At 46.2% G+C, this 250,734-nt stretch overlaps 10 protein-coding genes and 1 long non-coding RNA gene across 17 annotated transcripts; 6 read left to right on the top strand and 5 right to left on the bottom strand.

Annotated features, from left to right (window-relative positions):
• Nucleotides 1-3,387: 3,387 nt before the first annotated feature.
• tgfbi (transforming growth factor, beta-induced) lies at nt 3,388-23,991 on the top strand. Of its 2 annotated transcripts, XM_030368139.1 has the most exons (17): nt 3,388-3,606; nt 3,752-3,850; nt 9,872-9,936; nt 10,388-10,545; nt 11,137-11,301; nt 11,901-12,047; nt 12,609-12,750; nt 13,095-13,307; nt 13,583-13,720; nt 13,982-14,124; nt 17,621-17,757; nt 19,007-19,137; nt 20,286-20,410; nt 20,853-20,955; nt 22,421-22,497; nt 22,813-22,837; nt 23,359-23,991. In XM_030368139.1, exons 1-17 carry the CDS (start codon nt 3,488-3,490, stop codon nt 23,418-23,420), a joined length of 2,049 nt encoding a protein of 682 aa, XP_030223999.1. In that variant the 5' UTR covers nt 3,388-3,487; the 3' UTR covers nt 23,421-23,991. The 2 variants fall into 2 exon arrangements, with proteins under 2 accessions (XP_030223999.1, XP_030224000.1); XM_030368140.1 differs by lacking the exon at nt 22,813-22,837.
• On the bottom strand, nt 23,825-32,622 carry LOC115552240 (uncharacterized). The gene is made up of 3 exons (XR_003978288.1): nt 32,429-32,622; nt 29,891-29,995; nt 23,825-26,158 (listed from the first exon to the last, which is right to left on the bottom strand). It is a non-coding gene; the product is annotated as an uncharacterized LOC115552240 (long non-coding RNA).
• Nucleotides 32,623-32,705: 83 nt separating this feature from the next.
• Nucleotides 32,706-36,916, top strand: exosc3 (exosome component 3). Its single transcript, XM_030368142.1, has 4 exons — nt 32,706-33,013; nt 33,604-33,753; nt 33,984-34,135; nt 36,325-36,916. The coding sequence occupies exons 1-4, from the start codon at nt 32,789-32,791 to the stop codon at nt 36,530-36,532; spliced, it is 735 nt and encodes a 244-aa protein (XP_030224002.1). The 5' UTR covers nt 32,706-32,788; the 3' UTR covers nt 36,533-36,916.
• A 15,504-nt stretch (nt 36,917-52,420) lies between these two features.
• b4galt1l (DP-Gal:betaGlcNAc beta 1,4- galactosyltransferase, polypeptide 1, like) lies at nt 52,421-83,097 on the bottom strand. Its single transcript, XM_030367853.1, has 6 exons — nt 82,283-83,097; nt 79,842-80,077; nt 69,149-69,336; nt 63,014-63,136; nt 57,798-57,902; nt 52,421-54,368 (listed from the first exon to the last, which is right to left on the bottom strand). Exons 1-6 carry the CDS (start codon nt 82,611-82,613, stop codon nt 54,239-54,241), a joined length of 1,113 nt encoding a protein of 370 aa, XP_030223713.1. The 5' UTR covers nt 82,614-83,097; the 3' UTR covers nt 52,421-54,238.
• A 1,099-nt stretch (nt 83,098-84,196) lies between these two features.
• On the top strand, nt 84,197-92,105 carry rest (RE1-silencing transcription factor). Of its 2 annotated transcripts, none has more exons than XM_030367733.1 (6): nt 84,197-84,346; nt 85,596-85,960; nt 86,252-86,863; nt 87,151-87,311; nt 87,564-87,647; nt 88,468-92,105. In XM_030367733.1, exons 2-6 carry the CDS (start codon nt 85,692-85,694, stop codon nt 90,477-90,479), a joined length of 3,138 nt encoding a protein of 1,045 aa, XP_030223593.1. In that variant the 5' UTR covers nt 84,197-84,346; nt 85,596-85,691; the 3' UTR covers nt 90,480-92,105. The 2 variants fall into 2 exon arrangements, with proteins under 2 accessions (XP_030223593.1, XP_030223592.1); XM_030367732.1 differs by having other exon boundaries at nt 86,246-86,863.
• A 109-nt stretch (nt 92,106-92,214) lies between these two features.
• On the bottom strand, nt 92,215-97,293 carry noa1 (nitric oxide associated 1). Its single transcript, XM_030367734.1, has 8 exons — nt 95,916-97,293; nt 94,836-95,000; nt 94,486-94,599; nt 94,309-94,403; nt 93,960-94,091; nt 93,275-93,391; nt 92,972-93,089; nt 92,215-92,697 (listed from the first exon to the last, which is right to left on the bottom strand). The coding sequence occupies exons 1-8, from the start codon at nt 97,174-97,176 to the stop codon at nt 92,429-92,431; spliced, it is 2,271 nt and encodes a 756-aa protein (XP_030223594.1). The 5' UTR covers nt 97,177-97,293; the 3' UTR covers nt 92,215-92,428.
• Nucleotides 97,294-97,481: 188 nt separating this feature from the next.
• Nucleotides 97,482-101,770, top strand: nipsnap3a (nipsnap homolog 3A (C. elegans)). Of its 2 annotated transcripts, none has more exons than XM_030367737.1 (6): nt 97,482-97,682; nt 98,320-98,524; nt 99,295-99,456; nt 99,887-100,036; nt 100,582-100,668; nt 101,059-101,770. In XM_030367737.1, exons 1-6 carry the CDS (start codon nt 97,611-97,613, stop codon nt 101,133-101,135), a joined length of 753 nt encoding a protein of 250 aa, XP_030223597.1. In that variant the 5' UTR covers nt 97,482-97,610; the 3' UTR covers nt 101,136-101,770. The 2 variants fall into 2 exon arrangements, with proteins under 2 accessions (XP_030223597.1, XP_030223595.1); XM_030367735.1 differs by having other exon boundaries at nt 97,491-97,682; nt 98,317-98,524.
• A 14,214-nt stretch (nt 101,771-115,984) lies between these two features.
• Nucleotides 115,985-152,500, bottom strand: abca1b (ATP-binding cassette, sub-family A (ABC1), member 1B). The gene is made up of 49 exons (XM_030368177.1): nt 152,362-152,500; nt 151,115-151,222; nt 149,924-150,017; nt 147,234-147,375; nt 146,783-146,901; nt 142,324-142,445; nt 141,261-141,464; nt 139,304-139,393; nt 136,326-136,566; nt 135,863-136,002; nt 135,069-135,185; nt 134,370-134,564; nt 133,027-133,232; nt 132,394-132,570; nt 131,605-131,827; nt 131,250-131,471; nt 130,538-130,742; nt 130,319-130,432; nt 129,628-129,802; nt 129,222-129,353; nt 128,831-129,108; nt 128,404-128,624; nt 128,102-128,177; nt 127,678-127,922; nt 127,340-127,391; nt 127,017-127,139; nt 126,695-126,849; nt 126,226-126,350; nt 125,645-125,743; nt 125,072-125,261; nt 124,771-124,865; nt 124,644-124,676; nt 124,433-124,538; nt 124,214-124,288; nt 123,758-123,927; nt 123,480-123,657; nt 122,940-123,055; nt 122,508-122,652; nt 122,294-122,417; nt 121,836-121,965; nt 121,488-121,614; nt 121,265-121,327; nt 120,979-121,085; nt 119,595-119,736; nt 119,328-119,462; nt 118,798-118,901; nt 118,564-118,656; nt 117,955-118,198; nt 115,985-117,562 (listed from the first exon to the last, which is right to left on the bottom strand). Exons 2-49 carry the CDS (start codon nt 151,178-151,180, stop codon nt 117,395-117,397), a joined length of 6,903 nt encoding a protein of 2,300 aa, XP_030224037.1. The 5' UTR covers nt 151,181-151,222; nt 152,362-152,500; the 3' UTR covers nt 115,985-117,394.
• A 9,546-nt stretch (nt 152,501-162,046) lies between these two features.
• slc44a1b (solute carrier family 44 member 1b) lies at nt 162,047-190,678 on the top strand. Of its 3 annotated transcripts, XM_030367902.1 has the most exons (16): nt 162,047-162,115; nt 163,995-164,084; nt 166,031-166,173; nt 175,481-175,617; nt 176,982-177,075; nt 177,425-177,594; nt 178,983-179,072; nt 179,698-179,855; nt 180,696-180,882; nt 181,352-181,520; nt 182,399-182,555; nt 183,326-183,409; nt 184,152-184,289; nt 184,893-185,129; nt 187,407-187,508; nt 188,756-190,678. In XM_030367902.1, the coding sequence occupies exons 1-16, from the start codon at nt 162,062-162,064 to the stop codon at nt 188,777-188,779; spliced, it is 2,034 nt and encodes a 677-aa protein (XP_030223762.1). In that variant the 5' UTR covers nt 162,047-162,061; the 3' UTR covers nt 188,780-190,678. The 3 variants fall into 3 exon arrangements, with proteins under 3 accessions (XP_030223762.1, XP_030223760.1, XP_030223761.1); XM_030367900.1 differs by having other exon boundaries at nt 187,407-190,678; XM_030367901.1 differs by lacking the exon at nt 162,047-162,115 and adding an exon at nt 162,700-163,203 and having other exon boundaries at nt 187,407-190,678.
• Nucleotides 190,679-193,204: 2,526 nt separating this feature from the next.
• Nucleotides 193,205-215,607, bottom strand: tbc1d2 (TBC1 domain family, member 2). The gene is made up of 18 exons (XM_030367899.1): nt 215,349-215,607; nt 213,440-214,298; nt 211,336-211,486; nt 207,300-207,426; nt 206,039-206,160; nt 205,480-205,769; nt 204,752-204,961; nt 204,195-204,254; nt 202,278-202,403; nt 200,942-201,052; nt 200,357-200,529; nt 199,814-199,937; nt 199,438-199,638; nt 198,940-199,127; nt 197,336-197,456; nt 195,721-195,906; nt 195,224-195,345; nt 193,205-194,450 (listed from the first exon to the last, which is right to left on the bottom strand). The coding sequence occupies exons 2-18, from the start codon at nt 214,289-214,291 to the stop codon at nt 194,249-194,251; spliced, it is 3,366 nt and encodes a 1,121-aa protein (XP_030223759.1). The 5' UTR covers nt 214,292-214,298; nt 215,349-215,607; the 3' UTR covers nt 193,205-194,248.
• Nucleotides 215,608-215,650: 43 nt separating this feature from the next.
• Nucleotides 215,651-237,594, top strand: elp1 (elongator acetyltransferase complex subunit 1). Of its 2 annotated transcripts, XM_030367897.1 has the most exons (36): nt 215,651-215,798; nt 215,899-216,094; nt 216,331-216,483; nt 217,934-218,015; nt 218,317-218,397; nt 219,101-219,186; nt 219,590-219,780; nt 220,600-220,723; nt 220,916-221,009; nt 221,656-221,886; nt 222,369-222,539; nt 222,707-222,785; nt 223,541-223,702; nt 223,793-223,899; nt 224,229-224,332; nt 224,786-224,839; nt 224,973-225,078; nt 225,357-225,472; nt 225,637-225,710; nt 226,549-226,627; nt 227,382-227,461; nt 227,802-227,936; nt 228,228-228,313; nt 228,520-228,668; nt 228,862-228,985; nt 229,997-230,094; nt 230,389-230,590; nt 231,739-231,800; nt 231,910-231,972; nt 232,267-232,327; nt 232,606-232,719; nt 233,002-233,101; nt 234,745-234,872; nt 235,165-235,316; nt 235,563-235,644; nt 236,369-237,586. In XM_030367897.1, the coding sequence occupies exons 2-36, from the start codon at nt 215,942-215,944 to the stop codon at nt 236,434-236,436; spliced, it is 3,951 nt and encodes a 1,316-aa protein (XP_030223757.1). In that variant the 5' UTR covers nt 215,651-215,798; nt 215,899-215,941; the 3' UTR covers nt 236,437-237,586. The 2 variants fall into 2 exon arrangements, with proteins under 2 accessions (XP_030223757.1, XP_030223758.1); XM_030367898.1 differs by lacking the exons at nt 215,651-215,798; nt 215,899-216,094; nt 216,331-216,483; ... (2 more) ...; nt 219,101-219,186; nt 219,590-219,780 and adding an exon at nt 219,965-220,004 and having other exon boundaries at nt 236,369-237,594.
• The last annotated feature ends 13,140 nt before the right edge of the window (nt 237,595-250,734 follow it).

Raw genomic sequence — 250,734 nt, 5'->3', positions numbered from 1 at the left:
GGTTCAAGTGTTAATAGTGTTCGTCCATCCTCCCTCACTCACTCCCTCCCTCCATCCCTCCCTCCTCCTGCCTTCCAGGTACGGTCAACTTATTTTCTCATTCTGTTCTCTAAACTACCAGCTGCCTTTCTGGTTCCGTGCCCACTGTGGAATCAAAAGGACGCCCCATACTTTGAAGGTCTTTACCAAAATATTTATTAGAGTGTGTCTATAAACCCACTCTCTTCTCTGGGGAAGAGTGAGGCGAAGGGGGAGGGCAGGGGGTGAGCAACATCTTTCACCAAAGGCTGGCTAAACTTTTCTGTGTGGTTTCTGCGAGTATGATGGCATTATGTGTGACTAACACAAACCATGGATTATGGTTTGGTGCTGAATAAACTTAATTCATGAGCGGGAAAGGGGAATTAGGCCAGATGTCCCGATGGTTAGATGTAAAATAGTATGGATGAATTCGGATGGAGTGTGGATCGAGCAGCAGATATCCAGCCTGTATCTTCTCTGTACAATAGAGACTGTTTACATTTGGCCCATGGGATGTGACCACTACATCGCAAGTCCATTGGCTGCTTGCCAATAGGAACAGCCCAAACCTCCACTGTATTCTAGCAGTGTAGGTCTACTAGACAGACGTTTGGCTCAAGAGCACCATGTGTTGAGTGTGTTATATTGATCGCTCTTGCGGGGAAATAGTGGTGAGATGCAACCAAATGCAACCAAACCTTTTGGTGGGCGGGACTCTATTGGATTCAACCAGTAACGTGTCCTTCCGCCCACATATTGAAAGCCCATATATGGGCCTTCAAACTGGGTTTAATCTCACAGTCAATGTATACTATTCTGAATCAGATCTTGGTGAGTCTTTTAAGATTAGTAATAGAGAATGGGACAAGTTCACAGGATAGATGTTTGGATTTTTTCGTCATTTTCAGTGTGTGGTTTGTGGCTGAGACAAGATGGAGATGTCTGGGAAAAAGAAAGGTCTGGGATCTGGTGAAGTCATTGGACCCCACGAGGGGCATTTAAAAACACTCAATTTCAATTGTCAATTTCAACAAGCATGACCTTGAGGTCAGAGACAGACTTTTGTCTTAGAAACGCTCACATTTCTTTCTCCGGCCTCCTATTGTGTCTTGGCTATTCAGGTTAAATAGAGGCAATCGTACATTTTGTACTTTATTCATTTTTATTACTCTTATGTCCCTCACACTAGGCTTTTGCTGAGCATCTGTCCCAACACATTATAGGATAAAAGACAACTGTGTGTGTGTGTGTGTGTGCGTGTGTTGAAGTCACCCAATCACACGAGATATATCTTGAAAGACATTGACCTTTTGCACCCTGTGAGAAGCACGATAAGAACTGCCACTCCGAAAGCATCCGATTCCGAGGATATTAGTTCAGTTTCAAGTCGAATCCCTCGGACAGGCTGTAAATCTTCCCTGAGCTGTGTAGCTACAATCCCTGAGGTGCGGTGTGTTGCTGAGTGGGCTAACAGATTGAGACGGGTCAGGTTTTTTTTCTTCTTCCACGTACTTCCTAGCAGGCTTCGCGGGGACCCGCGATGCCTGCTAGGAAGTACGTGGAAGAAGAAAAAAAACCTGAGGACGTCCATAAGGATATTCCATCATAAAGGTTTTAATAGATGTTTCCATTCAGGTTAAAACTGTATGTGTAGGAGTTCGGCCCTTTGTTGTAACATTAGTAATCTCTCCCTCTTTTTCCCCTTTTCTCTCCATCCCTCTCTCTCTCCCTCTCTTTCTCTCCATCCCTGTTTCCTCTACCCTCCTCCAGTTCATGATACTCCAGATTCAGTGTATGTTTGGCTGTATTCCCTCTCTGGACTACCAGATTGTAAATGGTTGTGTGACTGTCTGCGTGGGTGACACACTGGCGATAAAATACAAAACGATTTTTGTATTCTTCTTGTTCTCAACCCACTGGCTGAGTGGGTTGAGCCGTGAGGCCAGAGTATAGGTCATCCACAATTTTGTGTTTGAATGATTTTCAATTATCTGTATAAAAGTCAACACAGAAGGTCTCAAAGAGGTTGTCCAAATAAATGTCCGGTTTAGCTTGATACAGTCCAGTAGGCCTCAACCGATGTTTTTGCTTTTGGCCAATTGTAACTGTGGCTGACAGGGAACACCAAACTTTATTTCTGTTGGCTACTGATTATTTCATTTAACCTGACAATGTGATAAGGTCAACTATTGACAATTAAAAGTTGACCAGTAAAAAAAGTTATTTGTTGACTGCTGGAATCTGACCAGCCACACAGATGCTCTGCTCAAGAGCCATTCTGCTTTGGAAAACTAAACAAAAAGTAATTGAATTTACTTTCCCCAAGTGTTTTCCAGGCACTTCCACAGACTTCAATCTGACAACCTTTGTACCAAAGAAGACTCTTTGTCCTCCGTGTGGTTGGGATCCAGTTCCTAGACGGATACGTTTTCCTTGAACTGGTGGCCCAGCTACAACAAGGGAAGACATTTTTTTTCCGTTGAAAACTTCTGATGACACCTGTTGAACTATAAGCCTGCAGCACAAACACGGCAACTGTTGTAGGCGTACGAGAGAGAGAACGGAGTCAATGTGCAGAGACGATTATAAAGTACTGGGTATTTTTCTCGTCGTTGTCGAAGATATTTCCCACTCCCTCTCTTCTTCTCTGTGAATAGGGGACTGTGTTGAACGTTTTAAATATCACTTGCCGGTTTAACAGACGAGCAGAATATTTCCTGAGCTGCGGCTGTGCTGGTTAAAGGGTAGGCCTACTAACTCAACCACAATCCTTTAAATTATAGTTTTATACACTTACTAATAATCTGCGATCCAGCCTTCATACTAGTTATAACAGAACTTCTGAAGGGAGAAAGCACAGAACCAGGGACGGAAACCAACAACCGAAATGGGGTGGAGTTACGCCTGTTTCCTATTTCAACCGAAGTAATTGTATTTGCTCGTCTAGATAAAAAAATCAGAATTGAATTTATAAAGTGTGCTTCTGCAGTGGCCATTCTACACGGTATTGATTTTAAACCCTGAATGACGCAGTTTTTTGTTGTTTTTTACCATTTACTACTGCTGGCTGAGTTTGTGTTCACCGATTACGTTACTCTAAATTCGATAGATATTAAACTGAAGTAGGACTATGATTCGTGAAAACGATTTTGATAACTATAGGTGACCATTGATGCTCTCAGTTCATTAACCTCTGTTCTTAATAACATGCCATGCTCTGTTTCATAGAGGTCAACAATATGAATGGAATGTAAATATATCCTTGGCGGTGATTGTTGTTTTATTTGTGATAGGCCTACATAGAGACGTTTTTTGTGTATGTTTCATGTCTTTCCCATCCTGAAGTAATGCACGAGGCTCCTCCCCCCACCAGAGACACCCGTGCTATAAATCCAGCTGTTGTGCGCTGGTGGAGCTGTCTGGATTGTAGAGGGTGGAGGAGAAGGGGTCCGTTTTAGTCGCCGAAATGAAGCATCTTACTTTGTTAGCTTTGGCCCTTACCTTGATTGCGACGATATGCCTCGGTGCCAAATCTCCCTACCAGGCAGTTTTAACGCATAGCAGAATAAGAGGCAGACCACATGGGTAAGTCCCCCCAAGAAAACAAAAAAACCCGTGCGTAAAAGTTTTGCGTCAAGTGAACCCCCCTTCAAGTAAAGAATAATTAATGATTTTCTGCGTGTAGTTTCCCTAATGTCTAATCTTGTATTCCATGTTGTTGTTTGTTTAGACCCAATGTTTGCGCCATGCACAATATCCAGGGGACAGATAAGAAGTACTTCACCAACTGTAAGCAGTGGTACCAACGCAAGATCTGCGGCAAGCCGGCGTGAGTGCAATTTACTACAGATGTATTTCTCATTAAGTAGTATGTGACTCAATTCTGGTTACTTAAAAGTTACTTGTTACTTATATTCGAAAGGTATGATTGATTTAATATTGAAAATGTTTATAAATAACACATATATTTGATACGGCTCTATTTTTGTATAATATGGGCCTTGGTTTATGATCTTATCTCAAATCAAATCTGACTAATCTGGTGTAATTAGTCGCCGACCGCCCGGCAACTCATGGCTGTATTCTGAATGTTTGTTTCTCTCTGCGGTTCCAACGGAAGGAATTTTACCGAGGAATGTCCAAGCTCCCCGGAGGTTATTCCTTGTTCACTTTTGCCAACTTTCCTCTGCCAGAAAGCCCATCTGAATGACGTTACTAATCACTAATTTGTCAATTGGAAGAGCATTCCGTCATGTCACTGTGGCATGGGGCACCGCATTCATCCATAGGCCCATCGCCAGCGAATTGCGTCATATATTTGTGATAACCAATTACACTGACCAACAAAAAAATTATGTTGTGTATTTTAATATTTCTCCTTAATTTATTATACTGGCAGTGAAAGAACACTTTACATCTAAAAATGTATAAACTTGAAGTGTTAATTAAGGCTTATGTTTTCCATGTCACTCTGTGATTTATAGTGCTGGTTATAAAACAGACTTCTCAACTCGCACACACGCCCACATGCACAAACCCGCTCACACACACTGACATGCACGCGCAAACACACGCTCACACAGGCTCTCACACACAACCACACATAAGCACACACACCGCACACACATTTTAATGAGGCTGCATCTGAGTTTGGTAGACAACAGATGCCCAGCTGTGCCACAGGACACAATGAAACAGATTTGACCCTATGCGTGTGTTTGTCTGTGTGTGTATGTATGTGTGTGCTTGTCAGCGTGAGCGTTGGTTTTGCTTTGCCCCAGAGTGTTTACAGACCTGCATCCTGAATAAATACAACAAGTTAAACATTCGCAAAAGCAACAGAGATGAGATAGAGATGGAGAGAGAAATACAGAGTACTATGGATGGGGAGAGGCAGTGAGCGAAAGTGAGGCCGAGAGAGAGAAATTGCGATATGGAGAGAGAGCGACTGAGTAGAAAGATAGGAATATGAAGGAACTGAGAGGGCGGTAGAGGTGGCGAGAGGGAGACGGGTCTCCCGTGGTTCTAACTCTGATCTTATGAATGTGATAATGACTGTGAACACGCGGGTATTCGAGAGTGGCAGCCATTATTCCTTTATTACTCTCTTGGAAACTCTGCTTAAGTGTCGCTATGCTGCGCATAAAATCCAGTGATGCTCCATTAACTTTTAATAAAATCTGTGAACAAAAGAAGGGGGGGCATTTTCCTTATTCAGTTTACCCTGACAAAAAAAACAGAGGTAGGAAAATCGTTCTCAACGGTTAGTCTGTTAGTTAGCGATCAGGGTGGTTGAAGGGAAGCTGTCATAGCATCTTTGCTAACACTGTTACAATAAAGCTGGTTCTGACAGCGTCCAGGGCCGTAAACTGGGTCGTAACTCAGTTTCTTTCCAGTGTTTTTGGCTGGCTAAGACCACATCTGTAAGAGGTTGTGTTATGAAAAAGGACAGTCAGCATAAATGATTCCCCACCATTACTGTAATATAATGTATCTGTTCCTCTTTACTCATGCTGTTCCCTTTATCAATCTTCCTTAAAATCGTCCTTCCGTCATTTGTTCTATTTTTTTTTGTTCTGTTTGTTTCTATTCAGTTAATTCTTCCCTCCGCCTCTTTTCATTTATTTTCATTAATTTCTCTTTCCAGCTCGTTTTCTTCTCCTCCCCAATCGACTCTCCACTTCCCTCCCCCCTCTCACCCCCTCTCCTTCTGTATCTCCTCTCCAGAGAACTTTATCCTTTACTCTCCCCCAGCCCTCCTCTTCTCCCTGCTCTGTTTTAATTAATTTATACAGTTCACTTTATTTAACTAATCTCTCACCTGTAAAAGTCACCTGTACAAGCTTCTGTCTTGTCTCGTGTGTGTGTGTGTGTGTGTGTATGTGTATGTGTATATGTGTGTGTGTGTGTGTGTGTGTGTGTGTGTGTGTGTGTGTTTGTGTCTAAGAGAGAGCAAGATAGACGGAGTGTGCCTTGTCGGTGTGTAGCTGTTTAGATTGGCGTTGGCATTAACCCTGAAGCCTGTGTGTGCGTGTGCAGATGTTACTTGTTAGGTCGGCACGGGGCTGTGCTTCGGTGGAAAGGGACCCCCCCCCCCCCCCCGCCCCGCCAGCCAGCCAGTCCCGGCGGAGGAGAGACTGACGTCTGATTAATCTGCACATTCATCGAGTCCTATAGAAACCATTTAAGTGTGTGTGTGTGTGTGTGTGTGTGTGTATGTGTGCGCGTGTGTATGTGTATGTGTGCGCGTGTGTGTGTGTGTATGTGTGCGCGTGTGTGTGTGTGTGTGCGCGTGTGTGTGTGTGTGTGTGTGTGTGTGTGTGTGTGTGTGTGTGTGTGTGTGTGTGTGTGTGTGTGTGTGTGTGAGTTTGTGTGTGTGTGTGTGTGTGTGTGTGTGTGCGTGCGTGCGTGCGTGCGTGCATGCGTGAGTGTGAGTGTGTGTGTGTGTGTGTGTGTGTGTGAGTGTGAGTGTGTGTGCATGCAAGCGGGTCTGCATACGTGTGTATAAACGACAGTACTCCAGTGTTTGCCTCTTATCTCCAGTATGGAGGGATCTGGTGAAGTGTAAACCTCACTTTGATGGCAGGGACTGTGATTCATTCATTTCATATCAACAGGAAATGGGGAAACCAAGAGGAAGTGGGCGGGTTTAGCCGCAGGCGTCTCAGGACTGGATGGCCGCTTGTAAAGGACAAGGTTAGGAAAGTAGCCGAGCTTTGAACGGGTGCCCTGAACGCACACTCACGCACACACATCAATCGCAGAAGGAGTGAGACACCCCCCCCAACACACACACACACACACACACACACACACACACACACACACACACTGGATTCACGTTTCCACAGAGTCCTCGAGAGCATCATTGAAAAATAATAACACAGAAAGACCTGGGTAAACACAAAGAACCCGCGCGTTCTGTCCGAGGTTATTTAATGACTCCTACAGACGGCCTGGCACCACTGGGGGAGGGGGGGGGGAGGGGGAGGGGAGGGGGGGGGGGGGGGGAGGGGGAGGGGTGGGGGGGGCGGGGACAGACAAGGTTAGCGGTGTGTGGGGAAGCTCTGGTCTGAACAATCCTGGTCTTTGTGTGTCTGGGCCGGGCGGTGCTCTGAGTTGAGGGGGGGGGGGGGGTCCCAGTAGAGCGGTGCTGGGGGGGGGGTGGTTAGGGAGGGGGGCAGGGGGTTAAAGGTCAAACCGATAGTTGTATCGTTGCTATGGAACGGTTGGCACTGACAGAAACCCCCTTCTCTCTGCTGTCTCCCCCCGCCCCCTCAGACGTAAACAAACACAAGCATGGCAAGAAATGCACTCGCATGAAGTGCTCCGTCTAAGACAACGGATACGACCCAATCCCCTTTGTGTTATTGCTTGGCATCTCGAGGGTCTGACGACTGTTTGCTTTCACCGGGAATTCATCGTAAATCGTACCATAGTTCGGGAAATATCTGCTGGATATTTAGATACTAGATATCATAATTTACCGAAGCGACACTCTTGAGAATTTGAGAATCCTTCTCTATCGTTGGGCTCAGCGTCGCCTGCCGTTCCTCAAGGGCCCGTTCTCCTCACCAGTATCCCTGAGTCTAGCTAGAGCCTCCACCTCCACAGGGTCTAGGACCTGGACGTGAGCTCCTCCGTCTGGGGGCCTCAGCGCTGACTCGTACCAGGGGCCGCCCAGCAGAGCCTCGGCCCCCCGGGGCCCTCGGCCTGTTGACTCTGTCTGAGGTCCGGGGCTTCCCCTTGTGTTTGTGCGGAGGCCTTGTGTCAGGTTCCCCCATCTGGTTCCTCCATCAGCCTGGCTCCCTGTCCCTGGACGCCACTTTACTGCACCCCCCTCCCTCACACACACACACACACACACACACACACACACACACACACACACACACACACACACACACACACACACACACACACACACACACACACACACACACACACACACACACACAGCTTTTCATCTCCCTCTCGGTTTAGCTTTTTCTTTGGTCTCCCCATTCTCTCTCCCCCCCCCCCCCCCCCCCCCCCTATTCCAACCGCTCTCATACTCTTCTCTCTTCCTCTAACCTTCGTTTCTACGTCCCCCCCTCCCTCCCCCCTCCACCTCTCCCTTTACCTCACCCAGTTTCCCATCTCTTTTCTTCATCATTATTAATCCCCATCTCTCCCTCCTACCCCTTCTGACATCCTCTCTTCCTCTACCTCCCCCATCCCTTCCGACCCCCCTTTCTCTCGACATCTTCAAAACATTCCTACCCCCTCACAGGAGCTGATTGCTGACATCTTTGCAGTGTGTGTGTGTGTGTGTGTGTGTGTGTGTCTTGACATGTGGGCTGTTTACAGTATTTTTCCATCCTGTGATCTTGGCATGTAGCGTATGGATGCCGTGCTCAAGGGGAACCCAGCAGTGCATGCTTTTTTGCACGTGTGTGTGTGTGTGTGTGTGTGTGTGTGTGTGTGTGTGTGTGTGTGTGTGTGTGTGTGTGCGTGCGTGCGTGTGTGTCTGTGTCAGTGTGTGTGTGATGCTTTGAGCAGATATATGGCCTCATGAGAGCAAGATGTTCACATGTGGGGGGGGTCCTAGTGTCTTTAATCGTTATCAGTTACACTCTTTTATCTTCAGCTAGTTGTTTACTATGGTTTCTTAAGCATTAATATTTTAAACTCATAATAGTTTCCCATTGCTGCAATGAGATAATATAAGGTAGTTTAAGTAAGGTCATCTAGATTCATCAAACAGTAGTGTTTATAGATGAAGTCTAGTTAAAGTCATTAAATCTTAGAATATATAATAACTGTTATGGTATTGCTTTCCGATATGATATGAAATTCTGATAAAGTAATTCGCAAAATTCACTACAGCGCGTCCTTATTAAATGAAGATCTATGTTTCTAAAGTAACAAATCCAAAATAGATTCCAAATATTGGAAAACGTCACTCCTGAAAGGTTGTTCCAGATCGTCTCAGATAATTCCATTTCAAAAGAAATTATTATCTTAGCCAATGCCTCTCCAGTATATAAACCAGCAGACACAGACTAATAACAGCCAGACTGCGTTTCTGTCTCTTAAACATTACAAAGGACCGTATAGGAATGAGTGGAGGCAGGAGGGTCCCTTCGGCTCCAGCAGCCATGAGCCAGACACCCAGGGGTAGAAAGCTGGTCTCCCCGGCCCAGCTGGTGTTGTGGTCTGGAGCTCCTGGGTCTGCTCACCGCAAGTCTCCCCAGGAGACCCCCACGCCACTGGGTTACCTTCTGCAGAGTCCTCCGCCTTCCTGGAGGAAATTAGTATTTATGAGTCACCCCAGAGAGAGAGAGAGAGAGAGAGAGAGAGAGAGAGAGAGAGAGAGAGAGAGAGAGAGAGAGAGAGAGAGAGAGAGAGAGAGAGAGAGAGAGAGAGAGAGAGAGAGAGAGAGAGAGAGAGAGAGAGAGAGAGAGAGAGAGAGAGAGAGAGAGAGAGAGAGAGAGAGAGAGAGAGAGAGAGAGAGAGAGAGATAGATTGTGTGTCCCCCATTGGCAGATTTGGATTGTATTGGATCGAATCAGATATTGCAATATTCAAGTGCATTGGATTTCCAGCGGTGTACAAGATGCTGAATAATTTGTTAGTGCACAGCTGGGTTCTGTTAGTCAGAGCATTTTACAGAAACCCTTACGGCAAGGGCCAGTATGCGGCAAAATGGCCATCCTCCGGAATCTAACCCGCGTCGTTCGGTATGATCGATGCCACCTTTCCATGTATGTGATGAAGGGGATGGATAGATGTGTTCATGAGATTGTAAAATTTCTACGCTGAGGTTGGTGTGGTGTGTGTTGACCTTTTGTTCACATTCTGTTCGCAGGGTGATCAGCTACGAGTGTTGCCCTGGTTACGAGAAGATGCCCGGAGAAAAGGGTTGCCCTGCTGGTGAGAGAGTGTATTACAGGGCTGCTTTATATTAGATTATATTTTAGGAGATTATATCATATCACACTACACTATAATCAAACTATATGACATTATCTGATATAAGATTACATTATATAAAATTTGATCAGATTACATTATATTAGGTCCCATTTGATCAGATGAGATCAAATGAGATAGATGAGGATAAAATCGGATCATATTATGTTAGATTAGGTTGAATCTCATCAGATTATGTTATATCATGTAAATTCACATTAGATTACACTAGGTTGGATTACATTAGGTAACAACAATAAAATAGGAATAGAAACAGATTAAATGAGACCAATCCGGTTTTATTCGATCAGATTAGATCAGAATAGGATATTCTTCATTAGATGACATTCTACACGATCAGATTACGTTGGATTATATGAGATAACGGTTTGATCCCCCTCCCTCGACCCAGCACTCCCCCTGGTGGACATATACAACACCCTGGGCGTGGCCGGAGCGTCCACCACCCAGATGTACACCGACAGGGCCAACCTGAAGGAGGAGATCGACGGCCCGGGCAGCGTCACCTTCTTCGCCCCCAGCAACACGGCCTGGTCCGCCCTGCCCCATGTAAGTATCACCCCCCCCTCTCAAATGTGTGTGTGTGTGCGTGTGTGTGTGTGTGTGTGTGTGTGTGTGTGTGTTTGTGAAAGCCTGTTTGTTAGTACACGTCAGTGTTGCCACAGTTACCTTGAAAAAGTTATCTGATTACTGATTACTAGTTCCTCCTTAAAATCGTAATTTAGTTACTTTACTGATTACTTGATTTTAAAAGCAACTAAGTTAGATTACAAGTTACTTTATTAGTTACATTTAGCTGCGACAACACCCCCTGCCGCCTCAAAATAAAAAATTACAACCGGTTTTTTACCAATACTAACTTTTTGCCCCCCTCGGCAACAATTGTTCTTCCACCCCCCCCCCTCGGCAACAATTGTTCTTCCCTTAACACCTTAAAGGTGTACCGTCACGTTCAGCCATTTTCTAATGCAAGAGAGATTAGGCTACGGCCTCAAGCTTGTTTCGCCGCAAATGGAAATGGAGTTGTTGTTCTAAATGATTGCACAACGCAAATGAAGCGCACTTCCCCTATTTAAGAAAATGGAGAAAGGCATCCCCTTTAACCCCCTCCGTGTTCTGCGTTTGCGTCTCCCCCTTCAGGAGATCCTGGATGCTCTGGTGAGCAACGTGAACATCGAGCTGCTCAACGCCCTCCACTACCACATGGTCGACCGCAGGCTGACCAGTGAGGACCTCAAGCACGGCTCCTCCTTCACCTCCATGTACCAGGACTTTGACGTGCACATCCACCACTACCCCAACGGGGTGAGGAGATCCACGGGGAGGGGGAGGCGAGGGGGGGGGGGGGGTCATTTCAATTGGAATATGCTCAGGCTCATTGAAACCCGTGGTAGCCAGTAACTGTAGAGTTCAACTGATTTAAAATAAATAGAAGTATGAATAAATAAAGTATTTGATTATCAAATAAATCGATATCCAGTCTGACAAAATTAGTGGATAGACATTAAGCAAGCCTGACAGATACATTTAGATGTTTTTATCCAAAGCGACTTACATCAAGCAGTTAGGGTTAAGTGTTGTGCATAAGCTCACCTCGACACTCATTTAGGAGGTATCGGGGATCGAACTAGCAACCTTCCGGTTACAAGTAAACCCGCTCTACCATCTGAGCTTAGCCAACTGCCCAGAGGCGGGTCGCTAGACAGATGGATAGATAAATAAATAAATAAATATATACTCAGAAAGACAGATAGATACATCGGAAGAGGGATACAGAGATATACAAATTAATAGATAGATAGGTAGATAGATAGATTGAGCGATAGCTAGGTAGGTAGACCAATCGATAGATATACAGGCAAACAAATCGATGGACAGACTGACCCGATAGTTCTTTCCTGCAGATCGTGACGGTGAACTGCGCGCGGCTGATCAAGACCGACCAGCACGCCACCAACGGGATAGTGCACGTGGTGGACCGCGTCATCACAGCCATCTCCAACAACGTCCACAGCTTCATCGATACCGACGATGACCTGGAGACCCTGCGCGTGAGTGTTGCCCAACCGACGAACGCAGACCCATCGATCCCTCAATCAACAGTCGACGAGTCAAGCAGCCATTTATTGCTCTGTTTTATCAATCGTTCAGGAAAGGCTGGCATATAAGCTATTGATATTTGAGGGTTGGACAACAGATCTAAATAAGCTTTGTGTCTATAATCTGGCTCAACTATATATATGTGCATTGGCCCTAAATAAACGTAAAATAGGAACTGACTCAGGATTTACAGCCACTGTCAAACTTCACTCAGACATTTTTATTAGTTGCAGATGTTGGGTTAAAACAATGTGTGTGTGTGTGTGTGTGTGTGTGTGTGTGTGTGTGTGTGTGTGTGTGTGTGTGTGTGTGTGTGTGTGTGTGTGTGTGTGAGGTTGTGGGTTGTAAGCATTTTCTGACCTAAGAATGACATTGGACAAAAAAAGCGTAAGCTTACTGTGGTCTCAGTGCTATGTATGTGCGTGTGTCTGTGTCTGTGTCTGTGTCTGTGTGTGTGTGTGTGTGTGTGTGTGTGTGTGTGTGTGTGTGTGCGCTTGTCTGTTCATGTGTAGACGGCCTTGGCAGCTGCAGGGATGACCACCATGCTGGAGAGTGAGGGGCAGTACACGTTGTTCGCCCCGACCAACGAAGCCTTCGAGAAGATCCCCCCAGACACCCTGAACCGCATCCTGGGAGACCCCGTGGCTCTGAGAGGTGACTAGCGCCGTGACGGCGGCGGAGGCCTGATTCTCATCACTGCACAGTGTGGCGCTGCTTCCTCCGGCGATAGTTTGGTTTTCCGATTGAAGCCAGTGCACACAAAACCACGCGTACACACGCGTACACATATTGGACAGTGCACGTACACAAAGCAAGCACACATTCAGTTTTGACTGATCACGCATGAATACAACAAATGCACACACACACTGGCACATACATCCAGTAAATAGAGACTGATTATTTACACCAAGAGGTACGCCCGGATAAGCTAAGACTGATTAAATAACGACACAGACACACTCACCTTTGCACACTCCCCCCCCCCTCCCCCCCAGACCTGCTCAACTACCACATCCTCAAGCACATGCAGTGCGCCGAGTCCATCGTCACGGGCATGCCCATGGAGACCATGCAGGGCACGGTGCTGGAGGTGGGCTGCGACGGAGATCACATGACCCTCAACGGCAAAGCCATCATCACCAAGACCGACCAGCTGGGGACCAACGGCGTCATCCACTACATCAACGAGCTGCTCATCCCCGACTCAGGTATGAGCGCCCTGCGTATCCAAAGGGACGTACCGTAGTGTTTAAGGCCGGAGCGGGAGGGTCTAGGAAAGGAAGCCTAGAGGTTTGGCTGCAGGCCTCGGGGATCGAACCGAGTACCTTTCCGCTGGGAAAGTTACTGCTGAAGTAGAAGTAGTAAGTAGTTGGAAGTACAAGCTTGTTGTAATAGTAGATAGTAGTAGTAGTAGTAGTATTAGTAGTAGCAGCAGTAGCAGTGGGTGTCGTCTTTAACGGGTTTGTGTCGTCCTTCCCTTTAGCTAAGACCCTGTTGGAGCTGATGGAGGGCTCCACAGTGACCAAGGCCCAGCAAATGTTTGTGGACACTGGCCTAGGACCCCTTCTGTCTGGGAGCGAGGCCCTGACCCTGCTGGCCCCCCAGGACGATGCCTTCAAAGGTCCGGCCCCCCTCCTCTCTCTCTCTCTCTCCATTTTTGTGTGCATCGTAGTCTGTTATATTGTGCTAACCCTATCTAACCAAACTTTATGCTGTGCTAACCATATGTCGTGCTAACCTTATATACTCTAATCCTATGTCGAGCTAGCTCTGTTGTGCTTACCCTATGTACCCTAACTTTATGTGATGCTAACCATATGTACCCTATCCCTACGTTGTGCTAACTGAATGTATCCCAACCCCTGATGCTGTGTGGTTTTAGGGAGCATGACGATGGACGGAGAGATGAAGAAGTTGATGAACAACCATCTCCTGAAGACCCAGCTGAGCTCCAAGTCTCTCTACCACGGCCAGGAGCTGGACACCCTAGGAGGGCTCAAGCTCAGGGTGTTCGTGTACCGCAACGTACGTAGAAACCTCTCCGCAAATCCATCACCACAATGTCATATTAAATTTGCAGAAATAGACTTCAACCCAGTGGGGCTAAAATACACAACAGGACGAGCTGTGCATTTGGATTAGTCATTCGTTTTTCTGTCCCTCTGTTTGCATTTCTCCCGATCTCTCAATATCGCCCATTTCCATCTCCCTTTTTCTCTCTCTCCCTATATCCCTCTCTCTTTGTATTTCCTCCTCTCCGACTCACCCTTTCTTTCCCTTGCGTTACGGAACCCATCCTGGATGGGTCTCCTCTGCTGCTTCTAGTTAGGTTTGTCCTCTGTCTTTGATGCTTGTTGGAAACGCTAGACAGTTTTAGGAGAAATGGTGCCCTTTGTCTTTCTCAGGAGTATCGGTTGTAGTGTTGACGTCTGCTTATTGTAAGGGACTTTGGGCTTGTTCTCACAGACTTGCTTGTTTGCTTGGTTATTTGGTGAGATCTGGTGATCTGACTGATCGTCAGTCAAACAGGAAGACGTTCTCCTGATGCCAGAAACCCGTTGGGAAGGCTGACTTTCCAAGAGTGGATGTCATGTTATGCATCAGTCTGACAAGCCTTTTGATGTGGTCGAATTGGTAATTATTCCGTCATTCATTCATTTATTTTCTTTATGAGGTAGCTAGAAAAATGAATGAGAGAATTATGGCCGACAGGAAACCGTCTGGTTATCCGAAGACAAGACTTGGGGGAGACTTAGCTCAGCTTGAGTTTGTAACCAGAAGGTTGCTAGGCCAATCCAAGGCTCCTCCTAGCTTAGTATCGAGGTGTCGCTGAGCAAGACATCTAACCCTAGCCCTAACCCTAACCCTAACTGTTCCCGATGAGCTGGCTGTCGCCTTGCATGGTTGACTCCCCCGTCTCTATGTGAATGTGTGATTGAATGGTTGTGACTTTGGAATAGTAACTTAGGGTAAAAGCGTCTGCTAAATGTAAATGTAAAAGACAACATAACCTACTTTGATCATCACGATGACATGGTGTTTTTCTTTGCCCTGTGAGTTGCTTAAATTATCTGCTGCGCTAGATTACCGACATTAACAACATTTATTTCCAGAAATGGGACACATTTTTATTGGTGACATAAGAGTTACATTTACCTTGAGGCACAATACAAAAAATGTGTTCCTGTACTGTTTGTACTGTACACCAGTCCAGGCATTGAATCATATTTGACAATTGTGCAGGACTTTCTCAAACTATATTCACATGAAACTCAATCTTTGGTTGAAAGAGTTTGTCAGTTCGTTTTTTTCCGTAACCTGTTAAAGAAGTATTTTCGTATGCCCAAGGCCAACCTTATTGACATAACTTGATAAATCTTTTGGGATTTTTAGAGGACGGTTTAACTCTGTTAGACACTTTGAAGTGGCCTGTGAAATGTTACTTCTAATCCACATCCCCATAACCATGTGCCTTGAATTTCAGCTCCAGCAGGAACAGAACCACAAAGAACCACAGTTACCCTGGTGGTGTCAATGCCAAGAACGTCTCATTATATGCTTGTTTATTTATTTGACATAAGCTTTATTCCATTATTTTTTTTATCTTAGAAGCAACTGCTTTGATTACGCAGCTTCTTCCGTGGAAATAAGCTCATTATCTACACATGTCTACCGTTTCAGCGTTGATTAGATAGGTGATTCATGTGCCAAGGCTCCGGGGACGGAGCAGGAAAACATTTCCTTTAACAGCGCGGCGGCCATACCAACGGCTTTAATTTGGTCTTTAAAACCCAACCCACGTTTTTTTCCATTTGACAATTTCTTTCTTCTTTCAGATGCAAGCTGATAGGCTTATTAAATTAACTAGTATTTTTTATATAATGCTGGAAAAAGATAAGGATTGCATCGTAATGTGACAATTTAAGTGAATATTTAAAAGAAAATCCTGATTTTTCTTTTGGTGAACCCTCAACGTTTCAAAGCTACCTTTTGCGTAGCTTCCTTCATCGTATCTATTTTCCCAGCTATGGTTAGCGCCTTCCATCATCTTGCTTACTCCTCGATGCTACAATGCACTCTAGCTAGAGAAGACATTCCAAGCTCTGAAGCTTAGGAAACCAACAGGAGGCGGACATAGCTTTAAAGATGTTGGAGAATCCCAGTGCGGGGATCTGCGCTGTGTTGTAGCAGCCCACAAGAAGAGAGGTTCCGCGTTGTTCACGGCTCTCCTGGGCGTCAGAGAGCATCGTGTTACCACTCATTAATGAGCACTGCAGCCAACAACATACTTCCTCTGTCCTAAGTCTGCTAATCCTTTCCAGACTCTGTGTGTGTTTGTCTGTGTGTCTGTGTGTCTGTGTGTGTGTGTGGGGGTCTACAGTGTGTGGGTGAGTGTGTTTTATTACCGACAAGCATGACCAAATGGACACCAGTGTTCACCACCGGAGCAGCCGCGACCCTCTCTGGCCTCTCACTACTGCTTTGTTTCTGAGACGATGGGATCCTTAGCTCTCCTTCAGGAAGAGACGCACCACAGCGCAGTGCAGAGACAAGAGGAGGTTACCCGGCCAAAAACCCACTTAGTGGGTTTAAAAATATATATATAATATATACTTGATACTTGAAGTACACAAAGGAGCAGAAGGTAGAAAGTGTACTAGGGACTGTACTATTTAGTAGATGTTGGTTTTCCAAAGAAACGTACAGTGAATCCTATTTTAGATACATTCATTAAGAAACAGGTAGTTGGTTTGGAATCTCATTCAAAAGGACTTCTAAGGTTAAGCAGCGGATATTGGGGATTGAACCCCCAACCTTTTGGCTTGGAACACCATAACCCCCAGACTGTGTCCTCGATCATCTTGGCCCCTATCCAAGAGTGTCATTTTCTAAGCTAACCTGTTTCGTCATCTCTTTATTTGGGATGTTATTTTGGCGACAGTATTAAAGAACCTTACAAGGAGTTGAGGGAAAGACTTGGCAACTTGTTATTGCCTGAAATAAAGACTACATTACTTAGCCCTTTATTACCTCTCGTTGTGTTCAGTCTTGTTGAAGTCTGAATGATTGCAGTCTTTTGGGGGGGGGGGGGAGGGGGGGGTTATTTGCTTGTGCCAATATCACGTCTGATCTGAACATCGGTCCCTGTTTATATAGTTTTAATTGACCATGGCTCCTTTCAGACATTGATTGATATCCAATGTGAAATTATAATTATGTACTATTGAAGATATTGAAAAAAATTCCATTGCAATTTGCAAGTAATCAAACATTAGCATTCATAAGGACACCTGGTTGAAGAGGTTAACAATACTTCAATGTTTTGACACCCCGATGTAGATAAAGTTAGCTATTGGTTCACATTTGCATCCCTAGACATAACCCTAATCTGACGCAAAATACGTACAACGAGCCAAGAGACCTGTCAATCGACCAATCCGCCTCATCGGGTGCATCTGAAGCTACGAATGACCTCTGAGTGGTTTGACCTTGATGCCTTGGTTCCCGTGTCTCTGTCCAGAACCTATGCATAGAGAACGCCTGCATCGCAGCCCACGACAAGATGGGCCGCTTCGCCAGCATGTTGACTGTGGACAAGGTCCTCACCCCACCAACTGGAACCATCATGGATGTCCTGAAGGCAGACGACCGGTTCAGGTATGGAGCACTCGACCAGATCTAGAGCTCATTTTCTGTTTTTTAGTTTTTTCTGAGGGTTAGTGCGGGTTTAGGTCAGGGCAGGATGACCAGCAGGGTTGGTCATTTACTACTCTGTCATAAAAGCGCAAAGTTTATATTATTTTGGTATGAAGAATGCCCCCCCCCCGGGTTTCTTTATGGCTGTTTTATGGTCTTTCCGGTAATTATTGTAGAGTGAGGTTTTAACAGCATCGCTCCTTGACCCTCGGGTCAGGGCACATGCACGGCTGCCTTGGATTTTCTTTTCATTTCACTTTCCCTGTGTTGTTGTCCTCATAAAGTGAGGGTTAGGGTTAGGTAACCCTAACCCTAACCCTAACCCTAACCTCAGGAAAAAAGTCTTTATGGTTGACCGGACAACGTTGTTGGTTGGTAGTGGTTGAACTTTGGATCGGTTAGAAGACCCAGGAGGATATTTTGTAATCACACAACTTATTGTTTGGACGTATTATCTGCGGCAATGACGCGTCTCTAGTCTGTTTGGTTGTTGAACTGTTAAAATAAAACATAAATTATCTTTGAGGTGTTGTGTGTTGGTGGTTTACAGCAGTAAGAGAACGGTGAGGGAAGATAAGTGTTTATATATAATAAAATATAAACACTCTGTTGTGTATTGCCTCTACAAGATAATAATTACACTGCATTTTGGAGTGTTATTATCTTTAAGAGCTCAACTAGCTGTTAAAATCCGACAAAAAACCCATGATAACGTTAAATCCTAATAAAGGTCTGGCCCTCTAATTTTGGAGTAAACTGTCACCATCCTTTGATCCTTTAATAGTCATGAGACAAGACATAATCACACGGGGCTGTGCAGTATGCCTACACTTACACACTTCCCCAATAGAGAAAGTTGGATTTACATTGTTTAATTTCCCCAGTTAAAAAGCAAATGAGGGCATAAAGTAAAGACAGTTTTAGTCCCAGCCCACTGAAAGTAAAAACCCATTGATACATTCTTACCAAATTGCATCATTACTACTACTACCTTAAAGATATATATATATTTTACTAGTAGGCTATTGCTAATCACTGCCTGTCTCTTAACAGGTTTTTTTTGGTCCCTATTCTGTTCTGAATGTGCCGTCATGTGAATTGCTATGCGACTGAAAAACATGGATTTCTATGCAACTGAAGAACTAGAATTTCTTTGGGGATCATCTTTTTATCTAAAGCGAAACTTTCCTCTCTGTATCTGTATCTCCAGTCTGCTGACAGGGGCCCTCCAGACTGCTGGTATGACGGAGCTGATGAACCAACAGAAACTGCTGACCGTCTTTGCTCCTACCAACGACGCTTTCAACACTATTCCCAGACCTGAGCTCAACAGACTCCTGCGTAAGTCCACCACCGGGCCACGTCACCCATTGGCGTGTCGGGAGAACGCTGGCTCCTAAACTCTAGATATTTTACTGCAACTCTTTGAGTGAAAAATGAAAAAAAGGGAAAAAGGTATATATATGTATTTGAACTTATATTTGACCAGACTGTTGATTTCGACGCCACAGGCAAACTACTGACTACTTCCCTGGAGCATTGATATCACAGGTAGATGTTTATTGGGTCAAACCGATGTGCAGTGGAGCTGATCCACAACAACGTAAGGAGCTGGGGTCGAACCTTCTGACCAAAATCAGTTAAGGAGCCAACGTGGTCCAAGTTGTTCCAGGGCGTCCGGGTTCCCTCTATCCCGACCGGAGCTGAACTGTGTGGACGGGGTGGGAAACAGTGGATGGGCTTTGTCCAGAAAACCCCAGGGGAGACGCTAGCACTATGGGGGTGGTGGGGTTGGAACAGCGTGGGGCTATGAATGGTTTAAGCATTACTTAATGGAGAAAAGACAGGAAAGGAAAAAGAATAGCGGCACGATATTGTCTTGTGTTGTTTAGCCGCGTTTAGCCGCGGTCGCGCCAAAGGTTTACAGCAACAGTCCTCCAAGCACGTCAATTTGTATTCCTCAGCCGGGGCAGAACAGCTGGGCGGCTGGAGAGGGCGAGTGCCGTTGTTGTTGTACCCGGAGGAACGAACGCACGATCTGAGCCTAATAAAGGCATTGAGGAGCAAGAATAGAGTCTGTTTAGAGAGCACTGTCCCGTGGCTATGGAAATACAGCCTGGAGGAGAGGCTCAGAGCACAGAGTAAATAGGTTGTCCCAAGGTGCTATGAGGGATGTTAGGTTTTTTGTATGACATCATTAACAGCTTTTGTGTATGTGTTTGTGTCTATCTGCCTGTCTGTGTGCCCTGCCTTGCTGCCTGTCTGTCTCCACCTGTCTATCTGCCTGTCTGTCTGTTTGCCTCCCTGTTTTTCCGTCCGTGTCTGGCTGCCTCCCTCCCTCCCTCCCTCCCTCCCTCCGTCTGTCTGTCTGTCTGTCTGTCTGTCTGTCTGTCTGTCTGTCTGTCTGTCTGTCTGTCTGTCTGTCTGTCTGTCTGTCTGTCTGTCTGCCTGCCTGCCTGCCTGCCTGCCTGCCTGTCTGCCTGCTCCAGAAAACAGCCAGGGGCTGAGCCGGCTGCTGAGGTTCCACATGGGGGATGGCATGCTGGTGAGCGGAGGAGTGACGTCCCACACCCGAATGCAGCCGCTGCTGGGAGAGAGGCTGGAGATGGGGATGGTAGGACCACCCCCCCCCCCCCCCCCCCCCCTTTTCTCATTGATGTTCAAAATATGTTTTGTATATCTTGAAAGTGTGGCTCATGAACTATTTTTAAAGTATTGTGCATAGCATGTAATAATAATAATAATTATAATAATGATTGATTGAATTTATGTAGCGCTTTTCTAGACCCTCAAAGACGCTTTACAGGGAAGGGGGGGCCTCACTCACCACCACCAGTGTGTAGCAATGTACAATGCTGTGATATCAAACTGGTTCTCTGCATAACCCCACGGCGTACGGTGAAGCCCAAGTGTTTATCTTGAGGCTTGAGTGTGCACATTAAATCCTTCCTGTTTGTTTCCACCATAACTACAGTGTTCAGTGACGCTTGAGTGTGTATATTAACTGTACCTGTTTGCTCGAGAGTGTATATTGAATCTCAGCCGTTTGTTTTCAGCGTAACTACACGGTGTATGTGAACCGGGTGCCCGTGGTGGAGGCGGATCTGATGGCCACCAACGGAGTCGTCCACGCGGTCAACGCCATCATCAAACCCCTCCGTGAGTTGAGACCCATGACATCATAGGATGACATCACTAACCTCAGGAGTATTTCACCGCACCAATACATAATGACATCACTAACATCAAGGCGTATGTCACAGCACCATCACATGATGACATCACTAACCTCACAGAGTATGTCACCGCACCATCACATGATGACATCACTAACCTCACAGAGTATGTCACCACACCATCACATGATGACATCACTAACATCAAGTCGTATGTCACCGCACCATCACATGATGACATCACTAACCTCACAGAGTATGTCACCGCACCATCACATGATGACATCACTAACCTCAGAGTATGTCACCGCACCATCACATGATGACATCACTAACCTCACAGAGTATGTCACCGCACCATCACATGATGACATCACTAACCTCACAGAGTATGTCACCGCACCATCACATGATGACATCACTAACCTCACAGGAGTATTTCACCGCACCAATACATAATGACATCACTAACATCAAGGCGTATGTCTCCGCACCATCACATGATGACATCACTAGCATCAAGGAGTATCAAGGAGTATAGGCGCGTTCACTGTCCTGGTGATAACGAGACGCCTCGCCAGTGATGACGCTCACGCTCACGCGTGTTCCCGACAGTGACTGTTCATGTCCGCTGCGTTGGGAATCTAAAAGTTCTTCACAGCACTTTTTTTTTATCCGATAAAAACCAGTCAGAACTAAACAGAACCTAGTAGGACCAGTTTCAAGTATGAATGCCCTTATTTCCTTGAGGCCTATCAACTACTTTTGCTAATATTTATGAGAAGCACATCGTATTGCCACTGTATTGAAGGCTACCCTTGCCCTTATCTAGAGCTGGTTAACCAGTTCACAACGTTTAAAACGGAGCTAAGTCGATGCCAACAGACGGTTACAACGTCGATGAATAGTAAAGAATGTGATATGATGGTTGATTCTTTTATACTGAGTAAAACGATCATGTTCCACTATGTTCATGCGCGTCACTAGTAAACCATAAGTCACCAACGGGGCAACTCTGCTATCAGAATTTGGCCCGAGTTGCCGAACGGAAGTAGAATCATAACAGCGTCATGAGGTATTGTTCACGCAAACTTTCCGACGTCGCGAAAATGTTTTCCCCATAATTTCCAGCGATGTGAACGCAACATATTACATGTCACATGATGCCACAATCCTTTAGTTGTCACCACACTATCAAATGACATCACACCACAGGTAAGTCACCTGACCACAAGACATCACAAACATGTTGACAGCTTGGGTACATTGGGCTTTTAAAGGGCTCTTCCTATTGTGTTGTATAAAGGCTGTACAAAGGCTATGTGTCTTGGACTAGTTATACTGGGAGGTTCCCAGTGACACAACGGTCAAAAGAGAGATTTAATCCCTTCCCCATTGTTAAGAGGACATTTATTAACCTTCCTTTTTGTGTTGTTTTCACAACCCAGCCCCTAGGGTGGAACGACCTCAATCGGACGGGCCTGCACCAAGGATCAGATCGGCTTCGTCCAGAGTCAGGAAGGCTGTACGTACAACATGGCTATATTATGGCTAGCATTACTGTCGTTTAGGACCCACTAATTACTTTTGGGATTTTCTATCTCCGTAACTATGTTTATTGTGTTTGTTAAAGCCCTTTGTAAACTTTGTTTTAAGCTCTACGAGTATTAAGTTTAGATTGATGTACTTTATTCCTAAAAAAAAAGCAATATAGAGCTGCTGAAATCAAGTTTATCATTGTTATATCATGTTATAAAAAAATAGGAAGCATTTAGAGGCTGTGGCATAGGACATAACTTATTGGGGTCCATCTAAAGACCGTTTCAATTTCCTCTCACAGTCAGTCTCCCGAGGCTTCAAGAACGGTGAGTCTGCGTCTGTTTGACACGTCAATGAATTAAAAACATATGAGTTGCGAGGAGCTAGAATTCAGAGCACACACGTGTACATATTGAAACAAGAATTATGGGGCTAACCCATGCATTACATTCCATCTTACATTAATAGTGTAAGGCTGCGGGCGGACTCCTAAAATGTCTGACTACACCTATCCATACACCTTGGAATTGGAGTTCAGTTTGTACAAAACAAAAATCTCATAGGCCTTTAACCACGCTATCACCATCAGAGACAACATATCTAGAAACTCTCTCGATACCAGAAACTCATAATATATACATTTTTTTCTAATATTTTGTGCAGTTATTTGCATATAATTGCTTTGAATCCTTTAAAATATCTTTCATTATTTTTACTGCACTCTATTTCTGCATCATTCAGAAACATCACCAACATTTCCTGTCCGGGATTAATAAGTACATTTGATGTTACCTTATAGAGGCCAAACGTTGTTAACTGTTTCAATTATGTTTAAATGTGGTTTCAGAGGACCTCTTCCAGAAGGTGATGAACAGTCGCTCCAGCAGAACGATGACGCAAAGACAGTAGAATCTGAAACAAGAGAAATAGCGTCCCCTGCCCCCAAACAGCTGAACTGCACCCCAACCACCACCAACAATTTCGTCCTAACCACCAATATAGGGAAATCAAGTCGTAAATATTCGTGAACTAGACATCTTCTATAACCCTGCATGTGGTTAACTTATGGAATAAGGGCTTGTTTATAAATTAGAAAATTGCAAAATGACGCTTAATAAATGTTTTCATTTATTGTTAGCCAAATCAGGGAAAATAGCTATGACCAAACAATAGCCATCAAAATAAGTTTTTAATAGCCTATCTTAAAAGAGTAAATCGAGAAAGTCTTTTTTATTAAGCATTGTATTTAGCATGTTTGCATGGTTTAAGTTTAGACTATTGAAAAGAGTTGAGAAGAAAAATGTAGCTTGTGGTTTTCACGTAATTCATAAGTTTCTTTTATTTGATACAGCTGATGATTTCTCTCTTCCATGCACATGTCCTATTCATCTGTAAAATACTGTCACTGAAATATCTATGTGTGTATGACCTCGCACAGAATATCAATATGCAATTCTGATTAAAAAACGGCAATTTTGTAGTCCCAGATTTCAACGTGGATTAATTTGACCCCTACATCAACATCACAAAGGCGATGTTGAATCGTAGGCAAAAGCACCCCAAGCCATAAAAATAAATAAAATCATGCCCTTTCTCCGTCCGTCAGCAGTTGTCCCGAGCGCAAAGAGTAATAACCATGAGGTTCTGGGATATAGGCCTACTGTATGACATGTTAATGGTGTTCATGTGATGTCAACATCACACACGTCCAAAGGAAATAATACTTGGGCTTGCGGACCTCTGAGTGGGTTTCCTGTGGGTCATGCTTAGCTTGGAGCGCAAACACACACGTGTGTGTGTGTGTGTGTGTGTGTGTGTGTGTGTGTGTGTGTGTGTGTGTGTGTGTGTGTGTGTGTGTGTGTGTGTGTGTGTGTGTGTGTGTGTGTGTGTGTGTGTGTGTGTTAAGGCTGCATGTTCGGCATGTGTGTATGGAATGTTTGTGTCGAGATCTAGTACATGTGTGCGGGCGTGACGTACATGCAACAATTTTAGAATTATCCCTGTGCTTAATTACTTCCAAATAAAATAAGCCCTTAAATAAATTAGTTATTGATGAAGACTTGACATTCATCTGCGTTCCCAGGCTTGTAGCTCCTCCTCTTGTTTTACAGCCGGAACAGAACCATGTGTTACCGAACACATGTGGCCGACATGTGGTGACACACTGAACCCTACTACACATCATCATTCACCGTGCAAGTTTATATTTCTTTCCATGAGTGACTCAACCGGCTCCGATCTCGGCAACAGAGAATGGGTCCCGATCTGTCTAGACTCCAGATCTCTCTGAACGAAAGAAAAGAGATACGAAGATTATACATTTCATCTAGCTACTGGGGCGCACCAAACAAAGGCCAACACAATTTGTTAAGGATTAAAACAGAACAGAAATGTGTATACTTCATAAACAGCCAAATCCAAGTTGTATTCTTTAATAACGTATAGGCCTACAGCTGAGGCAGGGCTGAAATATTTCCCCTTTTGTTTTTTACTGCGATCGTGAGATAATAGTTGGGACTGCTGTGTCGGGCGGACAGCCGTGCAGATCCCTTAGGCCTAGTCTATTCTGCAGATGTTTGAGTTCCAGGAAACAGAAGCCGTTCCTCAAACCCGCGGTGACCCACGCAACATCTGCCGGCTGAACTGTCCATTAGTGAGTCCGGCTTCAGCATTACCGTGGCCTACTTTAGGGTTAGTGGTTCTCAGAGGACTTAAAACTGTTTGCCTAAGGTTAGGCTTTTTAAAGTGATACTATCACACTTATATCGTCCTCATATGAGAGAAAAGCTGGTCACTTTTTGGAGTATGAAGAAAAGCATGAATTATAGATATGCTTACCAAATTATGTTTGCTAGAAATCAATACCAACTCATAATTCCAGGGTGGGGCGTGGCGCGATTAATTTAGGCCCTTTTTCTTTGTTAAGATTTAAAATAAAAAAGGTGCTCTCTGCTGGATACAACTTCTTATACCATACTGCTTTGTGTATTTTCGTATTCTGTAGGCCAATGTCCTTTCTTTCACTGAACCGACCATCCTCGCAAGTGAAAATGAGGTTAATCTGAGGACATTTGTCCTCAGATGAACCTCTCGTGTTCCTTCCTGTCCCTCTCTTGCTTTTTTATTAAGAATATAAACAATCATCGACAGTATACACTTTACCAATATACACACAATAAACACTCTAAATTTGATAAAAACACATGGCGATTATTTAAATTAACCATTCACATTCAACATAATGCATCAATAAATAACTGTTTGAATGACTATTGGAGCTTTGGAAAAAAAATAGGAATTTTCCATTATAATACAAGTTCGAACAATGAGCATTGACCACCTGAACTAGATTGACCTTGAGGAATACCTGGCCAAATATAAAATTCACGAAAATAATCACAATCGTTTTTCTCTTAAATCACAGTTTACAGTTCAAACTCCCCTACTTTGTTTACATGATTATACTACATGATACAGATTACTTCTCAAAGTATACACGTATCTTTGAACTGGCGGTACATCCACACTACACTGACATAACGCACATAGACATGCAGTACACAAATCAGTACTAAGTCCTACATACCCCTCTACATTGGTCCCTCTCGGACCTGTGTTTCCATTTCTATGATGTAGGGGGCGGGGCGCTGCACATACAAGGACAAAACAGACGCACACAGGCTGCAGTACACTGATCAGAACGACATATTGAATGAAACGGTTGGATATTCAATGTTTAATCATCTTTTAAATTAGGTATATAAAAGTAAATAACACTAAACAGATCGGTGTACTTATGTGAACCACACTTTGCCCTGGTTAACCAAGGGCATCTCAGTGCAAATATTGTGAGGCAATTTCATTATGAACAAATTAGTTTATTGCTGACTCTTCCTGGGTTGATCTGGTCCTGGGCCACAGATATATTCGCCTATGCGCTTTTGCTTCGAAGGCACCGTACTTTCGTTATTTGTTGAATTATCTCTCTGGCCACCAATGTGGACACAGAAACGTACTGTGTTCAACAGATTATTTGCAGCTCTTTTCGATCAGCTTCCTTGCTGCTAATATACAGCCTAGTCTTTGATAAAGACTGCTGATAGGGTCAGCCTGACATATTAGGATTAGATGTATGTGAACACACTGTGGATCCTAAGAGTAAATAATTCTAGTGAACACAATCATTATATTACAATGTCATGTAATATGTATATTAACTATTTAATACTTGAAAAATAATTTACTTATTTATTATTTATCATGTTATGTCAATGAATAATGTTATCTCAGAAAACAAGGAAGAGGCATAGGCAAAACAAGATCAATGGAAAAGTACTGGATAACAATGAGATAAGCGGATTTAGCCACACATTTAATCCACAGTTCAAGAAAATAGGATGAAAACGGAATGTGAAAGTAAGATAACAATTATAGAAGACCATGAAGACGAACAGAACATGCGGTTTAACGTTGCCGGGCCACAAGGTGGAGCTAAAGTGTTATAATTGTGCTGCGTGAACGTTTCGGGGCCCCAAGGTATGAACTAAAAAAAATGGTTTCGATCCAATACCAAGTACGGGGCCAAAATCGCGGATATCAATGCAGAAACCAATCTTTTTATTATTAATAGCGTCATATGAATTTGGTGCGTTGTAAATTGTGAGGTGAATGCATCATCAAAAGGCTAATCCTTGAATGATATGCGAAAGGTAAGCAATTATTGTATGAGTGGTAGAATATCTTTTCTACCTGCCCTCTGTGAGACCCGGGTTTGATTCCAAATTGAATCATGACGTACCAAGCAATATGCTACCCAACGTAAATTACTTAATTTTAAAGCATCGTTTTTAAAAAAGGCAAATAGCAAAAATAAAGTCTTTGTTGTAAATTCAATGTGCCAACATGAACAAACGTTTATAAACAAAGTGCGCATAATTATTTGTGGAGATCAAACAAAAAGAATAGCACTACTGTCACCCTTCATTTCTGCCCCCTAGTGGGACCCAGTCTTCCCTTCATTCAGCGCTACACGCCTGCCGGTGTGGGTGTCAGATTGACTCGGCCGCCAGATCGACTCGGGGTCCTAGATGCGCAATAATGATACGCACTTCCTGTAAACGCTGTCTTTTAAATGCGCATGCGCGTTTCATTCATTCCCATGTTATTCCCAAGTATTAACGATCTCCTTTTGTTTTCTAATCTATGAATAATAATCTAATGTACAAATTGTTGTTGCCTATACTTGGTTTATATATAAAAGAAGAATCGGTTAACTCCATTCACTGAACGGGGCGATCCACTTTATTTCCAGCGCTCCCAACGCAGAGTCAAAACAGCGACCAACACGCAGACACTTCCGTTCTGCTCCTTCAGAATAAGAGTCCCTAACAGGAACTGGGTTATAATGCATTCATCAGTGCTTTTAGACACGTTTCCAATGGCTTTGTTTGTTGGAAAGAACGGGCTGCGTTCAATGAAATCAAAACCAAAACGGATTGAGCCTTCTTTTTAAGTCCATGATAGAGCCCCGTTTATAAACAACCCTTCCGGGTTTTGTCCGTTGGCTTGTGTCGATACGTCAAGTGTCGATACGTCATCTGTAAGCGCAGGACCCCGAGTGGATCTGGCAGCCGAGTCAATCTGGTACCCACACCGGCATCAACTCCACACACCCGTCGTCCCCATTTCCCTGCTCCCCCGTCAGGACACCACTGGACCCGTACCGGATTCCCACCATTCTCCAGCACCCCTGGATTCTCAATAAACACCTGTTCCGTTAGCCCGTCGTTCTTTTGGTTCCACCAACCTTGCCCCGTGATCGTTACGACTAGGGATGGGAATCGAGAACCGGTTCTTGTTCAGAACCGGTGCCGAGTCAACCGATTCCTTGGAATCATTAGCAAGCCTGCTTAACGATTCCGCTTATTGGTTCCGGTCGCGGCAAATGCGTCATGACGTCACACACACGCTGCTTTGTTTAGGTTCAGACCGCAGCAAACATGGCGCCGCCGAGGAAGAAGCGCATTGTGCGTTCACACCAAACGCGACGGGGCGACAAGATCCCATACAAAGTGAACGTAGAGACGCGTATCGGGCGAATTTTCGCGAGAGAAAACCAGCGACAAGTTTTGATATGTCGCGCCACACTTTCGCCGTGCACAGGCGAGCACGTTCACAAGGATTTGTGCCGCGGCAAATTCGCTCGAGTTGAAATATTTCAACTTTGACGCTAATTTTGTGTGATGACAGCCAATCAGCGTTCAACAGCATGACAACTGGGTGACATGTGTAACATAACAGCCAATCAGCGTTCAACCGTCAAACTCAGTGCAGTGCAGTCCGGGGTGAACTGCAGCATGGAGGAGAAAGTGATTGTTGCAGTTTGTGACTCCCGGAGCTCTATATATAATAGTATATAATTGTATACATATAATATCACGGCCAACAGCTCTGTGCGCCTCCGGATGGCCGTAGCGTGGGGAGCTCTCATAGGGATTGGGCTTCTCTGGGTTTGTTTACCGGCGTTGCTATGGTTTCCGGTCTTGTGTGTTCCAAAGGTTTATTAGGTAGGCCCATCTAATAAATCTCTGTCTAATCAATACTTCATTTTGTTTATGTCAGTTGAATTTTGTTACAAGTTGAATGCAAATGAGCACTGTTAGCATTCCAAAAGGCACAAGCTCTTACTTGACTGTTTTCAGTCTGTTTTTAGTTTTATGGCACATAATGATGGCATTTGGGCTTAAAAAGCCAAACATATAGTTTTTTGTCTAGACCAATTGATTTGAAAATGTACAATTTCCTAATATTAGACGCACTTCTGATCAGATATTAAAGAGATTTAATACAAACAAACACATTTGTACTTATTTTCTCACCCAATGAGAATCGATAAGAGAATCGATAAGGAATCGGAATCGTGAAATACTTATCAATTCCCATCCCTAGTTACGACTACATCTCTGTACGTATCCAGCTACCTCTACACAGTATAACTGCTCCCACCAAACATGGGTCAACTGATTGAAAATAACATGTCATTTAAATAGGGGATGATTTAAGGGTATTTGGACGTTCTATTACATTAATACAGTCACATACTGCTCCCTGGAAGAAAGCTTCACGTCCAATTGAATCGGAGGTGTTGCCAAACACGAAACCACCCTTTTCCCTTTATCATGTTTGATTCGTTTAAACAACTAAGTGGTGATTCCACAGTAGCGAAAAGCATCACATGGCCGCTGGGGCAGGCTTTGGTGAGTTGTGAAAATGAGAACAAAACATTGTGTTTATGCAGACAGTTCTACTCATCAAAATCGAATGTATATTTATAATAAAAATAACGACCCCTTTCATGATGCTTCCGGTTATTTTCTTACCTTTTTTTTTACACAGTTGTTGGCATGCTTTTCCTCCGACATTGTAGTCTGTCGACTGCTCTGATGTGTCTGAGAGTCAGTGAAGAGGAGGTTTTGGGAATAGTGCTGGAAGAGACCAATGGGAGTGTCGGTGAGAACACTGGGAGAACACAGTCAGAGTTCCAAGTCTAGGTTTTATTGTCCAAAGGAGCGAGCAGGACTATGGTTGCGTGTAGGTATGTGTAATTTGGATGATAATGTGCAGCTAAGGTGTGTGGCTAAGGTGTGTAGCTAAGGTAGGATCTTTGTGGTTTCTAGGAGGCAAACAAAACGTACAACAGTCAACACAACTCCACAATGCATTGCCACAAATTAATTTAAATAATACATCTTTCAACAAGCTTATAAGGTTACATAACGAAATTCATGACCACAAAACAAACTTGCACGTCTTAGTATACGCACACAAGGAGTTCAAATGCACAGCTCTCAAGGTGTTCATTGTCTCTGAACAAAGGACAGGGGTCTAGGCACAGGTGCGGGGAGTAATTAACTAATTGACATGGGCTTATTTGGAAAATGAAAGGGCAAATAAAGGGGCGTATCTCTGGGTCTGTGAGGAGTGGAGGGAGGCAGTAAGGCCCCGTTTACACAAAGGGAAAACGCAGATATTTCCACGCGGTTTGGCCTCTCATTTAAACAAAAAAGCAGTTTTTATCTCAGAAAACGATCATTTCTAAAAACTCCGGACAAAGGCCACGTTTATACGTAGCAGGGTATTTATAGAAACAAATATTTCCCACCACCACCACAGAAATCTCCACTTTGGCCGGAGTTTTTAGAAATGATCGTTTTTTGTGATAAAAATGGCGTTTTCGTGTAAATGAGAGCCAAACCGCGTGGAAATATCAGCGTTTTCCCTTCGTGTAAACGGGGCCAAAGTGGAGATTTCTGAAAACGCCGGTTATGTGTTGTCGTGTCAACGGGGAGAAACGGGGTCTTAGGTTCTGAAGCGTCACATTATGCGCCAGGAAATGCTTAACGTCATATGAGCGCCCTATGTTTACAGTTTACAGGCTTGATTCTGAGGATTCTGATTGGCTTGCATGGCAATATCCTTCAGTACACTGCCGCCCATAGGTTTGGCATAGTTATAATGGTGCTCGACGGCGTATTTATGCGTTTTGATGTAAACGACAACTTTTTTGAAAACGATGTTGTGTGCACAATGTTATTTTTGAAAACGGAGGGGGGGGGGGGGGGGGGGGATATTCGTTTCTATAAATACCCTGCTACGTAAAAACGTGGCCAAAATCTTCCAAACAGGCAGACATTAACTGTATAATTTGTGTCATTTTTCATACTGTAGTGACACATGTTGGTATTGGTACCGGAGGTGATAATCGATTAAAACTATACCTCGCTTAGCATTGATATTAAAGTGAGCAATATTTGTATGTTCTGTTGGCCTAATAACTATTGGGGGGGCAAAAATAACATGTGTCTGTGTCAAATGGTAACTGCATTAAACCGTCAAATTAATTAAAAATAAACAAATAAGTATGGGGGTGCGTGTGGCTGGAAAGTACCAAGACTATTTGAACTAGTGTTTTTGTCAGACTTGGTCCCAGACTTGCTCAAACTGTTTTGAAGTATTTTCGCCTTAAAGTAGCGCCCCTATCAGCTGACTGCTAGACCGGTCCTTTTAAAAGCGCATACAATTATAGGCGGTGAATTTAAGACCATCTCAAACACATACTCTGCGAGGTTAAGTGTGCTGAGCCGAATTTCGCCCACCAACACCCAAGCCTCCACCTGCGTTGGATGCTCCGTATGGTATCTAAGTTATACAATAGGTTGAGATATCTGATGCAAATGTCGGTATGCTGTTTGTATTCTGCATCGCACATGTCTATGTCATGCTTTAAATCATAAAGCAGGGAGCACCAGAAAAGACTGGAACCATTCTGCCAAACGAATTAGTTCTTACCATGTCTTGCAATTAAAGTTTACATCTATGACATGAGTGATTCCTGACAGCATTGACTTTGAAAAACGTGCATGTGTGCAGTACATTTATTGTTATAGCCCACAGGGAGGTCAACACTGAAAAAGCCAGTAGCTTCCATGTGTGATGTTGCTAGTATTTGATATTTATCTTCATAGAGTAAAGAATAATTATATATTTATTTTTATATTAATAATAAACCATTATTTGGAAAAAATCTTTGCTTGTTTTGCTAATATGTCCATCATAAATTGCTTAGTTACATAATACTCTAAATGTTTAATGTTTAATGTTGCAAATAAAATAGACGAGAAAAATATGAAAGTTAGAACGCCCCCGGATGTTAATACGCCTTTTAGAAAGAACGGTGTAGTGGTCGTAACTTAATGACAGCCCTGCTCCGACCTTTCTCGTTATTTGCGATATGCAAACTGGTGTATTGTGAGGGCCAGTAGTTGCTCCGCAAAATACGACGGTTCATAGGGACACGAGAACACAAATAGGCCTACATAGACGCAGATTGAGAAGAGTGTAACCTCTGCCTAACTTACCTCATGGAAGCAATACACCACTTCGGTGTATTGTAACTGTAATCGTTGTGATTTCAGTAAACCTAGTTTAACCCTTTCCTCGTTGTTGTTGTTGTTGTTGTTGTTGTTGTTTTTTGGTGTAGTTATTCAAAACGTAAAATAATTAACTTTTATCATAAGAGTTAAAAAAAAACGGACGACATCCGGCCCATCTGAAGATGTCCTCCAACTAAAACCTCTCGTTTTCGAACCACTGTTTCCATTCCTTTGCTGTAGGGGACGCTGCATTACTTTAGGATTTTACTTCGTTTTCATGTGTCACAGTTATTGCTGTCCCCCCGATGCCTGTACAACACATGGCAAACATATGACAGCAGAGCCATGGAATCGTGCTTAAAAGTTAAAGTTGGTGCGGTACTATTGCCAGGAGATGTGTTTACTTTCATCAAAACTGATACAATATCCTTGACCGAATCTCTGAAAGACGAGAAGATAATCTGTGGTCCCGGACTGCGGCGGAATGGAGACGATGTTGTCGTCTGTAAAAGTGGAGTTCTGCGGCATAAAAATCCTAACCTGTACTGGGTGGATTCTCAACAGAGACGGGTGAACTGCAACTTTGATAATGAAATTATTACATCTAAATATATGATTGGTCTTTAGATGCAAAGCTCATTTGGGTTATTTACCCACTTACAGTACTAGCCCCATCATAAGATATGTTTTAAGTAAATGGTTGCCTTACGAGTAAAAGGAAAATACATCATATCACATGTCTGTATTGTTCTGCTTTTCGAAAATCATTATGAAACATGGTTATGGTAAATAATGTCTTATGGCTATGTATCCTTGAACTTTTGACGTTTTTGTCAGCACAAGTTAGAGGTTTGACAATCAATGAGCCAGGTCTTTGAGGAGCAGAGTGAGCCCTTAGTCTTCTTGCTCCAGACTGAACATTGGGGTTCAAAGTCACGTTCTTTAGGCTGGGAGTCTTCAACTCTAACCAATATCATACATTACCTCGTATGTTCCATGTTAAACCTCCGCCTGTTTCACTCTATTTGAGGAGGTGCAAAGACGAGCAGATTTTTTCTTTGAGATCTAGTGTTGAGCAGACGGTAACCACAACATATTCACAACATATTGCTTATTCTGTTGGTCCTAACTAATGGAAATCGATCTATCTCTCCCGACAGTACGTTCCTGTCAAAGGAGAGAGTGTGATTGGCATCGTAACGACCAAATCAGGGGATGTCTTTAAGGTGGACGTGGGGGGGAGCGAGCAGGCCTCCCTCTCCTACCTGGCCTTCGAGGGTGCGACCAAGAGGAACCGGCCCAATGTGCAGGTTGGTTTGACTATTACTAGTTATAAGAACATGGCAAGACGTATTTTATTGACTTTTTTGAAAAGGTTTGACATGATTAAGAGTTAATGAGCCAGTCAAAGTGAAAAATCATCATGTAAATCCAAAGTGTGTGTGTGTGTGTGTGTGTGTGTGTGTGTGTGTGTGTGTGTGTGTGTGTGTGTGTGTGTGTGTGTGTGTGTGTGTGTGTGTGTGTGTGGTGACCTCCCAAGGTGGGGGACCTGGTCTATGCTCAGTTCCTCATAGCCAACAAGGACATGGAGCCAGAGCTGGTGTGCATCGACAGCTCGGGAAGGGCCAACGGCCTGGGTGTGTTCGGGGCCGGGGGCCTCCTCTTCAAGGGGTCTCTTGGACTAGTGCGCAGGTACGGACCCCCGAGACAGCCCCCCTCTGCGAGGCGCTGCTGTTGCGTCACGTTGGGCGCCGGAAAGTGCGGGAGTTTAAGAAATGTGTTTTAGTAGGGGCGGTGGACGTTTTATCCCCATGGTTACGACCCACGGCAACGTTGTAATACTTTTTAGTACCGACGCAATGCAGGAGCGCTATTAAGAGCAATGTTGGGAAGTAAACGCGCTGAGGCAAGCACGTTCGGGTTATCGGGGAAGCCTCACCCTCTCTCTGAGGCGGACAAATAAACCACTGCCGAGACGTTGCTTTGCGATCGACACACAACGTAGCGTTACACCATCGGGGTCTGGGAAGCCTCAGGGCCTCAGCCCCACTAAACGCGTGGCCTTGAGCGTGGCACTCTCCTCCCATTCCCTTTGCTCTATATCTGCAGTGTGTGCAGAGTCAGACGAAGCAGTTTAGCTTTTCCCTCACACTCTAACACCCCACTGCCTGCAGTTGGTCAACACTACCATGTGGATGATTGCGTCTATTGTACACGTCTCTTCCCACCGTGACACGCAGGGCCGGCACTGACCGTTTCGGTGCCCAAGGCGACTCAACATTAAATTGCACCCTGGACAGGGGGGGGGGGGTACCACGCACTACGGTGTAGTACGTAGTACCCCCTTACTCCTGCGTACTACGGTGAGGGTTTCAGTGCGCCCTAACGATTAATCCCGTGCCCCCTCCCTTCTCCGTTCGATGTGGGAACATGTTTGGTTTCATTTCGCTTGTTTCGTATGTTTAATTAATTAATTAAGGGCGCCACCAGAGGGCGCCCCCAACACATTTGCCGCCCTAGGCGGTCGCCTAGGTGACCTAGGGCGAGCGCTGGCCCTGGTGACGCATGCCAACAAACGAGCAGCCCACGCATCAGTGACTGTATTTGACCCTATGCTGCGGTCAACAGCTTAAGCAAACAGGCCATATAGAGCGCAACAGTGTCGTTCCGGAAGTAAAAAACCTGATACATTTACATCAGAGATTTTGATTAAAAGCCTTAATGTCGTCACCATCCAAATTATAGCTACCACGCGCCGTTGTATTGTGGGTCAATGGTATTTGCTCCTGTAGAAGCCACAAGTTAAACGGGGCAACATCTCGTTTGTTTGTGTGACACGACGTCTTTGCTTGTTGGAGCTCGCCGTTACCTGGAAACGTTTACTGGACACGCGCAAGTGAATGACTGCTACTGAACTCGATCGCTTACCGCAGCAACCATGATTTATATTGATTGAAAGTTTGAGTTGTGGTTAGAGCAAATGAGCTGTACATGTAGAAAAATATATGTAGTAGAAGAATAAAGGAAAACAGAATATTTAATGAATACGTAACTGGAATACAAGACTGAATTCCCATGTATTAAAAACGAGTATCGTTATTACATGGTGACTGCAGTCAGCAGAGGTTGAGGAGTTCCTTCACTCGTTCACAAAAATAATGTACAGTCTTGTACCTTTTGCCTTATCTTCTGTTTACCAAATTATTTTTTGCACCGATTCAAACGTTCAATGGTCCCGACTATCTTGACGAACCATCGGCTTGGTTCCAGGCTTAAAACTCTTTATGTAAGGATTTTACGAATAGTCGAAGGTGAAATTAATTTGGGGATGTACTTCCCGAACTAAGAAAAAGTTGGCGGCCAGCCGGCCACTGTTATGCTCTATTCGATTTTGTTTTAAGCATACCTGCCTTTAAAGGGCCCCAATTTAAACCCAGGTTGGATGTTGACCAACCATTATGACGCAGTTCCAAAGTTCTATCCATTAGCGATGTCTCAAGTGGGGTTGTCCAAACAGATCGTGTATGGTGGATAGATCCGCCTACAAGTTGGAACAGTCCACTGGGTGGTGGGTTGGTCTATTAATTCATCGTACATTTGCGTGGACACTCCCATGTGTGATGTCACTATCGGGTACAATTCCGCCCTTATTAAATATGTAAATGGTGTGTTTGACGTGTGTCGTGTAAACTGACCACCACACCCTCTGCCTGTTGGCTCACCTTCCTCCACCTGCCGTCCTCTCTCGCCCCATCATCTCTCTACGCCTCTCTTCATCTCTACCTCTCTCTCTTCCCTCCACCTCCATACATCTCTCTCTCTCTCTCTCTCTCTCTCTCTGTCTCGCTCTCGCTCTCGCTCTCTCCACCCCCCTCCCCCAGACTGCTGACCCCCCAGAATGAGATTCTGAAGGACCTGGAGAAGCTGTACCCGTGCGAGCTGGTGCTGGGGATGAACGGCCGGCTCTGGGTCAGGGCGGCCACCGTTCAGAAGACGCTGATCGTGGCCAACCTCCTGGAGAGCAGCGAGAACATGAGTGCTCAGCAGAGGCGCACCCTGTTCAAGAGGGTGGCCGACGGAAACCTCTAGTGGAGCCCTGCTCAACGGCTCTGTTGGTTTGGTCTTCAGTTAGGGAAGGAGAGAGAGAGACAGACCGATTGGGACAGCGAGGAAAGAGGGATGGAAAGACAGGCAGGTTATAGGGAGGGAGATCAACCACAAGAGGTAAATGGACGGAGAGCGAGGGAACTGGAGAACTATGAAGGGGACGCTGAAGAAAAGAAGGAGCAATACACAGAAAGGGGGGTGTGAGGAGAGAAAAACCAAGGCAGGTGCAGAGTGCATGACATGGTGACCTGTCCTAGCCAGGCAGTTGTGTTTTTTTTTTTAAAGATTAGAACAATGATTTGTGACATAATTCTGCTGTACATATTGCTTTATTTTCTACTTTTGAATAAATTACACTATTAATTCTGCACGATTATTTCTAGAAACGGTTTAGAAGGTTTGGGTGAATGGAACACCTATTTCAGAGCCAAATTTGTCAAATTTACAATAATATGTTGTGTATAAGATTTACTTTACTGCTTTAGATGGAACAAATAATAAAACATACATAGGCCTGTATATAGAACCTTCTATATTATATAAATGTATGCTGCTTAAGAAAAGGAAAATTTGCACTGGGGTTGCGATCTATTGATCTAAACAAGGTAAAATTAGGTCTTTATAGAACCATCACAATGACTCAACCTGGGAAATTACGCCAATAAAGTTGCATAGTTCCCCCTTAAGGCTGGCAGGGCTCTGCAGCAGAAAATAAACAACTGGCAAAGTTCTGCCCCATATCAGCAGTGATGGGCAAGAGATGTTTTTTGTACCCTTGAATTGGTTTCGGTTCGAGCTTCCCTTGAACCTATTGCCAACAACCAAAGATAAAACAATTCAAATCTAGGATACAACATCTCCCAACTATAAAAAAGGATGTGTTCATTGTAACACATACACGCTTTCAAAATGTATAATCTTGTCTACTCTTCATGAACATCTACCTCGACAAGTTGTTACGACAGTGTTGTAAAATATCGCCTCCGAAGCTGTAGGGGGAGCTCAATGCGAGCGCAAACGAAGAAAACAGCGAAGAAGTAGCCAAAGTTGAATAGGTCCCCTTAAACCCACTGAAACAAGACTGTGGACATTCCCCAAGCTGCCAAAGATCAACACCACTAGCTTGCATTGATGGCCTAGGTCCCTTAGTTTTTCCATGTAGAGATCATACACACAGCCTATTACAAGTAACAGCACTTCCCATCTGTCTCTGTTTAAAAACAAAACACACACACACACACACACACACACACACACACACACACACACACACACACACACACACACACACACACACACACATAGGGAGAGCGGTTGTGGTTGTCACACTTTTTTACTTAATATTAGTTTCCACAAAAAACATCCCCTGCTCAAATTCCTTTTCAGGACACAAAGGGAGACTCGTGTGTCAGTTATAAGGATGTGGGCTGTCAAATGCATCTTGTGCAAATGTGAACACCACGATGGATTCTTAAAAATGATGTAAAAAGTTTAATTTGAACTTAAAATGAACAGGCAACATGTTTTCATTCATTTTCTTCCTGTTAAAATATTTTATGTTACAAAATAATATGAATTATTTTGCACGCTTTCAATTTCCAACAATTGCAATATTATGCAATACTGAAATTAGTAAACGTTAATAGGTCTATTTAGCTACATAAATAGTTTTGTGTGATTTCAAATGCTTGAATGTTTTTGTGTGTGGGTGATATGATTCATAATAATAATATCATTAAAGCTATTATTGATATCATATTTTTTTATATATATTAGTGCTGTCTTAAAATTAAAAAATATTTCATCGCGATTAATCGCAATAATGTCAGAGTTAACTCGCAGTAAATCGCAACTAATGATTTGTTTTTGTCCCATTCTTTTTTTCGAATTGTAATGCTCTTATCAACATGGAAAAGTGGATCGGCTTGCTTTTTGCAAATGTTTTTCATTTATTTATACATACATATCGTCTTGTTTGAAACCAGATGATGTTAATGCAGACACAACGCTGTTTTTCTCGGATGTAGATAGCTGTACTATGAATATATCTTTCATAGTGTACAAAAAGGTGTGAGTATGTTTGCTCTGGTGCCCACACAGGATGTCGTATAATGAACTCAATGGTGAAGTTATAGCCCCATTATTACCGAGCATGCATAAGGAGGAGTTCATTGTACCAATAATTACAATCCCATTTAGCCAAACACATTCTTCCTGTATATGACTCACATTATTTATATCATCCGGTACGTATGATCCTTATCTGCGGTTGGGTCTTTCATCGATCAACAATCCGACTCAAAAATATTTGTTCATTTGACTGAACGAGATCCGAAGATATCTTCTCATTATATATATTTCCATATTAATAAATTAATATTCAATAAATATACATCTATATTTTTCAATATGTAGGACAAAGTAGTGCTCCATATTGCAGAGAAGCAATATAGGCTATATTTCATAGTGTACCAAAAAGGTGTGAGCAGGTTTGCTGTGTTGTCTTGTGTCGTATAAGGAAATCCATAGTGACGCTACAGCTCTGTTATTCCGAGCAATCATTAGGAGGAGTTTCTTGGAACATGCTTCTTATCTCACTTGGACAAAACTTTTTCTTCAGCTAAAGAGACGCCTGTCCTTCTTCCTGTCCATTCAATCCAAAAGCCTCCGTAAATTTATGTTGATCTCCTATTATGCTACTTTTCTGTTATTAATTTCTTATTAATGGCTCCTATAGAGCAACCTGACACGAATCACAGCACAAAAAACTATGTCGATTAGGGTTAGGGTTCTCTTTCTCTCATCTGGGCGCTTTCAGCAGTCTCTGTCAACGCTTGGCTTCGACCTTCTGCGACCCCTCGCCCCCCTCCTGCCAACCCCACTCCGTTGTGATTGGTTACCTTCCGGAAGAGTATGTTGCAGCATTACCATACATGGAAAATCCGGATTGTTCTACGTAGATGAGTCCCGGATATTTGAACAAGTGAATCGATCGCGACCGGCGTCCCTAGTGTTTGTCGCTCAGCACAGCCACCCAGACGGGAATGTCTAAATGCATGTACGTCATTATTTGACACTTTAGTGTGGTTGAACCAACATGACTATAAATCATTATAGCAACTTTTATAGGTCATAAAAGTCGAAAAAGCATTATAGGTGCTCTTATCCAAAGCTAACTAGAAAGCGAGGCAGTAACAATTTACAACAGGGGCATTCATTAACACCAGTGTTAACCAGGGTTAATGGGTTAGGGTTAACCCTTAACCAATTCAATAGTTAACATTAACACCATTGCTTAGTTAACATAAATAAAATAATGAAAAATGTAAACCATTAGTAAAGGATTACTAGAAACATTAGTTAAATGTTAATTAGTTAATGCTTATTACTGCATTAACTAATGTTAATGGTTAATTAATGTACACTTATTGTAAGTGTTGCCAGCGATGCTGAGAACAATCAAAGCATATACTACATTAACCACAACCACAGTCCCATAAAGTGCCTGACCTAGTTTCTAAGAAACCACTAGGCAGTTGAATGCAGACAGTATCCTCACACACCACGGTTTGGGATCCAACAATTTGTTTCCAGAGTACCGGCGAAGGCCAGAGTCAAAAGGCTCAAAACCTCCTGAACAGCATTTTTCAGTCCCGCTGAGGAGTTCTGGAGCAAACCTGATGAACACATGCCAGAATGATCAGACTGATGTGGAAAAAGTGAGTCACGCAGCTGTTGGTTCAGCTCAGTACAGACCACTGCCCAGCTGGCCATACTCTTTGCTCTGGAGGACAGTGTTGATGTCCTCATTTGTTGAGGACCAAATGCAGTTTGAGGCAATGTAATGTGGGGATCGGTTTGAGGTCCGAGTTTCATTACGGCAAGAAAAAGGCTACTACAGACTCAACCATACAGAAATATTCAGCATAAAACGCAGTATGTCATTCATAATCATCACTTTCATATTGCATATCCATTCGCACAATGCCATTATCACATCTACGGTAGAAAGCACTGGTGCATTTCAGCAGAGCGATGAAAATTGTACTGCCCTCAAATATCACTGAATATAATTATTGTTATTATATTATTATTATGATTATTGCCTGAGTTGACCAGTAGGACCGATAGGAATGATTTATGGAATTGGGAAGGCAAGGATAAGGAAGAGATATGATAAAGTAATAGAGGGAGAGAGGAAAGGTGAATGCAGAGGACGGGAGGTGTGTCGTGGCAGTTTCTCTATCAGAGTTTGCGTCTAAGACAGATGAGATATTTAGATGCAAAAAGCACACAAAACTTGTAGACAATCGGTGGTCATATATATTTGCAATAAAAGTATGAACAAAGATGCATCACAACATGCATCAACAAACAACATAACAGGCAAACATTACAATAATCTGAGGCCTCAGATGGGAGTTCGCCCTGCGTCTTACTTCATACTCTAAAGGTACGCTCTGCGAAGTCCGCTGAGTGACCAAAGTCAGGAGTTTTTATACACTTAGATCGGATCCTTGAGGGCAGTGGGCCCCCAATAAACCAAAAGCCTTTGTTAACCAGATGTTAATCTATTGATTGTAGTTCCTTAAGAGGTTGAGAATGTTCCTTATCACCTTTTGCTTCTCTGCGCTACCAAACTACAGACAACACGGAAACGGATGTGAAACCAGATTACATCACACGAAACACTAAGATTTACATTTTTGACAACCCTGCACAATAATAGGGTGGCAAGATCATACACGGAATAGTATACAAACCCTCAGTTCATAAAGAAAAACGTAACATGTAGATTTTCCATCACAGGTGCAAGTCAGAGAAGTGAGAGATGGAAATAGAATAAGGGGAGGATGATGAGGAGAGAAGGAGAGCTTCTTTCCTGGAAATGATTCGGGTCTCTGGCCTGTAAGTTTGTGTGTGTGTGTGTGCTCATTAGAGAGATAAGATTGGTCTTGTGTAAAGAGACAGTAGGGGAGATAAGGGATGCAATATAATTAGCCTATGAGTCACTTGGGTCAGTGCCACCATGAGCAAGCCAACTACCGTCATAACCTTTTGGATCCGACTATTTGTACAGTTGACAAGACAGGGTTGAAAAACTCAATGCGCACGCATCAAGAGCAGAGTGAAAGAGAGAGCTGCATACTTGGCCCCTCACGATAAACAAATACCACCAACCCCCTCGTATAACCCCAAAAAGAGAAAAGCTGTTCGTACAACGTGGCTAATTCCTACTGCTGCCAAACAGGCATGGTAGGGTTTGTTAGTTGTAAGAACAGAATAGCTGATGGGTTTTCTATTCTGCGTTCGGCCAATACCAGTTTTATGTGTTTATGTTCTCCCAGGGACGTGGACAGGGAAAAGTTACATAACTGTTACCCCAGTGACTCAAAAGGAAACCCAGACATGCACAAGAATTATGGAATGTAACAGGTTCTGGTGCAACATAAGCGGAGCCTATAAAGTGGAATATTTCCATTAGATATTTGCAGGACAGCTGTTGGCATAGGTGCAGTTGCCTGGTTTTCCTTTAAGACCTTTGCTTGTAGATTATGGTTGCACTATTGGCAATAATGCAGCCATAATCTTCTAAAGGAACAATTAGAAAAGGAAATAGTGAACTTTTTTCTATGATATCCCCTGACATATTAAGCCGTCCGTCCCTACATATTACAAACCGCTAAACTCTGCTAACCTATCGACTCAAATGCATTGTCCTAGTTTTGAATGTTTTTGTAAGTGTCACTCTGTTTTTCAACCAGCTCTCCAGCGTCGTGCCATGAACGCACAACCACTGGAGTCCCCGTTCCCTCCGTCCAGCTCCTCCTCCTTGTTTGTTAGTTTTCTTCTTTCTTCCCGACCGAAGGCTCTTCCCCCGTTGTGTTGTGTACCAGACGACGTGCACACCAAAGCACAAACAGATGTGTTGAGGAAGGTTGCCCACATCTGCAGATGAATCTCTGGCCTCGTAGGTTCTCTGCAGTTGTATTATGCAAGGCAACGGTTCAAGATGTGAAACAATTATCATGTGGATATGCATATTGCATATATTATATTTAACAAGGTCATCATTTTCAACTTCTCTCCCTCTGATTAGAATCTATTAAAATCAATTAAAATGTAAAAACTATTTAAAAAACATTTGATTTGAAATTGAAATTAGATTTTGCCACCCCATCTCAACCTGCCATTTGATAGGGTTTGAACACGTGAATCATGTAGACATGAGAAAGACCCTATATTGGATAAACTATAGCAAAGAACGATTGATCTGATCACAGTAAGAAAAAGGAAAAAATATGGGTGCTTACATCCACGGTCCAAATCTCAACCCTTAAGCGTTCCGAACATGGAGCAGACCAAACTTTATGCTTTTGCTCCTCATTAACGTATTCATAGAACCACCGGCAGCACGGTGACCAGGAAGATTCAAAGGGAAATACATATTAGGAAATCAGTCAATTTGACATGCTTGGTAAATATACTACCTGGTCTCAGTAGCACTATAGAACGGAGCAGCTCCCCTAGGAATAGTTTTGCGACCTATTTAGCAATGACAAGGAAGTGAAATCAATATGAGCCTAACGCTATCCTATGTGCTCTGAACTATCCCAGATACTTTGGATTCATTTCCTGCAGGCTTGCGGTAAGGGGTTGCATAGTAAACATTTGGATCCTTGAAAGCTTACTGGAGCGAAACCACAAATATTTGCACACACAACACCAGGGGTACTTCAACCCTGTGTGGTTTCCTCTTCAGACTCAAGGTATAATTCAAACAAATGCTAGCATCGATTAGACCTTCATTTTGTTTATGAAAATTGTGCGCATTTTATTATTTATTTGACTTTTATTTAAGGTCAAACTAAATAGGTTGCGTGGTTAATGTTTATTAAATGTAATTCATTGAAGGCTGTTAAGTATAGTATAAAAGTATAATCAGTTCTATTATTTACAGTTAAACATATTACTAAATACATTTTAATTGTATTACGTATGTTTGATATTGATTTGAGTCATTTTCTATTGTATGTTCAAGCAAGAGGTTTAAGTCGTGAATATGAATTAATGTACGGGCAGACGTACAAATGGATAGCACCAAAAAGGGAAGGGAATCTAGACTAGAGCTTGCTGCTTGCTTGTTTTTGAAGCAAGTGCTATCCATTTGTATGGTACACCAGTACGTACGACATGCTCCATAGAGAACGTGACGTAATTTCCTGTCTTGCAGCAATTATAGCGTTCCCGTTTCTCATTGGCTAGTCATTGTTATTGTTAGCTATATAGCTCGAAAAAAAACAACACAACTCTACATTGCATTGCACGCACAACAAGACCGTACAATGCCTAAATTGGGGATGGGAATGAAGTAGCAATGTAATCAAGTGTTTGAGAGCATTAAAAATCTATATTAAAAGGACCAACGTGGTACAAATACAAAGAAAATAAATCTCTTTACGGGTTGCAGCTATTTTGCTGTGGAGTCGTACGGTTAGCCCAGTTCAGACCAAAGATTCACCTTGCAACGGCTTGCAACGAGACGGTTTTAGAACGTCGCAGGGGCGGTGTGAACGGGTCGTTGCAAGCCGTTGCAAGGCGTCGCAAGGCGTTGCAAGGAGTCGCCAGAGATTGAACATGTCAAATCGCAAGGTCCAGTTCTATTTCATCCTTACTGACCGCCAGAGGCGGTGCATTAAGCACTGGATTTATCCGTCTCGCGCATGCGCAGTTCGAGTACCTATACCAACAAGGTCACATGTGACCCTCGTGACACCGGATTGGCTATATAGCCCGGTGTCGACAGGGGATCTGTTCCTTTCATCTTCTCGCAAAGACGCATGTTGTAGTACCGCTTGCGGATAGCGTATTCGCTTTTTGAAAAGGATCGCGCTCCAGACTGTGTGCAGCCTCGCGACCAAGGGTCGGAGCAACGGGTGAACTCGTCCTCCAGGGGCTGTTGGCCTGTACAGCGCTGAAAGGCTTCCCTTGAGTAGAAGCTTCCAAGTTTTTGTTTAGTTTCAGTCACTTACCGGTGAAGGCAGCGCTCTCGCGTCCTCTCCCGGCAACACTGCTGGGATTATTTTTTCACTACTGGGATTAATTTCGCTACTGATAGCTCCCTTATAGAAACAGCTCGGCTGTGTTCTGGGTTACCAAATTTATTTGGTAAAAGTTTTTCCAGTCAGTCACTTACCGGTGAAGGCAGCGTTCTCGCGTCCTCTCCCTGTAACACTGTTGTTTATTTCTTTCGGTCACTTACCAGTGAAGGCAGCGCTCTCGCGCCCTCTCCCTGTAACACTGTTGGGGTTTATTTTTCAGTCACTTACCGGTGAAGGCAGCGCTCTCGCGCCCTCTCCCTGTAACACTTGTTTGTTTCTTTTCAGTCACTTACCGGTGAAGGCAGCGCTTTCGCGTCCTCTCCCGAGAACACTGCTGTATATTTGAGTGTGTAATTATTTTTTCAGTCACTTGCTGGTGAAGACTGCGCTCTCGCGTCCTCTCCCGGTAACACTTTCTTGGCTTTTCTTGAATTAGTAGCTCTCTGGTGAAGGCAGTGCTCCCTCTCCCAGTGTTCTGCTGATGGCTCATGTGTGTGGCGCCTGTGTGGCCCTCCTTGAGCCTGACGATGGCCATGATCGCTGCCCCTCTTGCCTCGGCTTCGAGCATTTGAGGGAGGGCCTTACCGAGAGGGCCTGTATGAACTGCGGCTCCATGCCCTTGGCACTCAGGCTGGCTAGGCTCGCAGCGGTGGAACATCCGGCAGCTGTCGACCTACCATCAATGGCGCCACTTCCTCCGGCTCAGCCCGTCCGTTCTTGGCGTCGGGGTAGAGCAGGCCTTCCCCCCAGGAAAAGGGCTAGGGACGAGCTAGCATCCAAGGTGGATCGCTTGTCGTCCGATATGGAGAGGATACAGGAACTCCTCCTGACCCTGCAACCTGGGGCAGGTGGCGCGGTGGCTGACATCCGGCCTGACCCTTCCTTGGGGGATGTGCCGGGGACGGACGATGTCCTGTCGCTGGCGGCATCAGCCAACCTCTTCAGTGAGGGTGTCACGGGGGAGGAAGCCTCAAACGCTTTTGGGGAGGCCTCCCGCTCCTCTGCTCAGAGCTCTGGGCACAGCACAGAGGGTAACCCCATCGGGGCCGTCATCCGTACGGCCCTGGCTCGCCTGGGGCTCGATGCTCCTCAGGCAGACTTGGCCCAGCCTAGTGCCTTTTTCAGGCGCAGCCCTGCCACAGCCCCTTTCTCTGTCCCTCCTTCGGAGGAGTATTTAAAGGAGCTACACCTCTGCTGGAAGGACGCCAAGGCTCTCCCCCGTCCTTCTTCCAGTGCTCGGGCCTTGGCTGCCATGCGGGATCCAGCGCAGTATGGTTTGGGTTGCATGCCACCCGTTGAGCCCGCCATTGCCTCCCTCATTCTAACCCCCGATCAGGCCTTGCGGCCGGATGCCAGGTGTCCTCGGCCCCCGTGCAGGGTCACAGACGACCTGCTTTCGAAGGCCTATGACGCAGCAGCACGTATGGGGCGGATTGGCAACTCCCTCTCCCACCTAATGCTGGCGCTCTCGACCTCGCTGCAACAAGCTGCAGTTGAGCCGTCTACACAGGACCTGAGCGACGCGTCCCTACAGGCCTTTGTCCTCATGTCCAGGGAATTGGGGCGTGTTAGGTCCACCCTGGTCCAGACTCGCCGCCAGGTTTGGTTGGCTCAGTCGCCCCTGACGGAGGCGTGCAGGAAGGCCCTTAGAGCCGTGCCAGTGGTACCGGGGGAGCTGTTTGGGTCAGCTGCCCTGGAGACGCTGGAGCGAGCTGCCCAAGCTAGGCAAACCAACCTGCAGCTGTCGGGTCTTCACAGGAGTGTCTCCGCTCCTGGCAGGCCTAGAGCCCCCCCGGCTGCCCCCCGGGGCCGCTACCAGCCACCACGCTCTTACCCAGCAAGAGATGAGGGCCTACGCAGGTCTCGGCGGTCCGCCCAGCAGCCCGCTGATAGCTTTCGCGCCCCCGCCCGCCCATCGCCCGGGCAGCCTCGGGCCGCGGAGCCTCACGGTACCCCTCCAGAGCCGACAGAGGCCGGGGGGCCAGGCGCTAGGACCACGGGGCCGGTCGTCGGCTGTTTTTCCCAGCAGCAGATCAGCTATTGGGCTGCCTGTACTATAGACCCCTGGGTGGTTTCCACCTTAACCCGGGGGTACGAATTACAGTTCCGACGCCGGCCCCAGGCCTTCGGCCGGGTCAGGATGACAGTCGTCCGCGACCCGACGAAGGCCGCAGCTCTGGCCCAGGAGCTATCCGCCCTCCTGGCCAAGGGTGCGATCGAGCCAGTGGATCCTCAGTTACAACCCGGGGGGTTCTACTCGGCGTACTTTCTGGTCACCAAGAAAGACGGCGGATTCAGGCCCATTCTAGACCTAAGGGGCCTGAACACGTTTTTAAAAATTTTACCATTTCACATGCTCACCTCGGCGGACACCCTGAGGGTAGTTGCCAGGGGGGAGTGGTTCACGACTATAGACCTAAAGGACGCCTATTTTCATGTGCCGGTTGCGGCACACCACAGGCGGTTCCTGAGGTTTGCCTATCGGGGCAGGCATTACCAATTCAGGGTACTTCCCTTCGGGCTTTCCCTCTCCCCGAGGGTTTTCACCAGGGTTGTGGCGGCAGCCCTCGCACCCCTGCAGACGCAGGGCATGAAGATCCTGCCGTATCTGGACGACTGGCTGGTCTGTGCGCCCTCCAGGTCCCAGGTGGCCCAGGACACGGCCCGCCTGCTGTCGCACGTCGCCCGGCTGGGCTTGACGGTGAATCAAACAAAGAGTTGCCTGGACCCTTCCCAACGGGTTACCTATCTGGGGTTGGTCCTGGACTCGGTCGCCATGAAGGCCTACCTTTCACCTCGACGGGTGAACGACATCCTCCGCCTCCTTCCCCTCTTCAGAGCCGGCAGGAGGCTGCTTTTTATTCATTTTCTTCAGCTTCTGGGCAAGCTGGCAGCTGCTTCAGCTGTGGTGCCTCTGGGCTTACTGTCCCTGCGGCCACTCCAAATGTGGCTGAACAGCCTGCACCTAGATGCCAAGTGGCACAGGCAGAGGAGGGTCAAGGTGACCCTGCAGTGTCTTGTCTCTCTGGCCCCATGGAGAAAGAGAGCGTATCTGGAGGCAGGCGTGCCCATGGGCGCAATCCCGGCACGCCGGGAGTTGGTGACAACCGACGCCTGCCTCTCGGGATGGGGCGCAGTGTGGCAGGGCAGGACTGCGCAGGGACGGTGGTCTGGCCGGGACGTGGCACAACACATCAATGTGCTGGAACTCCGGGCTGTGCAGCTGGCATTAGCCAGCTTTCTGCCCCATTTGACAGGCCGGCATGTCCTGGTCCGGTCGGACAACATGGCCACGGTTTCGCAGGTGAACCACCAGGGGGGCACCAGGTCAGCACGGCTACTCCGGGTATCCCAGAGCCTGTGGACTTGGGCTTCTCCCCGTCTGGCCAGCCTACGGGCAGTCTATTTGCCAGGGGCCCAGAATCGGGCGGCAGACTTCCTCTCCCGACGGAAGCCTCCACCGGGGGAATGGCGGCTTCACCCCGAGGTGGTGGAGTCAATGTGGGGCCTCTTCGGCAGGGCAGAGGTGGACCTCTTTGCCTCGGAGGAGTCGGCGCATTGCCCCCTTTGGTTCTCCTGGGCAGAAGCGTCCAGCCCTTTAGGGCAGGACGCGCTGGCGCACGATTGGCCGGACAGGCCTCTTTATGCCTACCCACCATTGCCTCTGGTTCTGCCGACACTCCAGAGGGTCCTTTTGCAGGGCCACCGGCTCCTTCTGGTGGCCCCCTTTTGGCCGGGGAGGCTCTGGGATCCACTGCTGCTCAGGCTCTGCTGCAGCTCGCCATGGCGCCTCCCCGACAGGAGGGATCTCCTGTCCCAGCTGGGGGGTCAGATCTGGCATCCCGACCCCTCTCGCCTACAGCTCTGGGCTTGGCCACTGCAGGGCCCGACCCACTGCTGAGGGAGTGCACTGCGGCTGTCAGGGGTACGGTCATGAGTGCCAGGGCACCGTCGACCAGGTTGCAGTACGGAAACAGGTGGAAGCTGTTCTCCAACTGGTGTGCGGCTAGGGCCGTGGATCCAGTGCATTGCGCTGTGACCACGGTGCTGGAATTTCTGCAGTCCCTCCTGGATAGTGGCCGGTCGCACTCTACCTTGAGGGTCTATGTCGCTGCCATCTCCTCCCTACATAATAGGGTTGACAGCACCACGGTAGGGCGCCACAGATTAGTGTCCCTCTTTCTAAGAGGGGCTTTGAGGCTGCGTCCCCCTACAGCCATGCGGTCTCCAGCATGGGACCTGCCGCTGGTGCTGGAAGCCTTGTCATCTCCTCCCTTCGAGCCTTTGGGTCAAGGGGGTTTGAAGTGGCTGTCTATGAAGGCTGCCTTTTTACTCGCCATAACATCTGCCAAGCGGGTCGGGGAGTTGCATGCCCTATCAGTGAGTGATACATGCCTGAGGTGGAACTCTGATGGCTCGGGTGTCACTCTATGGCCGAACGTTGCGTTCCTGCCAAAGACCCTGCCACGCAATCACCTTAACCAGCCCATCCAGTTGGCACGCTTTGACCCCCCTTCTGGGGAGGGTGGGTCTGAGCTGCTGTGCCCGGTGCGGGCCCTTAGGGCTTATATTTCTGCTACCGCCGGTATTCGCCAGTCGGAGCAGCTTTTTGTTTGCCATGGTGGCCCTAACAGGGGTCGTGCTTTAACAAAGCAGAGGCTGTCCCACTGGATTGTGGAGACCATAACACACGCCTACGGGGCCAGTGGCCGCCCCCCGCCATCCAGGGTGAGGTGTCACTCAACTAGGAGCGTCTCCACATCATGGGCTGCCCTGAGAGGGGTGCCCCTGGGGACCATCTGTGCCGCGGCGTCATGGGCGTCGCCTAGCACATTCTCCAGGTTCTACCGGGTCAACGTTGCCACTCCCCATCCAATGGGCGTGGCCCTGATGCCAAGCTCTGCTCTCTCTGATCAGTAGGTGAGCACCTTGACTCTTCGTGACGTTGTTGGTATTGGCCATCCAGTGCTTAATGCACCGCCTCTGGCGGTCAGTAAGGATGAAATAGAACGCAGAGTTACGTATGTAACTCCGGTTCTATGAATCCTGGATGACCGCCAGAGTTACAGGTCACTCAGGAGTCTCGTGGTTCGCGAGAAGATTCTGGGAACTGCGCATGCGCGAGACGGATAAATCCAGTGCTTAATGCACCGCCTCTGGCGGTCATCCAGGATTCATAGAACCGGAGTTACACACGTAACTCTGCGTTTTAGAACGCGGCGATTTAACTATTCCTCTTCAGCCAATCACAGCACAGAACAACTTGTACGTCACGGCCATACTCCGTCCCGGTGTTGTGTCGAGATCTGTTTCCCCGTCGAGATGTGTTTCCCCTAGTCCCCGCCCCCCCGAAATTACCCGAAGAGCGAAGGAAGCGCGCGTACACAAAAAGCTCGCCCACGAGCTGCTGTGCTCGTACCACAGAGGCACTTTGGAGAGAGCTAAGGTTCAAAACTGACTTTCTTTAGCGAGTTTTATCTGAAGATGTTGTATTGTAGATTTCTATCAATAAAAAATATTATTTTTGTGAGAGACTTTTCATTTTGAATGTTATGGACTTTTGGAAGGAAGTGTGCTCATTCATAATACTGTCAGATACTGTTCCCCCTCTGTTCCATAGGAAAGGAGGCTCACACATCTTTGAAATTCATACTGCTGACTTATTTCCCCACAACAGATAAGTGCTGTGATTTTCAGGCTGATCACTCAATTTGACCATTTAGAACAGGGGGAACGCATCCTGACAGCTTGGAATATTACTGTCAGGATGCGTTCCCCCTGTTCTAAATGGTCAAATTTAGTGATATCAGCCTGAAAATCACAGCACTTATCTGTTGTGGGGAAATAAGTCAGCAGTATTGTACCGTACTGTCGTATTTTGTTGATGTATTTGCACTTTTAATCTTGCTGAATTCTACGACGAATAATTGTGTCCAAATACAGATATGAGGACGACAAATGACCTGAAAAGATTTGGTTGGGGTTTGTCTCATTTTTCCTGCATTTACAGTGTTGGCGCAGAATTCGACGGTGCGCTAGATTGATTGTGGCATCGTTGATTGCGACCTGCGTTGCTTGTGGACTCTGTGATGATCGCAGACACGAATAATTGTGTTCAAATACAGATATGAGGACGACAAATGACCTGAAAACACTTGGTTGGGGTTAGACTCATTTTCCCCGCATTTACAGTGTGGTCGCAGATTTCGACGGTGTGCTGTCATGAATTGTGACTCATCGGGGATTGCGACCTGCTGCTTGTGGACTCTGTGATGATCGCAGACATGAATAATTGTGTCCAAATACAAATATGAGGACGACAAATGACCTGTAAATGCAATGTATCCAACAACGGGTAATCTAAACTAACTGTAAGCTCCAGCTATTTACTCCAATGCAGATGTAGTGGAGAATGACAAGACATAGTAACTCTAGCCTACTCAAGTAAAATAAAAATAAAACTAATTGCAAACCTAACTAATCGCAAACCTAACTAATCTAACCTAACCTACGCAAATGATGATGTTGCGGCTCTCAGCATGTGCCAGAGCGCAACAGTTTTAGAACGTCGCAGCCCGTCTCGTTGCAAGGCGTTGCAAGGAGTTGCGAGTTGCAAGCCGTTGCAAGGTGAATCTTTGGTCTGAACTGGGCTTAGCCTCACTGAACCCGCTGTACTTTCAGAATAGCGAGAGGGAAAGAGAGGGATTTAGAATTTGGCCCCATATGTCTCATAAGGGGCCAGGTTACCTCCCTTTTCTCTCCTTTGCCCGCCCAGAGAATTTGGCCCACCAATGAGACAATGAGCTACGACCACGGTGTGAGCGCCACACGTGTGTGTGTGTGTGTGAATATACACACACTGTAAAGCAAGTGTTGTATACTTCTTTGTTATTTGGATAACCGTTCTGCTGTTGGTGTTATGGCGCATAACACACAACATAAGTTAAGGTTTACGTAAAGCTACCATTTGTTGAGGGCACCATTCCCTTTCACCTCCATGTCAACGTTCAATCTGGACTTCAGGGAGTCAAAGTTCCTTTCCCCCGATTCCTTCTCAACCATGGCCGAGTTAACCCCCACTACGAGTATTGTTGTGGAAGTACTGTTAGTCCGCAAAACTGCAACAATCCCTTTCTCCTCCATGTCGCTGCTCAGTCTGTACTTCAGATTGACGTGGGAGTGGAAGTACTAGAGACGTCGGAGAACCCGACTGTCGTTTGAGATTCATAATATCATCCGGAGGCACACACAGCTTCTGGCCATGATAATAGATATTATATATCTATATATTATATTATATTATTTAGATATAGAGCTCCTGGACTCGGCTGAATTTCTTGAACGTCTTCAAATACAGTATTAGGGGCCACAATGATACCTATATAGAAGCATCCATAAAGTAGCATGCCATGGGACCTTTAAAAATCTTGTTTACATTATTTGCTTCTGTATAATGAAGCCATCTACGGCATCACAGGTTTTAGGGCTTGCAGAGAGTTGATTATTGAAAGGTTTACACAACAAAGAGCAGGCAACGATTGTGAAATATACAATGTCTATAAAACGTTATCAGTCATTGATTCATTATCGTGTGGTGCCGATGAGGTGGATATCAGGGCCGTTGGGTCCAAAACAATCCGTCAGCTGTGTTGTGGATACACAGAGGTAGGCTATTGTATTCTAAGGTATTTATACACGCAAGAAAGAAACTAGATCTAGGCGCCAATCAGAAGGGTGACCTGGCTTACCGATAGACATCACACACCGCACCTATTCAACACAAGGTTTAATGTTAGCTTGGCAACGCATGGCAACAATAGGCCAAAGTGTATCCTAGCGTATTAGTTTCCACTTTCATTCTGCATGAACAAATACAGAATAGAGCCATTCAGAAAGAGACCCAACGCATAGATGTGATAAACTACAACAATCTTACATTTTATACCACAATCCAACTTTGGCAAAAAAGTAAAGGAAAATAAAAAAAATTAAAATCACAGGAGAGATTGACGTGCATAAAGATTCTGATAGTTCCATACAAAGCATCACATGTGAAATCAAAATAAAGAAAATAACAAAATGCCTGATCAATTCATCGGGACGTGGCGGTGATTTATCTGACTATAAGCCAGCCAACTAAGGCTGTTGTCCACAGATTGAGATCAAATCAATGCAACAGAGGTCAACTCTGAACATGACAACCACCCGTGACTCGCGTACATCCACACACACACCTGATAGTCATCGGGAAAGCTCCCTGCAGTTTATTGGAGCACAGTCATCAAGACAACCCACACGCACACCGTTTGGTCTATCAGCCTCTCTGAAGCACCCGTCCCTGGGAACAAGCACTAAGTGTTGCCAGGTAAGGCTGCGGGCAGCCAGAGCCCTGTGCTCCAGCAGGGGTGAAATTAATGGATGGGCAATCATTTACTGTTGGCCGTGGATCAATCAAAGGACGTAGTCCTCGGAGTGATCCCACAAAGGTTTCGTCGCAGAGGAATGACAGATAAAGTCACTTTTACTCAAGCTTCCACGCCACTATGCGCGTTCATCTAAACTCTAGCAGACACACTATTGGAAGATCTCTCAGCACTTCGATTAGGTCTTCAAAAGGCATTAAAGGCTCAGGTGAGTGTGTTCTCTCCAGGGATAACTACATCAAACCCAGAGAGAACCTTCCCCCAACAGCATATTGATGAGTAACAGGACCCAGTAACAAGTAACTAGAAGGCACATTTTGTCATTTCAAATGAGCCAACCTGGATGCAATCATATTGCATCCACACAAGACACTCGCACGCATGCATACACACCTTATTCTTCCAATCTAAACATTTACACACCCACGGTATTTTTCTCATTAACAGAAAAAAACCCTCAACACACCCTTAAATAATCCAAAACCTCTTATCAGTTTAAAAGACACCTGATATGAGTGAATGAACTCCTGACTGGGTGGATTCAAAGTGTCAGTGAGCGGGCCTGTGACCGCCCTGCCAGCAGAGTACATTCGGTAGGACTGAGGAGCCGCCAGGGCAGGCTCGTTCCCAGGCAGCCTGGGACTGGGAGAGGGCTCCAGGTGGATTAAGCCAGGGGAAGCTCCAGCCCCTCCCCCAAGAAACGCACAACTTTGGTCACACACACACCCCTCCTAAAAACAGAATACGATAATATATTATACCCCAAAACATTTATTGGGCTGGGAACCCCCCCCACACACACACACACACACACACACACACACACACACACACACACACACACACACACACACACACACACACACACACACACACACACACACACACACACACACACTGGGGTTGTGAAGGAGATGCTGCAGACGTCCCAGAGACAAGCGGGCACTTTGGTACAAAGTAGCGCCACAACACATATTCATGTGTTCAAAAGATTCACTGCTTTATTCCTCAGCGATATCCAATGTTTATGAGAGACAACCCCCCCCCCCCCCCCCCCCCCCCCTAAAAAAATATTAAAACGCGACAAAAAGAGTTTGTTGGCTGGCTTCCGTAGAAGGTCATGTAAGGCACATTTGGGTACTGCGGCGGTCAGTGGAGGTGGGTCATGGTTCCCCCACTTCCACGGTGATGTAGGTGTACAACGGCCTCTGCTCCTTGCCAACCACAGTGTACGTGAGCGAGTTGATGCCATCCTTGGCCATGGTGTCCCTGGTGTGCGCCAGTCGGTTAAACCTGGAGACATGAAAAGGCAGAGGGTTGGATGTGCGCCCAAAGAATAAGTTGATTTTAACAGAGATAACATTTACAAAACAAGATCTTAATATTAGGTATAACGGAAAATGATGGTGGCCTTGTTAGTGTGTGATCCCACATGGTTGCACAGGAGAAATGCAACTATCGGTCATTGCATGTTAAAGGTTGTATAAGCAATTGTAGGCCGAAACATAAATGATCACATTCATCTGATCTTTCCTCACGATCCGCTACTTGCCCGCCCAATAAGCACGCCGTCAAAAAAAACCGCGTCTCTGAGATCGTACACAGAAACAAATATAAATAGTATTCAAACCAGTCACCGACAAGGGGTGGGTGTTGTGGGGTTTTGCGCTGCGTTCATGATCGTTTTTACTGGATGCACAAAACACGGAAGCGAGCGGGCTCTGTTTGTTTTGGATCTCACTTCAAACGCCAACAGTAGTGACGTCACCCAGCATCGCTGATACAACCTTTAATATAGTTATTATGCAATAAAGTTATGGTACGGCCCAGCCCTAACCACCCTGTCCGGAAATAGCTTCTCATAGCTTCTTCGCCTTTTCCTTAATGAACTAACCCTTAACAAACTTTTTCCCTACATGCTATTCCATAACGATATTAAGCATCAAGTACAGGTTGTTACATTACACAATTACTCAGTACTTGTGTAATTGTCCTGCCACAGGCAACCTCATTACCTCATGGGGCCACATTACAGAAACTTCCTAACTCTGAATTCCTTTCCTAGCTTGAGATAGGAAGGCATTTAGGGGTTTTGATATTACAGAAGGAGGTTTCCTAATTTAACTTAGGAAGAAATCCTATCTTATCTTAAGATAGGAATCCAGCCATTGCAGAATTATCCTAAGTTAGGAATTTTCCCTAAGTTAGGATCCCTAAGTTAGGTGACCTAGGTTAGGTTACCCTGTTGGCTGAAAGGCTACCGAGACCGGCTAATTTCATTTTATTGCCTGCAAAGACATTTAATTATGAATAGGTGGAAGAATTACTTTACTACTTCATTACTACCTCTTCTTGTTCTCTGTTCCAATACCTGCCATGACCGTTACTAGTGCTACTGGCTTGCCGTTATTAACAAAGATCCTCAACAGTCTCTGTTAACGTTAAAAGTAGCTTGTTCTATCAATCTCACGCACACTCTGACATAACAGACATAACCTGACGATTGCCGATCGAAGAATCTGTTTGAAAGAGCAGTTAGGATTACTTAAATTAAGATAAGATATGAGGCCAAAAATAAGATAGGAATCGGCCAACAGGTCAGGGACTGCTGCTGTAAGAGGAAATTAGGATTTTTCCTATCTTTGAGTCCCTAACTTCCTGTGCTCTTTTTGGTAAAAGTCTGCCGAGTCAGGATCGCTTTAACTCACTTTATTTGGTAAAGGTTTGGACTAGTCTCTATGAAGCAAAAGCAGAGGAATTGTATGAGCACGCGTGGGGATACACTTAGTAGGGCATCTGAAGGATGCTTTACCTGGAGTGTTCTAGCCCCCTGGGCTATGTGTTGTGACTTATCTACTGGGCAGACGTGGACTCAGTTATGTGCTCTGATTGGCTGAGCATGGTGCTGAACTCCCGCCCCCCTGGATACCCGTATGTGTCTTTATGCTGTCCCTTGCGGCTATGTGTTGGCATTGCAACTTTGTTTGTGGCTATGTGCTGGAATTACACTTGTTCTTGTGGCCTTGAGCGTCTGGGTCTCTCCAACATCTTGACCGCTCGTATCTCTAGAATTGACCCATGATGAATGGCCTCCTGTATGAGCTGGACGCCTCCCTAGGCTCCGGATCCCTCCTTAGCGTGGGAAAGAAGACTCTTTAATTGGCAAGGGCATATGTGGCCTGTTGGTATGAATGTGTGAATTACGTTAAAAACTTAAGTTAGGGTGAGAAGTTAGGATTTTTTTTGTAATGAGGCCCCTGGTCTCACAGAAATCTGTGAAATTAAATTTCAGCACTGACGTTAGCGCTGACGTTAGCGCTGAGACTTCAAAACCCTTCAACTCATTCATAATTCATTCTACAGACTTCATTCTTTCTTCAAAATGTTCAGCAGATGTTCTAGATTCATTGTAATGATTCTTCAACGTTCAGCTTCAGCAGTGTACAGGAGCATTTCAGCGTCAGCATTCACACTGATTCTAGTTTATTACTTGTTAATGTCATTTCAAAGTAATTAGTTACATTACAAAATGAATGTCTTTGAACTGTAAGGCATTACTACTTTTACATTACTTCTGCATTACTTTCACCAAAATAACAGGAAATATGGATTTGGGCTCTCAATAGATCTTCTTGTGTTCAATGCAACTCATAACACAGGAGGAGGCTTAAGGCTAACAAAAGTACAATATAATGGTCGCAGTTGAGGCTCATGGTGCAATACATAGAGCTAGAGCCTACTACGGTAGATTGTAAAAAACAACAACATTGAGACCCCTTTCTGTTATGTCTAGGATGAAATAAGAGTTGTTGACACCAAAATTGTGACTATTGGTCCTGTTTCGGGTATTTGGCTCATTTAGAATCGCCCCTGCCTGCATAACAATGGCTGGCTATGGGTATTCACAAAACGGTCCTCAAAACAACCCTAAACATTTGTTTTCAGAAATGTGCAACTCCAAAAATCTAGTTCCAAATCAAGTATCATAGCGAAATATAGTTTGTCGTGTTTTATTTGGCATTTTGTAAATCCGTTGATTTCAGCTGGAAGACTCATTGCTCCTTGACCGGATACAGAAAGGCAGGCTGGTTGTAATCTTTTCGCTCCGTTCTAGCCCTACTGTTGACACGGAGTACCGAGCGAAAAGACTACAACCAACCCCCTGGACTCTGCGGCTGCCAGGCTTCTCCTCTAGCAGTAAGAGGAAGTAAACATTTGCAGATACTTTTCTCTGCGAATCTCGCAGTGTTGGGGAATTTGTATAAAATCAACACACAGGTTAATTTCGGGTTTAAGATGGATTGTAATGCATGTTACTGAGATTTGCACAGAGTAAAATATGACCTTCTTTTTTTTTGTAATGCCTTACATTACCGCGTGACAGCAAAAAGTAATGCATTCCATTAATGCATTACTTGCGAAACTCCCAACACTGTGGGTGAGCAATGATAAGAGAAAGAGCGAGACTATCAGGAAGGACCCAGCTGTGTTTGAACGAATGCTCTTCTGTGTGGCCAGAAGCCTGCCCTGCATGGTAGTACAAGATAAAACCCTAAAGATGTGGACCAAGTTCTTGATAAAACATCCCCAACCATCTATAGGGGTAAACAGGGAATAGGGCAGTACACAGAATCCTTTTTTCGTCTGTTTTCGAAAACCGAGGAAAGGAAGCAAAAAATATCAGAAAGGAAGTGGAACCCTGGAGAACAGGAAGCGTCTTACCTCTGAGGGTTGGGCTCATTCTTCTTGTCCCGGTTGTGTCGAATCATTCTGCATTTCCCCACCGTGCCACTGGCCCGAGAGATGGTCATACCCTTCGTGGATAACCTGGATACAAAGACAGACACCCACACTTTAATGTTTGTTCGCAAAATGAAAGCACCTACACGTGTCTTAAGTCTTTAAACTTTGGCCCTTTTGGTGATTATGATGATGAGGGCAGCAATAAAATAGCCGGCTGTCAACCAGCTTTGCTTCAGACATCAATATTGAAAATATACATTTAAATTAAAGCTGCAAGCAGCATTTTACAGGGGCCAAGCCTAACGCAGACAATTAAGACCCTGACCCAGACCATATTTGCATTGCCATCGTAGCCACCAACTCTGATACTCAGTTCTTTGTTGTGTAGATTCCTTTAACTGTGTTGCAGCCTTGCTTTCATGTTTTCAACGTATTATTGTGGGCTAAAATGGCAATGGCTGGAGCAGAATCTGTCCATCAAGAATCCTGAAGAGACAAACGTGGCAAAAGCAATCATAGGTGGGATGTACAGATACTTTCCTCCTCACACCTTACAGAGAACATAACTGACAGTCACAGCAAAGCAATATCATGGGAGCAATTATCTGACGCTTTCGTCTTAAGCGACGTACATCCATTCAAACCCACATTCAGACACTGACGGCGCTGTCGACCACACAGGGCAACAGCCCTCGGGGCAGTTCGGGTAAGGAGTATCAAACTTTGATCAGGATAATCAGCATATCCTAGTTTCCAATGGTATACATTTGCACAGTTATTTCGATTAGCGATAGTTGTAACACATTGGGTTGTGGAGTTAAAGTTGTGAATGTTTGCCTACCAGGTAGAGGACAGACGTAGACATAGCTTCATGGGCTATGGCTAGAGCAGGATAGCTTGCTAAAAGAGACTAACCCGTCTATCAAAATCAGAATCCTGAAGTAGTTAACGTATCAAAAAAAAGAAAGGGGATGTAACCCTCCTTTGGAAGCCACCACTAACCGTCCCTTGGAATCACTTCCTCGCCACACCTTACAAAAAAGTAACATAACTGACAGCCACAGCCAAGCAATAATCATTTGAGATTTATGAATTAGAACCATTCATACACACATTCAGACTGATAGCGATGTCAATCACACACAGCGACAGCCAGCTCATTGGGAGCAGTTTGGGTCATTGTTGCCCTGTGATGTGCAAGTTCACACTTCACAAAAGATATCTCAAAGTTCAGTTCACGCTGTTTAAAATGTACTAGTTACTACTACATAGTGCACAATCTCACATTTCTTTTTTTATTAAATTCTGTTATTTTTCAGTAGAGCCTCCTCCTAACATTCCACCAGTTGGGTAGGAGGCGGTTCATTGTAAGCATTATAAGCAGTATATAAGCATTTAACGTCTTTCGTGTTTTAAAACACACTTTTTTTAGGAGTGTATGGCTCCTGGATGCTTTACCTTTATGCATATTGCTTTATGTCAGATTGAAGACATCGGTCTATAATTGACATGTGGAAAAGGAATTTTGTCTAAATAAATTCAAGATGGCCGTAAATCTATCCAGAGGTAGTCAAAGGTTCTTGAGGTAGATTTGTTCACCATGAGGATTTGCATGCGTGGGCAAAGTCTATGACTTAGTCAATGATTGTTAAAAATATAGCGCTAACTTTGGGCCAGTCAGTATAATATTTATCTGTTAATCTTCAGTCAACCTCTACAGCTGTAGAAAGTTTCATATCTTCGGTGCGAGCAGTTTAGGCTGTGTAATTCAAATGTGACGGAAGAATAATATAATAATAAATATAACCGCAAGCGTTGATTAACGCAAAATTAAAAGTCAAGAACACACTGATGGAAGATATGTAAATATCATAATTGTCATATTTAAGGAAAGATGCTCCACTTGTAAACCTGAACTGCAGCCTCATTCACATGGTCAAAATGTCTATTGATAAGCACACAACATCCAGAAAACTCAAAGTACACATTTCTCAAGTGAAATAAGGGCTTTCTTCAAAGCATATACCTGAAAAATCTTTGAAATTCTGGGGAAATTAAACATTTGTAGTAAAGAAAAGTAACGGAAGAAATATAAATATGACAGTTAATTATGAAGGAAAAATGGTTAACGAAGAAGTTCCCCTTAATGCCATACTGTGTCTCGGCAGTCCGATTCTTGAAAACTAATGAGCCGAAGATTGATTGCCTGATGAATTTCAGGTGCTGTTCAATGTTGAGTTTCTTAAATGACTGGCAATGACAGAATGTCATGTTCAGCATGTTCATAATGCTCTAATCAGGATTCAAACTCTCAACCTAAGGATGACCAGTACACGGCATTATCCCGTTGAGCCACTGACATTCCTGTACTGCATGAAGCCTCACTCACATTGTGAAAATGTCGATTGATAAGCAAACAACATCAACAAAACTCCGAGCACACATTTCACAAGAGAATTAAGGGCTTTCTTAAAAGAGTAAAGACATGAACACTTGCACAGTTAATGGTATCCACCTAATGATAGCCGTATGGTAGTGATACAATAACAAAATGGTCATATAGGCAAAATGGGTTGAGACTGTGGACGTTTGGCTTTTCTATGAAATTGTGGGCAAAGTAAACAGACCAGGGTGAAAAAGATGCATCTGATTTTAGAGATTAATATGATGAAAGAATTTTGAGTCCAGGTCAATCTAGTAAGGAGAAATAAGGCTAGTTCATAATTTTTTTTAAATAGCGCCAACTTTGGATGCAGTACCAAAATTTGGGTTCATTAGTAGTGGGGGTTATTGGTAACCATACCTGAACATTTCAAGAGTTTTCGACTTACGGTATAGGCTGCAGTATGACTTTTACAGAATTTGAGGAAAAAAAAACACGTTACAGAAACAATAGTGGACAAGCAGCTCGGCTGCTCGGAGCCCTAATAATACTAACGATTACAATAGGTTGGCTCACACTTTTTTCCTGGCCACCATGTCGTAGAATTCTAATGCAGTTGATACAAATGGTTGAGTGCATTGAAAGTTCAACCTTGCCCCGGTTGAACTGGTTTTGAAAAACAGTGTGTTTGCCTGTTTGATGCAGAACCAGCTATCACGTACAGTAGTGTCATGTATAGTAGTGTTTTAATAGTATTAGACTAGATTAAAACTATAATAGTAAAAACTTGTGTATCATTTTCACCATTATATGTAAATACAGATATTCAAATACAATGACAGCGCAGACTTATTGGACTTCATTTAACTTTCCTGATCAGCATTTGTAATGTTTATATTTCCTGGTCTGTAGTAGTACATTAGTACATTACAACATTGTAATATATTTTTAGTAGCCTACCGTTTTTATATATGAGCTTAATAATAAGCAAGGTTATGAAATAATTGCAACGTGTGTACACATATAGTAAACCAAATCCTAGCTTAATCTTTTTGAATTGCTTCATGTAGATACTTCAGCGCTGGTAGAATAACGTGGAATTCATACCCAGAGGCCAATAGAAATCCCTGACCAATCCCTGCACATCCTGGTGAGGATTTGCATATTGGAACACAACACTTCAGACAAAGTAAAGGTATAGGTGACACAGTGTACGGTGTATCGTTTGCCTTAGTGTGACTACTTTGGGCAAAGTTAACTTGCAAGCAGAGCTCAGGGTGAGACCCGGTAATAATTCATTGCGCTAAGCAGAGTTCGTATTGCGGAGATCTTCCGTCAATGCCACAGTATCAGAAGACAAAACCCTGACACCTTGTCTCCTCAAGGCCGGGGCCAACAGTAAGGCAACACGGACCCAGGTTAGGCCAGTAAGCCTGCAAACAAGCCTGACCTTGTGTAAATGGTAAAGCCATTTATCATTAACAAAAACTCCCCAACGACTGAGAAGATAAATAAAATAAATCCAGCTTTATGATTCATAAATTCAAAAGATTAATGAAATATATATTTTTTATCAATAAAAAAAAATGTACGTTTCCGGGAAGAAAGACTATGAGATAAAAAAATGACAATATAAGTGAACACCCTTTCCACCATTTGTTCTCAGAGATATCATAATGAGAATGTTGGATTTCAGAGATTATGGTTTCAAAAATGTTGGCAGGCTAACCAAAAGCTTTGACAGGTAAACATAAGGCGTAAAAAGTATGTATGATCAAATATATAATTTGAAACCTCATCTAATGGAAATGCTGACAGTAATCTAGCAAAATTGTACCAGTTCTTTATCACCAAAGACACCAGATCCGTCGAGTACAATTGGATACAATCAATAGCCTTCTCTCTTGCTCGTAAATAAATGTGTATTTATAGGTATCCTTATTTGTATTATCCTTATTGTATAACCGTCACTCTGCGACCGTTACTAGGGATTAAGGGCTTTGCTTATAAACGTAACCTATCTCCTTGTGTTCTCCTCTTCTTTAAGAGGTATGAGTAGTAGGGATGGGTCAGAATATTCGATTATTCGTTCCCGAGGGTCAAAGTCGATTTTTAACATTTGGACTGTGAACATTTTTTCGCATTCAAATAAACAAGAATTAACGGACGGAACTAATGTTGGACAGGTGTCCAAGGGCATTATCCCGCTTATACCATGGTCACTTGCCATTGAAAATCAATTAAGACCATTCATTTATATTTTCATGCGTTTTACAATCCAAATATAAAGTTTTTCACAAACCATAACTTGTTTCCCTGGTAACGCCTGGTAACTATTACCTGGAACAATCCCCTCCCGTAAGGTTCTTATGCAACGGAAACGTTGTTCACTCCTCCAATAAATAGGACGGACATTAGCTACGACTTGGCAACGGGAGGCATTGTAGTCCGCTCAGCTATGAGCGGACTACTAGAGCTAACGTTATGCATTATACATATTTATAATTCGAAATTCGTCCCATCCTTTATACCACAGATACTATAGGGTCTATAGCATATAACCACGTTTTCGGATTACAGTTTTATGCATTTTCCACAATTTAACAGCTCTCGTTTTGAAGGCTGAACAGACAATTTGACTGGAACTACTTAGCAGGTAGTTGTTTTTCTGCAGACTATCCATGACTGCCTTTGTGAATAATCGAATAATCGATTATTCGTTCATACCGCCCACCGATTATTCGACCATGAACAATTTGAGTGATTCACATCCCTAATGAGTAGTAGTACTTAGTATTAGTACTGATGTTACCTGTTGTAGATGTCATCGTCTTCGCCTCCCCAGCCCCAGTAGCTGTTGGGTAAGCCATTGATCTTCTGGAACTGCTCCTTGCTCATGGCTGACACGCCCCCGAAGTATTGCCAGTATGGTAACCTACGGCAACCGGGCGAGAGAGGGGTACATTGAGGTAGTTTAAGTGGGGAACAGAGAAAAAACGAAGCTTCCGCCCACCAGCTTAAAGGACAAATCCGGTGTAAAATGGATTTGGGATATGTTTGGTATGATAACGAGTTGGAAAGTTCGTTTTGGAGCAAAAAAGCTCCTATAGACGCATTCTTCAGTTGGCTGTTTTTAGCCGTTTCTACCAAAACGCTATAAACCTGGAACGATAGGGGCATGTGTTATGGTAAAAACTAAACCGCTATTTTAAACCACTTAAAAGGCGATAAGTAGCCCGACACTTCTTTGGTAGTACAATAAGGGTTTTAAAATATGAAACGAGGCATTGATAACTTTGTAAGTGCACAGATTGTTTATTAAAAATGACATTTTATAGACAAAATACCATCATTAGTTCACCCGTCGACGCCATCATGTTTTTAAGACTCGATAGATAGATTGACGAACACAGAGATTGTGACATCCGGCAACACGCAAGCTCTGTGTTCGCCAATCTACTTATTGAGTCTTAAAAACAAGATGGTGTCGACGGATGCACTACTGATGGTATTGTATGTATAAAATGTCCTTTTTAATAAACAATCTGTACACTTAAAAGTTATCAATGCCTTATTTAATATGTTACAACCCTTATTATACTACCAAAGAAGTGTCGGGCTACTTCTAGCCTTTTAACTGGTTTAAAATAGTGATTTAGTTTTTACAATCACAAATGCCCCCATCGTTCAAAGTTTGTAGCGTTTTGGTAGAATCGTCTAAAAACAACCAACATAAGAATGCGTCTATAGGCGCTTTTTTGCTCCCAAACAAACATTCCAACTCGTTATCATACTAAACATATCCCAGATCCATTTTACACTGGATTTCTCCTTTAACAACAATTTGATCGGAGGACAAAACGATACAAATATTGAAACCAGCACCCTTAGTTTCATAGAAACAGGTGTGTATTCAAACATCAAAATGCAGGTCACACTTGTTTCAGCAAGGGTGAACAGCCATTAGCAAACATCCATTCTAGAAAAGTTTTTTTTTTTCCCCAGGCACTTAATAAAAGGAATTATAGACAGAAACTCGGGAGGTGTAGTAAGTATTTTTTTGACAACTTAATACAGTGGTTCCCAATCTTTTTTGGGCTGTGACCCCATTTTGACATCAAAAAAAATCTTTTTTTTTTTACGTGTTTTGTTTTACTGTGAACAAATACAGAGTAGCCAGGATAAGTGCACAAATTGACAATATTCCAAAGATGTCCGGTATATATGCAAGGAGGCTCATTTTCTGCTGGTAACCTCTCGACAACCACCGTGCCTCCGTGTGAAATAGTAAATTTTCATATTCAGAGCCCTTGTCGGCGCACAGTGTTGCAAACAGACGTGCGCGCAGAGGATGTGGCTTGATGTAATTCACTGTGGTTACAACCTGGTGCAGTATGTCTGCAAAGGGCGCAATTTAGTTATTTTTTTAGCTTCTTCCTCCCCGCACATCGTTTTCACCATTTCAATGGCAGCTGGCAATATTGGAGTCTCAGCAATGCTATGTGGCTTCATATTCCTAGCAATGAGATAGCTCACCTCAAGAGATGCTTTCAGGGCCCGTTCACTAGCAGTCACAGCCTTTTTGAAATAGGCCTACACTTGCTGTTTGTTCGGTCGGCAAATTTATTTTCGAAAAAAGCGCTTGGTTTGCTCTTTGTGTGGTGTCTCAAAGTGTCTTTTGAGTTTGTTTGGCTTCATACTCTCGGCAGACAGGACCTTACTACATAGCAGACATTTCCGCTTCTCCTCGTAGCATTCCATCACACTTAGAAATCCATACTGAATCGTATGTTCGCTGTGTCTTTGGTGTCTGTGCCACAGTTCCTCTTGGAACTGTCGATGGAGGGACAGGGCCAGGCGGGCGAATAAATCTTTCCATTTTGTTTTATACACTTTGATTGCAAGTTTGTTTTTACATTTTACAGGTTTGAGCTTGAACTCAAGTAATGTGACTGTTAGGGATGCACCGAAATGAAAATTCTTGGCCGAAACCGAAAACCGAAAATGAGGAAACCAAGGCCGAAAACCGAGAAACCAGAAACATTGAAAAACTTCCACACAGCAGACATATTGGCGCTCATCCAGACAAGCGTGTGCTGGCCGCGCTTTTTGTTTGTGTCATCACAAATTTCTGTTTCGGCCGTGTTGTTTCGGTGATAAAAGTATTTTGGCCGAAAACCGATGTACGATTATTTGTAGTGTTTTATTAAAAAAAAAAGAAATATATATATATATTTTAAATCAATATTTTTTTATTTAAATCAATTACTAGACATTTCAGGCAACCCTATTTAAATTCCAGGCGACCCCACATGTGGGGTCGGGACCCCAAGGTTGAAAAACCCTGACTTAATACCTTTTAGTAAAGGCAATTAAGAAATAATATAACAGAGAATATGCACTTAGAACCTATTTTTCTAGGGAAATTCCAAGTCTGTGTGTTAATTTGAGTCCGTCTGTGTAAAACAGGAAAACAACAACCCAGAGAATGGAGGGGACCTCTTTCAGAGACCTCTGACTTCCTGTGTCGTTGTCATGTGACCATCCTGACTTCCTGTTTTGTGCATCACTGGCAGGAGGCCAACAACCTCCTGGGGGTTAACTTATTTTAACCATGCCGCGTCTCTGGCTTGGGGCGCCTTCAAGCATTTAATGAACTCGTGACACGCTTGGAAGAACTTGTTTGTGTGGCTTGTCTGGCCTTGCGTTTACAACCTAGGCCGACAGCATGACCACTCTGAACACTGTATCGTATTGTATTTTGTTTTACATATTTAATAGTTACCTTCTAGGGAAATAGGCTTGGTATTCTTAGTGTTGCTGAAAATATAAACTCTTGTTCTCTGCTTTACTTTATTTTACAGCCCAACAGTGTATTGGTTAATGACCCTGATTCTGATAAAAGCTTAGTGCCCATGACGCTGTTAAGGACAGAGGGCAAGCGCGTTGGCTTGGACAGACACCCTTAACAGTACACAGTGTTTCCCACACATTGACGAGACTATGGCGCCCCGCCATAGTCTAATTTCGGCCGCCATAGTCTCTGCGTGCACATGAATTATTATTATAATTGTATTTTTTTTGCTCAGACGAAGTTCGTGTCGCTCTCATTGGGAAAAAAATCGCCACATACCCCCCCCCCCCCGTCAACAATCGCTCCATACCCCCCCCCCCCCCCCCATAGTCTCCAAAATTTCTGTGGGAAACACTGGTACATATAACATCTATGAGCAATGCTTGCCCCTAATCTGATCGGAAACCAGTTAAGTTAGCTAGTAGGTAGTAAAAGGCCTAGAGCTGCTATTTAGGTGGTCCATATGTCCGCCAAATCTGAGCCTCTGGCTTGCTGCACTGAACAACGTTGTGGACACTGAGCTGTCACTCAAAAGCTCACTAGCCGCTTGGGACACACCCCTGGAAAAAACACGCTCACAGAGAGGTTTTTACTCAGAACTGCAAACAAAAAGCCTGGTAGCACAAACCAGAGGACCGTTAGAGGACATGCAGAGCCGACAGGGAGCGCAAAAATCGTAGAAAAAAGCAGAGGTTACTCTGAACAAAATGATCAAGATGTAAAAGATGAAGTTCAAACGATTAACCAAATTATTTGGAATATAATTTTTGACTTTATTAATTTACTCTCCCTTAAAATTGTATTTGCTTGCTCGCAGCAGGAAGAGCCCACCAAGGGGGGGCAGCTATTGAGCTGTAAACATACCTACTGGGTTTTAAAGAGAATCCGTAGGGATCACACCAACACATTAAACATTGCACACCAATTAACAAGTATCCAATTTACTCAAACAAACAATAAACTAGCTTGTCAGGAAACATGAACACAGACAAAAAAATTAAAGGTCCCATGGCATGCTACTTTATGGATGCTTTAATATAGATATTAGTGGGCCCCAAACACAGTATTTGAAGACGTTCCCGAAATTCAGCCATGGTGCAGCATTATGGCCACTGCGAGCCAGTCGCACATTGAGCTTCCCCCAAATGCGGCGTTTCGGTGTCTGTTGCTTTAATGCAAATGAGGAGGAGAGGGGCGGGTCGAGGAGGGTGGGGGTGTGGCCCTGAGCAGCTTGCGGCCACGGTACCATGCTCTATGTTTACAGTAGATGTATCGCAATGGCGAGGCGCACACAGCCTTTAGCCGTGTTCTGTAAATATTTCAGAACACAGGAGACACAGGAGTCCTGGAGCTCTATATCTAAATAATACCATATTATACATAGATATCTATATCATATAATATATATTATCACGGCCAAAAGCTGTGTGAGCCTCCAGACGATATTATGAATCTCCAACGACTGCGTCGGGTTCTACGACGTCTCTGGTTCTTCCACGTCCACATCAATCTGAAGTAGACTGAACCACGACAAGGAGGAGAAAGGGATTGTTGACGGCGGTTGTCTCCCGCCGGAGCCTCACTGCCGAGGGAGCGGGCACCACGCAGGCACCTCCGCCTCCTGCAGCGCCGAGGCGGTGGTCCCTCGGCAGCGGGAAGCGGGGCTCAAGCGGGAGACATTCGCGGCCAACAATCCCTTTCTCCTCCATGTCGTGGTTCAAGTTCTTGAGGGAGTCAAAGCCAAAGTTCCTTTCCCCAAATTCATTCTCAACCACGGCTGAGATAACCCCCACTACGAGTCTCGTTGTGGAAATACCAGAGACCAAAGTCCAACATGTTATGCGCCATAACACCAACAGCAGAACGGTCATCCAAATAACAAGGAAGTGTACAACACTTGCTTTACAGTCCTGGAGCTCTATAACTAAATAATATCATATAATCCATTGATATCTACATCATATAATGCATACAAAATAATACAAAAGCTGTGTGCGCCTCCAGACGATATTATGAATCACAAATGACTTTGTCGGGTTCTCCGACGTCTCTGGTTCTTCCACATCAATCTGAAGTAGACTGAACAGCACGCTGCCTGCTGCCTGCTGCCGGCTGCCCGATGCCGGGCGGTGGTGCTTCGTGGCGGTGGTGCCTCGCGGCAACCGGTGGCATGTCGCAGTTCATGTACTTCAGGGAGTCAAAGCCAAAGTTCCTTTCCCCCAATTCCTTCTCAACCATGGCCGAGATAACCCCCACTACAGTCTCGTTGTGGAAATACAAGAGACGTCAAAGAACCGGCGTGTTATGCGCCATAACACGAACAGCAAACACTTGCGTTACATGTGGCGCTCGCACGGTCGTGTCTCTTTGACGGGCCAAATTCTCTGGGCGGACAAGGCAGAGAAAGGGGAGGACCTTAGATCCTTTATGACGACATATGGGACCACATTCCAAATCAGAGCGCTTGAGCCTCCGTTTTCTTCAAAAGGCGAGCAGAACACCTAGTGCTCGTTTTACACCGAACACAAGTTTTAGCCACTGGGGGACTATAGGCAGGCAGGCTCATATTTATGCTTGAAGTGAGATTTTCATGCCATGGGACATTTAAACGTTTACTTTTATGGGTAGGGTTGTTATGTTCCTTGGAATTTGTAGGATTTTGGTATTCTTCTCCCTGTTCTTATTTTCGGGACTACAAATATGGCTGTTCTGGAGTCCAGCATTTTCATTAGTTTTTCCATCTCGGCGCCCTGATGCTTCCACACACTTACACGCACACTTATGCGCCTGCGTATTAGCCTACTCCGTTAACTGTCTTTGGTTAGTTGCCACTATGGCAATTGGTCACTTATTTTGTTTCATCAGCCTCTTCCAACTGTTGCCATATTTGGCCTTGTGTGTTGGTTAAGATTGTGTGTTGGTCAACATTATTTTGAGTGAGCTTCATCCCTGTCGATCCCCTAGAGTAGACTAGGCCCGTGTTCCTACCCCGTCTATCCCCTAGACTACACCCGTCTTCCCACCCCGTCTATCCCCTAGACCAGAGGGTTGTAATAGGGGCGAACAAGGAAGAGGAGACTGAGAGTTTCCTACTTGAAGCCAAACTTGTCCATGGAGACTGAGAGGTGGCGTGGCTGGTCGAAGCACTTGTAGGTGTTGCGGTCGTCCATGGGGATGATGTCTACGTCGCTGAAGACAAAGCAGCCGTAGTCGTAGTCCTTCAGCGCCTCCATGTAACCCACATTGAGCAGCTTTGCACGGTTGAACGTCTGCGTTCCTCCCTGTTGGACGCAGAGAGACAGAGAAAAGATCGGATTAGTATGCATTTCATTAGATAAATAATTTAAATAGTATTTTTCAGCGTTTTAAATTTAACTTCTGGAAAACCTATAAAAAACATATATATTTTGAATTCACATTCTTGAAATATCTTGCCAAACACACAGAGACTAGAGCTACAAAGTGAATGTTCTCTTATCACTCTTCTACTCACTACAATAGAAGTACTTCCCTTCATTGTAAAAGCATTGAAGTAAGGTTATATCTAGAGCAGTCCCGTCGACTGTAAAAGATTTGGACGTAGCGTCTGTGACAGACAGTCGCCCATTGGTTTCCAGAGAACCATGGCTGAATATTTCCTGCGGATGCAGTGGGCAAGAGGTGTACTCTTTAACTTATATGGCTGGGATGGATCAATCAAGATAAGCTTTTAGTGAGTTTGGCTGCTGACTGATAATAATTAAAGAGGGTTAGCTGTCTAAAGAGGATCAGGATGGACCATGCTACCACCATGCCCGCCTTTGTGTGAAGCTCTGGCGAAGTCGACTAATATGTAGTCTAACATGTTAGACTACATATTAGTCGCTTAACAAGTTGGACTACATGTTTAGCCGCTTAACAAGTTGGACTACATGTTTAGCCTTCTCCAACAGCATATAGGTGGTTAACAGTGGTTTGAAGCAGAAAGAACCACCGCTGTTCTAGGTCAATAGGGATCACCTCATTCACCTCTTCTGTTTGAAGTTGTTGAATGCATATTTTTTATTGATAAAAATGTATATATTTTATTCATCTTTTGAATTTACTAATCACAGCGCTGGATTTATTTTATTTATCTTCTCAGTCGTGGGGGAGTTTGTGTTAATGATAAATGGCTTTACCATTTACACAAGGTCAGGCTTGTTTGCAGGCTTACTGGCCTAACCTGGGTCCGTGTTGCCTTACTGTTGGCCCCGGTCCTGAAGAGACAAGGTGTCAGGGTTTTGTCTTCTGATACTGTGGCATTGACGGAAGATCTCCGCAATACGAACTCTGCTTAGCGCATTGAATTACCAGTGTCATGGAAATATTAATCATAAACTATAATACACAATTACAAACATTACATTAACCTTGTTTATATAATTACTAGTAAATCTAGGAGGAACTGTTTCCATTCTCCTTGGACCTTAAGTTACCTCCCTTCCTCTCTAACTGAGAGGTTAAGATAGTTCAAATTTGCATTCCCACTGGAGCCACTAAGTCTGACACTGAGGCAAGGCCAATCTACTGACTTCTAAGTTTGTTGTGTAGATTTGTTTATCTGTCTTGCAGCCTTGCAGAGATGTCCACTTCCCCCTTAGTGTATTGCAGTTAACTTGGCCTCTCCCGCCAATCCAAAACTCTCGATGGTCACTCCCACTTATCTATGTTACCTGTATATTCCCTACCAAAAAAATGTAGCATAACATGTTAGACTACATTAGTCGCCTTTCTGGTTGGGGAGCACAGACCTCCACCTGGCACGACGATCGTGGAACCTGAGATACTCCTGTCACCTCCTCATCTCTCCCTTCCAGACTCCGATAACCTTCAGCCCTGTCTTCTCCAAGACGGCGAGGTGAATTTCGACATCATACGCCCAATGTCCAAACAATCCGGAACCCCTCACGGGAAAGCTGGCATTGCTCAACGCGAGCTCTGTTTAATCTAAAACGTTAATTCTGAAGGACTTCTTCATTCAACGACACCTGGATATACTGATTTTAACCGAGACATGGATACGCGCTGGAGCTGGCGAGTCATCTGTCTTTGGTGAACTTTTTCCAACAAACTGCTCATTCATTAGCACGCCTAGGAGCACTGGAAGGGATGGCGGAAGGCAATGATTTAAAAAAATATATATATATATATACAAATTACTGAGGCTTAGGGATGCACCGAAATGAAAATTCTTGGCCGAAACCGAAAACTGAAAATGGGGAAACCAAGGCCGAAAACCGAAAAACCGAAAGAAATTATTATGCCAATTATTAGTACCATTGCATTTATGGCTATGAATGTGTAGGCCTACTAACTTCATTAAAATCCAGGCATTGCAATTTTGGCAAATCGCTATACGTGGGTCTTTCTCAGCAACATTGAGGCCCCGTTCACACGAAGCCGAAACGGGCGAAACCGTTACGGTTTCGATCTATCCGGTTTCGAAGTATCTCCGTAAAGACGAAGCCAAGCGAAACCGAGTAGATCTGTAGAAACGTTGTAGTACACATTCCAGGCCCATAAGGGGCGCCTCTTCTGGTACAGAAATCCAGAAGAAATGAAATAAGAAGAAGAGGCGAGCATGCGCATAAAGGCTGCCCTTATGCGCATGCTCGCATGTGATTTCTGAGACTCCGCGGGCTTAAGAGCCATTGGCTAGGAGGTCGAGGGGTGGGGCGATGACGTCATGGTTTGCGGTTTCAGTCGGTTTCAGGCGTACACACGAATCCAAAACGAAACCGGGTAGATTTGAAACCACCTCCGAGGGTGGTTTCAGAAGTTTGCGGTTTCGGTCAGCGGATTCGCCAACTTCGTGTGTACGGAAGGCCGAACCGTACAAGACCTTTGCGGTTTCGCCATGAAATCGGCTTCGTGTGAACGGGGCCTGAAAAACGTCCACACCGCAGACATATTGGCGCTTACCCTAGACGAGACAAGCGTGTGCTGGCCGCGCTTTTTGTTTGCGTCATCACATATTTCTGTTTCGGCCGTGTTGTTTCGGTGATAAACGTATTTCGGCCGAAAACCGAAAATGCACAGACGACTGTGGCTGTGGTGTGTATAAATAATTGTATTTTAAATTAAATATGTAATTCTTATAAATATTGACATCAGTAGTTTTAATGATATATACTAAAATGATTAGAGCACTAACTGTATTAGTAACAGAGAAACATGAGTAATACACTATTACTCATGTTTCTCACCAAAAACTCAATTTAACGTATCTCTATGTGACATTTGAACGCATCATGATAACCTAACACTAACAGTCGTTTTACTGAGCCAACCTCAACACATCATCTCGCAGCACATCTGAAACTTTATTTACTTTTTAAGATAACTAGCTTGTATGCTGCTGATTACAACACCGATTTCACGATTGGATTACTATTTTTAACTGCGGGACTTGCGACAATGTCACAATGCTAATGTGCTTGGCCATTGAGGTTGTGTTCCCCATCCCTGTCCATAGGTCAGCACTCCTCCTCCTCTGCCCCTGTCTTGTGGGGCCTCCAGGGGTCCATCCTGGGTCCAATCCTGTTTTGTTTATATATGCTCCTACTGGGGTATTTAATCCAGGGACTGCCTTCAGACGCTCCTAGAGGGTCTCAAGGAGATAAATTACTGGGTGGGGGGTAATTTCCTCCAATTTAACAATAGCAAAACAGAAGTTATCATCTTAGCGCTCCAAATTCAAAAACCCCATCTTCACTGACCTAGGTAGTCTAACCTCATTCATAAAACCATCTGTTAGAAATCTGGGCATCTTTTTTGATTCTGAGCTTTGCTTTAATAAGCAAATCTCCTCTGTCATGAAGAACAGCTTCTGCCAGCTCAGAACAATCTCTAAAATAAAGCACTCCCTATCATACCACACTCTGGAAATAGTTATCCATGCTTTCATAACATCACGGCTGGAATACAGTAACTCCCTCTACCTTGGTCTCCCTCAGTCCTTCATATCACGCCTCCAAATAGTTAAAAATGCAGCAGCAAGACTGTTGACTGGGTCAAAAAAGTTGGAGCATATCACCCCCGTTCTTCCTTCCCTTCGCTGGCTGCCAGCACAACAAAGGATCATTTTTAAGAACGTTCTTATGGTGATCAAAGCCCTCAATGGTCAGGCCCCATCTTATACATCAGACCTTTTACACCCCCACCCAGCCCCTAGGTCCCTAAGATCCTCTAATAGGGGTCTTCACCACATCCCCCGCTCCAGACTCAAACTAAAAGGTGACCGGGCCTTCGCAGTAGCCGCTCTGCGCTCGTGGAACCAACTGCCACCCGACATACGTGATGCCCCCTCCATTTATGCCTTTAAATCAAGGCTCAAAACCCATCTGTACAACCTTGCTTTCCCTCCCCATTAACTATCTGACCTCTGCACTACTGCCTTTGTTTGTGTGTGGATGTCCGGGTTTTATGTCTTTTATTTTTATTCTTCTAATGTTGTTATTTTGCCTTCATGTTTGCCTACTGAATGCACTATGTACAGCACTTTGGTCAGTGCAAACTGTTATAAATGTGCTTTTATAAATACATTTTACTTACTTTCTAATTTTACTTACTAATATTATTATGTTATTGCTACGCCTGAACTTTGCACAGCAAATATTTTTGCAGGAAATATTTCCAAAGCTCCTTTGCTACATACTCACCCTAGAAATGAGCCGGTGGGAGCTAAGGGGGGGAACAATTATCCGGGGAAACATTTCTGCACCTGCTCAGGCAGTAGATAGAATGTCAGCACTTTAAATAACAAAAAGCACCAGACTCTGCCTCTTCTGCTCATGTGCACTACGTCGCCATTTGACTGGCCCTGAAAGCCTGGCTCTGTGTAACCAGGACAAATGTAAACAGTTCGTTATCTATTGAGAAAGAAGAGATCAGAAGAGATCAATCCAGTAGGCTCCTATTGCACTCCTAACTGTCCCAGGAAGGAGGGATCCCTCTTCTGTGGTCCTTGTCAGGGTTTCTCCCCTCTTGGCTTGGGAAGTCTTTCCTTAACCTTAAGAGGGCCTAGGGTTAGGGGGTTGGGTCTGGTCTCATGTGGGAAGCAAGCGGCGATCAACACAGTTCATGAAATATGAGCAAATAAAACTTAAATCGGGTTCCGCTGACGTAACTATTAACATAACTCTTAATTATATTATTTCTCTCAAGATTGAGTGTCTGTAGACGCTGGAACTGCCTCTTCTTCAGTGTCTCTATCCGAACAGGCGTTGGCAAAGAGGGAGGACTCTTGTCTTCCGAGTATCATTGGATGACTCCAAGCGCAAGCAAAGAGACAACAACGCAGGGTGGTGTTTTCTTTCAGCTGCACATAATGGGGGTAACCAGAATCTGGTTTTACGGTGGTACTATCTGTTACAACGGAGAACCGCCCCTTCCTGCCCGTGGTCATGGTTACAGGGGTGTACTTGTTTGTCGCAATTTTGCTGAACCTCATTCAGAACCTAGGACCTGAACATTGAGAAATTCCTGAACACTACCTGTAATTGTTGTGTGACGGACTACAATTTTCCCAAAGCCAATCCCAGTGAATGCAAATAAAAGAATCCAGGAGCAGTTGGGTTTTGTGCTGTACGATCCTCAGGTAGGCTAAGGTCACTGAGGATTATCCCAAGACATTATCAATTGACTGAATAAATATTTCTCCTGAACATAGGGCTGGTTAGGATGTTTGAAAGGTATCAGGTCCAACCCCCAATCTCCACTGGCTGCCCTAACATCTAGGCATTCTTGAGCAAACTGTCTTATCCCTAACTGCTCCTAAATGAAATTCCAAAAAATACAAAAATCTTTGCAAAACGCTTTGGATACAATTGTCTGGTAAATGGCTAAAAGAAAGCGTCCAATTATCAAAAGTCCAACTGTCCAAATTTTTCATTTGCATCGGAAGGGCAAATAAGGAGAAGGAATTAGTTTAATTTAACATTTAAAAGAGGCCTTCGCACACAGCCCTACACTACAAATATCAGCAGTGAGGCTGACATTTATTCACCTGGGAGACAAACAATAGTAAATATGAGAACCCAGGCAGGCATGCTGTACAGCAAAGTTACTGACAGCTTCTTCTGATAAATGTACTTCTTGTAAGTCGCTTTGGATAAAAGCATTGGCTAAATGCCCTATACGTAAATGCATGCAGCAGGGGTAACAGGGCCTGCAGAAGGTGGTTTAACATGGTGAGATATTATCCACCACAAGTAGCCATTAGAAACACTGCAGCCGGAGGGAGAGTGGGGGGGTTACCCGTTAAAACAAGGAGAGAATTTATATACTCCTACCAGTTCCTAAAATAAAAGAATTATAATCCCCTGAAAAGCACAATAAGATGGCACTGCAACAAGACTAACAAAGCCAACATTTGAATTGCAATGAGGGTTAGTCAAATACCATAAACTACTCCTGAGAGGGTCAGGTGAAACACAAAGAGAGAAGAGAGAAAGAAGCCCATATTACCAGTAGGACTCAGGCAACAGGTCCCGCTATTGGTCGAGAGCAAGCAAGGAAGAGGGGCCAACTCCTTCTGCAACACAGCCATTGGCCAAGAACGCCTGACATGCAGAAAAGGGTGGCGGTTTGAGCGAGGGAAGTGGGTTGAGAAAAATCAAAAGGAAAAGTGATGATGATGAATGAGGGAGAAAAGGACAGAAAGAGGAAGGATGGCATGAGAAAAAGAGAACAGCGAGTCATCTGCAAATGCATAAGAACAAACCAGTTAGCAAGTAAACACACAGTCGATAAATTCCCACACAAAGCATGCACAATACGCAAACATTTTCAAAGGAGTGTTAAACATCTTTTACCACAGTCACATTAAGTTTACTATATTCCTCCTCATCGTCATCCGCTTATCCGGGGTCGGGTCGCGGGGGGAGCAGCTCAAGCAGGGGGCCCCAGACTTCCCTTTCCCGGGCCACATTGACCAGCTCTGACGGGGGGATCCCGAGGCATTCCCAGGCCAGTGTTGAGATATAATCTCTCCACCTAGTCCTGGGTCTTCCCCGAGGTCTCCTCCCCACTGGACGTGCCTGAAACACCTCCCAAGGAAGGCGCCCAGTGGGCATCCTTACCAGATGCCCGAACCACCTCTATATATAGTGGTGATGTCATATTTGATGTTATCTTCTCCAAAAAGCCCCCCTTGGCGGAATATCAAAGTGAATACCTGGGAGTGGTGCACGTCGTCTCTTGGAACGTATCCACTCCCAAATATCAACCCAATCCCTCACCATACTTTTACGTTTAATCCTCAGCTAAGTCCCACACAACGTGTCCCCCTGATCTGAGCATACCAGACCTACTTTTCATTTGCAACTTTAAAAGGCGCCTTAAAACGCACACAAAACATGTTGTTTCAATCGGTGCAGTGGTTTTCTTGGCTATGGGCCCTGATCACAGTGAGGACAACACAAGCCCAATAACACCAGTGAGTACCAGGAGGGACAAGTCCCAGCTCGCCCCCTCAGACTTCCTGCATGCCTTTCATACACTACTGCACCAAGACCTTGATAACTTAGCAACTTGAGAACTATTCCAATTCAAGGAAATAACAAAAAAACAGGGTTGCTGTGGAAATCTGATACTTGGTAGTTCACTCATCTCTGAATGCCATCGCTAAAGCAATAGCGTTCACTCGTCAGGGTTAAAAGACTTTAGAAGGGCAAACCCTACAATAATCCTCCCAATTGATTATTAACTTCATTGTGTGTAACCAGCCATACATCTATTAATGATTGATGAACGTTACATCCACTCAATTTAATTTATTTGTTCTAGATTACAGGAGCGGTGGTTAATGTCGTCCCTACTAGGACTATACCTAGGGCTACCTAGCAAGCTTAAGAAATATGAAAAGATATGGATTAACCATCTCTGTGAACTATAAGAAGTGTCTTGATTGTCCTAACTGGTTGTTACTTGCGTTACAACTTTGCAAAGCTTATTGCAAACCTCTGAATTATTTACACAGCCCAAGGTCAAGGTCATTATTAACTCGAGTATTCAAATCTTTCTGAGAGAGCAGATGCAAATAAGTAGGAGAGAAAGCCGGGTGAGTTGAACATTGAACTAGACAAGCCCAGTTGAGAAAGACAGTTGAGAATATTGAATACTAAACTAGACTAAATGTTAACTGAGTTCTATTTGATGCTAGAATAACCTACGGCAGACAGAAGCTACAGCTCTGCGGGCCCTCTACGGCGTTGTTCCATTGCATAGTACCGAGTACCGACTACCCGCTTTTGGTGCCAGGCACTTCGTTTTCCAGTGGCCCTAAATGTCAAGGTCGTCATAGCGACACATGAAACTGCGGTGACGTCATCTTTAATGCAAAACATCCCGTAATCTAGGAGGTTATTACAGGGATGGTTCGCTAGATTTTTGGTATGTGACTGTTTCTCACAGCAAGGAGACAAATGTGTATTGCAGAGTAGTCAAGTCATTAAAACAAATGGCAGCTACTATAGAAGCAGCATGGCTATTTCAAAAGTTGGGAGGTTTGGGCCGGATGTCCCATATCATGCAGTGAGGATGCATTGACACATTAATGATTCTCCCTGACGAATCAGTACTCAGCGAGGGTTTTAACGTCCACTTCTAGTGTCACCTCAAATCACTCGGAACCTCGAAGGAGGCACTCCAAAAGACTGGTAGAGACAAGTTCAGCCGCTACTAAAAGAGCCATAATAAGCCAGAACATTACTACATTACTGGTTAATAAGTGGGGCAGTCAGGAATTTAGACTGACGTCCTACACTTTGGAATTCTCTGCCCTAGGAGATAACAGAGTGCCGAATCAAACCAGTTTTTAGTTTTTTTTCAGATTATATTTCCGATAATATACAAGATATGAAATATTTTATTGCACTCATTTCCCTGTTCTCAGTCAGATAATGCTGCTTGACTTATAACAATATAAGTGAATGGTCAACACAGGGTGTTTATTGGCGCTTATCATCTCGATTGTTTGAGTTGCAGTTCCAATTTAAATGAGATCTGCTTCAGTGATTTCTTGGCAAAGCATTTGCTTTCATTTTGCATCCAGACTTGAAACTTGAGAATGCAGCTCTGGGAGATCTGTGTCTGATTGGATCTTAAACTCCATCTAAACATTGTAAATACCAATGTCTCTCGGTAAAAAGGTAAGCTACATTTAAGACAACCAATCCTAGCCAGTTTCACTGATCCCCGACACTATCCCCATGTTTGTGTTTTTGATATTTTCAAGGTTTTCTAGATAGTCAACACAAAGTCAAACCTAAGTTGAAACTACTGAAGAATCTATACCCTCAAAAGAACAAGGCTGCTCCCTGTTAATACATCAGCTTTATGCAAAACTAACAGCTACTCTGCTGCTTCAATAGAAGATCAGGGAAAGTGATTTCCTAAATAATTATGTCTCTAAATGGCATTGCCGTAACGTTATCTAGTCAGACGATTGCGGTCACAGTTCCTACAGGTCAACGTATTTCCTACAATGTGAAGCAAAACAAGGCTTTCTGGAAACATACTTTATAACAGCGCTGTGTACTGTAGCAATCGCCGGGTCTGAGTTTATCAGTGAAGCCATTAATAGCGCTCCTTTCATGGTCATGGATTTCACAAAGTTTTGGTGTGGTGCGCAAATACAGCCCTGTTCTACAATAGGCAGGCTATATAAATCCGTTTAAAACTGTGCTTCCCTTGCATTGTGGTTAATTATGTTGTTTAATATCTTTTTTATTGTGATTTTGGTTTGATGTACTCATCTATGATGCTTACATCAATATTTTTCCATGTGTCCTAATAAATAATGAATGAAAAGTAGATGCTATCATAACATTGACTTAAAGCTGCATTGGCTCGAGTTGTCAAACTGAGTGACATTTGTGAGCTTTTTGGAAACAAAAAATAAGGATTTGATTAAAGAGGGAAGTCTGTATCTTCTGTCGCAGCTGGCCATTGTAGTTTGTTTTAATGCATTACATTTCCCATAAAAATTAAAAAATAAGCCATCGGCGACTTGATTGACTTCTAAGATCAGAACACATGAGACATTCTCATTTAAAGGGATAGTCCATATGAAAGGTGGCAATAGCTATACGCCAAATGAAAGGAGTCCCAGACTGTTTAATATCCTTATCAGCGATGGCCATTACCAGATTGATTTTTTTCATAAAACGGTAAGTCATGTATGTTATTTTCTTCTTTGTAATGTTTTGTTCCAAGAGATGCCAAGGAAAATGAACAGCAAAGCCTAGAGGCTAAATAATGATCAAATAATGTAAAATAATGTATTATTTAAAAATTGACTTGATCATCATATAATAGCTAGTAATAGCCTTTATATAGGGTCTATGGGCAGCAATGGGTTTATAAACCTGGCAGTCACCGTTTTTAAGGATTTGGTGAAACATTTTGACCTATATTTCACTGCAAAAAGAAGAGGATCGGCTTCAGTTTAGCCGATCAAACATCACAAAAAACAGTAATTGTAACTGCCTTAAACATTTTTATTATGCACATACCTAGTTTCAGGTTAGACTGATTTAAACAGAACACAAGTGTTCTGTCAGTCAGAGCTTCTCGCGAGATCAGATCGCTGAAGTCACCTCGTTACAACCAGTGAAATCGAACCCTACGACACGCTGAGCAACAAAGTTAAATGCAACAAGACTAACTAAGGATGACAAACCACATATCATCATCAACGTCATCATTACCGCACAATGAGACCCAAAACGTTCCCAACCTCAAAGGGCGTAGCAGTTTGTACCTGATTGATGACGTAGATGCCGTAATCCAGCTGCTGTCGCTGCAGGATCGGGTGGAGGTAGTGGAGCCAGAACTTGAGGTGCTCATCCCGGTTCCGAAAAGGTATGATGATGGCAACCTTCTGCAGGGCGACGCAGTCTTTGGGTGTGTAGCGCCCGCCCGGTCTCAAGCCCACGTTATCCTTCATGACCTGCTCCAGCGAGACGGGGGTTTTGAACTCCACCTGCAGCGGGCCCACTGGACAGAGAGGGGGGGGGGGGGGGGGGGGGTCAGAACGATCCCAGCGGATTTCTTAAATTAGCTTCTCCGCTTGGCAGTTGTCTGTCTGCTCTATTGGGTTAAAAACACTGTAGTCAAATTGTGAGCTGCTTCAGTGGCGTTGGTTGAAGGATTGTAATTCTTAATTGTTGTAGGGGCGTTAGTAGACTTATATTATTGATTGTTCTAGGGCTTTGTGTATCTCAGCGGTTCTGAACTGCGCACCATTAGGCATCTCATCTTCGTTATGTCTATTGGCTGAAGGAGTTTGTCTGTCGAGGCATTAGTAGTACTCCCGGAGACTGAAACTATGTGGGCGGCTGAAGGTCAAGCAATATCCTTGTTGCGAAACAGAATGTTTGGCGACAGGATCAGGATGTTTTCCATGATTGAGGTTCCTACCAATCTCTTCTCACCAGCCCTTTGGCCTCTAGCTGCAGCTAAAAGTTCCTTTCTTCAATTGAAAATTCAAATCAAATTCTTCCTCCTCAGACCCCTAAAAACTTGTTTTCAATATTCTTCTCAAGCCCTCCACTACCCTATTTCCCTCCTCCCTACTACAGTGATTTTTGAAATGCTTTGTAAAAAAAGACAGGTGACATGTCACAATGCTTTGTAAAAACTCTCTTTTAAGGAAATCCTAACTCAACCCATCTGATGAATATAATCACCAACCCGTCTCTCTTCTACCATTTATATCCAAAACACTTGGCGATCTTTTCCCAACCCTCGTCGACCAGTCTGGATTCAAGACAGACCGTTGACGTCCCAGAGAAACATGAGAAACATGCCTCTCTACTGCTGTCATCAGCCAGGTGATTAACCAGCACTCCCTCACTACGAGAGCACCCCAGCAGTCGTCCAACATCATTTTGAAAAAGTTTGCCGTCCTGGCTCCACAATGGTGGAACGAGCGCCTGATTGACAGCTTGATAGCTGGGACCCTGAGCCATCTTCTGCCTCATGCGTGGCGCTCAGCTGATAAGAATGCGTGTTGGTGAATGAAATAACAATGCCTGATATAAATCTTCTCATCATCTCTTGGTTCTGTAGCATAGAATTCGAAGCAGTTGCTTTATTTAATGGAAAAAAAAAAGTATTCCATGTACTATGTGCTATGCCTGAATTTTTTGGTTGCATCTTGTTGAATGCACTTACTGTAAGACGCTTTAGACAAAAGCATCTGCTCAATAAGTGAAATTTAAGGATTACTGCTAAATGCTGACCAATTGTGTCTGGCAACAAGAAAGACAAATAATGATCTAGGTGAAAATATGTATCAGTTATCAATGCTGACTGATGAAGAGAAACTTCCTTTTAGGAATATATTTTAAAATATTTGATTTACTAAGTCTTGTGCGGACACGCTCACTGGTGACGTCACTATGAAACATCACCAGTGTGCCAAACGGGTTGTACCAGCTAATCACATCGACAACTGGTGGCATGACATGAGCCCTTTAAACAACAAAGAAGAATGGATACAATAAAGAAGTCAGTCGATTGGCACGGCCTGAGCATCAGAGTGGCTACATTGGGAATGCAAAAGTGAACTATCTTAACATCTCTTAGTAAGAGAGGAAGGGAGGTATCTTTATGTCCAGGGATAATGTAAACAGTTCATTTTAGGTTGACTAGTAATTATATAAACAAGGTTAATGTAATGTTTATAATTGTACATTATAGTTATGATGAATATTTCCAAGACACTAACAAATACATTCTAATTAAATCACAGATCATGCCATTCTACCCTATAACTGTGTGACTATGATTAAGGGCTATACTTTTAAGGTGACTGGGCTTGACCAAAAAGTGTGCCAGGGAGAGAACGTCAATAATCATTTTCTTGGGTTATGGAGGGGCTGGGGGTTGATAGCGGCCCCCACACAGCAACATAACTAAAAGAAACTAGAAAGCAAAGAGAAGGTAGCAAAAAGATAAAGCCATTGATCAAAGAAACGGGCAGTAGACTGACTTAATTGCGGCCCTTATAATGCTCTTAGTCATAGGCGAATATAGAGTTACAAAATAGAAGGGAAAATAAATATATCTGTTTGACACACTCAAGTGAAGGGGGGGGGGGGCTGACTTTGCAAACTCAAGGGCCAAGTTTCCAATGCCATTCTCGATTCAAAGAACATCATGCACAATTACATTAGCGGCGATCAGTGGTGGCTTTACCTAAGAGTGGCGATGTTTCGGGACATTTCCCAAGCTCAATGGTCTGTTGACTGGCTGCGACAGGTAGTTGTTTATTTGAAGAGATCCCCTGGTTCCTTTCATGGTTTGTGGTTGCTAGTCCTTCGGCTGTTGAAACGGAATTCGTCCCGGCCGGGAACGGCCGTGCAGTTGAATTCCGTCTGGTAAAAGTTGGCTCTTTATGAATAAACGCATGTCCGATGTCGAACGACTTAACGTAAAAAACAAAAACCACTGAAATGTGGAGAAAACACAGCAACACGATCAACTTGCATATTTTGTGAATAGCACTAAAATTCACAGGGTCTCTCATCCTTCTGGCCGTGAGACGAGTGACTGAAGGATTGAACGCGCTCGGAGGTCGATACGTCTTTAAGAAAGAAGGGGCGTGGCGAGTAGTCGGCGTAACTTTTAGTCTCGTGCTGTAGGGAGAAACTATCTTGAAAGTATCGGCTAAAAATAATTAAAAAAAAAGTTATAGCTTGGACTGACGAAGCGTTTGAAAATCAGACAGTGAACTTTGAACCCTCAATACACGTTTTTAAAACCGATCGATTATGTCCTAAAAGTGCCCGCAGAGGTGCTCGTCCTTTCCATTCTGTTTCGGTAGATAACGGTTTTTTAAATCAGAACGAAAACGAAAGCGACGACATTGGTCTTCGGAGCCTCCTAAATTAATTCGCCGTCGACCAAAAACTAATATGACATTAGGGGAGTAAAAGGGGACCAGATCCTTCCCTCGGGGTCTGATATGGCTCTCTGGTCGATCTGATGGCTGCTGACGAAGCGCTACTTCCGGGTGTACAAGAGGAAGGGAAGGGCGTCACCATTGGGGCCATGTGTTACACACACACGTACACACACACACACACACACACACACACACACACACACACACACACACACACACACACACACACACACACACACACACACACACACACACACACACACACACACACACTATTTATGTTTTTTAAAGACATTTTAAATGGAAATGTATGCCATCGTTGATGGATATAACAACTTATAATAACCAGTGTTTGTAATAACGCCATTTAAAATTACGGCATTTAGTAACTCCGTTATTTTTTCAGTAACGGGGAAATCGAACTAATTAGTGTTTCCGTCGTGACAACGCCGTTACCATTACTGAACGTTAAATGCGGTGCGTTACTACACGCACGCACACACACACACACACACACACACACACACACACACACACACACACACACACACACACACACACACACACACACACACACACACACACACTAGTGGCCAAAAACACAGATACCTACAACCACCACGAATACTTTGACATATAGCGACATGTTTTTTACAGTAAGGCACATAGTTACTTTCCCTGGCAACTAGTCACTTTTATTATCTAGTGATTGAGTTAATAACTCAATTACTTTTTGGAACAAGTAGTGAGTAACTATAACTAATTTTTTTTTTTAAGTAATGCTCCCAACATTGCTTATAACCACTCCAAAGTCAAATGAAAGTACAGAAACACACACACACACACACACGCACGCACGCACACACGCACACACACGCGCGCCCAATTAATGGCTCAAGAGCACCTCCATGTGGTGAATGGCAACTATTGCAGTAGTTTGGGTGAAAAAATAGGGAGATTTACGATTTTTCTTTTTTAATTCTTAAAATAAAATAAATGTTGAAGAGATAGAAAGGATGAATACTGATGCTTGTACAACATTAGTTTCGAAGAAAAGCATTTCTGGATTGGTGTCGAAGGTTACTTCAAAGTTTTTATTTGTCAAATGAGAAAACAAAGTTATTAAACATTTCTTAAATAGATACCAATGTATAATAATTGTCAAAGGTTGTGTGTACACGCGCGCGCGCACACACGCACACGCTGACGGTGGCGTGCTGACGTCACCGTCCCGCTACGCTCGGAAGACTAGTGGAGGAATGTGCGGAAACTTCCCCCGACACTTTCTGCTTTGTTTCGTCCGTGGAAAAGCGTTGTTGACGAGAAGAATTTAAGAGATTCAATCGGAATAACGGGTAAGTGGGCCGTCAGATAAAAGCGACCTCTTGTCTAAGTTTTTGATCGACGCTGAAGGAACTGTCTCAACTTGAAGAATAATAGTTTGGAAAATGGAGGCAGTTGTGTGCGGGGAGGAGGGGGTGTCGGGTGTTGGTGAGAAAAGGCGAGCGAGGCGCTGTCCAGGGCTGATTATAGCCCGAGTTCAGCACCAGTGATCACACTCGCCCAACAGATGTTTAAGGACCGAATCGAGCTCGGCCCAGTGTAATATACTAGTTTAATGATCTGTTTTTGGAGTATCGCGTCTTTTTGAGATTTCCGAGAGTCTGAGCACTGCGTTTGACGCGCAGATCAAGCTTCCGGAAAGAAAGTTTTTGTGGCTGAAGTTGTCAGCGAGGCAATGGCCTCTCCGTGCTGGACAGCGACTAGGATTTATTTATTCGTCGTTATTTTCACATTAATGCCAGCCTTAAAAGTGTGTTTGAATTGTGATTGCATTTGAAACACATATACTTAAAGCCGCATACTTGGATAATTTTCGCCTGACCGAAAGTTAAAGCTTGTTTAAAGTCAAGGAGAGACTTTTGTCGAGAACTAAAACTTGTTTTCAAGTCACAATGCTCGCAAAGCTAAGGACTAAATAACTACATGGTCAAACTGAAATATATATTTTTAGTTTTACATTCGTGCAAACATTTAAGTAAACAACTTTACTATCTCTTTTATGCATTCTTTTTTTCAAATCTTTTTTATTTATTATTTATTATAAGTTGTGTATGTATTGTTCTCCCCTATATTAAATCAGCACGGATACGTGTACACTTTGTTCATACTGCTCAGCGTTCCCATTTCTGGGCGCTGTCGATGAAGTTGTGGTGCTGTTCCAAAATGGCCGTGCCCACACTGTATTTCTAGGCAGGCGCACAGAGCGATAGAGGGGGCAGGGGAGCCGCATGTTGGTCTTATTAAACAATGAATTGCCTCACAGATGGATTGATTCATTCGATCTTTCAACTGTCTAGCTGCATGGCCAATATGTGCACTAAAAATGTACAACTGGACATAAACCTGTTTCTAGTTCATAAAAAAATAAAGCTAGAACAATTATATGTTATGGAATATTCAAAAATTGTCATCCTTCGGTATTGGGCCTTTCGCTATATTCAATCTTAAGTACAAATATTTTTAAGGAAAGTACCTGTTTAGGGGAGTTTACAGTATTTAAAAACCCCATTATGACCCTCTTTCTCTCATTCTTTCATGTAGCCGTGGTGGTGACTTTGTATCGCTGGGTGGCCCATCACCACCACCACCTCTACTACCACATCTCAACCCAGAAGCAGAGCCCCTCTTTTCTCTAGCATGGCCACCCGTGCCATGTTCCCCGCGGGTGTGTTCTCGGTTGGGGGGGAGATGGTGGAGGACGAAGGCCCCAGCCTGAGTGATCTGCCCGGGAACAACCTGCCCGTGCCCCAACTGGTAATGCTGGCAAACGCGGCCACAGCGGTGGGGGGCATGGAAAGTGCGGCGGAGGACGGGGCCAGCTGCGACGGGCTGACGGAGGAGAAGGACATGGTGGAGCTGAAGACGGTTGGCTGCACCTACTCGGACAGCGAGGGAGAGAGCGTGAGGTAGAGTGGGCGATTCACAGAATGGTTTTTATTTCACAAACTGCTCGGCAAGGCAGATACTATAAAGCAAGTTTCGACTTTTCGTTCTTTCACCGAAAAAGATAGTTGCATCGGAGATGAGATTCCTGTAGCTTCTTTTTGGAGCTTCTCCAAATTTTCAATGTCTGTACCTTGATTGTTATCTGCCTCACTTTTCACTTCTCTGCTGTTCGTATAAATGTAACGGTATAAAGAGATGACTACTCGTACCCTTCAACCATTCTAACGAGCAGTGATCCTCGGCAGATACAGCTACGACCAGCAGAACCGGGTAGAGTTCTGCATCGTGGAGTACGTGGATTCCCCCGGACCCCGGGTTTGGACCCCAGCCCCCCGGAACAAAGTCCAGGATGACCACGAGGCAGCGGAGGAGGAGGAGGAGGAGGGGGAGGAGGAGGAGGAGAAGAAGAAGGAGGAAACCAAAGACTCGGAAGAGGACGGCAACGCCGTCAAGGATCTTTCCAAACCACAGGAGGCGGGTGTCCCCGACACGGCGGAAGCTTCTGCCGCCGCCGCCGCCGCCAAACGCAGGAGTAGCCACGCCGCCGCGGTGGAGAGCGCCAAGAAGAAGAAGCCCTTCCACTGCAAGCCCTGCAACTACCAGGCGGAGAACGAGGAGGAGTTTGTGGAGCACCTGGGCACCCACGCCGTCAGCAAGAGGATGGTGCTGAACCGTGTGGAGGGCCGGAGCAAGGCCAAGGGCCCGGGGGCCGGGGGCCCCGTGCCGCTGGCGGAGGCCGGCGGGGGGGACGAGGCGGACAGCAAGGGCGTGATCCGCTGCGAGAGGTGCGGCTACAATACCAACCGCCTAGACCACTACGTCGCCCACCTCAAGCACCACAGCAAGGAGGGGGAGGACCAAAGGTACGTGGCACGCACCGCACTTAAAGGTTTAAGGGGCCCTTAAACCTTTAAGGGCCCCTTTTAAGGTTTAAGGGCCCCTTTTAAGGCAGTTGCAATTGTCATGATTACAAGCCTTTAAGGGCCCCAAGGGGCCCTTAAAGGCTTGTAATCATGACAATAATTTACTGTAATTACCAACTGGGGTCAACTGAGATCATTGCTGAACGATTCTGGAAGAACTTTATCGTATTGTGGGCCGACTCGGTTCATTGCTCACGGTGATGTGTTGTTTCCTACGCTCCTTTTAGGGTTTTCAAGTGCACTCTGTGTCCGTACACCACCGTCAGCCAGTACCACTGGAGGAAACACCTGCGGAATCACTTTCCCAGCAAGCTCCACACCTGCGACCAATGCTCCTACTTCTCAGACCGCAAGAGCAACTACATCCAGCACATACGAAAACACACCGGTGAGCCTTGGGCGGACAGCTGTTCCTCTTCAACACCATCCGGGGGGTCCTTTAAGAATGCACTTAGTGTTAGAAAGATGAGTTTACGTTGTCCAAAAGGAATCGATGAATAATTAGAGGGATTAACAAAGATTAATGAACAATGATATTCATGGTTCGTTGGGTACTCCTGAAACTCTCGGTCAATGCTACTTGTTGTTTGTCTCTTTGTGTATTGACCTCTTTGTGTGTGTGTGTGTGTGTGTGACCCAGGAATGCGTCCGTTCCGGTGTCCCTACTGTGACTACTCCAGCTCCCAGAAGACTCACCTGACCCGTCACATGAGGACCCATTCAGGTGAGATATCTGCTCTCCTCTACGATAGCTATAGACACATGGTCGTAGAGGGTTCGTAACCTCTGTTACAGGAACTATAGACACCAACCCCTTAAATAACTTCCCTATTTAATATTGTAGTATTTGTGGTAAGTTGGCAAATCGTTTATTAGCAGTTTTTTTTATTTTCTTAATAGTTTATAATCAAGTCAAAAAGAGCGGTATAATTAATCAGAGTAGTAGTAGTTATTGTCCATTTAGAATAACAATCAGTATTTTAATGCTCAACTTTTTGTGTCCTTTGTTGCCCTCGCTTCAAACAGTTGATGTGGGATAAGTATGGTAAACATACAGATACACACACACACACACACACACACACACACACACACACACACTGCATTCTTGTGATATTCTGTGTGTTTGAGCAACCTCCCTCCTTGTTTGGCTCCGCCCCCTGCCTGTGTTCCTGCTACATGAGTGTGATTGACAGTCCCTGTTGGTTGATCATAGACAGTGGTTCCTGACCAAAAACTGGAGTCAAATCCAGTTAGAGTTTTGGGAATGAGTATAAAAGGATTATCAAGGATGGTCATCAAAATCGGACTGAATTTGTTATAATAATAATAATAATAATGTGTTACTTATTAGGGTAGAGCAATATGGTGAGAAATGTGGTATGTTTATCATCAAATACTTATTAAATCTCCAATTGGTTGGGAGCCACTGCTATGGAGTCTGAGCCGTTCATACCGTGTATTGAATCCCCGTGTCTCCGCTCTGAACAGGCGAGAGGCCGTTCATACCGAGTATTGAATCCCCGTGTCTCCGCTCTGAACAGGCGAGAGGCCGTTCAAGTGCGACACCTGCAACTACCTGGCGGCCAATCAGCACGAGGTGACGAGGCACGCCCGCCAGGTGCACAACGGCCCCAAGCCGCTGGCCTGTCCCTACTGCCTGTACAAGACGGCCGACCGCAGCAACTTCAAGAAGCACGTGGAGCTCCACCTCAACCCGCGGCAGTTCCACTGCCCGCTCTGCAAGTACGCCGCGTCCAAGAAGTGCAACCTGCAGTACCACATCAAGTCGCGCCACGTGGGCTGCGACATCCCCATCGACGTGTCCAAGGTCAAACTCCGCGTCAAGAAGGGGGGGGAGGACTCCGCAGACCCCTCGGGCCGCAGCAAGGCCGACAAGGTGAGGGGCGGGGAGGACGACGAAGACGACGACGACGACGACGGCAGCGGCAGCGGAGGCGACTTTGAAAGTGACGAAGAGTACGGGAGCAAACTAGCAGCGGCTCCGATCGCCCCGTCCGCCAAGAAGGGTGGCGGCCACACGCAGGCCGTGGGGACCGACGGGGAGACGGACCGAGGCCAGAGGAAGGCCAAGACCGCCGCGGCGGTCAAGCACAAGGGCGCCCTGGAGGGTAAGGAGAAGGCGGTGAGGAAGGTGACCACCAGGCAGAGGAAGGTGGCCCGGGCCGGCGAGAACACTAAGGAGAAGTGCACCGCGGCGGACGGAGGTCCGGCGGACGGAGGTCCGGCGAAGAGCAGAGACCCCAAGGCGAAGAGGAGCGCCAGGAAGAAGCAGCAGCTGCCCAAGGAGACCCCGTGCGTCCAGGAGGCGGCCCAGCCGGACAACCCCAACGAAGGGCAGGTCGTCCTGCAGCGGTCGATAGAGGAGATGAAGAAACTCCAGAAGGAGAGGAGGATTGAAAAGGTGAGGAAGGCCAAGCAGGAGGACGATAAACCCAAGGCTGACGTCAAGACGAACAAAAGGCTCCAGTCCAGGAGGACGGGAGCAAAGAAACCCGACAAAGGGAGCGGAAAACCTGTGGAGGATGTCTCCGTGGGAAACGGCCCAGAAGAGTCACCTGAGGTGGAACAGCCGGCGAGGAAGGTCAAGGTTGGGAAGCGGAGAGCAATAGAGGCCTTGGACCTCTCGACAAAGCATTCTGCTGCCACCCCGACCTCAGGACTCCCCAGTCCCAAGAGGAGTAAAACGAGCGCTGCGAACAAGCCGGCCACAAAACCCAGCCTTTCTAAAACAGCCCCTGAGACGCCAGAGCCGGGTCAAGCCCCGCAGAAAGAAGAGGCGAAGCAGAAGAAGACCAGGAAGACCACCAAGAGGACGCCCGTCCTGCAGGAAGCTCCCGCCTCCATTGGAGACACGATGGACTCTGTCACCGGGGACACTTCGACGGCCCCTACAGACGTCCAGCGCTCTCCCCCTGAGACCCAGAGTGAGGCGACCCACCCCCAATCAGACTCCAGCGACGTGCAGAAGCTGACAAAACCCCGGCCGGCGCAGCCGAAAGACAAACCCGCTGCGCAGGAAACGGCACCGCAGGAAACAGCAGCACAGGAAGTGGCACCACAGGAAGCGGCTCCTCCAGCCCCGGAGAAGGACCTCCCAGCAGCAGCCGAGGTGCCGTCCCGGGGCTCCGGCCCCGGAGAGGAGGAGGAGGAGACCCCCTGCGCCGTCGCAGACCGGCCCCCCGCGCCCACGTTCCGGCGCCCGGGGGCCAAAGCCCCGCGTCCGTCCCTGGAGCTTCCCAGGCCCGCGGAGGAGGACGAGGGGATACACAGCAGCCACGAGGGCGCCAGCGACGCCAGCGACTGCGCCTCCGAGGGCGGCAGCGAGGACTCGGGCCTCAACAGCGCCGGGGCCGGGTCGGGCAAGATGGCCAACGACCCGGAGACGCCCACCGACGAGATCCCCACGCCCACCGAGCTCAAGTGCCACCTGTGCGTCTTCTGCGACCGCACCTTCCCCCTGGAGGTGGAGTACCGCCGGCACCTCAACCGCCATCTGGTCAACGTTTATTACCCCGCCGAGGCCGGGAAGTGAGCGGAAATAAACCGAAACAAACCGGGTGTGTTTCCGTTTATTTCAGTTTATTTCCCGGCCAAAGCCGGGAAATAAACTGAAATAAACTGAAACACACCCGGTTGGTTTCAGTTTACACGGGGACCAGACAACTCTTATGTTGTCCCACCTGCCATATCGAAGGAGGGATTAAGAAGACGCGATTTGATAATTACAAGATCATGAAACGTTGGTCCTCCAGATGCTGATGTCTTCGGCGGCTGGTTAAACCCGTTGAACCTGTTACTGTAAGATGAAATCCAGAGGCCAAATGGATTGGACTTTTAGTTCATCACAAATAACTATTTTATATTAGTTGCCGTCTAAGTTTATCAATTTTATGATATTTTTTGTATAAATGATGAGCCTCCCTAACAGAATAGTTACTAGGAAGCTGTTTGTTTTGTTTTACAGTATTCCGAACTATAGAAATCGCATCATCTGATACTTTGATAATCAATCTTTGTACTTAAGATTTCCTTTACATTCAAGAGAATGGGACAAAAAGATGTTTTTTTGTTATTAATGAGGTTTCCTTTGTTCTGTCAGTTGGAGAAACAGTAGCTGTATTGCTGGCATTACGTGTCATTTCACCGTGATTTTTTTTTATGCTTTGAAATCCAAAGATGCAATCATCGTCCTTTGTATTTTCCTGTTCATTTCCAGTGCCTTTGACAATCATCTGTAATGTAGTGTTTGTGTAAGTGCGTAGCTGAGGGGCCATTTACTCGATTTGCTGCCCGGTCATGTCCAACTATGTAGTTTATTTTTATTTTGGAGGAGCTGTCTCCAAATACGTCGCCATTTCAGTTTAACAATTAGTATGATGACAAACATCTGGAAGGTTCTCGGAAGAATGGTTGGTCTCCAAGATCTCAAGTAAAACACAGCATGGCTGAAACCTCTGTTATATTAATAACTAACAGCTAGCCTGCTAGTGGGGTACTTTTTCTTTTACTGAAGGTAATGATTTGTTCAGGTTGCATGTAACTTGGAAGCAAATGGATAACATTACCGTTTTGTTTGTGGAGACGACTGATGTGCAATACTGTCTTTTAGATACACTGGCAAATAAATTCTGAGTTGATCTATTAAAATCGGCTACATGTTATGTTCTGTGTATATGTTTGTATAAGACTGGCTTTATTGCAGCCCAATATCAACTTTTTTAAACTTTTTTTCTTGTGGTTAAGTAAGCTGGTTGTACTTTACATGACATATTTTGCATAGGTGTAGTTTACATGAAATTATGTTGAAGTTTGAAGCAAAATACAGCTTGATAGGAATGTTGGTTGAGATTTGGCTTTAACTAAATCCTTCAACCATTAACTCACTGGATCGTCACAGCAGTGCCATATGAAGCGTGCCATTATATAACTTGTTATTGCAATAGAAAAAGCCCTGGTAACGCGATTCTAAACCATAGTTCATTTAATGTATTTTTGGCGTTGATGTCTACATTTGAAAATACATTTCAGCTGTAGATTCAAAATTACACCAACAAAGTAAAGTGTCTACTCCCACTTGATTCCTTTGTTACAAAACCCCTTTGTCGTTTCTGTTCCAAGACTAAACATATTTTAAATAAAGTTTGGTGTTTAAATGCAATGACCGCTTTGCCTCTTTTTTTTAAACAAATCTATGTATACACTTTTTACCTCGTCAATGTTTCGTATTTATTATGATTTGATGATGAATAAAGGAATACAGCAAACGATCTGGTCAAAGTCGTAGATGAGATGTAATGGACATTCAGGACAGACCGCAGTTGTGGAAAACACAAGGACAGCGATGGAAGAGGCATAGAAGACACATTGCTACAAACGACGGCTCAACACTTAAGTCAAGTCACATTAACAGAGTAGTCGAGTTGACATTGTACTCATTGCACACAGCGAGCTTCTTTTGAGAGTGTTATCCCGGATGTCATTTCAATGTCCTGAAGCTTTCTTCTGCGTCGTCTTCTTCTTCTTCTTGGCCGGGAGGCTCTTGGCTCCCTGCGTGGCCGTGGGCTTGGTCTCCAGCTTCAGGACGGGGCTCTTCCTTGGCTTGTAGGCCGAGGACTTGCGGACGCGCTCCCCCTTCAGCGTGACGACGTGGGGCAGCAGAGGGGGGGTCCTCAGGGAGAGGCCGGACGTGCCAGGGGCGTGCGCTCTGAGGACCAGCTGGTCTCCTTCCACCCCTGTCACCGCCACCCAGCCTACCACAAAGATGCAAGAGAGCGTGGTACTTTATTGATCCATAGAATTGGGGTAGAAAGTAGTGTAATGCAGACTGACCGCCTTCCACCGAAACCACTTTACTTGCATAAATACTTATACATTTTGATTCACTCCAATTACTATGTCAACACTCAGTCGTCCCACACCTTCCAGAAACTTTCACCACAGTTAACTTATGACCGCTGGCTATTGCGTGCTTGCGGAAGCAGCAGCAGCACTCAGTAGTTCCCGTGTGGGGTTGCGTTTGGTCACCTGCAGAGGACATCTTGATGTCGGCCGTGGCTTGGAGGTACCCTAGACCCTTGAGGGTGAAGTCCTGGGACACCAGTGGAGGAAAGCTCTTCATGCGCTCCTCGCCGCCCATCGGAACCTGAGAAATAGGTCAGGAGGAATATCAAACGCAATGGACACCGCAACAGCCCAACACGCATGTTGACTAGTAGCTATAAATTAAGCATTAGACATGCTGCTGTACCCATAGCCAGAGAGAGACTGACGGACATGGAGAGAGGAAGACAGACAGCAAAGGGAAGCCAGACAAGCAGACAGACAAACCCCCAGTAGGACGTTCCCTGCGTGTTTCTGGTAGAGGGCGTCGGCACGGTCCAGGCTGGTGAGGTGGACAGGAAGCTCATTGGACGCCACCACCGTAAACCAGCAGGCCTTCTCCCCCTGAGGACACAGAACCCCCCCATGTACAGCGCTGGTTAGGGGTAGTATTACTGCTAGTAGTTAGACTATGAACAGTAGCTCAGATGGCTTGATTTGAGTCAAACAGATACATATTTGAGCAAATCAGAAAAATAAATTAAATGGGGAAGGGGCAAATGAGGAATAAGATGAACGAATGGCTGAAGTCAGCTATGGTAGGAAACACCAAATTAAATAGCAATACACTATGGGTGAAGTTGACATGTCTGCAAGACCGTTAAAGGAATCTCTGATCAATCAGTTGATTGGCATGGTTTAAGTATCAGACTTTGTGGCTACAGTGGCAAACTATTTCAACACCTTTAAAATAGAGAAAAGGAAGTGAGGTATCTCTAGGTCCGAGGAGATTGTATACAAATTCCTTTTTAATTGATTAGTAATTATACAAACATGGTTTACATAATTTGTAAATGATAGTACATTATAGTTATGATTAATATTTCCCAGATAAACATCACAGCTTGAGTGTTTGAGTATGTGCGAGAGTGGATGCGTTTGTTTGTCTGATTTGATCCACGCAGGAGGGTACCTGGAGGTAGTCGATTCTCCCCAAGGCCCCCAGGAAGAGTACCGTGCCTGGCTTCACGACGAAGGTCCGGGGCACGATAGCCAGCCTGGGTACCACCGCCTTCACCTCCGGGTCGGTCAGAAGACCAAGCACCTGACACAACAGACCAGAGAGACAGACAGAGGGACAGCCCAGAGAGAGAAGCACACACAGAAAAAAAGTTTCAGAGATTGCCAGAGAACACAGCTGTCCCAATGTAAACCAGGAAGCATCTTTTTGCCGGATTTCGACGAACTTAGTAGTAAATTAAACATCTTTTTCAGGGGTATAAAGGAAGATCATGTGTCGACAGGAAGGGGAGGGGACTCACATCGTGCTCCTTCATGATGCCCGGCGTGTCGAATAGCCAGTGGGCGTCTTTCAGCTCATTGTGCGAGAACTCCACCTCCTTCACCGGAGGGGGCTCTGAAAATAAATGGCCAACATATTAAAATACCAAGAATAAACTGGCCCTTGGGTACTTCATCTCAGAGCTGGTGGGTCTTACCTGTGGTGGACTCCTCTTCCACACCGTATTCCCCATAGGCTAGACTGTCAGGGTCAAACTGGATCTCATCCCTCTTGGGGACTGGGTCCACTCGGAAGGTCCTGCCGATGCGACCTAACCACGCCAGCCAGGGACGCACGTTAGATGCACGCACGTTAGAGTAGTCTTCAACACCCCAAGGCACGATTCGGCTTTACATTCCAGGATTTGACCCTGGGTTTGTGTAACTCTCCAATGTCCGGATATTTGCATAGAAAGTGTACACATACACACACAGGAACATAACACGACTTATCCAGATGGATGCCTGGGTACTGCTGTGTGGTGGAGCCAGGGGTTCCCCTCCTCACCCGTGAGGTAACCCTGCTTGCTGAGTGTCTGCAGTCTCCTCAGCTCCTCCGGCGCCAGGTCCTCCTCGCTCTGCTGGGAGTCCTTCTGCAGGCGCTCCTGGCGGCGGAATAGGCGGTACGGCGTGGGGTTGATGATGGGGAACTTGAGCAGGTTCAGCGTGGTGCCTGGGCCCCAGCGCAGGAGGACGCCAGGGGGAGGGACCATGGGCACAGGAAGAAGGGGAAGAGCTTGGATCAGTCGATGGCTTTACAAGTCATCTTTGGATGACCACAGACACCAATGTCTCAAAACGGTTTTTTGCTACTGTTTGATGTTACTTTGTCACTGCTAGTCTGGCTCTCTTTATGAAATGGAGATATAGTTTCACTTTCCATTGTATTTATTGTGTGTAGATTCCACATTTGTTCAAATCCATCCGGTACTATATGCTCGACCTCACAGATATTTCTTAACAATAACGCCTGCATTTGAATTCATAGTAGGTCATAGATAGAAAAATATGTATCCCACATAAAACCTAACCAACAGCCTTAAATGAGGAAACACAGTTCTGTATCCACAGAACTGAGGAATAGTTCTCCTCTCTTCAACATTCCTCTCTCCCATTCAGACCTCCTGATGGCAGCAGAACAAAGAGTCTTTCTGGGCTGGACTCTTTAGAGAGCATCCCTTCAGGGAATACTGTAACTACTGTGGTACACGACACACTGAGCAGCCTTGTCAAACAGACTGGCTTATGCCCCGCCCCCGGGAGGAGCCATAACTACACATTTATTTGATCGACTGACCAATAGGAGTGCTTAGAATGTCAAAGGACCCCTGTTTTGATTCCCCTCCCCATCCAGATGTGCACTATATTATCAATAGATCGACTCCAGTTATTGGCACTATTCCAGCTATTATAGTTCATAAGGGGCCTTTTTTAAAAGCCTTGCTTAAAACTGCTTTCAAACAAGGCAGCATTCAGCTGTTGTCTCACACATAGGGAGGTTGAGCAGTGCCTCATACGAAAATACTAAAAGGGAGAGAGCGTGAAGGTGGTTGTGATGACCAGCTGAACAGCCCCCCCACCTCCTCACCTGGCCAGGGGGAGATGGTGGCCTTGTGGATGACATCAGTGCCCTTGGACTTGCAGTAGTCAGAGTCTAGTAGTGTGTTAAAGAGGGTGGATTTCCCAGCATTTGCCGTCCCCACTAGATACACATCGCCCTTGTACTTCCAAGACCTCTGGAGGGAGCTGATCAGGTTCTCAATGCCGTATCCTGTCTTGGCACTGATAAGGTGCACATCTTTGATGTTTTCACCGATGCCAGCTTCGTTGCAGTACTGAGAAAGCTGGCGTTTGATTCGCTGCAGATAGTTGTCAGCGTCTTTAGGAAGCAAGTCTATCTTGTTGCCCAAAACGACAATATGCTTGTTTCTTCCTACAAGGTCGGTTATATCCGGCACAATGGAGTCAGGAAGATCCAGGAGGTCGACTATGAGGAGAACCAGAGCCTTGTGGGACTTGATGCCCCGGACTACATTCCTGTAATCCTCCTTTGACATCTCGACGGTCAGTGCCTTCTGGTGGTGGACGAGGAGATAACAGCGTTGACAGACAGAGTTTTTCAACCGGTCCTCACGAGTAAGTACCTTAAACTTCTCGCTGGGCAGGTATCCTGCAACCTCCGGGGCTGTGCAGTGCAGAACAGCGCCGCAGCCCGAACAACAGGTGCTGCTGACGGGCTGGTCTGAGTCAGGGGTGCCGTGGACCTTGTGCTCGCCCCTCCCAACTTTCTTCTTATCACTCTTGGCCTTTTTACTGATGCCCTCGTCCTCTGGGTAGTTGATGTCGTGGAATTGAACAAGAGAGTCCAGGTTTACCTCTTTCGTAGCGGTTTGCAGGGACCTCAGCTGCATCTCTAGACCTCTGTGTTGACTTTTGTCCGACAATGATCGTGGTAAAGATACATCGTTGGGAGCCTTGGGTGACGTGATCCTTTGGAGCTCTTTGAGTACAGTCTGTAATTCATCTCGGGGTTCTTCAACCAATTCAGCATCATCTAAAAACACAAACTCTTCTTCCTTCTCTGGGTCCACCGTGGTTGTAAAACTGGGTAAAACGGATCCCCTTTGGCTCTCCAAATGGGAAACCCTTGACCCCCGTGTACTGTAAAATAATCTGGAGGTTTGTGTGTTATGAAAAAGTTCTTCCCGAGTAATGGAAGTGGATATTTGGCCAGCAGAAAGCACATGAGCATCCCTTCTACTGGGTCTCCCAGGCAGACAAACTACATATAGATGACGGGTACATCTGGACGATACAAGTTGACGCAACGCGACCTGAAACGGGTACATCTTTACAATGTAATCCAACGGTCTTGGGCTGCAGACATTAACACAAAATGGAAATCAATTCAACCTTGGCATTAAAAATAAAGACGCACGTGAAGAGTGGCAACTGATATCCTGGTCGGATGTGACGTAATTGTGACGACGTTTATTTACCTTCTATAAACGGACTGATTCTGTTAAATATATTTTATAGTATCGATTACTGTATGCATTATATATATAACGACGATAATTTAATGTTTAGTAATTAATTAATAATCTAAGAGCATGTATATCATTTTATTAAAAAAAAGGAAAAATCGAGATGCACATTGCACAGTGACGTCAAGCTTTAACTTGTGTTCCGCGTGTTGTGGGGCGCTGATGTCCCGAACTGTCATTGGGTTTGACTTCTGCTACCTGGAAACTTTTCACAGCTTCGCCACTCATTCATCAAAATGCTTCGGAACGCACTGTGCCGCTTGTCAAGCAAAACGGGACGCGTTTGTGCTGCGACGTCCGGTGTGGTGGTGAGTTTTATAATGTGCAGTATAGTGCCTATAACTATCGGTTTAAAAAGCTGGCCGATTGTAACTGAAATGCCACTTTTTATTCGAAAAAGTAGGCCTACATTGGAACCTACGGTTATTAACTAACTTTCTTTCACGTCAATGTGTACATCTAAGATTTATACGGATTCACACTTATGTAATTTGTTTTTGGTGAACGTTGTTATGAGGTGAACTTTGAGTGAGAATGATCTTTGTACAGGAGAAGATCAAAGGTGAGCGGCTGCTGTGTATATCTTATAATGAACGTTGAACTACCATGAGGCATGCACATATAACATAAACGTTTCTGTACTTTCATCTGACTTTGGACAGTTTGAATGATTTTAAATAAATCATCAATAGATCGAACACACACACACGCACACGCACGCACACACACACACACACACACACACACACACACACACACACACACACACACACACACACACACACACACACACACACACACACACACACACACACACACACACACACACACACACACACACACACACTCTCTAACCCCGTGCAAGTTATCACGTAAACGTGCACTACTTGATCTGGCCACAGATTAAGTAGCGCACGTTTCCTCCTGCTCTTCCTCCCCTAGCAGCGCGCGCTGTTCTCAACGGGGCCCCAGCAGAAACACGGTACCTTTTACGAGTTCCGAACATACTTTATCCGCCCGGACCAGAACTCAGCCTTCCTCAAGCTGACCAACGAGAAGATCCACCTGAGAACGGCTCACTCTGAGCTCCTTGGCTACTGGAGTGTGGAGTATGGAGGCCTCAACCAAGTCTTTCATATCTGGAAGTATGGTGAGGACTGAGAGAAGGAGGGTAGCACAAGATATGCAAGATTTATGTAGAACTGTCAGTTCGATATAGACAAGTCAAGTCAACTTGTTACAAAGACGTTTTGATAAAAGAATAGTAGCAGAATCCATTTTTTGCTCTGTGAACAATTATCTTAGATCCCAATTGATCCTAAAAGGTCGAGAGTAGAGTCTAGAGCAGGGTTCCTCAACATTTTTATTACTGAGGTCCAGTATGCATATTTCAAATATTCCCACGGCCCGGTATGAATGGAGCGCTTCATGTAATATATACATGAAGCGCTGAGAGTAGGGCAAGCGAGGCCCGAGAAATGGCCTTGATTAAAAGACACGATGATATTAAACTGTGAATTCTGCTGTAGGCCATTTGTGTCCCTGATAAGATTTGTTTGCTTATGCTATAGGCCGCAGAGTAGCCTTCAGCTTCGGCACAGCAGCTGAATGCAGACTCGGGGTCAGAATTTCAGTTTGTGCCTTAACTAAACAAAGAGACACTTTGTTGAGTGAAGTCACACTTTAACCAAACAACCCAGACTGGTTGTGAATATGGTTGTCTATAGGGCTTGTTCAGTATGGAGTTAGGATTGTTCATGTGAAATATCGATGCCAAATTCCAGGGCTTCCAGTGGGTGTGATGTTGAAATCACTCTGAATGAACAAGCAGATCGACGCCCTATTCACCGCTGTATACTGTAGTATTATGAACTCTCCTCCATCACAAGTCATTTTAGTGTCCGTCATTTTTCTTCCCAGACAGTTTTTCTCAGCGGGCAGGTGTGCGGGCAGCTCTGTCTCAGGAACCCAAATGGCTCGGGGAGTACATCTCTAAAGCCATCCCCATGCTGACCACCCAGGACAACGAGGTCACCTACCTGGTCCCCTGGAGCCAGATCCAGAGCCCGCCCAAGGAGGGCGGTGTGTAATGTCTACATGTAGCCACTTGGGGGCGGTATTTCAGTATTTAACGAAACAACACGGTTCGGTTCGATCTTAAATTTAGTCTTAAATTCCATGATAGCCCAAAGAAGATTGTCAACATTACCTTATAGTCAAGTGAAAAGATCAACATAGTTGTTGATTTTTATTGATGACCGCACAGCAGAGACTGGCGAATGTGAAATGGTTGTATGCGTATCTAGAACAGTATACTTGCATTGCATCAATGTTTGAATATTCTTCCTCAGACAAAGTGTCATGTTGGATTTGAATACATAAAAAAATGACATAATAATACGTACTAAAGTTAAATATTGGGATAAGGGGGAAATTAGTTTCATTGTAATGTGTGTGTGTGTGTGTGTGTGTGCGTGTGCGTGTGCGCGCGTGTGTGTGCGTGCACCTTCAGGGACGTATGAGCTGGCCTCCTTCCAGATGAAGCCAGGAGGCCCGGCTGTGTGGGGCGAGGCGTTTCAGGCCTCGGTGTGCGCCCGTGCGACCCCCGGCTACGGCCACCTGGTGGGGGTCTTCCACAGCGAGTTCGGACCGCTCAACAGAGGTGAGCTGTGGGCAAACGCTCAGGTCCGGTCAAATCCAGTTGAATCTTTAAAAGTCCATCCAAGAATGATTAACGTCTGGGCAAATGTATTCGATGTATGAAAGGAAAGAAATGATTGGACTGATTGGAATGATATTTTTTTTGTCAGGGCATTTGATTCATTAATTGCTTTCAGGGTGTAAAGATAATTTCAACAAACATGACAAAAAATCCTTCGACCACATATTGCCTAAATGACTGTTAAGGTAGTCCACAGGGCACATTGCTGGGTTTGCCAGTGCTAACAATCCTTTGTTCGATACGTGCCTGATGTAAGAAGACCTTAATTGGCCTTGCCTGCATGGGTCTTTACACCGCTGTGGAAACGCGTACAACGAGGCCCTGAAGGAGCCTTTTAGTCCCTTGCAATGTAGCTCCGGGAACTAAAAGCTGAGGGTCGTTTTGGTGAATACTTGGCTAAGGTCACCATTCCTGTGAACTTGTACGTGAACCCATGACCGCTCTGTATTCTGCTGACGGTTCATCTCTGCGTCCTGTGGGATCAGTCCACGCCTTGTGGTGGTACGAGAGTCCAGACCATCGCGCTGCCGTCCGCCATGAAGCGCACGAGGACGCCAGGGTGGTGGCTGCAGGTACGCTCTTCAGGATAGCTGCTGTATCTTATGTTATATAATACAGTGGTTTATACCGTGTTGAATAGGAAGACATGCGCTTCCCTTAGGCTAGTTTTCATAGTTTTAATGTTTTGGTTTTGCCACGTAGCCTACAAAGTGTTACAATAAAGTACTTCATAATGGAGGCCTTTTAGTTCATTCTCAAATCTATTTTTTTTCAATTTAAATGGAATGGGATTGATAAAGAGATATGCCAAGATATCTGGTGATGTCTTACCCTTCATTGTCTTGTTTAAAAAACACAAGATGTGTTAATGGGGCTCCGACAAAATATGATGAACTGGGTTTTGAATGGACGTTCAATTGACATGCCTCTTCCTGGTTGTGTGTCGTTGTTGTTCTCTCTAGTGAGGGAGAGCGTGTCCCACCTACAGTCCCAAAGCAGTAAGCTCATGTTTCCCTGCAGCTTCTCCCCTCTGAAGTAGCACCAACTTGTCTGGAAACCATCACTTCTCCTCATCCACTGTGTAATTATGTCACGTCTAGGTTAAATCATTGCTGTCAATCACATAACATTGATATTTAGAAATTGACTAGCTGTTACACTACAAGTTTACAGTTACCTTTACTGGTACCGCTATCACCACCAACCTAGTGCAACCGTTTCTTATTGATTAGAAACGATTGTTTCTGGATAGATTATTACCAACACAGGGCAAGTTTGTAAAGAAAGGGAAATTAACTGGCACTTATTTGAATTGGCGATTACATCACTTTAGAGTATTTAGATAGTATTTAGAGTATAGTACTTTAGAGTATCGTGGTAGCGGTTACATTTCAACATGCACACAGTCCTTTTTTACTTTTTTGCTTTACTTGCTATCGTCTGAAATTGAGATTATCCACAAAGTGGGTTGAACCGTTTTGAATATAAACAAATGATTATACACTTTATAATACAACTGTGTTTTATATTTGCGAATGTTTACAAATCATGCATAATGTTTTCTGTTGCGACCATAGAATATCCCCTAATCTTGATTAAATGCACTAATATATGTTAGATCAGCCTTATAACATGAAATGTGAAAATAATAAACAGACTTTATGAGTAAGACTTTAGGATTTCTCCTTTTTGACTGAGCATTCACAATTAAAGGGAAACCTCACCAATCTCTATTAAGCTTTGTATCGTTAGAAACCCACTCATATTTTTGAATTGGGACTCGTGCATCATTCCCTTATTTTCCCCTGAGACCGGAGAGATCCGTATCGATCTCTAACAGTTCCTGTTTTAAATGACGCAATATGACGATTTTTGCGTCATTTAAAACAGGAAGTGTAAGAGGGGAGGACGAGCCAGGCCCTCTGCACCGAGCCACTCCTTATCACCCCGGCCTTCAACCTGCCCTTCGTCGTCCACACCGACGCATCCGAGGTGGGGCTGGGAGCGGTCTTGTCACAGGTCCGGTCCGGCGAGGAGCACCCGGAGATCTACGTATGTCAGCCGGAAACTCCTGGCCAGCGAGAAAACCTACCTTACCGTAGAGAAGGAGGCGCTGGCGATAAAGTGGACCCTGGAGAAGCTCCGCTACTACCTCCTCGGACGCACCTTCACCCTGGTCACAGACCACGCCCCCCTGAAGTGGATGGCCACGGCCAAAGATACCGACGCCCGGGGGACGCGCTGGTTCCTGGCGCTGCAGGACTACCACTTCCAGGTGCGGACGCGCACACGCCAACGCAGACGCACTGTCCCGGAGAGACGCCTGCCTAGGTCTATCCAGGGGGGTCCCCGACTTGCAGCTGAGGGTGGGGGTGTGTGGCAACCCCGATCCAACTGGGGGGGTCGAACCACGCCAGCACCGGGGGCAGCGCCCTCTCCGCGGACAGGTAGTCCGAGGGAGGTATGTGCCGAGCACGCACCAGACGAGGAGGACGGCCGAGGTGGAGAGACGCGGTAGGGGGAGATCGCACAAACCCATACTGACGCTAATACGCTTCCCCCAGGACTGAGTGGGAGAAGACGGGAGCGATAGAGACGCCGACCTCGCAGCCGGACCAGACCCGGAGACGGCCCCTTTTTACCCCATAAGAGGAAGAACTTATGTTGACTTCTGTTTTACCTTCGCTCCCACGTGAGGTACACGAATTAAAGTCGCTGACCCGCAGCCCTTGTTTGAGCGTCTCCTTTGAAAAACTGCCACAATATGTGTAAGGTCTGCCTCACTTGTATTAATTTTACTCTGCAATAACTTGAATGGAACTTTAGATGTTTGGGGATAAGCAGCATAGCAGCCAGGTAGCTATTTAAATCTATAATAAACCTTGTATTTCTTTATTTAGATAAAGCATTATGAAAAAGTTTGCATGCACAATAAAGCATACAAATGAATTTGGCGGCCAGCATTTTCATATTCCCTCTGGGCTAAGCCCCGGATTTTTATGAAACCTAGAAATCCCCACCCAAATCTATTCTCGAGTAGAGGCAATAAAAATGCGTATGCGTGGAAGGGAGACGGAGAAGGGAGGAAGGAGAGGGGAAAGGGATTAGAGGGGAGAAGGAGAAGAGAGAAGGAAGAGTAGTATTTAGTGACCAGAACTTTATGGAGTGTATCTATTGTTTGTGTGTGTGTGTGTGTGTGTGTGTGTGTGTGTGTGTGTGTGTGGGGGGGGTGTATCTATATAGTTTGTAACTATATTAAGTTAATCTTTGGTGTGTGTCTATTTGGTGTGTTTATCTTTATGGTGTTTAATCTATATGGTGTGTATCTATGGTGTGTGTGTGTATCTATATGGTGTATATACCTATGGTGTGTGCGTGTATATATATGATTTGTATCTGGTGTTTGAGTGTATATATATGGTTTGTATCTATCGTGTGTGTGTGTGTGTGTGTGCATATGGTTTGTATCTATATTTTGTGTGTATCAATATTGTGTGTGAATCTATATGTGTGTATCTGTGGTGTGTGTGTGCATATGGTGTGAATCTACATGGTGTATTTGTGTGTGTGTGTGTAAGTGTGAGTTAATGGTGGTAGGGGATGACTCCAGTTTAACCAGTGAATGAGTCTCTCTGGTCTCTTTGGTGAAAGCTTCCTTCTCACTCCTCAAAGGGCCGTTCAGGATGCTGCCAAGTTACAGTTGCAATGGAGACGGTATCTCCTAGAGCAGCGGTCCACGGACCGGTACCGTTCCGTGGGTCATTTGGTACCGGTCCGCAGAGAAAGATTATTATTATTTTTTTTTCACTTCGCAATACTGTCACTCTTTTACATGCCTTAAGTCTATATGCAGTTGTTAGATTGCATATAACATGTTTGCATTTTTGGCAACCTCTGCGCAACATAACCCAACCACCCCATATTCTGAATGAATAAAAATTGAAAAGATATGCGTATCCTGTCATGTGTATAAGCTATACACACACGACTTTATATATATATATTTATATATTATCATTATTATTATTATTATTATATAAATATATATATAAGTTAAGAGTAACTTAAGCTACAGTTGTGCGTCTTCTCCATATTGTCCGCCATCGTACTGCTGCGATGCATCCTGGGATTTCTAGCGGTTGCAAGCATATGGTTGCAAGCATACGAGCCACCTCCGATGCATGCTCGGTGAAACGGCGAGATCGAGCACGCATCAAGAACACTTGATGCGTCAGTACTCGCTTGATGCGTACTTCGAATTGGAACAGTGCTCGGGCAACGACTGATGACGTTTCACGAGTCCACGAGCACACGAGCACGCACAAGTACGCGAATTGAGAAACGGCTTAAATCAGTCAAATCAGACTCATCCCTTTAATTAAAATGAGGGAGGTCATTTAAGATCAAATAAAGAGCTGAAATAGCCTCTCACTGTTACCAAGGCGACCAGAGGGCGCTGAACCTGCGTTGAGTTTTACTTATAGCTCCCCTGCCAAGTGTTTTTCTTAATTAGTTAATTGGTTGCATCTGGTGCGTTTCACTTAAGAGGGAACCGGACGATCCCAGAAACCAGAACGTGTGTGTCCTGTTTCACAGGTTAAAGACTTTTTGAAGTAAAGAGGAGCATCTCATCTGAACCTGATGTGAGTAAAATTGTGTGGCTAAGCACAACTGACGTGATTTGTATGTTGAATATAAATCACTGATAATGTGTGAAGGAAATCGGGGATTGCGGTGGTTTAACTCTCATTTGAAATTTAAATAATGATTCTACCTGAAAGTAACATTTTAGAGACTATACATTCAAACTCTAACTAATGACAGTCAAATAATTAGTGTAACTTGTATTAAAAAGCTGGATTAGTTAATTATCTTAATAATTATTTAAAAGTTGGATGATCCCAAAAGCCCTGAATTTGTATTGCCATTCATTTATCTGATTTAATGGAGATGGTAGATGTTGAACTGTGGGAGAGTGCCTAAGTTTGGGGACCATGAGTAAACTGTTCCTTCCTTCAAAGGTCTATCATGGATATTTAACTGCAGTTCTGTGAGTATCCCAACTTAACCATGAAGATGAACTGCAAACTGTAAGTCTTAAGTTTCTCATCACTCTTGGGCACATTGATGTATTTTGGCTTCCTGGTGAGTTAACCCGTTATCTGTAGGTTGATCTGGGTAGTAAGGATGTTTTTATTGGTTCATGGTTTACGTTGGCGTTTGGTTTGGTTTATGTTGGTTTTAATGATTTGTTAAAATGGTTACAGGCTCTAAGTTATTGTTGTAAGCTGGAGTAATGGGTTGGGCCCTGATATCTTCAGTCTTCTTTCCAGCTACTTCCCTGAGCTCTCATCTTCATTAAATAAGTGTTGCTTTACTGATGAGCGTGTGGTCTGAGTGAGCAGAGGTGCATACTGGGATACAGAGCTGTCTCAAGTCTACAGGTCCGTAGACACCCCCTCAGGGGAAACCGAGTGTTTGAGAAACCGTCGTGACGTCAGTTACATGGACTAGAATGTTCTTTAAGATGGCGACGGGGATTCAGAAGGAGAAACACCAGGGGTAGATGAGGGGGCTCCTCATCTCAACAACTAAAACACAACTTCAGTCTGACACAGAGAACCATGGAACACATTCAACAGTCCCCTCCAGGCATCGTGACTCCTCAGGAACAGTTTCATTACCAAGAAGGTCTTATTTGGGGCCATCCCCATATGGATCCTGCTCCTCAAGAGCCACCCCCCTCCACTGGGTGGTCTTCTGAACAGATGACCTCCTTCCTGCCCTCAGGCTGACTAAAGCTGCACCGTTTGCATCTGTGAAGGCCCCTCATTCAGGAAACCACTGGACTACAAAGACATGACTTCAGAGACGTTGAATCAACCTGAGACACATTTTGGAGACGCCAAGCATAATCCATCACCAATGTGGGACGCCACTGAAGAATGTTGTACATAATTAACGTCTCTGGAGACATTGGTTGTTCTGTTCTGGGTGCCCTGGCAAGAGAGCTGGGGGTTGATGATGGAATGATATTTGGCATGAGGTTTTTACCCTGCATGATTGTTTGGTCTTTTATGGCTCAGTGGTGTGTGTGTTTGGGTTTGACATGAGATGGATGATTTTTGCGCGTCGCTAGGGTTCTACTGTGTGTGTGTGTGTCTCCCACACACCTGGCATGGGGTTATCCGCGTGTTTGGTTCCACCTGGCATGGGGTTCTACGTGCGTGTCCTGGGTTCTATGTCTATGTGCGTCCTGCTTGCTTTGAAAGTGATGATGTTCACACGGGGGTCTGTGTGGTTGGCTTGGGATATTGGAATGGTCAACTAAATCATGACGGACGGCCACATGTTTACTTGAGGCCTCTAGTAGACATGAAGAGCCCAGAGCGACGCTACGGAGCGATATCCAACACACTGGGCAGGAAGGAGAGTATCCAAATCAAGTGTAAAAGGATGCAAGCAGCATGTTCAGATCAGTGACTTCAAACTAGGACTACACCAATCAGGATCAATGGAGGATGGACACCTAAAGGCATTCCACAAGGACTCTGAAGTTGGAAAGGGACCTCAATGGATGTTCAAGATGACCTTCAGACCTGTAATGAGACTGCTCTTCCTACCTGGCTGGATTGATGGAGAGCCCTGTGGATCTTGTCTTGCTCTCGGTTGCACGTCTTCTCAGGCTGTACTGGATTTGTTTCGGACAGGACTAGATGAAAGATTGGTCCCCTTAAATCAGAACCAATCTGGGAACTCCAACTAGTGCGCTCTTCGAGCTGAAGGTGCGCTCTTCGAGCTGAAGAGGTAAGGAAACCTTCACTGGGGCTTCAAGGTGTAAAGAGGAGAATGTTTCAAAGTGTTCCATGGTACTCTGATGTAGACCGTTGTTGTGTTCCACTGGCTGAGAGGAAGAACCCTCGCATCTTCCTCTTGGCCTTTCTCCTCTGAGAATCCTGGCGCCATCTAGAAGGATATTCCAGCTCATGTAACTGATGTCACGACAGATTCTCAAACACTTGGTTTCTCCTGAGGGGCGTGTCTATAGAACTGAAGACTTCAGACAGCACTGTATCCCAGCATGCTTCTCTGCTCACTCAGACCACACCCCCATGAGTAGGATGCAACACTCTAGTGATGGAGATGTAGAGTTTTATAAGTAACGAGGGAGCAGACAAAGGTGATTAGAACCCAATGGCATGTCAAGTCTGTAAATCTTTAAACCATGAAGATGGTTGGATAGTTCAGGAGTTCGGCTTCTTTTTTTATTATGGGCAGTCCTTTCACTCAGATGCCCACATCTCACTGGACCTGTGCATGTGTTGGCTGGCTGGCATGATTTGCTGTTGGTGATGAGGCGGTTAGTGTGACATTGCAGGGCTATGGTCGGCTCTCTGTGAGCTCAACGTTTAGATTTGCTCTGTATGGTTTGTACCCTGAATCTAGATAATTGTAAAATGTAGACATGATTTTGTATTGATTGATTGATTCCAGGATTTTAGGTTTAAAGTTGTAGGACGTACATGGTAGTTTGGTTCTTCGTATGGTTTTGAGTGATATAACTTGTACACACTGGGTGCATAATAATGTAAAGGTACACTGAATAGTAGTAATTACCAACAGCAACAAACTGATCTCCTCAAGGTAAGTCTGTTGGCTGTGTTTTAATGAAGACCATCGCTGGACTTCAGGATCTTCCTCCGTTCAGCTCAAGGTGAGGCGCTGGTTATGTTTTTTCTTTGGTTGGTTCCGGCCGGAATGTTCGGATTCCGGTCGGACGGTTTGTGCTTCCCGCCGTGGAAGGTTCTGAGTGCGGTCACTTGATTTAGTCCCAATGGTTAGCATAGAATGTTGTAGTCTTGATAACCATAATAAACCACCTGGCAGTTAGTTGGACGGGAGTCCCCTGAGGGAATCTGGCGGAACGTTCTGGATTGTATTTGCGTAACCTCGAGCCGTTGCCAACGGAAACTATTTTTCAGTCGTTTCCATTGGGAATTGTTGTCCCTTATCTTAAACAACTTAAGTTTGATATTTAATACATACCGACACGTACGTCGTACAATATGTTGATAATTTCCGATGGTTGCGCCGTACTTTTAACCACGTTGACGCGACGGGACTCTCGCCGCGTACAAAACAGCGTTCTACTTGCGGGCCCATTTTTGAAGGCTGAAAATCATTTCAAGATGGAAGATAATTTGACATTTCTTCAACGGAACCCAGCACCTGAATATGGCGAGTATATTTGATTTAATATTGATACTGCTTAGTGTTCTTTGTTACTTCAGCTTTTGTACGTTCTAAATATCTGCTGTCATTAATTGCCACAGAAGTTAAACCCTACCCAATGGCATGATGTTAAACAACAACTTTGGTTCAGAGTTACCAACTGGATAATATCTAAAATAATAATAAGCTAAAATAATGGCCGTTCTTCCCACATGTGACAGTAGAAGATACTCTAGAACTGTACAAGGTTAAAAAGGTAACATGTAGTTTGTCCCAAGGTGTCGGCCTCCTCACCCAGAGCCAGACCTCCACCTCCTCACCCAGAGCCAGACCGCCACCTCCTGTCAGAAGTCCTCCAGAACAGGTCAGTGCTCTGCTGTGTGAGTAGAGTCTTCTCAGGTCCGTTTCAATGCATGGGCTGAACCACTTCTTTAAACTTGTGGACTGCTCTGTCTTCACTCCCCAAAACGGGATGCTCATGTCTGGTCTCAAGTCTTTTCTAGCCTTGAGTTATAAAATAGTAGTTCAATTAATGGTGTAACTCGGGTTCGGATGAGTCAATTAAGTTTATTGTTGGGCAAATGCTGATATAAACATCCTGCTGTAGCTGAAAGGCGAGGCTGAGAGGCTGGGGACCGTCTTGTGGTGCCAGGATGGACCGGAGACTGAGGCTGGAGACCAGGGGCCTGCAGCACCGGACCAGAGGGTAACCATCACCAAGCTCAGCAGAAACACTAAAATCCACCGTAGTTTAGGTCTGGTTTTGATCATCTAATGACTTTAAATCTGTGCCAAGCTGTGATTTGAGTTAATTCATACGGGGGTTTTGTAGGAGTCATGTGAGCCATTATTGTTACTAGTGCTGCTACGACCGTAGTGGATGAATTACTGAACGCGACAATCTGCAGACGTTGTCTAATTGAAGTGTTTAAATATGTTTAGATTTGTCTTCCATTTTACAAGTGAACCTCAGATGCAGGAGGTGGGGTGTGTTGCGTCTCCAGGTGATTTACTGCTGAGACCAACTGTGTTTGTAACCAGACCAGGAATCCCTGGCTGAAGGAGCTGATGGAGGGGCCGTGCTGAAGGAGCTGATGGAGTCGTGCTGAAGGCCCTGCCTGGTGGAGGAGCTGGTGGAGGCCCTGCTGATGGAGGCCCTGCCTGGTGGAGGAGCTGATGGAGGCCCTGCCTGGTGGAGGAGCTGGTGGAGGAGCTGATGGAGGCCCTGCCTGGTGGAGGAGCTGGTGGAGGCCCTGCCTGATGGAGGCCCTGCCTGGTGGAGGAGCTGATGGAGGCCCTGCCTGGTGGAGGAGCTGATGGAGGCCCTGCTGGCGGAGGAGCTGATGGAGGCCCTGCCTGGTGAAGGACGTCTGTCGTGGGGTAGATGGAGCTTGACTCTGAAGTGATCATCACACTCACTGCCACTTCTCGTAGAATACTGCTACCACAAACTACCGGCGTTTGTACCATATATACCAGACGACTACATCTGCTTTACCACATGTTGAAGCAAGACTTCCGCTGTTTGTTCCAGACCAGGACTCTGTCTGGGGAGAGCTGATGGAGGAGCTGAGACGCTGGAGGACGACTAGGAATCGACCAACAAGGATTCCTCATAAGTTTGTATTTACTTGCATGGTTGACTTAAAGGGCAAAATACAGCTGTTACTTTGACATGCGTTAACCAATTACCGCTGTGTTTTCTCACTAGAACGTGTTTCTGGAGCGGTGGCGAGCTGGTAGGGGAGCCGTGAATCTGGAAGACGACATCACTCTACCAACCAGGATCCTCGTAAGTTTACATAAAATAAACAGAGTGGACTTGTTGTAACGCAGCATTAGTTTGTCCAGTACAAGTTACGGCATGCTACTGTGGTTGGTTACCAGACAAACTACAGCTGCTACTTTGTTACGCGCCATAAGAGCCCAACTACTCCTGTGTTTGTGACCTTACATTAGAGCCCAAATACTACTGTGTTTGTTACCTTACATTAGAGACAAATAATGTTTGTAACCAGACCAGGAATCTGGAGGACTGATGGAGAAGCTGTACATCTGGATGGCAAATCCTGAGAACAACCAGGGATCTACCATCAAGGATAGCTCGTAAGTTTGCATTATCTGGACAGGTAGGGGTTGGGGGTTCAACCATCAAACCAATGGTGCCGGGTTCAAGTCCTCAGAATACAGTGATGCGTCCTTGAGCAAGGCGCCCTAAAGCCTGCCTGCTCCTTAATGACTTATCTTTGGTTCAGATAATGTTGCATCTTTTGAATATTGAACCTAATCAATGTCCTTGTTTGGTCCGGGCAGACACACCTGAGCTGAACCTCACCTGATCCTGACATCCTGCTGGTCTCGTCTCCTCTGTTCATCTGCGCCTCGTCCTCCAGAAGACCTGCTGAACTCGGCGGTCTGAGGCTGATGGATCAATGACCTCCAGTGGGAGTGATCTACTTGACCCCACATGTAACCGTGTGCTTCCACACGCCTTTCTCTCACGTCTGTCACTAACCTCACTGCTTCACTACTCTCTACTGCTTCCTCTTCTTCTTCCTTCTCTGTGGTTCGAACCTTTACACTGGAGGCGCGTCTCCATGCCCTCAGAGGGTTCAGCGTTAGGGTTGAGAGTCAGGGTTTAGAGTCAGGGACAGAGCTGGTCAGGGAGGACTGCTTTAACACAAACCTCTTCATTTGCTTTCGGAATGGTGGTGACATTTTGAAAAGATTCATTTGGGAAAATGTTTTCCTCTGCTTCCCTTTACAAAATTGTATTAAACTTCTGTCAAATGTTTTTGTTTATATATTAAAATCCCACATTGACTTCTACATGTTTGATGCGGTTCATTTAATTGTCCTTTAACTTGGTTAATGTCTAGCTAAACTCCTGCAATACATTTAATATACATGATTGTTGAACAGCAATGTTCACATAGTCCATTTTGTAAAAATATGAAACCTCCATTGCTACTAAATTCAGGCCTATTAATGTATTTAACATGTACATACTGCCCCGCAGGCCATTCTCTGCTACTACAACACGGTCAATCCACCAACCCGTCTCACATCAATGTATTATAGCAACGTTGGTTCAAACGGAAAATGTAGTTTGGTGTGAGACGGTTGTCCAGCAGAGGGAGCTGTCATACACCTTAATTATACAGGAAGGTCTGTATTTACATTTAAAATGTTCATGTACTGGTCTAGTTTGTCTGCAAACAAATATAATATAATTTTTGGGTTAAAAAAATAAATGTACAGATATTTAATTATTTATAAGTAGCCTAGTCTAGATAGTCCTTCTGGCAAGAGAATATACAGTTTAAAAACATAACCTGTACAGTGATGCCAGTAACACGTTACTTAGTAACGCGTTACTGGCCACTTTTTTCCGTAACGAGTAATCTAACGAGTTACAATTCCAAACCAGTAATCAGGTTAAAGTTACTCATCAAAGCCACTGTGCGTTACTATTTATTTTACCGGATTGGCGTTGAGGGTGATCGAGTGGTTTGTGTCTGGTTTGTGTCACCAGTTATTAGCGGCGGTATTAGTCGCATGGTGCTGCTTGTGTGCGTGTGTGTGTTGCGCTGGAGCGACGGCAGCAAAGAGAGCGCGTGGGAGCCTCTACGTTGTCGCCAGAGAACTAAACCCACGGGGAGGTCCAATCAGCTCGAGCATTAGAACGCGCTGTTTACGTCACGCACATGGAGATGCGTCCAGTGATCGCCCCGTAAAGCGCACGTTGATATTTTGTCTACGCATTAAAAGTTGGCGGAAGCGGTTGAAAGCCGTGTGTCAGTGTGTGCACCCAGGGCCGTAGCACCAAATTCTGGGCCCTGTATACAAGAGGTACTGATGCCCCCCCCCCCGAATTCCCCCTACCAGCCCCCTGCGCAGAATTGTTGACGGGGGGGGGGGGGGGGGGTTGGAAGAACAATTGTTGAGGTGGCAGGGGGGGTTGTCGCAGCTAAATGTAACTAATAAAGTAACTTGTAATCTAACTTAGTTACTTTTAAAATCAAGTAATCAGTAAAGTAACTAAGTTACTATTTTAAGAAGTAACTAGTAATCAGTAATCAAATAACTTTTTCAAGGTAATTGTGGCAACACTGCCTGTTTACCACCTCAAGTGAATTAATCTATCTTATCCCCAGTCAGATGTGTCTGTGTAAAGTCTGTCCCACTTGTATTCATTTTACTCTGAATTAACTTGAATGGAACTTTAGACATTTGGGGACAAGGAGCAAAGCAGTCGGTAGCTATTTTAAGATATAATAAACTGTATTTTGTTTATTTAGGTGAAGCATTATGAAAAAATGTTCATGCAAAATAAAGCATAGAAATAATTTTGGCATTTTGTCTGGGCTAAGCCCCGGATGTTTATGAAACCTAGAAACACCCCTGCTGTCGACGGCGTACCCGGGCCGGACGTCAGGTGGCGGAGGACGGGGTCAGACGGATGGCCCCCCACTCCAGCTCATACTTAGCCAGTATCCTGTGTACTTATACTTACTTAGGCAGTGTCCTGTGTACTTATACTTATACTGAGCCAGTAACCTGTGTACTTATACATACTTAGACAGTGTCCTGTGTACTTATACTTATACTGAGCCAGTAACCTGTGTACTTATACATACTTAGGCAGTGTCCTGTGTACTTATACTCACACTGAGCCAGTATCCTGTGTACTTATACTCATACTGAGCCAGTATCCTGTGTACTTATACATACTTAGGCAGTGTCCTGTGTACTTATACTCACACTGAGCCAGTATCCTGTGTACTTATACTCATACTGAGCCAGTAACCTGTGTACTTATACATACTTAGGCAGTGTCCTGTGTACTTACACTCATACTGAGCCAGTATCCTGTGTACTTATACTCATACTGAGCCAGTATCCTGTGTACTTATACTCATACTGAGCCAGTAACCTGTGTACTTATACATACTTAGGCAGTGTCCTGTGTACTTATACTCATACTGAGCCAGTATCCTGTGTACTTATACTCATGCTGAGCCAGTAACCTGTGTACTTATACTCATACTGAGCCAGTAACCTGTGTACTTATACTCATGCTGAGCCAGTAATCTGTGTACTTATACTCATACTGAGCCAGTAACCTGTGTACTTGTACTCATACTGAGCCAGTAACCTTTCTACTTATACTCATACTGAGCCAGTAACCTGTCTACTTATACTCATCCTGTGTACATATACAGCCAGTATCCTGTGTACATATACTCATACTGAGCCGGTATCCTCCTGTGTACTGATACTCATACTGAGCCAGTATCCTTTGTACTTATACTCATGCTGAGCCAGTAACCTGTGTACTTATACTCATACTGAGCCAGTAACCTGTGTACCTATACTCCCAAAGGTCTCCCAGGGCCGGCATCCGGGTCAGAACCGGTCGGAAGTGGAAGGGCAGCAGAGGTGAGTCTGGGCTGAGACAGCGCGCTGGTGGGCACGGTGATGCCAGGGAGGGCTGGCCTGGGTAGTAGCACTAAACCACGCTTTGACGAGGTGAAGAGGTAGGACAAGAGGGCCATGATCCAGGAGGAGGTGTGAGCCTCAGTCGAGGAGGTGCGAGCCAGCCGGATAGTTGGAACGCGGCAGCAGGGAGCCGGAACAAGATGGGAGCTAGTGGTGAAGCGAAAGGTGTCTTGGGCTGAGCTTTGGAAAGCGGAGCCCCATTGCATGAAGTTCGTGATCCAGGCTGTGTGTGACGTTTTACTGAGCCTGTCCATCTTGCACATCTGGGGGATGGTTGAGCCACCAGCATGCCCTCTGTGCCGGAGGAGAGGGACCCTGGAGCATATTCTCAGTTCCTGCTCGAAAGCCCTGGGGGAGGTGCCAGATCCAGAGCCCAAACCAGGAGGGCGGATTGTAATGTCTACATGTAGCCACTTGGTGGCAGTATTTCACTACTTTACGAAACACAACAGAGACGAAAAGCTGCTTCACTCTATGTGCCGATCAGGCACAATAAGATGTTTTGTTTTAAGTAGGGATGGGCAAAACTATTCTTTTCCGGGAATCAGTTCTTTCAGTTCCGTTCAATATCACGATTCGTTCGTGCATGATATTGAAGCCTACAGTGATCGTTAGTTAACTTGCGTGGTGGTGCCTTATCATTTGTTTACCCATGGGCCATGGAAACGTGATTGCTACCTGCTCTGGCTTGGCTGAATCGATGAGAATGTTTAGACTCAATCAATATAAGGTCGCGGGGAGACGAAGCTCTGTTCGTTCGTTCTGTCATGTATTTTATTTACGTGACCATGTTTTAAAAAAAAAAAGATTTGTTCGTTCTAATCGAATCGTTCGCGACCGACCCATCACTAGTTTTTAGAGAGTATGTCTGTGTTTGTTTGCTAGTTGATGAAACAGTGATGAATCTTAAAGCATAATTCTCCCTCGGGGCATTTCCCTCCTCCTCTCTGCTCTTGCATTATATTAATTATTTCTATCTTGACACTGAAATGACATCACTTTTCACTTTTAAAGAAGTGAAACTGAATGTTTTCAGACCAAAAGGGCCTGTCAGCTTCCAAGAACATCCGTATTCATAAGATACTCAACCTTAGTCCACTAGTCACTTCACCCCATAGTCAAGTGACTAGTGGGTGTTTTTTTCCCAATATTTGACAACACAGCACAGACTGTTATAAGAGGGGATATCAAGCTAAACCGCCTACTGTTCCACAGTAGGCCAAAGGCTACGTAGACAGGGCGCACTTTGCATTGCGAAATCAGGTTGTTGCGTTTGTACAAGTGATGGGTCGGTCGCAAACGATTCAGTCAGAACGAACGAATCCCGAAGGTGAACGACGAGAACTGATGTTATAAATAGTGCAATCTAATGGTTATTGTGTTCATTAGGAACAATTGGCCTTCCCTTGTGATGGTTTTTAATAGCAAAATCTTTTTTGTCTTGCGATACAAAATGTATGAACTGTGTATAGAGTGAACATTCAGCTGTCATGCTTTTTCCTGTTTGTGTGTTTGTCGTTCAGTGTGGCCCACCTACATGCCCAAAGCAATAAGCTCATGTTTCCGTGGAGCTTCTCTCCTCAAATAGCACCTGATCCCGGTGTCTGGAAAACCATCCAGATGCATTTTAAGAATTCAATTTTATGTGCTTTTCTGTAATCATCTGAAATGGAGATTATCCAGATTATCGATTGGCTGATTGAATTGTGATGAATATGAACAAATTATATTAATTCACCTCATAATCGGACTATTTTAAATGTGATTACAAATGATTCTCTTAAGAAATCATGCGGTGTATTGGGACCATAGAAAATTGTCCTAATCTTAAATAAATGCAATAATCAATATTTGATCGGCCTTATAACGTGAACTGTGAAAAATAATAAAGATTCCTTTTTCTACCTGAGCATTGCTAACTCCAAATTGGTCAATAGTGGAGGACTATTTAAACTTGAGGTCTCCCTTTGGCCAATCGAAGGCAGATTACCTTGATAGTATTGGGATGGGGTAGATAGGTTCAAGCCAGTCTATCTAGGCTTTGCCCAGAAGCACACATTGCAGGATGAAGAAGTGTTTCTAGATTTTAAGCCTAGAAACACTAAGTAGAACACGGCCCTTCCAACAGCTTCACAGAGTACACCGAGAGAGGGGTCGATTTGTTTTGTATTTATTGTATTTTGTGCAGGGCCGGTAACAGTTATCCTCACAGTCCTGTCTTTATACATTTCAACGTAAACAGATATTAAATATACAACTTGTTTTTCTAAGTCAGATCTCTTTTTTTAATCAAAAAAAAGGAATAACAAAACATGGGAAACAAATCACCCGACGTAATCTGTGGAAATTTCAGTGCAATAAAACAATTCCAATTGACACCATGATTAAAGTGCTTGGCATGGGGCTTCCCCCTTCTCTTCATTCTCCCCACACCACTAAAGGACCCTGACCTTTAACCTTAAGGACAGTTTAGTGATGTACCCTTACTTTGGTCTCATTGCAAGTCACTTAGCTTATGCCAAATCTTAAATGGTCACCCGAATGAATTATTTCACTGGGCGACAAACTAGCCAGAACGGCTTTAAATTACAACAAACAAACATCTTGAAATGGATTGGAACTCGACAGTAAAAAAGCCCCTCCCCGACCCAATAGTGGTCAAGGCCATGGAAATACTGTAGTGTGCTATGGAAGCATTGATAAATCTAGCCCTAACTGTGTGTGTGTGTGTGCGTGTAAAATGTGTTGAGGTATAAAAAAACGGTATGAAATGTAGACACTTAAAACAAATCTGTTTTCTCTCGTCTTTTCTTATAAAATCTATAAAATCGACCCCCCCCCCCCCCCCCCCCTTCTCAGATGATACAGTACATTGCACGGTGTCTGCTACACACGTTGATGGGAGTGTTGTTGAGAAGAGGGGCTATAGGGGACTCCCAAGTCCCTGTACGACACAAGGCCTTTACAAGAATGCCACTTAAGGAGGGGGGAGTAAATAAAAGGCCAAACAATCCCACAGTTCTGGCATCATCTACATGTATAAATAAAAGAAACATTGAAAAAACTAAAATCAAAAGGATTCGAAATAAACAAAAAAGATTTGCAGTCTAGCCCTTGGCCCTTGAAATTATTTTGATTCTTCAACACACATCAAATACGACACAAACCCTGAATTGTTATCATAGGCAGGCACTGATCGCAATCACACAAAATAGGACAAAAAATAAAATAATAAAACAGGGAAAGGAGCATCTTGCTGTTATTCAAGTTTAAAACTCCCTCTCTTTTGCTCTCTCGCTCTGCGGTGCCAACAGCCGTAGAGAGACCTGCCTCCCAGATACTCTACTGGGGATCATTAGAATCGTCCTGCATCGACCGCTTCGGTCTGCTTGGTTCCAGTTTGGACAGGCTTTGTCCGGTTCAGCGGGCGGAACAACTTTTGTCAACAACAGCGTTTTAAAAGATAAACAATACTGGAGGTTTAACAGGTCAGGCCAACTCCGCGTCAAGGTCGGGGGTTTGTGCTCTGCCATCACTCTGGGTTCTGTTGGCGTCGGTTGGGTCTCACATGACGGACTCTCTGAGCTTGTCCTCTGCCGCCGCCGTCGCCGTCGTGGCCGCAGCGCCCCCGGAGGAGAAGAGGGGGATGGTGATCGCCGTCTCCTTCCGTTTCACAGAATTGTCTTTGGAGTGGTAGTCGTCACTTTGGTCCTTGGCGAAGTTCACGAACACCTGTGACGAGACGCAGAGGTGGGGGTCAGTGTGCAAAAGTGATCAAACCCATGTTTGATCTTATGGGTCTGCGTTCGACCCTGTCCAACGCAGACCCATAAGATCAAACCCCAAGGCAGTCTAGACTGCCTTGGGGTTTGATCTTATGGGTCTGCGTTGGATCATTTTGGGTCCAAGTGTCATTGCCTAAGTCAGCGTGTTGATCGTAACATCTGCAATATTCACCACCGTTTTCATAAACCCATTTCGGTTTATTGTCAAAAACGTCAGCGCACCTCCATGTCCCTGGACTGGGGATGTCCAGGGTGGTCCTAAGGAAGCGTGCGTCGGTCTAGTGGTGTACCTGGTCCAGGGTGGTCTCTAAGGAAGCATGCGTCGGTCTAGTGGTGTACCTGGTCCAGGGTGGTCTGGCTGACCGAGTAGTCCTCGATCTGCAGCAGCTCCTTGTTGCGGGCCAGGATGGAGAAGACGTGTGCGAGGGAGGTGGAGCTGGAGGGCAGCTGGTACTGCAGCATGTTGCGGTGCCTCTCCTTCAGCGTGCTGCCCGGCAACTCGCTCTCGATGAACTTCATCACCGGCACCAGGTCGGGGTCGGGTCCTGTCACACGCAGGACGATGGTATAGCCGTCGCCAAACCTGGTGGGGAAGGAAGAGAGGCAGGGAGGGGGTTCAAACGACTGACTGTGTACTGAGGAATTGATGATCAAATCTCACATGCAGCCGTCAAACAAAGCGGTAAAACATGAAAGCATTAAGTTCAATGTAAAGGTTAGTGACAACATTAAGCTGTTATTATTTAGCTCAGATTTGATGCATTATTTAAGTAACTAAACAAACAGCCATCAACCTGTGCATCTTGAAAGAAAGATTGCGTTGCATTCGTACATTATCAAGAGAAGGCACTATTCCATGAGACAAATGGAGCCCTCTCACAGAGGAACAACAATGATGCTGGTGGCCGATAAACTGATGTATTTACAGCGTTTAACGGCTGGACTTACCTGTTCTTGAGGTGTTGGACGCTGCCCAGACAGCGGAACCTCCCGTTCACCATGATGGCCATTCTGGTGCACAACGCCTCACACTCCTCCATGCTGAGAGTCAAAAACAGACAACATGATGCACTCCGTATGGTTGAATGTTTTTATTGAGAAACAGCAGAGAAGGCTCCCTGTGTGTGTTTCTGCAGAGTGTGAGAGTGAGCGGGCCAGTGTGAGTGCTGGCAGAGCCCTGACCTGTGCGAGGTGAGCACCACCGACCGGCCCTCCTTGATGACGCTGTGGATGCAGTTCCAGAGAGCGCGCCGGGCCTTGGGGTCCATGCCTGTGGTGGGCTCGTCCTGGAGCAGCACCGGAGGCAGAGGAGAGCCCACAGGGGGAGCACGAGACACAGAGGACGAGGTCAGGAGGGGAGACACAGCAACCTCAACACGCCACCCTCCTCCTCCTCCGCGTCTTAAGGACACGTTTTCTGAGGATTTATCTACAGTTGTGTTTCTCTTTTCACTCTCACTTCTCTCACACAACAGACAGGTTAACTCTGACTGAAGTCTCTCCTTTCTCCCATCAGAAAACAAACCCAGACTGAGCCAGTTTCTACTGAGCCTACCGTTCACGCCATAGGTGGCCTGATTGGGTTCAGGTTTACAGTATATTGATGTCACCCAAATTAAGGGATTATTTGATTGTGTGTAAAGAAAACTGCTCAACTTTTGTTTGCTAGTGTTCAAGTGCTCGTGTACCATCGAGCGTGCGTGCAGACCTACCAGGAAAACAACGGGCGGTCCACCGATCAGAGCCATGGCGGTGGACAGCTTCCTCATGTTGCCTCCGCTGTAGCTGCCTGCTGCCTTGTCCACGTACTTTACCAGACCCAGCTTCTTGATGCCCCACTCTGCCACCTGGTCCCCCCAACGCACCCCCACAACAGGTGAGACACTTCCACACACGTGAATGGCACCGACACAAAGATTAGAAGTAAAATACGAGCACAATAAATGTTGGATCCATGAGACGGTATAGCGGTGACTCACGTCGCAGACTTCCTTCTCGGGGACCCCCCTCAACACGGCGTAGAACTCGAGGTGCTCCCGTCCGGTCAGCAGGTCGTTGATGGCGTCGAACTGCGGACAGTAGCCCATGTTCTGGTGGACCTCGTCTATCTCCCTCAGGATGCTGACACACACACACACACACACACGCACACGCACACGCGCACGTTAGTCAAATGAAAAACACTGCAGTAAACTTAAGAGTAATGTTTATAGAACTAGGAAAAAAGGATGTACATACACAGACTATTTGTTGCATTACTGTCGTGGAAACATTAATCATAATGTTTGTGCATTAATTATATTAACCTTGTTTATAATTACTAATCAATTGAAAAGGCATTTGTATATTTCTTCTTGCACCTAGAGAGGTCTCTCTTCCTGTCTCCATTCCAATGTGTTACAGTAGTTCCCATTTGCATTGCCACTGTAGCCAGGGGTCTGACACAAGGCCAAGCCAATCTGCTTACTCCTTTGTTGTGCAGATTCCTATAACTGTCTCCCAGCCTTGTAGACAAGTCCACACTCCCCCATAGTGTATTGCAAATAACCTTAGTCTCTCCCACCAGGGCTGACTTCAGCAACGGCCAATCCTTAACTCTCCACAACGATCACTCCCCCTCGCCTTTTGTTTCCTTTGTTGTCACTGACCATGGTGTGAAAGCTTCCCTACAAGCATCATATACACCCATTGTCTACATGGTTGGTAAACTGCTGCCTGTATCTTCCCATGATCATGCTTTAAAATTAAATCAAATACTTTGCTGTCAAGAAGTGTCCTTGAAGTAGTTATTCCTCATCGATTACCTTTAGAAAGTATGATCAGGTTAAGGGCGTAGCTTATGGCAGAGCTTACATGTTGCCACCGGCGGTTCGGTTTGGTATGAAAAGGTGCAGAACGGTTCGCGTTTCCACCGACAAAAGTGGCCAAGGTATTTCGGGAATACGGCGAAAGCTTATTGAAGAAAATGTCGTGGAAAAGTTTGCCGTCCTTCTTGGACGTCCTGCATTGTTGCTCTTTGCTTAATGTGCCGCGTTCTTCTTTTCAAATTGGATTTATTAGCAGGCTACACTGTGTCGCGCTGCTAAGGTCACGGTGCTTACCAAGCTGCCGCGGCCATCGCCATCTGGCTTAAGCCCGCCCTGCCATATGGGTACCGTCGGCGGGGGAGACGGGAGCCGTAACTAGGTCGTGCATTACCGCACCTTTAATACCGGACCTTCGAACTGTCCTAACTGCACCCGCCGGTGGAAACGCACCATTATATCCAACATGATCTAATACTGGGTCAAAGGGCCCTCAGGTCAGTCTGTGGAAGAGGGAGGTTCAGACGCAGTAATAAGATGAGAGGGGAGGTGTGCTCACCTCCTCCCAGCTATGAAGGCTTCTCCACTGGTCACCATGGCGTCCCCTGTCAGCATCTTAAAGGTGGTGGTCTTTCCTGCTCCGTTCACTCCCAGCAGGCCGAAACACTGATGAGAGGGAGAAATTAAGTGAGTGACAGATCCATGTTAATACAGCACCATCCCTCCTCTGATGAAGGGTTTGTTGACTAATGTTCATCATCGTTCAATCATATCAACGTCAGAAATAATATAATTAAGAACTAAATCAAAGGTGTGTTGAATCCTGTGCCCTCCATCCAGCTCACCTCTCCAGGCGGTATGCCGACACACAGACGGTCCACCGCTGGCTTCTGCTTCCTCTTGTACACCTGCACAAACACTTTGTTCAGCTCACAGAAGAACACTGCTCATGTTTGAATGCTGTAGTCTAAAGACTCAAGTTTAGGGCCAGCCTCCCCTAAAAGGAATCGGCAAAATGAAAGATCGATGGCAAGGCAGGTAGAAGGATTGAGGAGGAGCAGCCTGTACCTTGGTCAGCTGGCGTAGCTCCAGGATGTCTCCCTGCCCCATGCCGTGCACGATCCTCTGCCTCTCACGCGCTACGTCCTCGTCTTCCTCCCCGAGGGGGGTCAGCTTCTTCAGTTGGCTGATGGGCCTGGAGGGGGGGGGAAGGTCAGGAACACGCTGGGGGAGCTCAGCCAGGTGTGTGTGTGTGTGTGTGTGTGTGTGTGTGTGTGTGTGTGTGTGTGTGTGTGTGTGTGTGTGTGTGTGTGTGTGTGTGTGTGTGTGTGTGTGTGTGTGTGCAGCCAGTTGTCACAGTGTGTGTGTGTGTCTGAAGGCGTGTGTGAGAAGGTTGTTCATGTCATGTTCCAGTACCTGGGCTTGATGCAGAAGCGGTACTGGATGAGCACGGTGATGATGAAGAAGACCGCCCCCTCCACAGCCATGGCGAACAGGTTCTTCCCCACCATGTCCCACTCCAACGGGGAACGCAACCGGTTCTCCCCTGGACACCACAGAGCGGTTTGAGGGAACAACCCCAACACACAGCTGTCAGACCTACATTCAGTATTTTGTATAATATTTTTGGTATTGGCTTCCTGTGTTTGATTGCTCGAAGGAGACTAAATGTCCACTAGAAAGCTTAGTTAACCCACGTTATACGGATATCCTGTGCATTATTAAAAACAAAACGATTTATGGATAGGTTAAATCAAAACGATAAAATAAAATAAAAAACCCACGTTTCCAAATCACTGGGAATCAAACTTCTAACCCTGGCCGTGATGATACCATCCTCTACCCTATGAGTGAGACAGGATCGTGGAGCTCACCGAATCGCTCCAGGGCGTCGGCCATGGCCTGGTTCTTCACCATGTCGATGAGACCCCTCCCCAGGCAGAAGTGGGGGAAGATGAGCAGAACGTTCTTCAAGATGTCGTTGATCCCGCCGATCTCCTGCAGAACCCAAACAACAGGTCAGCCCTTGAGCCCCGTGCCTCCAGGGAGGACTCCGTACCTGGCCGCATGGCGGGGGCTCGGACTCACGTTGTTCCCAAACAGCTCCATGACGAAGGTGGAGATGCTGCCGTTGATGCCGATGAGGATGTTGACGCTGGTGAGGACCACGTAGGCCGTGCTGGGGATGGTGAAGAAGAACGACGCCGGGTACATCAGCGGGGTGATGGACCACCTGAGGGACGACGCAGACGAGAGGTCAGCCTGGGAATTCAGATTTTTCTCGCTCAATGGGCAATCAAATGTATCCACAAAAGCATAAAATCCATTAAGATATAAAACATGAGCCCCTCATTAGGTAACGGGTGACTCTGTTTATTCCTTTGGGAGGGAAAAGGGAGTTTTCTTAAGCGTTCCAGAACGTTCCCACTAGGCGTCCCCATAGTCCTCTGCCCTCTGGGAGGGGAATAGGGTGACGGAGCCCTTTGAGTGCCCAGGGGGTCGTTGGATCGAAGCCCTCACCCGTAGAGCAGCAGCAGCAGGGCGAGGGCAGGGAGGTTGGTGGAGGAGACGTAGGCCTGCTGTTGGAAGCAGACGAAGATGAGGATGACGAGGGACGCCGGGACGATGTAGTTGAGCTGGGGAACACAACAGGGAGCAGGGTGTGTTAATGCGATGGTCCACCACACAATCCCACCATCGATACCCCATGGGGCAAATCATATTCATGGTCATGTCACACATTATAGGATTTTATAACATATAGGATTTTGTGGACCCGTTATTTTTTTTTCTGTTACAGAGTAAACTATGGGTTAGACAATTTGCAAAATGCATTGTCTGCTTTAAAAAGTATGCAAATTTAAATCTTGACCAAAAATATGGCAGAAACCTGAGGTCTATGTGTATTAATATATGTATATAAGACAAAAAGTATAACGAAATAAGTCCCCTCATCCCCCACCCCTCCACTTCCTGTCCCCACCGTCCCGCCCCTCCACTTCCTGTCCCCACCGTCCCCGCCCCACCACTTCCTGTCCCCACCGTCCCGCCCCTACTCACCATGTCCCACGTGAAGTTGGCCACCCAGTACATCAGGGGCTGCACGCCGCTGATGAACTGCATGTGCTTGGCCTTGCTCACGCGCTCCTGGATGAGGAACACCACGAAGCTGGCCGGCACGAAGGACATGGCGAAGATCACACAGATGGACACTAGCACGTCCACCGAGGTGGTCACCCTGCGAGAGGAGGGAGATCGTCAGACACAAAGGAGACATTCTTTACAGGGACGCGGTCCTCGTGTTGCAAAAGGGTGGGTCCAACCCGAGGCGTACTCACAGTGCGACCTGGGACAGCTGCTCCTTGGTCAGGTTGAGGGGGTGGTTGAAGGCACTGATGCCGTACTTGGTGGGGTCGGCCCCGGGCGGCAGGTTGGCACGCAGGATGCCGTTGTTCATCACGTTTATGAACGCCCCGATGCTGTGCCAGCCCTTGTTGTTGAACCAGATCTGGGAGCGGGAGAAGGGGCAGGAAGGAGGAATAGACGTAGGATGAAGAGGAGGAAATTGGAACAGAAGCACGAGGAAGGGGGAGGAGGAAGAGGCCAAAGAGTTGAATGTGGAAAGTAGTGAAGGAAGAGCAGTAGGAAACATATCAAAGGAGGGATGAGGAAGAAGAGTAGGAGACACAAAGAGCTTGGGTCAGGTTAACTTTATTCGCAAAGCCCTGAAGCACGGCGGGTTCTCAGAGGGGCTTCAAAGGCCTAACATGTGGGCCGCCTTGAGGTCTCCTTACCTTCACGTTGTTCTTGGTGTCCAGGCCGTTGATGAAGCCGGACAAGCTCCCCAGGAAGCGATCCGCTGCAGCCCCCTTTGGCAAGAGACAGAAAACCACATAAACATTGTGCATAGAGGCAGGCCTGCAGAAGCTGTTGAGAGCACATGGTGGGAGCCATTGTACTGTAATCTTCAGCCAGCAACGACATTCAAACCGTCCCAAGTGGGCTTTACAAACCTTCTGTAGTTCAAAGATCTTCCGGACCCGCTCGATGGCATCGTCCACCTCATTGGCTGCAGGGAGGACTTGAGTGCTCCTGGCGCCCAATGAGAAGCCTCCATATCTAGAAAAGAAAAACAACACATCAACATTAATATCAAATAATATGCAATCCATGGCCTTATGGTCAGACATTTTGAAAAAAACACAGTGAAATTGGAAAACTTACCTGAATTCATTCACCCACACTTTGTTGTTCAAACTGATCAAAGACAAAAAGGAAAGAGAGGTTTTGTTAGAAATGTATTTTGCAGTACCAGTGGGCTCATAAAGAATGACGGTTCTTGTTTACAAACCTTTTTCCGATGATCTGAGCGTAGGTCTTCACCAGGTAATCGGAGATGTTTCGGCCAGTCAGGTTCTGCAGCGTGTCTGTAGCGCTGATCTTGATCTGCACACACAACAAGGTCCAACGTTACCTGTTGGCTATGCTCGGGGTCGAGGTGGAGGTCCAAACATGACTTATGGCTCGGTGTGAGGACAGGACTAGACGAATCAGTGACAAAGGGCAAGGGATGTACTTTGACGAATTTGGACTAAGGCTATGACCTGACCCGTCCGGCCTCCGACTAAGTCCTGGCAGGTCGTTGCGCTTACCTCCAGGGGGGGCAGTCCGCCCGCTCCAGCGGGACATTCCGGAAGCATCTTCTTCTTCCCGTCGCAGCTGCAGTTGCAGGCGGGGGAGGGGTGGTCCATGGTCCAGTTGGTGGCGCTGAAGAGCATCTGAACGCTCTCAGGAATTTCCGGGACGGCCCATTCCTCGTCTCCCATCGTACAGGAGCTCCCACTGGAGGGAGAAGGGGGAGGAGATGGGCGCCCGTTGGTCAACCGTGACGGGGGTCAAGAGGTCGAAACAAGGTCACAGTCATCGTCACGGTGGCACTGCATCAGGACGGACTCAGGCCCATTTATTATAATGGTTGGTTCTGATGTTTCGTTTGAGGTTATTTCGTGGTTAGGATAAAACAAGATTAGAGGTTTTTTTTTACAATTCTCCAGTTTGGGGCCGACCTCCTTATTGTGAAGCTCAGGCGGGAGAGACAAAAGTACATTTCCTCTCGAGTCTTTAGTTGCAGCCCTGTAGGTGTATGTGGAATGACCCACCATTCTGTCAACAGGAAGACATGTGGTGTATGTGGGGCGGGGGGGGGGGGGGGGTGGGGGTCTTACGGGAAGGGATATCCTTCCATGCAGCGCGTGCCCAGGCCCGGCGCCTCCATCAGAGCAGTCAGCAGCTTGTTCATGGTGACGTCGTCGGGGGCGTCGTTACTGGGGACGGAACACGGGTACATGAATAACCCTTTCACAAACACACACTCCTTCACATCCTGATGCACCTCATACACACAGCAACTCCTTCATCAACAGACTAATGCATCATCGCTCCCAAAGTGTTGTTTGAGGGTGAGAGGGGTTTGAGGGTGAGAGGGGTTTGAGGGTGAGAGGGGGGTTTGAGGGTGAGAGAGGGGTTTGAGGGTGAGAGGGGAGTTTGAGGGTGAGAGAGGGGTTTGAGGGTGAGAGGGGTTTGAGGGTGAGAGAGGGGTTTGAGGGTGAGAGAGGGGGTTTGAGGGTGAGAGGGGTTTGAGGGTGAGAGAGGGGTTTGAGGGTGAGAGGGGTTTGAGGGTGAGAGGGGGGTTTGAGGGTGAGAAGGGGATTCGGGTGTGAGAGAGGGGTTTGAGGGTGAGAGAGGGGTTTGAGGGTGAGAGGGGGGTTTGAGGGTGAGAGTGAGTGAGTCAGGGGATCTGCAGTACCTGAAGAAGGTGACCTGCTCCTCGTACATCCACGGCTGGAGCTCAATGCTGGGATACTTTCCGAACGGCGGGACGATGAGGCTGAACACCAGAGCGATGCAGACAAACACGGCAGGAAGGACAATCTGCAAGGAGGGGAGCAGGTCAGAAACCCATCCAAGCACTCACGTCTAGCCACAGCCAATCGTCGCTCTAATATACTGCAACAGACTCCTAGAGTTTTCTTTTGCAAAGCATCAATACGAAGAGCAGAAGAAGAAATTTGTTCAAATGAAAAGAAAGGATGACATTTGCATTAATCTTAATGGACGACCTCAGCTCTGCCGTCTGTCTTCAGGGACGTCCAATCATAGAACCGCCCAAAACATTCTATCCCAGGAGCCAATCATAGCCCTGATATGTCTCCACAACGAACACTCAATGAGCGCCTCCATCCTACAGCAGTTGCCCCGTCCAACATGAGCTTCACCTGAGCGAAGAATCCTTTCCGGGAGCGTCGGGCGTAGAGGAACCTCTTCCAGATGAGGGCGATGAACTGCTGCTTCCTCAGAGTCCAGCCCTTCTCCTTGTAGGACCCTTTACCGTGACTGCAGTGCAGCCAGTCCGTCTCCCGGGGATCGGCACCTTTAGGGGAATAACATGACGGGTCGGTACACGGAAGCGGCCAAACTGTTAAAGCGTGTGAGTGAGTGAGTGAGTGAGTCAGTGAGTGAGTGAGTCAGTCAGTGAGTGAGTGAGTCAGTCAGTGAGTCAGTGAGTGAGTCAGTGAGTGAGTGAGTGAGTGTTTCTACCTGGGTCTCCCTCGGATTCGTTGCCTTCCTCGTGATCGTCTTCAGTGAGGGGCTTCAGACAGCTCTGGTGGTCTCCACCGAAGGCATGCGTTCGCGGCCTCCGCTTCACTGGCAGTGTTCCGTCTACACACAGACACACACACACACACTTTGTTATGGGCTATTTGAGATCAGTCAGTTCTCTCCATCCGTCTTCCATGTTTGCGGTTACACAAGCAACCGTTCATTGATGCATCAGACGAGCTGTGACCTGCGGGTTTTACTTTTTGGAATGAAAGGCCACAGGGGTTCAGAGGTCAGGGGTCACTTTCAGGACACCTTACCTGAGGGGACTTCAATGTCGACGCCGTTATCTTCGGCCACTTTCAGGAAAATCTACAGAACAGCGAAAGCCCTCAGTTAAAGAAAGATCAACATTGTACTCCGTTATTATGAAGAAGGTCTCTCCGAGACATGCATTCATTAAATCATCCCCACAGAGAATCCTTAATGAACCCATAAAACATTTAACTGTATCCAAATTAGGAATCCAAATGAAGAAAAAAGGGCCAGGGTAGAGTTGGATGTTAAAAGCTGTTCTGAGGGATGCATCACAGGAGAGGAGAGTTGCACATCATTGCCATGGTAACCCGGCTGCAAGGTCAACTTGTGACCTTCTCACCTCCTCCAGGGTGGTGTCCGACACGCCGTAGCTGGAGATGCCGAGGTCGGCCAGCCGGTGGTCCAGGTCCCTGAAGAGGGGCACGAAGGCCCCGCCCTTGGCCGCGCTGTAGGGCAGCACGTAGGTCAGCTCGTGGCCCAGGTCCTCCACCAGCCGCGCCGCCGGGACGTGGCCCAGGATCAGGCTGGAGATGTGGGCCACGTCCGGGGCGATGAAGGGGCTCATGGAGGCGGCAGGTCCGTTCTCTGGGGGGCGACCGGGGGAATCGGAGGTCAGACGATCAATCACAGGAGGTTTACGGAGCTACGCAGGCGTGGTCCCAGAGACCTGAGTAGCAACGCCCATATAACCGGATAACGTCTGCTTTTCCTCAGAAACCCTCCTGAGCAGTGAGATGAACCAACGCTGGGTGGGAGACGCTTACCGATGGTGGCCGCCTCGCTCTCGTTCTCACTGCCGAGGCCTGCATCAGAGCTACCGTCAGACACACACTCTTCCTCCTGGACGGACGGACGGAGAGAGAGAGAACGGAAGAGACAAAACAAGTTTAGACCAAAGAAATAAATGCATACACTTGAAATATCCAACGATACTCCAATACATCGACACACCTAAATACTGAGACAGTTGGTTTGATGACACATTTGATGAATGGTTTGATGACACATTCTGCAGCAGTACCACCGTCAGCCAGCAGGGGACGCCGTCGCCGCTGCAGACGCTTACCTTCTTGGTGAAGGACACGGTGCTGGAGGAGTTGCGGCAGGAGGCCAGGGAGGGCTCGGGCTCCCTCTTGACCAGGGTCAGGTAGTAGCCCGTGCCCAGCTGGTTCTTCAGGAACAGCGAGGAGCCCACGCAGCACAGCTTCCCGTGGGAGATGATGGCGATGCGGTCGCCCAGGATGTCCGCCTCGTCCATGTGGTGCGTGGACAGGATGATGGTCCGGTCTGAGGGAGAGGGAGGAGGCGCGGAGCGTCAGAGGGGCCGGTCCTTACCTCTCTTCTGAACCGATTCGATTGAGCAGCATTGTGGTGAACGCCGCGGCCTCGTTGGGGTGTTTGAGATCACGGACGCCGTTTCCCTCCTCAGCGGTTGGGTCCTCCCGGCCAATCGGCTGGTCCTGATGGGACCAACGGGGAGGAGGTGCACCCACCTTGTCTGTAGTTGAGCAGCAGATCCCAGATCCCCCTGCGGGCGTAGGGGTCCACGCCAGCCGTGGGCTCGTCCAGGATGACGACCTTCGACCCCCCGACGAACGCCAGGGCCACCGACAGCTTCCTCTGCATGCCCCCCGACAGCGTGCGCGAGGGCGACTTGCGTTTGTGGGGCAGGCCCGTGTCCAGGAGGATCTGCTCGATCTCCACCTTCACCTGCTCCTCCGTCAGACCCTTGAGCCGGCCGTAGAACCAGATGTGCTCCTCCACCGTCAGCCTGGGGGGAAGCACACGGAGGTCAGTGGAGGATGGTGGGTGATTCCATCCGCCCCAGAGCCGAGGATTATGGGGGATCTAAACGAGGCCAGGGGAGAGCCTCGTGGTACTCACATGCTGAAGAGGACGTTGTGTTGCGGGCAGAAGCCCAGACTCTGTCTGATGGCGCTGAGCTCGGTCCGGATGTCTTTGCCCATGATGTAGGCCGTGCCGGAGGTCGGAGGGAACAGACCCGTCAGGATCGACCTACGGGGGAGGGAGTGTTAGCGTCGGCCGCTAGCTTGAACCATTCTCATATTCAGCCCTTCATTACATTCCAAGCACACACAACACGCGTGGTGAGGTTGGTGACTGGACATTATCAGTACTAGTAGTAATCCTAACAGTACTCTTTCAGTGTGTCAACCCCAAAAGCATCCACCCAAACCAAAGAGGTTCCAGTAATAGGAGCCATGACCCCTGACCCCTCAGGGTGGCCTGCTTTTGGGGCTACACCATAACCCCGTCCTCCGTCACTCACATGGTGGTGGTCTTCCCGGCGCCGTTGTGACCCAGGAAGGAGGTGATCTGGCCCTCGTAGAAGCCCAGCGAGAGGCCGTCCACCGCCAGCTTCTTGCCGTGGCGGTAGACCTTCACCAGGTTCTCGATGTACACGCCGGCCTTCAGGTGGGACGGCTCCTCCTCCATGCACACCGCTACGCAGGGAGGGTCAGCGTTAGCGTTAGCCTCGGGTTAACATATCCCAGGGGGGGGGGGACGCTGGGGGTCCATCTTCTATACAACGACTTGATAGTCCCTACCAAAAGGCTACGGTATCGTCGGCCATTACCATGAATCAACCACCTTAACACTTCGTATTGCAGCTTACACATTGAATCAGCAGTGCCAGGACAGTCCGTGTTGGGTGTTTGACTTCAAGCTACAAAGGTTGCGGTTAAGTCCCCGGAAAAGGAGTCTGCTTTTTTTTTTAATGTGTCTCCTTTCATTCCAAAAAGGAGACACATTAAAGTTGTTGAGAGATTCTACAAAAAACATGTTTTCATGCGTTCATCGCAGACAGATGGCTGCTTACATTGCTGGATTGAACAAACCACAGACAGGAAACCCAAGAGTCAGCCTTCATCAGCATTGTCTCAGTGGTCCAGATCAACAGTGTTAAAATAGCCTCCCTGCTGCCCCCTGGTGGAGAGAAGAGGTGTGTGCAGCCTTACCACCAGCGTTTCCCCTGCAGCCCTGGGGGATGGTAGTGGTGGTGCCCATCTCCTCTCCGAACCAGTAGGACTTGGTGAACAGGAAGAACCAGGGTCGAGGAATACCGTACTGGCCTGAAGACAGCGGTCAAAATGGTTACTGATTGCTCGAGGCGTTTCATAGGTTAAAGTCTTTGCAACAACCGAGAGAAACCAGGTCATCATCGGAGAGGTCCTTACCGGGGAACACCGCCTCGATGTACCAGGTCATGACCCCGTAGAGGAACGAGTCGAAGTACATGAGCACCAGCGCGGTGGTGAGGCTGAAGTCGTCCTGCTCCAGCGGGCTGGCCACAAGGTTGGACCACTGGATGCCCACCCCCTGCTCCTCAAACAGGGCGAAGTACTCGCAGCCGAAGCCAAACGCCACAGGAGACAACAGGCTCTGCACACACACACACACACAACCACACACACACACACACACACACACACACACACACACACACACACACACACACACACACACACACACACACACACACACACACACACACACACACACACACACACACACACACACACACACACATTTAAACATATCCTTTTTATCTTAACTTATTGAAGCCTATATTCAATAATTGCATCGATTCTTTGTTCATAATATTAATATACAAGCATCCGTTCCGTTTCCATTTATTTGTATATTTAATATATTGTGATCCATTGCATTTGTATTTAGCCATCGGTTTTTTCCATCTGGGTTTATATTTATATTGACAGTATAATCTGTTTTATATGTCATTTGCATTTCCCTATACCATTCTGTTCTTTACTTCCGTATGGTTTGAACACCGGAGAACACATCTAACGATTACATTTCTTTTGCAATAATAGCTCCAGAGCAACAACAACCACCACCACCACCACATCCACACCCGCAAACACTTACAGCGAACACTTTGGCGCCGAAGCCGATGTGGTCCTGCCAGGCCACGCAGAGCACGTAGGGCAGGTAGAGCGTGAAGTAGATGATGCCTCCGCAGGCCGCCGCCAGGTTGGCGCGCGCAAACACCGTGCTGATCAGGAAGCACTGCATGATGGTGACCACGGCGAACGAGCCCAGGAAGAGGAAGACCACGCCCGGGTCGCTGTAGGGCAGAAGGTTCCCCTTCTGTGGAGCGATGAGAGTTAGAGGGTGAGTGAGTCAACGTGTCTGATGCTGCACCTCTATAAACGTTTCTTTGCCAGTCCGATTCTAATTGAAGGCTGCCTTGTGGGGTCTCTTGGTGGGGTGCGTGCAGTACCTTGAGCAGGACCACCAGCAGACCAGCGCTGACCAACAGGGGGATGAGGCTGCTGATGAACCAGCTCAGCCACAGGATGCCGTTGTCCAGGCCCATGATCCGCATGGTCTCCTTGAGACGCGCCTCCTTCTCGTACACCACGCTCTTGATGATGATGGCCACCGAGTACATCCACGCCAGCGTCATGAAGAGGGGCATGGAGCGACTGATGACACGCAGGAAGCTGAGGAGGAGGACATGAACGGATGAATGAACGAATGAATGAATGAATGACATTGAGGGAGAGAGAGAGGGAATGAGAACATTCAGGACCGAGTGGGGGACAGGAGAGAGGGAGAGGAAGATGAGACATGTATGAGAGAGTCGGAGATACCTAGAGAGAACGAGAGACTGTGGGGGACAACATGAGTAAGAGGGAGCGAGTACGAAAGGATGAGAAAAAACAAAAGATGGGGAGGAGAGAGAGCTTGAGAGACAAAAGGGAAAGACAGAAGGAACACAACAGAAGGAAGTGTGTGGGATGTAGTAATGATGTTTTCGAAGCGCAGTTAAATTCTGAGAACAAGAGAGTTTGCGGTCTTACTAATGTGCCAGCGGAAATGAGGCTGGGAATACATATCAGCTCACAAACCCACTCTTGAACCTCTGAAATGTTGATGGGATGGGACGAGGGTCAAGGGGGTGATTCGTTTGACTTGAAACTTGTGTTTCAATAAAGTAAATAGAAGCTCCTGGTTATTATTAGAGTTGCTAGTATGACGGCTGGGGATGGACGCTCTCTGGGCTTACATGTCGTCGACGTAGCAGGGGTACGGCATCTGCTGGATGTACACGCCCGTCTTCTCCTTGGTGCCCGTGACCGCCCGCACAATGCTCTGCTCGATGACGTCCTGAAGGTAGGAGAACCCGCCCCACACGTAGCGCATGTCCTCGAAGGGGTCCGCCCGGGGACCGGGGTCCCAGTAGCTACAGAGAGAGAGAGAGAGAGGTTAACGAGGGAGGGACAGAGCTTCAGGTTACCACGAGAGAGAGAGAGAGCTTCGGGTTAATATAAGAGCGGGAGCTTTTGGTTCACGAGAGCGAGCGAGCACGCTTTAGGTTAACACGACAGAGACGGCTTCAGGTTAACATGAGCGAGAGCAGGAGCGCGAATGGAGGAGAAAGGTATGGGAAGTTTGAGTCAAGTGGGGGAGATATAGGAATTATAATTATGATTCGATAGAATAAGGCCTACAGGGGTATAGAAACCTTCATTTTGTTCGTCTTCAGAGCAACTAATCTTTTCTCTTTATGAATGTATCATTCATAAAAATGAATGATACATTGAATGAAGCAGCGTAGATCTGAGATACTTCCAGCAGGGTTAAATACAGGTATGTGTGCACCCTCCCCTAGTGATGGAGATATAACGAGGTTCCTTACGCGTCTTTGATCTTGTTGGTGCGCTCCACGTTGTCGATGTCCATGCGGATCTTGTAGTTCACTTTGGGCGGCAGCTCCGAGCTGTTGGTGTCGATGTCCGGGAACACGATGCCCGCCCAGAACTTCCTGTCCTCCAGCAGCACCATCGACTTGTCTATCATCTTCTCCTCCGTGTCCACCGCCTCCAGCTTGTCCAGGTTCACACACTGAAGTACACACACACACACACACACACACACACACACACACACACACACTTACTTAAGTGTTTGTGAGAACCCCCCCGTGTCCTCACAGAAATGGGGTCCCACAAAGCGACTTGTTTCGAGGGGACCACAGCTTTGCGTTACCCCCGGGGGTGAGGTCTCAGGACGGGGTCACGGGGTTAACACACCATCATGGTTGATCCACAGGGCACACGCACAAAGACAATTTGATTCATAAATATATGGCCTCTGAAGCCCTTTGAGACTATACATTTGATTTATTAGTAATAGAATTGACTAGACCTTACATTTTTCGTTGAAGGCTTTAGGAGCTTCTGTAATTAAAACGCAAGTTTTCCATGCCAAAAATAAGCCCTTTCAGCGCCGACAGAGGGGGTAATTTCCTGTTATACCGGGTGAAGTGAAGTCATTATAGGGTGTGTGTGTGTGTTTGAGTGTGTGATGCAAGGGTGCGTGCACATGGGTGGAGAAGAAAGAGGATGCTGGGTACGAGTTCGGGTCTAGCCCGAGAGGGTGGGATATTGTGGGATCAGTGCACTGCAGTTTTCTGGGAAAGGGACTACGTGAGCGAGTGAGCGAACAAGTGAGCGAGTGAGAACAAGAGAGAACAAGAAGCGATTGAAAGGGGTTGAAAGAATGGATCTACCGGGGGACAGAGAGAGCCAGAAGGACAAAGAAAATGGGGAAGAAAATAAAACGGCTTCATTTCTGGCTGTTTTTCTTGCACATAGAGTAGGAGGGGGTTTCAGCAGACGCGGAGCCAGGGAAGGCCTTCGAGACTGTTGTTGTGATACAGGGAATGACCTCAACTCAAAAGAGGAATGAGATTTGTACTGTGTCCACTCTGTACTAGCCAGAAATAAAAAGGTTACAGTTGCTATGGTAAACAGTATAGCAACTTGCTGTTCCACTCAATGCGAGAATGCTATGCTCAGTGTTGTTGCCACCAGAAGTAAAACCATTCTCCTTGCGGTACATTACATTTAGTTTACACTTTAACCCAGGTATCCGTTCTTCTCAGACACAGGTCACTAAGGAGGACCTCGCTAGGACCTCCCAGCTGGAAGGGGAACCCCTGAACGAGGAGCAGTAACGGTTGTGTGAGGCGACGCTGACCTCCATGAAGCGAGAGATGCTCTTGATGGCGTCGTCCGTCTCGTTGAAGATGTCGCGCCACGTCAGGGCGATGCCGGGCGGGCGTCTGTCGTCCGCCTTCCTGATCAGGAAGTCGGAGACGTCGGCGGCCGACCACTGGGTGTGGGACAGGTGGTCCTGGAAGATGCTAGCGGTGACGTTGTTTGTGAGCAGAGTCTGGATGGGGAGGGAAACAGGTTAAACGTGTCGTTAACCAACCACTTCTATCGAGGACACGCTATCCCTTTTCATAATGTCGAATGGTGACATTTCATTACATTCATTTGAAAACGCATTTAAAAAGGCAGTTTGAACATATTCAGTGTTTCACCAGAGGGGACGCTGCAGCTGCAGTTCGATTTAAACCTGGGGTACTCTCACAAATCAAGACACGCGATTCCTAATCTCAAATCTGATAGCCGCCTAGAATCCAATCGGGGGGGGAATGGGGACCTTGACTGCCTTCAGATATATTTCACCAATCCTGTTGCCGGGGGACCCAGACTAAGGCCCAATCCCATTTTTACCCCTTACCCCTTCCCCTTACCCCTCCCCCTTGTTTTGAAGGGGTAAGGGGAAGGGGGAAGGCCCAATCCCATTTCTACCATTTCTACCATTTCTACCCTTTAGGGTAGAAATGGGATTGGGCCATAAAGGAGGATGGAGGGGAGGCCGTCCTACCCGTAGGAAGTTGATCTCTTTGCCGTTCTCCAGGAAGGTCCACACTTTCGGCCTCATCTCCTCCCACATGCCGCCCAGGTCCCGGAACACGCCCAGCTCCTGGAAGGTTCTGTTGACCTGCGGGGGCGAGAGGTCCGGTCAATAGGAGGGCTTCACTTGACGTCACACAACAGCCAGGTCTGCATCCTTGTACCGGCAGTTATTCTAGAATGTTGTGCGGCGTTCCGATATCCATACTTCCATGAGTACACTTAAACGTAGTACACTATCTGTACTCACTAAGTGCGCTGATTATCAGAGGTCAGTGTCGTATCAAATCAAATACTCTGTGGTGCACAAACCGGCAAACCCTGCAATAAACATCCCGCTTGGAACGGGGAACTCTCTACGCCTAGCAGCTATAAAAAAGCTATAAAAACTACAAAATGACTCCATTAATGCAGGCTATGTGAAAAACGCGCCGATGTTTGCTCAGCCTGGCTCCGCCCTCTTCCGCTACGTAGCCAAGATGGCTGCCGTTGAGTACGAAAAGTGTTCATCGATCCACACTCAGCGGTTTCGCCGTTATGAGTACACCGTCCGGGTCCAATCAGAACACTTCTTTTCTCCCCGATCTTAATCGGAGCACCCTACGCACTCAGACTAAGTATAGTGAGTACTGACAGTGTGGATATTGGAACACAGCACAGGTCATGAAGTACCGATACATGGTCGTCTTGAGGGGTTCAAACCTTCCTATACCGAGTGTCTCTATGCAGGCCTATATCAACCGCTCTCGGTGGGGGCCAAGGTACCTCGTGGATGATCTTCTGGGTGGCGGGGGTGTGGGGGGTGTACAGGATCTTGCCCATCAGCAGGGGTTTGATGGCCTGCCACATCATCCGGGACATGGGGTTGGAGTCCATGCTCCTCATGAGGTTGTTACAGAAGGGAGCTGGGGGGGGAGACACAGGTGCATGATGGGATAACAGCGAGCGAGATATTTGGAGAAAAATCAAGATAAAAAACCGATACTGAATGCAGAAGAACTGGAATATTGTGGCTAGGCAGGAATTAAACAAATGTTGATATTACATTATAAGACATGTTGACAACACGTCAACATCAGACACACTTTATACATGACAAGTCAAGCACGAATCCCTTAAAGTGATCCCCTCAGCTTTGTCACAATAGAACACTCCCTTTGAAACACGATGTAATAACGACCCGTCTTGCTGTGGACCACCCTTCATTGGTCGCCCCGGTGAGACTCACTGGAGGTGTTGTCGTATGCGGCGGCCAGGTCCTCCTCCGTGGTGTTGTGGTTCCCGAACAGCGCCTTGTAGTTGCTGTCCTCGTACCAGTTGAGGGACTTGATCTGCAGCCCGCCCCCCTCTGGGTGGCCGCACACGATCCGGGACACGGCCTGGTACATGGCGCTGGGCGACGACGTGGCGTTGTGCGTCAGGAAGATGATCTCGCTGCGCAGGTCCTTCCAGCTCTTCATGCTGGCCAGCTGGGGGAGGAGGAAGAGGAGAGGAGGAGGAGGAAGAGGAGATCAGGGAGTGAGAGGGAGGGATCGGCTTCTGGTCAGATTCTGCTCACCTTTGTTTTGGTTCTAGTAAGTTTGTTCAATAGTCGTGAATCAAGTTTTATTTAATATACTAGCTTATGACTTTATGTTAGATATTTCTTTATTTGTACATTGAAGGACAAAATCGACACGACCCAATGACAAATGCAACGTTTTGTCAATTACACCATAGATTATACACCAAAACAAACCTTTCACCGGTTAAAGAAAAGTTCACATAAGGATAAAGTTACTAAATCAACAATTTGCTAAGCAGCGGTGGGCATTGATGATACAAATATATGAACCCCTTTGTTTGGGAAAATGAATTCCCCCTTTGAGGTAAATACGCCTGCATATCTCTACTTCCTCATAGTGCCTGATGTACAATTTGGCAGTTCAGTGGATCCCGTGGCTCCAGACCCATCTGACGACATCAGCAAACTCCCCCCAACCGCTTCCATTAAGCCGCGCACGCTATCGTAGCGCACACATTCATAAGGCTACTGGGTTGTGGTGTTGTGTGTTTGTAGATGCTCCCCTGTGCAGTTTTGAAAGGCAAAGGAATTTAAAAGTGTGACGTTCCAAATACTTATGATGTAGTTGTGTTCAAAGGAAAGTTGTGACCGTCACACCACGGTTTAAAAAGAAACGGCAATGAAATGGAAAATGAAACAATGAACAAGCAGCCTTACACGTCTGGTTAACTTAGAACTAGAATGTTCTTGGCTAGATTTAGTGGCCCTCCACTCTTGACCCAAAAATGAGGAACGCTTGTAATCTTTCCAGGACAGCCACCAACCAACAGACAAGCTGAACGCTACATGTTTGTTGTTCATTCACCTCCTGGAGCTAACCAACAGGGCTAGCCCCAGTGCTGTTCTGGCTCAGCGTAAACCGCCGGCTAGCTTGTTTAGAAAGCCTGTGCTCTTTGTTCAGCTGTGCCCAGCGGGACGTCTCTCCCAGTAAATAAAGGAGGGGTCCTCAAAGAGGACACATAAGAGACTCCATGTCTTTACACGCCGTGCCAGGCAGACAGAGCGGGCCTTTTCCGTCCTCGCCCGACTGCGTCTCACGGTGTACATCACTAACCTCCACCAATCAACAGGCGCCCTTACTCTCCCGACCCCAGACATGCCAGCGGTTCGTTGGCCGCTGGTGGCTAGCGAACCGCCAACGACTGAAGCGCTGATGGCTACAGAACAGCAGTACAACAGGCTTCTAAGAAGCTGCTGTAAATTCAGACCGAGTTCCTAGAGAACGGTGCGTTTGAATGCCAGGGGTAAGCTTCTGACCCGTCGGCTGCAGTTCCAGAAGCCAGAACTCGTTGGATTGAGGGAGAACAGAAACCCCTGACCAAGGCTTCATCAGCTTCAGAAAGGGTTCAGCAGGATTGCACCGATAGCATGTGTTCAACATAAATAGCGAGTCATCTAGTGCAAATCATCAAGGGGTGTTTTTGTTTCTACATACTCAACTTTCATACAGAAGTGGTGACCAAGAAATGAAAGCGGTCAGAGGTCACCCTCCATCTGGAGTTTGTTGCCATCACAAGGGGAGAATGACCGTTGGAACCGGCATCAGTGAAGGCTATCTGCCCGCTTGTTGCTAGCTCGAGAAAAGGTAATAATTCTAAAACGGAAACCGTCTCAAAAAAGTAGAAGCCGCTAGCATGTGGACGTGTTAAAAGAATTATATCTGTACCTCTTCTGGGATTCGTTCTCATTGCTGTGGCTGCTTTGACACCTGAATTTCCCTCTAGGATTTAATAAAGGTTTATATTAACCTAACTGTGATACATTGAGGCTAGGGTTAGGGTTAGGGATTGATGAGGAAGGACCAGAGACGTCTCTGGTCCTTCCTCATCAATCTGAAGTTGCAGTTCCATCTGGACTTCAGAGAGTCATAGCCAACGTTTCTTCCTTATTTTGCAAACCCGCACCCGCCCGTACCCGAGAATACCATTCCGCACCCGACCAGTCCCGCTATAAACTGATACCGACGCCAGACCCGCACCTGAGGAAAATTAGACACATTGGATGGAACGCCAGCGAATTACACTATCTGGTGTTTGGCGTGGTGCTTTAGATTGCTGTGCTAACAAATCACATCATCCACTGTGGACGGTTTTAGTTTACTCCTCTGCTCCATCTCCAGCACCGGAGAAGTCTCGCTCGCAATCGCAAAACCCGCGACCGACCCGTGCCGTTCAGGCGTCCGACCCGACCAGCACCCGTGTGTCCGACCAGTACACACATTATTTTCCCCCCGTTTCATCGAAATTGCGCGGGTCACCCTTCGGGTACCCGAACCCGTGCAGGACCCTGGCCGAGATGACCCCCACTACGAGTCTTTACTTGTTGGGGAAGTACCAGAGACGTCCTTTAACTAAAGACAGTCTTTAGTTCATAATATCATCCGGAGGCGCACACAGCTTTTGGCGGTGATATTATATAGTGCATTATATTAAATAGATACCTATATATTACATAATATTAGATTATTTAGATATAGAGCTCCGGGAAGGACGTATTCCTTTAAGCAAGGGAATTGGAATTACTGACATTGAACGACCATTCAATGACGAGAACAACCACCAGACTCGCTGTCAAAAGGAGGCCTGTTCCACAGCCTCTCGGGGCTCCTGTTCATCACCGGGGCTGATCGGAGTTAGGCCTACCTCCACTGCTAGGGATCCCATGCTTTCCAGGAGGCTGTTGGTCGCCGCGACAACCTGTCGGACGGCCATGGGGTCCGATTTAACGTCCCGCTGTAAACAACCGAAGAAAAGGGAAAGAAATGTTTTTAGGGGGTCAGCGAACGTTGTGGTTCAAAAACATGCATTTTACAAGCATCACAAATTGCTGATCTCCAAATCTAAAGGAAACCCAAGTTACCATCGGATTGGGTGCGAAAAAAAACCTTCCACGCGTGTGTCTTATGTTGGAATAATGCATTTAAAATGTCCTTGTGGAAACACAAAAGACATGTGCAACGCTGCTGTCACCTTAAGAACTCTCTAGTAATCTCTGTCAATCACTCTTATGTTGATTTAAACTTTGATACCATTTAAATTTAGTAGGGGCAATAATAATGATAACAGTGATAACCTAGCAACCCCAGGACCTTGACCTTTACCATGTAGCAGTAAAAGTGATGCATAATGGAACTGGATCAGGAATGACCATTAAAGAAACATGCCTAGTTAGATCACATGGCGCTAGAAACACGCTCTCCTGAGCAGGAGCCACACAAAGGCTCACCAGGGACAGAATGGAAGGAGGCGTTAGAACCATTGTTCTCCCGGCATATATTTTCCTTGCAGTACACCGGCTTAAGTTCTAATGGTCGAAAGTGTCTGGACCGGTTTACTTTACGGACGGCTGTAACTCGCTCCAGCAGAGGGAGAAAGGGGGAGGGATACAGAGAAAGAGAGTCAGAGGGGGACAGAGAGAGGCACATGAGGAGGTGACGGGGTTCTGCGAGTGGAGAGAGAAACACTATAATTTCTCTGAAGTACGGAGACAAAGGGTAGGGCCTCCCCGGTTGGGACGGTGACGTGCAGCAGCGATCAAACATGCCCCGGGGCTACTGAAGCTGGGAGCAGGAAGCTGACACAGCTACATGTCGTAGCATGCCTACAGCCCGCCTACAGCCCTTGCCCGATTCCTCACACACAAACAGCCTGGCCTGACCTCACGCACACGCGCACGCACACGAACACACGCACACGCACACACACACACACGTTGGTTAAAGATAACAATAAAAGTTACGCTGTATGAATACAACAATGTTTATGATCAGTAGCAACTATAACTTCTACGACTGAACACTTTGGTTCAGCCTTAAGGGACGTTTAACGGTAAACCTCATAGAGCTCTGACTGGACTGGGAGAGTACAACACATTTTGATACATGTCAAATCCCTTAGATAGTCAACAACAGAGCCAGAGACCAAGATAAGAGTTAGAGATAACGAAGAAGTTTATCGATTTAAGGTCCCAGGTCAGATAAAAAAAGCCAACAAGGGGTCGAACTTCATCCAAAATTAATTAAAAACAGATTAGGCCACCAAGAGGTCCTTCTTTCAAATACTATAAAAATAAGAGATACTATGCAAACAAACCAGGGCTGACTGATGTAGCCAACCACTCCAGTCCAGGTAGCTTGTATCAACAAACAGACTCATATTGTATCAACAGCAGAAGTCCGCAAATGCAAATGGCTCCGAAGGCGTTCATTTTCCCCGACAGTGAACCTTTCCATCCCATTGTATTGATGTCGGGTCGTGATATGCGACACGGGACGGGCGTTTATACCTCCTACTAAACGAGTCCCACCTTGTGGTGAAAACGAGGTGCCCTACAGAGTGGACCGTCATGTGACCTGTGTGAGGTCACTACGGGGTCAAACATTTTTAGCTTATACAACAAGGAGGTCCTCGGGTCTTCCAGCTCCAACCTCTTAACGAACTTCAGGCAAACCTCAACCCATGTGACATGGCTAAATCATATCCGCTTATAACTCGAGTCGCTGCTATGACTTTGGTACCAAAGGACGTTTCTTTGTGCGGCCATTCTTATTGATCCACATTCCTGCAGCTTCTAAGTTCCGACCCTGAGCACAGAACTTACGCGGAGGAGCTTCAGGAGGTCCAGGCTGCCCACGAAGCGCTCCTCGATCACGTCCAGCCACTTGCCGGGGGTTCTGCAGATCATCTCCTGGATCCTCGACGCCAACCGGGGGTCGGCGATGACCACGAAGTCCTCCAGGTCGTGCTCGTCGCCGCTCTTGCGACACAGGCTCTTCAGGTGCACCCCGTAGCCCTTGAGCAGGACCTGGAGGATGGAGAACAGAAGACGGAGGGAAGGGAGGAGAATAGATTAGACGGACGGGTCCAAGTGTTTCCTGCGAACGTGAGTTTCGGGCGGAGCGTCGATAAGGGAATGTGATGATGCAATCATTATGGTGCATCGTTAAAAAGTGCATTCGAGAGGACATGAATCGTGTCACGTATAGATGGATATTAACGGGAGAACAGCAGGTGAAATGGTAAGATAACCAAATGGCCTCTGATGATCCTGGTGACTATAGCTGGGAGTGGGACTCCGGCTTCACTGCAAAGAGTTGTCGGTCATATTCCCAACCTCAATCATTTTCACACATCTCAAACCAACTCCAATTAGTCGGACAACCTGTAGAAACATGCGTCCTTCACTGTATTTCAAGAAGACTGTTGTTAGCAACCGTGCGCCTCTGTGTGTTTCCTTCTTCCTCCTATTATTTATTTATGATGATTGGTTTGGCGTTTCATCGACGTACGAGTTCATACGGTTTGGGAATACCGTCACAGAAAATGTAGTATCTTATAATATCGTCTCTCACAGTCTTCCGATGACCATGTCGTAATGTGTGAAACACCTTTCTGCAAAGTAAGGTGTGCTGTGTCGTCTAGTACGCACTTATTTCATGTCGTATTTAGCTATAGTACCTAGTTACGTAGCATCTTATCCTAGCTATCTTTGTTGTATACGGGGAATGGTTTAACCTTGCGATTGTTAGTGCTTTGCACTTGGTTTCAGAACATCCTTATTGTATCGACAACCGATTATTTCCCTTTCTTATAAATGCGTCTGCCAATTGCCCTTAATGTAAATGTAAAAGGAATGAGGTGATGAGTCACTGCTGGCTGTTTACCCGCTCCAGGTTGACGTGGGCTTCCAGTATCCCCTGAGTGGCCTCCTCTCCAAGAGACAGTTTCTGGACCAGGAACGGGGACAGCGTGTTGTTGTCATGAAGGAAGTCCTTCACCTTGAAGCCTGGAGGATGGAGGGGAGAACAACCGAAGACGTCAGCTTAACTCTCGACTGTGGAGTTTAAAGGACAGATGTACCTGGGGAGGTTAGCACAGAGAGAAACCCAATGCATGGTCACATTTGCAGTCCTTATATTCCCATTGTGTTCCCGGCGCATTTACTTTCTCAGAAATCCAAACCATAGCTTGTGGGGCTCATTTCTAAAGGAGGCGCAAGTGCCCACTTGTTTGGTGAGAACAGACCAATGTTCATGCTCGGGTAGGGCCAAAGTGCACGAGGTGTGCATGAAACCGGGTTATACGACATCCCTGTGCTCGTACAGCCTTCTCCTTTGGGGGGCACGCTGCATGTTTTGGCAAGCAGGGCAGGGGCAAGACTAGAAGGAGCAACCCCCCCAATGAGAATCTATACCAACACAGCTGGCCATGCCCTCAACTCAGAGAGTTTTGAGTTTCATGATAATCCCGCCGGCTATATTTGATCCAAATCGGAGGTAGGTCAGATAGATTGGCACGGTATAGAACATTGATATAATGTTAAAAGTGCCCCATCTCATGGTCTTAATGTAATGAAGGAATAGTACAGCATTGTGATCTCTCTCACACTCACTCACACACACACACACACACACACACACACACACACACACACACACACACACACACACACACACACACACACACACACACACACACACACACACACACACACACACACACACACACACACACACACACACACACACACACACACACACGTCACACACACACGTCACATTCATTACATGGGGAAAAATACATTGCAAGTCTAGATTTGTATAGACAATTCCGTTCAACCACAAACTAATCACTGACGTTGAAGGGGCTTTTAAACAAATTATCAGCCCACAAACCTATTTGCTGACTGGCCCACTCAGAATGAAGCTGAATGAATGAATGTCAATGCCTTCCTTTGACCCTGGAGTCAGAAGAAGAGGCCCCGTACGAGATACAAGTAACAACCTGCTGGCCCGTGAGCACACCGTCTGGTAAAGAAGGAACAGTAGGAACAGGAGAAGAGAGCTACTTCCTTTCGATGTCATGTTTGTGGGGACCACTTCTGTTCTGGGGTCCTGGGTGAGGTGCCAGACCAAGGGCCCCTGTCCCCAGGCTCCCATTCTGAGGATTTTCTCAAGGGCCCCTATTTTATCCAGCAGCCGACCCAGAGGACTGCAACAATTGGTAGGTCGATCTAACCATCTTACATCTGGGGGAACTTCCCCACATTGCCCATCCCAACTTTTTCAAACAGGAAGCCATTGGGCCTGGAGCAAGCTTCCAAGGAATCAGTCAAATTCTTTCAATGAAAACATAGCTGAAGTACGTTGGTATGAACCATCAGGCCAACTAAAAGGGGTGTGTGTGTGTGTGTGTGTGTGTGAGAGTGAGAGTGAGAGTGAGAGAGAGAGAGAGAGAGAGAGTGGGTGAGTGAGTGAGTGGTTAACAGACAAAGGGCACTCAGGTAGACTCCTTCTTTGGTCTCTAAATCACCAGCAGGCTATCAGTCTCACAGCTCATTGGTAGTGTTTGTGAGTGCGTCCGGGGGCAAGAGAGGAACTCCACAATGGAAAGGACACACACACACACACACACACACACACACACACACACACACACACACACACACACACACACACACACACACACACACACACACACACACACACACACACACACACACACACACACACACACACACACTTCCAATGTGTGTGTGTGTGTGTGTGAAGTGAATGTGGTGGAGGGGAGGAGGTAATAATACTCGTTCCCTTAAAAGACGCCTGCAGCCTTCAAGCGTCAAGCTGCCCTTGGGCAATTGGGGTAAATTGGCCCCACACACCCCACTGGGCTAAAACGGCTTGCTGAAGCGGTAGCGACAGGTCATTAGCAGCTCGGATCTGCCAGTGATTTACGTCCACTGCAGACCCCCTACCCGGTGGGCTGAAGGGCCCAGTCGCGCCGCGCTACGTCGGTGTCAGCAGACTTGATCCACGCTAACAGCGGCGTTAGGCAAAGCCCCTCCAGGGAGACGGAGGCAGGGGATTAAGGTCAGCCCAGGGGACGACCGAACACGCTGCAGCAAATCAGCTCTGAGACTCACACCTCCGTCGCCTCTAGCCCCCCCCCCAGCCGGAAGGAACCAGTAAAGCGCTATGCTTGTACGCTTACGGATAGTTCGCCTGAGGTAAGTGTTCCACTAAAGATCTATCTGTAAGTGCTACTATTGTAATGTACCCCTTTTTTAACATCATGGCAATTGTACCATTTGTAATAGTAATAAACGAAGGGAATTAATTCATTAATTATCAGAATTGTTTTACAAATGCGTATTTGTAAATATGCATTCATACTTTCTTTTTGTCTTTTATAATTAGTTGTAAACTTGATCAAATGTTTTGAAAAAAAGGTTCATGCTTCAAACTAATTATTCTGCTTGGGTTCACGGCGGCGCGCTGGGTTCAACGTCTGGCGGCGGTGGCGGTGATGGGGGCATGACCGCTCGGCGCGAGCGCGCAGACAATCTGTCCAGCTGCAGCGCAGCCATGCAGGGCCGCCCAGCGGGGAACGGCTGGAGCGTTGTTCTCAAACCCAGTGACACCCAGCGGGGGGGGGCAGAGCCCTCCGCAACCCGCCGGAGAGAAGAACAACACTGGGCTGCAGGCTCCAGGAAAACGCCAGGGCTAAAAAACGTGTGCACTTCTTTTCTGCGGCGGCTTTTGGTGTCGCCCGTCTCCTTCCCCGTCCCCTCTCATCCCCTGCCCGTGACGGGGGCTCCTGTAGGCTGGAGGTGTGAAGCGCCGGGGATCGTAAAGCTGGGAGGCGTCGGGTGACGACGCTGGCTGACTTTCATGTGGAGCCTCCCAAGAATTGGAGACCAATCGCAACACAAGGTTCACCGAACGGAACATGCCTGGACACAAGTCAAACCAACTCCAGAAGACTATCCATTCATGAATGCATTCCCAATTGCTCATGACTCTTCGTTTACAAAAGCCTCAGAGGGAAATTAGGGTTTTCAAATAATGGAGTTCAATAAATCCCTTTGAGTGAATCAACTGCCTGCATGTGATATTGTAATTGGGCCGGTCATATCTGGTTTGCCATCGGAGGATTGTGTATTGTCAAAGTGCAACGTTGAACTGAACTCATATATCAGCTTGACCGGGCTGAACGGTAGATGATTAAATAAGACAGTAGGTGTCACCATCATCAACCTCTTTAAATTTCCACATGTTTAAAAAATGAGTCATTTCAGGACAATTAAAAATATTAGTAATTGTAATTGGTTGGAATTCCTCCTGATATGGTCACGAAGGAGGAATGCATCCAGGAGTAATGAATACATGATTGGAGGGAGAGAAAAACAACCCAAGAGACTCTCTGTCAGCAACGCACTCTCACAACACAACCATGTCAAGGCCAACATTCCATTAAGGTAATATTATCCACCTGAAACATCTTGATAACTAAATAATCTATTCAGGGGTTAAAGAAGTTCAATAACCAACACACCACACCTCCACTGTAAAAAAAACACACTGATTCTCCTATGAGTGAAACTAACACCAATAAAAACCTTATCCAGAACTACTGTTATCCGACAAACACCATCTCCAAATCTGGATCCTAACTCCCACCAGCTATACCAGCAGAAAGTCTCAACCAACTTCCCACGTCAAGAGCGAATAGCTTTGGGTCGTGTTGCACGACTGCAGCCCACCGGACGACCTGTAGAGACACGACAACGGGACGCGCTGCAGGTTGTGGGTGCCGACAAGCCTTTTTTCCTTCCAATCAGAAAAGATGGTGCCGCTACTGGCGAGCAACGGTACTGCCAAGGATTTCAAAGGTGAAACATAATTAAAGAAATTGGATCGCATAGTTTGGAAATTAACGAGCTACAACCCAACACAGCCACCCTCCCTCCCCCTTCTCCTCTTGAATATCTCCCTTTAGATCATTACTGGGAAGACGGAGGGAAAAGAGGTGGAGGCTAGACAAGTTGGGACCAGCAGCCCCCCGCAACAAGAAACACAACTTAAAGCTGACATAGGCTTCTCCAAGCTCCTTCAACGTAAGCTCAAGAGTAGTGGAAATATTTGCATATTATGAAGGATATAAATGACATTGGTATAACAGTACCAGGTCAGTTTTTGGTCCAAATCCGTGGATTTTCATAATGCTTATCATTTTTATCAAAATGATGTTTCTGTAGATCAACAAATATAATGGTGACAAGACAGTAATGTTGGAGGGGACTGCGAGGACGTCGCCCCGTCTCCATTCGGGTCGCCCTTCTACCTGGTGTAGTAGCTTGCAGAGTCTGTAGGGCCTTGGCCAGCTCCTTGAAGCCGTCCAGGTTCTTGTCATTCTGGCTGTACAGCAGAATCTTTTTGGAGTCGGAGAACAGCCTGGAAATTCTGTCGAGAAGACATCCAAAAGCTGAGGTTAAAATGTGGCCTTCTAGAAGCCTTGCTGCCTTAAATATACCCTGCAACAACATGCATGACCATGCAACACAGATTTCCAATGATACAATATTTCTCAATTTCATGAACTAAGTGGACCCATTTATCTATTGATTAATTAAATCCATCTACCAACCCCTGAACTGTCACTACTTACCCAACTCATTTATTTTACCCATACGATGAAATGAAATGAAAATGACTGGGATAACCTCAATATCTATATCATCAATATCTAATATCATGATGCCCTCAAAGCCCAGAACCGGACCGAGCTGACTCACATGGAGTCGTTGAAGTTGCCCACCACCCCTGGAGACTCCCCGGGCGTGGGGTGCCGGAAGCAGGGGTTGTTGGCGTTGCAAATGATTCCCTGCATCCATGGTAGTATCCCTGCCGAGGGCATGGCCTTGTTGGGAAAGTGACCTGGAAGCAGTAGAACAGTTAAAAAGACCTGGAAGACCAACGTGGAAAAGACCAGAACGAGTGTCTCTGGAATTGTGAAAATGTAAATTTGTTTGTTATAGTTTTGCGTAAAGGGTCCAACAACAAATTACAATTTGCTCTAGTCATCTCTAGTTCGTGTTAGCAACAAGATGTCGAATAAGGTTACAAACCGTTATTACCAATAAAAGTAAATCACAACAGAGTCGCTTTGTTAAGCATCATTATAAAATGACTTCCCCCTTAGCTGGCAAACCTTTATCAATGTGGTGCATACATTCACGATAACCTCTGTTGCAGCGGAACAGTTCATGACTGAGAGTGGCAGACGATAGCACTGAAGATCTCGCTCCCCTTCCCCTCAATCCAACACAGACACATTTCACATCCCCTTTTTATTGGGTAATGTAATTCCGTGCAGCAGCTATGGCGTTGCTGCTGGGCCCTGCCTGAAACCCATAATGGGTTCTACTCTGCGTTACCATCGAGTGGCTCCCAAGAGGTCCACCTGGCTGGACGCGGGCCGATAGCCTCGCATATGTCCCCTAGCATACGTAGTCTAGCCTGCATCCGAGTCTCGACCCTAGTATCGTAGTAAGGGGTTTTCACTTCTGCCTTTTGTGCGCGTGTGCACACGCGTGTGAGTGAGCGTGTGTGTGGAGCGGGGGGGGGTATGGATTGCTCAACTAGTAGGGAACCTTTGCCCCAACAAACATCTCCTCTCCCAGTACAGCAACTTCCGAACAGGCTATCAGCAGCCCTGTCCGGACTGCCAACCAGCTCAGCGCTGAGCAGAGGAGTGATAAGATAGTGTTACATACGTACGGGGCGCGTACGGCCCACAGCTGCTCCAGCTCGATCAATGGGAAGGTTTATGACATAATAGGGTCCCACACTAGGATGAACTGCTTTAGGCTGGATTGTTTACGACAACGTTTTCTACCTCCCTTGGGCTGAAGTCGGGAGGTGGCTGCCGTTGATAAATGCAGACAATTCAGAGAAATACAACTTTTTGGAAAACTGTGTTGTGATGGCGCCCTTCCGCCCGCCGCCCGTTATCTTTGGTCGCGTGGGCTGGATCAGACCTTTGTTAACTCGCTGCATGTGTGTGTATGGTCTGCGTGTGAGTCTCTGGGCGTGTTGGGCACATAAGGAGACCCGTTGCGACATGTCCGTGGCCCACACGCTCTATGAATCACCGCAGAGCAGAAGTATTGTCTGTCAAAGCGATGGTCTCTCACTCACTCACACACACATGCTCTCACTCCAAAAACAGGGAGACTTCCAAAAACTGACAAAAACGACCATTTCATGGCCGAGATTATGGTCGCTCACTTAACATTTTTAGAACATGACCCGACTAACCAAAAATGACCCCATGGCATGGGGCTTTTTTGGGGGGGAAAACCAAGATAACATCATGACAATCATTACAAAAACCAAAAACAGTACATAATAATACGAGACTAGGTTATCTTAATGTTTAAGATGAAAAACATTATAGGTAAGCCCCTAGTCCCAGTGAAAATGTGTCGGGAAAGCAACAGCAAAGTCAATTTAAATGAATAGGAAAAGTTCAAAGTCAAACCAGGCCATCCCCCCTGCTAGTTGTAGCACGTTACTGATCAGGGCTAGAAGGGCCGATCTCTCACTCTAGATGACGATACGGGTTTATATAAAGAGTTCCTGACCCTGCCTGGGTACTCTTTGACCTGGACTACATGCTACTTACACATCCCTGATAATGAGATTGCAATGAGCCATAAAGGCCTCTGATAAAATCCAGAATTACCAATAAAACCATAACTGGCACAAATGATATTTCTCAGGTGTAAGAATTGATAGGCTCTTAGAATCACTTGGCCAAGCGTTGAACCCAACCCCGTCCAATCACAAAGTTTGATCTCCTAAACTATGATCCCACTCTCGTACACCACTACCTACTCTCCACAAACCTGTTTCCTCAGTTTGTGTAGCAGTGTAAGGGTTACAGATATTACAGCGTCAGCAACATACATCTGATAAAAAACGACATTATCTTGCACAGCTGGACTTTCTCCAGGGCATTGATTAGCTCAACGGCAGGAAAGAAACAAATCAAACCTTCCATGGTGTGGTAGAAGTCAGCAGTAAGGGTGAAAGGGTAGGATGTTTTGGTGAATGTGGTCAGACGTAATGGTGAAAGGGGTCAGATGTAAGGGTGAAAGGGGTCAGACGTAATGCTAAACGGGGGTGGATGTACTGGTGAAAGATGTCAGAAGTAATGGTGAATGCCACAAGTCTGCCAATAATCTGATGGTGCCGTTCACCTCTCAACTGAAACAGCTGCTTAATTTGAAAGTCAATGGGCTAGCCACCCAAGCATCACAATAGACATCTTTCATTGTGATGCATACACGAGCTTAAGTGTCCTAACGCAGAGTGTATGCTAATAGTGCGTTTGTATGTGCATGGTCAGGAAGGAGATGCGCGCGAGGAATAAAAGTCCATGCAATGGCTGACGACCATCTCATCCCGTGCGTGGACTCACATTCATTCTGCTCGTACGGAGGATAGCTGATTCTGACGGCGATTAAAATGAAGAAGACTAGCAGCGGCCATATCACCTCGATCAGCAGCTGGAGCTGAAAGACAAGAAGGGAGAGGACGGTTTAAAAGGATGCACGCTGTGTTTCAAACACAACAACAGGTTGAGATGCGCTTAGCAAAGCATCCCCTGTGTATTCATTTCCGGCTGCGTACGTTCAGATTCAGTCATCAATCCTGGGGGAAACTGTATTGTTATGTTGCAAATGTTGGTCATACCTTTGCTTTACATCATGAAAATGGTTAATTAGATTGTTTTTTTTATTCAAAATGGTGTTGTGTTGCGTGTGCTGTCCAAAACAAGTTTGGCACTGGTGTATTATTTAGTAGGGTGAATTTGCATTTGAGTGAAAACCAAAAAGATCCATCTTTCGAACAGATCTTTTAAGAGCCCTCTCCTCGTCCCCCCACCCCTGGAACGCTGATCCTTTTATAAGCGCGTCTTCATTCATAATGTATGGCCGTGGTGGGAATCGATGCTAGCAGCCCAGAATTCCCAATAACCACTGCAACATGGCTGCCTAAGGATCCATACCCCACGCCCTCCCCCACCACAGCCCGTCAGACACATTGCTGATCAAGCTGATCAAGCATTCATGAAGTAAATCTTTCTCAATCTCAGAAGACAATCTGTAGGCAACGTTGTTGCTGTAACCTTTGGCCTTCAGTGATTGGTTTATAAAAACCCTTTGTCGTGTGACCCTAAAGGTATACTCAGGTATACACTACACGTGTAAATATGTGGCGTAAATTAATCAAATTAATTTAAACAACCCATTAATGTGGACGAAACTTAGAGAGCCTAAATGAAGTCAAATATTTGTATTTATGCACAAAAACAGCCAAGATCAACAGCCTGGATATTTAAAGCAACCCCCAACCCTTTATCATGACTGCACATCCCCATTAAAAAAATCCCCATTAATTCATAAGCATTCAACTTATTTAATAAAACTGAAATAATCGTTTTTAAAGAGTTAGGTATAAACAGAACCACTTCAGAAGTCTTCATCTATTGTTGGAGATGTCAACCAGTCTGTGAGCAAAGTAAAATACGAACAACAATATTATCTACTGAAGAGAGAAAACAAAAAGCAGATAAATAACGACACATTTGTGCATATTATACACTCACGGTTTGTCTTCTTCTGTAGGTGAAGTTCTTCCAGAGAAGCAAGCCCAGCTGAGTAAGGACGGACATTTCTGCCCCTCGGACAGACTTCCACTCCGCGGCGGTTCTCAACTGGAAATGACAGGAGGACACGACGCGAGCCGCGGGTAAAAGGTTGAGCGCAACAGACAGAGTACAGATCAAAGGTACTGCGGTCAAAGGTCAGAGCCGACGACAACACTATATTTCTTCTCGAGCACGACGGCGCTCCCCGTCTCAAACGAGATCTTGTGTGCGTGTGTTAGAGGTGTTGCAGAAGCTATCACACAAAGGTCCATAAGAGCAACACCTTGGTCTGCGGTCTACCGATGCAGAGGTGCATTTGAGGGGGGTCGGTTATATTATATACCTTGAAACGGTGTGAAAAGGGGGTAATAGGAAAGGAGAGTGGGGGGGGGGGTCCATTGTTTTCCTGAAAAACGCCCCCACTCCCCTCGCACACCCATTCTACCGTTTTAAACGAGTTTAGAGGTAGTGATTGCATTTACTTGCCTTATCATGCGTGTTTCTTTGATCACTGAATCAAAGACCAGACACACTGTAGTAGGGATTAAGTTGCAGCGATGTAGTCTACACTAGGCTACTTATTAAAGATGTGCGGCATGAAGTTGGTGCGGCATGAATGCTGATGACAAACAGTTGCCTCTGCATTTTAGTTATAAAAGTACGGATGTGATGATTCTACTTTAAATCCAAGGAAAACACACATGCGCGCGCCCTAGTGGCTTATAATAAAACACATGTGCCTTATATACTTCACTGTTCTACGCACGCCTATTGTAACGCAGGTATCCGTAAGGAAACACCAGACCGACATTAAAGTGCTGTTCCCAGGGGTTTAGTCTGGAAAATGTTTGAGTGACCACCACCCATGTAAACATTCGATACTTACAGCTCCAGGCTTATTTTGGTTTGTTGGTTGGTTTCACGCGAATCATAAAACGTCCTTGGACTTATGGATATGAGATTTAATCATAGCGTTTGATAATGAATGAAAAAACACGACTATATCCCCGATGCCTCACAAAAGTGAAGTGGTGTTTCCATGTTTGCAACAACATGCATTCCGAGTAATACAATTAGCCATTTTAGTCTGGGCTACTACTGCGCATAATTCAACGGAGGTGACCAGACGTTTAACAAAGATACTACTACGAAAAACAACAACATTGTACAACTTAACTAAAAAAAAAACATCAGGAGGGCCATACCTTTTCTTTTGTCGGCGGATCTTCCTCAATCCCTGCGTTGTTAAATCCTCAGTGTCGGCCAGTGGTTATCATCCAGCGGTGGAGAACAAGCTCTCGCAACGGCGGGGAGGCAACTGTTGTAGGATCGGGGCTTTTATATTGGTTAAGATTTTACCTACATCCGCCCTGAGAAGCTGGGGTTACTGCCGGTCGCTGAATTCGATTGCAGGCCGGTGTTCTTGGACCCCCTGGTGGAGCATATGGAGTGTCCAAACATCTCTCTATGATAACCACTACAACATCTGGAGCCGGTGCACCGTCCATTTGTCCCATTTGATGCCCGCAGGGTAGAATCTGCAATTATCAGTCCTCTGGGGACCTTGAACCATCACAGGAATGCGTCCTGGAAGTTGCCGTAGTTAGCGGGAAAAGAGATTGCACAAACGCGCGCTTTGGACATTGTTGGTAGCCTACTCATTTTGTTCACTTAAGGATAGAATTAGACATTTCTTTTTCAGACTCAAAGCGAGTCGCTTCTACCCTTAAGACAATGTCCTACTTACACAACCCATGTTGCTGAAACTTGAAGTAATATGTGCTGTTATAATATAAAATAGGCTATATAACATAATATAATTATTATATATAATAAAAAAGATATTGTTTGTTCTTAGCTAGCATGTCCATAAACTGAAATGGTCCATTTTGAGCATAGCTCATACGTATTTCCAGCAGAGGATAGCTGTAGGCCGACTGGACAATAGAAGGACATAATGAAATAAAGAGTTATTTAGATCAGGGGGAAATCAAATCTTTTTACTCTCATGGCTTGTAGACATTCAGTTTGTTTATATAATAATTGGATGAGTGTGCTACCATATTAAAGACAGACACAATGCAAACACTGAAATCATCTGTTGTATCCGTTGTATGTGGACCTATGTGATTTGAAAATATTTGTTACAATTCTGGGTCTTTAAGGACATCCATTACATCTCTCTGTCTCACTCTCTCACTCTCTCTCTCTCTCTACACAAGGAAGTCAGCTTCCACCGGCCTGCTAAGTAGGTGAAGGGTGAATTATGTCATCTGACCGCAAGTCACCCATGAGACTGTCGTCTCCCTGCCTCCTCGGCACAAAAAACAACAATCTGAGAAATGATGAATAAGCAGGAATAGGTCATGGAGGGAGAGGAGGAGGAGGAGGAAAGCAGGAGAAGGAGGAGATGTATTTATTTACCAAGCTTGGCAATAACAGCATATCCATGGATGTACAAGTGTTGTTATAAACAATTTCAAATAAAGAATGGTACACCCGACACGGTGATTGGTTATTAACATTTAAGAAGGAACCTTCTTCCAAAGTTCTGGCCTTTAAGTCCGAGGAGGTTGGCATGAACCTACATCATGTGCACACACACACACACACACACACACACACACACACACACACACACACACACACACACACACACACACACACACACACACACACACACACACACACCGATTTTGTGCAGAGACTAGAAGAAATCAGCTACCCAGTGACTCCATTGGTTGGCAGTTCTGTGACATAATCTATAATGTATACTGTAAATACCTTTTTTTATTAACCTTAATTTTACCAGGAATATTCCCATTGAGATAGAAAATCTATTTCCCAAGGAAGTCCATGCTAAGAAGGCAGCATGAAAACATAAAAGTTTCAGATTTAACATTTAAAAAACAAAATTCAGATTTAAAATAAAATACAAGACACAAAACACAATGATACAAATCACAACAAAGCATAAATTCCATTGTCAGTAAGTCAATGATCAGTTCCGGAAATGTACAGTTTGTGATTAAATAGTCCTTAATCCTGCTTTTGTAATTGTTCATGGTGATTTGGGATTCCAATTTAAGGTGACCCAGTTTCATCCTTAGTTTTTTAGTAATCCACTCAATGTATTGTTCGAAAGAGAGATTTTCTTCTAGGAAAATGCTCAGGTAATTGTAGTTTTTGACTCTCTCAGTCGCATTGTTATTTAGAGTAACAATCTGGTAGTCATTAAAATCAGATGTTTTTCTTCTTGAAAAGCAAATAATTTTGGTTTTGTCAGTATTCAGTCTTAATTCCTGTAGGTTTTGCTGAACATTAAAAGCTGATAGGAGGTCCTTAGTTGCACTTAATAAAGATGAAGCAGAACTATAAATAATGGTGTCATCCGCATAAAAAAAATTATATATATTCGTAACATTACAACACAAATTATTTATATGAATCCAAAATAAAATAGGACCCAAAATGGATCCTTGTGGGACACCATTATGAATATTCTTAGACTTACACTTTGTGTGCTATCGCGCAGATAGTTTTCAAACCATTCAACAGATTTTGAGGAAATTCCGAGCTTCTGTAATAAAACAGAGTGGTCGACTGTGTCAAAAGCCTTTGATCAGTGTAAGAATAGTGCAGCCCAGTGTTCTTTCCAAATTGCTGTTATTATGCCATTTAGAACCTTCATTATAGCAGCGACAGTACTATGTATCTTTCTTAACCCGGATTGTAAATCATTAAGAATCCTTTAATTTTTTATAAACCCTTCCAGAATCTTGCCCAGAGCTGAGAGTTGAGACATAAGCTTATAACTGTCAGGGTCTGCTGGCCACCACCCTTCATCAATGAGACAACGTAGGCTGGGTTCCAAACTTTTAAAATTTTACCATTTTCTATAGTCAGGTCAAAATTGTGGTTTAATGGTTCAGTAATAATCTCAGCGGCAATCTGCAACAAATGGGGATTCAATCCATCATGGCTAGCTGAATTCTTAGTGTTTATTGTTTTTAGAACATCATGTACCTAAATAAAATCAAGTCACAAGGGAGCTTTTGCCTGGAGTAGGAAGAGTTTTGAGACGTTTTAAGTGGCAGTTCCCTTTCAAACAGCATACCTGTGGAGATAAAATACTGATTTATAATAAATAGCATCTTCGTTTTGTCTGTAATGATTTCATTTTCCAGTTGGATTTCATTTGGTAACACACTGTTACTTCTGCCTGAATACATTTGTCTTAAAAACCTTCCAGAATTTTGAGGTATTTTTCATCTCAGTAACTTCTTTAATTTTATAGTCTGATTTAGTTTGACGTATCAAGGAAATACTTTTATTCCTCATATACCGAAATTGAATCCAATCAAAGCAACTTTTGGAATTTCTTGCAGTTGTCCAAGCTAGATTTCGCTAATGAAGTTATTCAGAAAGGTGATCAGTGAACAATGGATTGACACAGCCTTTAACCTTGTATTTTCTAAGAGGAGCGTCCTTATTTATAATATCTAAGAAAAGCGATTTAAAGTAAGACAAGACCATATCAGGGTCGGGCATCAGACATACTTTTGCCCGGTCACATAAATGAAGATCATGTAAAAAGGCTTGCTCACAAAAATATAAAAAAAATATTTTGGTTATGATATGTGGTTTTAATTTTGGAAGCTTTATGTCTCATACTGCAGCAATTACACATTGGCCACTGATGTAATTTACTTTGTATTTGAGGGGACAGTTTGTTAAAAACAGGTCAAAAAGCAATGACTTTTCAGGGTGTTTAGGAGGCCTTGTCGGTAATTCTATCATTTGTGTCAATTGTGCAGTATCACAAAAACATTTGAAAGGATCAGAGACCGGAGAAAACCCATTGTATTCAACATTAACCAAAGACTCCGATTATGAGGATAACACAACCTTTATTAAATTAAACTTTGAACTCAAGTAATTCATATTGTTTAGGAACTGACTTTGATGTAAGAACTATTGTCTGAAATGTTTTCTTTGTGTATATTACCACTCTGCAACCTTTAGCGCGGCAATCTGTACGAAAGATGTTATAGCCATCCAAATGAACAGGACTGGCATGTCTCCTATGCAACCATAATGTCAGCATTTGTTAAATTTGCCCAAATTTTAACCATGTCTATTTTTCGCAAAAGGCTTCTCATGTTCATATGAGTAAAACCGATACCAGTTATATTTAAAAAGTTAGCAGGGGTCTGTAAACACATTGTGGTAGTGGCAGGTCCTGGATTAGGCTGCCCATTCTCAGATTATAGGAACAGAAGTGTGATGATACCTCAGTGTGTGTCTGTAATGATAATTTTTTGTAATATCAGATCTGTTCAAGAAAACAGTCTAAGAGTTTTCTGATGGGATGAAATAGTAATAGAAGGAGGCTTAAGAGATGCTTTAAGTTTGCTGGTTGAAGGATAGGACAATCACAGGATACCAAGCACCCCTCGGAGCCTGTCAGCTCCTGTGCACTGGTCAACTTTGAATTATCCAGTGTTCCAGTGTGCACTGTATGCAAAGACACACTCTGCCAACTTTGCCCATTTCTTTCACGTTCACACGCAGGTATAAAGAACAGGGCCTGGAGGGAAAACATTTTACTTGGTTAGTTTATGACACAGTACTTGAGATGGGTTGCAGATAGTAGGCCTGGAGTTTTTTGCAGTGCTGCTTTGGGGCCCGGAGATGTTAGCAGGGCTGCTGCTGCCAGAGGCCTGCAGCCTGGAGATGTTAGCAGGGCTGCTAGCTGGAGATGTTAGCATGGCTGCTAGCTGGAGGTGTAAGTAGGGCTGCTATTTGGCGGTGGTCGCGGGTCTGCTGCTGCTAGGGGCCTGGAGATGTTATGAGGGCTGCTACCTGGATATGTTAGCCAGGCTGCCTGAGCCCTGTGGCGTGTTTGGATATCCATACTTCCCGTACTTACGATAGTTAGTTTGAGTACGTAGGGCATTCCAATTATGATCAGGCGGGTGACTAGCCGCGGCAGTCGTGAACATAATTTCCAGTAAGTGCACCACAGAGTATTAGATTTGGAACAAAACTCACATCGGAAAAAAACAGCATGGTGTAATATGTTTAAGTGTACTCATGGAAGTATGGATATCGGAACACAGCGCTGGAGATTAAGTCGGTGTGCTCAGTAGTACTACTTCACTAAATGAGTAGTAGCATTTGATTCCAAACACAATGACACAAAAAAAAGAGAACACAGACAGAGAGACATAAACACATGCAACCTAACATGATGCCATCTTGGATTGTTATGGTGATACTTAGGCTGTTCTGCGTGCATGAGGTCATGGGCTCAACCCCTTGCATCTCCCAAGACTAGGTCTAAAGCCCATCAGGCCTATGGCTTTTCTAGGGGAGACCATTCAGGCAGGAGGCTCTGGTGGTTAGGGTGTTGGTTCGATCCCCAATGTCTGTAGTCAATACAGTAGCCTACCCTACCGTAAACCACCTCACAGGATTCTCACCAATAGGAGGGTTTATATCATCTGATCGGAAGTTCAATACATTAAGTTCAAGCCTGTGATTTGGGAAGTTTTATTCACATAATGATGGTGAAAATGCTTGGATTCGGGTGACAGGCTGACAGCCTGTGCACCCTTCAGTACAACGTCTGTGGGATTTTTCCTGGTGAATACAGACGGTTGTTAAATGGGAAGGAAACATACCAGACTGTAACCAGATCCTGTCTCAAGTTGAATGACGTCTCATGTTACAGGATCCACGGCATCGTGGATGCGCCGGAGTCTGCAGCAGATCAATAGTGACCTCTTTATCAGCCCGGCTGTGAGTGGACTTGGGGCGCCATATTTGTTTATTTTTGGTGCAATCAATACACTTTAAAAATATCATCCTTGTTCAGAAGGTGCCTGGGGGTTTCTGACTTAGCACTTATATTATCACAATTGTCAACCATTTAACGCAGTTGTTCTCAACCTTTGTTGAGCAAACGCCCCCCTGACCCTACCCTGATCCTCTGGCGCTAACAGCAATGAATCATCTGAGTCGGTTTTGGTGAAAAAAATATAAATACATTTTGATGAATTTTCACCAAAATCTCACCTCAGATTGGTCTCACCTCAGATTGGCTAACAGCACTGTCCATCACTGTAATAAACCCAATTAAACTTCCAGAGCGACACGGTGGGAAGAGAGAGAGAGAGAGAGAGAGAGGAGGGGGAGAGGGGGGGGGGGAGAGGGAGAGAGAGAGAGAGAGAGAGAGAGAGAGAGAGAGAGAGAGAGAGAGAGAGAGAGAGAGAGAGAGAGAGAGAGAGAGAGAGAGAGAGAGAGAGAGAGAATCTATTTGCCAAAAAAGAAGAGTTGGTTGGATTGAACATTCATTCACCGTGACTAAAATGAAAAGAAAAATCACGTTCCCAGCGCCCCCTTAGGTTGTGCAAACGCCCACCAGGGTGAGAAACCATGATTTAAAGGATAACTCCGGTGTAAAATGGATCTGGGATATGTTTAAGATGATACTGAGATGGGATGTTCGTTTGGGAGCACAAAAGCGCATGTAAATGCATTCTTAAATAGGCTGTTTTTAGCCGATTCTACCAAAAAGCTATAAACTGGGAACCATGGGGGCATCTTGTCATGGTCAAAACGAAATCGCTTTTTTAAACCACTTAAAAGGCTAAAGGTAGCCCGACACTTCTTTGGTAGCATAATATGGGTCTTAAAATATAAATCGAGGCATTGATAACTTTTTAAGTGTACAGATTGTTTATTAAAAATTACATTTTATACACACAATACCATCAGTAGTTCACCCGTGGACGCCATCTTGTCTTTAAGGCTCGATTAGTAGATTCGCGAACACAGAGCTTCAGTATTGATGATCGATGTGTCACGTGTACGGCTGTACACCTGAACGAGAACTGGGGGTGCGTGCTGTGCAGGGCACGAACGGTTTTGGAGGGTAAGATGTCCTTTTGTCAGGAATTGTGAAGTCGTCCGGATCAAAATGTCAACTACAGACACGGTAATCCTTAGCTTTCAGCATTGGAATTGCAACACAACAAGCCACTGCTTCAAATTAGACTCCCGCAGAGGTAGCCTGTGAAAAGTCTCTGGATTGGATATTCTCATTCTCGTGCCGCAACCAGGAAAGGCACAGACACGAACCATTTTGCCTTCTCTCTCTTCACAAGCTGTTGTCCAAGTTCAGGTGCATTGCCTTCTCCACTCCGGGCACCAAACCCTCTGGACTGACCTTTTTTGCCACACTGCCCTTCAACCGTGAGATGAGGCGTCTGTTGTCATCACGTCTCGCCTCACTGGGACTGAGCCCAGAAGAACACCATGCAGAAGAAATGTGCTTTTCCGCCACCGGCGGGCAAGAGCAAGGCCCTTGCGAGTGACCCCGATCATGACCCATCTGTGTAGACGAGGGTCCATTTTCTGTTTGTGCAGATTAGCACCCATAGTTTGCTGTAAGAAACCAGTGGTTGGGTCAGGACTACAGTTTAGGTGACTATTTCATTTGATTAATCGCTCCATCATCGAACCAGCAAATCATACTTCTTAGTAAAGATATTGAAATGCCCTTTCGTGGCCCATTGAAGGTCCTTGGTTGTTACTGGGTTTTGATCATAAATGGAAGGTCCTCCAAGTCAGGAGTTGTCAAGCGTTTTGGGGCCTGTTTATCCCCTTACAGGGAAGCAACATTTAAAAAAAACCCCTCCAGATTAAGCAAATGCTTACTTGCTACAATTTGTACTCTTAAATGCCATTGGAATTGGTATTGTTCAACGTTCATATTTCAGACTTGTTTCATAGTGATACTGATACCAACGTCTATGAAATTTGCCCCCTATGCCATCAACTCATTTAGCAGAAGCTTTCATCCAAGGCAAACTAGTGAAACTTCAAATAGGCCTACGTAACCCTAGTCTACTTTAAAAAAAGTCGATCACATTTTTTTCTAAATTACACCATTTATAAGTACATTAATGGTATTAGTAAACAAACTGACTTCTGCTTTTGCTTTAAATCAAATTGATCGCTATAGCTAATCTGCATTTCATCATGCTGCACTTTTTGTAGTTGCGCCGGTAGGTTTATAAAATAAGCATGAATAAATGTAATGACCGGAGTTCAACCCCAGGTTGCTTTTACCAAATTAAACTACAGTATTGCTTATCAGAATTTATTCTTATGGCCTCAAACGAATCCTATCGGCCCCTAAATAATATATAGAATGATTGTTATGTAAACGCGAACGACTATTGAGTCTGCCCTGCTATGTGACTCTATTCCAACAGAGGGCGCTGTCTACATCTAGATTGGACTGAAGGCCTCAAGTTGACTCGCGTTGGTGATTGCGATGACAGAATCCTTGACTAGGAGGAGTACTTGAAAAGGTAGAAATGCATTGTGATTGTATTTTTTTTTAACAGATTGCACTTAGAGAGAGGCAGAATAATTTTACAAGGCAGCCTTAATAAATGAATCTCTTACCAAATTCAAGTCGTCTTCATGCTTCAGAACTGTTTCAATTCAGTTGTCCAATATGTTGCACTTGTCAAATTGATATTGGTCGGTAAAGCCCTCTGGACAAAATGTGGCCCACCCCTGCCATACATCATTCTGAGATGTCCGACCCTGGAGTCTCTTGGCTCAAATGCTGCATCTTCCCTGTAAGCCAAGTAGCATATAGAGCTCAACAACTCTATACAGCAACATACTTGCATTCTTTTTTTTTATCAAGTATCAACACATTTTTGCAGTACATTTCTTTTTGCCTTTTATTTCTGTATGCCATGTCTTTAATGCCAAATATTTTACTTCTTACACCTCCTAGGATTTCTCATTTACCCCACTGGGGTTTTTGAGTAGTCATCCTTGAGTATTGATTAATAAAATATTTTTATGCAAATTATTGTGTTGAGGTTTTGTTGGCAGGGAAGTATGCCAATAGCTGTCCAGTGGAGTTTAATTAAAATGATATAAATGGTGCGATAAGCTTGAATACATTTCAATAAGTTCAGTTCATTGACTTATGGAGCAATGTAATAATGGTGTGTGTCATTTTTTTCACATCTCTGTCACTTTATGTAATATAACAAATTTTCATACAGTTTACAAAGTGAAGGTCATCCTAAATGAACTGCAATATGTAGCCTTTATAGCTTGTTGAAACCTCGGCATTCTCTCGTGAGACTGGAAAGCGGTAAGAACGTATAAGGGTCACTGAATAATTACATGGCTCTGACCTGTGTCCTTGGTACACGTTATATCATCACAAACCACCACTGAAAGATGTAGCCATCTCTCCTATGGCTTTTGTCAGACCTGCCATTTAAGTTGGATGTCAAAATCAGAATATGCGATCACAAAAACTATTTTCAGGACACCATGAAAAAATTGAATAATTTAAAGCAGAGGCTGAGAGAAAATGTATCCACCCAAACTGTAATGTACAGTCTTGATTTATCTAGCTTTTAACAAAAGCTATATAATACTGACATCTAGTGGACACATGCTACATTGCAAATAAATACACAAGAGACCTATAGAAAGGGTGTCGTTATTCATACTATGACGACAAACTTAATTTACTATACATCCGTTAGGTCATTTGGGAATAAAATTATAACCTTGCTCTAAAGTAGGTATAATCGACGTGTTTGTCACGTTCCAATTCTTTTTTCTTGAATTTAATATTTGTGGGCATATAGGCTACTATTTTCACACATTTCGCGACACACAAACAAGCTTTCTCTCTTCGGTTTTTGTGTGCGTGTGCGCCTGTAACTCACCAACGCGCACACTCTCCCCCCCTGGTACAGCAAACAATAGTACAATGGCTGCCAGTGTTCCCTTAAGCCTGGTATCTGTGTGGCATCGCTATGGTCCTCACAGAATGTTGGCACTACCTAGAAGATGGACCCCAAGAGACTGCCACCGGGAACCCATCAAGAAGAGTTTAGGAGGAGGGTAAGAGACGCCTCCATGGTCGCAGTCACATGCATTTTTGTTTACTTCTGTCAAAACTTAGTACATCGAATGTCTTCATTTTTCTAATGTCACGGTTGACTGTGTTTTTTTCTATAATGTATGTAGGACTATGTGTGTGTGTGTGTGTGTGTGTGTGTGTGTGTGTGTGTGTGTGTGTGTGTGTGTGTGTGTGTGTGTGTGTGTGTGTGTAGTTGTTCGTGTGTGTATGTGCGCGTGCGTGCGTGTGTGTGTAATTATACTACTTAGTTTGTTAATAAATGTATCCAGAAGGTTGTCAAACGGTTGTGTGCCCGTTTTATAACACAGTGGCTCTTGCAGGCCCCTTGCCTCATGTTATTTTTTAGGACCCTTGCCTCATGTTATTTTCTAAGATTATTTCAGCTAGGAACATTTCTAAATATAAACTAAATTAGAGTGTGTTGTGAGTGAGTTCAACCACATCGATAAGCCGTTTATTGTCACTACTTTCGTTTACAGATGATTGCATGGCTATAGACCTATAACAAGCTAGAATATGTAGTAATCACTTGGTCGATTGCGGGACTACTTGTTTAGAGTTGGTTAGTTATTTTTTTATTTGAATCCTTTCTGAGTACAAGAAGGTTTCGACCACTTGTGAACGGGGATGAACCATGGGAAACACAGAGAGAGGTCTATTGGTCGCAGACACCGACGTCCCACCATCATCCCGTTATCTCGCCGCGGCTTCTGCGCATGCTCAATGAGATGAATGGATGCTACATCCCTTTTCCGGCTGCACCTGCACAATCCACCAGGAAGTGTGGTGGTGCGACAAATCCTAAACTATTAATCCGCTCCATACCTGCTCGGAGCAAGGTGGGACACAGCATGCGCTCTGGACGGGATCTGCTCGTTTCGGCCTAACGGGCGCGGAATTGGCCTTGAGAAAGCCGCTACCGCTTTTGGCGCTGCGCAATTCATGCAGGGCAAACGTTTAGGCTCCCGTCAACTCCCCTGCAAGTTTGGGTTATTGTTTCGTGTGCTCTAGCTTTTAGCTCCCCGCAAACCTAACCCTGACTGCAATGGGATGCTGCGGTAGCGCTGAGGTAAGACACGGATCTCCTCCTCTTCCTCCATGCCCTTGTCCAAGTGTTGTCTCCCCTCGACACCGTACGGAAATGCAGCCTTAAGTGTGTGTGTGTGTGTGTGTGTGTGTGTGTGTGTGTGTGTGTGTGTGTGTGTGTGTGTGTGTGTGTGTGTGTGTGTGTGTGTGTGTGTGTGTGTGTGGCACCGATTTAACCCGTTAACAATAAATAGCAATGCGTGGAGATTAGCCGCCTGGAATATAACCAGTCATAATCCAATTAGAGGAATGGGGATCGAATGGTTAATACTGGTGGTAATGGGCCGGTTAATCACGCCTTACGTGTCTACATACGCGCCGTGTATCTGGAGCTCTTTGTGTGTTTTTGCGATCGCAGGATAGAGCGCCGTTGGAGACGAGATCTCCTAAACCCCATTGCGTGCAGCTTTCCATGACTAGAAATAGCCCGTCCGCTAGATCCTGTATGGTAAACAAACATTCGCCGTGGCTCAGCGGATGTTGGAGGTTTTGTCATGCCAATGATGACCATAAGCCTAACCTACAATGGCTTGGGGGACCGATGTCCCACATACATATTTTTTGTTGTTGCCATGTTGACAACTAACCCTTTGATCTAAGGCGAAACAAATAAAAGACACGTTTCTTAGAATGGGTGATAGCGGATTTAAAACCGAATTGTCCCGTGTACAGTTCACCCCATAGGCCGTTTTGGTCGTAATAAGGTGTCCACACCGTCTTCTACCTGCCCGCGGTGCTGAGGGAGAGGGGTCACTGTGTTGTTGTGTCTTCCAGAGGACACGGAGAGAATGGAGACCACTGGAGGACCGCAGTTGCACGGATCTGCCGTGGTTCCTTCTCTTCACGGTGTTCTGCGTGGGCATGGTGAGTGGGGACCGTGTGCGTGTGTGTGTGCGCGCGTGTGCGTCTGTGTGAAGCCGATGTTTCCCTCTGAAAGGCCTTGATTAATCGATTCATTTGACCCAGGTTGCTCGTTCACGTTTATGGTTATAAATGAATTAGGCAGATAATGATGTTTTCTCTTTTTGTCCGCTTGATTGGGAAAGGCTTATAAATAGGTAACTTATCTATAGGCCTCAAACAGTACATAGGCTGCTACACAATAACATATAGGTCTGCAACAGTCTTTTGTTTGGCCATTTTGTGTATTCGCTTTTAGACATACTAGGCCTAACTATGAACAAAGGAACCTACTTTATTTTTTTTCTACTTTATTCTTATGCCTTAACTGGGGTATAAGATAATGTTTTTCCCACTATGCATGTTTATGAATATCTTGTGTGTAAACACAGGGTGTCGATGTTTGGGTTTTCTCGCTAATGGATGTGAATCACTTCCTCTACTCACCACCCTAGTGTAACTAATCAGACTGTACATGCTGTGTGTGGCTGTAGCTGTTGTAGCTGTTGTTAACCTAACAACAGCAGGCTTTGTTGCCCCTGTACTAACTCATCACTCATCTCCTGTCACTTTACACAATGTCACTTATCTTTTACACTTTCAATTTAAATGTTTTTGTTCCCTTCCCATCTCTAGATTGTTGTCAATCAAAAGCCAATATTCAAATCCATTAGAGGCATATGTAAATTTACATTTTAGAAGTAAACCAAACTTAATTTGCTAAATAAATACTTGCATTGTGACTCTACAAGGTTTTTATAAATTAAAGAAATAATTAATTAATTAATTAAATATTTGATTAAAAGCTAAAGCAACGGTAAATAACAAAACTGTTGTTATCCTAAAGATAATAAAAAATATTCTGAATGAATGAACCATAGCCTAGGCAGGGGTACAGTATTGACACTGCGGTTGGGCAGGAGTGCAGCACTGTTTCAGGTTCTGAAGAACTCCAGGATTTAAAAGATGAATGAGAATCGAGACGAAAGCTCTTCCACTGTCCTCTCAGAGATCACACACACACACACACACACACACACACACACACACACACACACACACACACACACACACACACACACACACACACACACACACACACACACACACACACACACACACACACACACACACCTGATGGGACATCTGCTATTGTCCTCTAAATATAAAGTCAGCCTGGATCTAGGAGTTTGGTAGTAATGTATTTCTGCTAAATCATTCAGACATACTTTGAATAAAGACTGCTGGTGAAATGTCAGACCCACAGGACAGATAAGGCGACTTATCCAACCCACCAGCTAAAAAGGGTAGCGTTGTGTTGTTACTTAAAATTTAGTATACAAGAACCTTTACAGCAAACCTTCGTTATATTATCAACAGTCAGTTATTCTGTGGAAGTTAGTAATTACAAAGACACCAGATCGCCATCAAAACAGGCCACGTCATATTGCTATGACGCTAGATCTTTCCTGTGGTTTTCATCTGTTGCAAAAAAAAACATTGGCTTACATATATGCTTTTTTAAAGGTAATATTTTTTCAAAACTAGTCATTCAATCTTTATTCAGATGAGTATAATTCACAAGGAGCAAGGGCATAATCAGCGTATCGCCGCTAATCAACGTTATATTTACCAATTTTATTTTGTGCAGTGATGATTGCAAATATGGTCAACGGTTTGAACCAACCTTTTTCTATTATATTCTAAAATTCATTTATGATTACAAGGACAGATCGCATCAATCTATTTCTGTTAATTTGCCGGTGTTGTCTGGCCCCTTTTCTACTGTAGCTTCTTTGATGCTATCATGTTGTGTTTCTGTGATGCTAACATGTTGTGTTTCTGTGATGCTAACATGTTGTGTTTCTGTGATGCTAACATGTTGTGTGTCTGTGGTCCGTCTGCTCCAGGGCTGTATCTGCAGCTACACTATCGTCACGGGGGGCGCGGCACGCTTGGTCTTCGGCTACGACAGCTACGGCAACACGTGCGGACAGCGCAACGAGCCCATCGAGGGGGTCCGACTGAGCGGACTTGACCACCGAGACCGGCAGTATGTCTACGTTCTGTTAACCGCTTTTATTGTTGGTCGCGCTTGACGCAAGTGCCTTGATTTTGGCGTTGTTTTGGTTCCAGTGAGTACAGTGTGGGAGGAAGTTAAAAGGCATAGGCTTAGGAGTCAAACGGTCTATACATTCTTACGATTTTTTTCATATCTGAGTGGATTCTACTCTTGTCCGGTCTCTGGACGAGCTGTGTTTCAAGGATGTAAAACATAAAACACAGCCAGTTTCTTTCAAGCGACCGAATGTGGCTGCGGTACGTCGTAGAAGGATTTAGTTTCAGCTGTGATGGTTTCACAGGAATAGTGTGAAGGCAGCTCCACAAGCTGGCGTGTGAGAAGAAGATCCAAGATGGTGGTGCATGGCTATGCTGGGAGGTGACTGGAGAAGTCGATTCAAATGAGTCGGTTTAGCCATGACCACCTCTGTTGGTAGAGCAGAACAAAAACTGCGTGCTCGGTGGAAAATTGGCATTGTTCGCTGTACACTGCGGGTCCTGACGTACCTCATTTTAAGAAGCACCATATTGAGAGACGTCTATGTGATCATCTATTCATCCATTCATCTTTTATTTCTCAGTGTTCTTTGTGCTGGCTCCGCCCCTGCTCTAAGCTTACTGGGTCCTGCAGTGAATCAGCAAGGTTGGTAAAAAGGGGCACGGTACCTCCTCTGGATCGCCCGGTGATAGATGAGAGGGAAGAGGGAGGTCAGGCGAGGAGGAACGGGAGCCAGAGACCGGCAGAGGGGTATTTTAGCAGAGGGGATCTCTCTGTAGCTCCCAGTGAGAGGACAGAGTGCTGGCTCACCTTGAGCACTCCAGCACCCCTCCTCCTCCTCCTCCTCCTCCTCCTCCTCCTCCTCCTCCTCCTCCTCCTCCTCCCCACGTTTAGGATTCACATTAGATTACGTTTTAATCCGGCGGTAGGATGGAGAGCGGGTGGGGGACGGAGGCGAGACGCGCTCCAGGTTGAGGGAGGGTTGAGGTTGGAGAACAACAGGGGCGTCCTCCTGAATGCATCGAGGGAGAATGGGGAGGGGGAGCTTGAGGCACAAGACGAAGAGGTGGTAGGGGGGGACGGTTTGCCGGTAACTGGCAGCCAGATGCTGCCTGTGTACAGCGTCACCTGACATCCAACGGCCAGACACATCTGGGTCACCATCTCACTGGGGCTCGCTCTCTCTCTCTCTCTCTCTCTCTCTCTCTCTCTCTCTCTCTCTCTCTCTCTCTCTCTCTCTCTCTCTCTCTCTCTCTCTCTCTCTCTCTCTGTCTGTCTGTCTGTCTGTCTGTCTGTCTGTCTGTCTGTCTGTCTGTCTGTCTGTCTGTCTGTCTGTCTGTCTGTCTGTCTGTCTGTCTGTCTGTCTGTCTGTCTGTCTGTCTGTCTGTCTCTCTGTCTCTCTGTCTCTCTCTCTCTCTCTCTCTCTCTCTCCACCAGTCCCTCTATCTCTCCACCAGTCCCTCTATCTCTCTTCTCCTGTCCTGTCCTGTCCCGCGGTTTTATTTTCCGCTCTACTTCCCATGACCTCCTTCTTTAGCCGTGCCCCCTTTTTTGTTTTATTTTACTCTTTCCTCTCTCGCTCTCTTCCGCGTTTTTTGTCGTTTTTCAGACCTCTTGTACTATCATTTATTTTTCATGCAGTTGTCCTGTTGTTCTCGATTCGTCTGAAGGATTGTGTTGTTCTAGTTTTCGGCCAGCTGGTTCCAACGTGGAGCAGATGGCTTCTGATGTGCTGATGTTGGGAGGAATCGGAGCCAACTGTCCAAACACCATTTCCCATAATCCCCTTCAGCTGTCGAAAGATGGTGAAGGTGTTTTAAAGGGCCAGTCACTCTAAAACAGAGACCTACGATAAAGCTGAAATCAAGGCAGTCAACAATAGGATAATGAGCAACAATAGTTTTTTTATATAACCAAGTAGATGCCGGTTAAGCTAGTGGCAAGGGTTCCGGGTTGGATCCCACGATGCTCCTTGATGGTGTGAATGGGATGATGTGAATTAGATCACTTTGGACAAAGGTGTTTGCTACACTACTTAATGAATGGTAAATGGTTATTTAATTGTCAGAAAATACGACAACTTTATTGTCATTTCATAACATATATATAATAACATATAATATACTATATATAATGTAACTCAAAATGAATTGAATTGTTTCTGCATCCATCCATATGGTTTATAACAGTTTATAACAGTTTATAACAGTTCCTCGATGCTGTGTACTGATAGGGTCGCCTGCTGTCCGTCTGTCCGTCCATCTCTCCCTCTCCGCTCTGGACTGGACCGACCTTGGTCAGGACAGTGGGGTCGGGTTCTGTCTCCCCCCCCAGGGTCCATATGAAGGTGTGAAACCCCCTCCCTCCCTACTGTCATGACCTTGGTGGTGGTGGTGGTGGTGGTGGTGGTGTTTTTAGCTCCCCGACGTAGAGTTTGTGTATCCAGCTCAATGGAGAGCACAGCCAGCAGGCCCTTATGCTCCTAGACCGCCCCCGGGCCCTTCAGGTGGACAGCCAGAACAGGGCCCCCAGTAAACCATCCCCGTCCATCAGGCAGCATGCTTTTAGAGGGGGTTCTTTCACTGGGCATGCAGGGGCTCGGCCATCTCACTTAAGAACGCCCACGTTAGGGCTACGGGATCATGGAAGAAACATAATCACGATTATTTTGGTCAATATTGCAATCACGATTTTACAAACGATTATTTTTGAGTTTGAAATCATTGTGCATTTATTAAGCATTTTTTTCCCAAAAATGTGGAGGGATAGAAAATCGAAAATAATGTCCAAATAAGTATCCAGCTGTTCTGCAATTTCTCTAAAACATTTAATGAATAAAATGAATATAGTTTAAACTATATTTTATTAGTTTGGAGATCCTTTGACCCAATAATCGTAATCACGATAGGGGGGGGGGCCTAGTACTATGGGCTGGTAGTTACTTTTTTTTTTTTATTATTATTTTTTTACTTTATTATTATTTTATTGCAATGGGCCCCCCCTGGGCTGTGGGCCCCTAGAATCGTCATCACTTTTCACCCCTTTACGACGGCCCTGGCCCTACTACATGGTATTCAGAACCTTTGGGCTAAGCTAGCTACTAGATATATCTGCTTCCTCATTGGTCCCTAGAGGACACAGTTTCTTTACTTGGTGTTTTTTTACTCCAACGACACCAACGAGAAAAGTAAGTAAGGAGCTTGTTTCCCAACTACGGTTCCCTAAAGCATAGTTGCTAACTTCCTTAGCAACCTACCTCTTGGGACTCAACAGTTAATAGGAAAGTGTTTCCCAGAACTATTTCACCTACATATGAAGCTCCGAAGTTATTCAACTTCATAGCACTAGGTTAGGTAATGCTTCCCGACTTTTTCCCGACAACATATTCTGGCTGGGTCCTGTTACTCACATTGTAAAAAGGCAAATTATTTACAACGGCTCTAGGGATGTATTCATGGTCACATGACCGATTTCAGTCTTCTTTGTCTTTTTGATGCAATTAGCATTCCGAGTTAGTGTAGTTCCGCCTCCAAATGTTAGGGAGTGAATCATCTCTGGAATTTGATGACTTACAAATATATATATAAAAAAAGTAACAACTCTGTTACTTTTACAAGTGACTTTTGTACTTTTACTCTGTTACTTTTACAAGTGTATTCAGTGATAGCCTACAATTAAAAAAAAAAATAATAATAGGCTAGGCCTGTATCAAGAAACATGCATCCACTGCAGCAACAACACAATATACTGCCCCCCTGTCAAAAGGAGGAGGGAAATACACAGCCTAGGTAGTGTTAAGAGATCGACAGACTTCAAACATCACAAATCGATCATTAGCACTGAGGAAACAAACATCTGGCAGGGCTTGAACCGGTGGAAAACAAACATCCAAACCTGTTACTATCAGGGCGAGTGCTCTAACCACTCAGCCATTTGACTCTTGCACAGCATTGGGGGAAAAAGTATATATTTATCCATATCTCAGAGAATAGTGTGGGCAAAGCAAATTTCTCACCAAATCATTGTTTGAATTCTCTTTTTTCCATAAACGTATCAACCATTTGCAGCACGTGTATTGTATTGCATAGATCAGGGATGGGCAACTGGCGACCTGCGGGCTGCATACGGCCCGCATCCTCACTCAGTCAGGCCCACACATACAGTATTTATATAGATTTTTAATTTAATAAAAAACTTTTAAAAAAACTTGATCGAGTTACAGAAAACTCGGTCAAGAAAGATGAGAAGCAGAGTATCTGTTCATCGAATTCAAAGGCAAACCCATGTGTCTAGTTTGCTTAGAAACGATATCAGTCATGAAAGATTTCCACTTGAGTCACTACTACAACTACTACAACTGCTACAACTGCAATGTATATCATGCTTGTTGGGTTTGAGTTCATTGAGTTGTTGCACTTAATGTTGGGCCGATGTTTTTCAGTTTTGAGACATCATTGAATGATGATGTATGTGAGCCCTTTGCACTGATAAAAATATTAACCATTCATGTGTCTGTTTGAGCATGGAAAACATGAAATAATGTATGTTTGTTCAATTAACATACCGTACATAGGTTATGAATCTGGAAGATTTTTTAGGTAGTGGCCATCCCCAAAATGCACCAGAATACAGGAAATCATATCTACCAAATAAAAAATGTTGTAGCTTCTCTCAGCTTGAAGTGCGCAGTCATGTGGCCCTCTGATGGTGACGATGAAAAATGTGGCCCTCTTTGTCATGAAAGTTGCCCATCCCTGGCATAGATAGTGCCTATGCTGTGTGTGGAACATTTTTTCCAAACAAACAATTATTTCCGAAATGTTTCTAATGTTGATACAAAGGATAGGTGGGCTAAACACAATCAAGTTGGCAAATATTAACCACAACTGCATAACAAGCATGTAGTCTAAATATCAAAGTTTGTGAGGCTTCCACCTGTGACTGATTGAATGCCGCAGAGCAACTCTGGACTCCGCCTTCAGAAAACATCTGTTCACTATCATTAACTATAAGTACGCAGCAAACCAACGAAGTGGTCAGCTAAGTATTGCTATGTTGGATGGAGATTCAAGTGTGTGTGTGTGTGTGTGTGTGTGTGTGTGTGTGTGTGTGTGTGTGTGTGGTAGAATGTTTTGCACGTTTTCAAATTAATTACAGTTACTTTGGAATATTGTCGATTGATAAATTCACTCTATTTAAAAAGAAACATCCTCATTCTCCTACGTACCCATATCTTTAGTTATATCGTGTAGGTAATTTTAATATATTTGTTTAAAATACACTTTTGTGTTTTTATTCAGAGTGTCATGTATGTGACCTTCTAGGTCATTAGGTAGCAGGGGTTAGGGTATCTAGCCTTTTCTCAGGCATGCTTACAGACATTGGGGATTGAACCCGGTACTTTTCAACTAAGGCAAATAGGTTGATTTGCTTTGAGCTGTAATAAGTCTTTGGTTGTCGCAATGATGATTCAACCAATCAGTCATTCAACTCCATGATCGTTACTGTGTGTGTGTGTGTGTGTGTGTGTGTGTGTGTGTGTGTGTGTGTGTGTGTGTGTGTGTGTGTGTGTGTGTGTGTGTGTGTGTGTGTGTGTGTGTGTGTGTGGGGGCGTGGAGGTGGTCACATGCTGAGCATGCGGCTCGAACGGATACCGATCTAGCTCGGGGCGGTCCCGCCGTTCGGCTCCCTGTCTGCAGCCCGGCCCACACTCGCTGAACACCAGCGGACTCGCGTTGAATTCCATTACCTGCTTTTGACTCCTCCCTGGGCCTTGCTGAAAACTCCCACAAGCAGCAGCAACAGCAACCATTACCGGGGATGAAGCCCGTGGCCTCATGCCATCCATGGCATGGCATCGTTTGCGACACAATGACCACTACCGCACCGCACACGCGTGTTGGTGTGTGTGTTCCTTTGTCTTTGGATGCGGGCGAGGAGATGCTCCAGCGGTCCTTAATCAGCACATTAAACAGCCATTAGGGAACATTACCACATGTCGAGATGCTGCTATTGGCCACTTTGTTGTTATTACACGAACACACCCTGACGCACGCACACACACACCCACACACAGTACGTGCACCCTCACAGCCGCCCATACATGCACGCTCACTCTTGCACATGCAAACACTCTTGCGTATACAGCAACGCATGCGCGGTGTAATCGGCAGGAGAGGATGTGGCATCGGGCCGCACGCTGGAGCCTACTGAAGCAGCAGCTGTCTGGGGTTCAATTAGAGTCCATACAGCTGTCGTTCATACCTCCTCCTCACTTTCTCTCTCTGTGTGTCGGTCTCTCTCTCCCTCTTTTCCTTGCTCTTTCTTTCTGTCTCTTTCTATGCCTCTGGTGCGTTCGGCGACTCTCGCACTCTCTCTGTCGGTCCGTTGATCTGTCCGTCTGTCTGCATCTCTGTCTCTCGGTCTGTTGATCTGCCTGTCTGTCTGCATCTCTGTCCCTCGGTCTGTTGATCTGCCTGTCTGTCTGCATCTCGCTCTCTCACTGTCTGTTGATCTGTCCGTCTGTCTCTCGCTCTCTCACCCTCTCGGTCTGTTAATGTGTCCGTCTGTCTGCATCTGTGTCTCTTTATCTCTCTCCCCTACTCTGTCCGTTGATCTGTCTGTCTGTCTGTCTGTCTGTCTGTCTGTCTGTCTGTCTGTCTGTCTGTCTGTCTGTCTGTCTGTCTGTCTGTCTGTCTGTCTCTCTCTCTCTCTCTCTCTCTCTCTCTCTCTCTCTCTCTCTCTCTCTCTCTCTCTCTCTCTCTCTCTCTCTCTCTCTCTCTCTCTCTCTCTCTCTCTCTCTCTCTCTCTCTCTCGGTCTGTTGATCTGTCCGTCTGTCTGCATCTCTGTCTCTTGGTCTCTCTCTCTCGATCTGTTGATCTGTCCGTCTGTCTGCCTGTCTGTCTCTCGCTCTCTCTCTCTTTCTCTGTCCGTTGATCTGTCCGTCTGTCTGCTTCTCTGTCTCTCGCTCTCCGCCCTCTGCAGGAGATTGGCTTTAGGATCCACAGATTATATTTTCTTGGAACACTGACAAACTCTTGTTTTATCTTGGCCCTACTTCAAAGCCACCATGACCGTCACTGAGATCTCAGTCATTTGAGTCATTTATAGTTTATTTTTTTATATGGCAGCAATATAAACCTCTATTTATCAGGGCAAGCTCACAATCGAATCATAAACAAAAGTGTAGTACTCTCCTCCTTAACTATAATTTCAATTTAATTTGACATATGCCTCAGGATACAGATGGTTAAAACCCCATTACAGATCAGATTGGACCATGAGGAATAATAACCGAGGCTGTTCCAATTCAACACAAACTGAGTTCTGTTGTGACAGAACTGGTGCAATGTCCGAGGCAATATCTAATCTACAGCCACACAGAAACCAAACACAGAGACCATGGAGAGACACATAGATGCCTTAAAAAATCCTTTGGCTGAAGATTTAATCAAAATCTCAGTTTCTTAATTTGTTGTTCTCTTGTGCTAAACCCATTTATTATTATTATTATTATTTTACAAGAACAAATAAAATCCAAACTCAAACCTATATCATATACAAATCAAAATAATATGTATGTGCATACATAAAGATGCTGTTTTTGTGGTGTGATTATGTATGTGTGTAGTGGCCCACACTAGGGATCAAACTTTGTTTGGCCAGGAGGTACAGAACCTTTGTTTCTGGGCCAGGAGGTACAGAACCTTTGTTTCTGGGCCTGTTGGTCCAGAACCTTTGTTTGGCCAGGAGGTACAGAACCTTTGTGTCTGGGCCAGGAGGTCCAGAACCTTTGTTTGGCCAGGAGGTCCAGAACCTTTGTTTGGCCAGGAGGTCCAGAACCTTTGTGTCTGGGCCAGGAGGTCCAGAACCTTTGTTTGGCCAGGAGGTACAGAACCTTTGTCTCCGGGCCTGTTGGTCCAGAACCTGGCCGGGTCCTGTATATTTAAGTGTGACCACCCCTGCGACACATGCAAGTGTCTGCATGTGTCTGGCTTCATGCGGCACACTGCCCTTAGTAGCCCATGGGACACCTCATAGGACAACTGTGTGTGTTTATGTGTTTGTTGTCGGTGTGTGGCCGGCCCCTTTGCTTGTACAGTGTGTCAGACAGATGACCTCCCATGAAGCCCTCCATTATAAGCCCCCCCCCCCCCCCCCCCCCGTTGGCTCTGTGCCTGGGATGATGGCCTCATCTCTCTCTCTCGCTCTCGCTCTCTCGCTGTCTCTCTCTCTCTCTCTCTCTCTCTCTCTCTCTCTCTCTCTCTCTCTCTCTCTCTCTCTCTCTCTCTCTCTCTCTCTCTCTCTCTCTCTCTCCACACTGCATTTTATCATCATCTATCCATGAAGGAATGATTGTCTGGCCCCTGGAGTCATAACACAGTGGGCGGGGCCGGGGCCGGGGCCGGGGCTACGTAGGTCAGCTCTCCAATAGTGTTTGTTGTTGTGTCTTGGTCACACGCTCGCTCCCCACCTTTGGCATGCCGACCTTTCTCCTTAATATCTTTGGCTGGTCTTGCTGGGGGTGGAAGGGGGGAGTATTGGTTTTTGAATGCGAAATGTTGTGCTTGTGTCTTTCCTTTTGTTGAGACCAATGAAAGCTTCCTCGCTGAGCCTTGCGAAGAATCAAAAAGTTTTCTTTGTTCAATGTTACCACATACCACTGCTCATACTCTACCCCCCCCTTCACTTTCTGTATGTGTGTTTGTCTGTGTGTGTGTTTGTGTGTGTGTGTGTGTGCTTGCCTGTGCCTGTGTACTGAAGAAAACCCAGACCCTCCTTAATCATTGAGTAAATGTTTTATGAAAGCATGCCTATATACATTTCCTCGACATTTCCTTCCTGTTTGATCCAGAGATCATCCACATCTACAGAGTTAAATGTAATGACCGCCAGTCTGGGTTCTGTTGTTACTCGTCAGAGAGGAAATGCAGGAAACAATTAATCCCACCGCAGAAATAGAACCAGCCCAGCTAATGGTTTGGTCTGATGTGGACCACAGCTTCATTATCTCCCAGTGTGTTAAGATAGTCTAGTGGTAAGTGTGTTCGACTGCCAGTCATAACTTAGGTACTAGGTTCCACCCCTAATGTCCTCAAATAACCTGAAGGCGCTCTAGGGCAAGATGCTAAACCCCTACCTGCTCCTTAATGACCTGTTTCTGTGTTCACTGTCTAACCCCTACCTGCGCAGTAATGACGTATGATAATGTAATGATGTATAATAATATAATAATAATGATCTTCTTGAAGCTTCAGATTTTCTCATCATGGCCGTTGGTCTGCTCTGCCGTCCCCCTAGATACGTCTTCTTCCTGGACCCCTGTAACATCGACATCGTCCAGAGGAAGATCAAGTCCTTGGCGTTGTGCGTGTCGCTCTGCCCCGGCGAGGAGATGAAGACCTACGAGGACCTCAAGACCTTCGCCATGCTCAACGGTGAGCCATACCCTCCTCTCACACTGTGTGATGGCAGTTCAACGGCCTGGTCGGTCCCGTGCGCACCCACAGAACAACGCACTGAGGTCCATGACACGATGGACGTTCGGACCGGCAGTAAGAAGCACACAAGCAGGTGGAACTAAGAATTAAAACATCAGACCAACCAATAAGAGAAGGCCTCACTGTTTACAAGGAGCCTGAATGAAGTACATGAAGGTGACCAGGTATTGGATATGGATTCAATACATGGCTCAGTTGCGCTGAAGCATCAATCAGCTGGTGATGTCGTATAACGGTGGTAACCGTCCCGAGAGCGTTAGCCTGGCGCACCTTCTCAGTGGTGGTGTCGTTGGACCACACGTCCCCACCAGGTGGGGGGGACGTATTAACATGACGGGTGTGAAGACATTCACTGTGGAGGAAGCATAGCAATGTGGAACGCAATGACGATTAGATAATTACATTGGTTGTATCAGAGCAGATTTAGCAATCCCAGAGGGGGAATGTTGAGTTCTTCTACTTTACATTTACACCCTCTCTCTGCCGGAAGAAACCTCTTTCTCTGTAGTTCGTTAGCCAACCGTTGAGCTGTAAGGAGCCATTGGTGCAGAGAGAGAGAGAGAGAGAGAGAGAGAGAGAGAGAGAGAGAGAGAGAGAGAGAGAGAGAGAGAGAGAGAGAGAGAGAGAGAGAGAGAGAGAGAGAGAGAGAGAGAGAGAGAGAGAGAGAGAGAGAGAGAGAGAGAGAGAGAGAGGCAGAAGTTAGATGGATGACACACACACACAGCTCAGGCGTGAGACACACACACGTACTGACACACACACACAGATGTTCTCAGTGGGCTCTGTGTGGCAGTACATTAACAAAGGCTGCGTTAAGTCCAGTCCCACCTCTGCCTGTGCAGCTCCTATTGTTAGGTCCTCTCTGGCCCGCGACACTGCCAAGATGCCTGTGGGGGGGGTGGGGGGGGTGGGGGTCGGTCATGTGACAGCGTGTGCCTCAGCTGGAACTATGGTCCCCTGTCTCCCTGTCCCCCACTTAGTCAACTAATACTGTCAGCTAACACTGTGGGTGCGCTGTATCTTACTCCGAGCGGTCTTCAATCTGGAGAATTATGTTTAACCACACGACAGGCGGGGGCGTGGGATTGAGCCATCCATCATAAGTCTGGTTGGACACTCCCACTTGTGTTGTCCACAGTGGATGGTATTTTTAAATGTCTTATCAGACCTTCCAAATACACAACCATTTCACTAACCCGGCTACACTAAGCCGCTCGTTTATTATATCCAACACAATGTGTGAGGACATCAGTGTAGCTGTAGTTTGTCATGCTTGTTACTGATACCCGTGCCTCCTGCAGGATCGGAGCTGTGTTCCTACGAGCTGGCGGGGCATAAGTACCCCGGCCTCCCAGAGAGGTTCGACAAGTGCCCCAAGCTTCCCGTCCCCCCCAGGTAGGTACGGCTCGGGTGGCACTCTGCTGACACTGCTTGTGCATCTGCTTCCCCCCACATCGTTCTAATCCAATCTGTCAAACATCTGTCTGTGATATAAATCGCTGCCAGCGGCCCTGTTGGCCGGGCTAAGCTAGTGGCGACAAATAACGTGGCGGTCTGTTTATATAGAGGGACCTTTACCCTTCAGAATCGTTAAATCAAAAAATGTAGTGTAATCAAATATCTACAGCTTAGGGGTCAGCCATGTCCCGCAACCTCATCTGCATATCCCTGTCCTACCTTCCACCCCCCCCCTCTCTCTCTCTGGCTCTGGCTCCGTCTTTGTCTCTGGTTCTGGCTCTCTCAGCAAAGCGCTGCCGGTGTTCAACCGCTGCACGCCCGTCGACGTCTCCTGCTACGCTAAGTTCGCCGAGGCGGTGGTGACGTTCGTCAGCGACAACAGCGTGCTGCACCGCCTGATCGCCGGCGTGATGGCCAGCAAGGAGATCATCATCGGCCTCTGTTTGCTGGCTCTAGGTGAGCAGAACCTGTGGTACCCCAGGACCCATGCAGGCCTGTTTTTCTATTTCCGTCTAATTAGTTTTTGTTTGATTTGATTTGTATTATTTTTGAAGCTTTAGATACAGCCCTTACATTGAATTACTAACTGTGAATTCAAAAGTATTTTCTGGTCAATCCACAAGGTTAAACATCGGCTATTGTAGTTCTTCTTCGGTTCCTCCTCCTCGACTGTATGTTTGTATACAGCAGGCTTGCTCCGCCTCGTCGTCTTCTTTTTTTGGTGGAGAAACAGCGCCACCCATAGGCTTGGAACATATACTAAAGCATTTCTAAGTGTGCCTGAAGGACGCCTAGATCTACCTTCTCCCACCGACCGGCTGTCACCTCGCATGGCTGACTGCACTTTGAGTGGCCAGCGCTCTGAAAAGCGGTATCAAAATGCAGTCCATTTATCATGAACAGGAACAGGATGAATTGAATCAACAAAGAGTTACCCTCACATCGACTCGTGACCGATATGCCTCTCTCACGGCCGCAGCACAAGGTGGAGCTAGGGTGTCGTGGCCCCTTTAATGATGGTGGTGTCAGCTGTTTCGCTGCTGTGTTGCTGAGCTTGAGCCCGGTCGGCAGATCGCGCAGCGGCAGCCAAGGAAATGGCAGCGCTCCATGGAAACAGAAATTAAAAAGCGCTGAGTCATTGTGTCAGCGTCCCCCTGGAGAGTATCTTCCAGGGTCAGGCGGGTGGACATGAACTCGCCTTGTGGGGAGCCGGAGGATTCGAGACGAGATCACTCGTCATGGTGATATGTGGGGAGGTGGTATAATATCTATGTATGGACTCAACCAATCGCTAACCAGGCAGGTCAATTGGGAACAGATTCTTGTTTACAACGACGGTTTGGCCAGGAGGCCAACACACCAGCTGAAACACGTTTTTGTGGGGGTTGAAGTTTGCGACACTCTTAATGACTACAATGCTACAAAGTGCTAAGCTGTTCTGTTCACAATTAGCGAGTTCGTCTGCTGTATATCAGTTCAAGAAGTGCCCTTTCGTAAGAGGGATGTGTAGGGTTAGTTTGGTAGGCACTAAGACTGCCAATAGGCCGCATTCAGAGCTACAGAAATGACAGGTAATTGCTGTTATTTCGTTGAAAGGGAGACTTTTCTTTCTGCTATTAGTCTCGACACCAGCTATAATGATGACGAAGATGGCCAAGCCACACGAACGTGCTATAATGTCAGCCGAAGAGGTGTGGCGAAAAGAAAAAACACACAAAGCATTGCAAAAGACGTTGCACAAGTTTTTCATAAGAATCTGGATTTTCAAACGCAACGCCTACCAAATATGTCCGCCAACCCCTGGAGGGACTGATGGACAGTGTGTCTTTGTCTGTTGCCTGCAGGTCTCTCCATGATCCTGATGGTCATCATCCGCTACATCTCGGCCGTGCTGGTCTGGATCCTCACCGCCATGGTCGTCCTGGGCTCCCTCGGTGAGCTCACTTCCTGTCTGACTGCCAAGTCAAAGGGGGGTCACTTCCTGTCTGACTGCCAGGTCAAAGGGGGGTCACTTCCTGTCTGACTGCCAAGTCAAAGGGGGGTCACTTCCTGTCTGACTGCCAGGTCAAAGGGGGGTCACTTCCTGTCTGACTGCCAGGTCAAAGGGGGGTCACTTCCTGTCTGACTGCCAGGTCAAAGGGGGGTCACTTCCTGTCTGACTGCCAGGTCAAAGGGGGGTCACTTCCTGTCTGACTGCCAGGTCAAAGGGGGGTCACTTCCTGTCCCACCAAAAATAAGTTTTGTTTTTCTTTACTTTCTAATAAACCGAGGGATACGTTGATCGAAGGAATTGATTTGAGAGAAGAGCCACACAGATGTCTTGGTTTAATGGTTCTTGCCAAAAGGGCCATTAATACATCTGATGTAAAAGCTTTATGTCAGAAAATCCATTTTATGCCTGGTTACCTTCAACAAAATCAGCCAAACCAATTATTTCCAAAGATACCTTTTAAGTCTTAATTCGGAGTAAGTGCATTAAAGGTTGTGTGATAATTCTAGTTAAAAGCTCGTTTGACAGACATTACGTGACAGTGGTCCGTGCGGTCGATGTGTTCTCAGCCGGAACGAGCGTGCTGTGGTGGCTGTACATCGACCACCGGTTGTTCTCCAACACCACGGCGCCCCGGGTTGCCAAGGAAACCAGCGAGGAGGCGGAGCTGGACCTGGACAAGAGGCAGGCCCTTCTGGTCTACGCTGCCTCCGCCACCGTCTTCACGGTACGTCTCAACCCTCAGAACACAGAATGTAGAAGAACCATACACTCTGTTCCTTCAAAAGCCAACTTGAAACCTATCTCTTCAGGAGCAACTACAACATTTGACAAATCATCCTCCGCCATCTTCCACTCTCTCCCGCTCTCTTAATGTGTCGCCTATTGTTGTGTTGGTGTTCATTTCTTCCCTTTTGTTTGATGGTCTGTACTGTCTGTATGTATTCCTTTCTTATTTGTAAAGCGTCTTTGAGTATTTAGAATAGCGCTATAAAAAACGGATCAATTATTATTATTATATGTTTGTTCTATCCGGTTTCATCCTGTTCTGTACGGTTGTATCCTGTTTTATCCTGTCCTTTCCATCCTGTTTCACCCTGTTCTATCCAGTTCTATCCACCCTGTTGTAACCTGTTTTATCCATCTCTATCGATCCTGTTGTAGCCTGTTTATCAGGTTCTATCCTGTTTTAACATGTTCTATCCATCCTGTTTCACCCTGTTCTATCCAGTTTTATCCAGTTCTTACTAACGCAGTTCACCAAAAAATAGAGCAGTTTGTATATTCAATAAAAACAATGTACCACGTTTTGAGTGTTTACCTTTGTTATAATGCTTTGATCATTCTGTTTTTAACTTCCTTTGTTCTGTCTCACCTTTCTCTCTCTGAATCTCTCGCTTTCCCCTCTCTCACTCCTAATCTCTCTCTCTCTCTCTCTCTCTCTCTCTCTCTCTCTCTCTCTCTCTCTCTCTCTCTCTCTCTCTCTCTCTCTCTCTCTCTCTCTCTCTCTCTCTCTCTCTCTCTCTCTCTCTCTCTCTCTCTCTCTCCTCCCCCCCTCCTCCTCCAGGTGATCCTGTTGTTGCTGATGCTGTTCATGAGGAAGCGTGTCGCGCTGACCATCGCCCTGTTCCACGTGGCGGGCAAGGTGTTCATCCACCTGCCGCTGCTCACGCTGCAGCCCTTCTGCACCTTCCTGGCCCTGCTGGTCTTCTGGATCTACTGGGTCCTCGTGCTGCTGTTCCTCGGGACCACCGGTACGTCCCCACCTGGGGGGGGGGGGGGGGTGTGTGTGTGTGTGTGTGTGTGTCTGGGCATTTGTAGTACCTCTACGTGCGTATGCGGGCACTTCATAATTCTTTCCAGGCAATAATCGATCAATTTAAGCTTCACCTGTTTCCTTCCAACCTGAGCAAAGTGTAACAAACGCCTCAGCCCTCAGCCGAGGCCGAGGCCGTTCTCTGTGGTCCGTCTTCATTCGGCCCGTTTCCCTCCACTCGGTTTGCTGGGATCTCTCTCTCTCTCTCTCTCTCTCTCTCTCTGTCTCTGTCTCTGTCTCTGTCTCTGTCTCTGTCTCTCTCTCTCTCTCTCTCTCTCTCTCTGTCTCTGTCTCTGTCTCTGTCTCTGTCTCGCTCTCTCTCTGTCTCTGTCTCTGTCTCTGTCTCTGTCTCTCTCTCGCTCTCTGTTCTGTCTCACCCGACCGGCGTTCGGTTCTGTACTCTCCAGGGAACCCTCAGCAGAGCGAGGAGACGGGCCTCACAGAGTTCCGTCTGACGGGCACGCTGCAGTACCTGACCTGGTACCACGCCGTGGGCCTGGTGTGGATCAGCGAGTTCATCCTGGCCTGCCAGCAGATGACCGTGGCCGGGGCCGTGGTCACCTACTACTTCACCAGGTGGGCCGTCACAGTTACACAGTGCAACGTAACCTACGGTGCCGTACTGGGCTGTTGCGTGCTTTGCTTTGGGTCGATGCAGACTCCTAACTGGGGAGAGATGCTGAAACCAAAGATAGATGCTGTAGTGAGGGGTAGATGCTGTTACTAGGGAGAGATGCTGTAGTTGGGGACAGATGCTGTTGCTAGGGAGAGATGCTGTAGTTGGGGACAGATGCTGTTGCTAGGGAGAGATGCTGTAGTTGGGGACAGATGTTGTTACTAGGGAGAGATGCTGTAGTTGGGGACAGATGTTGTTACTAGGGAGAGATGCTGTAGTTGGGGACAGATGCTGTTGCTAGGGAGAGATGCTGTAGTTGGGGACAGATGCTGTTGCTAGGGAGAGATGCTGTAGTTGGGGACAGAGACTGTTACTAGGGAGAGTTGCTGTAATTGGAGGCCGATGCTGTTACCAGGGAGAGATGCTGTCGTCAGGGACATATGCTTACACCAGGGGGACAGGCTTTTATGAGGGAGAGATGCTGGCATGATGGAGATACTGTCAAGAAGCAGTGCTGTTAATACTGATAGATGCTGTTACTAGGGAGAGATGCAGTTACTAAGGAGAGATACTGTAACAACGGAGATGCAGTGACAATAGATGCTGTAACCATGGAGATAGTATGTCTGAGAGTGAAAGAACGAAAGTGGCACTGATGGCTCTAGAGAATTCAGCTCAGCTCCAGACCTGTTCAGTGCATATCATGGGTTTCTTGCTTACGACAATTTCTTGAAGACCCTGATCCTGTTGTCGCCAAAAGTTATTTACCCTGTCCTTTTGGTTCTCACGTCCCTCTCGGGTAATCAATGCTACTTTATGTGTTTCTGTTTCCGTTCAGGGATAAGAACCGCCTCCCGCTGACTCCCATCCTGTCGTCTGTGCTGCGATTGCTCCGTTACCACCTCGGGACCGTTGCCAAGGGCTCCTTCATCATCACGCTGGTCAAGGTCCCGCGCCTCGTCCTCATGTACCTCCACAACCAGCTCAAAGGAAAGGTACACTTCCCCATGGATGCTTTATCTATGAATACAGAAGTGAGGTCAACAGCTGTTTACAATCAGAATCCAGAGGGGTGCCATCAACAGTCCGGTTGCCCATCTCACTCTGTACGACTTTCGGCCCGCCTATTTCAGATACACCGATGTCATTGGTTAATGTTCTGGGCCAGGGGAATCGGGGAGTGAGTATAGTGCTCGCTGAGCAAATTCAAATTGTGCCCTCGCGAGAACTCTGGAATTCCAGGGTACCCATGAACTTCACACTCAGGTGCAATGCGTTTTAATTCTCACAAGGGGAATGTGTTGGGCCTATCGGGGAGATAAAAGCACGTTCACCCAAAGTAAACAAGAGTCCCCGGTTCTCACCACCCTGCGCAGTGAGTGGGCTCAGTTTGCTAGCATGTGGTGCTAATGATCTGATTCAGACAGTGCTTGAGCGCGAGTGGGAAGGAGTTTCTACTCGTTAAACCGGGATGTTCCACCTCTGGTCACCGCAGAGCATAAAATAATTGAGGTCTGAAAGAGCACCGCCTCCAGCGGCAGCCGGTAAAGCCGCCCGCGAGAGGTGTCTCGTCCCCTTCCTGGTCCTGTCTTCAAAGGGGAGACGGCGGGAAGCTTCTTGAGTGACAAGCCCGGGTTCCCTCCTCTGATGTTCTCTCATCCCCCTCGCTCCCTTTCCTCCTCCTCATTAATCATCCGCCCGACTACCTCATCCTCGCTCCATCTCCATCGCTCCACGCCCCTCTCCCTCTCTCTCTTTATGTTAGGAGAATGCGTGCGCCCGCTGTCTGCTGAAGACCTGCATCTGCTGCTTGTGGTGTTTGGAGAAGTGCCTCAACTATCTCAATCAGGTACCGCCGCCAATAAGTTCGCTCCGTTCGCGGTTCTGTCGTACTTTTATCTTTTTTGTTCCGTTCCAGTTGGCTCTGTGTTTTCATTTAAGGTTGGTTTATTTTGGGTGTTTATGCACCCTTTACTTTCACCCTTCTTTTTTTTAACCCTCTCTTCCAGTTGGCACCCTGTTCCTCTTTGTTCGTTGCTCTTTTTATCTCATCATTACCTACGCATGTTTATCACTTTATTGCATCTCAAACTCTTAATTTCCCTACCTCGCTCTCGCTCTCTTTCTCTCTCAGACACATGAGGCCTAAACGCTCTACAAAGTGGCTTACATGTTTGCAAGAACCATTTTCCCCCTCTCCCACAAGTTCTACACACATAATCCCTGATCTCAACACAGTTCATCTATTCACTGATTTCACACATGGCAACGGTATTCAATAAAGCCATGATATAGAGTACCCCAGTACATGTCGGGTAGCCTATGTACCACATGGTGGTTTGATTCTGATCTGCAGTAGTGTACTACGTGTTGTTCCCTCAATCTTTCAACCAACTTTGCTGTCTCACTGCACTCTCCCGTCCATAAAGGGACTCCTACGAATATTTTTAATGAAAGTCATTGTCAAACACACCATGACATTTAATCTCCCGGCACACATGACCGGGCAGACCGAAGAAAAAATCTCAAATGTAAGCTAGCTTGATAGCTGTGACTCAGCATTCTCTCTCTCTTCATCCCTCTGGGTGTAGAACGCCTACGCAGCGACCGCCATCAACAGCACCAGCTTCTGCACCTCCGCCCGCGATGCCTTCGTCATCCTGGTGGAGAACGCTCTGAGGGTGGCGGCCATCAACGCCGTGGGCGACTTCGTCCTGTTCCTGGGGAAGGTGTGTGCTGGGTAGATAGACCAGGATGAGAGACGGGGGGTGGACTGATGGATGGAAGGGAGAGAGGGGGTGAGACTGATGGATGGGAGAGAGGGAGGGGTGGATGGAAGGGAGAGAGGGGGTGAGACTGATGGATGGGAGAGAGGGAGGGGTGGATGGAAGGGAGAGAGGGGGTGAGACTGATGGATGGGAGAGAGGGAGGGATGGATGGATGGATGGATGGGAGGGAGGGAGGGATGGATGGAGGGGAGAGAGGGAGGGATGGATGGGAGAGAGGGAGGGATGGAGGGGAGAGAGGGAGGGAGGGATGGATGGGAGAGAGGGAGGGAGGGATGGAGGGGAGAGAGGGAGAGAGGGATGGATGGAGGGGAGAGAGGGTTGGATGAATTGATAGCTGCTGGAGAGTATGGAGGACGGAGCGATGGATGGGAGAAGGGGAAGGCTGATGTGAAGGAGGGACGGGACAGAAGGATGGAGGGGCACGTTTACCTGCGTAGGAAGCGTCTGTGAATCCCGTCCAGACGATGTAGAACCCTTTCTTTCATGCATGGGCATGTTGAACGGAGCCGTGAGTCCGCCCCGTGCTGCCTCCCCGACCTGCAGGTGCTGATCGTCACGTCCACGGCGTTCGCCGGCGTGCTGCTCCTCAACTACCAGAGAGACTTTGCGGAGTGGCTGCTGCCGCTGTTCATCGTGTGTCTCTTCTCCTTCCTGGTGGCCCACTGCTTCCTCTCCATCTTCGAGATCGTGGTGGACGTCCTGTTCCTGTGCTTCGCCATCGACACCAAGTACAACGACGGCACGCCGGGGAAGGAGTTCTACATGGACAAAGCCCTCATGGTGAGAGGCGGGCGCGCAGCCAGCCTTACAGTCACAGACTGAGTGGGCTCCAGGTCCTCTATCAGAGTTAGACTGAGTGGGCTCCAGGTCCTCTATCAGAGTTAGACTGAGTGGGCTCCAGGTCCTCTATCACAGTTAGACTGAGTGGGCTCCAGGTCCTCTATCAGAGTTAGACTGAGTGGGCTCCAGGTCCTCTATCAGAGTTAGACTGAGTGGGCTCCAGGTCCTCTATCAGAGTTAGACTGAGTGGGCTCCAGGTCCTCTATCACAGTTAGACTGAGTGGGCTCCAGGTCCTCTATCACAGTTAGACTGAGTGGGCTCCAGGTCCTCTATCAGAGTTAGACTGAGTGGGCTCCAGGTCCTCTATCACAGTTAGACTGAGTGGGCTCCAGCTCCTCTATCAGAGTTAGACTGAGTGGGCTCCAGGTCCTCTATCACAGTTAGACTGAGTGGGCTCCAGGTCCTCTATCACAGTTAGACTGAGTGGGCTCCAGGTCCTCTATCACAGTTAGACTGAGTGGGCTCCAGGTCCTCTATCAGAGTTAGACTGAGTGGTCTCCAGGTCCTCTATCAGAGTTAGACTGAGTGGGCTCCAGGTCCTCTATCAGAGTTAGACTGAGTGGTCTCCAGGTCCTCTATCACAGTTAGACTGAGTGGGCTCCAGGTCCTCTATCAGAGTTAGACTGAGTGGTCTCCAGGTCCTCTATCACAGTTAGACTGAGTGGGCTCCAGGTCCTCTATCAGAGTTAGACTGAGTGGGCTCCAGGTCCTCTATCAGAGTTAGAATGAGTGGTCTCCAGGTCCTCTATCAGAGTTAGACTGAGTGGGCTCCAGGTCCTCTATCAGAGTTAGACTGAGTGGGCTCCAGGTCCTCTATCAGAGTTAGACTGAGTGGTCTCCTGGTCCTCTATCAGAGTTAGACTGAGTGGGCTCCAGGTCCTCTATCAGAGTTAGACTGAGTGGGCTCCAGGTCCTCTATCAGAGTTAGACTAAGTGGGCTCCAGGTCCTCTATCAGAGTTAGACTGAGTGGTCTCCAGGTCCTCTATCGGCGTTAGACTGAGTGGGCTCCAGGTCCTCTATCAGAGTTAGACTGAGTGGGCTCCAGGTCCTCTATCAGAGTTAGACTGAGTGGGCTCCAGGTCCTTTATCACAGTTAGTCTGACTGGTTTAAAAGTCCTTTGTCACAGTTACAGTCTCAGTGGTCTCCAAGTACTTTATCACAGTTTCAGTTTTGGTGGTCTTCAGCATATGTATAAGAATCAACATCTCAGCATTTTACTATGGGATTGATTGTGCATGTGCGAGTGATCACAAGCCTATGTTAGGAGACAACCACTAAACTTAAAAAAATGGCGAAAGCTTTCTGTCAATTCAGCCACACTTACACCTAAAGTACCCGGACTCTTTGCATCCAAGAACTACTTTTCAAGGAACTAAACGTTTCCTCCAGCCTGTTGTTTTCTGTGTTTGCACCTCGGTCTCAAGGCAGGGGCAAATTGGAGGCAGTGAAAAGGTCTGATGGATTCATTCCTCAAGCCACTGGACACGAGCCTATGCTCCATGCTCTCATCAAAATATCATATTTTTTGGAGAATTAACTAATTATGGACCAAAGTAGTCTAGCGAAGAGCAGTACGTGGATGTGGGGGATTATGATTAGTGGGTGCGGATTCTATAATACAACCGTGTTTTCGAGACGCTAGTTTCTAAAGTTGAAAATACTTTTTTTTTTTTTTTTTAAAGGTTCTTTCCTTTTTCGGAGGAAGTCGGTATCCAAAACTGAGTGAAAAATTCTTTCACACCCAGACAGCAACAGAGTAGTTCTTTTCGAAAGTACCACCCCCCCCCCCCCCCCCGTGCAAGGACTGTTTGGGGTTGTGAAATAAAGATCCTAATTTTAGACCCTGATTTCACAGGAACTAAAGTTCCTCTGATGGTTTGTAGATCCTGGGGAAAGTCCCTGGATGGAAAAGCAGAATGGACACTAACCCTTAATTGTCTGGAAATGAACTGTTGCGTGATGTCGGATAACAAGGACGTTGGTTGACCTGCGCTCCTGGTTGTATCCAACTGACCAGCCCGCCACCTTCCTCTCAATGGGTGTTCTGACTTTTTGTCTTCTCTTCTTTTGAACGGACATGCCCCCTTCCTCCTCCTCCTCACCTCCTCCTCCTCACCTCCTCCACCTCTTCCTCCTCCTCCTCCTCCTCCTCCTCCTCCTCCTCCTCCTCCCTCCTGCTCATCTTCATCCTCCTCTCCCCCCCCCCCCCTGCAGGAGTTTGTGGAGAGCAGCAGGAGGTTGGAGCGGGTGGTGGAGCGCGGGCGGAGCCGGGTGAAGGAGGCGGTGGTGTCGGAAGGAGCTGAGATGAAGCCCATGGTGAGTGACAGCGGCAGGGGCGGGGCTAAGGTCAAGGTCAAGGAAGAGCCGGAGGAGGAGGAGGAGGAGGAGGAGGTGGAGGTGGGCGAGGGTCTGGACGGAGGCGGGGGGGAATGGGAGCAGCTGCAGGAGTTCCACGTGTACTACCTCCTGATGGGCGTCCTGCTGGACTGGGTGCTGACGGAGGACAGCACGTGGATCCTATGTCTGAGCCAGGACATGATGCTCTTCCTTTGTGTCTACATCCCCACCTCCACCCTCTTCCTCTTCGTGACCCTGCTCCAAGAGCCTCACTCCCCTCTCTCCTCCTCGACCGCCGAGACCAGCCCTGCCAAACCAGCCTCCGCCAAACCAGCCTCCGCCAAACCAGCCTTAGCCTCCGTGTGCTAGCAGTGGCTAGCTGGCCGCGGCACTCACACATCCCCACAAAGCATGCTAAGGGATGACCTGACTAACGCCTGCGTGCATGCTAACGTGCTAACTCATCAACATCATCAACATCATCATCATCATCATCATCATCATCATCATCATCATCGTCGTTGCTGCTAACCTTTGTCTGTCTTGGACTAAAGTTTTTTTTAATTTCATTTTGATATTGTTTGTCTTTATCTTGCATGTGTTTGCGCCAACACACTGTGCTACTTTGTGGATGCTCTTATTGTGCCTTCCCTTGTCATGGTGCTTGTTTTGGAGAGGAAGTGGCGAAGAGAGTACCAGGATGTGAGGTACGTGTGTGTGGTTGTTGGTGTGTAGATCAGTACTTCACACCGTCATACTGGTAAGTGAACTATTGATCTGCTTATGGATAACGGTTAAGAGTCTTAGAACTGGCATGAGGTGGATCTCAAGCCTGATTCCATTAAGAATTCCCATTCTATTCTGTTCTATTGATTTGGCAGGTGCTTTCATCCCATGATTTGAAGAATCAGAATTCTGATTTGACTCATTAAGGATCCGGGTTCATGGCGTCTTGCCAACAGGTAGACTAAAACACCTTTGGGGCCAACCAGAGGAGTCAAACACCCTACACACCTTCATCCTTATCTTCTTTTTCATTTATCCTGCGATCACCCGTCGCGCTCCATGTTTCATCCCGTGCCCGTCGTCATTCCACCTGCGACATAGTCCTCGCCGCTCGCCTCCACTCACGCCTAACCAGACAGCTGTTGAGTACCGTTTGATGTGAAGTGTGGTGATAAGTGTTGAATCCGTAATGAAACCGGAATCCCACTTTCCTTTCTCAGGCTCCAGGAACAAGTTCAGCTTGACCAAAATCACAGAATGGGACTTACAAAAAAAGACATTCCAAAATGTTTATTTTTACCAATGTGTAACATGTTTACTATGGTTTCACTCCAGGGAATACAATATTTTAATAAGAAACTGTAAAAAAAATATAATAACAATGTAATGAAGCACTTTATATTGAAGCGCTGCATATTTTAAAAAAGGCTGATGCATTTTTCGTAGTGATGTCCTTTTTTATATAAGACTAAAAACGATTGCCATCTAGTTGGAACACTGTACTAATATGTCTTGAGTCACCTTTGTTTATTGTTTTTCTTCTGCATAGCGAATAACTAGAACATTTGGTCGAAGATGTCGGTTTTTTTGGTTTGTTTTTTTATTTCCACAACCTAATCGTGAGAGCACATCTTAGTCTTGTGTTTTCTAATCAACCGCTGAAATACATCAGTAAGTACGTAGGCTTTACTAAGTAACCCAGACTCTGCATCACACCATGCAGCGATAGAAATTACTCCCTCTCTCTCCTGTTGTGTGTCGAGTGTTTATACCAGAATGATTGAGGATGTTCGGGGCGTTTTTGCAGCGTAATACTTCTCTGTACTGTATGTAAAAACACAAACTGACTGTACGGACTTTTGAGATGTTTCTTTCTCCCGCCTCTTTTAAACTTTTCTTGAATTGTTGGGCTGCCCTGATCGAAATAAGACCAACTTCCTCCTTCAGCCCCCTCTAGTGGTCATCTGCAGGTATGGCAGCTTTGTAGTGGTTTCAACAGAATTCGTGATTTCGTTTTCTATTGACGTTAACGTAAAGGGTGAGTGGGGCTGGACATTTAGCGTGTCATCGAGTGGATCATGTCTATGGATCTTTACTTGAAAAAATATTTTTCTGTCCGGTTCTGGTTACGGTTACATTTTCACTCTCACTCCTCTTATCTTTGAATGACAGACTTTGCAACTCATTTCAGTGACCATGGCGACATGCAATACCATGACGTGACTGACGTCATTCTACTCCATAGTGGACCTAAAACTTCAAGGACGGATAGTGGCACACATCTACTCGGATGTTTATTCTAGACTACGTTAGTTGGTTGAATCATTGTTGAAATGAATTGATTGATAGAGGGTTGAACTGGTGCCAAACAGCTTGTCCCCCAAATGGTTGAGGTTCTAGATCTCCGGTAGCCCCTCCCACCACCACCACCTGCCCGTGCTCCCTAGCTCAGTGCAACCTGTAGAGGTGGACATGGCCGCTGGATCTTGACAGCCTGCAATAAAAGAGCAGGTCCCATTGCAACGTGAAACGCTCCTCAAACATGTCTTCCTTGATTGTTTTTTTTTTTTTTAATTTCAACCTCATACAATCCGGGACTTTATGTCCTGGAACAGCTGGGAAGTTGATAAGAGATGGGCGATGCAACGAGACAAGATGTTGGAGCCATGAATCTCCTCTTCATCTCAACCTCTGCCAGGATTCACATCAAGGTGACCATCACAGCAGGTGCCGTCTTAATATTTGATCGCAATACCTTGATCAGTCAGCAAGAAGCACCCGGGTGTCAGCATTATTTTGATTCTGCCTAACTCTTTGGTTGGAGGTTTTTAATGTTGCTCTGACAACCTTAGGATCAAGTTGAAGATAAAAAAAAGAAAAAAAAAGCCCTTTAGATTATAATGTCCTGTTTTATGGGGCCACATGTCCCTCTGTGGCTGTAATGGGGTCAGGGGTGCACTGTTGGTAGGAGGGGAGTAGAGTTTTACAAAGGCCCCCGTTTTACCACAACATTGATGTTGTCGACTTCGCGGACTGTACCAACTGGAAGGCTGAGCTATCAGTCATACATAGTTGCACACTCCCACTTGTGATGTTGGTGGTGCAGATTTTAAAATAAACAGGCGATTGTCCCCTTATTTGACCCAGCTAAACAAAATGCTACCTTTTTCTGGAAAGGGTTTGTGAATAAGTCATTTTGTAAAGGATGGATACAGTGTGATGATCATGATTCAAATGAACACAGGGTGTAATGTTCTTAATGATTATTTGAAAACGTGTGACGTTCTAGATGGGGCTTTGGATTAATGTGGTTTGTGTATTATAGCAGACCGGCTAGACCCGGTGTACCGTGTTGGATGAAATTGTAAATCACTGGGGATTAATTAATGGATACAGATGGCCCTGACTGTTTCAATATTTCTTTTATTTTCTAAGAAAAAACCCTCTTCCCTCATAAACATGAGTAAAATAAAATGGGAGTTATGTGCCAGAATGGAAAAATCTTTCTAAAAATGGATACATTTTAAAATATGGATTGCAGGGAAATAACCCTGCAAAATAATGGTTTCAGTGACAATATGATATTAGACGTACATATATAAATACATTTATTTTGCCAAAATGGCTTTGGAATAAAATTCCTCGTATAGTCTGTGTAATTATCTTCTGGAATACATTACATTTTACACTAAGACTTAGATATGAAATAAGAGCATGTTAGATGGAAACAATAAAAAAAAAAAACACCTTAATGTTACCACAAGACTCGATGCTCAAAGCATGTTACAAATTGCACTACTTTGACGGTATTTAATTTCAACACTGAAATAAGTAGGCCTATTTGTGTTTCTAGTTGCTACTGTTTAGCAGAGTCAGTCAGGTAGTAAATAGAAACTTCTGTTACGTAAAGATAGTCTCTGGATAGTGCGGCCTCTCGTACCTTTCAGAAGACGAGAATGTAATCTACGCCTTTACTGAAATCAGTTAATCTTATGTGAAGTCTTACAGAACAGCTTTCTCAACTTTATTTTGTTAAACATTTCGTTGTGTGCCTCACCTGCAGTCTATTATAAAGAATCACTGGACCAGATAAACCTCTCATTATTCAGAAACAAATTTTTACATAAATTCACCCACAGAATAACCATTGACGTATACCATCAGTATGGGTTTCCAGGATAGTTTCTTATCACAATTAGGAAACTTCAAAAAAAATGTTGGGAAAAGGTTTTGGGCTTTTCTCTGTTGCCCTTGTGCCCACAGACCGTCAAGCAAGCTTCAGGTCTCTCTGCCAAACAAACACCAAGTGGAAGGACCACCAGAAGGGACTGGTTGTGTGAACTGGTTGTTCAGGGTAGGAACTGCGCAGTTGTAGTTAGTATTTTGGGATTCTTGGCTCCTGGTGCGTAAAAGGCAGTTCTCTGATTGGCTTCAGCCCTAAGACGTTATTTGTTTAAGCATCCCCTGAGGACGGAAGCTGGAAGTGGGGCCAAAATGTATTGTTGGGGGCGGAGCTTCACTTGGTAGCCCCTCCTCTCCTGAGCACCCCCCCCCCCCCCCCCCCCCCCCCCCCTCCCTCATTACGATTTCTGTTGTCACAACTCGGGACACATATTCAATAATTATCCCACTTGGTTTGCCACTAAGACAGGTGTCTGATATCTATCACAAACAGGCACTAGGTTGTTAGTGGCCGGGGTACACATGTAGACCGCCAATGTATCACACCCATTCTTCCAGCTTGCATTGAGGGTCTTCTTCATTTGTTATCACACTTATTGGGGAGGGGCCAAAGTGCTCTTGGTAAAGGGGTGGAGCTTGTAAACTAAGTATCTTGTCAAAGTCATGTGACGTGACTATGGACAGCTTGCATGCTGAAATTTATCCTGCTCTTTGCTGAATCAGCCATCTTTGTAGAGTGTTAATATAGCGCCATTAGGACAAAAAAAAAAATTAAACCGACTTAACTTAGAGAACAGCAGCTTTAATTAGCAACAAAATTGAGATCTGAGTCTTGAAATTCTTCCTCTCGGGGGGGAGGCTGTGTGTGTGTGTGTGTGTGTGTGTGTGTGTGTGTGTGTGTGTGTGTGTGTGTGTGTGTGTGTGTGTGTGTGTGTGTGTGTGTGTGTGTGTGTGTGTGTGTGTGTGTGTGTGTGTGTGTGTGTGTGTGTGTGTGTGTGCGCGCGCGCGTGCCCGCACACACAGACTGGTCCAGAGGGAAAGGTTAACAAGCTAACATATAGGACGAGACGTCAGTTAAATTGTGAGGTGTGGTTCTGGCTTGTAGTACTTTCTCTGCAGTAAAAAAAAGTTGTAACATTAAACTTTTCTTTTGAGATTTTTATATTTATCGTTTTTTTTATGTATATTTGTTTTTTAAAAAAGGTAATAAAACACAATATTTGAACCCGTGTCTTTAACTTTTTGAAATATATGTTAATAATAATAATAATAATAATGCATTGAATTTATTTAGCGCTTTTTCCTAGACACTCAAAGGCGCTTTACATTGAAGGGGGGGACATCACTCACCACCACCAGTGTGTAGCACCCACTAGGGGTGATGCACGGCAGCCAATCTGCGCCAGAACGCTCACCACACACCAGCTCGAGGTGGAGGGTGAGGGAATTAATGAGTCAGCCAATTATACAATTATACAGGGGGATGATTAGGTGATTATGTTATCTGCAGGTGTTACAACATTTAATGTACAATGCAGGTTAACCGAACAAAACAAGTAGAAAAATACATACAAAATTCTATACACAGAACAAACATTTATAAACAATTACAAATAGAAAATTCAAATTATGTAAGAAGGAACATAGGCTGTAGCCTACGGTACATACAAATATCCAGGGCTTTTTTTTGACAAGTTTATACACTTAATTGTACATCATTGATATTCTCTCTCGACATAAACCATTTGGTACATGGTATATTATTAGCATTTAAAGTAAAAGATGAAGTGGCTATTCAACAAATTCCAGCAGAAAAAATAGGAGGCAAATTTACAGCTTTCATTTTTCTCTCCTAATGCTCCTAAATTTAAACGACCAACTGCCAACAGCTGGCAGTCATAAATGGTGCTATGCCAAGGACCAGCTTAAACAATCACATCCTTGTTTTCAGACACAATCAATATTCATATTTCATGAAAAGATTTCACCACAAAGAGCGGACCACAGTCTTCCCTCAACGTAATACTGGTTAAGAATTTCAAAAGTGACTAAGTTCATGCCTGGACAAATTCATTAAATAAAGAGCTTGAAAGGTTCTAAAACAAGTTAAATCCTGTCATTATCAGCCTCGGATATTAAAAGTGTAAAAGAGTGAGTCTCGAATTAGATAAGAGATTCAACCGTGAGTGGAAGACCGTCCATAAGCAGCAGGTGTTTGTTAGGGAATCCTGTTGATGGATGCCCTCAGGTAGACTGCCAACATCTTGTTTACAACATTATCACTCTTAGGCTGTGAGCACATGAGCTTTCAGCCTCGGTGTGACAATGTTAAAAACAACTATTCTCAAAGTCCAAACCATAACCTCTCGATGTGGATCCATTCAGATAACTTTTTGTTTTTCTGTTGACTATATCTCAAACGGCATACCTAGGGTTGAGTGCTTTTCCGTAAGCTCACCAAACAGTCTGCGTTTGTTGCGCAATTCTGCAATAAAGTTTATTTCTACCTTGGTCTGCCGGTTCTAGCGCCGTCAAGGCTCCTCCTCATCCTCGCTCAGCAAGGTGTCCAGGTCCTTGTCCTTTTGCACAGGACACTCCGAGATGAACTCTTTCTGCTGCTCCTCCAGCTCCCGCATCTCCCCCTGCAGGCGCTCCAGGTGCGCTGCACGTCGGTTGCGTAGTATTCTGCCCGGGAACGGGTTCATCATGGTGAAGGCGATGCTCGTGAGCTTCCTGTTAGAGGGGGGAAAAACCCACCGGAGAAAGGGACATGATTTGTGAGGTCACGTGTGACATCGTGAGAGACAATTTTAATGATCCTTATGGCCTTATTGAGGGTGAGAACATTTTAGTGGTCAAAAATCGAAAGCAAGCTAGCTACCAAGAAAACATGTAGAGGAAAGCAGCCATAGCGTCTTCTACTGTGACACATGACTTTTGTTTTTTATGTTTGCTTTATTCTTGAGACGGTTGGTAGTTCAAATAATGACGGCAGTGGTGACAGCGTCACCTACGGCAAGTGTATAGAGAACAAACATTTAATTTTTTATTTTCCTACTAGTTAGCTACATATCCTGTGTCAACCTCCATGGCCACCCGTACGGGCAATACAGTGGCTTGCGTTTGTGCTGAGTAGCTGCCCTCAGCAGTTTAGAACAGTGAACTCCCTCAGGCTCACAGGCTCAACACGTATTGCAGCTGTGAATTATATATGTGGATGTCTGCCTCTGGTCCATGTTAAAAATAGAGGCACAGTCGAGCCGACTGCTACAAACTCGCAGGAGGAAATAGAACTGAGAGAATGATAGTTAGGCAGTGCCTTTCTGATAACTTTTCCGTAACAAACCCCCACACTGATACCGCAGGGTAAGACAACAGTTTTCCAGAGGCCCTATTCTGCGGTCCATTTTGCCATAGTTCCCAGGGGCAAGGCCACTCGTGCCAAGGCGACACATAGTAGCTTATATTAGCAGGTTTTAATGGATATCGATGATGCAACCACGTACCTCCCGTCAGTCACGGTCTTGGTGAAGAAGCGAAGGTATTGGTAGATCTCAACGTTGTCATGGATCTTTAGAATGTCCTCCTCTTTGTATTTGAAGAGCGCCAACGCATAGCGAAATAGCACCTGTGAAAAATACAAAAAAAATGAGGCCGGAATTTCAGGTTCCACAGAAGAAAGTGTCTCAACACCTACAGGTTGCAGGATCTGCTATGTTATCAAAGCTACACAATATTGCACTTTATATAAAAGTGTCTGTGACTAAAGATGATTTATTAATATCACGGGGTGGAAAGTCAGGTGTTACAGCAGTACGAAGTAAGACAGCAAAATGGAACCAAAATGAAGAACAAACTGATTTAAATAACATAAAATAGTAAACAATAATCATAAATATGAATAATTCAATAATTAAGAACGTTTCCCAGATCTCATGCTGTATTCATGAAGCAACCTTAATGAGCCTCATTCCCAGGACGGGGTTAGAGCGTGGAGGCTGACCTTGGTGCCCTCGTAGAGGAAGGCGTCCCAGACCCTCAGCAGCAGGTCGCTGGGGAGGCTCTCCACGAAGCACACCAGGAACCAGTTGAAGGTGACGAGGGACACGTCCACGGCGTGCTCCTCGAGGTGGGCCGCCAGCCGGGGCAGCTTCTCTGCCATGAAGTCCTTCAGCACCCGCTGGTCCGCCTTCAATCAATCACATCAAACCGCGTTCAGAGGATGCTATCACGCAGAAAGACCGCGGTACGAAGGGCTGAACGAGGGAGACAACCCGGCAAGGGCAGGGAAATGGTGTAAAAGGTCGGGCTGGGGTAAAATACCGATTCATCAATGCACTGCAATTTATTTGTTCCCGATTCAATTTCGATTCCGATTTTTTTTTTCCGATTATTTCCATTAAAAAATAAAAGCGCGTATGCCTAAATGTACATGCCCTTTTACATTTGTCCATGTTATGATTATTACTTTTATGCTGCAAGTTTAGCTCAGGAACAATACTATACAATGGTGTATTCCCTTTTTGCTAGTTAAAGCACAATGAAATGGTTAATTCATTTTTAAATGGTTAATTCTAAATAATATTTAGGTATTTTTGTCATCGGCACGTATTATTGAATCGATATCGAAGCAATTTGATCAATATCAAATCGAATCAAGGCCTAAAGAATCAAATTTAATTGTGAGGTACCTGGCAGGACCCAGCCCCATAAAAGGTGAAGTGTAAAATAAAATATTAAAATCTAAAATACAATCTTAGAACAGCAAAGATGACACATGACTTGATCAGAAGAAAAAGTAAAAAAATTAAAAAGTACTGCGTTGACGGATAATCAGCTTCACTAAGGATTCAATACTAAGATATACACAAAGGCATTTGGGAAATATAGTCGTGGCACTTAATGTTTTCTTAATAGAATATCGTTAGTGTCCTTAAGTTAAGTTAAAACTAGAGCTGTCAAGCGATTAAAATATTTAATCGTGATTAATCGCATTAATGTCATAGTTAACTCTAATTAATCGCGATTAATCGCAAATTATTTTTCTATGCTAAATATCCCTTGATTTTTTTGTCCCATAATTATTCTCATTTCAATTCTCTTATCAACATGGTGAAGTGCATCGGCTTGCCTTGTGCAAATGATTTTTTATTGATAACAACATTGGCACATACACTGATCAAAGCAGGACGATACAAAAAAAGAGCCTATAGTGCAATTAAACGACTGCTTTGAACAAATGTCATTTGAACATAGCAGTCAGGCTACTGCTTCTTTGTTTTGAGCCAAAGAAAAAAAAAAAAAAAAAAAAATATTTTTTTTATAAAATAAATGCGTTAATCGCGCGATAAAAAATGTAACGCCGTTAAATTTGGTTTGCGTTAACGCCGTTAATAACGCGTTTAACTGACAGCTCTAGTTAAAACCCATAGGAATGACGGGCAGCCTTAAGTTAAAGGGAATGTTCCCTAGCCCTAACCCTTTCTTTAATGTGAGCAGGGCGGCTTGGGAGTAAGACAGGCAGTATAGTGCATCCTCTCAGACTCCGGGGGTGGTGTTATGGTGGTGTGTTGGTGGTGTGTGGGTGGAGTTATGGTGGTGTGTTTGGTGGTGCTGACCTGCGAGGCCACCAGGTTCTTGGTGTAGTAGTCCAGGGGCATGATGACCTCCACCACCGCCACCAGACACCAGAAGGCGTCCTCCTCGTCCTGCAGCACCAGCAGGCTGACGGCTGCCAGCCTGAACCACACGGGGGACATGGGGGGACATGGGGGGTTAACAGACTGAACCACATGGGGGACATGGGGGGTTAACAGACTGAACCACACGGGGGACATGGGGGACATGGGGGGTTAACAGACTGAACCACACGGGGGGGACATGGGGGGTTAACAGCCTGAACCACACGGGGGGACATGGGATGTTAACAGACTGAACCACACGGGGGGGACATGGGGGGTTAACAGACTGAACCACACGGGGGGACATGGGGGGGTTAACAGACTGAACCACACGGGGGACACGGGGGGTTAACAGACTGAACCACACGGGAGACATGGGGGGACTTGGGGGGTTAACAGACTGAACCACACGGGGGACATGGGGGGTTAACAGACTGAACCACACGGGGGGACATGGGGGGGTTAACAGACTGAACCACACGGGGGACACGGGGGGTTAACAGACTGAACCACACGGGGGACATGGGGGGTTAACAGACTGAACCACATGGGGGGACATGGGGGGTTAACAGACTGAACCACACGGGGGACATGGGGGGACATGGGGGGTTAACAGACTGAACCACACGGGGGACACGGGGGGGACATGGGGGGTTAACAGACTGAACCACATGGGGGACATGGGGGGTTAACAGCCTGAACCACACGGGGGGACATGGGGGGTTAACAGACTGAACCACACGGGGGACATGGGGGGGACATGGGGGGTTAACAGACTGAACCACATGGGGGACATGGGGGGTTAACAGCCTGAACCACATGGGGGACACGGGGGGTTAACAGCCTGAACCACATGGGGGACATGGGGGGTTAACAGACTGAACCACACGGGGGGACATGGGGGGTTAACAGACTGAACCACATGGGGGACACGGGGGGGACATGGGGGGTTAACAGACTGAACCACACGGGGGACATGGGGGGTTAACAGACTGAACCACACGGGAGACATGGGGGGACATGGGGGGTTAACAGACTGAACCACACGGGGGGACATGGGGGGTTAACAGACTGAACCACACGGGGGACATGGGGGGACATGTCATGGGGGGACACGCAACACACACTGTGTACAGAAGTCTTTATGTTGATTAGATAAGACTATTTTGAACACTGGTAATATTTTCTAGTTCTGAATGCGTCTCTTGATCGCCAAAATAATCACGAATGAAGCCTTTCATCTTCTATGGTGGCCACTGCTATAAATCTGTCCGGGTCACGACATTTCCGCATCATTTTTGTTTGCGAAACGTGTATGGGATTATTTAATTTCAGATGCTTTTTTATTTTAAATTACATGAACAATTTTTTGTCAACACTGAGTATATTGCATTCAAAAGTCATTTTGACACTAACTGTTTTTTCCAAGCAGAAAAAAACAAGAATCAAAAGTAGTCTAGATATAGACTGTAGAAGAAGACGACATCGACGACGCTCTGTGTCCGGTATAAGGCGGTATTCATGTTTATCTTTCCCCTCACCTGTTGAGTCCCTGGCAGTAGCCAATCGTAGGGTTCTGCCAAGAGAAGGCCAATAAGATGCGTTGGAGTTTCTGGAGGGCGGGGCTAGAGGGGGCGGAGAAGTGCTTATTGGTGGTGAGGGTCCGGTGGAGGTCCAGGAGGATCTGTCTGGACGCTGGGTGGGGCGATGTCAGGCTCTTCTCACACAGCTAGAGCCCGAACAGAGGAGAGGGACTGGGTACATTACACACTCAACTGGAGCACGACGCCGTAGTTATCTGGGTTTAACTTCACTCTCAGGTTTAACAATAAAGTCTCGTGAATGCTGCATAGTTTAAGGAAATAGTGCCACGTAAAGAAATCGACTGCTTTACATCAAATTAAATTCTATAATTTTACAATCAAATATAGGCTATTATATTAAATGTTAATAATGTAATATTATCTTCGATTATATAATATGTTTACATTAAATCATATTTGATTCTATATTATTCTCATCATTGTGTGCGACGTTACCTGTTGGTAGCGGTGTGGGTGTTGCTCGCGTAGGGTGAGAGTTCTGGCGCGTACGATCCAGCGCCAGACCCTCTGGCGGAACTCCCGGGGGACCCCCGCCCTCAGCAGGTTCTTCAGCTCCGGCGACTGGCCGAAGTCGCCGTCAGAGCGACTGGCGAGAAATTGGGACCAGCGACCAAGCAGTGGTCTGTCCCCAGCGTCCTGTAGTCGCACAAATACACCAGCAGGGGGCAGCGATTACCTTAACTACACATTAACTACACCTACTGGCTTGATGAGAATATCGACCCAATAATGTTGTAGTAAGCAACAATCGTTCCGTAACTTTGCTCTAGACTTTGTAATCGGAGCAGAAGGGTAAGGGCGGAGGGCTGACCTGGTACAGCAGGTTGTGGGAGCGTATCTCCAGCGCTTGGATTTTAGCTAGCAGCTTTATGTCTTCCACCTCGTAGTCCGGAAGAATCTTGAAACCATAGTCGTCGTGGTCTAACGGAGGGCCACTGCAAATACCACATACATATGCGCTCATGAACAAGATACATGATAAATAGTTGACAAGATTCACGCTAGCTATTTTTTTTTATGGGCTTGGTACAATAAACACTGTTGATTGACAATCAATTTTAATTCTGTTTATGCTATAATATACTACTCGTGTGTACTATGGTACTCTTTTCTATCAATGGTAGCCTATAACTTTATATCATAAACATCACCATTCATTTTAATAGATGATACATGTAAGAAAAATGGGGTTGTAATAAGCGCAGTTTCAGTTCACAGCGACCAATTGCGTTTTTCAGATTCTTATTACTTTATGGATTTGAAACCAGTGGAATTTCTGCTCTATTAATAAACGTGCATCATTACAAAAACAATGTACAAAGCCAGTGCTTTGTTTCGACGGTTGCCACGTTACCCCAGCGCTGCCTTTTGGAGGCTGCCGGCCGGGTCTCCCTGCAGAGCGTCCTCCACCAGGCCGCGCACCACGCCCTTCTGGGCCGCGTCCAGGCCCTGGGTCTCCTGCAGGCGCTGCAGGACCCCCAAGTAGCGGCTCTCCTTCTGGCAGCCGCTGGCCTCCAGGTAGGCACACTGCGGCCGGGCAGGGAGGGGAGGGAGCAGAGGCACCCGGTTGGGTTTCATCACGCTCTGAAGCAGTGTACTCGGTGTTCCCCAGTCCTGCTCTGATCCCTTGATCCCCCTAAGGTCTGCATATTCTTGCGACCCCAGTTTGAATCTGTTTCCCGACACATTAGGTCAGATGGGACTCGGTTCTCTGGGCCTTTACAAGATCTTTCAACTTTAAATGATGCATCTTTTCTATCCTGAAATTCCCCATGATCAATGGGTTATAGTCGACAACCTCCTGTGACCCAAACTGCATTTCAGGTGACCCCAAGTGGGGGTCCAAAGCCACAGGGAAGGAACCACTGGACACCCCTGCACAGAGCTGAACAGAGTTTGGGGAGAGGAGGATTTGAACCTGGACCTGGGCCCGCCTCACCTTGACCATCAGGCTCTTCTCCTGCTCCGAGCTCTTCCTCCACAGCTTGGTCAGCTGGTAGATCTCAGAGTTCAGGAACTTGTTCTGAGTCTTGTAGGCGGCGATGTCATCCTGGGTCATGCAGGGATAACAGCAAAGAAGTCAAAAGATAGATTAAGGGCTCTTTAGATTGTAGGGGTGTTTAGAGAACTCTGATGGGGTTAACATTTAATCCATTTTGGGATGCCGTGGGACACAAAACAAACATTAAAGAGTCAGTGTACCCAAAACCCTTTTTTCTCTTTCGAGAGTGTCATTTCCGAGGTACTTTGATGTCATGACGATGAGCAGCGGTTGACTGTGGCGTCCAAGAGGAAGATGAGCATTCTGGACACTTATAATATAACTCCATGGTGTGTGATGAAGAGAAAGTTCTCTCACGGACACGTCGGACAGCGAAATATTTGATTTAATCTTAAGGCATGATCATGGGAAAAGTACTGGCTGCAAAGGTTACCAAGAACACATTCGACGAGACAATAGGTGAACAAGATTCTTAAAGCCAAACGTTTTCATTGTGGGTAGGGAGTGGGAGTGACCTTAGCCCAAGTAAATTTGTGATACAATGGGTGGATATTGAACATGTCTGCAGGTTTGTAAGACATGGCTGTAAACAGTTTACACAACAAAGAAGTCTGTTGATTGGCCTGATCTCAATACCAGACTGGCTGGCTCCAGTGGAGGAAGGGATCTGTTTAAGATACAGGGAGAATGAATACAGTTCTTTCTAATGTAATAATTATGTAAACAAGGTTAATATAATTCGTATGTGATTGTATATTTATAGTTATGATTGATATTTCCACGACAGTGTGGGTGGATGGTGAATCTCGATCTGAGCAGTGATGTATTTAAAGACTGCGTCCAAGCTCATTATAACGCCAATACACAATGACGGTACTAAAAAAGTATAATGAAGTTGGCGTGGTTTCCTAACCGTTGGGATGACACAACCCCCCCCCTTCCTAGAACGCTCAACCAAAAATGCAATTCTTTAAATCTCATTCAAATTCAAGCTGAACCAATGGGTTTCTGGCTCTTTAAATCATTCACACCCTCTCAAATCGCGGTCAAACTCCTGATATTTTTTGTTTACTTTTCTAGAACTGCTCATTTTTATAGCTACAGGATTAATCTAACTTAAATTTTTAAGTAAACCAAGATTGAATATGTCATGCACTTGGGAGTGTCCTGAAAAATGCTATGTTATTTCCATAAATTATTCTTAGCAATAAGAATATAATTAACATCGACACTTTTTATGGATTCAGACGTCCAACCAATACGGCAGGCTCACCTTCAGGTTCTCGTTTTCTTCCTGAAGCAGACTGCAGGTCTGCGCCTGTAGACCGATGGAGGTTGAGACCTTGCGTTGTGGGTTGGCCATACATGTAGACAACTGGTCAGAGATCTTCAGGATCACCTAGCATGAGAAAGAAAACAAAGCCGATTCCAACAGGCAGAAGAGTACATACTGGATGGATGAAGGGTCTCACAAGGCTACATCGTCATGTGTTTTCTGTGTGAGTGGCCAGAAAGCACTTAAAGATGTATGCTCTGTGTGGAATGTTTGGATGCACTCTATTGAGATTTCCGGTCTCTCTCACTAGCTGTTTTCCGACATGTCCTCAGCATTTATTCAGCACTTTTACATCAGGAGTATTGACATTATGGGTGATCTGTGTTGTTCAGACATCAGTAGGATCTCTGGGTGGGTTAGGGGGGTGGGCTTGCAAGGGGCGGGATATGACGTAGGGTTGGCAAGAGGCGGGATAAGTGCGGCCGCTGTCACTGTAGTTTGTTTGGTTTGTCCACAGACAGCATGGAGGCAGAACGGGCAGAACTCATCGCGATCATCTTATAAATGTTGCTGCGACGAGGCATCATATATTCCGCTGTATCCACAACAGCCTAAGCATCGATTAAAGATTGGAGCATGAGTTAAAGACAAAAATAAGAATCGACAAAAAAGATTTTTTCGCTGTTTAGGGAAGGATCTGGAGAGACCAGGGGGCGAAATGTGCTTGACCAATGTTCTTGAGAATTTTTATAAAAAACCCTGGGATAAATGTAGTTGTTTTCTGTGTTAAACTGAGAAAACAGGAAGTGGAAGTGTTGATTTGTCACTTTATGAGGTTATCTAACACTAATATGAGTTCCCCTAGTCTGCCTTTGGTCCCCCAGTAGTTAGTAATAGCGTTAGGTGTAAAACAAGCATTAGGTATCCTACTCCTACTACCTTGGAAAAAACAAAGCAAAGACGCGTCGATTTGGAATTTTCCCCGTATGTTGTCAGACAGGGACATGTTACCTCCCCTTTCTTTGCTTTGCCCGCCCAGAGAATTTGGCCCGTCAATGAGCCAATGATCTACGACCGTACGAGCGCTACGTGTGTGTGTGTGTGTGTGTTAATAAACACTGTAACGCAAGTGTTGTACACGTCTTTGTTATTTGGATAACCGTTCTGCTGTTGGTGTTATGGCGCATAACACGTCGGGTTCTCTGACGTCTCTGGTATTTCCACAACGAGGCTCGTAGTGGGGGTTATCTCAGGTTGAGAATGGTTGAGAAGGAATTGGGGGAAAAAAGAACCATGGCTTTGGCTCCTGAAGTACATGAACTGATTGTCTCCCGCCGGAGCCCCGCTGCCTGCTACCAAGGCATCATCACCGCGACCCGCGAGGCACCAACGCCGCGGGCGGTGATGCCCCAGCGCTGCCCGCTGCCGAGGCGGTGGTGCCTCGGCAGCGGGGCTCCGGCGGGAGACAATCGCGGGCAACAATCCCTTTCTCCTCCATGACGCGGTTCAGTCTACTTCGGATTGATGTGGACGTGGAAGAACCAGAGACGTCGGAGAACCCGACGCGGTCGTTGGAGATTCATAATGTCGTCTGGAGGCGCACACAGCTTTTGGCCGTGATAATATATATTAAATGATGTAGATATCAACGTACAATATGATATAGTTTAGATATAGAGCTCCAGGACTCACGCCGGAGCACCCGGAGTGTTTATTTTTTAAGTACTGTATTAGGGACCCACTAACAGCTATATAAAAGCATTCATAAAGTAGCATGCCATGGGATCTTTAATTGTTTTCCACCACATTTGTAAGTCACGTTGCATGAAGGGGTCATCGGCTGAATAACTCAACGTGAGTGTAATGCTACAGTGTGTGTGTGGGAAACGAGGAGACGGACGCCTGGTTGTTTACCTCCTGCTTGGCTTGGTTCTTCTCCGTCAACAGGTCGATGTTCTCCTGGAGATCGACCACCTGCGTGTGGATATCGCCAAAAAAAGAGTTTGGTTCAAAACATGCAGCTGGTGGAATAGCATTGATTCTGTTATTGAGTCCGTTGGTGTTAATCAGGGGTGTCAAGAGAGTGAAGGGGCAAGGATGGCTGGTCCCAGCCCAAAGGGTTTTGGTTTGAATCCCAATGACCACAGTCCACGTATTTGGGTCCCTTAGCAGAATGCTCACTAATGACGTGTCCAGAAAACACTGTTCAGTGTGGAGCCCTGAGACGATGAAACGTTCTTCCATTCGTTCCTCTGCCCACCTGGTACACACACATGACAACCTGCCTGGCTCTCTTCTAGGTCCCAAACACACAAGCTGTATGCTAATCAACAGGTCTCGCTTGCAGAAGAGGCGCTTAACTGTCAATTAATAAAAAAAATAAAGAAACGTCAATTAACGCGTGACGGTGAAGCGCTTTGAGAGCTTTGTCCGTGCTTCAGGGGGGTGATACCCAGATGAGAGCCCCTGACCTGGGACTCCTTCTCGGCCAGGCTGCGCCTCAGGCCCTCCGTCTGGGCCGTGAGGTCGTCCAGGCGGCGCCGCAGGTCGGCGGCCTGCCGCTCGCGGTGCCGCAGCACCTCCAGACGCTGCTGCTCGCCCTCGGCCGCCAGGAACTCCGTGCACGTCCGCTTCTCCAGCTGGGAGGCCTCCAGGGCCTTGTGGAGCAGCCACACCAGCTCCTGGGTGGAGAAGGTGGAGGTGTTAGTGGTGGAGCAGCCACACCAGCTCCTGGGTGGAGGAGGTGGAGGTGTTAGTGGTGGAGCAGCCACACCAGCTCCTGGGTGGAGAAGGTGGAGGTGTCAGTGATGGAGGTGTCAGCGGTGTTAGAGGTGGAGGAGGTGTTAGTGGTGGAGAGGAGGTGTTAGTGGTGGAGAGGAGGTGTTAGTGGTGGAGAGGAGGTGTTAGTGGTGGAGAGAAGAGGAGGTGCGGGTGTTGAGGGAGGTGGTCGTGCGAGTGGTCAGGGGAGAGGAGGTTTTATTGGTGGGTTGAGGAGGTGTTCATGGCTAGAAGACAGGTGGAGGTCTAGAAGAGAAGTCTTTGCGGTCTCTTCCACAGGTTTTACTAAATCATTAGAGATCTGTTTCCAACCCATTCCTAGCAGACTCCGTTCCACCACATTTTCCATTCTACCCAGTTTGTGCAAATGTTCTGCAAGAAAGCCAGTCAGTGTACTTCCCCATGACGTCACCGTCCTCACCTTCTGAGACTTCACCTCCTCCCCCAGCATGTCTTTGTCCTGCTGGAGGCGGGACATCCTGTCTGCAGAGGAAGTCTCCCTGCGGATGTTGGACACGGTGCCGCGGCTCTTGCTCCTCCGAGAATTCTGGGTATTCAACCCGGCCGGGGGCTTCCTGTCGCCCTCTGGGGGGCGCTGCCCTGACGGCCCCGTCGATGGGAGCAAAGGGGTGATGGGGGAGCTGGGAGTGCTGGGAGTAGTGGGAGTAGTGGGAGTGCCCGGGGTTGGGAAAATGGGCGGAGTCTGCAGAGCTGTTGGAAACCGAAACAAAGTTCTGGTTGTGTGTGTCTGTACATAGGTTAACTAAAATATGCAATATACGTAAACTACATCAATATTTATATTGATGACAGATCTAATCTAATTATATTATGTTTGATTTACTAAGAATGTTACTTTGTTTTCATTGAGTCGTAACTGTAGCATACACAAACCGAAAAACACTGGATTATTTTCTACTATAATAGAATATATACACATCGTTGTTACCCATGAAAACAAACGTCTGTAATAGACCTACTAGTGGGGGACGTGCCGGCTAACTGGCTGGGCGGTGTCCATGGTGGAGCCGATTCAACATGGAAAACACTCTGGCTGTACTCCTGAGATGAGCGTTTAGCTAGCAGGTTGTGGACTGAGTTCCTGTGTGTGGACGGAGAAAGAGAAAGAGAAAGAAAGAGAGAAAGAGAAAAAGGGAGAGAGAGATTAATTTCTGTGTTAGCATGACCCAAAGAGAAAGTGTATTGATGAACAAATTGAGGAGGATTGGTGTGTGAATTGGCAACATCCAAACCAAGATACAAAGGCTGATACCAAACCATTGGCAAACAATTATAGGGAATGGACTTGAGCTTGCTGAGAGGAAAACTGAAAGTACGCTGGATAGTGATGTTATACTGTTAAGCCCCGAAGAAGTTGCATGGTTCTTAGAAAGGCTTGTAACAGCAGATACCGTGACTATGTTGGTTGTTAAATCATATTCGGAAGCTCATTCTGTACATTTTTCCCAAAAAATATCTCACCAGAAGTAACCATTGAAAGGGGTATTTTTCAAATTTTTCTTCCGGGGGGGGCATGCCTCCGGATCCCGCAAGGGTTGCTAGGTTACCGACTCACAGCACAACCGATTAGAAAGAATCTAAGGGGAAACACTGACCAGGGTTGCTTCACTTCCCTTCAAGGTAAAAACATAACAGTCCATTCTGTACCAACTCTCCTTCCAAAAGGCCCTTCTGATGTTGAGGCTTTCTAAACTAAATAGAGTCAGTTATATTTGAAAACTTTATAAAGAATACATGTCTCATACGTTCAACCACAGCACCACAAAGGAAGTAGAGCTTGAGTGGATTGGACTCAATATTTGGGCGTACGCATCCGAGGTGGAAGAACAGGTTGTGGACTGGCAGCACAGTTTGTTTGCTCAATCCCAGGCTCCTACTGCATCCACTGCTGCAGGCTTTGTTACGTTGTTTGCACATTGCATTAGGTTTGTGAGTTGTAGATTCTACCATCGGTAAATGTTTATTGCACGCCCCTGGATAACGTCTGATTCCGGTAGATCTCAGAACTATTCATCGCACACGAGTGCGATGAATAGTTCTGAGTTTGTTTTAGATGTTGTGATGAGCTTCAGCCCTAAGACTCACACACACCCACACACACCCCTGTGACATCAGTTTGGAAATAATACCATTACCATCGTGTCTGACCTCATGCAGAGTGTGAGCCAATGATGTACCTGATGTGCACTCATTCTCTAGGTGCAGTGACGGCGTACTCACTGGATCTCTATGAACGGGTGTTTGAGGGACATGTTGGCCAGACCCCCGGTGCGGGGTTGGGGGGGCTGGTTGGCGGCCTCCTCTCCCACCAGGCCCTGCGGGCTCTTCACCATGGGCAGGAAGTCCTCTGTCAGACAGGAAACAGGAACTCTATATTACTATTGAGCCATCACGGTTTTATTCAGAGGTCGCTTTTATCCAAAGCAAACTTACAGTACGCTTTAGATACGTGTAATTATTACAGGTCTGAGACCGGTTAGTCATTACAAGCCATTGACAAATATATCCATTTGTCATATCACAAGTGGGAGAATCCAACCAGGTCTGATTGACTGATCTATCATACATCTGGTTGGACACTCCCAATTTGGAACATTCCTAAAATGACTAAGAGTCCTCAAACATGTTAGTATGAGGCTTTAAGGATACATTTAAGGAGAAATGAGGGGTTAGGCATCTTGCGCAATGATGCCTACAGGTAGACTACGGATATTGAGAGTTTGAACTGTTAACCTTTCATACTATCCAAACCTGTCTACACCTAAAGACCATTTAGATCTTTATATTCTAGAAACATCTTGACATCCTGGACCTAGACCAACTCTTTTCGTGTTTTAAAGAATCCCCGAGCTCAGACATGAGCTGACATTATGTACAACCAGCCCCTGTACCACAACAGGTTTCCAATGTCTGTGTCCTGAAAATAAAACAAGCCTCAACGTGACGAAAATACTTCTCAGCCAGAGTAACTGCGCTGTCATTAATACTGTAGATGTAAGAGAACACCACTCCCTGTTTTCTCTGCTCAGAGGTGTAATCAATGCAGAGCAACCTGCCAGTAAAAATCCATAACAGATCAACGGCAACAAGACACGGATAACCATTTATTTTACCCACGATTATAATGTAAGAAATTCAGCAGTCCTAGGGTAAAATTGCTTGTTCCCTTTTGATCCCTACAACCTGGACTTCCCACAGAGAACTCTGTTTCAGACCCTCACTCTTGATCGGCAGTCCGGCATCAGATAAGTCATCTAGTCTAGTTGCTCACAGGCACAGCGGCCGTGTGCATCACAGCTCGTGCTCTGTTTGTTGAGCCACCTGCCGCTTGGCTCCGTCTAATATTACACCAGTGCACACTTCCTGCGTCCTCCTTGTACAACTTCCTGCAAGAACCACTAAAGCCTAAACATCCGTCAGTTGAAGAAAGGAGGGGATAGCTTGGGGGGGGGGTCCTCCACCCACACTCCTTTAAGGGAAACAACAGCAGCTGTGCCGCTCCAAACTGCTTTCCGTCCTTTGCTCCTCTTGCTAGCGGCTGGTTTGAGTGTTTGTGCTCGGATCAAATGCCTTCTCTCGGACCAGCAATCACACAGCCTGCTGATCTGTTTAAGATCAGCTGCCCAGAACATGCAGTGTCGAGGTCAAGTACCACGCACCTTTATCTGGCTCAGAGTGAGCTAGGTTAACTAGACACCAGCCAGAGTAACTTAGTCCTCTCATCTGATCGTTGGTTGGTTATAGAAATAAAACTGGAAGTTTAAACTCAACACAAGGAACAGCAAGACAGGATTCACAAATCAGTATTATCAGTTAATTAGTTATTAGGTGGTATGCACAATGACACAGTAGCTCGTGACACAATCAATAAAACGTCTTTCAAGCAGCTGAGGTAAAACAAAGTAGAGTTTCTGTTTGCTACACCTGCCTCATGGTACCATAGTTGGCACTTATATTCTGATGATTACACAAACAAACATTGTCCCACACTAGATGAGTGCTGTGGCACCCGCAATAGAGACCACCAATGGTGTTATTGCTAAATTCAAGAGAAGGACATCATCTTTGGTCATTGCCAGCGTTTCCATGGAAGAGGCCTGCTAAGCAGAAGTTAATCCGCTTAGCTTCCTGCCCTTCCTGTTCCTGGCCCACTCCCATACTTACATCTAATGACGGGAAAGTACATCATTGCGCCCTCATCACCCACTGGGGTAAGATAAGAAAGCCCTGGTTTTCTATCTTGCCATGGAAAAAGCATGCTTCAATATCAAATCCAAACAAGCCTTGATTTGAGGAACTGACGGTCAGTATTCAGATTCATTCTTATCAGTCTTTTTGCTGACCCTCGTGTCGTTAAAGAGCAGCGGGGGAGTCGAATCTTGCGCAAAGATGCCTGCAGGTCGATTACAGACATTGGGGTACAACCTTCCAGGAGTGGAACGAACCTCTAGACGATGCTCTTCATCCCAGAGATTCGCATAGTATACGAGGTGAATCTGGATAAAAATATGGTATAAAGTATAATTCAGATTCCCATCCATCCCCCTAGGGTTTCTTATGAACTAATTTGGGGTATGAGGTTTCATCTGTATCATAATAACCTGTAGCACACCAAAGTACAACTTTCACAAAACAACGGGGGAGGGTTTGAATTAGGCTAGTTGCTCCCTTAAAAAAGTCCAGGAAATATTTGGTGGCAATATTAAATAGATTACTAGAGCAGTGAAATAAATCTGTTTCATTCTGGATGAACTACCTATTGTATACCTCTTGCATCACAGTTCCCCTGTTTACAATTGTAAATGTTTTACTCAAGTCGTTCATTTTTGGTTAACCTTTTGATCCTGATAACCTATATTATGACTGTGAAGTTCAGTAAAGTCAATATTTTGTGAGCCATTAATTAGTAGGTAGGGCTAAGAGCACTTTGCTAAGGGATGCCTACAGGTAGACATTCAGGTTATAGATATTGGGGTTTCGAACCTGGGACCCGGAACCTGAAACACCCTAACCACTACGTAGTGTCCAATTCAACAACTGTTATCAACGTTCCGACTGACAAGTCTTCTCTTGTTTATCCTTGTGTATCACAGACACAAGCCTCACACACTTATGTTACCAGGAACCCTAAAATGGATGAAGGAAAATCTTTCAAGAGAGAGACAGAAAGGTTATGGCTTTCTAGGTGGCAATGAGTTGTAATCAGAAATTGTAATCAGTTGTGATTAAAACCTAACCAGCCAGTTAAGATAAAATATTTTCCAGAGAAATGTAGGGAAAACAAATATGAAATGTCTTTCACTCTCTAAAAGCTTGGTGGGTGCTGTTTGATTTTTGCCTCAAAGCATCATGACAGCAACACTGCGTGATGAATTTCCCAATTATACTTCTGGCCCGACCGCGATCAGGGAGTGACTCAGAGACTGAGTAATCACCATCGAAGCTCTGTGCTGCTAACCATTTCCTACTGGGATTTCCCCACTCTCTAAGGTAGAGCTTCCGCTGGCTACACCACAAGACACTCCCCCTCTGCCTCCCTTACCGACTTCCTGAAATCCACGCTTGGTCACGCAGCATACAGGAAGTGATTATGCTGCCGTTCAAACAAACTGTGATTGCGGCGCTACATCTCTGATCTTTCGGTTATCATAGATGCAGCACTTACATCTCAATGGGGAATAAATCAACTGATTAAATCCTTGAAACGCACGCAGTTTGTGGATTCTATCTTGTAGTTCAAGATAGATTCAGACATCTAACAATTCAATAAAATTTCAAATTAACGTTCAACACACATCACATGGACCCTCCTTGAGAAAGAGGATGATTTGCTCTGTAGTGTATTCACTTGAGTCACCCAGCTAGGTACCGATTGTTACCCAGATTGGAACATGTTGCTAGGAATTTGCGTGCTCGTTGCTTGTCTTGCATGGCGGTAGCTTGGGGTTGTTTGTTGGTAGCTAGGGGTTGTTTGTTGGTTGCTTGCTATAGATCTAGGGATTTTGTGATTTCTTTACCACTTTTCCAGTGGTGGCTTTGTGGTTGGTAGATGTTGTGCGTGTTTGGATTAATGTCGCTAGGCTTAGCTTGGTGGTGGCAAGGTATGGTTTGTTGGTCGCTGGGGGTATCTTGGTGGTGTACGGCTAGGCCTTGCTTGGTGGTTGCTACGTCTAATTTGGGGATAAGACTGTCTTGTTCTATTGGGTCAAGTGGGACTCTTTCAGTTAAACCCTAAAACTCCCTGTGGTGCTCTTACCCGGACTGCCGGCGCTGACGTTGTTGTTGTTGTTGGTGGTGTCTGAAGAGGCTGGTTGGGACAGCGCCCCCCCAGACAGAAACTCCCTGTACTGCCACCTCCTCATCTGGAGCTGCTGAAGCCAGTACATCATGGCCGCCTGGTTAACTGCCTGGAGAGAGGAAGAGGGTGGAGGAGAGAGAGGGGGTGAAAGAGGAGAGAGGGAGGGGAGAAAGGAGAGAGGAGGGACGGGAGGAGAGGAGAAGAGAGAAGGAGCACAGTGGAGACGAAAGAATAGATAAAAAAATAAAAAAGGGAACAGATGAAAGGTCGGGAGTTTTAGTACAATACAGAAAAATACAGTAATAATATCACTTTGAGAGTATGGGAATTCCATCTTCATTCTGTATACAGCTCGTGTCAGTTAAATATCAACAAGCTATGGTAACAGCTTGACGTTTGAATGTGCTGGTCAAAGATAAAGTGCAGCTTACTATAATGACACATTGATTCATCTATCAATGATATACACCATAAAATGTCCAAAGGTGACAAGAAAGCAAAGAATGAATTTGATTGATGGGCTCATCGTAATTAACTGTACAATCATTTGAGACAGCTAAAAAACAAAAAATAAATTACAACTGATCAACATGTGCCAGCATCAAAAGATCTCACTCATCAAATGCAATTTTGTGGCTTGGTTCTTCTTATTAAAATAATACAATACATTGAGGCTATTTGTGATCACTACAACAGGATGTTGTGTAGGTCGGGAGCGAGCACAATGAGGCTGGGATAGGTGCGGGTTTGTTTGTCTCTCAGATTACAGCGCCATCTTTCCTCCTCTCTGGCAGCCCTTATTATCAAGTTCTATATTTACCTGAGCTGGATATATGGGAAAGAATGGGATATGGGAACAACCATATAGACCAACAATGGGTTATGTATAGCCCGATTCTAACCCTATTTTGCCACAGATGACTGGCGCTTTCTCATAGTCTGCAAACGCTATCTTATAGGTTGGGATGTTTAACAGTGTGACAGTCCTAACAAGCGTGTTAGTCAGACTGTAATCAGTCGTTAAACGTGTGACGGCTTGGCTTTATACAGTCGAATGGGGTTGTAAAAGTATTCTAGTGTGTTTCCAGCTTCAGGATTCACATTGGGCTGCAATATGATAGTAAACCAAGTAAGATATATGCTTATACAACTACAGTTAATGTAAACCGAGGCAATATCTTTGATAAGTACAGTAGTTCAAAGGAGTGGTGGCTAATAATTATTACCCTCTATAAAGGTATGATAATACAATGAGCCACAAAATAATGCACTGTAGGAAATATTAGTGTATACATGGTATTTTTTAAGGTTTTATTTAGCTTTCACATATAAAATTCATGCTTTGATATAGCTCCTTAGACACACACACACACACCTCACAGAAACACACCCAGGCACACACACACACCTCACAGAAACACACACACACACCAACCTCACAGAAACACACACACGCACACACCTCACAGAAACACACACACGCACACACACACACACACCTCACAGAAACACACACACACACACACCTCACAGAAACACACACACGCACACACATACACACCTCACAGAAACACACACATGCACACACACCTCACAGAAACACACTCACACACACACACCCACCTCACAGAAACAAACTCACACACACACACCCACCTCACAGAAACACACCCACCCACACACACACACCTCACAGAAACACACACACGTACACACACACATCTCACAGAAACACACACACGTACACACACACATCTCACAGAAACACACTCACACACGCACACACACCTCACAGAAACACACTCACACACGCACACACACCTCACAGAAACACACTCACACACGCACACACACCTCACAGAAACACACTCACACACACACACCCACCTCACAGAAACACACTCACACACACACACCCACCTTACAGAAACACACTCACACACACACACCCACCTCACAGAAACACACCCACCCACACACACACACCTCACAGAAACACACACACCCACACACACACACCTCACAGAAACACACCCACCCACCTCCCACACACGCGCCCTACCTTGAGTATGTATGTGCGCTCGGGGGTCTGGATGTGGAAGCAGCCCTCCTCCCCCTTCAGGGGGAGGGTGAAGGTGGCGCTGCCCAGCCCCACCCTCCCCAGGGGGGTCAGGTCCTGGGCCGTGCGGTAGTAGAACAGCTGGCTCTTCTTCTCCTCGTACATGAACCACCGCCGCTTCCAGGCCCTCAGGGGCCCGCCCCGCTTGGCCAGGTAGCCGCAGAGCTTGGTCCCCGGGGCCGGCCGGGCGGGGGCGCACGGCTCGCCGCCCTCCAGGCCCCCGCTGAGCGCCTCCGCCGCCACAGGGGGAGCCAGGGTCGGGGGTGCAGGGGGGGGGTGGTGCCGGCGGGGCTCCTGGTCCTCCAGGGAGGGGGGCCCCGGGGCCTGGCCCCCGGTGTCCGAGGGAAGCGGAGGCGGCAGCCGGACGGGGTCCCCCTCCTCCGGGCGGCGCTCGGCAGCGGAGGAGCCGGCGGGGGGCTCCTGCGGTCGGGGGGGGTCTCGGGGCCCGGCGGGGGCCTCCTGCGGTCGGGGGGGGTCTCGGGGCCCGGTGGGGGCCTCCTGCGGTCGGGGGGGGTCTCGGGGCCCGGCGGAGGGACACGGTGGAGGAGCTGGGGGCTGTGTGCGACAGGGGGAGTCGGCCCGGTCTGGCGGCGGCTCCGGGGGGACGGGGGGCTCGGTGCGGAGGGGCTGGTCCACGTCGGAGGAGGAGGAGAAGGAGGAGGAGGTGGTCTCGTCTTCAGGGGAGGCGAGGGGCGCCGGACTCTCACCAGCGCCTCCTCCTTCCTCCCCGGCCGCCTCCTCCTGGAGAGGAAGTGACTGAAACAAGGCAGCGATGGGACTTCCTGTTCCCTCCATCACCACGCTGAAAGAGAGAGAGAGAGAGAGAGAGAGAGGGAGAGGGAGAGGGAGAGGGAGAGAGAGGGAGAGGGAGAGAGGGAGAGGGAGAGAGAGGGGGGGAGAGGGGGAGAGAGGGGGGGAGAGGGGGAGAGGGAGAATAAACAATGACCAACTTAATGTAGTGAGTGAATAATACTATATTTAACTGTGCACTTGAAGGGGATATGGAAGTGTTAGATTGACAATGGTTGCAGAATGGATGGCCCCATAGTGCACTTCCCAGCTGTGTCCAAACATGATCATTTATTAATTATATATAATTATCATTGTTAATTAAAAATATTCTGAAGATAAGACATCCTATCATAAGATCATCTTGAAAACACATCTTGAATATTTGTTTTTCGTGACTGACTTATCTATTTTCATACCCAACCTAACATAGATGAAGGCCTTCTGTTTTATAGTCTATAGCCTACTTTGACTTGAAGGAGTGTCATGACACCATCTGGGAAATTAACACTCCTCTTATCTCTGAATCATTCTTTCAATAGCCTAAACAAAACGACTCAAACTATTTCAAGTCCATAACTGAAGTTTAATTTTGAAGCTTGACGTAACAAGGCAGTCAGCCAATATCCATTCACCCGACCGACTACACCCTAGTCTGACAGCCCTAACAGCTGAGGTGGGCATGTCGCTAGGTGAGCTAGATGCAGCATGCATCTTGTTGTTCTCGAAATACTTGCCTGCAATATTTTACTCAGTACTTTGTGTTGTTTAATATGTCACTAAGTACAATACTTCAACCAAAACTTTCCTTAGTAAAAGTACCGTTTTTACTATAACTATTGAAAAAAATACAAAATACAAAATAAAAATCGACTCAATACATTTACTTGATTTACTTACATTTACCTCTGCATATGAAAATCGTACTTCCTAAATTCCATTCACTGACAGAAGTAATAATGTACTTGATGTTTAATGTAATTACTCAAAATTTAAAGTGAACACGGTTACTAAGGTTATATAAGCCAATAACCTGTTTGCAAGGGGCGCGACCATAACCTACCTGGGGATAATGTAAGCGCAAGTCAGTTTACGGACCAGCCACTGCCAGCTGTATCTCACTCCACCGCCTTACATGTGTGTGTCCCACAAAGGAAAAATGAACAAGCTGAACCAAAAAACAATCAAACTGAACAAAAAAAAAAGATTCTAGCCTAATTAAATAAACCCAATGTTATCCAGTGAAAACGTCCACGTCCCAGACACGCTCGACTGTTTCCTTCCTGCGTTGGGAGGGTTGTAGTATTGTATTGAACTGCAAACACCACTGCTCCAAGCCAGCAGGGGGCGTCTTCACCATGGGCTGCATCTCAATACTACAGTTGAAAGGTCGTGGCTTGACAGGGATGGATGCCACATGTGTGTGTTGATGTCGGTGTGTTGTTATGCTGTAATGTGGACACACTGTGTGGGCTCTTACGCAGGTTGTTATTGGTTTTGAGCGGCAATACGGGTAAGGTTAAAGAGGTTGTTGTGTGATTTCGTTATCATGGTCTTGTATCGGACATAATCAGTAAGCTGCCTAAGTTACTCTTATATTGTGTCCCTTACAGCATTGGAAGACGTGCCATCGACGTGTCTTGCCCTGAATGCAAAATGCGGAATCTCAAGTTATTAAAGAGCCTGTGCAATGCCGAGTTGTCCCACAGCGCCGGTAGCCCTCTGTGTGTTGCTGTGCGCTCTGACACCGACTCATTACTCCTGGCTTCCGAGTTCTCCATCATTGAATTCGACCCAAGAACTGGTCAGGTAGGGCCTGACTGCTTGGCAGACACACCAGGGATTTTAATACTTTAACTTTTGTGTGCAAGATGAGCAGAGTAGCATTGTTTGAGATTTAAGCCATAACTAATCTTCTATTTTCTAACAACTTGATGATAAAAAGTTTCCTTGTTCTATGCTTCCATAATTAAATGTCTACCCATTTAACTGTTGAACTGCTCTTCAGATGTATATTATGTTAATTACGTCCTCGTCCCGGTCAGGTGGTGAACGATGTCTCGCTGACAGAGGAGGGTTACATGCCCGACGATGGCAGTGGGAAGCTGGTTGGGATACAGGAGCTGGCCGAACTGGAGTCTGTGTGTGTTGCCACGGCCACCGGTGATGTCATCCTCTACAACCTGACTACCAATGAGGTTAGCAGAAAATTAATATGAACAAGTTATTTTCTTCTAGATTAATATAAGATGGAACTTTCGAGGAACTTGTGAGAATTATCTCCTCTGTTTATAGCAGCAAAGCAGTGTAGTTGATTTGATTCAGCATAGCCATCAGTAGCTGTCCTTGGCACTCTCTTATAGCACTTTTATATCACACAAATATTTTCATGTGCCTTCAACCTGTGATCATTGAGAGTAGTAAGCATGTTTCTATGAGTACGTCTTTACATCTTACAAGGCCAAAGCCTACAATATTTTCCTCTAGTTTTATTAATCCCAGAAACGTGTTGTAGTATAAATAATAGAATAGAGTAAATTTAATCAATAAATACAATAAAAAAAGTTCAGGGGGAGAGAAACAGTCATTTAGATGTAAAAATGGCATATTGTAAATATACATATTGTAAACATTGTAGATTGTTTAGGGCTTGTTTATTTCTTGTAGTGTTGGATGGGTATCTGGATTACCTGTCCTATAGGGAGGTCCCGATACCACTTTACACTTCCGATACCGATATCTATCCGATACTTTTTTTTACTCTTGAACAAATAATAATACAAATATATATGGAACAACTTTGCTCATGATTGCCAAAAAGCCACCTTAAAGCATCTCACTTAAGAAAAGTTGAATGACTTAAATAAAGTGAAAAGATTTTAACAGAGTTGAAAAGTTTAAATGGAGTAAACAATGTAAACATGTACACATTTTTAAAAATATAAATGATTGGAAACATGAAGTGAAGAGTTCAACAAATAGCTAAATGGTTTAAGTTTGAATACGTATGAAGTAATTTATAGAATAGCTGAGCTGTTACAGCTGATAGTTTGAAACGGTTGAATCAAGTGTGTGCGCTTCTGCGTATGCAATGCATGCGTGTGTGTCATCACGTGTAGCAACCAGGGAGTGTTATTGACGTTATTCTTTCACCTCTAGTTAATCGAGATAAGCACACAAAACGATAAGGCTTGTACGGTTGGACTTTTAATCTATTGGACGTCTGCAACGTCCGAAATGGTTAGCTTTAATGATCGCCAAGCTCGTGGCTTTCACCACAGCTGTGATCCGCTCTAGCCGAGGTTGGTGCTTTGGTGCTCTCCTCAGCTACAGCTGCGGAGAGCCGTGCAACAGCCAGGCCCAGGCGGTTGCACTGTTTTCTTCTTTAAGGTTGAAATACAGCCACACTGCTGACACGGTTTACCAACAGGTAGCGCTCATGCACTAGCTCTCATGCGGCCAATTGGCGGCTAACTGTTGTTATCACGTGACACGCTTCGCGGATTGAATCATATTTCTTACTCCCCTCTGATCCAGCGCAATGGGCCAATATCCGTCCGATACCGATGCCGTGGGTCGGATCGGGACATCCCTAATTACCTATTATATTGATCTTGAACTGAGGCTGTGATGCGTGTGTTTCCCCAGGTAGAATGTGTTGGCAGTGTTGAGAGCGGCCTTACCTCCATGAGCTGGAGTCCGGATGAGGAACTGGTAGCACTCACCACTGGTTGGTTAAAAGTCTCCTCTGTTTTAGCACCAACATCTGGACACCCCACCTGTTATACTTTATGGATCCCACAGGAGACATGTCTGGTGTCTCAGCAACATATGAATTGACTGCAGCATTATTTATTTTACCGATTTGTATTTGTCATAACCAAGCATACCAAGAAGTCTGTGGCATTGGTACTCGGACTTGCATTTAGGTTCTTACGCTCTCTGTCTCTGTTGCAAGTTAGGAGGAATCTCAACAGGTTTGTAAGACCGCAGTCTATAATGTTTTCTCTGTGAATCATTGCGTTTTGCAGGCCAGCAGACCGTTATCATGATGACCAAGGAGTTTGAGCCAATCACAGAGGTGGGCATCCACCAGGATGACTTTGGTGAAGGTAGGTTGGAAATGGAGCAAGGATGATCCCTCCCCGCCTGGTAAAATACACAGATGCAGTCACTGGTTTAATACACGTTCTAGACCAAACATACTTTCTGGAGAAGTCTATTACCATTGTTATTAACGTAAAATAAGGTGACCGAACTCAAACCTGATTGATTATATCAGCATGTATGCATTACATCAGGGGTCTCAAACTCGACCTACCTGGGGGCCGCCGGAGGTAGAGTCTGGGTCAGGCTGGGCTTCATTCCACAGAAGAAAGGAGCACAACTGACCCAATCTAAGTGAATGATCGGGCTATCATTAGATCACGTTGGCTATGTAATCGCTGACAACAGGGGACATTTCATAGCGGTTGGTGGAAACCGGGACATTTTAGCGTCCTTTGGTTTTTGGCGGGACTCAGGACACGCAACTCAAAATTGGGACTGTCCCGGCAAAACCGGGACATCTGGTCACCCTATCACAAGTGATAAAAAAATCGTGGCAAACCACTCAGCAAAAATGTGTGTTTGACAACAACGCGCGGGCCGCACTAACACTAAACTTTGATATCAAGTAAGGGGCCACAACATATCAACCCGTGGGCCTCAATTGGCCCCTGGGCCGCGAGTTTGAGACCCCTGCATTACATAGAGACATTGAGTGTGTGTGTGTGTGTGTGTGAGCTATAATGTGTGTTTTCACCTGGGTCGTAGGAAAGTTCATCACTGTTGGATGGGGGAAGAAGGAGACCCAGTTCCACGGCTCTGAAGGGAAGCAGGCAGCCCAGAAGAAAATGCTGGTGTGTACACAATGCTCTACCTCTCTTGATTATGAACTGTACGTGTGTGTGTGTGTGTGTGTGTGATCTTTTAGTGGATTTATGGCCAGGACAGGGAAGAGACACAGGAGCGGTGTTGAAGGAGAGAGGGAGGGAAAGGCGTGTATCATAGGACCTCCTTTCAGAATCAAACCCAGGTCACAACAAGTCATATCACCTCCAAGGTTAACGCTCTAGCTTGTCCAGCCTCCCTGAATGTATATTGTTATTTAACCGAGAAGGCACGTCAATTGCAATATCCATTTTGAAGAACCTCTCCACATGGCAGTCATCACATAAAGTCCCATCACATTCCCAACAAAAATAGAAAAATAGAACATCACGCCCAGTGACTATCCCGAGGCTGTCCCTCCGTTTCTCCCAGGAGGTGCAGCCGGCCATGGCCTGGGATGACCGCCGGCCCCGGGTGTCGTGGCGGGGGGACGGCCAGCTGTTTGCCGTCAGCGCTGTGTGTCCCCAGACGGGGGCCCGGCGTGTCCGGGTGTGGAGCCGAGAGGGGGTTCTGCAGGCCACCAGCGAGAGCCTCAACGGGCTGGAGCAGGCCCTCTGCTGGAGGTAGGCCCACCCTCCTTTCCGTAGCTCAACGGGCTAGAGCAGGCCCTCTGCTGGAGGTAGGCCCACCTCCCTCACCCTAGCTCAACGGGCTGGAGCAGGCCCTCTGCTGGAGGTAGGCCCACCCTCCTCACCCTAGCTCAACGGGCTGGAGCAGGCCCTCTGCTGGAGGTAGGCCCACCCTCCTCACCCTAGCTCAACGGGCTGGAGCAGGCCCTCTGCTGGAGGTAGGCCCACCTCCCTCACCCTAGCTCAACGGGCTGGAGCAGGCCCTCTGGTGGAGGTAGGCCCACCTCCCTCACCGTAGCTCCATAGGATAACGATTGCTACTGACTTAAATGATCTTTAATTGATGAACATCAGTGTAGTAGCTAACTAGTAATTAGAGTGAGAGGTTGTTTGACTGCCAGCCACATTCTATTCTGATCCCAACTGTACGCAGTCGACCTGTAGGGAGCCTTAGGCAGGGCGTTTAACCTTACCTGTGCCTCGATTACGTGGATCACAAAAAAAGCATCCACTTGAAGACCCTTTACCTGCTCAATGGCCCGCCACTCTCACAATAGGGATTGGATGCGGAAGTGTTATACTCGTTTAGGACAATGACACACTCAGACTTTTACCAAACCGATCTTTCGTTAACTGTTAGTTCTAAAGTTAATTATTAGTTTTCCCATTGTTAAAGTTGCCCTACTTCCTTCCCGACGTAACTGTGACTCAGCTTTAGCAAGAGGCCGGTGGGGTACTGTCGCCCCATCAACGGGCCCCGTAGCCCTGTTGGTGTGGCACCATGCTGACCACCGGGCGGTCCGTATCTTTCAGACCCTCGGGGAGCCTGATCGCGTGCACCCAGCGCCACCCCAACAAGCACAGCGTGGTCTTCATGGAGAAGAACGGCCTGCTGCACGGCGACTTCACCCTACCCTGCAGCAGAGACCAGGCCAAGGTCAGCTCCAGGGTTTAGTGGATACAACTGTTCTTCTAGTGTTCCCTCCGTAGAATTCACTGTGTGTGTGTGTGTGTGTGTGTGTGTGTGTGTGTGTGTGTGTGTGTGTGTGTGTGTGTGTGTGTGTGTGTGTGTGTGTGTGTGTGTGTGTGTGTGTGTGTGTGTGTGTGTGTGTGTGTGTGTGTGTTGCAGGTGAAGGAGCTGCTGTGGAACAGCGACTCCACGGTCCTTCTGGTGTGGTTGGAGGACGTGCACTCAGGGGCAGACGGACACATCAGTACCGAGCGTAAGGCCTGCCCCCCCTGAACGAGGAGTCAGTGCAGATCCAGATATAGATCCAGACGACTGTTCATTTTTGGTTACAGTTGCTTAGCGCTAGCCAAGAACATCAAAATAAATATAATATAATCAATAATAATAATAATAGATTGAATTTATGTAGCACTTTTCTAGACACTCGAAGACGCTGTACAGTGAAGGGGGAACCTCACTAACAACCACCAATACAACTAGCAATATAATCACAATACACAGCATAAATAGAAATATTCTTATCGATAAATATGAACCTAACCAACAGCATGCTTAAAAAAATACATAAAAGTAAACAAGTAACTAAAGCAAAGTAAGGTTGCGCAGGTCATCTGGATATGATCAATTGAAAAAATAACAAAATAAATAAATACAGTTCAGAGTTCCGAGTGACTCCCTCGGAGGATTAAAGGGTTTGATGTCCCCCGGAACAAAGGGGGTTTCCTCTGGTTCTCCGTGGGACTCCTCGTTCGGCCCGAGCTCTGTGGGGCGGTCAGTAGGCGTCGTGGAATGGGGGGGCCACAATAGCCCCTGTATCTGACCACCCCGTGGCTGCTCTGGGGGCCGTCACGGTAGAGAGTGGACCAAGGTGGGTCAGTGATCCCGTCCTCCCTCCGCAGTGCAGCTGTGGGCGGTGGGGAACTACCACTGGTACCTGAAGCAGAGCCTGGCCTTCGGCCGGGACCCCCAGCGGGCGCCGGCCTGCGTGCACTGGGACCCCCAGCGCCCCCTGAGGCTCCACGTGGTGACGCGCGGCTGGGCCAGCCTGACGTACGACTGGGGCTGGGCCACGGACCGCAGCACCGGCCTGGACGCCAGCGACAACGCCAACGTGGCCGTGATCGACGGAGGTGAGGGCCAATCAGGGGCCGGCGGGGACGTGGGGGCCGTTTGTACTGGAATGAACCAGATGACATGAACGTATGAATGTGTGTAACCCTCCTGAACTAAACCTCGATGAACCAGGGAGCATGGCAGGGAAGCCAAGCAGGTCGCCTTTGGGCTACGCCGGTTACCTAAAGAAGTTTAATTTGGAGCTTGATTTGGCCTTTAGGAATGGATCGTACTCGACATAAGGGCTCTTGAGGGAATTACAATAAACATAAACCTGATGGAATGGCCACATAGCCAGTATATGGGAATGGCTGATTCTGATTGGTTCAAAGGAGTGCCCTCATTTGATATAAGCAGAATAATTGACATCGACTGGCACCGTGTTCTACCAATCAGCAGTCACGATGACAGTATGTGCTAAGAGGAAGGGGGCGGTCCCTGTGGTCGGTGTAGTGTCGCCCGGGGCCTCCTGATTGGCTGACGCCCTTGTCCTTCTCAGACAAGATCCTGGTGACCACCTTCCGCCAGGGGGTGGTGCCTCCGCCCATGTGCTCCTACGAGCTCCAGCTGACCTCTCCGGTCAACCTGGTCACCTTTCTGTGCCAGACCCAGAAGAGCAATCACCTGGCAGCCATGACGGCAGACGGGCAGATATCAGTCTTCGGCCCCGGTAGGTCCCCCTCTTCTCCACACGCGCCGTCGTCAAACCATACTTGCCTAATATGGTCGTTCTTTCAGTCACTTTCATTCAAGTTGTGGTTTGAACGAGTGGTGTGAGCTGATTGGCTGATGCTCAGGGTGCTTATATAACCTCCCGGTTCTGTGTGTCCTCCTCAGACTCTGGGAAACCGTCTACCGAGCGACCGGGGGGGTTCAGAGTGGTGTCCCTGCCCCTGGTTCTACGCAACACCTACAGGTTAGAGAACAAACGGTCTTCTCTCCAGTGGTTGGGTCGTTCAGCAGGTAGGCAGCAGGTAGGGGTTAGATAGGGGCCCACAGGTTGGACAGCCCATGATGGAGATCGATTTCATTAGGACGTTTCAAACGCCTAATTAGGAAGTGCCTCTTTATTTATTGGTTCATCCTCCACTCATATTAATGTGTCCTCTTGTTTAAGTGTGCTATACAAAAAGCAAATGTAAAAACAAAAGACGTCACTTTAGATAAAAATGTATAGTGAATCGTAGTTTTAAAAAGTTAAAGTGATGGAAAACAGAATTCCGGGATTTACTTCTAATATCTTTATTAAGGGTTATAAAAGTTTACGTAAATGATCTTCCTTGAAATCCATTTCAATTTCGCCTACTTTCAGTTGATCAATTTCCTTCTATTCCTTCCAGCCCCTTTAACGTCAGAGTCCTTTCCCCTCCTCGGCTATGAAGCCAATTACGGTCCACCAATCACCATATAGTTATTGCGACCTTCAGCTGAGAGATTGAGTTCGACAGGGATTCATTAGTTCAGACTGAGTTCATCAGCTGACTTTGAGATGTGTATTAATCTTGGCGTGCGTGTCGAGGATCCATCCCTATGTGATATGTTATTATTATACAGTCCTGTTGTCCATCCCTTTAATATAACCGAGCTGGTATTGGGGTTCAGTTTCAGTCTACTCCAGGCTTGCTTCCAGTCGATAGGGGGTAGTTAGCGTCTGTTTGTGTCGGCCCCCAGCGTGCCGGGGCTCCCAGTGGCCCCTCTAGCCATCAGACAGCTCCTCTGGCTGAAGGAGGACCTGCTCCTGGGCCTGAGCGCTGGGACGCTGCCTTCGTCCTCCACCCTCCTCTTCCTCAGCCCTGCCCCTCACCCGGAGGCCCCAAACGCCCTCAGCAACAGGTCAGTCCCCCCGTCCGCCCGTCCCCTGTCAGCCGGTGTGGGTCCCGGGTCACCAGCTGTGCCCAGCGCCCCCTGTGTGTGTGTGTCCAGGCTGGAGGTGGCGGTGGACGGGGTTGTGACGGGCATGGCGTACAGCTTCCAGAGCAGGACGGTGGCCCTGCAGCTCGAGGACGGCCAGACACGGAGGCTGATCTGGGGTGAGTTCATAGTTCACACACACACCACGACCAACACGACCCGCCATATCCAGGAGGGGATCAATGAGTTCATTTAATGCCCAGTGGATTGGAAGGGGAAAGTCCGACTTTATGTACTTATCTGGAGTGGGTTCAGACCCCCGGATCAACTGAAATGATCCAGTAATGTATTCCATAAGTTCAACTAAAGGTCACGCTCTTTTGAATGATGCGAAAAGAGAGTTGGATGTTTCAGAAAACGGCATCATTGCGGCACCAAGGTCGATGTTGTAGCGGAATGTGATCCTAAGTGGGATAACCGGCCGTTTCTTCTGGCGATTCTGCTTCAGATTCAGAATGTCCGTCGGTGGAGGACTGGACGGACTTCAGCGGCTGTCCGATGAACTTCCCGGTCCCGTGTGTGCAGATGGCTCTCTGCACCGTCAGTGAAGAGGTAGGGGACCGCCTATTCCGCAGTGGATATGGCAACAACAGCTAGAAGTGCTTAGAAGCCACAAACGTCCCTTCTCCATTGATTCTGGCGGAACCTCATTGCATTAACCTCCTTCGACCAAATCAAACTTTACTCACACAAAAAATGCAATTCAAAGTGCTTCTAGTCGAGCTGGCCTAGTTTATTATACGGCTTGTACATCAGAACGAACCATTGTTGGCGGTACTCCGCCAATTGGAGAGCACCAAAGAGAATTTGGTTTGCCCCGTCTCGCATGTCTCTTACGAGAAACCATTTCTTCCCATTATAACAATTAAGTTCTAGTTACATTTCCAAACAATGACCAAAAAAACGTTATTCCCAACACAATAACTAACGTTCAAATGCTCCTATGCTTCAAAAATGGTGCAACGCGGTTGAGGGTGTGCGTTTAACGATGATCCATCTCCTCAGGAGATCCTGCTGGGCCTGACGGACCGAAGCCACCTCTACGCTGGAGATACCCAGGTGCCAAAGCTCACCACCGCCGCTGTGCTGTCATGCTGGAGTCATGTTGAGCGGTTTACGTATTCACGGCACTGCGTTTCAGATGGTCGTTCTTGATGCTAATCGAGTGCTTGGATTGGTCTGTGTTTGCCAGCTGGCCTCCAATGTCTCCTCCTTTGTGGTCCACGAAGACTTCCTCCTCGTGACCACGCACGCGCACACCTGCCGCTGCCTCCTACTGGGCACGCTGACCGTCAAAGGTGGTCATCCATACTCGTTTATGACACCTCCCGTTACCATTACGCACAAACCGACATGTAAACACACACGCGCGTCATATAACCTGCGATCATGGAATGGTAGTTTGGGAATGTGAGTGGTTTCCTTCATTAATGACGAGATGGTTTCTCTTTTGATGCTGTTGTCGAACACTTAGCCCCTAAACCATCCGAACACATCCATATTTCACCTACGCCTGCCACCCACCGTCTGTGCTTCTGACACCGAGCTTGACCTTTTGACCCTTGACCTCTGGCAGGGCTACAAGAGGCTCTTGGGTCAGACGGAGGTCAGAACGATGAGACTCTGCGGCGGGTGGAGAGGGGGTCCAAGATCGTGACGGTGGTGACCCAAGACACCAGGCTGATCCTGCAGGTCACTCACTCACTCACTCACTCACTCACTCACTCACTCACTCACTCACTCACTCACTCACTCACTCACTCACTCACTCACTCACTCACTCACTCCTGAAGGTGTGCCTTTGTCACCGTATGTGGGATTGTTAGTAATAAACATGTGTGTGTGTGTGTGTCTAGATGCCTCGGGGGAACCTGGAGACGGTCCACCACCGAGCGCTGGTGTTGGCCCAGCTCAGGAAGCAACTCGACTGGTAGGATTCATCATCATCATCATCCTGTAGTATTAACTATTCATTGCACTCACTCTGCCAATGTTGCTTTAGTACACAATGGAAAACCAAAAATGACAGAATGACATCATGTGATTTGGGAAATTGCAAATTGAAGTCGTCTGAATGGCTCAATTCAAACATGCGAGGCAACTATGCATGGTAGGACCTGTAATCCCTGTCCCTTGCCTCAGAGAAAGGCGTCTTACATTGTGGTTAAGTGAAGCCCCTTCAGACCATCATTTTGGATTTAGCATTAAAGTTACAAAAATACTTTCTGTGATTAGTGCCATGGTGAAGGTACTATGTGATTGGTGATTAGCGCTGTAGTGAAGGTACTATGTGATTGGTGATTAGCGCCATAGTGAAGGTACTATGTGATTGGTGATTAGCGCTGTAGTGAAGGTACTATGTGATTGGTGATTAGCGCTGTAGTGAAGGTACTATGTGATTGGTGATTAGCGCTGTAGTGAAGGTACTATGTGATTGGTGATTAGCGCTGTAGTGAAGGTACTATGTGATCAGCGCTGTAGTGAAAGTACTATGTGATTGGTGATTAGCGCTCTAGTGAAGGTACTATGTGATTGGTGATTAGCGCCGTAGTGAAGGTACTATGTGATTGGTGATTAGCGCTGTAGTGAAGGTACTATGTGATAAGTGCTGTAGTGAAGGTACTATGTGATTGGTGATTAGCGCTGTAGTGAAGGTACTATGTGATAAGCGCTGTAGTGAAGGTACTATATGATTGGTGATTAGCGCTGTAGTGAAGGTACTATGTGATTAGTGTTGTAGTGAAGGTACTTTGTGTTTCTCCTCTCAGCCTCAAATTCCGTGATGCGTTCGAGTGCATGAGGAAGCTGAGGATCAACCTCAACTTCATGTACGACCACAACCCCAAGGTGCGTCTGCCCGCTGTACAAACCAGCTGTACAGTGGAGCTAAACCCTGCCACGCCGGCAGTACATCTAGGATATGACACACTCTTTTTTTAAACGCAGTTAACGCAGCTTTGTTTACTTCCTATGGCGGCGGAGCTATTTGAGGACTTGTGGTGCTAAACTGTTGTCAGACGGATCTTGGGAGAAAACAATAGTAATCTGCCAAGTTTGCAAATCCAAATTGAATAACCACAGAACTCATTTGTCCTCGAAATATCCCCTCAAAGCGGAACACCCTACTGAATTACAGTGAATACTGTAATACTGCAAATAGTGTGATTATTTAATCAATTTTTTTAATTGATTGACAGCAATTACTATAATATATATATCATCCTAATATATATGGTTACATGGTAACCCTGAGGTCAGGCTATTTTCTTATGTAAGAATACTTCTTTGTACGCGTGGAAAATCAGTCTCCAACTTCAACTCTCAAACATAAAGCAGGACTCTCACCAGAAAAACAGCCGAGCTTGGCTAAATATATCAGAGAACCGCTTGCACAGCGACTGAGAAGGCGTGCTGCATCTTCCACCACACAAAGTAAACAGACCTGAGGAGGTGAAACCAGTCAATGGCGTATGTACTCTGGCGGCATCGACATGCATGCTGCTTCTCTACATCTCCAATTCTTGAGTAAAGAAGTAAAGAAGCTAAATTGAGTGAAGAAGTTAATGTGTTTATTTGTGCGTGTGTGTGTCCGTCTCTGCAGGTGTTCCTGGAGAACGTGGAAACCTTCATCACTCAGTTGAACTCCATTAACCACATCAACCTCTTCCTCACGGAGCTCCGGTCAGTTAGGCCCTGCCTCAGTTCTTCAGTGGTGCTCAGTAGAACATGTACACCGCAGGGTTAACTGGGTTGAGAACACATGTATCAGCATTGTTACGCATAGTATTGATTATACAGTTACAACATATGCATGTTTCACCTACATTTACAAAGTCAGCACAACAAAGTTGTTTTTTCACGCATGTACGTATTTGCCTTGTAAATACTTTTTATTTAATTTTGCGTTGATGTGGAAGTCTGAAAATTGAATTCTAAACTTTGAAATACGAATTCTGTTATCTTTCTTTGGGTGAATGCGATCTGACCCAGTTGGTTAATATCGGTGACGTTCCCTCAACAGAGAGGAAGACACGACTGGAACCATGTACCCCAGACCTCTGAACGTCCCAGGGCCGTCTCCCATGACCAGAGCCAAGAAGTTGGATGTCGTGTGTGATGCGTTTCGCCACACGATGGAATCAATGGATCCGGACAAGTACTTTAATCCATCTAATTGTATTTGACTTTATATCAGTGGAGGCTTCTCCTGTGAGGAGAGGGAGAAAGATCAACCTTAACATTGTTGAGAATAAAAAAATATAAATGTAGTAACGTAATTATAAATAGGTAATATAAATAAAAATGTAGATTGCCCAGACTACTGTAATGAATTAATGCCCTTAAATAGGACTACTTTAATAGGTAACATGTCACGTGACTATTCATGTGACTTGTGCAAAGAGTTCTTGGTTCAATAAGTGACAAGTGTTTTGGTGTGTGTGTTCAGATACTGCCTTTCCATCCTGACCAGCCATGTGAAGAAGACAGTCCCTGAGTTGGAGATCGCTCTGCAGAAGGTTCACGACTTGAGAGGTAAAACCGGCCCGAGGGTTTATAGCGTGCTTACCCAGGGATCAGTGGGAGAGTTTAAACCCAGCATGTTTCTGACTAACAATCAGTTTCTTGGTTAGTGAGAGGGGGGGGAGGGGTGTTCACCTTCTCAGTGTGTGTGTGTGTGTGTGTGTGTGTGTGTGTGTGTGTGTGTGTGTGTGTGTGTGTGTGTGTGTGTGTGCGCGCAGCAAAGCCCCCTGGAGCTGCAGGTGTGGTAGGGGCTGAAGAGGCCCTGAAGTACCTACTCTTCCTGGTCAACGTCAACGACCTGTACGACCACTCGCTGGGCACCTACGACTTCGACCTGGTCCTCATGGTGGCCGAAAAGTCCCAGAAGGTGACGGGGAGGGGGTGACGACGTCACGCCATCTATCCAGCACCCTTTATTCTTCTACAGTTTGTTTACATGCATTTAAACAATGACACCTTGAGCAGAAGCGACGTGCTTTAGAAGAGCTCAACCAAAAAGGTACGACTTGGCATTTACAACATGTGTTTGATGTTCTCTTCTCTTTTCTTTATGCCCGAAGGACCCCAAAGAGTACCTTCCCTTCCTGAACAAGCTGAAGACCCTGGAGCCAAACTACCAGCGCTACTCCATCGACAAGCACCTGAAGAGATACAGCAAGGCTCTCCTTCACCTCAGCAAGTGTGGTGAGTGGCTCGCCCTCCCAGCCTCCCTGGAAGAGGAGCACCCCCTGTGGAGGTTACAGTTCAGGGACATCACAATAATGTGTTATTAGGGGGCCAAGCACAAAGTGCGAGGCAACCCATTGTATTTGTTTGTGTCTTTTATTATTATTATTAAGTCGCCGCGTTTGACTTCCACAGCCTAAACCTTGCACGCTTTTGATGAAACCTTCGACAGCAGTAGAGGCTGACTCAAGATTAACAGAGAAGAAATATTACACTGATTGGCCCAAAGGTGGCGCTATAGCAATAGTCCGTACTCTGTACAATAAAAAATGAAGCCCCAAGGAGCCATTGACTTCTGAAAAGGGTGTGTATTAAAACTTGTAAAGACTTAAATGCTTATATCAATATTAAGATGGATTCTGAACAAGATATAGATATAGTTGATTTGAGTCGGGACCGACTGAGTGACTAACTGTGAGGTACTGTGGTCCAAAGCTCTAACTGTTAAAGTAAGATAAAGACAATTGACAAAACAACATTGGCGCTCAAAATCGTCCGAATTTAACGCCAAAAGGCAGGGTTGGTGAGGACAAAGGCACATGGGTGAAGAAGAACCTCTCCAATTTTGTATCCAGATCAAACGATTCGGGGAGCTCTAACAATCAAATGAAAATGCAGACTTTGGACGGCCATATCCTGACCTCTTTCACCTACAGTCATGAAATCCTGTAGACATTTTCCTCTCCTCATGTTGAACAAGTTGTCCTAAGAAGCCCAGAACCTGCAGCAAAATGGACACCGGACAGCCAAATTAGCCCATTCAATTTTTGAGTCAATCATCACCAAACTTGGTGTACTTAAAGAAGCATAGGTCAAAGTTAAGCAGGCTAAAGTTCATCAAAATAGGACTATAGGGGACGCTAAAGCGATCAATTGAAAACTTTAAAGACTCCTAACTCCTCAGCCTCAGTGTATTTCGGGGGGTTGTGGTCCACGAACTCTGACCCTCGCTGCCTGTTGGTTCTGCAGGAGAGGAGCATTTCCCTGAAGCTCTGGGTCTGGTGAGGGAGCAGAAGCTCTTCAGTGAAGCCCTGGAGCTGTACCCGGCACACAGCCCTCACTACAAGGTACAGCGCCCCCTGCCTTACCCCCGCGTTACTGCGCTCTAACGGTTTGTGTTTCAACGTTATAGAACAGAAGAGAATCTTAGGCGGAAGAAAAATTATACTCAAAAAGTATGACAAAAACAACACAAAAATATACTTTATTTTGTATTTGATATTTGAATATCTTTACATTCATATATTTAAGAGGACCCCATTTTTCTGCAGTTCCTCGTTCATCAGTGTTGTTGATGAGGTGTGCTATAGACACTATAATTGGCCGCCGCCCATGTCTGACCCCTGGTTCCTGACCCCCAGGCGCTGAGCTGTGCCTACGCCGAGCACCTCGTTGCCCAACAGCAGCCGGAGCAGGCGGGCCTGTTGCTATGGCGCTGTGGCGAGCCGGGCCGCGCGCTGCAGGCCTTCGTCAGCGCTAGCAGCTGGAGGCACGCGCTGTGTGTGGCGCAGCAGGTGCCCCTCCCCCCCGATCAGCTGTCTCTGCTGGCCAGAGACATGGCAGGTAGCGTCCACACACCAGCCACGGGCTCCTTCGTTCAGTCAGATGGCTAACGGATCACCTGTTGGCCACCTAGCTTCAGTTAGATGGCCAGCAGATTACCTGTTAGCCACTTAGCTCCCTCTCATTCAGTCAGATGGCCCGCAGATCACCTGTTAGCCACTTAGCTCCCTCTCATTCAGTCAGATGGCCCGCAGATCACCTGTTAGCCACTTAGCTCCCTCTCATTCAGTCAGATGGCCCGCAGATCACCTGTTAGCCACTTAGCTCCCTCTCATTCAGTCAGATGGCCAGCAGATCACCTGTTAGCCACTTAGCTCCCTCTCATTCAGTCAGATGGCCCGCAGATCACCTGTTAGCCACTTAGCTCCCTCTCATTCAGTTAGATGGCCAGCAGATCACCTGTTAGCCACTTAGCTCCCTCTCATTCAGTTAGATGGCCAGCAGATCACCTGTTAGCCACTTAGCTCCCTGTCATTCAGTCAGATGGCCCGCAGATCACCTGTTAGCCACTTAGCTCCCTCTCATTCAGTTAGATGGCCAGCAGATCACCTGTTAGCCACTTAGCTCCCTCTCATTCAGTTAGATGGCCAGCAGATCACCTGTTAGCCACTTAGCTCCCTCTCATTCAGTCAGATGGCCAGCAGATCACCTGTTAGCCACCTAGCTCCCTCTCATTCAGTTAGATGGCCAGCAGATCACCTGTTAGCCACTTAGCTCCCTCTCATTCAGTTAGATGGCCAGCAGATCACCTGTTAGCCACTTAGCTTCAGTTAGATGGCTAACAGATCACCTGTTAGCCACTGAGGCGATGTGAACCAAGAAAACAGAATCACAGCCTTCGCACACAGAAAATATGAAGCCATGCAAGCAGAGTTGGTGGTCAGCCTGTTCACCTCATAAACAGCACATCACAGATGATTCATTTAGTGGATAACCTGTTAGCTAGTCTTGAATTGAATCACTAAAGTAGTCCATCATTTGAGAGCTCATACATTTGTCAGGGAGTTCAATCTCATCATTTATATCTGCCATCAAACTGCTTCATGGGGTTTCAGTGCATCTAGTGATCTGGATTATGTTTCCATGGTGATCTTGCCTGGCTTCCTGGCGTTCGATCAGCTGACGTTGTGCTCCTCCCCTCGCTCCAGAGAGGCTGATCGACCAGCGGAGGTACGCTGAGGGCGCCCTGCTCCTCGACCAGTACGCTAAGGTACCACGCAGCCCGGCCCAGCTCCTTCCCCCACCTCCGTAACGCCATGACAGATGTTGAACACAGCTGTGTGTGTGTGTGTGTGTGTGTGTGTGTCTCTGGTTCAAAGGACTGTGAGGAGGCCATCTCAGCCCTGATCAAAGGAGCCGTCTGGGAAGAGGCCCTCCGATTGGTCAGTTGGTCAAACACAACGTATTTATTGACGCTTCATCCAATCAGGACGTTTCTTACTCAAGCTGCTCTACCATTTTTTTACTTTAATTCAATCTTGTAAAGTTCTTTTTTTTAGGGTTAGTGTTTTTCATACTTCATATAATTATGTTATGCTTCCCTTTATTTATTTGGTATTACTATTTGGTATGACTAGCCTAGGTTTAAGTGCAGTCCGTTGAACATTGTGCTGCTATATAGATAACCTGCTATTGCTCTCACCGACGCCGTCACTGATGATCTTCTATTTCTCTAGGCTTACAGGCACAACCGACAAGACATCATCGAGACCGACCTCAAACCTGCGCTCCTAGAAGGTACGGCCAGCCAGGGAGCGATGAGCATGAAGCTTGAATTATTATCCTGCGTCAAATAGCTCCTCTAAGTACGACACGGATCTCTACGTCCCTGCTCTAGCCCGCAGAGGCTGCTGCTGTAGGTTATGCTAACACCAATGCAAGCGTCGGTCCAGGGAACCCGATTGTACCTTTTCGACTTGACGTTTAGACCTAAACATGATCGACCCAAAGATGGTACTTCAACAACCAACCACCAGAGGGAGCTCCAATGTCACATTTGTATTTTGTTTTCCCAGCCTTCGCTTCCCATACGTCCTTCCTGGAGAACAACACAGCCCTGTTTGGTCGCCATAGGAACCGCCTGTCCGTAGTCCTGGAGCTGAAAGAGAAGGCCAGGCTGGATATGCTCGGTAGCAACGACCGCTTTTTAGGCCGTATCAATTGTGTGTTGCTAAATAAATGCCGCGCTTCAATTGAATTTGAACAAATATGTTTCTCCGTTCATATCTCGTACTATGAATTATGTCCCAAGTGCAAGGCATTGGCCCAATATCACAAACTCGGGCAAAAACACTCTGATGCATCACTGAATAGCAGCTTGTTTAGAGTAGCATCTAGCTGTAGAACATGGGGCAATGTAGTCTTTATGCCGGTATGTAGTATCTTTAATGTGTGTGTGTGTGTATGTTCAGACGAGGATGGACCAGACTGTCCCGATGCTGAACTCTACTCGGAGGCCAGCAGTGTGATGAGCAACTCCAAACACTCCAGCAGTATCTCCAGGATCTCCTCGTAAGACCTCCCTCTCTCCCCTGTCTTTGTCTGTCTCTAGCTCTGTCTCTCTGTCTGTCTGTATTTAGTTCTGTCTGTCAGCCAGGCTCACTGTCTCTCTGACTGTGTGAATTTATCCGCCTTGGTTCGTGTCTGTGTCCGTCTCTCTGTCTGTGTGTCTCATTCACACTTCTTGCACACCCTATCGTACAATCACCCACATGCAAATATTGGGATATCATTACTTTTAAGTCATTAAGCTGACACTTTTGTCCAAAAGCAACCTAAAGTGTATTCAGATACAGCCCTGCGGTAAGGCAACCTGTTAAGGTTGCAGACAGCCTGTGGACATGAACTTTGATACTCTACTCGCATGACTTTCAATCCTATAGCCTATTTCTCCAAAAGCAACACCTAGAGGCTACCTACATTTACCCCATTTCTTCCTCCATGTCTGATTCCAAGGAATATATATCTTCTCTCTTTGCTTTCAATTTTGTTATTTGTGCCTCAACACTAGCCTGGGAACCAGATGGATCTGTGAGCTCATTACTCTGGGTCATACTTCTGGACCAGCTTCTCCACTAGTCATTGTTTTGGCCCGGGAACATGGCCGATAAGGTTGTGATATTCCAGCCATTTAAAAAAAGAAAGTGTGATACAACTGCACACCGGCATGTTATTAAACGCAACCTATATTCAAATATATTCAGCTCTGGTCAAGTAAACATTTGTCCGAGATGGGTGATCAATAGATAAAACAGCTGGTAATTAATTATATGGATGTAGTTCACCACTATGGATACTAGAGTACTGTGTGTTGACAAACAAACAGTACTGTTACCTCTGTTACCTCCCAATGACCTTCAACAAGTGCGCTGATCACGTTGACTATTGGGCATTACAAATATACCTGATTGGGATTGTTGAAACTAAATTATTTGCAGACTAGACTCTTCAAAAATCAACCATGGTGCGATTACTGCGATACAATTAATGCAGCATTTAACAAAACGGAAATCCCGCCTTATGTATACAGTCCCATTCAACAGAAAAAAAATCACAAAGATGTTGGTCAAGATTGATATTTACCAGCCAATTTGAATCCTAGTTGGCCATTTATCTTATATTGAGCAGCCTTTTCATTAGCCACAAAGTTGGCTGCCCCTGATGTCACACGTTATGTGGTTCTGATTGGTTGTAGGTCTATCCATATGCGTCCAGAGGCATTTGGTCTGCACCCGTTGATAACGCCCATTGGAAACAGAAAATAAACTGAGATGTTGCAGACTAATATTTTTTTGCGAGTTGAACAGTATTAAGCAAAATAATGAGACGGGTTGCCAAGTATCATAATGAAACGATGAATAAGTACGCTTATTTTAAAGCAGATGAACATCGTGCATGTGGCCTCAGTAAGCATCCAGTCAGCCGAAATAATGCATTCAGTTTTTTCCTCACTTTCTTGCAGTCTTTCTCTACCCCTGTGTCCCTCTTATGTTTTGTCTTAACCTTTCTCTGCTTTCTATTCCTCTGTCTGTCTGACTGTCTGTCTGACCGTCTGTCTGACCGTCTGTCTGTCTGTCTGTCCGTCTGTCCGACTGTCCGACTGTCTGTCTGTCTGTCTGTCTGTCTGTCTGTCTGTCTGTCTGTCTGTCTGGTAGGAGGTCCTCTAAGAACCGGCGGAAGGCAGAGCGTAAGAAGTGGAGTCTGAAGGAGGGCAGCCCCTTAGAGGACGTCGCGCTGCTACATGCCCTGGCCGACATCATCGGCACCGTGGACAAGATACGAGGTGGGGCTGAGATACACTGAGCCCAGGGTCCTCCGTCGCAGGTTGGCCCCTGCAGGCCTGTACTGTCTGAGACGCCCAACCCCCATCACGCTTTGGTGCATTCCTGCTTCCCCACTCATTGTCTTCATCAGACCAAACGCAGTATTGAGAAGTAGATCGCTCCTGAGTATGAATCATTAGGCTGTCTCTCATACGATATTATAATTCTCCATCCAGCCCCTGTTTGTCGTTAGCACCTGTTTCACATCACTAGTGGTGACTGACGGGTCCCTTTGTCCCGCCCCCGGTCCAGAGGAGCTCCACAGCCTCCTGAAGGCCCTGGTTCTGTTCCAGTACGACCGACTGGCCCAGAAGCTGCAGCTGGCCTACGAGGAGGCCCTGCTGATGATGGAGGCGGCGATCCCCGAGGTGTGGTCGGACGGCGGCCCGCCGAGCCAAACCCCGGTGAGGGGGTTGCTATGGGAACGGTGGTCCGTTAGTCTTTGAGTTGGCATCCGTCTTAAAGGAGACTTTTGCTGTTGTGTTATGTTTTCTGTTTGTTGATGACATGATAAATGATAAGATTCTAAGGTTTACACAGAAACATCCCTTGCTGTCGGACTGGCAGCGGTCAGGAGGTAACGAGGAGAATGAGAATAGCATAATAAATGTTAATTAACTCACTCGGCTACCTCCTTCCTATTGGTCCAGGTCACTGGTCCCGACTCCACAGCCAATAGCATCACGGCTTCCTTACAGAACCAAGCCAGGCCCACCAGCCTTCCACTTCCAGGTCAGTGTTCCAGTTCGAGAGCTTCAGCTGAGAGCCCGTATCCATGGCGATAGTAAACCACAGCCTACTGCAGCCAGTGCTGTGAAAATAAATGAGTTCGCCAGAAACTCCTGCACCTCAGAATACAACGGAGGAATAGATTGTACTCCTGAATAAAGACCTTTTCAGATTTAAAGGCTGAATACAACAGAAGTCAGGAGACTTCTTTTAAACGTCTTCATTCAAGCTTCTGCATTAAACCGGAGGTTGGGACAGAACATACCTTTCGAAAGGTGTTGCTGCCGGTCAATCATTGGAATTGGTGAGAAAATTGACATTCAAACAATTGAATTGGATAAATTACTTAATACAGCCGTATACCAGAAGTAGGCCCCAATACATTTTTGGGCACAAATATTTGAAAAATACTACTTGTTTTTAGGTCAATCGGGGTATTGAAGTAATTCAACTCGAGGCAACCCATTTTGTACCCAGGATAACTAATTTTTCACTTTGTGGGAACTTTAGAAACAATAAATATATATATTGAAGACTTCACGGCATTTCAAACATACTTCCTGCCCATTCACCTGATCTATATAACATGGTCACAAAGAGTGATGATTTTAACATGGAACCAATTTCATTTTGGTCAATGGTAATTCTTGTCGATAATTATGCTTGATAAGTGTAATAATATTTGACTCATTTGTTGTTGTTATAACATTTTGTAATCTTTCTGTAGACGCTGAGATGCCCACAGTGCCGAAGATGAGAAGTGGTGTCAAATGGAAACTTACGGTTCTTAAGTAGTTTTTTTTTTTTTTTTTTTTTTTGTGTGAAATAAAAATGTATGAGGGTATCATATAAGAACATGTTGAAAATTCTCGTGTCGTTCTTGTCTTATTTACAATCGTAGTCCTTGTAGTAGCAGTACAACTTGTTGTAGTAGGTATTATTTCCTCTTTTGAGGACAACATGGTACATTTTCTTTACATTGTCAGAAGAGTTCTGCCCTTAGGCAATGTTTTCCACCCGCGGTCCTGATTGGCCGTATTGGGAAGCAAAGGTTTGCTGACTTATACGCACTCGATTTTTCATGGTGAACTTTTCATTTCAGATTGCCCAAGGAGTTTTAGAGGAATGTGGTGCGATACACATACAGAATTTTACTGGGACATCAATACTACCCGCACATGTTGAATGGGGGTCAGAAGTCGCGGTAGCATCACCTATCCACCGATACCGGAACGAAGAAAGACGGAAGACTATTTTTAGTAAAGCAATTCAAGGAGATGTTTTTATTGCAATGCCCCCCTCCCCCCAATGAGAGCCGTTGGGCTTCTCCTTGTTGTCCTGTTTCTCCATGTTGAGCTACGGTCTCCCCTCTTCTACGTTAACATTTGGTCATGTATGACCTCTTCATTCCAGCGGGTGGCTCTGAAGGACCGTTGAGTTGAGCCGTTCGAAGACGGATTCTATGAACTTTCATCTGTGACGTCACAAGTGTGAAGGTCTGCGGAGTACATCGTAACAGAACCTCGTACTAAATGTAGTAGGCTACATCAGAGAGTATGTGGACGAATGCTATTGATTATTTTTTTTGTTCTTATTCCATTTGTATGTGAATAATTGTCATATATATATGAGCCTCTGTTGGGATAGAGAAACAGGCTATATAATTCTAAGTGCCATATTTGCTCTGTTGAAAACTTCCCATTTGAGCTCGAAATACCTTATTAACTTAAGCAGGCCCACAGAAAAATGCGATGGAGATAATCATGATAAATAAAACGTAGCCTACAATTAAAAAATAAATAAAATAAAGTAGTGGAGCATATTACTAGATTTGGGCCTAATACCAATAAGCAATCAATAAATAGCTATGTTATAATGCAGTCTGTGAGCTATATAAAAAATATTTTCGGGTTTCATTATTTTCCCTATCTGGCCATTTTAGATTTGAAATTTTGCACATGAGAACCACAGCTGCCGGTTCGATGCTCATGTTTCGGCATTCTCTTAAAGGTTTATCCTAAAAACGTGTGCTAAATCACTTATACAAACGTAAGGAATGTGAATTATTAAATGAGAGAATGAGAGAATAATCATGAAATGAACATATTTGTTAGAAAACCTAGTTGGACTAATTTACTGAACAAGATGGTCCGATAGCCTATATTTGAGGCCTATTTGTATAAACTGGATTAATATGTATTATGGCTACAACATCCATAGTCTCGACCCCTCATTTAAATTAAACTCCAACAAAGGTGTTAGTTCTAAGAGATTCGATTGAGCGAAGAGACGATCCGACGCGCGCTTGAGTCGTTGCCTGGAGGTGCCTGTAGTTGACGCTAGAGGGCGCCAGGGACCGCATGTTGGGCCCCAGAGCCACCGGCAGCATATCATTATCGTATATATGTTAAAAAAATTGCATCGATTTTGTGAATCCAACTACATTTCTATTTATTTAACCTCCTCTATGCAAGTTTTTCTTTTAAGTTGAGCATATTCAATGGAGGCCTTTAGTTAATTCAGGTAGTTATAATTTAATTGTAATTAAAACATATTTCCAAACTGATATCTCATCATAAGCTGTGTTGCCTACAATTAGGCGTCACATCGGAAAATACCACAAATAAGAAGAATAAAAACTAGTACAATTAGAAAGATTTTCCATAGTTTTTGAACATTTACCACCGGTAGTCCTATGCAGCCCTGTTCCACTTGGCCTGCCTGTTTTGCGCTGTTCAATGTCGACCTGAAGCAATCATAACGCATGGGGACCATCAAGAGTTTATTAGAACATCGTTTGGTTTCGTCAGAAGAAACTCAAGGAAAATTCTCTTTTCGGTCTTGATTGATGTGCTTGTGTTTGGGGGGGGGGGGGGGGGGGGGTACAGCAGAACAGAGTGACGTGTTTGCATTATGGATTTCACAAGTTGCTGTGAAGCTGGTTCACTTGTTACAATGAGTTTCTCGAAGTGAGCCATTCCGCACTATTTCCTTCCTCTGCGTGTTTGTCGGTGATTAAGAATAACATAAATGTTTAAATGAAACGCTTTTATCTTTTGTTTGTTTGTTTGGGATGAGATGCAAATCTTCTTTTGGATGGAGACGATCCCCTCGCTGGTTTTCTATGTTGCCTATGGTGGTGGAGGCAGTTTGTCCAAACTGGTTTTGTTTACGCATGCCCTAGCCTCAATCTCCTGAACGCTTCCATGTATTGCCCTACTGGCAGTCAAAAGTCGTGACCTTTGTGTGTGAGTTGGAGGTTTATACATGCACACATAGGCTAACGATCGACTGTGTGTGTTTTTGGGTGCGTGCGTGCGTGTTTGTGTGGGTGCGTGTGTGCGTGTGTGTGTGTGCGTGTGTGTGACTAGCATGCGTGCGACAAGTGGGTGTGTGTCGGTGCTTGTTTGTATTATAGGGGATTTTAAATCATTGTTTTAAAATGTTGGTTGCAGGACATTGACCCCAACTTTCAGATCAGTGAAATGCGTGTATAGCCTACTTCATTGTGTGTGTGTGTGTGTGTGTGTGTGTGTGTGTGTGTGTGTGTGTGTGTGTGTGTGTGTGTGTGTGTGTGTGTGTGTGTTATGTGTGAGAGTAACATCATGGAAAATCATGTATTTTGTTCATAAGAACTATTCATTTTGTGTGTGCGTGTGTGTTTGTGCGTGTGTGTGTTATGTGTGAGAGTAACATCATGGAAAATCATGTATTTTGTTCATTAAGAACTTTTCAAAGTCTGTAACGTGTCCTTGTCCTTCCGAATCCCACGCGACAGGACTTGACAACACCAGCACTCTGTAGGCCTATCTCGGACTTTTGAGCGCTTTGGAGAGAGACCGCTGGCTGGGAATATTTATCACCAGTTCACTCGCGAAGAGGAAAAAACCTGACGGGGAATTTGTAGGGTAGGCCTATTTAAACGATTGGTTTTCAAACTGTCTATAAATCTCGCCGAGACGCTAATCTGTGTGTGTGTGTGTGTGTGTGTGTGTGTGTGTGTGTGTGTGTGTGTGTGTGTGTGTGTGTGTGTGTGTGTGTGTGTGTGTGTGTGTGTGTGTGTGTGTGCGTGTGGTAGGAGCTGGGGGAGTGGGGTGGGGGGGGGCACAGACCTAGGTAGGACCCCCCCCCCCCCCCCCCCCCCAATTGTTCCCAGAGGGAAACTTGCTTTGTGAATGCAGCACTATCATTTAAATTGCTAATTACTCCGGGATCGAACAGATAAATAAAACATGACCTTATAGGCATTTTATTTCAGTCGGTAAAAACTTTGGACGAAAAACCGTAAATCCGCCTGAATATGACGACATCGTTCGCTCCCATCGCGCGCGCCCCTCCGCTCGCTGCGTGGTTTCGACTCACTGCTCTTTTTATGCGCCGTACAAGGCCGCTTTATGGCACAGAGCTGGCTCATGGTACAACAACGTGGGCTTCTTACCTTGAGTCATTTTGATTGAAATAGTTACGATTTTGAATGAAACTATTCAGAGGTCGATAAAGGCAGAAGTTCTTTGTCTTGTGAAGCAGACAGAGAGCGTTTCATGGGTTATAGTAGTAGGGTTCTATGACAGCTGAGGCTCAATGTTGTTTTACTGTCGGGATTCTTGTGTTTGAGCCAAACAGCTCAGAAGGATATATTGTACAATGGAAGAAAATTCTTTATGGTGAAGAAATCTGAGCTATTGCAAAAATATTAAAACATGGCTTCCTTATTTGTATTATTTTGTAAAATAATACTATGTACATCGTTTTTTATGACTTTTAATATAACAGTAACGTAGCCTACTGGATTGTCAAAGGTCATATATAGTGACTTTTCTTTTCTGTGCACAATATATTAAAACAATATAAAAATTTATAAAATTCCCAGGAAGTGCCATCTTGTAGTTTCATTGGCTTAAAAAAGACAAGCTCAATGTAAAAGGAAGGAATCAAACCAGAAAAACTGATAAAACTCCGTTTGTACATCACTGACGTCACGTCCCAGGTTCGCAGCCCTGGGTTGATTCCTGCCTTTACGCTCCAGAGTGACGTCCGCTTTTAAGAGAATCATCTTTAAAATTTGTCGCTGTGTGTGTGTGTGTGTGTGTGTGTGTGTGTGTGTGTGTGTGTGTGTGTGTGTGTGTGTGTGTGTGTGTGTGTGTGTGTGTGTGTGCGTGTTTGTACTGGCGCACCCGTTGCTGCACGGTCGCTTGCATGTTTGCCCGCATCCACACACAAACACACGCTGACTTGGCCTACACGTGTTTACCATTTACACGTCAGTCCACACGTATGATATGTGTGGTGCTGTTTCAGCCTGTTTCAACGTGTAAATGGTAAACATGTGTAGTCCGTGCGCGCGTGTGCGTGTGCGTGCGTTCGTGTGTGTGTGGAGGGGGTGGGGGGGGCCGGGGGGGGCTGTCACGACATTAGCGCACCGTCTCGGTTTCATCGCACCATGCCAGAAGAGAAGTGGCTATTTTTCTCACTCCTCTCAGCGGAAGTAGAGATTTGGGGTAAAAGCCCTCCGTTCAGGGTCTGCAGAAGTAAAATAAACCCAAATTACCTGCAATGAGCTGGACTTTATTTAACGGCTGTGGCTGCATGTTTCCAGATGATTTTTAAATGTTCATTCTCACATTCTCAATCAGGATAATGAGACATAGACATTTTTTTTAATAAAATTTGCTATACACTTTTCTCTCCCCTCTTTGTGCGTGTGTAAGTTATATATCAAAATGTACACATTTGTTTTCAATATTATTCTTACATTTATAAGAGCAGATATCTGGGCATGAAAAGTTACTAAGAGTATTTGTCTTTTCTACACGGCGAACACAAGGATGAAGAAACAATTACTTTACTTTTTTTTTTTTTTTACCATGGCTGAAGAAAACAAATTCTGAACGGAAACCCATGTCAAAGGTGAACACGTAAGCTTCCTGAGGAACATTGGCTCATCGATATCTCTGTGGAGGCGAGCGGTGTGGCCAGAACGCTGAAAAGAACACGATCCGATGGCGGTGCTTTAACGAGGGAGAGCGTTAACGAGGGACGTCCTCAGCCCTGTAACCTTGCGGACAGGTGTTTGTCTGTGTTTATGGTTATTTAGCATCGCAGCCCAGCTTCACAAACTGTTCCTAAACAACCAAGACGACCCCCCCCCCCCCCCCTACCCAGCCAGTAAGCCCCTCCGCAGTGGGAACGCTAACCTTCACACACATCTTGTTCGGACACACTTGTCGTACAACTTCACCCGCCGCTGTAATCTCCGGCGGGCCAAAGTCAACGTGCGCTTCGGGGGTAGAGCTTGGCCACTTGGTGATGAGGCGACAAACAGAGATACACAACACACACACACACACACACACACACACACACACACACACACACACACACACACACACACACACACACACACACACACACACACACACACACACACGCACAAGTTAAGCCGAGCGGCAGAAAGGAAAATCAAAGAGACACAGGAACGATTAGAGCATTAAGCCGCCGTGAAAAGCAGTCTAACAGCATCGTGTATTATCCTATTTATAGCGTGGCGCGCGGCGGGTTGCTCACTCCTCGCCCCTCTGGAGGATCAACTCAGCAAAGCCCAAGCAAACGCCTTCAATCACCAAACTGTGCAACCGCGGCTGAACAGTTTAGCAACAAAGTACATCCCAGAGTCGGAGCATCGCCGGCGTTAATTACAGCCGCGTCTCGCCCCCGGGAGGGGCTCTGTCTGAGGCTCCGTCTCGCTGGAAACGTTTTTATAACTTTGTGTTTTGTGCGTACGCCGGACCGCGAGTCGGGGCCGGTGCACCACTGCCCCGGCTTATGATGCCCGTCAAACTGATTAGTAAGCGCTGTCATTGGGTTTTAATTGACCTGGGAGGGGGGTGCACAACGGGGGGGCGGTTGTCGCGGTGATGGCGGCGAGGTAATTGTTGTTGTCCGCGGCGGCGCCTGACGACCACGATGACTTGGAGAAAACTTTTCTCCACCGCCCCCACCCCCCCCACTTCCTCCTGGATGGAAGACAAAGAGGCGGCCGGCGTTCCTTCCTGAACATCACATGTCGCGGCCGCGCTGCGATGGAATATTGATGGAGCGCCGCTCTCTCCCGGCGACCCCCCGGTTCCGTCCCTCTCATGTTTATCAAGGATTCATGAGGCCTTGAAACCTGCCCCCCCCCCCCCCTCCCCACCCTCCACCTCCACCACCTGCTCCATACCTCCACCCCCCACCGTCTCATCCACCTCCCCCACATCCCATGATGCATCAGTGATGCTTGGCCGGTTTTAGAACATTGTCCTGAAAGACAGGAATGGTGGGGGGGGGCTGGTGGAATGGTACGGGGTGATGGAGGAGGTTGGAGAGGGGGGTGATGGAGGTGATGGAGAGTTGGTGATGGAGGCGGAGATGGTGGTGATGGAGGTGGTGGTGGTGGTGGTGGTGGTGGAGGTGGAGGTGGTGGTGGTGAAGGGGAGAGTGGGGGTGGTTGTGAACTGGGGGTTGGGGTGGGTGGTGGTGCTGAAGGGGGTGGAGGTGGTGGTGGTTGTAGGGGGTGAGCTGAGGGTGGAGGTGGTGGTGGTGGTGGTGATGGTGATGGTGGTGATGGAGAGGGTGGAGGTGGTGGTGGTGGAGGTGGTGGTGGTGGTGGTGGAGTTGGAGGTGGTGGTGGTGGTGGTGGAGGTGGAGGTGGTGGTGGTGGTGGTGGTGGTGGGAGTGGGGGTGGTTGTGAACTGGGGGTTGGGGTGGGTGGTGGTGCTGAAGGGGGTGGAGGTGGTGGTGGGTGGAGGTGGTGGAGGTGGTGGTGGGTGGAGGTGGTGGAGGTGGGAGGTGCATCATGGGGCCCATCTCCCTCCCTGAGGTCCACAGCTGGGGACCGCGGAGGAGGAGCCTGCTGTGTTGTTTTATCTTTCTGGTGTCTTTCACTTTGTTCTTGTTTCTCCGTCTTTGTGGTCTTTCTCTACTTTACAGCCTCCCTCCCCCCCCCTCCCCCCTCTCTCTCCCCCCCCTCCCCCCTCTCGGTCCTACCTCTCTCTATCTCGCCCACTGTGGTTATTTTTATTTATAGCCGGGGCTGTCACCCCCGCTCCTTAGGGTCCCCCTCCCTCTTCTTCTCACCTGTTCTACCTTTTTACCTCCATCCTCCCTCTCTCTCCCTCCCCCTCTCTCTCTCCCTCCCCCTCCCTCCCTCCATCCCTCCCTCCCTCCCCCCCTCTCTCTCTCTCTCTCTCTCTCTCTCACTCTCACTCTCCCTCCCCCTCTCTCTCTCTCTCTCTCTCTCTCACTCTCACTCTCCCTCCCCCTCTCTCTCTCTCCCTCCCCCCCTCCCTCTCCCTCCCCCCCTCCCTCTCCCTCCCCCCCCTCCCTCTCTCTCCCTCCTCTCATTAACACTCTGCCCTGATAGATGTTGAGGGGAGACCCCAGTTCTCCCCAGGTCCCCCCCCCCCCTCCCCCCTGCCCTCACACACACTTTACCCCTTGCTGTGTTCCTGTTGCTCCCCCCACGTGGGTGTGGGGTGCGGGGGGGGATGGGCCCTCACCTCTCCATCGTGGTGTTGGGGGGGGGGGCTTGGGGCGGCGGCGTTCAAAATGGCCTCCCCGTATTCCCATCAGGCCCGGGGCCATCTGCCACGCCCGCTCCCCCCCTCCTCGGGCCGTGGCGCTGCCCGGCCCAGCTGGGGGGGGGAGGTGACAATGGAAAGAGGCGGGAAAAGAGCTCGGTGCCGGGACTCGGTCGCACCGGGGCCCTGCTGACGAACGAGCGGAGAGACCTCGGAGAACGAGGGGCGGGTGTGTTATACAGACACACACACACACACACACACACACACACACACACACACACACACACACACACACACATACAGGCGCACACACACACACACACACACAAACACGCCCAAACAGGGACAACGATCGCTGATCAAACTTTAGTCTTGTAAATAAGAGTTGGACCCCAACAGGAATTATCTTTGAAACCCTGATCTAGCTAATGCGCCTTGTAGAGGTCAGAGGTCAGGATGTGGTTTGGACGTCTGACTCTTAGCTAAATGGTACTGGGTTTGACCACTGCCCCATCTTTGAGCAGGATGTCCTTCATGTTACCTTGTTTTAAAAATAAAGGCCATGGTCTGCAATGACAAGGTTTATTCTACAAAGAATTGGAGGATAAACGCACAAGTCGACAACCAAACCGACAAAACTGTCCATATTTATCCGGTTGGCCGAGATGAAAGAATATTTTAATATTATGTTCCTGATGCACCACAGCAAGAAGATAACATTTCCAATGGGTCTGAGGGGGTCATGAAGTAAAGACAAAGCATCACCTACACTTCCTCTAGTTTCAGACACAAGTCGATGCAAGTGGCCAGAGAAGGTCCAGAGAGGAGGCCGAACTACACAGAACCCTCGACGACAGGAAGGAAGCCCAGCAGAGTGGGAGATGTTCACAGAAAGGTGATCTGATCAGGAGATCTATTGAGAAGGAGTGGAAGACCAAACGACACAGCCCATTCTGTATGCCTGGTGTCAGCTGCTCTCCAAGAAGAAACCCCAGATATAGACGTCTAGATGTGATGAGGGAGTATGGAAGTAGCCAGAAGAATTCACGTCTGGTATTAACTGCCTTTAGAAGTGGGGAGACAAACCCCCCAACTAACTACCCTTTTTAACTATCCAGCTAACGGACTCAGTAATTACGTTGCTGATGATTGTGATAATGCAGATGACCAAGAAGTCATTATCATTTGCTACACTCCCACAATCCATTGCTCCAACTCCAATTACTGCGTGATTGTGCGCTTGGCATGGAAGACATAATTAACAACGTGTGTTGCTGCCAACCTTAGCGCGCAATATGCTGTTTGTGTTAAAACCCCCCCCTCCCCTCCCCCTGTATCTGGGTTAGGAGAAACACACACGGCGCCGAGCGAGAGCAGCGACAACACAAACAAGTAGATATTCCTGGTTGAGGACGAGACCACGGCGGGACGTCCCGGGGGACCCGGGGGGAGGGAGACATTACGGGGGTAATGGCGGCACGGCTCTCCCCGCTCGGAAGGATTGGCGCATGCCCGCGTCCCACACGGGGAAGGCTCTCTTTGTGGCGTGGACAAGAGAGATGATGAGAGACCCAGCCAAGAAAGGCCCCGCGAGGGAGAGCTGGGGTGTGGGGGGGGGTGTAGGTGTGAGGGAGCGGGCGCCTGTGTTTGTGAGTATGAATCATATCCTCAGGAATAACACACGGATGTGGATATAGGTGAAGCACAGAGCAGGCGCCAAATGGCTATCGTCAGGTCCTCCTGTGCCAAGCAGCCGAGATCCAAACATCAACAAGCTACCCAACCAACCAACCATCCAACAGCTCAACTAACGAAGCGACGAACCAACAAACCATCCAAGGTACCAATCAACCAACTAACCATCCAACCAACCGACTAACTAATCAGCCAACCAACCGACTGACTAACCATCTAACCAACGAACAAACTGTATACGTAACCGAGCGACAGACCGACCCAGCAACACAGAGAACAACCCAAAACAATCCCCAAACCTCTTCTAATATCCAGGCCCACTTCCTCTTATGTCTACACACGTATTCATACTGCATGTATGTGAATGTCTGCGCCGGCAAGTGTATGTGTGTGTGCATGAATCTGCATCTCTGCGTAGGAGTGTGCATGTCGGCATGTGCATGAGAAGTGTTTGTGTGTGCGTGTGTATGTGTATGTGTGTGTGTGTGTGTGTGTGTGTGTGTGTGTGTGTGCATGCGTGTGAAGCCGACCATGATGTTCTCACAGAGCTCAGACTAATTCATAGTCTTGTAGAAACAGGCATAAAGAAAAACCCTTGCAGATTGTGCGCTGTTCTTTTCCTTGCGTTATTTATTGGGTGGGCAGCGAATCGCTGCCTGCTTATTTACACCAGATTGCTTCTCCAGATGTTTTCTAGGGTGGCGGGGGGGGGGGCTCCTCCCAGCACTCCCTCCTCACCTCACCCTCCCCTCACCCTCCCTCTCCTCGGCCCCCATCTTCCCTTTGTCCAGATGGAACCCATTCTTTATAACTCTCCCTAATCCCTTTCTTTCCAGGCCCATTTTTCCACAGTGCAGTGCCTGCCCTTCTCCTTTTCTATCTCTGTCCCTCCTTCCAGGTCCTGTCCTTTCCTCTCCAGAGCTGCGATGTGACTGAGTTCACTGTTTATGGAGACGGTGTGTTGAGATGAAGCGTCACGTTGCGTGTTTTCATGTTGACACCAAAGCTTGAGTTTCGGTGTAGCTTCGCTCAACATCTTTGATCAAGGAGTCTCACTGACATGACAGTGGATGTTGTTACTGCGGCGTTAGACAAACACGTGTGTGACTGGGGCGTGGGGAACACACGGCAGTGTGATAAAACATACTGGCCGTAGGGAGACGGGTGAGGGAGTTGGGCTAGACCCTACGGTAGATAGGTGAGTCCTTCAGGATTCAATCCCTAACATCTAAACGCTAAATCTTTCTTTTTTGCCACTCTCGCGCTGCTCAGACGGTTGTTTTGTGTGAAGTTGGATGTCCTTATCTGAGGATAATACGCTTTGTTCCTGAGGCAAGGCGACTAGATTTCTGAAATTAAAAACGGGAACCAGCTGTAGTTTGCAATTTAATACATCAACAAAATGGCTGATTTGATCTTGTTATTTATTAAATAAAAATCATTCGTTTTTGGTCTATATTCATTAATGTAGTCCTGGAGTAGAACAATGGGCAGCACATGCCCAGTGGTTTATTAGGATGTTTTTTAAGCTTTTGTAGTCCAGCCAAAAACAAGCCAAAGTGGTCTACTTGAATAGGGAGTCATTCTCTATTGTATTGACAGCCTCTTGTTCATGTTCGGTCATGACTGTGTATGGTATGATGTCTACACTCTGATAGACACAAGACTAAATATCCAATGACAAAATTAATGTTCAACAGCATCTAGAACCCATAGCCATTTAAAAATCGATTAATACATTTATAAAATAAATTCAAATTATCTGTATTAACGGGGCAATTTCCCGGGAAATCTCCGGGCAGCGTCAGGCTGAAAGAGAAAGAGACTTTCCCCTGAAGACGGAGACGTCCGGTCACCATAGGTTTAAGCTGTACTCAACCCGATCTGTTGAAGCAACATGTATTCACCCTGAGGCCAAACACATCTAGTCGAGTCATGATCAGTGTGTTTTTTCCATGGTTCGTATTGACCTTTATTTCATTTGAAATTGTACCTTGTACTTCCATCTCAAGATTGGATTCGTTGCACATCTTCAGACGGGTTTGCGCGAGAACAAAGCGGTTAAATGCTCAGTGTTCTGTTAACAAATGGAAACGGTGGTGTTCAACTGGTTTTGAGGGCGCTCATACATAACACTCAGATGAAAGAGACTTGGTAATATCCCCATAGCTTTACCATTGTGCGTTGAGGAAACATCTGTGAGGTCCACTGGATCCTGCGAGACTCACAGAAAAAAAGAGAAAATGTACCCCCCCCCCAAAAAAAACCCAAAGCAGCAGATTTTAATGATGTTTTTTTTTTGTATCATTATTATTTTTATACTGTGTTTGACTCTCGATCGCTAGTTGCCTCTGTGTGCGCGGTTGGGGCTGGGAGAGTGTGGAGGTGTGCCGGGTGGTTGCGTGGTTGGGGGTGTTTTTTGGAGGCGTGCAAAAAAAAAAAAGGGAAAATGGGAGATTGATGAAAAGCCAAACGGGTCCCAGGATGACAGAGTCTTCTGCTCTCCACAATATTAAAAACTCCCACACGTTTCGAGAGGAGGGCTAAATTACCCTTGCTGGTGCGCAATGTAAGCTGCGATAATGACTCATTTGTTTCATCTTGATGGATGTGTCTCCGGATGCGACAGGACCTGTCGTTTAAGGAAGAGGGGTAGGGACGGGGAGAGGGAAGAGTGCGGCTGGATAAAGGGGCACATGGACATGGTAAAGGACGGGTTGCTGGATGATCTGTGCCCAGGGGCCCCTGAGCTGAAGAATGAAATAATATCTCAGGTGCGGGGTCGCTCATTTTTTAAACTGAGGGAACGTTCTAGACAGTGTTAGCCAGCCCCTAAATACCGTGCGGCCCCTGTTGGTGTTGGTGGCCGGAAACACCAAGTGGATGCGCTTGCACTGTGCACATACAAAGATTTGAACAAAATCTAGAATGCGCACAACGCTAGCATCACATGTGCACACGCATGCACTCTTGCCTGATGAGTTATGAAGACCCCGAGCTAAAAGGTTGTGGGTTCAAACCCCAATATCCACAGACTACCTGTAAGCACCCCTTAGAAAGAGGTCTGAACCCTAGGCGATTACACAGTAAGTAATTACGTAAATTGAATCCGTCTCAGACTTGGTATAGACTAGAGGGCCAGCCATCACTAAAGTTCTACCTCAACCAGATAAGCAGAGAGGTGTTTGTTACCTTGCACAAGGGCACTTTACCGAACGGTTCCAGGTGAAGATTCATTCATTAGAACCCTCGCAGGCTTAGCCCAGCGCCTCCGCGGCTCTGGTGCTTGGCACGTCCCTCCTGAAGCCATTAGGAGAGAGCAGTGGCAGCTGTTTCAGGAAGGGACCCGGGATTCGGAAACGCTGGCGCCTGTGCACATCCAGCGACTGGCACAACGGCGGCCATGTTGGAGCCATATGTGCGGAGAAGCACGCACGCCAAACAGAGGTTGAGCTCGGTGACATTTCCTACACTTAACTGTGTTGCGTTCTCCCCCCCCTCCTCCTCGTCAGTTTGTGATCTGATGAAGACGGCAGTTTGTAAGTACCCGCCGTCCGACCACATGACCGTACACAGAACCTACACTCTGTAAACTGTTCGGGAAACCACAGGTTCCTCCCTCGGAGCTGTGAATCACGGTCGAAGAAGCAGCCTGCACAAACACACACACACACACACACACACACACACACACACACACACACACACACACACACACACACACACACACAGGCATGCACACAGGCACGCGCACGCACGTGCACACACACACACACACACACACACACACACACACACACACACACACACACACACACACACACACACACACACACACACACACAGACCCACCGTTTATATAGTAGTGTTGGATTGCAGAGTATTACCATGTGTGGTTTACGGCGGGACGGTAAACACGGTGGGCCGTGCGGTGGGGGTGAGGCTAATCTAGCCTGACTGCTTTACAGCGGAGGTGACGGGCGGCTGATTGGGGCCCGTTCACTCTGGCATGTGGGACGCACATGAGGAATCCTCCCGCTTATTGCACCCGGCAACCTGTTGGAATCGGTAGCCATGCACTGCCCAGATCCCAGCCGGGTGTGTACGCAAGCTGTCCACTGTGTTGTGTGAGAGTGTTTGTGTGAGTGTTTGTGTGAGTGTGTGTGTGTGTGTGTGTGTGTGTGTGTGTGTGTGTGTGTGTGTGTGTGTGTGTGTGTGTGTGTGTGTGTGTGTGTGTGTGTGTGTGTGTGTGTGTGTGTGTGTGTGTTGAGGAAACAAGGCAGTTCCAGCCCATGGAAGGTGTGTTATATTGTGTTGTGAGTATTGCTTGGATTGGCAGTTTTTGAGGCTTGAGATTTATGGAGATTTATTGATCGACAGAATTAATTTTGGTTTGAGACGGAAACCACACAACGATGTGCACACATATACGAATTCACACACACTTGCGCTAGGATGTATGCATGCATTGACCCGCACGCACATTCTGGCATTCACACACACACACACACACACACACACACACACACACACACACACACACACACACACACACACACACACACACACACACACACACACACACACACACACACACACCACACACACACACAAAAACACACACCACACACACACAAAAACACACACACACACACACACACACACACACACACACACACACACACACACACACACACACACACACACACACACACACACACACACACACACACACATAATACATCTGTAGCAATTTCTGTCTTAGGCTTTTTTCTGAATATAAGTCACTACTACTGCAATACCCGAAGGTATTGCAATACGGGCTCATAAACATTAA

The sequence above is a fragment of the Gadus morhua genome, chromosome 10 (assembly GCF_902167405.1).
Source record: "Gadus morhua chromosome 10, gadMor3.0, whole genome shotgun sequence".
NCBI lineage: Eukaryota > Metazoa > Chordata > Actinopteri > Gadiformes > Gadidae > Gadus > Gadus morhua.
Note: the sequence above shows the minus strand (reverse complement) of the source record. Positions and strands in the feature narration are given on the sequence as shown.

Excerpts from the sequence above, each read along its gene's own strand:
- exosc3 (XM_030368142.1), top strand. The coding sequence starts at position 32,789 with ATGGAATCGTGCTTAAAAGTTAAAGTTGGTGCGGTACTATTGCCAGGA. Across the intron at positions 33,014-33,603 it reads TGGATTCTCAACAGAGACGG|TACGTTCCTGTCAAAGGAGA; the intron begins GTGAACTGCAAC and ends CTCTCCCGACAG. Across the intron at positions 34,136-36,324 it reads TCTCTTGGACTAGTGCGCAG|ACTGCTGACCCCCCAGAATG; the intron begins GTACGGACCCCC and ends CCCCTCCCCCAG.
- tgfbi (XM_030368139.1), top strand. The coding sequence starts at position 3,488 with ATGAAGCATCTTACTTTGTTAGCTTTGGCCCTTACCTTGATTGCGACG. Across the intron at positions 19,138-20,285 it reads TGAGCTCAACAGACTCCTGC|AAAACAGCCAGGGGCTGAGC; the intron begins GTAAGTCCACCA and ends TGCCTGCTCCAG. Across the intron at positions 22,838-23,358 it reads CTCCCGAGGCTTCAAGAACG|AGGACCTCTTCCAGAAGGTG; the intron begins GTGAGTCTGCGT and ends ATGTGGTTTCAG.
- slc44a1b (XM_030367900.1), top strand. The coding sequence starts at position 162,062 with ATGGACCCCAAGAGACTGCCACCGGGAACCCATCAAGAAGAGTTTAGG. Across the intron at positions 177,595-178,982 it reads CCTCTGTTTGCTGGCTCTAG|GTCTCTCCATGATCCTGATG; the intron begins GTGAGCAGAACC and ends TGTTGCCTGCAG. Across the intron at positions 179,856-180,695 it reads CCTCCGCCACCGTCTTCACG|GTGATCCTGTTGTTGCTGAT; the intron begins GTACGTCTCAAC and ends CTCCTCCTCCAG.
- rest (XM_030367732.1), top strand. The coding sequence starts at position 85,692 with ATGGCCACCCGTGCCATGTTCCCCGCGGGTGTGTTCTCGGTTGGGGGG. Across the intron at positions 86,864-87,150 it reads AAGGAGGGGGAGGACCAAAG|GGTTTTCAAGTGCACTCTGT; the intron begins GTACGTGGCACG and ends CGCTCCTTTTAG. Across the intron at positions 87,312-87,563 it reads GCACATACGAAAACACACCG|GAATGCGTCCGTTCCGGTGT; the intron begins GTGAGCCTTGGG and ends TGTGTGACCCAG.
- abca1b (XM_030368177.1), bottom strand. The coding sequence starts at position 151,180 with ATGTCCGTCCTTACTCAGCTGGGCTTGCTTCTCTGGAAGAACTTCACC. Across the intron at positions 119,463-119,594 it reads CCGAGAAGGAAGTCTGCGAC|GTGGCAGAGTGGGGCATCAA; the intron begins GTGAGTCACCGC and ends TGGGGGGACCAG. Across the intron at positions 118,199-118,563 it reads GTCCAACACCTCAAGAACAG|GTTTGGCGACGGCTATACCA; the intron begins GTAAGTCCAGCC and ends CTTCCCCACCAG.
- tbc1d2 (XM_030367899.1), bottom strand. The coding sequence starts at position 214,291 with ATGGAGGGAACAGGAAGTCCCATCGCTGCCTTGTTTCAGTCACTTCCT. Across the intron at positions 199,938-200,356 it reads CTCCAAAAGGCAGCGCTGGG|TGGCCCTCCGTTAGACCACG; the intron begins GTAACGTGGCAA and ends TGGTATTTGCAG. Across the intron at positions 197,457-198,939 it reads TACTGCCAGGGACTCAACAG|GCTGGCAGCCGTCAGCCTGC; the intron begins GTGAGGGGAAAG and ends CGTGTGGTTCAG.
- nipsnap3a (XM_030367735.1), top strand. The coding sequence starts at position 97,611 with ATGCTTCGGAACGCACTGTGCCGCTTGTCAAGCAAAACGGGACGCGTT. Across the intron at positions 97,683-98,316 it reads CTGCGACGTCCGGTGTGGTG|CAGCGCGCGCTGTTCTCAAC; the intron begins GTGAGTTTTATA and ends TTCCTCCCCTAG. Across the intron at positions 100,669-101,058 it reads CGCCAGGGTGGTGGCTGCAG|TGAGGGAGAGCGTGTCCCAC; the intron begins GTACGCTCTTCA and ends TGTTCTCTCTAG.
- elp1 (XM_030367897.1), top strand. The coding sequence starts at position 215,942 with ATGCGGAATCTCAAGTTATTAAAGAGCCTGTGCAATGCCGAGTTGTCC. Across the intron at positions 228,986-229,996 it reads CCTTCACCTCAGCAAGTGTG|GAGAGGAGCATTTCCCTGAA; the intron begins GTGAGTGGCTCG and ends TTGGTTCTGCAG. Across the intron at positions 235,645-236,368 it reads CACCAGCCTTCCACTTCCAG|ACGCTGAGATGCCCACAGTG; the intron begins GTCAGTGTTCCA and ends ATCTTTCTGTAG.
- b4galt1l (XM_030367853.1), bottom strand. The coding sequence starts at position 82,613 with ATGAGAGACCCTGTGAATTTTAGTGCTATTCACAAAATATGCAAGTTG. Across the intron at positions 69,337-79,841 it reads GCATCTACGTCATCAATCAG|GGAGGAACGCAGACGTTCAA; the intron begins GTACAAACTGCT and ends TGCGTCCAACAG. Across the intron at positions 54,369-57,797 it reads AATGAGCCCAACCCTCAGAG|GTTTAACCGACTGGCGCACA; the intron begins GTAAGACGCTTC and ends TCATGTCTCCAG.
- noa1 (XM_030367734.1), bottom strand. The coding sequence starts at position 97,176 with ATGTACCCGTTTCAGGTCGCGTTGCGTCAACTTGTATCGTCCAGATGT. Across the intron at positions 94,092-94,308 it reads GCATCATGAAGGAGCACGAT|GTGCTTGGTCTTCTGACCGA; the intron begins GTGAGTCCCCTC and ends CTGTTGTGTCAG. Across the intron at positions 92,698-92,971 it reads CATCAAGATGTCCTCTGCAG|GCTGGGTGGCGGTGACAGGG; the intron begins GTGACCAAACGC and ends TCTTTGTGGTAG.